Genomic DNA, 239,771 nt, shown 5'->3' with positions numbered 1-239,771 from the left:
CTACTGTATAAAATCCCTGTTGAACTCTTAATTTGAATTCGTGTGTGACGTCGCAAGGGGGTGGAGTCAGGGACATGCACAAACAAGTTCGTTTCACAGAATAGGCTTGTTTGAGATGAGCAAAATCTGCGCAGAATCGATCACCGGTGATCAGCGCGAGATGCATGCCGGTTAGAAATGTGTCCGAGGGCGGTCCGCCTTGCTCTGATGTCATGCCGACGTATGTCAAAAATCTCTCGCGATGGCGAGGCGGATGTGTCGGATTCTGCAGTCGAGCGCAGTTGCTCTCCACCGACTGCGCGGAGCAAAAGCATGATGGGAAACGACTTGCTGACGACACAGCTTAATGCTCATTGGTTTAAATAACCGTGATGCAAGGTTGTTTTTTAATATATTTGAATTTAAAACTCTGGTATCATGTTTTTATGTGTATAAATTATGTGTGCATATTCTCAAACTCTCGGTCTTTCTGTGGGTTATGTGATTGTTGTCATATTAATAAAAATATATAAAAACATGTGTGTAATTAAAGTAAAAATGCTTGATAAGCAGGCCTTTCGAAAGGAAATAAATAACAAAAACTTTGGGTGCCTTGTTCATAATATTTATTTTCATATAAAAGCAACAGAACTTAAATTACATCCAGTTTATCAGCAACAGAGCGCACAAGTGTGAATCCCGCGATATCTGCAACTGATCTCGCAGGTGTCTGATCCTCTACGAGAAGAGAGAACTCTAATCTCACACACACACACCTGCTCTCGCTGGTGTCTGATCCACTACGAGAAGAGAGAATTGTCCGGCTTGCCTGCACTTTTTTCACTCCTCCCCTCACTGCAGCCGCCTAGTCTCGCCTTTATTTCAGGCGAGGCAAGGCGCATCTCAAACAAGCCTAATGTAATGTCTCGCTGCAATGAGACAGATCGCGGTTTGTTTGGTGTGTGTGCGTTCTTGATAACGTAAGTTTACTTTAATATACATCATTATGTGACTGTGTATAGGTTTATATGCAGACATATGCATGCCTATTTCATATATTGTTGTTTGCCGCGATGTTTATTGCTCGTGCTAAGAATGTTTAGATTAACAGACGCATTTATGCAGGCAAGTCTGTTATTGCCAACATGTATATAACAACGCTGATATGGATCGCCGTTATATTTGTGCTGTCACTTTACTGGCATACAGTTTGGGTGTGTTGTTTACATTATGTATAAGGAGTAGGCCTTTTTGATTGTGTTCAGCATAAAATAATGTTATGCCTCTGTTCTATTACTGGAACAAGAGCTCCATCTTGTGGTCATTGGTTTAATTTCACCCTGTACTACTCAATGTATAACTAAAGGTTGCTTTATTTACTGTGATATATATTTTCAAGCATTGCATTTCATTTATTCATTGTTATTGTTTATTTATTTCAGAAACCACACATAGACCTACATCTAACCCAAACTACTTGTGTATTTGACGGAATAAATAAATGCTTGGGAACTGAAGCTGTCATGCATTTATTTGCCTATAAACCTTCTGATAGAGGTTGAGTATTGGATGTTGACAAGCCAGTGCATTTACGCACATACATCTTTAACAACTACCACACGTTAGCTTTTCGCTAGCCTGGTAGCTTTCCATCCCAGCATCCGGGTCTCCTGTTTTCTGAGTTCTATAGACAACTGTGGTGAGTTGGATTATTAAAAAGACTCCATCAGACAACTGTGGTAAGTTTTGGATTCATCAACAAATACGGTAAGCCATGTCTTCTTCTCCTGTCATTGTCACTTGCACTGCATGCTACATGTTTAGCATATCTATCTCCGTTGGCGAACAGGGCTTCACATGTGATAAATGTAAGGAATTAATCAGGCTGACGGAGAAGATTTCAGATTTAGAGACACGCATCCAAGCTTTATGTGAGAGTAGTGAGAATGTAACAGCTTTAGATACTGCTTTGGATGCGACTAGCTTAGTGAACATTCATTGTTTGGTTCCGGCTGAGCCCACGCAGCAGGGCTGGGTGACGATGAGAAAGCATAGTCACGGATCAAAAAACCACTCTTCCGTTCCGATTAGAACATCAAACAGGTTCTCCCCACTCAGTGACGCACCCACTGAGGATCCTGTTGAAAGTGCCCTAGTTATTGGCGATTCTATTACACGGAACGTGAAAATAGAGACACCAGCCACCATAGTCACATGTTTACCGGGAGCCAGAGCGCCTGACATCAAAGCAAATTTAAAAGTGCTGGCTAAAGCTAATCGTAAATTCTCTAAGATTATTATTCACGTTGGCACTAATGATGTTCGACTTCGCCAGTCGGAGATCACCAAAATTAACATTAAAGAGGTGTGTAAACTCGCAAGTACGACGTCAAAAGCCGTATTTTTCTCTGGTCCTCTCCCTGCGAAAAGGAGTGATGAAATAGTTAGCAGATTATCATCACTCAATGGCTGGTTGTCTAAGTGGTGTCTGCAAAATAACATAGGTTTCATAGACAATTGGAAAAGTTTTTGGGGCAGACCTGACCTGTTGAAGATAGACGGCATTCATCCCTCCTGGGCTGGTGCTGCTCTTCTCTCTAGTAATTTGGCACATAGTCTTAGAGCTAAACCTTGACTCACTGGGGCCCAGGTCAGGAAGCAGACAAACTGGCTAAACCAACCGTCTGCTAGCTGTCTCTAGTCACCAAAGTCAGCTAAATCCCAGCACATAGAGACTCTTTCACCTAGATATTATCACATAGAGACTGTGTCTGTTCCCCGAATTAGTAAATACAAAAAACCATCAAAACCATTCAACAGTAAAAATTTAATTGATGTCCAACAAATAAACAACAGATATAATACGGATGAACAATTGATAAAGCTTGGGTTGCTGAATATTCGATCCCTTTCGCCAAAAACGCTTGTTGTCAATGATATGATTATAGATCATAACTTAGATGTGCTGTGTTTGACAGAAACCTGGCTAAAACCTGACGATTACATTACTTTAAATGAGTGCACCCCCCGAGATTATTGTTACAAACATGAGCCACGTCTGAAAGGTAATGGGGGAGGTGTTGCTGTAATTTATAATAATATTTTCAGTATTACTCAGAAGTCTAGTTTCAAATATAATTCCTTTGAAGTTTTGGTGCTTTATGTAACGCTGTGTAGTGTAAATGATAAATCCCTTCTGACATTTGTGTTGGCTACTGTATACAGGCCACCAGGGCACAATACAGACTTTATCAAAGAATTTGCTGGTTTTGTATCGGAGTTAGTATTAGCTGTAGATAAAGTACTAATTGTTGGGGATTTTAATATCCACGTAGACAATGAAAAAGACGCATTGGGATTGGCATTTAGAGACATTCTAAACTCTATTGGAGTTAGACAACACGTATCGGGACCCACTCATCGCCTTAATCATACTTTAGATCTAATAATGTCACATGGAATAAATGTTGATACTGTTAAAATTCTGCAGCAGAGCGATGACATCTCAGATCATTACCTAATATCATGTATACTTAATTTACCTAAGGCTGCAAAGCCGTCCCCTCGCTTCAAACATGGCAGGACGATAACCGCTGCGACTAAAGATTGCTTTGTACATAATCTTCCTCATCAGTTCCATCTCCTCAGCATTACAGATAGCCAAGAGGAACTTGATGCTGCAACAGAAACTATTGACTCTCTCTTTACTAGCACTTTAGATATAGTTGCTCCCCGGCGCTTAAAGAAGATTAAAGCAAATAATCCAACACCGTGGTACAACGAGCACACTCGGGCCCTTAAAACAGCAGCCAGAAAAATGGAGCGCAGCTGGAAGAAAACAAAACTAGAGGTTTTTCGCAATTTGTGGAAAGAGAGCATGATTGCATACAGAAAGGCCATAAAAACTGCTAGATCTGCTTATTTCTCAACTCTTTTAGAAGAAAACAAACACAACCCTAAGTATTTATTCGATACAGTGGCTAAATTATCAAAAAATAAAGCTTCAGCTTCTGATGTTTGTAAACAACACAGCAGTAATGACTTTATGAACTTCTTTACTAGTAAGATTGATAATATTAGGAATAAAATGATAACCATGCAGCCGTCTATTACAGTATCACTTCAGACAGAGCATTGTAGTGTCACTGAGGAAAAATTACACTCATTCACTGCTATAGGAGGAGAAGAATTGGCTAAACTTGTAAAATCATCAAAATCAACAACATGTATGCTTGACCCTATACCGACTAGGCTATTAAAAGAGATACTTCCAGAGGTCATAGATCCTCTGCTTAATATCATTAATTCATCTTTGACATTAGGATATGTACCGAAAACTTTTAAGTTGGCTATAATTAAACCACTTATTAAAAAAACGCAACTTGATCCTAAAGAATTAGTCAATTACAGGCCAATCTCGAATCTACCGTTTCTATCAAAAATACTAGAAAAGGCCGTGTCTTCACAATTATGTTCTTTTTTAGAAAGAAATGGTATATGTGAGGATTTCCAGTCAGGATTTAGACCGTATCATAGTACCGAGACAGCACTAATTAGAGTTACAAATGATTTACTCTTATCATCTGATCGTGGTTGTATCTCTCTATTAGTGTTACTCGATCTTAGCGCTGCATTTGATACTATCGATCACAATATTCTTCTGAATAGAATCGAAAATTATGTTGGCGTTAGTGGAACTGCTTTGGCATGGTTTAAATCGTACTTATCTGACCGTTATCAGTTTGTAGCAGTAAATGAAGAGATGTCACACCGATCACAAGTTCAGTATGGGGTACCGCAAGGCTCAGTGTTAGGACCGTTGCTTTTCACCCTGTATATGCTACCACTGGGAGATATCATTAGGAAACATGGCGTTAGTTTTCATTGTTATGCTGACGATACTCAGCTCTATATTTCCTCACGCCCTGACGAAACCTACCAATTCACAAGATTAACAGAATGCGTAGCTGATATAAAAAATTGGATGAATAGTAATTTTCTGCAACTTAATTCAGATAAAACTGAATTTTTAATTATTGGACAGAAAAGCTCCACAAGTAGTAACCGAGAATACTGTCTGACACTTGATGACTGCTCTGTCAAGCCCTCGTCGTCAGTGAGGAACCTGGGTGTGCTCTTTGATACCAAACTTTCATTTGAAAGCCACGTTTCTAGCATCTGTAAAACCGCATTCTATCATCTTAAAAATATATCTAAATTACGGCACATGCTTTCAATGCAAAATGCTGAACAGTTAGTACATGCGTTCATGAGCTCAAGGCTAGATTATTGTAATGCTCTACTGGGTGGTTGCCCTGCTCGCTTAATAAACAAACTCCAGCTAGTCCAAAATGCAGCAGCTCGAGTTCTTACTAGAACCAGGAAGTATGATCATATTAGTCCAGTTCTGTCAACACTGCACTGGCTCCCTATTAAACATCGCATACATTTTAAAATCTTGCTTATTACTTACAAAGCACTAAATAGTCTAGCTCCCCGGTACTTAAGCGAGCTCTTAACGCATTATACTCCATCACGTCGATTGCGGTCTCAAAACTCTGGCCAGTTGATCATACCTAGAATATCTAAATCAACTGCAGGTGGTCGATCATTTTCCTATTTAGCTCCTAAATTGTGGAATAGTCTTCCTAGCATTGTTCGGGAAGCAGACACACTCTGTCAGTTTAAATCTGGACTAAAAAAACATCTCTTTACTATGGCATACACATAGAACATTTTTAACTTTCATTATTCAATTCAATTGACTGATTGTTAGGCTGCATTAACTAGGTCAGCCGGAACCGGGAACACTTCCCATTACACCTGATGTACTCGTTACATCATAAAAAGAGTGACATCTACGCTAATGTTAGTCTACATATCCTAATGTCAAAGATGAATTAATGATATTAAGCAGAGGATCTATGACCTCTGGAAGTATCTCTTTTAATAGCCTAGTCGGTATAGGGTCAAGCATACATGTTGTTGATTTTGATGATTTTACAAGTTTAGCCAGTTCTTCTCCTCCTATAGCAGTGAATGAGTGTAATTTTTCCTCAGTGACCCTGCAGTGCTCTGTCTGAAGTGATACTGTAATAGACGGCTGCATGGTTATAATTTTATTCCTAATATTATCAATCTTACTAGTAAAGAAGTTCATAAAGTCATTACTGCTGTGTTGTTTACAAACATCAGAAGCTGAAGCTTTATTTTTTGATAATTTAGCCACTGTATCGAATAAATACTTAGGGTTGTGTTTGTTTTCTTCTAAAAGAGATGAGAAATAAGCAGATCTAGCAGTTTTTATGGCCTTTCTGTATGCAATCATGCTCTCTTTCCACAAATTGCGAAAAACCTCTAGTTTTGTTTTCTTCCAGCTGCGCTCCATTTTTCTGGCTGCTGTTTTAAGGGCCCGAGTGTGCTCGTTGTACCACGGCGTTGGATTATTTGCTTTAATCTTCTTTAAGCGCCGGGGAGCAACTATGTCTAAAGTGCTAGTAAGGAGAGAGTCAATAGTTTCGGTTGCAGCATCAAGTTCATCTTGGCTATCTGTAATGCTGAGGAGATGGAACTGATGAGGAAGATTATGTACAAAGCAATCTTTAGTCGCAGCGGTTATCGTCCTGCCATATTTGAAGCGAGGGGATGGCTTTGCAGCCTTAGGTAAATTAAGTATACATGATATTAGGTAATGATCTGAGATGTCATCGCTCTGCTGCAGAATTTTAACAGTATCAACATTTATTCCATGTGACATTATTAGATCTAAAGTATGATTAAGGCGATGAGTGGGTCCTGATACGTGTTGTCTAACTCCAATAGAGTTTAGAATGTCTCTAAATGCCAATCCCAATGCGTCTTTTTCATTGTCTACGTGGATATTAAAATCCCCAACAATTAGTACTTTATCTACAGCTAATACTAACTCCGATACAAAACCAGCAAATTCTTTGATAAAGTCTGTATTGTGCCCTGGTGGCCTGTATACAGTAGCCAACACAAATGTCAGAAGGGATTTATCATTTACACTACACAGTGTTACATAAAGCACCAAAACTTCAAAGGAATTATATTTGAAACTAGACTTCTGAGTAATACTGAAAATATTATTATAAATTACAGCCACACCTCCCCCTTTACCTTTCAGACGTGGCTCATGTTTGTAACAATAATCTCGGGGGGTGCACTCATTTAAAGTAATGTAATCATCAGGTTTTAGCCAGGTTTCTGTCAAACACAGCACATCTAAGTTATGATCTATAATCATATCATTGACAACAAGCGTTTTTGGCGAAAGGGATCGAATATTCAGCAACCCAAGCTTTATCAATTGTTCGTCCGTATTATATCTGTTGTTTATTTGTTGGACATCAATTAAATTTTTACTGTTGAATGGTTTTGATGGTTTTTTGTATTTACTAATTCGGGGAACAGACACAGTCTCTATGTGATAATATCTAGGTGAAAGAGTCTCTATGTGCTGGGATTTAGCTGACTTTGGTGACTAGAGACAGCTAGCAGACGGTTGGTTTAGCCAGTTTGTCTGCTTCCTGACCTGGGCCCCAGTGAGTCAAGGTTTAGCTCTAAGACTATGTGCCAAATTACTAGAGAGAAGAGCAGCACCAGCCCAGGAGGGATGAATGCCGTCCATCTTCAACAGGTCAGGTCTGCCCCAAAAACTTTTCCAATTGTCTATGAACCCTATGTTATTTTGCAGACACCACTTAGACAACCAGCCATTGAGTGATGATAATCTGCTAACTATTTCATCACTCCTTTTCGCGGGGAGAGGACCAGAGAAATATACGGCTTTTGACATCGTACTTGCGAGTTTACACACCTCTTTAATGTTAATTTTGGTGATCTCCGACTGGCGAAGTCGAACATCATTAGTGCCAACATGAATAATAATCTTAGAGAATTTACGATTAGCTTTAGCCAGCACTTTTAAATTTGCTTTGATGTCAGGCGCTCTGGCTCCCGGTAAACATGTGACTATGGTGGCTGGTGTCTCTATTTTCACATTCCGTGTAATAGAATCGCCAATAACTAGGGCACTTTCAACAGGATCCTCAGTGGGTGCGTCACTGAGTGGGGAGAACCTGTTTGATGTTCTAATCGGAACGGAAGAGTGGTTTTTTGATCCGCGACTATGCTTTCTCATCGTCACCCAGCCCTGCTGCGCGGGCTCAGCCGGAACCAAACAATGAGTGTTCACTAAGCTAGTCGCATCCAAAGCAGTATCTAAAGCTGTTACATTCTCACTACTCTCACATAAAGCTTGGATGCGTGTCTCTAAATCTGAAATCTTCTCCGTCAGCCTGATTAATTCCTTACATTTATCAGATGTGAAGCCCTGTTCGCCAACGGAGATAGATATGCTAAACATGTAGCATGCAGTGCAAGTGACAATGACAGGAGAAGAAGACATGGCTTACCGTATTTGTTGATGAATCCAAAACTTACCACAGTTGTCTGATGGAGTCTTTTTAATAATCCAACTCACCACAGTTGTCTATAGAACTCAGAAAACAGGAGACCTGGATGCTGGGATGGAAAGCTACCAGGCTAGCGAAAAGCTAACGTGTGGTAGTGATTTAGATTAAAAGCTAGTAATGTCAAATTTAAATTGATAGGCTATATTAAACACTATATGGTGATGAGTAAGTTATATTTAGCAGTGTAATTTACAAAGAAAATATATCAAATAGAGATTCAAACACAGCTATACAGAGCTACAAACACTGTGGTGGCAGCAGCAGCAGGCAGACAGACAGGAGCAATCGATCAGGAACAATCAATCAGCCGTACAGCCGTACAATAATTCCGATCTTTCATGTATTCATACTCTTGTGTAATCGACGCCCCATCCCATCATTTATTTCCAAATAAATCTGTCTCTTCCGTTATACCCTGAAATTTTGAATATTCCAATCTAATATGATTTCTGACCTGTAAGGTTGCCAGAATAATAATCTTACACGGTGTGTTAATAGGCCAGAGGAGAACTGGCACCCCGACTGAGTCTGGTTTCTCCCAAGGTTTATTTTTCTCCATCACGCCCTGATGGAGTTTTGGTTCCTTGCCACTGTCGCCTTTGGCTTGGCTTGCTCAGTTGGGGACACTAAAAATATGATTAAAGTTATTCAACTTATTATACAAATAAAATGTATGAATTAGGTCTTATTTAATTCTATAAACTTAAATACTGATCTGCCAACATTGTTGCTATATGATAAATTAAAATAAGCTGATAACATCACTGTTTTCTCCAGTACGACTGTACAGCCAAATCTAATTTTGTCGCAATATTATCCTGTTTGACACTGTGAAGCTGCTTTGACACAATCGTGATTGTAAAAGCGCTATATAAATAAAGTTGATTGATTGATGTAGTTACTTTTTTTTTTTTTTTTTTTTTTTTTTGAAGAAATTTAGTTTGTTTGTACGGTTTTCTCTCTTAGACCATTTTTATTTGGAGTTTAAGGATGTCCCATTTGTATTTTTTTGTATAACTCTGACAATAGTCTTAAAGACAAGTTTGTTTTTTCTTATAAATCTATTTATTTTTCTAGCTATGTTTTTTTATACACAAGTGCAATTTTTTTGTCTGTTAAACCTTTCTTTATTTATTTTTTTAAAGATCTGAAATGTAATTTAGATACTGTCTTTTCTTCCAGCAATGCCAAAGCTTAAAGTCCTCTATGCGGTGCAAGAAGTATATATACCTTTTTATAATGTAAAAAGGTAAAAACTGTCTCACTCTCTTGAACCTAATTTAGGCTACTATAAATTTCACATCACCCCTGGCTCAATGTTGTTGTTGTTGTTTTTTTGTGTGCTTTTTTTTTATAGTTACCTATATATATATATATATATATATATATATATATATATATATATATATATATATATATATATATATAGTTTTCTTTTTTATTATTTAAATATGTATTTTTTTTGTTTGTTTTTTTAATTCATTTTGCTGCCTCGGTCTATTGTTTATATTTGTTTTGTTGTTGTTGAATCCTTTTTGAACTGTGGCTGTTTGCTTTTGTATTTGTTCAATAAAAAAATTATAATAATATATATTTTTTAAAAGTGACACCGCTGTCACAAAAAACTTTGGCGATGACAGGAAGTGACGGCAAAAGTACGTTTTCGCACATGCGCAGGACAAATCGTGTTTCCGGTACGGATCGAGTAGTGACACAGCACTTCGAGAAAGGGTTCACTTTCGGAAACTACACAAGCACTACCACTACCCTCTCTCAAGTCTAAAGAACTCCATGTCCCTCTGTTAAACAAAAGTACTCTCCAGTTACAAAATTATGAAACACTAAGCATAAATACATGAATGATTATAGAGGTATATATATATATATATATATATATATATATATATATATGAGTACGCCTATTGTTAACTTCGTGGAAAATCGGGTGACCATGGAGATCGCAAAACGCAAAGCTTATGGCCCACCTCACACTGTAAAAAATTGTGTCGTAAAATAACGGTAATCTACTGGCAGCTGTGGTTGCCAGCAATGTACTGTTAATTTACAGCCCTCTACTGTTTATATACAGCTCTCATTTTTTACAGTATTTTACCGTAATAATACCATGAAAGGTAACTTTTCATTTGGAAAACTAATTGCTTCAAACAGTTCTCATTTTAAAACTAGTATTTATAGGTGTTTGTATCGTAAAACTTCATTTGAGTCATTACACACGTGTAAGGTGTAGTAGTGAAATAATTTAGAAACATGACTTTAACTTCACTTTTTGCGGTTCATTGTGAGCAATAGCACACACGCATGTGATAAATTACTCAACAAACTGCTCATAACTGCATCAGCAAACACAGTCACTGCCGTTAAATAAAGCATCAGGCAGCACATCATCAATGTTTCTCTGCTCATCCTGGACTGAAGCACAGGCTCTACTCTTCAGCACAACGGTAACCCACAAAACTAATGAATTCAACTAAAAGATCTCTTCTATATCATCTTGTGCAACAACACATAAACACAGGTCATTTTAATATTTACTCTCCTTATCAGTTACTGACTTTGCACAACTTTTTTCTAATAACTTTCACTAATATTTCAGTGCAAATATCTTGATTAATCTGGTAAATCTGACTGTTACGTTTTACAGTATATTACTGTTTTTCCTTGATTTAACGGTAATCTACTGGCAGCTCTGGTTGCCAGTAAAGTGCTGTTTTTTTACAGAACTTTTCCGTAAATGAATTTACAGTTTCTTACTGTTAATTTACGGTTCCCTCTGTGGGTTTTTTCATCTAACCCCTTTAACCCTTTTAACCCCACAGCAAAATCTTCAGTTTTAAATGAACACTGAAAAGTGTACACACTACAGAGTGTTAGAGTAATTGAAGCATTGATGAAGTTCATGAGATAATTAAGAGATTAATTAAGTGATAACTGAGAACACCTGTTAACAAGAATTACTGAAGGACAGAGAAACACAAGAACTACAACTGACTTCAGCCACAGCTTTAGATGAAATCAACTGAAGATAAAAGAAGACATTAAATCTCTGAAGATCTCATCAGAGGATTAAACTACTTCACAAACAGCATTACCAGCTTCACACATTACTAACCAGACTGACTTTATTTGTGTCAGACGACTACAGAAGCTCTTATTGAGAATTATCAGATCTTTAGGTGTTGATGTTTAATTGAAAATATTTGGTCACCATTATCGTGATCAGTGTTTGCTTCAGTTGGGCTCTTGGCCCTTGACTTTGTAATGATAGTCTTTCTTTGTCTGCTATAACTGTGTGTTTCTTAAACACGTTTATTGTAGCAAAAAAGCCAAGAAAAAAAATATGGTCAGAAGTTATTGACTATGCTTTGCTATAATTGTAATAGGATGTTTAGCTTATTAATCTTGTCCAGTGTTTCTTCCCCAAACAAACCCATTCTTTTAAAAACACATACATTTATTCTTAATTTATGTTATTAAACTGGGACCCTTCTGAAATTATCAACCACTGATTAGGAATTAGTTATAATTTAAAGTCATGAGTTCAAAAATTAGTTTGCTCTCTGCTGTCATTTAGACTCACATAGACATGAAGAATCAGCGTATGAATCTCAACAATGGTGACAATCAATAAAAAAAACGAACAGATCAACTCTGAACATCACAAAACACTACTCAAAGTCAACACAACAACAGCAGCAAAAATAAAAGCAAATAATAAGAATTAAAGAAAATAACCAGGCTATTCAGCAGCATAATTTATTCATGCCGCAATGCATGCTGGGAGTTTTGAGTGTCACCACGGCTGAGATTCATACGCCGATTCTTGATGTCTATGTGAGTCAGATTGATTCAGATGTTTTGACCACAAGCTGTTCCCATGCTCTTCAAATTATCTGGTTGTTGCAATGATGTTATAAAATTGTAGGGTTCTAGTTTTACAAAAAAATTAAGCATCACCTACATGTTTATAGATAAGACTAGTAAATTATTAGTGAATTAAACTATTATTAAATAGTCAACATAACCAACTCATGGTTTTTTCTCAGCTTTGCTTGCTATAACAAAAGTATTGAAAACACACCGTTACAGCAACGAGAGAAAAACTGATGTTATTGTGTCAATGTTCAAGAGCCCAACTAAAGCAAACACTGATCACCATAATGGTAACGTCAGAAGAAACAATAAAACATCATCTGTTCATTCTCAATAAGAGCTTCTGTAGTCGTCTGACAGAAATAAAGTCAGTCTGGTTAGTAATGTGTGAAGCTGGTAATGCTGTTTGTGGAGTTGTTTAATCCTCTGATGAGATCTTCAGAGATTTAATGTCTTCTTTTATCTTCAGTTGATGAAATCATGTTTCTCTTTCCTTCAGTGATAACAGCAGGTGTTCATCAGTGTCTGAATTCACTCTCTTCTTTCCTCTCTCTCTGTTGAGTGGTCTATATCAGTGAACTAGTGTAGGGAATAGTGAATAAGGGGATAGGGAGTGATTTTGAACACAGCCTCTGAGTGTCGACTTTAAGTGTGTTAATTCACAGTATATTACTGTTGGCTATTTTCTCGAAAATGACAAATATTACCCAGAATGCATTGTTTTCTACAGTATATTACTGTTTTAATGGAAAACAGCATTTTACTGTCAAAATGTGGCCGTTTTTTTACAGCATTTTTTTACAGTGCACAATGTCTAACTTTACCTCTCTCGTTCGGCATGAATGTTGTTTCCATGGCTGCGAGGTAACATTTAATTGCTAACCTATTAACGTTATTTATTTTGTAAATAAAGCGGTGTGCTTCACTCGTGTCATATCCATGTTAAACAGCATTCACATACAAAAAATGTTTTTTGGCCGACCACCGCTGGTGCTTCTCTCACCGCTGGTGCGATCTTCTCGCGGTGGTAAAAAAATAAAATAAAAATGCCACCGTCACTGTGCAGCCCTAGACGGAACAGTATAAAGGGTTACAGAACAGGAATTAATGCACTAATGTTACACAACAAGACTTATCTTTGTTCACAAGTGTGTTCTTAATTTGTATTGAGTGTCTAATAGTTATTTTAAAGCAGCACTAGGTAACTTTTCAACCTTCATAATATATTTTTTAAGACTCTTGTGATGATAAATCGACTTAAAATAGGTTGAATGACCCGTCTGCCATAGCCTGATGGGGTCTGTATCGTTTTTAATCATTAAACTTCGGGTTTCGGGTAGTAACCCGAGAACAAAAAGAACTACAAAATTCGACTGCTTTATGGCATATACGTCACTTCCACCAACATCCACACTTCCTTAAATTTGGACGTGCGAGCCCAACTTTGTTCGTCGGATAATATAGTCATGTCCGAAGCAGCAGAGACAAATAAGAAAGAAAAGGTTTTGTTGGAGGAAAGCAATAAGAGGAAACGAAAAAGTGATGGGATTAAAGGCAGGACGAGGATCAACATGTGACCAGCGTTTGCTCGTCGGCGTGAGCTGAAGGAGGCGTGCCCGACCGATGCTGTCAGGCTTGTTACGGTGAGCTACCACTCAAACATTGAACTGAAGTATCATATAGATTCTGTAAAACGGTAACCAATAGACTACTATAATGACGCTGGCTTGTAAACGTGAGCATCGTGATTATTTGGAGTTTGAAAAAAATAAAACCCATGAAATTATATTCATATGACATGCTGAAACATATGCCACTGACTGTAACGTTACCTGGGATGAAGACATTTCACACGCGCCGCCAGAAGAACTCTGAACTCCTCTTGCAGTGTCCAGGGGAACTGTTAGTGCTGCACCAACCCGCGGGACGCTTTTATGAAGTTATTAGGCCCGCACCGCACCACTGTATATATTTTTACAACCCGCCGCGCACCCGCGACCATTAAATAGACATACGGGGTCCGCGGGTTATGAGACGACCCGCGCATCACTAGTTCAGGGCTATCAGGGTTGTCATGTCAACAAATGCACGCGCGATGGCATCCCCTGTTGTAGGATGACAGATCTTACGACAGTAGTTGAGGACATTATTTTTTCCAAACTGTAGGGGGACCCCGAGAGCAAAAGTAGCCAAGTGCGGCTTTAAGGCATGTGGGCCATGCTCATCCATTGCCCCCACCAATCCTAACGTTAATTTATGTTAACTCTATACAGAGTCAAATACATGTGGTGCACGACTTCAGCGTTCGTCACAATATTTTAATGGACGAAATTTAATAGGCAGCTAGCAAGTTTCAATGGCGTCAATTTATGTTTGTGTAACAATAATCTATATGTTAGTTATTTGTTTTTAACGATAACTAAATTCTATCTTGAGACCAGCTTAAAACGTGATCGCTAAACACTAGGTTATGGCTGCTTAAGGCTGGTAAGCTAAACATTTAGGTGAAACGTTACCTTGTGATTAACGTTAAGTTAGTGATGTTCGTGTTCCCAAGTTAACGTTGGCTAGCAAAACTTCGGTCGACCCCTAAACAACTTTGCATCATCATTAACATGAGAAAGTTATCTCTGTAATTCAACTTGACAAAATGATCTAAGCACAAAACAGAGGCGAATATTTTGAAAATGAATACTAAGACTTTAAAACTTTACTTACTTTGATATTCAGCAGAAGCGCGTCTTCTCATCTAAACCCGCAGCAGCGACGTCCGTGACAGATTGTAATGGCGGTCGGACAACGCAACGTTCAACCTTCAACAAATCCTTTGGGGAGGAGTCACTGTTACTCTGTAATTTAGCTCCCACTCTACTGGCACATTTTACTCTGTACACTCAAAACAGAGCAAAAACTACTATTTTTGAGGAAAAAATTAATAACTTCGGAAAAACTACTCCACCAATGTCGTCTGAAGCAAATGAAAAGTGGGTGGGTGGGTAATTTACTTTTTACTACCGTTTAACGTTTGACGCCATATTTACTATAAATATTTATACATACATACATATTTACAAATATACTGCCGTTTACTAAACGACTGATTGGAGCAGACAAATTTCGACTCACATTTCGGAACGGCATTTGTTTTTGAATAAAAATGGAGAAAATATTAGAAAAGTAGAAATAAAGCGTCTAACATGTGTTTAATAATAAGTGTTTTTTTATGGTTAGGGGTAGTTAAACAGACATGTACTGAATTAGAGACGATCAAAGTGAGTGGTCCAACATCGTTGGCCGTAAAAAGTGGGTGGGTGAGTCATATATATATATATATATTGCATTGACCAGCAGGTGTCTAGTGTGCATTCGAAGCCTCAAGAAATGAACCACTTTCCAACACATCAGGCTGGAAAGCTTCATTTCGCCAACACTAGTAATTCGTTAAGGGCCTCTATAATCTTGTGAATCTGCATAATTGGCCCCAATAGCAATAAAAGGACCACCTATCTTGAAGGATGAGAAAAAATGTGTACCCAATATTTTGAGAAAATATTTCACATGGTCACACTTAGATATCAAGATTTGGCCTATGATTCACAACAACGGTGACAATCAAAGCAAGCATCAGTGCGGTACTATGAAGCCACCCATCATGCATTGCAGCATGAAGTTTTTTTTTGTAACCGTTGTTGTAAATCATAGGCCAAATCTTCATGCCTGTGTGTGAGCATGGGAAATATTTTCTCAAAACTTTGGGTGCATGTACTTTATCATCCTTCAGGATAAGGCTATTGGTGCCAGTACCATAGTCACAAGATTATAGAGGCTATAAACAAATTACTATTCTGCTGAACAAGAACACAAAATCAGATGCTCACTTTCTGATGATTTAGTTATTATCAAGTGACAACACCTGATGTCATTTTAGTTTTGCTTTCTCAGCCACAACTATTGTGGTTCATACACAGTTACAGCAGCATAAGAAACATTAACACATGTATGGGGACCAATAGCCCAACTAAAGCTAACGCTTCCCTCCACATTGGTGACTTCAAATTAACCATAAATCCTCAACATCTAAATATCTGTTAATTTAGTTTTCATGATTTTTGGATAAACACACATTTTCTGTTAGTTGCTTTGAAATTACAAATAGAACATATGTCCACAATGAGCACATTTGAACTAGTGTTTAAATGGATATTTCCGTCGTAATGAGACGAGAGAGGTATGTATCAACTCGTTTAAGTTAAGGGAATAACATAGTTTAATATGAAAAAGCGGTGAAGTAACCCTTTAACCTTGAGGTCCATGAGTGTCTATATCAGACGTGCAGATCACGTCCAAAACAGACGTCATAAAAACTTTCATTCTGGCTCCTCAGTAGACCTCTTTTCAACGTCAGCCTCTAGCTGCAAGACGTTTTTTTTTTGGACATAACTTTGCTTAGTGGGAAGTTGCAATTAGTAATAGTGTTTAATATAGCCTATCAAGTTAAATTTGACATTACTAGCTTTTAATCTAACTCACTACCACACGTTAGCTTTTCGCTAGCCTGGTAGCTTTCCATCCTAGCATCCGGGTCTCCTGTTTTCTGAGTTCTTTAGACAACTGTGGTGAGTTGGATTATTAAAAAGACTCTATTAGACAACTGTGGTAAGTTTTGGATTCATCAACAAATACGGTAAGCCATGTCTTCTTCTCCTGTCATTGTCACTTGCACTGCATGCTACATGTTTAGCATATCTATCTCCGTTGGCGAACAGGGCTTCACATCTGATAAATGTAAGGAATTAATCAGGCTGACGGAGAAGATTTCAGATTTAGAGACACGCATCCAAGCTTTATGTGAGAGTAGTGAGAATGTAACAGCTTTAGATACTGCTTTGGATGCAACTAGCTTAGTGAACACTCATTGTTTGGTTCCGGCTGAGCCCGCGCAGCAGGGCTGGGTGACGATGAGAAAGCATAGTCGCGGATCAAAAAAACGCTCTTCCGTTCCGATTAGAACATCAAACAGGTTCTCCCCACTCAGTGACGCACCCACTGAGGATCCTGTTGAAAGTGCCCTAGTTATTGGCGAGTCTATTACACGGAATGTGAAAATAGAGACACCAGCCACCATAGTCACATGTTTACCGGGAGCCAGAGCGCCTGACATCAAAGCAAATTTAAAAGTGCTGGCTAAAGCTAATCGTAAATTCTCTAAGATTATTATTCACGTTGGCACTAATGATGTTCGACTTCGCCAGTCGGAGATCACCAAAATTAACATTAAAGAGGTGTGTAAACTCGCAAGTACGATGTCAAAAGCCGTATTTTTCTCTGGTCCTCTCCCTGCGAAAAGGAGTGATGAAATAGTTAGCAGATTATCATCACTCAATGGCTGGTTGTCTAAGTGGTGTCTGCAAAATAACATAGGTTTCATAGACAATTGGAAAAGTTTTTGGGGCAGACCTGACCTGTTGAAGATAGACGGCATTCATCCCTCCTGGGCTGGTGCTGCTCTTCTCTCTAGTAATTTGGCACATAGTCTTAGAGCTAAACCTTGACTCACTGGGGCCCAGGTCAGGAAGCAGACAAACTGGCTAAACCAACCGTCTGCTAGCTGTCTCACATCACCAAAGTCAGCTAAATCCCAGCACATAGAGACTCTTTCAACTAGATATTATCATATAGAGACTGTGTCTGTTCCCCGAATTAGTAAATACAAAAAAACATCAAAACCATTCAACAGTAAAAATTTAATTGATGTCCAACAAATAAACAACAGATATAATACGAATGAACAATTGATAAAGCTTGGGTTGCTGAATATTCGATCCCTTTCGCCAAAAACGCTTGTTGTCAATGATATGATTATAGATCATAACTTAGATGTGCTGTGCTTGACTTTAAATTACTTTAAATGTGCTGTGCTTGACTTTAAATTACTTTAAATGAGTGCACCCCCCGAGATTATTGTTACAAACCTGAGCCACGTCTGAAAGGTAAAGGGGGAGGTGTTGCTATAATTTATAATAATATTTTCAGTATTACTCAGAAGTCTAGTTTCAAATATAATTCCTTTGAAGTTTTGGTGCTTTATGTAACGCTGTGTAGCGTAAATGACAAATGACATCTCAGATCATTACCTAATATCATGTATACTTAATTTACCTAAGGCTGCAAAGGTAAATTAAGTATACATGATCCCCTCGCTTCAAATATGGCAGGACGATAACCGCTGCGACTAAAGATTGCTTTGTACATAATCTTCCTCATCAGTTCCATCTCCTCAGCATTACAGATAGCCAAGAGGAACTTGATGCTGCAACAGAAACTATTGACTCTCTCTTTACTAGCACTTTAGACATAGTTGCTCCCCGGCGCTTAAAGAAGATTAAAGCAAATAATCCAACGCCGTGGTACAACGAGCATACTCGGGCCCTTAAAACAGCAGCCAGAAAAATGGAGCGCAGCTGGAAGAAAACAAAACTGGAGGTTTTTCGCAATTTGTGGAAAGAGAGCATGATTGCATACAGAAAGGCCATAAAAACTGCTAGATCTGCTTATTTCTCAACTCTTTTAGAAGAAAACAAACACAACCCTAAGTATTTATTCGATACAGTGGCTAAATTATCAAAAAATAAAGCTTCAGCTTCTGATGCTTGTAAACAACACAGCAGTAATGACTTTATGAACTTCTTTACTAGTAAGATTGATAATATTAGGAATAAAATTATAACCATGCAGCCGTCTATTACAGTATCACTTCAGATAGAGCACTGTAGTGTCACTGAGGAAAAATTACACTCATTCACTGCTATAGAAGGAGAAGAATTGGCTAAACTTGTAAAATCATCAAAATCAACAACATGTATGCTTGACCCTATACCGACTAGGCTATTAAAAGAGATACTTCCAGAGGTCATAGATCCTCTGCTTAATATCATTAATTCATCTTTGACATTAGGATATGTACCGAAAACTTTTAAGTTGGCTATAATTAAACCACTTATTAAAAAAACGCAACTTGATCCTAAAGAATTAGTCAATTACAGGCCGTTTCTGTCAAAAATACTAGAAAAGGCTGTGTCTTCACAATTATGTTCCTATTTAGAAAGAAATGGTATATGTGAGGATTTCCAGTCAGGATTTAGACCGTATCATAGTACTGAGACTGCTCTACAAATGATTTACTCTTATCATCTGATCGTGGTTGTATCTCTCTATTAGTGTTACTCGATCTTAGCGCTGCATTCGATACTATCGATCACAATATTCTTCTGAATAGACTCGAAAATTATGTTGGCGTTAGTGGAACTGCTTTGGCATGGTTTAAATCGTACTTATCTGACCGTTATCAGTTTGTAGCAGTAAATGAAGAGATGTCACACCGATCACAAGTTCAGTATGGGGTACCGCAAGGCTCAGTGTTAGGACCGTTGCTTTTCACCCTGTATATGCTACCACTGGGAGATATCATTAGGAAACATGGCGTTAGTTTTCATTGTTATGCTGACGATACTCAGCTCTATATTTCCTCACGCCCTGACGAAACCTACCAATTCACAAGATTAACGGAATGCATAGCTGATATAAAAAATTGGATGAATAGTATTTTCCTGCAACTTAATTCAGCTAAAACTGAATTTTTAATTATTGGACAGAAAAGCTCCACAAGTAGTAACCGAGAATACTGTCTAACACTTGATGACTGCTCTGTCAAGCCCTCGTCGTCAGTGAGGAACCTGGGTGTGCTCTTTGATACCAATCTCTCATTTGAAAGCCACGTTTCTAGCATCTGTAAAACCGCATTCTATCATCTTAAAAATATATCTAAATTACGGCACATGCTTTCAATGCAAAATGCTGAACAGTTAGTACATGCGTTCATGAGCTCAAGGCTAGATTATTGTAATGCTCTACTGGGTGGTTGCCCTGCTCGCTTAATAAACAAACTCCAGCTGGTCCAAAATGCAGCAGCTAGAGTTCTTACTAGAACCAGGAAGTATGATCATATTAGTCCAGTTCTGTCAACATTGCACTGGCTCCCTATTAAACATCGCATACATTTTAAAATCTTGCTTATTACTTACAAAGCACTAAATAGTTTAGCTCCCCGGTACTTAAGCGAGCTCTTAACGCATTATACTCCATCACGTCTATTGCGGTCTCAAAACTCTGGCCAGTTGATAATACCTAGAATATCTAAATCAACTGCAGGCGGTCGATCATTTTCCTATTTAGCTCCTAAACTGTGGAATAGTCTTCCTAGCATTGTTCGGGAAGCAGACACACTCTGTCAGTTTAAATCTGGACTAAAAACACATCTCTTTACTATGGCATACACATAGAACATTTTTAACTTTCATTATTCAATTCAATTGACTGATTGTTAGGCTGCATTAACTAGGTCAGCCGGAACCGGGAACACTTCCCATAACACCTGATGTACTCGTTACATCATAAAAAGAGTGGCATCTACGCTAATGTTGTCTCTCTGTTTATCCTGAGGTTTATCCCGGATCTGGGCCCTGTCCGGATCGGATGGTGGACCTGCCTGGACATGACCAGCTCATCCTGGAGTGTCTGCTGAGCCGTGTCAATTGGTGTCTCCTCTGAATTTGCCCCACTGGCACGACATGCTCAAAACCCGTCTTCGGCGCAATATCAATCAATCAATCACCTTTATTTATATAGCGCTTTTACAATCACGATTGTGTCAAAGCAGCTTCACAGTGTCAAACAGGGTAATATTGCGACAAAATTAGATTTGGCTGTACAGCCGTACTGGAGAAAACAGTGATGTTATCAGCTTATTTTAATTTATCATATAGCGACAATGTTGGCAGATCAGTATTATAGTTTATAGAATTAAATAAGACCTAATTCATATATTTTATTTGTATAATAAGTTGAATAACTTTAATCATATTTTTAGTGTCCCCAACTGAGCAAGCCAAGCCAAAGGCGACAGTGGCAAGGAACCAAAACTCCATCGGGGCATGATGGAGAAAAATAAACCTTGGGAGAAACCAGACTCAGTCGGGGTGCCAGTTCTCCTCTGGCCTATTAACACAACGTGTAAGATTATTATTCTGGCAACCTTACAGGTCGGAAATCATATTAGATCGGATTATTCAAAATTTTCAGGGTATCACGGAAGAGACAGATTTATTTAGGATGGGGCGTCAATTACACAAGAGTATGAATACATGAAAGATCGGAATTATTGCGCCGAAGACGGGTTTTGAGCATGTCGTGCCAGTGAGGCAAATTCGGAGGAGACACCATTTGACACGGCTCAGCAGACACTCCAGGATGCGTTGGTCATGTCCAGGCAGGTCCACCATCCGATCCGGACAGGGCCCAGATCCGGGATAAACCTCGGGATAAACAGAGAGACTAACATTAGCGTAGATGCCACTCTTTTTATGATGTAACGAGTACATCAGGTGTTATGGGAAGTGTTCCCGGTTCCGGCTGACCTAGTTAATGCAGCCTAACAATCAGTCAATTGAATTGAATAATGAAAGTTAAAAATGTTCTATGTGTATGCCATAGTAAAGAGATGTGTTTTTAGTCTAGATTTAAACTGACAGAGTGTGTCTGCTTCCCGAACAATGCTAGGAAGACTATTCCACAATTTAGGAGCTAAATAGGAAAATGATCGACCGCCTGCAGTTGATTTAGATATTCTAGGTATTATCAACTGGCCAGAGTTTTGAGACCGCAATCGACGTGATGGGGTATAATGCGTTAAGAGCTCGCTTAAGTACCGGGGAGCTAAACTATTTAGTGCTTTGTAAGTAATAAGCAAGATTTTAAAATGTATGCGATGTTTAATAGGGAGCCAGTGCAGTGTTGACAGAACTGGACTAATATGATCAAACTTCCTGGTTCTAGTAAGAACTCTAGCTGCTGCATTTTGGACTAGCTGGAGTTTGTTTATTAAGCGAGCAGGGCAACCACCCAGTAGAGCATTACAATAATCTAGCCTTGAGCTCATGAACGCATGTACTAACTGTTCAGCATTTTGCATTGAAAGCATGTGCCGTAATTTAGATATATTTTTAAGATGATAGAATGCGGTTTTACAGATGCTAGAAACGTGGCTTTCAAATGAAAGATTGGTATCAAAGAGCACACCCAGGTTCCTCACTGACGACGAGGGCTTGACAGAGCAGTCATCAAGTGTTAGACAGTATTCTCGGTTACTACTTGTGGAGCTTTTCTGTCCAATAATTAAAAATTCAGTTTTATCTGAATTAAGTTGCAGAAAATTACTATTCATCCAATTTTTTATATCAGCTATGCATTCTGTTAATCTTGTGAATTGGTAGGTTTCATCTGGGCGTGAGGAAATATAGAGCTGAGTATCGTCAGCATAACAATGAAAACTAACGCCATGTTTCCTAATGATATCTCCCAGTGGTAGCATATACAGGGTGAAAAGCAACGGTCCTAACACTGAGCCTTGCGGTACCCCATACTGAACTTGTGATCGGTGTGACATCTCTTCATTTACTGCTACAAACTGATAACGGTCAGATAAGTACGATTTAAACCATGCCAAAGCAGTTCCACTAACGCCAACATAATTTTCGATTCTATTCAGAAGAATATTGTGATCGATAGTATCAAATGCAGCGCTAAGATCGAGTAACACTAATAGAGAGATACAACCACGATCAGATGATAAGAGTAAATCATTTGTAACTCTAATTAGAGCAGTCTCAGTGCTATGATACGGTCTAAATCCTGACTGGAAATCCTCACATATACCATTTCTTTCTAAAAAAGAACATAATTGTGAAGACACGGCCTTTTCTAGTATTTTTGATAGAAACGGTAGATTCGAGATTGGCCTGTAATTGACTAATTCTTTAGGATCAAGTTGCGTTTTTTTAATAAGTGGTTTAATTATAGCCAACTTAAAAGTTTTCGGTACATATCCTAATGTCAAAGATGAATTAATGATATTAAGCAGAGGATCTATGACCTCTGGAAGTATCTCTTTTAATAGCCTAGTCGGTATAGGGTCAAGCATACATGTTGTTGATTTTGATGATTTTACAAGTTTAGCCAGTTCTTCTCCTCCTATAGCAGTGAATGAGTGTAATTTTTCCTCAGTGACCCTGCAGTGCTCTGTCTGAAGTGATACTGTAATAGACGGCTGCATGGTTATAATTTTATTCCTAATATTATCAATCTTACTAGTAAAGAAGTTCATAAAGTCATTACTGCTGTGTTGTTTACAAACATCAGAAGCTGAAGCTTTATTTTTTGATAATTTAGCCACTGTATCGAATAAATACTTAGGGTTGTGTTTGTTTTCTTCTAAAAGAGATGAGAAATAAGCAGATCTAGCAGTTTTTATGGCCTTTCTGTATGCAATCATGCTCTCTTTCCACAAATTGCGAAAAACCTCTAGTTTTGTTTTCTTCCAGCTGCGCTCCATTTTTCTGGCTGCTGTTTTAAGGGCCCGAGTGTGCTCGTTGTACCACGGCGTTGGATTATTTGCTTTAATCTTCTTTAAGCGCCGGGGAGCAACTATGTCTAAAGTGCTAGTAAGGAGAGAGTCAATAGTTTCGGTTGCAGCATCAAGTTCATCTTGGCTATCTGTAATGCTGAGGAGATGGAACTGATGAGGAAGATTATGTACAAAGCAATCTTTAGTCGCAGCGGTTATCGTCCTGCCATATTTGAAGCGAGGGGATGGCTTTGCAGCCTTAGGTAAATTAAGTATACATGATATTAGGTAATGATCTGAGATGTCATCGCTCTGCTGCAGAATTTTAACAGTATCAACATTTATTCCATGTGACATTATTAGATCTAAAGTATGATTAAGGCGATGAGTGGGTCCTGATACGTGTTGTCTAACTCCAATAGAGTTTAGAATGTCTCTAAATGCCAATCCCAATGCGTCTTTTTCATTGTCTACGTGGATATTAAAATCCCCAACAATTAGTACTTTATCTACAGCTAATACTAACTCCGATACAAAACCAGCAAATTCTTTGATAAAGTCTGTATTGTGCCCTGGTGGCCTGTATACAGTAGCCAACACAAATGTCAGAAGGGATTTATCATTTACACTACACAGTGTTACATAAAGCACCAAAACTTCAAAGGAATTATATTTGAAACTAGACTTCTGAGTAATACTGAAAATATTATTATAAATTACAGCCACACCTCCCCCTTTACCTTTCAGACGTGGCTCATGTTTGTAACAATAATCTCGGGGGGTGCACTCATTTAAAGTAATGTAATCATCAGGTTTTAGCCAGGTTTCTGTCAAACACAGCACATCTAAGTTATGATCTATAATCATATCATTGACAACAAGCGTTTTTGGCGAAAGGGATCGAATATTCAGCAACCCAAGCTTTATCAATTGTTCGTCCGTATTATATCTGTTGTTTATTTGTTGGACATCAATTAAATTTTTACTGTTGAATGGTTTTGATGGTTTTTTGTATTTACTAATTCGGGGAACAGACACAGTCTCTATGTGATAATATCTAGGTGAAAGAGTCTCTATGTGCTGGGATTTAGCTGACTTTGGTGACTAGAGACAGCTAGCAGACGGTTGGTTTAGCCAGTTTGTCTGCTTCCTGACCTGGGCCCCAGTGAGTCAAGGTTTAGCTCTAAGACTATGTGCCAAATTACTAGAGAGAAGAGCAGCACCAGCCCAGGAGGGATGAATGCCGTCCATCTTCAACAGGTCAGGTCTGCCCCAAAAACTTTTCCAATTGTCTATGAACCCTATGTTATTTTGCAGACACCACTTAGACAACCAGCCATTGAGTGATGATAATCTGCTAACTATTTCATCACTCCTTTTCGCGGGGAGAGGACCAGAGAAATATACGGCTTTTGACATCGTACTTGCGAGTTTACACACCTCTTTAATGTTAATTTTGGTGATCTCCGACTGGCGAAGTCGAACATCATTAGTGCCAACGTGAATAATAATCTTAGAGAATTTACGATTAGCTTTAGCCAGCACTTTTAAATTTGCTTTGATGTCAGGCGCTCTGGCTCCCGGTAAACATGTGACTATGGTGGCTGGTGTCTCTATTTTCACATTCCGTGTAATAGAATCGCCAATAACTAGGGCACTTTCAACAGGATCCTCAGTGGGTGCGTCACTGAGTGGGGAGAACCTGTTTGATGTTCTAATCGGAACGGAAGAGTGGTTTTTTGATCCGCGACTATGCTTTCTCATCGTCACCCAGCCCTGCTGCGCGGGCTCAGCCGGAACCAAACAATGAGTGTTCACTAAGCTAGTCGCATCCAAAGCAGTATCTAAAGCTGTTACATTCTCACTACTCTCACATAAAGCTTGGATGCGTGTCTCTAAATCTGAAATCTTCTCCGTCAGCCTGATTAATTCCTTACATTTATCAGATGTGAAGCCCTGTTCGCCAACGGAGATAGATATGCTAAACATGTAGCATGCAGTGCAAGTGACAATGACAGGAGAAGAAGACATGGCTTACCGTATTTGTTGATGAATCCAAAACTTACCACAGTTGTCTGATGGAGTCTTTTTAATAATCCAACTCACCACAGTTGTCTATAGAACTCAGAAAACAGGAGACCTGGATGCTGGGATGGAAAGCTACCAGGCTAGCGAAAAGCTAACGTGTGGTAGTGATTTAGATTAAAAGCTAGTAATGTCAAATTTAAATTGATAGGCTATATTAAACACTATATGGTGATGAGTAAGTTATATTTAGCAGTGTAATTTACAAAGAAAATATATCAAATAGAGATTCAAACACAGCTATACAGAGCTACAAACACTGTGGTGGCAGCAGCAGCAGGCAGACAGACAGGAGCAATCGATCAGGAACAATCAATCAGCCGTACAGCCGTACAATAATTCCGATCTTTCATGTATTCATACTCTTGTGTAATCGACGCCCCATCCCATCATTTATTTCCAAATAAATCTGTCTCTTCCGTTATACCCTGAAATTTTGAATATTCCAATCTAATATGATTTCTGACCTGTAAGGTTGCCAGAATAATAATCTTACACGGTGTGTTAATAGGCCAGAGGAGAACTGGCACCCCGACTGAGTCTGGTTTCTCCCAAGGTTTATTTTTCTCCATCACGCCCTGATGGAGTTTTGGTTCCTTGCCACTGTCGCCTTTGGCTTGGCTTGCTCAGTTGGGGACACTAAAAATATGATTAAAGTTATTCAACTTATTATACAAATAAAATGTATGAATTAGGTCTTATTTAATTCTATAAACTTAAATACTGATCTGCCAACATTGTTGCTATATGATAAATTAAAATAAGCTGATAACATCACTGTTTTCTCCAGTACGACTGTACAGCCAAATCTAATTTTGTCGCAATATTATCCTGTTTGACACTGTGAAGCTGCTTTGACACAATCGTGATTGTAAAAGCGCTATATAAATAAAGTTGATTGATTGATAATTCCAGCAAGGTACCGTGAATAATTCTTAAACTATATGCGCACGACAATCCACTCAGCGGAGGTTAAAGACACTTCTTCGACTTTTAGATGTAGTGTATTGGCCTAGCTTGAGAGTGGACGTGTGGAAACATTGTAAAGAATGTCCTACCTGCCAAAAGTACAAGCCTTCGCTCTCAAAACTCTTGGGTCACTTGCAGTCTACGTCTGTTGTTAAACCAGGATATATGCTTGGTATTGACTTGATGGGACCATTCCCTCGAAGTTCAAAACAAAATGAACACCTTCTTGTCATTGTTGATTTTTGTTCCAAATAGGTAGAGTTGTTTCACTTAAGAGCAGCAAGAGCACCTGAGATAGCAAGGATTCTGGTCGAGGAAATATTGGGGTACACCAGCTTATCTAGTGTCTGACCGTGGGGCATAATTCACACGCACTACTATTCTCTATTCCTATTCACTACTATTCTATTAACTATACAAAAACTATTCTCATAGCTTCCTAAAATTATTGTAGAACCACTATAGTGAGATGGGCTTTGTAACAACGTCTTTAGTGCCTTTTATGGGTCTTGAGAGAGGAAAAGACATTGGTGTCAAACGAGGCCTTTCTGAGCCATCGGATTTCAACAAAAATATCTTTATTTGTGTTCCGAAGATGAACATCTTATGGATGTCAAGCGACATGAGGGTAATTAATGAAAGAAATTTAATTTTTGGGTGAACTAACCCTTTAAGTAGACAGGCAGTCTGTTTATCGCTTGAATGCAGTGAACTCTCAAAATGCTTTCACCATAACAACAAACACATTATCGATATGAATACAATAAGAGGTTTGTTGTGCAGCATAACAGCTTCATTCATTATATCAGGAGTTTGGGCAAGTGTATACGCAATGTGTGATTGAGAGCTTTGAGCATTATAAAGAGAGCGTTGGATCAGGAGTGGAGCTAAACACTGCAGCTCATTTGCCCTCCAGGGCAAGTTTTGAATAGCCCTGATATACAGGCTAGTAGAACTCATATTAATGTAAAAAAAACTAAAATAAAAAATACTCATAAAGTGAAATTTTCATGTCAAAAGACCTTTAAAGTAATTTGCCTAAACATTTAAATGAATTCAGTTCACTGCAAAAAAAAAAAGTCAAAACAGGTTTAGATCAAAGGTGAGTAAATTATAAATGTTGTTTTTGTGGTGATACAGAATCGGAACTCGAACAGGATTTCGAGTATTTGTGTTCTTCAACCAAGCCTTTTAAGCTCATTTGTAAATTAATGTTTCACAACAACGTGAATAAAGGAAGCCAATGTTCAACAGAACTTATCATTTTTATTTTCATGGTGTAGCTCACATGACTTGCATCCAATCAAATAATTACACAATCTTATCTCGGTTAAAAGCTTGATATTTCAACAGGTACTTGCCACAGACAAAAACTAAATACAATGAAGTGCTCTATTGTGTATATTTATGTTCTGCCACTATAAAATAAATGGCATTAAACTCAAATATTCACACAAAAGTATAAATATTATTCTAAAAAGCCCACTCTTTATGGCAAAAGGGTTCAACACACCTGTTTTTTTTAGGTGATTGAGAGTAAAGTAAAAGTCACATTCATGAAGGTTGATGCTTGAGAACAGCACTACACACACACACACACACAAACATACACACTTTGGTTATAATCACCAATGCACGAATTGCTCAAGTGTCTCAGGACCCTTGATGGTATAAAACATTAAAAGATTTCCCCTGTATGTAAACCATAATAACCTTGATGTAAAGGCTCAATATATAAATACAACAATTTAAAACTGACAAATATGGCATGTACAGGTAAGGCATAGTTGTTAAGTGCATGTTGGCAGATCCTTAACAGAAAAAAGAAGTGTGTGACACCTGATAACAGCATATTAACAAACAAGACAAGTACTGTTTTACTCAAATTCAAGTTATAGAATGCTGGATATAAAAGGACTACAGATCCCTCTTGTCAGGCAGGACTGGCTGAAGTAAATAAGCAGAATTTTAAGTCTGCACAAATCAAATGCATGTCAATTGCAAAATGCTTTGCAGTAAAAATAAACACATTGTACTGACGTACACAATAACTACATAACTGTCATGAGATTTGTGATATGTGTGCCATTTTGTAGGATCCTGAGTCGTAGATTTTTTTGACGGTGACTAAAGGTGGCTTTTAATTAAGAGCATGAACATCAAAAACAAAAAAATATCAATCATATTCTGCCTCTTCTTAAGTTCATACACAATTATGTTTCTACTTGTATTGTATACAAAGATGCCATGACAGTAAAAGTCTGTCTGGAACACGGAAAAAGAATCAGATCATGTAACAACATCTACTAATACGTGCTCCAAAACGTCAGAAAAAGCATTTAAAAAGTAAATGAAAGAGAATGATCGCTCTAGTTAGCGCAGTCTCTCCTAAAAGGCAAGGCCTGCAGGTCAGGTCCTATGACATAATGCCGCACGCACAGTTCATGTTGGCCAGGTAAAGGGCAGTGGTGCCGGTTCTGGCTGGATGAACAGTAATGGTACTGGTTGTGTTCAGAATTCTTAGCAGCTTAGCTCAACTGCTCCAGATAGGCAGAGAGCAGAGACTGAGGAGGCAGGAACTCTTCCTGTTTGTTGACTACCTCAGTCTGTCGAGCACCGTTACAGTCAGAGCCTGCAGAAAATAACACACTTTAGTTTTTCTTAGGTCACATGAGCAACAGCCGAAATGCAAAATGTTCCTGTTAATACTGTAAAGCTGCTTTGAAACAATCTGTATTGTATATAATGCTATATAAATAGAAAAAGGTGACATGACTAAAGAGACCGTGCTCAGGTTTGCAAAGTTGCATCTGAACAAACCACAAGACTTCTGGAACAATGTCGTTTGGACAGACGAGATGTTTGGTCAGCACGTTTGGCGAAAACCAAACAGAACGTAGAGCAAACACCTCATACCAATCGTCAAACATGGTGGCGGAGGAGTGATGATTTGGGCTCAGCATCTATGCAATCTTTGAGTCAACCATGAACTATACCAAAGTATTCTATTGTCAATTGTGAGGCCATCTGTCCGAAAGCTAAAGCTTGGCTGAAATTGGGTTGTGCAACAGGACAATGATCACAAGCACACCAGCACATCTACAACAGAATAGCTGAAAAAGAAAAGAATCAAGCTGTTGCACTGTCCCAGTCAAAGTCCAGGCCTCAACCAGATTGAAATGCATTGGTGGGACCTTCAGAGAGCTGTGCATAAACAAATGCAAAAAAAAAAGTTTTTTATTTTTGTATTAATTTTTTTCAGAACGATGTGACACTGATAAAGTCAAACAGAAACCGATTACAATTACTAAATCATTTATTGCTGCTAAAAGTGTCTCTACAAGCAACTGAATCATAGGGTGTACTTAGTTTGTCATCTGTGGCATCTCCATTTTGGCATTATTTTTGTAAAAGGTCCCTTGGCATGGATTTTTTTTATTATTATTTTATAATGCTTCCTGAAATGGGCTTATACTGTTAATATGGTTTTTACAACAAAAAAATTCATAATTTAGAAATAAAAGGCATTTTTTCTATACTGATATTAGCCCTCTGGCTTTTTAAGCTGTTTCAAGGGGCATGTCTGCTGTGAACTTCGGTGAAAACACCCACTGTTGTGATTGGCTGACATCTTTGCATTTGAAATGAGATTATGTGGCGGTGGGGGCGTGGTTAATTTAGTCAGGTGTGAGCAGCAGCTGCAGCACTGCCAGTCCAGAGAGAGACGGAGAGCTGGAGAAAGATTGCTAAGGAAGTATTATTGTACCGAGTTTTTGAGAGCGCGATTTTATTTTGTTTAATCTGAAAGCTCTGAATAAACCCGAGTGAACTTTGTAACGTTATTTCTCTCACAAAATGCTTTCACCACAACTAACAAAAATATGACATCGCCATGAATACAGTAAGAGCTTCTGTTGAGCATAACAGCGTCATTCATTATAACGGCAGTTTGGACAAGTGTGCACTGCAGATATACATGATTGACAGATCCAAACATTTTAAAGAGTGTTCTTTGATCGTTCTCTGTAGTTTAATCATTTAAATAACAGATTTGTTTCATGCTGCTAACAGAAACAACGTGAAGTTGATGGTTTAAGTCATTGGCTTGATTTACTGATGCATCAAGACGGGCGGCGGCGGGACTGACGGTATTAAACGATTTAGAAAGAAAGTCTGTGTGAACTTGAATGATTAGCTACACATCAGAACTCACTGATCCCAGATCAGGCGTTAATGAACACGGTTACTCACTGTTTGTGGCGGTGCTGTTGAATCCATATGGTAAAGCCTGTGCTGACATCGAGACAAATAAACTGAATCCATTCTCTACTAATTCTCTGGGCGGGTAAAGCAGAGGAAGAGGAGGAAACCTTTCCTGATATGACGTCCTAACAGGAGAATTCAAGATCAGCTCATCTGAGCCCTCATTTTCTCAAAGGCAGAGAAAGACAGCAAGAACTCGGTTTACACCGATTACAATTTCTAGCCACTTGGGGACAATACTCAGGCTAGGGGAACTCATATTAATGTTAAATAAAATGAAATTTCATGCCATGGGACCTTTAGATAAATACTGACAGTGTAATATGTTGTTGTTCATCTGAGGTTGTATTTACCTCATTTTAATACCAGATGATTTTTTATTATGTTTTGATACGTAAAACCATACAATTCAAAAGGGTGTCCTTTCTTTTTCACATGACTGCGTACAAATGAGTTTTTGAAAGTGTTTGAAACTAGAATTCACACCAGCCACATAAGAAAACAACCATGAATTCCCAACGTGTGAATGGAGTAATACATTTTACTCACTAGCAGAGGTCAGATCCATGTACTGGCAGATGGCATGAAGGAGCAGTCGCTCATAACTGAAGAAACACAGACCCATCAGAATTAAAACAGGCTATTCTACTGCTACAATAACATCTCAAGTAAAATGCATGTTTAATAGTTAGTGGTGGTCTGAATTAGTCTGCAGAGGTGCAGAGATGTATTAACGGTGGTAGTTTGTGCACCTGTTGCTGAGTTTGGTAATGTAAATTGAGTGTGGATCCGCCATAAAGAATCCCAGGAGATCGGACTCCAGGCCTTCCAACACTCCCTTAAATGAAGAAAATGAATGAACAGATATCGGACAGAAAATAAAATGATAGGAAACGAGAAAGGGATATAAGAGGGAAAGCATTTCAATAGACAAAGATTAAGCAAATGACAAAGAGCGTCACCATGGGAATCTGTTTGCGTCTCAGTGTTACTCGCAGCCTTCGATCGATCCTCTGGAAACATTCCTGAGCACGGACAGCTGGATTTACTGCTCAAAAGGAGACGAGAATGATCATCACAAATATGTTAAATATCATTAGAAATAATCTGCCTATGACTCAATTAATAAAGTGTTTAATTTTTGATGTTGGAATACTTCAAATCCCCAAATCAACGGCAGAGACAACCATAAGTAAATCATGCATCACCTATACAGAGTGCAAATACTGTGGCTCTATCGAAACATTGCTGTGTTTGTTTGAGCGTCCTGACACATCCGACTTCTGGCTCAACCAGTGCCTGAGTTTAGGGCAGAGTGGGGAGGAGGGGGTTTAAAAGTATCACAAGAAAAAAAGTGCTGTTTCCCCGAATATCAGCACGATTGCAAATGTAAGATTAATTTGAATACAAGTTCAATAAACAATACGTTGATATTAATTTCAATAAATTTTAAACACAGTATAATCCATTTTGACAATTTTTTTTGCCTATTTCATGAACGAAAATAGTTCAGAACAAAGCAGTACAGTAGCATATCACTGCAGAATACAGAGTGGTGTTTTTTCATGAATGAATCCACCATTGAACAAATCAGTGAATGAACGATTCTTTGACTCACTTATTAAGACTTAATGCGGTTTCAGTTTCATATAACTGTATCATGAATAGAAAAGTATAATTTAATTTTTTCATTTCATAATTTTATATATTTAAAGTATGAATAAACACTTGTAAATATATTTGAATAAACATTCAAAACATTATCCATGCAACTATAATTAATTGCAGTGTAAATGCACATAAATAATAATAATAATAAATAGTAATGATTTTACAAATGCACCACATTTGATTTGGCTTATTTACTATGTCCAGCCAACAAAGTACGTATTTATTTATTTGAATAAATATGCAAGTAATTTAAAAATGTTTTACATTATGTAACCAACTTTTTAATGTAATTTTTATAGTAAGCTAATTATGAGAGGGGTTCCCTTTTTTTGTTTGACACCTGCCTCCAAAACATCTGCGCATGGCCTTGATCTTAATGGTACATGCCGACTTTTTGAGACTTTGTTCACCATATCCCCCAGAGTTAGATAAGTCCATACATACCATTCTCATCTCTGTGCGTGCCATTACTCTGTCTGACGCACCCACCGCTAGCCTACCTTAGCACAAAGACGGGAGGCAAACGGCTCCATCTAGCCTACTGCTCAATAAGTGACAAAATAATGCCAAAATTTCCCATTTACTTGTTGAGTACAACATTGTGTACTAAGACAGACGGAAAATTAAAAGTTGTGATTTTCTAGACTGATATGGCTAGAAACTATACTCTAATTCCTGCGTAATAATCAGGGAACTTTGCTGCCGTACCATGGCTGAAGAGGCGTAATGATATTACACAGAGGCTGAAAATAGGCTAACTTCCATCAACATAACCAACATGACAACCTGCTTGCACAGAGATCGTGCAGGGGACTATTTTCATGCAACCTTTAATTTTCCGTTAGTCTTAGTACACGATACAACATGCAAATAGATAAATGTTGGTGTTATTTTGTCACTTATTGAGCAGTAGGCTAGATGGAGCCGTTTACCCCCAGTCTTTGTGCTAAGCTAGGCTAGCGGTGGGTGTGTCAGACAGAGTTATGGAGATACACACGGAGATAAAAAGGGTATGTGTGAACAGAGGGATACAGTGAATAAGCTTAAGTCCCAAAAAGTTAGTGTGCTCCTTTAAGGTATGAAAATGTAAACTGTACAAAACTTAAGTGCTTGAGTGCAGTTTAGAGCCATAGCTTAAGGGGACTAAGGGCTACAGAGAACATGTGAAGTACAAATGCCTCTCTGGCATGTGAAGTATGCAACGTCTGTATTGGTGTGAATATGTCAAGCATAAACAGTTCTTAAGATGTGCGTGGTGTGATAAACTGATGTGCAACCCTCTCTTTTATTGAATTGTGATTAAATGATGTCAGACCCTCTCTTTGGTCTTTATGGCTCTTGTTAGAGTGGGTCCTCTGAGCCTCCTCCTCCAGCAGAGCCAACAGTCGCTCTTGCTCCTCTCCAGAACGATTCATAAAATCACTCCAGTACTGAGAGACATGAGAGAGAGATTTAAAGACGTCAAAATATCCCTTCATTGGGAGCAGTTAAAGAATCCTGCGTTACCTCCACATAGTTTCCATTGGTGCAGGCTTCAGTGAAGATGGTGGGCGAGGCGGTTTCATGCCCTTCACCATCCTCTTTAGAGCATTCATCCCGTTCCAAAAGATTGTCCAGAAAGCGAGCTAGACAGAAGTAGAATGTTTGCAAAATATTACAAAATTATGACTAAACTTTTCTCTTTTCTTACTTTCTCTGTAACAAGTAATAATTTTTCTGCACCAAACATAAATTGTATTCCTTTTCATTTTTGCGCATTTGGCCGATGCTTTTATCCAGTGCAACTTACATTGCATTCAAGGTACATATGTGCAAGTCTTATGCACGTTAGCATTTTCACCAAAATAAATGGTTAAAAAAAAATATTTACGGCATTGTGCTTTAGTGTGTCAGTACAAATTATCAGTTTACATTTCCAAACATTCTTTTTGTCAGTCATTGTAATTATCCAGTGAGATTTTTGTATGCACAAGGAGTCTGACAACAGCCGCTATGCTCCACACGAAGATCTGATCTCACCATCATAGAGTTTATCTGGGATTACATGAATAAATTTAATAAATTAAACAGAATAAATCCAGAAGGCCCATGGCAATGTCTCCAAAAGATGTGAAGAAACCTATATGCAAAGCTACCTTAAACTGTGCAAGTGTACCTAAGATAAAAGCTGTTTTAAACGCAAAGGGTGGTCACGCCAAATATTGATTTGATTTAGTTAATAGAAGTTAAATGCGCACTATGTAACTTTTCCGCCTACTAGAGGTCGCCTATTCAAAACAAAGGCGTAGTTTGATGACAAGTTTGAGGGCAGCATCTTGGGACATGCGGTCTTACATTTACATTTAATCATTTAGCAGACGCTTTTATTCAAAACGACTAACAAAAGAGGAGAGCAATAGAAGCAACTAAACAAAAAAGGGCAACAGCCTGCAAGTGCTGTAAGAAGTCTCAGTTAATCGAGCACAGTACACAAACAATTTTCTTTTAAACAAACAGAACATTTTATTGGATAGTTAAGTGCTATTCTTTATTGGTCAGGTGCAATTGGAAGAGATGTGTCTTAAGATGTTTTTTGAAAATGGCTAGAGACTCAGCTGCACAAACTGAGATAGGCAGGTCTTTCCACCAGGTGGGAATAGTCCAGGAAAAGGTCTGTGTGAGTGATTTCATGCCTCTTTGGAATGACACCACGAGGCGTCGTTCACTTGCAGAACGCAAGCTTCTGGAGGGTGTGTAAGTCTGAACAAGCGAGTTTAGGTATATTGGTGCAGAGCCAGTGGTTGCTTTGTAGGCGATGACCAGTGCCTTTAATTTGATGTGAGTAGCCATTGGCAGGCAGTGCTAAGTAATAAAGAGAGGCGTGACGTACTCTCTCTTCGGCTTGTTAAAGACCACCCTTGCCACTGCATTCTGGATCAGCTACAAGGGTTTGATAGTGCATGCTGGTAAGCCAGCAAGAAGAGCATTACAATAGTCCAGTCTGGAGAGAACAAGAGCTTGGACCAGGAGTCTTCACCTCACAGCCAGTGGAAGAGAATTGGGATAACACTCGGGCAGAAATCATGTTCATGGATGCAATTATTAACATTAGTGTAGTATGAAGCAGAGCAGGAGCAAGTGTTGAGGAGCTGAGCAAGGTCGCTGGAGCGATTGCCTCGTGAGCAGCAGGACTTTTATTATGCCACAGTCGCCAACACCATTTATTCTTCTCTGGTCATGAATACAAGGATATGAGGTAACTCAGCTCTGATTATCATATTAGATACATCTGAGTGTGTTGAAAATTATGTTATGGCGTTACGGCTTCTATGACACTTGTTGCACACCGCAGTAAGAGTAAAGCGTTTCAACAAAATAAAACCGTAAACTGAGGGCAACGCACATATGGCACAATTGACCGCAGACGTCCCGATTCATTGGTTAAAATAGCAATTTTCTCACTATTTTCAAATAGTTGGAAACATTTGGGATATTGTAAGTACTCAATTGAACAAAATACAGACCGGCTTAGTCGTTTTTGGATATTTTACTGAAAAATTGTTATATAGTGCATCTTTAATTGATGAATAAAATTCATTTATGGCATTATTTTTTGATAGCATACTCACTTCACAGCTTTTAAAACTTTTCGCAGTACTCTAGCTTTGCAGATTTGATTTGCATGATGCAATCATGTCAATATGGACTGGTCAAAATCTCTGACGAATGTTTCCAGCACCTTGTTGAATCTATGCCATGTAGAATTAAGGCAGTTCTGAAAGCAAAAAGAGCTCCATCCCAGTACAAGCCAGGTGTACCTAATAAAGTGGCAAGTGAGTATATCAGTTCATGCATTTACTGGGAATCGAACCCATGACTTTGAAGCTGCTCTACTGATTGAGCGGCAGTCACAGTTATTGTTGCTCAGCAAGATTTCACAGGCAAATTTCAGATACTCCAAACTTCATGGAGTTTCTTGTGAGGGTGAAAAATGTGCTCAGGCAGATTTTGCCTTTGTGAGTTTGTTCAAGTTTAATGCAAAATTGCTGCACTGGCCAACAGAAAGTTGCTTTGTTTAAAAGTGTGAGTAGTGCTTCATACATTGAAATATCACTAATGTGACCAAACCTTAATGCTAAAAATGCTTGAACTACGGCCATGACATGAGCATCATATAGATTTTTGTGTCTATAATGGAAAAGAGCAATATGAACATTGTGCAAAACTTCAAATGTGTTCCACAGAAGAAAAAAAAGTCATGCATGTTTGAAATGACAAGAGGGAGAGTACATTATGACAGATTTTTTTTTTTTTGTAAACATTTGCTGTGCAGTACAACTAACAAAGTATCCGAATATCAAAGCAAGACTCACTGTTTTCCTGCCGTTGCAGACTCTTCCTGCCCTTGGCTCTGGGAGTGAGGTCAGAGTTACGGATGGCCTGGTTAATAAAGAACTGCTTCTTTTTGGCTGGAGAAACACGTTTTGCAGGAGAGTTGGGTAGAGATGAGCAGCGCCGCTCATTTATGCTGAAAGAAAACAGGAATCAGATATGTCTTGGTTTACTTAACTTTTCTGTACTCCAATCACAAACATGACAGCCACAAATTTTAGTGATACCAACTAACAAAATAAAAATTCCTTTGAATTTGTTACTGATTTAGTGGATTGGAATGTAGTTTTTCACATTGGACTGCTGTAGAATCTACAGATCCTTCAGTGGAGACCCACTGCTTTTATTTATAGCTCTAGCCACAGGCCAGATTCTTTACCATGGAAATAGGTCACAGCTTAGCTCTGCAAAAACATATGCAAATTAAAAGTCTACTTTTTCTATTATCATTTTATTTTTATCTGTTGTGAATAAGCTGCCCATTATCACCTATAGAAAATCCAGTACAAAGTACATTACACATTTATACTAGCTAATAACCTACAGATACGAAATCAGATGCGAAACACGGGTTTTCACATCAGTTTATACGGATATGCCGGTTATTTCCAAATTAGTTGACTTTACATATTTGAATTATAACCTTATATTAATTTATTGTTTCTGTATAATGACCTGTCATTTAGCTGAGATGCTAAACATTTATATGACATTAACAATCAATACATCGCTACCACGGTTTTAAATAATTACATCACTTTTTATTATTTATTTTATGTAAAACATTATATGCAACGAACACTTGAGAGATGTATATGACGCTTGTTTTTTATAATTTGGTTAAAGAGCTTGGCCTGCTAACAAAAACAACTGACGAGTATGTGCTGAGACAAATAGGAGCATTAGCTACCGGCAATAAGCTAAAAATGCACTTACATTATTACATCCTGTTCCTCATTGTTATTGCTATTTAACACAACCATCTCAAAGTCTTCTCAAAAAGAAACACGACAGACACAAACAGAAATTTATAAGGAGAAAAAGTCCAGAACAGCTGGCGTTAGCCGCGATGGCTAGTAGTGATAGAGTGAGTGGGCGGGGCTTGGGAAACCAGCAACCACAACAATTACACCCAACAAATATCCTCAAATGCTTCAACCTGACAGAAGTGTATTATATTTATTATATTACATTATTATATACCATGTCATTTGAAGTGTTTCACAATTTTAACTTTAAAAAATAGTCGTGAAGTGTGACAAGTACAAATGTTGAATATGTTTCACCACGCTTAATTATAAAATAATTATATTTAGGTACTGTATGACATGTTATTAGTCAAGTTATTAGGTCTATATATAGCTCTATAAAGAAACGACAGGAAATTATTTTGTTAATATCTGTACAAAATATAATTTAAAAGTAAATGTATTATTATTTTCATTTTTTTTCTCTCTCTACAGTTTATAAAAATAATCTCTTTTTTTCCCCATCGGTGAGTTTTAAAGTCTCTGTAGTGTAAAATGTGAGATACGGATAAAGATTACCACGATGACGGTAGAGGAAAGAAATTGCAGTTACAACTGTCATTTACCAGAGTGTATTTTGCCCCATACAGTAATCATCCATAACATCAAGCCTAAAATTATCCTTCACAAACATAATTTCCCCTGAAGTGTAGCTTTTAAGAAACAAGATAAGTTTACTCAGTGTAACAGAGAAAGCAATCAAATGTTTTTTTTTTTTTTTTGACTAAAATATACACTATGTTATGCAACCTTGAAAATAGTTAATATGTTAATGGAATATAAAAAGGACTCTAATAAATATTTTTTTACCCAATAGTGTTTTTTTTATAAATAAAATAAATAAAAAAGATGTGCACGAACACAAAACTCCAGTACCCAGATTTATATATTTGCATATAAATATATCAGCATTTTAACATTTTATCCAGCATCATACACATAAGGAAGATTTCAAACATAATTCATTTCATACATAATATCTCTGGTATGTACATAGAATAAATACTACATAAAAAAGCTACATATCAAGCATTATGACAATCTTTGCAGATAGATACAGTGATAATCCAGACTACGATATTATAATTGTTTTACGCAAAAGTGCATCAGAGAAAAAAAATAAAAATAAATCCAAAACAGTACAAAAAAATATATATCGGCAAATAAATACAAATGTTGAGCAAATGAAGGCAGTATTTGAGATTGAAACCAGCTCTACACTGAACATTTGACCTTTACATACAGTACATGTAGAAAAAAAGAGGTTTGCAATAATGTAACATTCAGCGAAAATCATATCCATATTGAGTTGCACAAAGCAAATACTATACGGAGGTGCAACTCACATGACAATAATATGCATAATTTTTGCATTAATGTGGTCTGGGAAAGAATTCCTGCCAGTGATGCCATGCGTCATTTTCAAGTTTAAGAATAAGGGCTAGACATTCAATCAATGAGGAATTGCAGAGTTACCAGGACAGCCAAATAATTGATTGGTTTTAAAGTAACTATATAAAAATTTGGGGAAATTATATGTGAAGAAGGCACCAAAGATCACCAGAGATCCACATCATGACTGTTTGGTTCTGAATGTCTTTGTTTTTTCACACTTTGCTTTCCTGTGTTTTGGTTCTGACAATAAATAACGTGGATGGGTCTTTTCTCGCAGGAGTCTGGTCATCAGGAGGGTTTGATCCGTTAGCTGCCTCGCCAACAGGCTCCATCCGGATCTCCTGTTGCTGTCTTGAGACTGATGGACTTGACTGACTCGATTTACTCTTTTTGGTCTTTAAACCAGTAGATGGAGGTTCAGGGGTTTGATTTGACAGAGCAGCTTGATCTGTAGAGGGTGTCGAAAGAGAGTGTGGTGTGGAAGACCTGCTGCATTTCTCAAGTTTGAGGTCTGTGGGCCGCTGAAGTCTGTTGGTTTGAATTGCAACGGATCCGCCGTTTACTGTGACTTCTCTGAGCTGATCATCATCGGTCTGCTCTTTAGCAAAGTTCACAAACACCTGCAGGAGGAAAACACTCTTAGTTGGGAGTAACAATCCATGTTCGAAAAAAAGGCTCCATCTATGTTTTGATCATCCTACTGAATTAAATCTGGACATAGTCTTTGATAAAAACAAGATTTTCTTACCAACATTTAAGTGTTGATAAAAAATGAATGCATTAAGCTAGAATAAAACTAAAATAAAAATAAAAGCAGAGGCTCTGTTCTTTCATTTAATATACTGCATGTTCAGATATTTAAACAACAGATTATTTTGGGGGCCATTAAAAAATATGAAAGTTATCAAAAATGCTAGCGGTGGTTGGCAACTTTGTAAAAAAAAAAAAACACTGGCTGGGAAAGAGTTACTATCAGTAATTTCCCTGTTTCACGTTTTATTTTTTGAGAGAATCTTCTTAAGTTTTTTTTAACCAGTTTTCATAAAGTAAAGCAATAGAAAACTGCATAGCTGTTCTTCTTTGTGTTCTGTCTGTACGAATTTGCATTTGTGAAACGGTCTGAATCTGTGGTTTGTCTATTTGCACATGAATTGCTTCTAATAAAATATCAAATGTGAAGGTAAATTACAAAGCACTCACCAAAACCATGCATTACCAGAAGTCGCATTAATGATAAGTGTTTAATTTGGTCTTACCAATACAAATGTAATCAAGACATTTTGTGATAAAGCAATCATAGTTGGTCAAATGAAGTCCATGTGCCACCTACAGGCCTATTAGGTGAATTGTAGGCTGTTAATAAAGGGGTATGCAAATAATATGTGAAATGGCCTTTATTATATTATTCCTTTTAATTAATACCCCTTTATATGTTTGTTTTTTCAAAATGAAAATAACCATGATTAAAAATCAGCATTATAATTTTTGAGCAAAATAATCATGATTATCAGTTTAACCATTACCGCACATTATGCCGTTTTTATGCTGCTTAGAGTATTGTTAGCTTAGCAACATGCTAATGCAAAATTCAATCAACTGTGGGTCAAGTCTATTGATGAGAGCTATTTGTCTGACATGTTCATACCTATATGTATTGTATTGTAATGTCTTAGAACATTTGTCTTTCCAGGTTTTGGAGCAGTCTCAGCACTGTACTCTTACCTGATCCAGTGTAGTCTGTGACACAGAGTAGTCGGCTATCCCCAACTCCTCATAATTATTTGACAGAACCTCAAAGACGCGAGCCAGTGAACAGGTTTGTGACGGCAGCTGGTAATGGAGAACATTCTGATGTCTCTCCTTCAGCTGGATCCCAGGGAAGGAGTTCTTGATATAGGTGTCCACCGGGCATGGTTCTGTAGACGGGGTGGACAAACGAAGGATTATTGTGTAACCGTCTCCAAACCTTTAAAGAAAAGACAAAGAGGGCAGAAATGAAAACATGTTAATTGTCACCACATTGTTAAAAGACACTTACTATTCAGTAATATTATCAATTTAACTGCACTGACACTGTCAGATGAGAACAAAATTTGAACCGAATTGAGCAGAATGATAACACTATTGCCTATAGCTGAATTGAACTTGTTTTATAATTGATTAACTTTACACAGATATTTAACTCAACTGACTTGAGCTGAATAATGACACTATTGTCTTTTTAAAGCTGCTTCACAACAGAATTTGAATTTGTCTTGTATTTGATGAAGTTTGCATCACTGATTCGGTTATCTTCTTGTTTATAACTGTGAAGTGAAGCATGCTTTGAAACATGAAACATGGGTATTGTATATATTTTTTGATGTTGACAGATTTGTAGGCTGGTGTGATACTAATTCAAAGGACTTTTGATCATAGACCTGTTGGGGACCATAGTCCTGCAATAATACATGGTAATATTATTGAACAGGTTTCTTCATATAAAAAAAGTTTATATGGATAATTCATTCTGCTGGTCTTCTCACATCAACAGTATGTGTTCTAGATTGCAGCAGAGGCTATATTTAATGCGAAGGTTATAAGTGTTTGGGGTGAACCAGAAGATCTGGTTTCTGTTTTTGCCGTGTCATGATGTCCTAGACAAATTTCCCAAGAAAAGGACAATAAAGTATATGCTATTCTACATGAAGGTCGTATGACAAAAATGAGTAGAAAATCTACTGTATGCATGTGTACATACTGAGCTGTATGTATTAAGCTAATGTTTTATTCAGAACTGTTACCTGTTCTTCAGGTGCTGAACCGAGCCTAGACACTGGAACCTGCCGTTCACCATTATGGCCATTCGGGTGCACAGAGCCTCACACTCTTCCATGCTGCAAAAACAGAACCATCAGGGCAGAAAAATACAGTATAAAGATGCCTTTGTTACAAGAATCATGGAATCATGTGCAGACATAGAGGCATCTTTACACTTTATATTTAGACACACGTTTCACATGAACACAAAAACAGTTGTTGGATGTTTTACATGTCAATCAGATGATCTCTTCTGGTCTAAGTGGGCACTTCTGCATTTGTGTACATAAATATGACAATGTTCTTTACAGTTTTTCATGGCTTGGTTTTGTTCATAGGTTGTTGACTGGATTTTGAAATGTGGGCATTCCACTCAAAAACAGAGACAGGTGAACGTGAGTTTGCAGGGGTGGAATTTAAGTGGATAAATGATTGAAAAAGTTCTGCAAACAAAACCTGAGATAATTTCACTGGATTACCTTGACCAAAAAAAAGAGATTTGTATTTCCATCCATTGAGGCTACCTTTATGAAACTAATAGTGTCCTCTACCTGTGAGAGGTGAGAACAACAGATCGTCCCTCTTTGATCACACTGAGAATGCAGTTCCATAGGAAGCGCTTGGCCTTCGGGTCCATCCCAGTCGTTGGCTCATCCTGAGAATCACAGATGAGAGTGGAAAATTCCATTTACAGATACATCATAAAACCAAGTGTGATGGTAGCAAACATACCAAGAAGATGACAGGTGCAGCTCCAATAAGGGAAATGGCAGTGGAGAGTTTGCGCTTATTTCCTCCACTGTATCCCCCAGCTTCTCGCTCAGCATACTGACTCAGACCAAGCTTTTGCACTCCCCACTGCGCCACCTACAGAACAGGCATGAAAATGGACTTTAAGTTTACAGGACCAATCGCATCAAACCGGTAATCTTCATTCGGCATTCAAAAAAGAAAATTGGACAGGCTTCTGCCAGTGGCGCAAACACTCCAGAAAATATAGGCTGACAGATGTTTAATGATGGGCTGACATTGGCCAACTACCAATCATCAGCTTGGTGTGTCACAGCCTTTAGAAAAAGGGGAATCAAAAAAGTGGTCTCAAACCCCTACTTGACAGAAAATGTGAAGTCAACCATGAATTGTAACTACATATATTATGACTTGAGGAAAACAAACTTGGAATCGTTAGTTTTCTGCCCTCCCTGGCCTAGATCCTTAGATCTATTAACCCTATTATGTTCTCAAACTGCACTGTTATAATAAAAATATGCGTGGAGCGGATTGTACCTTTGCAACATGAGCTTCTGGCACCCCTCTGAGGCGAGCGTAGAACTCCAGGTGCTCACGTCCTGTCAGCAGGTCACTGATGGCATCAAACTGAGGACAGTAGCCCATTAGCTGATGAACTTTCTCCATTTCTGTAAGAACACTATATAAAACAAATGCACATATGTTACGGGGTTGAAGGTAGTTGCCAGGGTAAAGAAGTTACATTAGGAAAAGTACAGTAGGAATAGTTATACTATTGGAATAATGACCATGTAATAATTGTGAATATATTGCAATAATGTTCATGACGTCATATCTTACCTGTGGTTGCTAAGAAATGCTTCTCCGTAAGTAATGCGGGTGTCTCCTGTTAGCATGCGGAAGGTTGAGGTTTTCCCAGCCCCGTTAACACCAAGAAGCCCAAAACACTGCCATGGGAAAAGAAGACACTTGTAGCAGTCTAAACTATCACGACTGAAAAACAAGGTGCTAGATGTTTCCAGGAGAGTTCTGGGATATGAAAGTCTACTTACTTCTCCCCGAGGAATTCCCAAGCAAAGCCGATTCACTGCTGGCTTCCTGCCTGCCTTATAAACCTGCAGGGAAACAAATAATTCATATTTTACCCTTAAATAGACTAAACATCTTATACAGCTGTTTGTGTGGTATGTGGTGTGGTTCTGCACCTTACTAAGGTCTGTGAGGATGAGAATGTCTCCCAGAGTTTTACCGTTTTTCACACGGTCCCTCTCTCTCGCCACATCCTCATCCTCTGTGCCCAGGGGGGGCAGCCCAAAGCCCGACCATCGGCTGAAGGGAAAATAATTATCAGGAACAACAACACAGCGGTATGTATGTGATGATTTATTCAATATCCCGATATATAAGCATACAAATATACCTTAAATTAACAAAGAATTTATACTGCAGGAGAACAGTGAAGATGAAAAACACAATTCCTTCCATCGCCATGGCAAACAGGTTCTTCCCGACAAAATCCCAGGATAAAGGCTCCAGATTCTGTTTGGTTCCTGTTGACATCAACAAACTGAATTGATATTCAAAACTTACAGTTGTTCATGCTTATTGCAGAAATATTTGCTCATCAGTGAGAGAGCTCTTTGTAAAATACCCAGTCGCTGAAATGCGTCTGCCATGGCCTGGTTCTTGGCCATATCAATGAGACCTCGACCCAGACAGAAGTGAGGGAAGATCAGGAAGACCTTCTTCAGGATCCTGTTGACTTCGTTCAAATGCTGAGTACAAAATGAAAATAAAATAAAGAGATTAAATTAGCATTTTTTGCTTCAATTTCATTTTTTGTTTTGCTATTTATTCATGGTTTTTAATGAATATTGAATAAATAAGTAGCATTAGTAGTAGTACATTCCCATACTACTTACTTTTGAAATACATTAATACTTTTATTCAGCAAGGATGCAGTAAGTGACAGTAAAGCCTTTTGATTTGAAAAGTTTCTATTTAAAATAAACGGTGATTTTTTAACACTTAATGTACAATTGATTTTAATATTTATTATTTAAAACAATTCATATTCAAATAGTGATTTGACTGCAATGGCATTTTTGTATGAACTGAGCTGGACAATAATATCACTGTTTTCTGCGGAGCTGCTTTATAGATGAAATTAACTAATTGATGAAACACTATATTGCCAAAAGGTTTGGGAGTGTTGTGTATTTACAATAGAACTGAATCAACACTAATTTCAGCTGAACAATGACACTATTTTCTTTTAGAGCTGCTTTACCGCCAAAATTAATTAATTTAATGCAAAATTAATTTGCGTCACTGAATTATTTTCTTGGTATGACTGTAAAGCTGCTTTGAAACAACCTGTATTGTATAAAGTGCAAATTAATAAATGAATAAAGATTAATCGACTTATTTATTAATCAAAAAATGTGGAATAAAATGGTTCACTGCTTCCACAAAAAATGTATTAAAATATTAAAAAAAAATATCACAACTGGTTTAATTGTAGAGAATAAGAAATATTTCTTGAACACCAAATCAACATATTAGAATGACTTCTGAAGGATCATGTGACACTGAAAGTAATGATGATAAAAAATTAAGCTTTTTAGCACATTAATAAATTACATTTTTTAAATATATTTAAATAGAAATCGATAGAGATGAAACCCGTTCATCTCTATCAGACTTTTATTCATCTTCGGAACACAAATGAAGACATTTTAAATAAAATCTGAGCCAGTTCTGTACTCTCCATTGACAGCTATGCATCTAACACTTTGACGCTTCAATAAGATCTTAAAGATCAGCAAACATAAAAAGAAGCTCAACCAAACCTGCTTGATGCGTGAGTCACTGGATCTTGAGGAAGTTTAAATGGGCTGTATAACACAAGAGTAAACTTCATTGGTTCACACGTCAAGTAAGCGTGCTTGAACTTCCAATTACCATAACTGATGTGTGCCTTGATGAATGTTTATATGTGAATAAAAGCCTAATTTAAACCAGTTCATCATATCAGAAAATTTGGAGTAAACCACTCAATTCATATGGAGTAGTTTATCTCTTTATGATGCATCAAAGTGTCAGTTGTGTAGCTGTCAATGGAGGGACAGAAACCACTCAGATTTTATAAAAAATATCTTCATGTGTGCTCCGAAGATGAATGAAAGTTTTACGAGTTTGAAAAAACATGAAGGCGAATAATTAATGACAGAATTTTAATTTTTGGGTGAACTAACCCTTTAAGTAGAAGAAAATAATGGTTGATAGGAATGTTTATCCAAAAATTAAAGAATGTTAACCCAGGAACATGTTGTTAATCAGGCTAAGCAGTCAGCATCTGTGTGGTCTATGTCCCTCACCTCATCGACAAATAGCTCCAGGACGAAGGTGGCGACACTGCCATTGATGCCAATAAAGAGGTTGATAGAGGTGAGGACTACATAGGCGGTGCTGGGGACGGAGAAGATGAAGGAGGCTGGATACATGAGTGGAGTGATAGACCAACTGCAGCAGAAACAAACAAACAGCACACTACTGATTTATGCTGGTTAGAGCTGGACATGGTGGTGGACCAGCTTTTGTGACCAAGGAAGGAAACAGGCTGTGAGGCCAGTACTCCATATCATATGCTGGGGACCACCAAAACAAAACATAGGCCTATATTTTTGTCAGCAGTGTTTGTAAATGTACTAATGTGCTGAAGAGTCATTAACTAAACCAGTAAATGTCCAGTGATGTAATAATTTCTCACCCATACAGTAAGAGTAGGAGCACAAGTGCAGGCAGATTCTTCTCAGATACATATGACTCCTGTTGGAAGCAGATGAAGATGAAGACCACCATAGTGGCTGGTACTGTATAGTTCAGCTGAAACACAAGAACGACACAAATATAAACAAATAAATTTGGATAACCATTTAAAGACATTTCACAGCCATATCAAACTTGCAGAACTGACCATGTCCCATACGTAATTGGTAGTCCAGTACAAGATGGGCTTCACTCCACTGACAAACTGCAGATGTTTTGATTTACTGACCCGTTCCTCAATGAGGAACAGCACAAAACTGGCAGGAACAAATGACATGGCGAAAATAACACATATGGACACCAGAACATCCACTGAGGTGGTCATCCTGCAAAGACCAGAAAGAAAAAAGCATTGACAAATGTTTAGCTTCACTAGATTTGCTCCTTTTCCCAGAACAGAGAGTCATGGAAACTTGGGTATGCTTTCGCTAAACAGCTGCGATGGTTAAATTACTTTATTTTTTAGTATTTCACAGTATTTCTACTGTTGTAGCTGTTTGTACTATTACATAATTTGAATAGTTTCTTTAGCAGACAGGGCATGCAAGCAAGAATAAAAGAGGGTGCAATGATTTATAAGCCAAATTTGTGAATTTGCATATGATCGTCATATTTCGCCCCTTAGTGGCTGTAAAAAATAGTGTTTAAAGAATAATGTTTTAGTGGAAAAACAGGTATTTCTCACTAATCTCATAGGTCAAATAGATTACATCACACCCGGTCTGGCAATTGCATACGGTCTAGCAGCAAACGTTCAAATACATTTTTTTTTGTCTTAGATAATAAAAGGGCTGCATTAGTAAATTCCCCCTCAGCTCTATCAGCAAACAGAGATTACATACAGGGCCATCTCCGTCAACTGCTCCTTCGTGAGGTTGAGTGGGTGATTGTAGGCAGTTATTCCATATTTGCGTCTTTCCATGTCAGGTGGCAAGTTGGCACGAAGGAGGCCGTTGTTCATAATATTCACAAATGATGCCATGGCATGCCAGCCTTTATTGTTAAACCATACCTGAGACAGAACACATCACAGCTGAATGAAGAGATCAGGAGAAGTTTGATCTTGAGAGAGGACTCACAGGTGTCTGACTTACCTTCACATTGTTTTGGCTGGTGAGTCCTGTAAGGACATCTGGCAGTCTATGAAGGAGCTGATCTAAAGAGCCATTCTGCAAAAGAACAAAAGTGAAAAACTGACAGTAATGATGCCAGGGGGATTTGGGTGTTAGCCAGAATATTGCTAAGATGTTCTGAATGTTTTTAGCTCTACTACTATGTGGTTTGCCAGGGTGTTTTGTGTGGTTCTTTTTTGTCCCAAGTTAAAAGAGCCCAGCCCTCTAGTCTCTATGCTATTCTAGTTGCAAAACATGACTTATCCAGTGGTAGTCCACTAGGTGTGTGCAATATGCATCAGCTACAATAATACAAAAAATATGTTTTTGTCAAAGACTGCATCTGGACGGGATTCAGAACTATGATCAAGATATAGATGGAATTGATTAAGTCTAGAAAACACCCCCAAAGCTTCCACAGTCCTATAGCTCATCCTGGGTTTACATTTCATTCTGTATCATTAGGCAGTTTTGATTTACATGACGTTTAATGTTGGTGATCACAATATTTTACATGCATCTGCTTGCATATGCTATCGCTTGTTTTTTGCTTCTTCTTCACCTGTGTTTTGATTAGGAGATTCTCTTTTAGAAGATACGTAATAGCACCCCCTTACCGTATAACACCTAACACTTCTGATGCAGATTCTGAGTCACCTCTGCAGAGCTTTTGTTGATACTGATTTAATTTGATTGGTAACTGAATCTATTGATTAAATGTAAAAACGTGGACAAAAATTGCCTTATAAAAGGTAAAAATTGAAAATCAATGTAATGGGGCAAATATTGTAATTTAATAAAAAACTTAATTTCTCTCACTACTGAAAACTAATCACAGCTCAGACAATCTTTAGGAGACAGCTGTCCATGACGGGTTTAAACCAGCTAAGTTACCAGCAACAAAATTCAACAAAAATACTGTTTAATCAACCAAAAACTTAGATGGCACACCTCTATAATGTTGTAGCGTCTTCTAATAGCCAAAACAGACTCCTCCAGGTGATGTGATTCATCCACAGCTTGAGAGCTTTTAGCCCCCAGAGAGAAACCTCCGTATCTGCATTAAGTGAGCAGAGAGTAAACCAACATCAAATTAAACTGAAATTAAATGGTGAATGTTTGGATCTCTGATGGTAATCAACTCACCTAAATTCGTTTACCCATTTTTTCGTCTTCAGACTTTATGTGAGAGACAAAAATGACAAACATGTGCTGTCAAAACAGTTAATTTTTGTTTATTAATTAGTATTTTAAGAATTAATAAATTAAAAATCAAACCTTTTCTTCAGAATTTGGGGATATGTTTTGATGAGGTAGTCAGAAATGTTGCGACCTGTCAAATTTTGCAGGATATCACCTGTGATTTGTTTTATCTACATGATGAAATGTTGAAGGTGTTAGTACCAAAATGAAAACACCAAATAAAGTAAAATAATAGAAAGAAGCTGTCTATTGCTAACAAGAAAACAAGTGTTCTAATTGCTTATTTCAAAATGTGTTTTCCCTTAAAGAATGGGTCAATAACTGTAAACACCTATACCAACAATGAATGTTTGGGAACATGCTAACTGTTTACAATGTATGGTAAAGGCTAGCATACACATCTTATATATAACATACTGTACATGAGGTGACACTACCGTTTATATTTCAAATCAAGGCTGTTCTTTTGAACTTAAAAATTAATCACAGAATAAATTTCTCTTTTAATGTGTTCAAATGTTTGAACACATTAAAAGAGAAAACAATTGTAAACTGTAATAATATTTCACAGTATTACTGTTTTACTGTATTGTTCATTAAAAAAAAATGCATCTTTGGTGCGCAAAAGCGACTTTCAAAAACATTTAGAAAATCTTACACTACTGTTCAAAAGTTTGAGATCGGTATGTTACTGACCTGTAAAGGAGGGTATCCTCCTGCTCCCTCTGGGCAGTCCGGCAGCATTCTGCGGATATTTTCAGTACTGCACTCACAGTCAGGGGATGGCTTTTCTACAGTCCAGTTGCCTTTATGAAAGAGCTCCCACATGCTGTAAGGAACCTTGGGCCGGACAAACTTTGTTTCAGCTTCCTCTAAACACTCTATGTCACTGAGAAAACATACAATAAAGCATCACGTTACATCAATTAAACAGCAAAGACCATTTTATGTTGTTGTATTTTTAATGACAGGGGTCGTACCTGCTTGGCTCCATACATTTAGTACCAAACCCGGGTGGAGCCAGCAGGGCATCCAAGAGGTTTTGTATGGAAGGGTCCTGTGGAGCATCATTGCTTTATGGGAAAGAGACAGTAGGTTAAAGATCTGCAGGGGGAGCAGGTTTTTCCTTAAAGGGGTGGCTGCATGTGATTTCACTTTTTTAAATTTAGTTAATGTAATGTTGTAATGTTTAATGTGTAATGTTGCTGTTTGAGCATACAAAGTATCTGCAAAGTTAGAGCACTGAAAGTTAAATGCAAATGGAGATATTGCCTTTTAAAGGTATGGCAGTTTATTGCCTACCAAAACGGCCGGTTTGGACAACAACAAGCTTCTTCCTGGGTTGGTGACATCATAAACCCATGCTATTAACATAAACACTGCCCCAGATGTGACTTCTGCCCGTAATGGTAAGGGGCATGGCATTTCCGGCAACCTGTACTTGGCACTTCAGCCAATAAAAATACATGAAACTACATTTGGCCATCTAACCAATCTAAGACCATTGCGTTTTTGGGATGGGATGGGCTTCATAGAAGCAGGAAGCAAAAACGCTGTTCAAAGGACAGTGGAGACAGCGATGTGGAATAAAGGCAAAATATAAGAAAAATATGGCGTTTTAAGTAGTATTAAGTATAAATGAAGTATTAAGACATGTTATACTGCGCCCCATAAACACAACCAAGCCTAGAAAAAATAACACGGGACCACCCCTTTAAAGCTCTCCATCTTTGAATGTGTACCTGAAGAAGGTGAACTGTTCCCCATACATCCATGGCTGGAGCTCAAGGGATGGATATTTTCCAAATGGTGGGACAATGAGACTGAAGAGTAGAGCGATAAGGACAAAAACGGCAGGAAGAACAATCTGCGGAACATGATTGCTTCATAAATTAACCGCTGTTACATAAAATGCAAGATATTGAAACAAAAAGGTCTCATTTAACTACTGTACACTAACATGAGTTTATTGAAAGAAAATAGAGTAACAACAGTACTATTGTAAAATGTATCAAAATGTAATTTATTCCTGTGATCAAAGCTGAATTTTCAGCATCGTTATGCCAGTCTTCAGTCAAATTATCTTCTAGAAATCATTCTGATATGATGATTTGGTGCTCAAGAAACATTTCTTATTATTTTCAATGTTGAAAACAGTTGTTCAATAATGTTGTGGAAACCATAATACATTTTTTTCAGGATTCTTTGATGAAGTTAAAAAGAACAGTTTAAAAAAATGACAGCATGATGCACTAACACCAAGAACAGGTATTAAAAAAAGTAAATATGATGACTTAAAGAATGCAATAAGACACTAAATTATTTCAACATTCATTTAAAAACATAAAATCTGTATTATTGACAAGAAAGGCTGTTGATTGATTTTGGAACTGACATAATCATTCGATATTAGTCGATAATTTCAAAATGATTGTATTGACAGTTCTATCACTGTGTACCTGTGCAAAAATGCCTCTGCGACTGCGGAGAGTGTACTTCAGTCTTTTGGTGAAAAGCGCTCGAAGCTGTTGACATGTATGGAAGCAGCCTGTGAGAGGAGCACCGCCACCCTGACCATCCCCACTCAGTGGTTCTGTCTCCTGGGCCTCTGTGTGCCAGAGAAAGGCCTTCTGGTTAATGACGTCTCATTACAGCTGTTCTGACCTGAGCTACTGCTGTCAACACTAATTACAGCCTGTTTTGTTTTATACCTTTCCTGATTGGCTGTTTCCGTCCTGCCAGCGAAGCAGAGAGGAGAGCAACAACAACAAAAAAACATTTTTAAAATACAAGACACAACCAAATCTAATCCTCAAATTTATACTTGCAGTAGCCTACTTCTGCTTATAGTACACCTAATTAGATGCATACTATCATCATAGTATGTTTTTTATCTGCTGGCCCAGATTTGTAGCCCGCTTGTCCTGCCAACATTTTCACTGGTACCACAGTAAAAAATAATATATGCTCTTTATTATTTATATGTCAGCAGAAATATACTGATATTCTTCAATAAAATAATTTAAAAAAAAATTATTTGTTTAAATTTGTTATTTTATTATTTTTTTAATAATAATTTAAAATCATACCAGCATCAAAGGCTACTACATTCATTTTACTAATTTATAAAAATAATATTTCAGTTAATTGTCATAACAGTCATTAACAATATTCTCTATAAACAAATGAAACAAAAAATTAAAATGAACTACTAGAATTAAGTCGTATTTGTATGCTCCTATAGCATGTATTAATATTTTCAATTACTTTTTATATAAATTTTAGTATTTTTGTTATTAAATTTATTCAGTTTTAGTTTCAGTAAATTTAGCACTTCACCTTTTTTCTGTTAGTTACATTTTTAAACCTATTTTTTTCATCTAATATTTATATTTTATTTCATCCTTATTTCAATTAACTATAACAATTTAGTTTTAGTTAACAATAACAACACTGACACAAACAATTACAATAGGAAAAATAAAAACGTATACAATCATAACTGACTATAATGTAACTTCATGACAGCTATAAAGCCATCAATTAACTTTTTGCCGGAAAATTATAGAATATGGTGATTTGCTTTTAATTCATTACAAAATAAAAATAACCTTGCAAATTTGTTATATATTTTCCAGCTAGATAACTTAACTTTGATGACATATTTAAGTCAGTAAAATTTGCAACAAAATATTCATTCAATACATCTAACATTTACATGAACAAAAAACAACAGTATAAGACTGAAAGACATAAAATACATGCACATGAACTATGACATAAGATAGGCAAGTAGAAGTTCTGTCAAAAAGTCCTGCCTGTTAATAAACTCAATTTAGTAAATATTTTCAGAGATACATATGTAAAACAAAGTAAACTATGTTTTTTTAAATGAATATACACCTGCAAAACAAATGCTAGCATTGCATTGTCTAATGTATGGAAATTATGCAGCAAAACACACCTATAAAGCTGTTAGTTGCAATGTTGCTTCTTTATACGTCAACCCACATTTGACTTTGAATGGAGCATTAGTAGGCAAACTGGGGCCAGTTGCATAAATATAGCCACTATGTTAAGACTGTTGCTAAATTCCAAACCGCATACATGTAAGTGATTCTGAATTCAGCATATGCCTTAAGAACTAGTTTGACCAACTAGCAGTTGGTTAAGGGGGTAATCTTACTTTTTGGATTCAAATCTACTTTTTTCCCTAACAGACATAAAAAAAATTATGGCCAGTCTTAAATAAATTAGATGACTAACTAGTAAGATTAGTCTAAACCATTTATGCAACAAGCCACAGATTTGATCTGATTAGCTTAAAGGGTATGAAATCTATCTTCATTTACCTGTGTCTTCAGATGGCGCCCCCTGGTGGCCTGGAGATGCTGGCTGCTCCTCAGGGTCCGCATCCACACCTGTTTCCTCTGCCACACGCAGAAAGATCTAAAATATACAGCAATAACTAAATATTACACTCTTGCAAAGCCACATGGCAGAAAGACATAAGATTACAACAGCAGCCATGAGGATAAACACCCTTTACTTAGTCCCTGTTTATTTTTAACTAATGTTAGAACCCACAAAGGTTTAAGAGGGATTTCCTCTATTGCCACCAGAGTGGGATTGACTGGCCATTGACGGACATGTATACCACAACCTTGAACTTCAGTGAGGGGTAAATCCTTTTACAGAGAGAATTATCAGTGGGGGAAAACAAACCGTCTCACCTCTTCTAACGTGGTGTCTGACAACCCATAACTGACCACGCCAAACTCGCCCTGCCGTTTGTCCAGTTCATTCAGGAAGAGGGCAAGACTGCCGTCCTCCGAGGCCGCATGGGGCAAGTTGATAACCGCCTCTCTACCAACGTCCTCCACCAGCTGAGCATCAGAGACATACTGCTGTGCAAGAGCCATTAGGGCAGCAACATCTAAGATAGGAAAGTATCAGGGCCCTTAGATAATGTAGGTGACTGGATTTATAATGCATGCAACACCAGCCACTAAAATAGACATTGCGGGCACCGCCGGACAGCTTAGACAATGTGTTAAGATGTAATAAACAACTCCTGTAAGGCAAAGCTGTACCCACCGAATCCATTCTCTTCACTGCCCAGTCCTGTGTCATCGCTTAATGAGGATTCGCTGTCCTGAAACACAGAGAACTGATGAATATTATGCAGGAGAGATTTGTATAACTCAGGGTTTTCAGAGTGGGGATTTGTGAGAAAACTGCAGGGAGTTTGTGACAGAGCATGTGAGCGAAGCAGAACAATGTGACATTCACACACGTGAAACAAGGTTCACTCAAATCCCACTCCGACATGATATTCTATGTACTATAAATTTTACTTTTTGCAATTAATTTCTTAAATAAATATCTCAAATACAGTTGGCCTATAGATAACAGTTATGATATTTGTGGCTTTAAAGCAATATATTGTATAAAGTGGTATAAATAAATGTGATGTGACTTGACTGGAGTGCTGAGTTTTAGAACTTGTGCAAACATATCCACATCGCTGCGATCAGATGCTTTCTTCAGTTCTGTTTTCTCACCATTGTGTTCCTTTTATTATTGAGAGAAAGGATGCAGCACATATTTACATATTCATCTAAACGCCACTCTCAGCAGCAGTAGTGGTGTCAGGGATGTGTACTAACAGTTTACCAGTGCAAAGGGATTTCAAACTTTGTTTTACCCATAAGCAAAGAACAACAAAAAATAACTGAGTATATTACAAAATAAATCTTTGCTAACTATTTCTTCACACTCTCTTTCAATTTCTTCTCTATCTTCATTCCTAACTTGATGTTTACTGTGCATTTATGTACAAGGTTTGCAACTTAAAGGTGCACTATGTAGCATTTTAGCAGTAAAATATCCAAAAACCACTAGGCCAGTGTTATATATTTTGTTCAGTTGAGTACTTACAGTATCCCAAATGTTTCCAACTAGTTGTAAATTTTGAGAAAATTGCTATTTTAACCAAGGACCCGGGACATGTCAGCATAGCGTTTGAGGAAGTCGCCTGTCAATTGCGTCATATCTGCGTTACCCTCGGTTTATTTAGCAGAAGTGCTTTTCTCTTAGCAGTGTGAACATGTCACAGGAAACGTACAGAGTAACGTCATAACATCATTTTAAACACACTTAAATGTATCTATTATGATAAACAGAGCTGCTTTACCTTATACTCATGACCGGAAAAGCGGAAATAGAGGGAATGTATTCTGTATGGAAATAGAGGGCAGGTATTTCTTTAACAATCGCTCCAGCAGCCGTGCTCAGCTCCACAACACTCGGTCCTGTTCTGCTTTATATTACAGTAACGTTAATAACCGCATCAATGAACATGCTTTCAGCCCGTGTCCTATTTTCCACCGGCTGTAAGGTGAAGACCACATGTCCCAAGATACTGTGCTCAAACTTGGCGTCATCAAACTATGCCTTTGTTTTGAATAGGCAGCCTCTAGTGGATGGAAAGTTGCATAGTGCACCAAGTAAAATAATTTTTAAAATCAATGATTTTAGACCTATCGCTTAAAGGCCCTGACATACTTCAAGCAAAAAGGAAGAACAAACTGGTGTTAAGTCATTTCAAACAAAATTAGGTCCACACAAAGTTTGTTTAGAGTTTATTTCGGGAGTTCGAAAAAGCCTGCCAAAGTTAACTATGGAAAAGTTTGCTCCAGATGAACACCTTCGAACTACTATTGGTCCGATGGGATTACGTAATGGATATGTGTGCTCTGAGGCAAACTGTGAACATACTGGAGAGCTGCTTTGTGGTAGAAACTAAAGTTTTACGTTTAAGGGGTTTCAACCAAGCCTGCAGTCTCCCTCTCATTTACTGAAGCTTTCGCTTCAGAGGGAGAGGGAGACTTTTGACCGGTCCCAGTATAGCCGCCCCTCTGTGTTTTCTAATGGACGCGAGGCAAACTAAATAATAAAATTACACTTCAAAAATTTTCCCCCAAAGTTAGTTTATGTCACTGAAGGCAGTTATCATCACGATGATTTCATTTCAGGTGTTCGTTTTAAAAATAAGTTTAGTTTGAGTTAGTTATTTGATGCTATAAAAACGGGGGGTGTGACATCATGATTGACAGCTGAGACTGACGGCTTCTCTGAGTGAAGATGTCACTGAGGCACTAACGGACTTTTTTCGAAATTTTTGGGAGCAGATTAGAGCTTTAGCTTTAATTTCTACATTTCCATAACTGTTTATTTCACACCAACATAATTAATTGTTCTGCTTCTGCGAGAGTGTGGGCGGGCTTTTGATATCGCGACTGTACTTCCTGCTCTACTTCCTGCGCTCTACTGCGCAACTCCGGTCCCGAAATCGCTACTGCGCAGACTCGGTCCCAAGATGTCCACGCCGTGCAAGGGCGCCTGAAAGCTTCAAATATGGCAAGCGGAAACGGATGATGTCGAGTCGTCCATATTTTTTTACGGTCTATGGTTTCAACTGACAAAAGTGTCTAGGAATCTTTGGTATAACTGACGAGTTAAAGTCAAGGTATGGCTAAAAAGATTTTACCTAAAATCAAAATCTTGATTAATTGAACATTTTACCTCGATTGCGAGTATTTAGCTCTTTTTTTAATTTTTTTTTGCTTTCTCTCTCTGGCTACGGAGCTTGAGCGGGTCTGTGTGTGCGTGTACCAGTGCATACAAGAACGGCGATTAACTTATCTGTATAAACTGTGTAATTGTATAAACATGCAATTACCATAGTAATTATGAGCATCCAGATTGTATAAACAAAGATAACTGCTCCTGAATATTTCCGTGTGCCTGCACACTCACTTGAGTGATGTGATTAAAACCAAAATAACCATAATGGGAAAATTACGTCAGTTAGAGGTTCTGAATTTCGGTTTTGATTACTTTTCGATGAATCGTCTAGCCCTAAGTCAAGGCACTCAAGAAGAACTGCAATACACGTCCTGACCCTCTTGGCTTCTGCTTTTCATAGGGGTCATCTCACCTTGCTTACTGCAGTTGAAGGGAGTTTGCCAGTGCTGATGCTGCTGGGTGTCCTATGCATCTCTCTCTTGACCAGGGTAAGGTAATATCCTGTACCAAGATGTGCCTTGAGGAAGAGCGGCGTTCCACAGCAGCACAGCTTTCCCTGAGAAATGATTGCAATGCGATCACCGAGGAGATCAGCCTCGTCCATATAATGTGTGGACAGAATGATGGTGCGGCCTGCAATTCAAAGGGTGTTAAGTCTGGTAGCTGATAGACCAGTAGATTATATTCATTTTCAAAAGGCAAAGCTTTAAAAGACCTTCACGGTATTTGAGCAGAAGGTCCCAAATCCCGCGGCGGGAGTAGGGGTCCACACCAGCAGTGGGTTCATCCAAGACCACAACCTTTGACCCACCTATGAAAGCGATTGCAACAGACAGTTTCCTTTGCATACCACCTGTCAAGAAAGACAAAATAAGCCAGGTAAGTCACAATTTAGAGAACATCATTACAGAAATCGAACAGTGAATTGCTTTGAAATACTGCTGTCAAATCGACTACTCACATCCAAAATAAAAGTTTGTGTGTACTGTGTATAATTATTATGTATTTATAAATACACACTCATTCAGGTATATATTAAAGAATTATAGATTATATTAATATATAAACTATTTATGTTTAATATAAATTATATAAATATATGTACAGTATATACATGCAAATATTTAAATATATAGTATATATTTAAATATACACAATCTCAATTTGACAGCACTACTTATAATAATGCATTAATATATTTGTTAACCTACCTGAAAGGTTTTTAGTCTGCTCGTGTCGTTTGTGTTGTAAGCCCACGTCCTCCAGAAGTGAATTTATCTCTTTCTTCACCTCCTCCATGCTAATGCCCTTCATTCGTCCATAGAACCACACATGCTCCTCCACTGTCAGGCTTCAATGACATACAAGAGAAAAGCAAAAATGTTAAACATATAGTATAGAAAGTTTTTTTTTAAAACGATTACAAAAAAATACTGTGGTAGTACCATTTTTAAATATATCAATATGATATAATATATATAATATAATCAGTTAAAAATAATTATTTAACATAAAAATAACCAGTATACACTATAAAAAACAACAAAAACTTTCAGAGTAGAATTACCAAAATACAAACAAAATTATCACAGTATCACTCTTTTGCTTTTTGCTGACTGGTGCCCTACATGTCAAAGAGGACGTTGTGCTGGGGACAAACACCCAGAGTCCTGCGGATGATGTCCATATCTGTGCGAATGTCCATTCCCTTCACGTATATCGTACCGGCAGTGGGAGGAAACAGTCCTGTTAGAATGGACCTGTGAGTCAAATCATCATAAAGTGATGCCGTTATTAGCTAATCATTTGGTTGAGCATGATAAAGTAAATTAAGTTAAAAATTATGTTAAATGTAGCATATGTGATAATTTAAGGACTCACATGGTGGTTGTCTTGCCAGCTCCATTGTGACCCAGAAAAGAGGTTATTTGGCCCTCATAGAACTTCATGTTAAGGTGATTGACTGCAAGCTTGGCCCCTTTTTTATAAATCTTCACTAAGTTCCTTATAGAAACTCCTAGAATGAGATTTGTTGGTTCTGCTTCAATCCGATCTGTAAAAAATATTAGAATTAAAAAATATTTAATCAAAAACATGGTCTACATATCTTCACCCAAGACTATTAATCCAAATATTTTGTCCTAAAACAAATACTTCTGTATTACAAACTCAGTGTCACTTGGTGTTTGATGATCTTACCATCTGGTTCCTCTCTAGGTGCTGTAGGAATAGGCAACCCCACCTCTAATGGAACTCCACCCCAGTAATTCAGCTGGAAGATAAAATACCACGGTCTGGGGATCCCATACTGACCTGTGAAACACATCCAATTACTGACATTTTGCACACAGAATAATTCAATACAATGAGTGTATTTACACAGACGATCATATACTTATGTTTAATCAGCCAAGAAGTTTTCAAACAACTTCTGTTTGACATGTACCAACATGGTACTATGTTATTATGATTGACCTAGATATTTACCCCACTTTCATAGATATTTACCCCACTTTTGCTTTTTAAATAGCTTTACCAATGCTCTAGCAGTTTACCTTATAGCTGGCTGTGAAACAGGAATGTCTTAGGGTTAAACTCTTTTTCTTGTATTGCCCTATTAATTGGTTTGCACAATGTTTTATTTTATTTTAATAATGATTTTTTTTTGAGAACTATAAGACTTGTAATGTACCCTATTGTTCATAAGTTTTGGGGAAGTTTTATTCTGCAAGGATGCATTAAATTGACAATAAAGACTCGAATAATGTAAAAGATTTCAAATAGCGTAATAATTGAAATGTTAATAATTCAGTAATATCAATAATAATTTCAAATAAATGCTGTTCTTTTGAACTTTCTATTAATTAAAGAACCCTAAAATATCACAGTTTCCACACAAATATAAAGAAATAAAAACATTTTGAAAACATCACACGTTATATAATAAGAACAAGAAACATTTCTTGAGTGCCAGATTTATTTAATCAGAATGATTTCTGAAGGATCACGTGGCGCTGAGAACAGGAGCAGGAGTATTGGCTGCTATAAATTCAGCTTTGCCATTATAGGAATAAATTACGCTTATGTATATAAATTAATATATTATCACAATATTACTGTTTTACTGTATATTGATAACTTTTATCAATAAATGCAGCCTTGATGAGCATAAGAGATTCAGTAAAAGAATCTCACAAACCCAAAACATTTGAATCATTGCGCACATCTACACACTCATGATTGAAACCACAAAATCATGTTATCAAATTAATACACAGCTACAACTACATGTATATAATTTTGCGTTTGCTCACAGAAAGATGCTTTACCTGGAAAAACAGCTTCAATGTACCAAGTGGCCAGTGCATAGATGACAGCATCTACATATAGCATCACAATGGAGGTGGTAAAGTTGTAGCTGTCTCCTTCCATGGGGCTGGATCTCAAGTTGAACCACTGGATCCCCACACCCTGCTCTTCATACTGAGAGAAATACTCACAGCCAAAACCAAAGGCCACTGGAGACAGGAAGCTCTGCAGGGAAACAAGTCATTGATTCAGACATCTGAATTGCAGGGTTTGTTAGGAACAGACTGAAGTTTATGCAGTCATTTTATCTAATATATAAATCTATATATGTGTTGTGTGAAGATGTGTGACAGCAGAAGCTCTCACCGCTAAGATCCTGTGTGTGCTGGTTAGATATTCTCTCCAGGCCAAACAAAGCACATATGGCAGGTAAAGGGTGAAGTAAATGAGTCCTCCACATGCTGCTGCCAGGTTAGCACGTGAGAAGAATGTGCTGATGAGGAAGCAAAGCATGATGGTGGCTGTAGCAAACGCGGTCAGGAAGAAGAAAACAACAGCCGGGTCACTGTAGGGTAAGATATCTCCCCACTGCAGGAGAGAGAAGAGAGACAGAAACAAATGGCATATTTATTTAAATAAATCTTTTGATAGAGAAACTTTACAGAAGTGTCATCAAAGAGCACTTTCGCCCAACTTTATTCACCTTAAGGGCGGCGATAAGAAGTCCAGCACTGAACAGGAAGGGCAGGTAACTGCTGATGAACCAGCTGAGCCACAGCATCCCAGAGCTCAAGCCCATGATACGCATCGTCTCCTTCAGACGAGCTTCTTTCTCGTAGACCACACCCTTTATGATCATAGCCACAGAATAGATCCAAGCCAATGTCATAAACAGAGGCAAAGAACGATTCAGGACACGTATGAAACTAAAAAAAAATAGACAAAAGGTCACTGACAAGTTAAAAAAAAAAGAAGAAAAGATTTTGGAAATGTATGACTCAATATCAAGTAAAAAGTAATAGTATTTTTTCCTTACACCTTGAATACATACACAGTCACCATCATTTTTAAGAATTTTAAAAGTCATTAAGAGTTTGTTTTTGAAAGAAGTCCTTATGCTCAACAAGGCTGTATTTTTATGCTAAAAATACAGTAAAAAAAAAAAGTAATAGTGAAATATTTTTACAATTAAAAAAACTATTTTCTATTTGAATATATTTTAAAATGTAATTTATTCATGTGATGCAAAGCTGAATTTTCAGTCACATGATCCTTGAGAAATCATTCTAATATGCTGATTATGTGTTCAAAATCATTTCTTATTATTGTCAGTTGTGCTGCTTAATATTATTGAGGAAACCATGATACATTCTTGCATGAATAGAAAGTTCAAACAGCATTTAAATTAATAATCTTTAAAAACATTATAAATTACATTATAGTCACTTTTGATCAATTTAATGCATCCTTGTTTTATCTTCTATACGTTTAAAAAAAAATTTTTAAACAAATATTAATAATTCATTTTGACTGGAAAATATGACATTTTACAACCTCAACCAATCTTGCTTTATATGGTATGTCATAAAAAAGTTAATAATTATGAAATAATATTTATTACTATTAACATTAATTATAAAAGAATGCATAATAATGAACATAAAAAATCTTAGCGATGGATTTAGCGCAAAATGATTGGTGTACATTGTGGAACAACGTGGTGAAACAAAACAACTCACACATCATCAACAAAGCAGGGGTAAGGCATCTGTTGCACGTATATGCCCGTGTTCGGCTCTTTACCAGTGAGCAAATGTGTCACAGCTCTCTCAACTAAATCTTGTACATAAATAAAACCGCCCCAGACATAGCGGAGGTCGCTGAACGGTTCAGCAGCCGGGCCTGGATCCCAAAATCTGTCAAATGATAAAACATGATTTCAGCTTTAAACAATTGACCATGGAAGCCCTACATAATAAATGTATCTGTGCGTGTGGACATTTCAATATACTTGTCTTTGATCTTGTTTGTGCGGGTTACATCATCTATGTCCATGCGGATCTTGTACTTAACATGAGGAGGCAGGGAGGATGAAGAGTTTGGGAGGAGGAATACGATTCCGGCCCAAAACTGACGATCTTCCAGAAGCTCCAGGGCTCGTTCGACCAGCTCACCCTCCGTGGCCAGACCCTCAATTTTATTCAAAGAGAAGCACTGGAACAATAGAGGGTATAGACAGACAGTGATCAATATTAATGATGTGGACTTTTGGTTATTTGTGAACATCTGGTTATTTATTACTGGACAATTTATGAGGTTGAATTCATCATTCAGTCATAATTCATAATTTGTATGCCAAAATTCAATGCTAATGTCAAGGATTAGTAAAAAAGTATAGAGGTGGTGCAGGCAACTATTTGCAGTTGATTTTTTTTAAATGTGCATCAATAGAAAAAAAAAGAATTTGTGATGATTATCTATTAACATTCAGTTGTTGAAAATATGATGAATTAATGTGTAAAAAGATGTAAAAAAAAAAATGATGGAATTGTTTTACATGCATGAGCTCAAGGCTAGATTATTGTAATGCTCTACTGGGTGGTTGCCCTGCTTGCTAAATATACAAACTCCAGCTGGTCCAAAACAAAGCAGCTCGAGTTCTTACTAGAACCAGGAAGTATGATCATATTAGACCGGTTCTGTCCACACTGCACTGGCTCCCTATTAAACATTGCATACATTTTAAAATCTTGCTTATTACTTACAAAGCACTAAATGGTTTAACTACTTAAGCGAGCTTTTAACACATTATACTCCATCACGTATATTGCGGTCTCAAAACTCTGGCCAGTAGGTGTCTCCTCTGAATTTGCCTCACAGATACGTCATCCTCTATAAACCTGTCTCTGGTGCAACGACTCCAATCTTTTAAATATTCATATTCTTGTGTAATCGACGCGCCATCCTAAATAAACCTGTCTCTTGCCTGATACCCAGAAATTTTGAATATTCAGATCTAATATGATTTCTGACCTGTAAGGTTGCCAGAATTATAATCATACACTGTTTGATAATAGGCCAGAGTAGAACTGGCACCCCGACTCAGTTGGGGACACTACAATTTTGAAAGTTTTCAATTAAAAATACAAATAAAATTAATTACTAAATTAACTCTGTCAACTATAGTACTGATCTGCCAACATTGTCGCTCTATGATAAATTAAAATAAGCTGATAACATCACTGTTTTCTCCAGAACGACTATCAAAAGTACTCAATTAAAAATTAAAATCAGAACTACTAGCCAAATCAAATTTTGTTGCAATATTTTCCTGTTTAACACTGTGAAGCTGCTTTGACACAATCGTCATTGTAAAAGCGCTATATAAATACAGTTGATTGATTGATTGATTGATTGATTGATTGATTGATTGACAAGGACTCTGTCTCTTCCTCATAAACTTTCAATACTACCCTTTTAGTAATTCATTATTTTAATAAGATTAACTTCCTCTTCCTCTTGCAGCAACATCTCTTCTTTACAACCACCCAATCATTTCATAATTAGAAAATCCCACACTACATTTTTTCTTGTTCAGAAAGCCATTTCACATGATATACACCATTCAGGCATAACATTATGACCAAATATTATGTTGGTCCTCCTTCTGCAGCCAAACCAGCCCTGACCCGTCAATGCATGGACTTCACCTCTAAAGGTGTGCTGTGGTATACTTTATGGCACCAAGATATTAGCAGCAGATCCTTTAAGTCCTTAAAGTTGCAAGGTGGGGCCTCCATGGATTGGACTTTTTGTTTTGTTCAGCACATCCCACGGATGCTTGATTGAATTGAGATCTGGGGAATTTGGAGTGCAGGTCAACACCTCAAACGTGTGCTCCTCAAACCATTCCTGAACCATTTCTTCTTTGAGGAAGCAGGGTGCATTATCCTGCTTTAAGAGGCCACAGCCGCCAGGGAATATCATTCCCATGAAAGGGTGTACATGGTCTACAACAATGCTTAGGTAGGTGGTATGTGTCAAAGTAACATCCACATGGATGGCAGGACCCAAGGTTTCCCAGCAGAACATTGCCCAAAGCATCCCACTGCCTCTGCCGACTTGCCTTCTTCCCATAGTGCATCCTGGTGCCATGTGTTCCCCAGGTAAGCAACGCACACACATGGCCATACATGTGATGTAAAAGAAAACATGATTCATCAGACCAGGCCACCTTCTTCCATTGCTCCGTGGTCCAGTTCTGATGCTCACATGCCCACTGATGGCTCTTTAGGTGGTGGACAGTGGTCAGCATGGGCACCCTGACATCTTTCTATCAGAACCAGCATTAACCTCTTGAGCAATTTAAGCTACAGAAGCTCATCAGTTTAGCCATGACCCTGTCGCCGGTTCATCACGCATTGAACCGCTTTTGATAGATACTGACCACGGCAGCCCCACATGATCTGCAGTTTTGAAGATGCCCTTATCCAGTTGTCTAGCCATCACAATTTCCCCATTTTTCCTGCTTCTTAAGGCGGGCGTACACTGTGCGAATTCGGACACTCGGAAGGTCGTGAGATATTGCAGACGCTACGAGTCATTTAATTTGATCATCGCATTAAATCAGCTGGTACACGGCACGACTGTTTGCACCGCGAGCCGGCCGCGATCACACGAGTTTTCATGTAACACAGACACCGGAGCTTTCAATGTTGCTGCTATAGCTTCAGATACAAAAAATAAAGAAAAAATGTGTGAAAATGATTTATTGAAAAGCAGAGAAAAGCCATTCCTTTTAACCGAAACAACCAGAGGGAGAGAGAAGAGTGCACGTGAGAGAGAGAAAGTGTGTGTGTGTGTGTGAGAACGCAGTATGTGGCAGCCACTGAGCTAATAATAGTCATAGATTGAGCGTATGTGATGTGCTTGTGCATGATTTGGCAATAGGGGACAGCCATATGCTGGTAAAAATCGGGCCGACTCCCCGAACTTTTTAAACATGTTTAAAAATTATCGTAAGGTCGGGAGGTGCTCTTAACGTGCTCGGCTCGTCTCGTATTTCCTCTCACACGGTGCGAGCCGCGACCATACGAGCATCCACGATGTCCACGCGATTTCTCCCGAGAAAAAAAAATCGTCTGCGAGTTTGTACGACAGCAAAAATCGCACCGTGTACGCCCGCCTTTACACATCAACTTTGAGGACAAAATGTTCACTTGCTGCCTAATTAATCCCACCCACTAACAGGTGCTGTGATGAAGAGATAATCAGCGTAATTAATTTAACCTGTCAGTCATAATGTAATGCCTGATCGATGTACTTCACAACAAAGAAGAATATATTAAATTTCCAGTTCAGAACTTCCATTTCATGCCAACTTTAAGAATACATGCAACACACATTTTTTTCACATTGATAACTAGTGTCCTGAAACAGATACCAAGCACACACACACACACACACACACACACACACACACACACACACACACACACACACACACACACACACACACACACAAACACACCTTTACAGGTTTAACTGGTCATGATAGGAGCTGCAGATTGGGTACCTTAGTGAGTTCTGACAGAGTATTAAAGGTGTTGTTTAAATCCTTGTATAGATAAAACCAGTTGGGCGACGCTCCATTCATACGGGGTGTATCTGGGTCAGGTGTCGAAAGGAAACGGGAAATGCGCGAGGCTGTCCAAGAGGTGTTTTCCAGACGTAGGTTCACAACTACTGCAACCTCAGGCCTTCTTAAAAGATCCTGCAGAAGCCGAATTTCTACACTGCTCTCCATGAAAGTTTTGATTCTGGGACCAACTTCCTGCCACGCCTCCTGTACATCATTTAGAATCTGGAAGTCCTGAAATGTTTTGTTTACCTGAAGGAACAAGAAAGTCGTAGACATCGTAGTTTTAGACAAAAATTCACATAGAGTGAGGGGCTGAGCGGAGGGGTCGGTACCTCTGACATGATTGTACGGGTGACTGGTGTGTCTGGTGTGTAGAGCAGCTTTCCTATGAACAGTGGTTTGATGCCTCGCCACACAATCCGTGAGAGAGGGTTCGACTCCAGACTTCGAATCAGGTTTTCACAAAATGGAGCTATAAGTAAAAACATCAGACGGGATTTGTTGTAATAAAAAAAATTAAAAACTTTTTTTTACATGTATTATTTACTATATTACTATAATTAATATACTATATATACATACATACATCCTTATTCCTTATTCCACATATATATATATATATATATATATATATATATATATATATATATATATATATTTTTTTTTTTTTTTTTTTTTTTTTTTTTTTCATGGGGGATGTGTTGAGTTACCCCCTGATGCCCAAACTATAGGGAAACAGGAATATTATTCTTTAGGTAGACAGCAAATCAATTCGATTTTCTATTCATAATTCAATTCTCAATTCAGAAACAATTTCTGCAAATTTAGAACGATTAGCTTATATGATGTTTGATCTTGAATTCTTGATTAATAATTTAAATTTATATTTGTGTGTTAAGATAGTATAAATGATTTGAATGTGTCTCAAGAAAAGAAAAAGACACTTAAAGATACTTAAAAATGTATTGCAAGCAACTTGAAACATATTAGCCCAACACAAATATATGTTCATTCAGGCTACTTGGAATGCAATAAAAATGCAATTTGCAGATAAAATATTTTAGAGTTGAGCGTCTCTACATAATTAATTCAAGCATGGAATAATTTAATGTTTATATATTTTAAAATTGAGAATGATACTTCACTGAATCACATTTAATTATTATTTTTTCTTTTTTTTATCAAATCTTGACTGAAACAAATGATTCTTGACTCAAAAATGCATGTTTCAAGATCGATGGATATGCATTGTTACACCCCAATAAATGTGTCTCATGTCTTACTGGTGCTGTTGTTATTTTCAAGGTCTTTCTCCTCTGACATGTTTCTGCCCAGGAAAGATTTGATATCCTGATCTTCATACCAGTTGAATGATGGGATTCTCTCTCCCCCTGCCTCTGGGTGTCCACACATGATTCTGGAGAAGGCACGAAAGCTCTCGCGTGGCAGTGCTAAGCGGTTTTCAGGTGTCAGTAGCCTAATTTCTGAATTCAGCTCTGAGAAACTGGACAGAGAAGAGATCTGAGGGGGAAAAGAGAAACAGATTCATTGCTGTGATGTTAATATGGACCTCTAGCATATTTGCATTAAAGAAATATTGTTTAACTAAGTCAAAACCAGTGAAATGTTTTATTTTAATAATTAAATCATTTTAAACAATTACGATTTTTTTATGATTTTGAAAGAAGGCTCTAATGCTTTTGTTGATCAAAAATATAGTAAAAAACATTTAAAATTAAATAACTGTTCTCTAATTGAATATATTATACAATTTAATTTATTCCTGTGATGGCAAAGCTGAATTTTCAGCATCCTTATTCCAGTCTTTAGTGTCACATGATCAAATCAAATCAAATTTGGGGCTCAATTATTGTTGGGGCTCACTTAATAACTGTTAGTATTATTATCAATATTGAAAATGTTGCTACTTACAGTAATATTTGTGATCTTTTTTTCAGTATTACTTGATAAATAGAAAGATAAAAAACAACAACATGTTTTTAAAAATAGATCTGAATAAAAGTAATAATTTCTTCTTACCCAAACCATAGTTTACAGATTCACCGAATATTAAGCACAAATATCTTCAATATTAATAATAATAAAAAATGTTGCTTTTGTGACATTGAAGACTGGAGTAATGATGCTGAAAATTCAGCTTTGCATCACAGAAATTAATATATTTAAATAAAAAAAAGTTCCTAATTATTCCAACTTTTGATCTTTAGTGATTGTCATGCAGTTTCATAGAGAAAGGAAAAGGCAATAATGTTTCATAAGTACTATAATTGTGAAACTTTTGCATTAATAGATTTAAAAACAACTCACATCATCCATAACTGATGCTAGTTCCCGAGTTACAGAGGAAACAGCCCGGCTGATGAGCCGGAGATCAGCTGCGTTTGCCAGCAGTCTGTCTCTCTGAAAGGAATTAATATTGGGGGGAAAACAGTTCAAATATGAAACTGAGATTTCAGATGGCTTTGAAAAAAAGAAGCACATTATCATTTAGCATGTATATAATTCTCTTCCAGGAAAACAGCCCAAAAATACAGCTGACTCATAACGCCACACTTTGTCCAATCAAATCAAATTCTCTCTAATGAGAATGTCCCTCCTCCTGATACCACCTACTTCTGACTAGCATTAGGAAGCAGCATATCATTTTCAAAGCGATGACATAAACTAAATGCTATTGGCTATTTAAAAAATAGACATGCTTCTTGATTCTTTGTTTTTGACCACTATCCCTGTAATTACTGATGGGAACTTTTAAAACACTGCGTCATGAACTTTACAAATGTTTTGTTTTTTGTCAATCTGGGGGGTTGACAAGACAAGACTTTTATACACCATACTATTTCGTACCTTGGTATTAAAACATCTTGATGGTTTGCTGCTAGAGGGCATTGATCTGGTGAAGCCATGAACCATTACCCAATATACATCTAGTTCTATCATGACACTAGTCTAGATGGCACAGGCCACATGCAATCTGTAAACATTCACATCATTTACCACACAGCTGACTGGCCTCTGTTAAATTTTGCAGCTAATGAGCTTGCTTGCTGTCTGGCTCAGTCTTCACTGTAAAGCTTGAAACATTTCGTCGTTTTCTCGAGGTAGCAAGAACAAGAACAAAGTTCGTTCTGGCAGTATATTCCATACTTCATGAGAAAAGCAGGTGCCGATCATCTACGTTTCTCTGCATTAACCCCGCCCACTTTAAATGTCTGACCAATCACACAATAGTTCTCGGACACCCGCAAGAAAAAAAGTTCTGCTCAGGCGATGTGTCGAGAACAAGCTGCGAGAACTCCCAAACCAGCGCTGCGAGAACAAAATGTCGTAATTTTGTTCTCGCAGCCCTGAGAGCGAGAACTTTTTTCTCTGTTCTTGTGGAGTATGTTGCAGCCTTAAGTTGGTCTTGCAGAATGCTCTCAAACCCTCCACCTCCCCCATCTCCACTTGTCTATATCTTCTACAGGATTTATGCATATCCAGCCATTGCTTGGGACACATTTCATTAGCATTCATGTTTGTTCAGTAAGTTGCAGTGACCAAAAGTGACTACGTTCACATGGACAGCAGTTATCTAATTTTTGACCTCACAATTACACACTTTGACAATATTCTGATTAAGGTGTTTACATGAGTTTCTTTTAGAATATTCCGTTCCTGTTCCAATTTTACGTTATAGAGCCTAGATCGATTAATGGCACGTCATTACGTCCCCATGCCACACTACACTGTCCGACATCCAATCATAGCGTGACTTTGGCTGGTCTGTTAAAATTGAATGGGCTTCGGAAACCCTTTGTAACTTCACCTGCCAGTGTTGATGTTGGACAGTGTTACTTTACATATAAAGTTTTTTCAAATTCTGTTTTACTGGCCACAATATTATTGATGATTGTTGAGGGGAGCACTTTTGATTAATTTTCAAAAAAGGCAAGGTCCAACCCCCAAAGCCTTCCCCTCTGCACTTGCCTGGTGTGTGTAACGTTATGTGTCCTGTCACAAAATGCGGCGAAATCTCCGTCACAAGGTTAATAGTCAGATTAAGGTGTGTACATGTCTGTAATGTTCTCTGATAATGCACACGTGCGATGTGTCAGGTAAACAATGCGAGATCACACCCGCGTCAGACAGGTCTTCTCACGCGAGACTTGGAATTGTTATTAAAATTGATAAACTACACAAATATTGCTCCAAATTGTCTGTGCGCTGATTCGTGGAGAAAAAGAAAAAAGATTATGGTGGAAGAAATTGCTGGAGAGACAGAGGGAGCAAGGATTGTGTTCTGCAAAGAGGTAAATTACAAAAAAATAATTTTGTAATGTGCTGCTGCTGCGGCTGGATGTGCAAATGTTTGGGCTTTGTTTCTGTTTGATAGAATTGTAAATATATCTATTAAAATACTGATAATCTGTGTATAACTCCTCCCTGAACCTCCCTCTGCCCTGTATCTCACTCTCTCATTGGCTGTCGGTCATCACCGATGTAATTTTCAGTCAGAATACATTTCACAAAGCAGGATTATAAATCGCCGACAGGTCCAGATATTTACCCATGGCAAATATCTCACGGGCATCGGCGATTCTCTCTGATCGCGTTTTTGATCATTCACACTGCGTGATTGTCACTTGCGTGCACGAGCACCGATTTGCCTATGATTTCTGGCATTTGTCGGCGATTTTGCAAAACCTGTCGGCGAGTCAAAATCGGGGCAGTGTGAACTAGGCTTTAATCAGAGTATTGTCTTATTTAGATTAATATCGGAGTATTGTTGTCCATGTTAACATAGTCAGTGACATACCATGTTAGTTTGAAGGGAGTAAAGCCTGTGTTTAGGCTATTAAGGAAATTTAATTTAGCCAAAGAAGAACTTTTACTAAATAAATCTTCAAAAGCAGCCTACTTCAGTGTAATATGTTACCATATAATCACGCTTAATGGAACACGCCGACTTTTTGGGACTTTAACTTATTCACTGTATATCCCCCAGAGTTAGAAAAGTCCATACATACCATTCTCATCTCTGTGCGTGCCATAACTGTCTGATGCACCTACCTTTAGTCTAACTTAGCACAAAGACTAGAGGTAAACAGCTCCATCTAGCCTACTGCTCAATAAGTGACAAAATCACACAAACTTTGGGAACTTTACTGCCGTACCATGGGTGCAGCAGCACAATGATATTACGCAGCACCTGAAAATAGTCCCCAGCACGCTCTCTGTGCAAGCAGGTTGTCACGTTGGTCATGTTGACAGAAGTTAGCCTATTTTCAGGGGCTGTGTAATATCATTGCGCCGCTGCACCCATAGTACGGCAGCAAAGTTCCCTGTTTTTGAACTGTGTAGTTTCACGTGAACTAGTCCAAGTGTAGTTCCTAGACACAGCGGGTCTAGAAAATCGCAACTTTTCAATGTCCATCAGCCTTAGCACACGATTTAACAATACACATCACAACATGTAAATAGGAAAAGGTTGGCATTATTTTGTCACTTATTGAGCAGTACGCTAGATGGAGCCACTTACCTCCAGTCTTTGTGCTAAGCTAAGCTAGCGGTGGGTGCGTCAGACAGAGTTATGGGATGCACGGAGATGAGAATGGTATGTATGGACTTATCTAACTCTGGGGGATATACGATGAATAAGCTAAAGACCCAAAAAGTTGGTGTTCCTTTAACACTGAGAATTAGAATAGTTGTAATGTGATGATCAGGTGGGAGTTGAGTGGGGATATTTAAATGAGAGGTTTGGGTGGGTGGCATCTCTCAGTGAATGTAAAGAAACTGCACCTCCAAAATCTTCGCTGTGGTGTTTTGATCACTTTGAAATAGTGAATAATATTGTAAAACAATTGGTTCAATTTATTTGAAATATTGAAAAGCGTCGTTTCTCCCATCACTAAACAGAAAAAATACGGAAATCATAAACAAACTAACCGTAACTATCTTGCTGAAGTCCAACTGTGAAAGAAAGATCTGCTCTGCCTTCTGCATTACATCTGAGGGCACAGCACAAAGCGCCTCCTGGAGTTCAGGGAAAGAATCTCCCTCCTTAGCAGTGAGGTAACGACCCAAGAGTGAAGCATTACAGACGATTTCAGACAGACGCATTCCTCCACCTGCTAATGCAACCTTGTGGACAAAACAAGTAAAACAAAATGTTCATGTATCAGTTTACTATAAACATTTCTGAAAATGTTAAAGTTGTATTTTGACAGTACATCTAAGTGTAGTTGGATATATACAGAGATGGGACTTGATTCTGTTCATTGGTTGCTGATTGGACTTAAACGGACTAAATGATTGAAGTCCTGCATACATAACTAGACAAAAGTCTGACATTTCACCAGAAGACATTATGCTATTTTTTAATTAAATGAAGAGATAAAAAAAGATAAGATCAACAGCATAGATTTAGAAAATATAAAGGGCAAATTTTCATTTCATCCTGACTTTAAAGTCAAGATGAAAGGGAAGTAGTGACAGGCCTTTTTTTCTCCATATTGTTACGCATTTGACTGAAATGGATTATATCCACACACACACACACACACACACACACACACACACACACACAAAACTTTCACTTACAAAATTAAAGGGGCAGGGGCTCAATCCCACCAAAGGGCAAGAACAAAAAACAATGCTTGCACTGTCAAGTTGCATTCAGGTCATTAGGCCAGCTCAGAATAGTTTTCCAGAGGAGGATTATTATAAGTGAACTTCGGAAAGTGGAAAAAATATTCTTTCTTACCACTTGGAGGTTCAGTCGTGCCCTCAGTAACTGATCAACAGACGCTGAGGAGATGCTGGTGTTTGTCCGCAGGAAGGAGGAGAAGCTTTCATTGGCTCTGAGATACTCTCCAACTGAAAGATCTACAAAAACAGTGGGCTTATATATATATATATATATATATATATATATATATATATATATATATATATATATATATATATATATATATATATATATATATATATATATATATATATATATATTATACACATACATACAAAAATGTTTTGTATATACATTATTTTGTTTAGGATTTGTGTTGTTTATTGCACATACAACACAAATCCTAAACAAAATGTGGCCAGTAGGTATGTGCAATGCACTGAATGTGTACTTGCTGAGTTCATTAAAAAAGAGGATTATATGACTTTCTTAGAACAAAAAGAAAAGCATTACTTCAGATATTTGCCAGAGAAGCATTATTTTGTATCTAAGCACAACCTGAGACACTGTTGACATCTCTAGATGAAAGTCTTTTTCTCAGAAACATACACACACAAAAAAAACAAAAGAAACTTTAAACAAGTCTCCATGTGTTCTCCATTTTATCTGTCTTTGAGAAACGACTTGGAAAACTCTCCCAGAGGTTCATGATAAATCTACAACTGTGCAATCCAAAGTGTGCTGACTTATGGGGTGTTAGTGTGGTTCTCTAGCTGCACCATAGCTGAACAGCAGAGGATTCAGAGGGTGGTGAAAACTGCTAGAGATTTCAACTGTGTACACCTCCCGTCTCCCGCTGTCTGTGTAGGACACACAACATCATAAGAGACTGGTTCCATCCAGCACACACCTTGTTTCACCTGCTACCATCGGGTGGGAGGCACAGGTCTCTTTAAGCCAGAACCACCAGAATGGCCAACAGCCTCTACCCCCAGGCAGTTAGACTGCTGAATAAGCACTGTTCCCCTCTCCCCCCTCCACTCACTTAATCCTTCTATTATGTATATTGTCCAACAATTGCAATAACTGAGAACTGGACTTTGCATTGCTGCAGCACACACAATTACACACTTTTTCCTGGTTACTAGTGATTCTTAACCTCATACACCCTATTCCCTTGTCTGCTTTATGTCGTATATGTGCAATCTCTTGCACTTCATTAAATTGCAGTTAATTGATGCTCTAATGTAATCTCATTGTATCATAGCAATGAAAATAAAGTATATTAATCTCTTATATGGGATTTTATGCTTTTACAATGAGACATTTGATCAACATGTCATACTTGGCCAGGCATCTGGTCTTTCCCCGAGTCTCTGGATTGCTTGTGACAGGTCTTGTAGCCCGGAGAGGGCCGTCCGGTTACCACTGATTGTCAGGACACTCCTGATATCGACCAAAAGACGAGAGAGTCTGAAAACGAGAGAATAAACCCCCTATTAATGGCCAAAAAAAAAAAAGAATACAATATTCATGACACTGTAAGGAAAAGCATCTCACATGGAGTTGTCAAAGTTGTTCACTTGTCCGGGTGTTTCTCCTGAAGTGGGGTGATGAAAACAGGGGTTGTTGACATTGCAGATGATGCCCTGAACCCATGCCAGTGTGCCTGCTGAAGGAAGGGCCTTGTTGGGAAAGTGACCTGAAATGGAAAAAAGGAACAAGCAACATTTAAAGGGTTAGTTCACTCAAAAATGAAAATTGTGTCATTAATGTCATTGCTGCGGAGTCGCGAATCCGAATGACAACAGACCTTGAAGAGAAGACAATGCTGAATAAAGTCGTAGTTTTTGTTATTTTTGGACCAAATTGTTTTTCCGATGCTTCAGAAAATTTTAACTAAACCACACATCTTCACATGGACTACTTTGATTATGTTTTTATTCCCTTTCTGGACATGGACAGTATACTGTACATACATTTTCAATGGAGGGACAGAAAGCTCTCAGACTGAATATAAAATATCTTAAACTGTGTTCCGAAGATATACCGAGGTCTTACAGGTGTGGAACGACATGAAGGTCATTAATGACATAATTTTCATTTTTGGGTGAACTAACCTTTAATGTGAGATAGAAATGGCTCATTTTAAGGTAATAAAAATATAACGGTTCATTATATAAGGTCTTCATACACCATTGAAAACAGTTATTATATTGCATTTCTGTCAAATAGATCCTCATAAATATAACACACTGCACCTTTAACTAGATATAAGATAATTTCCACTGCAGATTAAAAAAAAAAAACAATTCCTTATTTTGAAATAAGAAATATTTCCGTCATAATTGTGTGATATAAAGCAAATGAGTGTTTCTGGGGAAATAAACAATTACTTCCATCACCTATAATATTTAACACTTCTTAGAGAAATGTGCAACAGTCCTGCAGAGATTCGTTTAATTTATTATGGCCATATTTATTAAACCAGAAAATATGACCATATCACACCAGTCCTCAGGTCTTAACACTGGCTTCCAGTTCTATTTAGGATCGATTTTAAAGTACTATTACTTGTTTATAAATCACTCAATGACATGGGACCTCAATACATTGCAGATATGCTGTTTAAATACAAACCCGACAGATCCCTTAGATCATCAGGATCAAGTCAGTTAGAAATACCAAGAGTTCACTCAAAGCAAGGAGAGTCTGCGTTTCGCTATTATGCCAGCCGCAGTTGGAACCGGCTTCCTGAACAGATCAGATGTGCTCCAACAGTAGCCACATTCAAATCCAGACTCAAAACACATCTGTTTAGCTGTGCATTTACTGATTGAGCACTGTGCCACTGTACGTCCGACTGATTGCACCATATCTTATGTGTTTATTCTTTTTATAATTGTTTTAGTTTACCTTTGTTCATATCTTTGGTTATTGTTATTTTATATGTTCATTTGAGTTAAATATGATGAGTAAAAACTGGGTTTGATGGAAATAGCAAGTTTGACAAAAAGGTTTGAGTATGTGGAAATCTGTGGAAAGGTATGATGAGTGAAAATGGGTTTAACAAGAAGGTTCCTGAGTAAAAATCAGGGAATAATGATTGAAATGGATGTTATGAATGAGAAAGAAATGAATGAGAGGTGTTCTAATTAAAATGGTACATGTATGTAGACTGTAAAGTGAAGAATGTTTTATTTTTATTTTAGACCACAATTGTGTAGCTGAACATTTTATTATTATTATTATTATTATTATTATTATTATTATTATTTTAATTATCTTTACAACTGTTTTAATTATTCTTGTTTTTTTAAATTTTTAATTCTTACACATGGTATTATTTTTTCTCATGCTTGTTAGCACTATTTTAATTAATTTCTCTGTAAAGCACTTTGAATTGCCAGTGGGTATGAAATGTGCTATACAAACAAACTTGCCTTGCCTTGCCTTGCCTTGCCTTCCCTTCCCTTGCAAAAAAAATAATTTGACTAAATTTTCTTCAGGTGAGCCGTCAAGAAGGTCATGATTATAAACAATGTCACAAGGGCTCAACAATGTCCTGATTTTCAGTGTAGCTAATCAGCTTTGCTTCCCTGCCACCTGCTAAGAGAGGAGGGCAACCCTCTCGCTCAGGGCGTCACTTACACTGGCTCTGTTTATATGGCGGATGTGATTGCCGGACAGCAATGAGGATGAGGAAGAGAAAGAGCGGCCACAGCAGTTCAATAATCAGTTGGACCTGTAAGGAAAGAAAAAGAGACAATAATCATATTTAACGACACTCCTCACTCTATACCGAGTATTTGACAGAGTGTGTGAGTGTTTTGCAGCTGGAAGAGTAAAGAAAGGACACCTTGTTTCTCCTGCGGTACGTGAAGTTTTTCCACAGCAGCAGATAAAGCTGCGTTCCAATGGCCATGATGGACGGCACAGAACTATGCAACCATGGTAACAGAGGAAACCTACAACAAAAACTGGTTTTACTCCACTATGCAAATACGAAGACATATACAACTTTACACTCTAAGCCAAGAAGCCATTCAAAAAAAGCTTCTTCTGTGGAAGACAAAATTAGATATTAAGCAAGATTTTCACACTGAAGTTCTCCAAACAATTAAACTGAACGTTGGCCAGAAGCTGTCAAGCTCTAAAAACATCATTGTACAATTACTATAACTACACTCCAGTTCAATTTTGTTAAATAAAATAATAATTTGATGTTATTCTAATCATTTGATTTATTGTAGCTCTCAAATCTGTCTCATTGTGTGATTTGAATATGCAAATATTAAAATTAGTGCATCTGGGTTACAACAAAACTGTTAATTTGTTAGAGTTGTTAAAAGTTAAAAAGACATGATCTCTTGAGCTTTGACTGTCACTTCCTTTTCTTGAAATCCTCATTATACTAATTGGCTTAACAGAGCCAAGGCAAATACATCTCCTCCAAAATGGGCACAGCAAAATACAGCACGAGCTTGTGTAAGACAGAAAATGGTAATTTAATGATTGAAAGTATTGTGCTACTTTTGTTTGGACAAAATGTTCAAATTGTCTATATTGCCGATTTCAAAATCCTTAATTACCTAAAGACCGTTTACTGTAACTGACATAATTGACTTCACACTCTTTACAGACACACGAAATAAAACATTTAATATAATAGGCCTATTTAAAAAATAAGGCCTCATTTGAGCAGTATATTCTAGAAATTAGAATTAGAAATCATTTTACCGATTTTCCTTAGTGTTCTATAATACAGTATACTTTAGGGATACAATAATTTGTAATTAATATTTAATGAACCTTTTATTGCAGGTAATTTCATGTCGAATAATTCATAGTAATGTAGTTTTAGCTATTAATGTCTATGAACAACACAGTAATCTCGGGTAGAACGCTGTTACCTTTCGTTTTATCCAAAACTTCATTTGCCTCATGAATTTATCCGGTCTGCTGCAGTCTTCTGCAGTCCGTGGCCGTGCGCGCTGCCGGTGTTACAAGATCACTTTGAGGAAGCACCAACATGGGCGGGGCTTTCATTCAAAACATTGAAACCACATTGAGATTGTAACCAATAGAGAGCGCTGCATTCCGGACATGTAGCCAATCATTTGCTTTGTGGTCATTTAACGCCCGCCCATTTTAGACTTTACATAAGCCCTGCGCAATTTCCGGGACCTGTACCGTGAGCCTGTCTGGAAATGTAATTATCTTTTTATACATTTTATAATTCTGCATATATCCCGTGATGATTTATCCTGCCCATTATCGATGTCTTGAAAATGAATGATATTTTAAATAGTTAAACAAATAAAAAAAGCTTTAATATAAAAAAATATAAGATACATCTTAGAACAGTAATACCGTCCTCTTTAAACAATTAAACACACAAATCAAGAAAGAAGGTCTTTATGCATCTTTAATAAACATCCAATACAGCAGTTATTAAAATATACCTCTCTATATATAGCTAAAAACAACCCTGGCATAATCAAGGTCCATTCATTTTTACAGGCACTAAATCTTGAGCTCTGTAAAGAGCATGTAAACCCTTAAAAACCACTGCACATCAAATCTGTAATGAGATATCGCAGAAGTGCTGGAAGCTTGAGATGGAAGGCTCAAGGTTATTTAAGATTCATTTTAAGTGTGGATTCTAATGCATAGTCATTTAGAAAGGAGGCGTTTCTTGTCAGGCACCATGGCTTAGCAGCGAGAGCAAAAACAAATGTACACATAATAACCAGCAGTTAAATAACCAGCTCTAAAACAGCTTTAAAATGGAGGTCCATGATCTATAACATTTACACTGTTCATCTTTAATACATCTGCTAAAGGACAGAGTTTAAATAAAATAACTTCTCTACACTTCAGTCAAGTGTTCAGTGGTAAACTTGCATGTGACCGAGAGAACCTGAGGGGATCCGCCGCCTAAAGGAACACGGGCTGATCTAGGCCAGTCAGGAGACGGTAGGTTGATGTTGGCATAGTCTTCAGATGAATCTGTTACAAATTAGATAAAAATATATTCATCTGCAAAAAGAGCATATTCATTGGTCTCCACTTTTTCAGTTTAGTTTAACTAAATGTATTTTTCTTAAAATATTTACAGTACACACACTTACAAATACTTACAGTACTTACTTACTTAAAAAGGTACTGGCTAATATAAAGTTACTAGGGGTAGTATCCCCTAGTAACTCCCCGATTAGTATCTATTTATTACCCAGTTATTGTAATTACTATAATAAGTATACGGTTGCAAGAAAAAGTATGTGAACCACTTGCAGAATCTGAAAATGGGAATAATCTTAACAAAATCAATGTTTTTTTGATTATTAGTACGGTGTGTCATTACCTGGATGACCCACGGCTGTTTTTATTTTGTGATGGTTGCTCTTGAGGCTCTTGTTTGTCCTGAGCAGTTAAACTGCCCAATGTTCTTCAGAAAAATTCTCCAGGTCCTGCAAACTCTTCAGTTTTCCAGCATTTTTTTCATATTTGAGCCCTCTCCAGCAGTAACTGTATGATTTTCAGATCCATCTTTTCACACTGAGGACAATTGAGGGACTCAAACACTATTAAAGAAGGTTCAAACTTTCACTGATGCTCCAAAAGAAAACATGATGCATTAAGAGCCGGGGGGTGGGGGGCTTATTGAATTTGAAGATCAAGGTAATTTGTACTTAATTTGTCTTCCCAGGAACATTTACTTATCTTCTGTTGCTTCTAAAGAGCAACACTAAATGGAAGAAGAAGAAAAAAAGAGCAAAAAAAAAGAAAAGATTTGGACATCTTCATCCTGTTCAAAAGTGTTCACCCCCGGCTTTACTTCAGATGCATCAGTGAATGTTTGAACCTTTTTTAATAGTTGTGTTTGAGTCCCACAATGGTCCTCGGTGTGAAAAGATGGATCTGAAAATCATACAGTCACTGCTGGAGAGGGCTTCAAATATGAAAAAGATGCTGGAAAACTGAAGAGTTTGCAGGACCTGGAGGATTTATCTGAAGAACATTGGCAGTTTAACTGCTCAGGACAAACAAGAGACTCAAGAGCAACCATCACAAAAAAAAAACAGCCGTGGATCATCCAGGTAAGGACACACAGTACTCTGAGAATCAATGGTTCATAAACTTTTGAACTGGTCATTTTTAATAAATGCAGCTATTTTTTTGTCTTGTGGACTATATTTTAAATAAAATTATGTAAAATATCTTATTCAGGGCAGCACTAAATAAAAAATAACGCATTTTGTATTATCGCTTTCATTTTGTTAAAATTATTAGCATTTTCACAGATTCTGCAAGCGGTTCACATTTTTTCTTGCAACTGTAGGATGTAAACAGGGAACAGGACTGTAAAATAAAGTGCAGCCATTTATTGTATTATAGAATTTAATAGCCAGGAAAAAAGCAATACTGGTGAATGTTTTTGAATTTGGTTTTTGACTCAATTTTTGAAAATTCTGCAAAGCAATAAAAACACACTAAAACAGATAAACATTTGGTTTGAAATCCAATTTAAGGCTGATGTTTTAGAGTGTGCTGAAATCTGAATGATCATATCCCGTATCATATATCATATCTTCATATCATATTTCAAGAAGTTCTTTTAATCATTCTTGCTGTAGTACAAAAGTGTGCAATATTATTTCAAGTCAAATACACTCCCCCTACCTCTCCTACAGCACTGGACAGGATGTGGATGATTTTCTCGTGAGGTGTAGCAACGACACTCTGTCCATTGATCTCAATGATACGATGACCAACTCGAATGCCGCCCCGCTCAGCTATTCCGCCCCGCATTAAACTGCAAATCTATTGCGGAAGTCATGTTAGCAGAAACAGAATTGCATATACTCAATAAAGCTTCACCAACATAGTGGTTGTAAACAGTTGCTTACAATCCCGTCCTCCACGCTGAAGCCCAGCTGATATTTGGGGTCTGGACGCTTAATGATCGCCATGGTGACAGGTGGACAGTGAACGATGCTCAGCTTTATCATCGACAGGTTCTTTAAATCCTGGCGAAAACAAATATCTACATTTTGGCACGAGACGCAGTGTTTTAATTGTTGTGGACTGCTTTATGTCTGGTTGATCTTACTCGTATGATACTTTGGCAGGTGGCGATGGGGAGGCCCACCAGACTGGTGCCATTAACAGACATGATGCGATCCCCGATGCTCAGCTCGCCGGAACGTTCTGCAGGGCCGCCGTGCAGCAGGTTGGCTACCACCACTGTCGGTAAGATAGAGCCCCAGCCAGACTCCACAATCGCAACGCCTAATATCTCTCCAGCCTTTTTTGAAATGCATACCTAAAAATAAAAAAGAGGGGAATGTTTTTTTTCATGCCATCTAGCCATAGTTAAGTAAAAAATAAAGGGCCTTTCACACTGAGTGCGTTTAAGAGACGCAAATGTACTTCACGATGACACTCTTGAATCTAGATCCCCATGGAGCAATTCACACTGACAAGTGTTTTGGTTTTTGACCAGCGTGCCAACTTTTTTTCCCTCGCCCATACATATTTATTCTTTCTTAGATGTTCTTTAGGTTATCATTTCTATTCATTTTCCATTGCAAAGGTTTCGATTTTAAAACCTTGAAACCGTATATGGTTTCGTCCATGCAGTCAGACAGCTCATTTTCTCTCTCTCTCTCTCTCTCTCTCTCTCTCTCTCTCTCTCTCTCTCTCTCTCTCTAACAATGCTTAGGTAGGTGGTACGTGTCAAAGTAACATCCTTATGGATGGCAGGAACCATGGTTTCCCAGCAGAACATTGCCCAAATCATCACACTGCCTCCGCCAGCTTGCCTTCTTCCCATAGTGCATCCTGGTGCCATGTTATCCCCAGGTAAGAGACACACATGCACCCGACTAGCCACGTGATGTAAAAGAAAACATGATTCATCAGACCAGGCCACCTTTTTCAATTGCTCCGAGGTCCATTTCTGATTCTCACGTGGACACAGTTGGCGCTTTCGGGAGTGGACAGGGGTCAGCATGGGCAACCTGACTGGTCTGCAGCAATGTCGCCTCATGCACAACAAACTGCGATGCACGGTGTATTCTGACACCTTTCTATCAGAATGAGCCTTAACTTCTAGTCTAGATAATCAGAGCTATTCACTTCATCTGCCATAATGTTATGCCTGATCGGTGTATGTTCAGTATGTTTCCTTCATATGGCTCAGGGTATGAGAAATGATAAGCAAGTGTAACATTGAGTTTATTATAAAACACTACAAATAATGAACAGCTGCCCATTATTACAAAAAACAAAACAAAACAAAAAAACCTTTACATCGCAGTCGGAAGTTATTACACACACTCCATTATGGTTTTCTGTGTAGTACCAAAGTAGTTTTATTTATCTTAATTTACTGTTGTATGTTGTACAGCGGACAAGGTCGTGGCCAAATGGGAAAACCTACGAGATAGATACATGAGGAAATATATATTATCAGTCAGCGGCACCAATCACGCAGACATGAATTAACTGAAGGCAATCAATAGTTTTGCATTCAGTGTGAAAGCTCCGTTTATCAGCGATTCGTTTAGCTTTATCGCTACGCACTCAGATTGAAAGGCAACAGCTTTCAGCAAAGATCCATATAGAAAAGAAGACATCCTTACCTCTCTGATGTTTTCAGAGCAGGAAAAGTGAACCAGGTCTCCGTTATAAAGTTCCTGAGTGCCGAGATAATCGCTGTACTCGCCTGGCCTCAGATCACTAGCTTTAATTCCGTTAGTGTGCAGAAACTGCTGGTATGCAACACCAAAAGCCTGACCAATGGCCTGAGCAATGATCTGAGCCTAAAGAAGACACACATAAAGTATTATGAAAGTTAAATGAAATCCTCAAACAACATATTTATGTGTAAATGCATAATAAAACCGTACAATAATGACAATGGAATGGTTTTTGCCGGTAGACATCACACGAAAATATGTACAACATTTGAGAGTAGCGATGGACGATATATATATATATATATATATATATATATATATATATATATATATATATACACACATATACATATACACACAGTACAGGCCAAAAGTTTGGACACATTACTATTTGTAATGTTTTTGAAATAAGTTTCTTCTGCTCATCAAGATCATTTATTTGATCAAAAATACAACAAAAAAAAATTATATTGTGATATATTATTACAATTTATAATATTTGGTTTTCAATTTATTATCCTTTAAATTATCATTTATTTCTGTGATGCAAAGCTGAATTTTCAGGATGGTTACTCCAGTCTTCAGTGATCATGATCCTTCAGAAATCATTCTAATATTCAATTTATTATGAGTGTTGGAAACAGTTCTGCTGCCTAATATATTTGATGAATAGAAAGATTCAAAAGAACTGCATTTATTCAAAATAAAAACATATAGTCAAATAATATAAATCTCCTTTACTATCAATTTTTATCAATTTAACACATCCTTGCTGAATAAAATTATTGATTTATTTCACACACAAAAAAAAAATTACTGACCAGTAATGTATATTGTTGTTACAAAAGATTTCTATTTTTAAAATATTTGCTTCTTTTTTTTTATTCATCAAAGTATTATAAAAACAGTATCACAGGTTATGAAAAAATATTAAGAAGCAGAAGTGTTTCCAACTTTGAAAATGAACCATCATATTAGAATGATTTCTGAAGGATCACAATTTTCACTGACCTGAAAATTCAGCTTTCCATCACAGAAATAAATGATCATTTAAATTGTAATAAATTGAAAATCAATTATTTTAAATTGTAATATATCACAATATTTTAAAAAATGCTGTATTTTTGATCAAATAAATGCAGGCTTGAAGAGCAGAAGAAACTTCTTTCAAAAACATTACAAATAGTAATGTGTCCAAACGTTTGGCCTGTACTGTATATTATATGAACACCATACTAATACTGTATTTGACCCCACTTTCGCCTTCAGAACTGCCTTAATTCTACGTGGCATTGATTCAACAAGGTGCTGATAGCATTCTTTAGAAATATTGGCCCATATTGATAGGATAGCATCTTGCAGTTGATGGAGATTTGTGGGATGCACATCCAGGGGACGAACCTCCCGTTCCACCACATCCCAAAGATGCTCTATTGGGTTGAGATCTGGTGACTGTGGGGGCCATTTTAGTACACTGAACTCATTGTCATGTTCAAGAAACTAATTTGAAATGATTCAAGCTTTGTGACATGGTGCATTATCCGGCTGGAAGTAGCCATCAGAGGATAGGTACATGATGTTCATAAAGGGATGGACATGGTCAGAAACAATGCTCAGGTAGGCCATGACATTTAAACGTGCCCATTTGGCACTAAGGGGCCTAAAGTGTGCCAAGAAAACAGCCCCACACCATTACACCACCACCACCAGCCTGCACAGTGGTAACAAGGCATGATGATCCATGTTCTCATTCTGTTTACGCAAAATTCTGACTCTACCATCTGAATGTTGCGATTCGATGCGATGCGTTGATTCATAACCGTTCAAAACTTTGTTTTGAAATCAGCCCATCACTATACAAGTCGTTATTGAAATTATTTTTTTTTTGCACACAAAAACTATTCTCGTCACTTCATGAAATTATTGTAGAATCACTGTAGTGAGATGGGCTTTGTAACGACGTCTTTAGTGCCTTTATGGGTCTTGAGGGAGGAAAAGACATTGGTGTCAAAGAAGGCCTGTCTGAGTCATCGGATTTCAACAAAAATATCTTCATTTGTGTTCTGAAGATGAACGGAGGTCTTACAGGTGTCGAACGACATTAGGGTAAGTAATTAATGAGAGAATTTTCATTTTTGGGTGAACTAACCCTTTAACTGTAAGTCGCTTGTAAAAAAGTGTCTGGTAAATGAATAATTGTAATTATTTGACTCACATCCTCTGAAGAAAAGACATGGCAGATCATCCAGCACTTCTTCGGTGGTGCTGCAGAGCTAGCCCCGGAGTCCGCTGACTTGCGATTAGCTGGTTTTCTACGGGCCATCAAAACTACAATCTTCCCAATGTCTGCAATGTATGAAATCATCTGCAGAGCATGGTCCATCATGGCCTCCTGGAAGCGTGAGAGAAATCAGCCACACATCAGGATACAGAACTCACAAAACACAAGACGGACTGTCAGGCATTTTTATTGTCTAACCTGTGTGTCAGCACTCAGTACTTTGATTCTCTGTGTAGAAATGAACAGATCCACCTCCGTCATAGGCTGAGACTCTCCTTCAGGTGCCTAGATATTATATAAATGCACACATGCACATATATGTTGAATTAGCCATGTCAATAGTCTAACTAGATTTTTAGAATGGTGAATACATTCAAAATTGTTGTGGTTGCCTGTGTAAAACCACAATGAAAGGGTGTTGTGGGCAGTTCCTTACTGGTCCAAGTAAAACTGACACTTATATTTTCAACAGGTTGAAACAGGTTGAAAATTAAAAAGCAATTAGTAATGTTTTGCAATGTATTGCATGCCATCGCTTTCCAGCAAATGTGTTTAGGTTTTTACTCCTAAGTTCCTTTTTAATTAAATAACTGTATAATTTTAAATTCATAAAAAATGATCCTTATCATTGAGTCCTGTCATGATACTTAGAAAACTTAAACAGAACAGAACTTAAAAAAGTAAAAATTGCTTTATTAAATAAAAAATGATATATATAAAAATATATGTATTGTAGACCTTGATACGATCCATAGCTTCCTGTGCCTGGGCCATCCGTGCATTAGTGGAGGGATTTTTCTCAGACTGTAATTGTGTAGATCCAAGATATTTAGCTCCAAAGATCACCCCATCCAGGAGGTCTTCAGGGTCACATGGTCCAGGCACTTAGAAGAACAACAAAATGACATTATTTTACATCTATATTGCAAGAGCTATGAAAATAAATAAATACAAATACTTTACGCAGATTTTCCTACCATTCTTATATGCTGGCTGTGTCTCAGGTTCCTGCTAAAAGACAAAAGAAAAGAAAATAAACTCTAAACTCTAGTGATTCCAATGCTCAAGTAAAAAAGTCAGAATTCAAATTTCTGTTTGTGGACATCCCAATTTTATTGAGATATGGGTGTATGATGTCATACATGATATTAAAGTTCTTAGATTACATGAGAATAAAATCTGATCAGATCACAAGTAAATCCATTTCCGCCAGAGAATAAAAAGGATATTTTTATTTTACAATATTGACTATTGCTTGAAATGCTAAGTTTATAAATGTTACCACTTTAAATTAACGTATAGTAGTTCAAACTTTTTCTGAATTACAAGTTTATTTTATCTCACAGTTTTGAGTCACAAACTCTTTTTTTCAGAATTAACATTTCTTAAACAAAATATGCCACTTCTTAATCCAGAAAAATCCTTTCGTCTATGAAATAAGGAAACCCTTAAAGGGGTCATGAATTGAGAAATCAACTTTTTCTTGAGCTTTTGATATATAAAAGGTCACGGTAATATAAGAATATCGGGATCATAAGGAGGTTTTGATCATGTTGTCTGCAATGTACTTGGCCCGATCAGGCGTGCAAAGTAATAAAAAAATAACATTCCAATCAATCGCGGGTGGATGAGAGATAAATCATTGTATTTGTTTTATAAAGACATTTTGCGAGGCCTGTGGGCGAATCATTCTGGTTGCTGTTTACCCACATGCTTACAAAACAATTCCCACATATACTGATGAGGGAGCCGAAGCTCATTAAATATATGAAAATGTCATCAAATCCTAGCCATGGGTCTTTACTTCGGCATGCCCATAAAAACCAAGCGTGCATGAGAGAGCCTCAAAACCAGGGTAGAAATAACCCACCATTACTTATTCATTATGATGTTTTTGAATGTAAAAACCACACAAACGTCATAAGTTGACCTCAGACAAAAGTATACAAATAAAAAAGCCGTGTAATGACCCCTTTAAAAAACATACAGGACTGGTTTCACAGACAAGGCTTAGTTTAAGCCAGGATTAGACCTTAGTTCGATTAGATTCATTTGAGTAGTTTTTTTAACCGTGCCATAGAGAGAAAAAAAATGACTGGTGCGCCTCTTGAGACAAAACAATGGCACTGACATATTTTAAAACATTCCAGTACAATTTGTATTCAGTTAAGACAGCTCAAAAATGCATTTTAATCTTGGACTAGCCTTGTTTTTGAAACCGGTGGATAATCACAACAAATTGAGAGATTGAATTATGAGATGTTCATTTAAAATTGCCAGGTGAACACAGAATTTCTATTTATAAATAAAGTCAAAAATATATAAAGTTGCAATTATCTTATATTTAATCTTTATTTCAGAAACGGCAGAAACTTTTCTGTCAAACAATGGAACACTTATATGGTCAAAAAGTCTGATAATTTAAGTACAAATATCCCACATCTGTAAGGTTAAAATGGAGCACATCCTAACTAACTGCAATTAAAGAGGACTAAAATCTCACCATATCATTGTTTGGGGAGACGGACCGATCCACGTTCTGGCCTTCAGACGCCGCCCATTGATCCTCCTCTGCGATTCCTGAAACCAACAGCTCATCCTGCAGGTGTCTGTGCCAAGCATCCTCACTGTGCGATATAGAGATCATCTCATCTGCATCACTACTCTGCCTTCTGAGACCTGACTTATGTTCGGGGGTCACCAGCGGGGTGTGAACGAACAGCGGGCCAGTTATGGGTTCCTTAGGCTCTGGCTCCTCTAGAAGCTGCAGCAGATCTTTCTGATACTCATGTGAAAAGAGCAAAGCTTCAGGGACGTTCCTATCTGCATTTGCACATGCTGATTGGACACTAAACCCAAGCCCTTGAGAGTAAGCAGCTGCCTCCGCTGAAGTATGCGAATTCTGCAGAGCGCCGTGATTGGTGGAGTCATCATGCGTGCAGTGGGTGGGAGTATCGAAAGGAGTTGATGGATGAAAAAGATGCAGTTGAGTGAGAAGACTTTGAATGTGTGAGTGGTCAATATCGTGTTTCGTAATTTTTTCTTCATTTTTCCCTTTCATCATATCCTGACTCGTATCCTCTGTGTAATTCTCTTTTCTTTCTCGCTGCTCATCCTGTTTTTCAGGCTTGTTCTCACACAGTTCTCTAAACGAAAGCTCTTCGGTTTTGTCAGAAGCTTCGCTGGAGTCTTTAACTCCGTTATCACTTACCACAGACATTGTGTCTTCATTCAACTCTGTGTTGAAATATCCAGGAGCCTCAAAATCTCCAACCGAACTGCTTTCCGCAACCAATCCAGCCTCACTGGAGGAGTCGGACCTCCAGTCCAGTGGTGGGGGCTCTATTGGGTTATAGGAATCCAGATCCTCTAACTCAGGGCTCTGTAGATTTTCACTGAGCAAATTTGTGGATTCAGGAGGGTTAGTTGAGTATCCAGAACCATCAGGAGCCCAATGTGCATCCTGGGCTGAAGCTTCGGTTTGAGAGTTGGGGAAATCATAAGAAGCTCCATTGTAGAGAAAATCATCTGCCATTTCTACTACTAGTAATTCTTTGCCTTAATGAATAACCCTTAAAAAACATTCATTTTTCCATAAGTGCCTTGATCCATGTAAAACCTAAATAACAGACGAAAACACAAGAAGACAACTTTGAAACATACTGTACCAGTCAGAGTTTTGATCACACATAGACAATATGTTTCCACATTCTACAATAGTAAAGTCATAAAAAAGGCAAATAGAAGTATGCAGCTATTCTATAGTGCCCATCAAAGTATCTAAAGTATGTACAGCCACAGAACTTTTTGGTAAGTTAAATCAGTGTGGTCTGCAAAGATAAAGTGTATTGAAATGAAATGAAACACACTTCAGCTGGGTTGACTTTGTATACGTGGATGGTTCAAAGAGCATGACACTAATGTATACAAAGCATGCAAATGTGATTTCTGAATATCTAAACACAAATATGAGAATTATCTTTAAATTAGCGTTAGTTTTATTCAATATAACGACTTAACTTACTTCTCATGTAGATCCCAACAACAATCATCACGCAAATCCTCCACAGTCGCTTAAACGGCTGGAGCTTGGAGACAGACTAAAGGATGTCGTGTTTCAGTAGACATCCTTACAAACTGACGCGATTCATTTTTTTGTAAAGAACAGAAAACTTTTATTCGGGTTTCACTGTGTTATTGTGCAGCTCCAGAAAAACTTAGCGTTGTTGAGAATATCTCCACTGCGCGTGCGCACCCGAACAAGACATGACTAATCCATCCTGATTCCTGTCATTAAACGTGACAGATTTTTCCAAGCCTTTTAAAAATCTTAGTTTTAAATTAAAAGGATTCTTCATATTTTAAACAGTCATTGAAAAAAATATATTTATTTCACAATTATGCTTGAAGCATTTTCACATTATTTGTATAAAATTTTTATATTTTCACATACATTCATCTATCTACAATTTAATATAACATTGTTTTTTTAACTATGTACCAGTAGAAATTAATGAAATTTCAAAATACAGACATATCAGTGAGTCTGTATAAATTTAACATTAGTAAACATATTTTTATTATTAAATAATACATTATAAGTAGTAATAGATTTGATGTGTGTGTAATGCTTTAGGTGCATGCTCCTTGATCACTGGAGCTCATCTGTAGAAGACCTATCAGAGAGGAGGCCGTTCCCATCAGTCCCACCAGCCATGGAGGAAACCGTCCAGCCCACAGAAATCCAGGCGGCATCCAATGAATGGCATTGCTGAGATCTGCCAAACTGCTCAGGATACTGAACACTTCCCCTCTGATCTGCTTCCGGAGCGCAGCTTTCTGAGAAAATGCTTCCTCCCTAATAATCACAGCCATTGTGTGTTTCTGTAATAGGCAGTGAATGTGGGAACATTAACATTCAAAGCTAAACTTTAACACCCACCTGCTTTCAGCTGAGCCTGACCTTTGAAACTTCTGCACTTTTCTCTTCAGAATCAGGATGGATCTAATGGATCTAAAAACAAAGACTTTTGCTTTTTTCAAAAGACAAACACATTAATGTAAAGTCTGTAACCACTAGTGATAACTGTATAACTCTTTTTTCTAATTATTCTTATCATTCTTATTCATTAATGGATTTCACCAAAGCTTTTCTGTTTATTTTTTTTCAACCTAAAACTTAATTTCTAAGATAAACATTTTTTGATATAAGAATGTCCTGTAAGTTTCGGAGCTGAAAACTTCCTTGTCAAGTCAAAGAAAATATTTCTGAACTGACAGCGGAGCTGAAGCTCATTAAATATGCAAATCTTATCCAAACCTAGCCGTGGGCGTTTACTTCCAAGTCTTCAGTGAGGCACACCCATCAAAACCGAGCATCTCTTGAGTGAGTCTCAAAACCAGTGTAGAAAATAGCTTATTACTTATTTATTATGATGTTTTGGAATGTAAAAACCACACAAACGTCATAAGTTGAACCAAGAAAACATTATAATACATTTTTAAAAAAGCCAGTTCATGACACCTTTAATCGTCTTGCATAATTGTGCTTGTTTAATAATCAGTGATTGAGTCATGTCTGTCGAGGACCTGTGATGAGAAGCTGGAAACTGGACTCATCACATCACTAGACTTTTTTCAGGATTAACATTAAATGATTCACTGATAGAAGGCACATTGATGAAATGTCTGCTTTGTATGTGCTATGTTGCATATTAATGAAACATTTAAAATTAAATTGTTGCTTTCTTTCTTGTAAAAAAAACGTCAGTGTTGGTAGAGTGCAACGATTTCATCCTTTCTGATCTTTTTTGCTCTCCGGTTTAAATTTGTTCAGTATGTTCTCAGACCCCACTACATGTGGTGTGATTCATAATTTACCTGAGTATGCCGAGGATCAGTGACATGCCCCAGAGGCCTGTGCTCAGCACCCACCACCTGTCAGATTTGGTTTTGATGAGCTCTGCATCTGCGGCCCAGGCGATGTGCTCGCAGGGGTAATACAATTGATCAGCTACATTATTCAGAATTGACATCCAGCGCACCAAAGCATCCTCCTCCTGGGAAAAAAAGGCTGTTAAGTCACTCTTCTTCAAAACTACAATGTTTTAGTCAAATAGAGCCATCCTGTGTCCTCACCGAGGCTCCTAGCCCGTAGCTTGTGGAGTACCCCAGCATGGACAGGTCATCAAAGAGCCTGAGTGTGGTTCTGCAGTGACTCAACTGAGCGGAGAACAGCAGGAGACTCTTCCCCAGTGAAGACTGAGAGTTCTTTCCAGCTAGAACTCCACCTACCAGCTGAGACCCATAGCAGAGGGTCCTTATCTAAACCAAGAGGAAATAAATGATAATACAATTGCAATGCAGCTCCTGCACTGATGACATCATATGAGACATCATACAATCAGCATGTATGGATAACTGGGGATTGCCTTTAATGCAAACCAACAAGATTCTTTAACGAAAGTTACAAGTAATTTCCATTTAAATGTCTCATCATGCTATAAAATCTTTTAAACATAGTAATAATAATAACAATGTGTTCGATGTATATAGCGCTTTTCAAGGCACTTAAAGCGCTTTACATTGAAGGGGGGAATCTCCTCAACCACCACCAATGTGCAGCATCCACCTGGATGATGCGACGGCCGCCAAATTGCGCCAGAACGCCCACCGCACACCAGCTGATTGGTGGAGAGGAGACCTAGTGATAAAGCCAATCAGGATATGGGGATTATTAGGAGGCCATGATGGACAGAGGCCAATGGGCAAATCTGGCCAGGATGCCGGGGTTACACCCCTACTCTTTTTCCGAAAGACATCCTGGGATTTTTAACGACCACAGAGAGTCGGGACCTCGGTTTAACGTCTCATCCGAAAGACGGAAAGACGAAAGAAGATTATTATATTGATAATGAGAATAATTGTGATTTTTATAGGTTTAAGGTTTGTTATTTTTAATTTCTTATTTGTTTTTATTCATTTACTACATATTTGTGTGTGTATGTATATATATTATATATATATATATATATATATATATATATATATATATATATATATATATATATATATATATATATAAATACACAGATCAGGCATAACATTATGACCACTGACAGCCTATATTAGGCAGCAAATTAACATATTGTCTTCAAATGTGATGTATTAGAAGCAGGAAATATGGGCAAGTGTAAGGATTTGAGCGAGTTTGACAAGGGCCAAACTGTGAATGCTAGACCAGTGGTTCTCAAACCTGTCCTGGAGTACCACATGCCCTGCACATTTTGTATGTCTCCCTCATCTGTCACACCTGATTCAACTCATGAGGTCATTAGTAGAGACTGCAAGACCTAAAATAGGTGCGCCAGATATAGGGAGACATACAAAATGTGCAGGGCTGTTGGTACTCCAGGACAGGTTTGAGAACCACTCTGCTAGACGATTGGGTCAGAGCATCTCCAAAACTGCAGCTCTCGTGGGGTGTTCCCAGTCTGGTCAGTATCTTGCCACAAAGCAAAAATTGTTCAGGAATGGTTTGAGGAGCACAACAAGTTTGAGGTGTTGACTAGTCCTCCAAATTCCCCAGATCTCAATCCAATCGAGCATCTGTTGGATGTGCTGAACAAACAAGTCCGATCCTTCTCGCAACTTGCTCTAACATCTTAACTCTAACATCTTGGAGCCAGATACCACAGCACACCTTCAGGGGTATAGTGGAGTCCATACCTCTATTGGTTAGGGCTGTTTTATATTTACACAAAAAAAAATCTAAAATTTCAAAAGAATTAATATCATATCCCTCAGTTTAATTTTGCATTATATTTATATTTGATGTGTGTTTCTTTTTAATGCAATATTGAATTTTTGATTAAAAAGAGAAAGCCTTCATGAAAGCTAATACCTTTTTGTCTATTATATGTGGTTCTTTTCATGAAGCGTGTAAGCATACAAACTTACCACTTTGTCTCTTCCTCTATAAGACTCTAACACGTTTATGAAAGACTCGACTGAACTCTGCATGATTCGTCTGTTTAATTCTCATCTGCAGACACGCAATCCTGCGCAAAGACTTCTCGTGTGTAAATATCTCAGACGAAAGGTGTGACGTGGTACATCCATTCAGAATGTAAAATATAAAAAGCACATATAAGGCGGGGTTGCTCTTTTAAACTAATTTAAAAATTCGTCCTTTTGGCAGCAATCTTGCATTAGGTTAGTGGACTTTGCACAGGAAATTATTTATGTTTGGTCACGTCAGACCAAAGCAGTCAAGCGCCGATTTAACATGCGTCGGGAATTACGTCATACAGTACAAAACGTAGCCTACAAAAGAAATACACAGATTTGTTATACATTTCAGAATGTTAAATATTCATTAAAAACAACAACAAAAGACAACATCTGGTACAATTATTGCATATATAAATAAATGTGTGTTCATTTACATTCTTAGAATTGTAACTTTTTTTAAAGATTTTTAAATTTCTGAATGTAAAACTTTGCCAAAATAAACTGAAGTTTTTCATCAGAAAAAACGTCATACGTTTGTAAATTGAAGGTTTTTTTTTTTTTTTTTTTTTTTTTTTTGTCATGTCTTGAAATCAATCCAAATTAAATGGAGAAAAGTAAATTTTTCACAAGCAGTATTAATATATATATATTGATGTTTTCATTTACAAAAAAAAAAAGAAGAATTATACTAGAATTATTATATTTATAGAGTATTGTCCATATGTCATGCCATATATGCCAAGGTTTAATCCATTTTGAATTACCTGGAGGACTGAAGACTATAGTCATTAAATGTATCAAAGGGATAGTTCACCCCAAAATGAACTATCTAACTATCTGAATACCCAAATTTGACGTTTACCTGCTTACCCCCAGTCCATCTAACATGTAGGTGTCTTTGTTTCTTCAGTAGAACACAAATGAAGATTTTTAGCTCCAACTGTTGCTGTGTGCCATGTGAATGGGTAACAATTCTATGAAAAATTGTAGAAAAACAAAAAACATGCGTGTATATTTACCTTACCGGAAGAGATTTACATTCCAGGCTGTTAGATATAGCATTGTATTTGAGGTAAAAAATAAAAATAAAAAATGTGGACATACATATTGCTCGATTTCTCACTCTAACTGATTTTTTTGTGTCTTAAGATATCAATGTGTCATCATGAGCCACATAACTCTTTGTGCATTTTGTCTAAGAATTTTCTCATAGAGTTGTTACCCATTCAGCTGGAGTTAAAAACCTTTATTTGTGTTGAAGTATCTTCACTACTGAAGAAACAAAGACACTTACATTTTGGATGCACTGGGGGTAAGCATATGAACATAAAATTTTCATTTTGGGGGGAACAATCCCTTTAACACAATGACAGATAGAGAAGAGATGAGTCATTGCATGTTGATCACGCCTCTTGTGCAGTAGAAAATACTGAGCTGACCCCCCAGACCAATGTTCAATCTTAAATAGAGCTTGGTCTGGTGATAGCCAGACAACAATAGCCTACATTTTCTAAATATTGCATTACTACTGCCACAGTGCTTACATTTATGTACAGGAACGTCCTACATTATGTTAATGTTAGTACCTTGGAGAATGTAAAAGGAATTGAGAGTAAAATCAAGTCATTTTCATCTTTTTTACCATGTTGCTTTATTTAACATTTCTCACTTGTCCGCAAGTCAATAGCACAATGGTGACTCTCTGACAAACCTCTGCTAGAGTTTTAATGGATTTTTTGCACCCACATTTTTAAACACACCTCATACTCAAGAACATCATGGGCTGGCATAGATGGACCTGCTGCGTATTCAAACATTGTTTTGAATTGCTTCTCAAATGTACTTGAGTAAAGTCATAAGTACTCCCCAAAAATGATACTCGAGTAAAGTACAGATCCCTCAAAATGGTACTAAAGTACTTTAGTAAATGTACTCCGTTACTGTCCGGCTCTTGGCCTAGTATATTACAGCAATAGGCCTAAGCTTAAATCTACAGTATCTTGTATTTTTACCTAACAATATTGTAAATAGGTCTTACAAAAAAAAAAAAACGTTCATACATACAAGAGATCAATTTACTGTACAAAAGTAATCACTGGATATATAACCAGTGGATATATAAAATTGTTTTTAAATGTATGTTATATCCTATTCTGTTGTTGTTAAGTTGGCTACATTGACAAAGTTATTCTACATTCATTCTGTGGTCAACCTAGTGCTTTATATGCCTAGGTTGGTGAAAAAAAAAAAATGTATCTATTCAACTTCAATGAAATGCTGCGTGCTATGCACAGCTAAAATATCAGAGAATTACTGTGAATGACTAGCCTGGATGCCAGCCATAGACAGTAAAAGAAATGGACGGAGCTATCCCATTGACTTCTACAGCGTTAAGTGAAGTCAGTAAAGGAGCACTCACTTCCTGATGGCTGAGCGAACTGCGCAGGCTCAGACTGAGCTTGAGGATGTAGATGTGATGTGAGCAACCTGTCTGACAGTTGTAGGTCTTCTAGTAGTTGTGGAAAGTGAAATCTGAATCCCGTTGTTTAAATATTTTCTCCCGTTGCTTTTGGCTCACTATGGGCTTCTCCCCATTCTTCTCCCTTGACTTTATCAGACTTTATGTCTCCACGTCCCCCCGACTGTCTCATAGACAGTAAAAGATTGCCTGCGAGCGTCTCCTTGGGTCTGTACGGTAATTTCTCAACTGTGCGACAGAGTCGCGTTGGTTATGACGCAATAGTTAGCCTATTTTTACAAAAACTGCTTCTGCGGGGCGATAGAGTAAGATACAAGGTAACGGAGCCTTTTATGCATTGTCGTGTTTCTTTAGAAATAAACAATGGACAAATGGAGTCTTTAAACGCCTCTGATGTAAAGTTATTCACTGTCAAAGTGACTCAAAAATGAATGGGAGTCAATGGGATGCTAACAGCAGGTGATGGCTTGGTTAGCAATGGCAGCCCCTATGGGTGGAACGCTTTCCGAGTGCTAGATTACCCCCTTGATGCCAGCCGAACCTAGCCCCGCCCACAACATTTTTAGGTCGGTCAATTCTGACCAGAATTGAGTAAGACCATGTCAGGCTACTGAATGACAAGAAGTTCAATAAAAAGGTTGTGTATTGCTAATTCTCCTATTAGCCTACTCCAATTGTGTGGATGGAGGTGGGACATGTCTCCTCGTTGCCATGTTGTGTCACTGGTAATCAGACAGACAGATTATGTTTATAGTATATAGCATCCAAAGCCAAGTATGCTTACACTACAATATTTTAATGTTTAAAGTTTGTTAGAATCCTACATACTGTAGTAGGTGGTGTGAGTGGCTATGGTTATCGTATAAATGTAGTTAAATTAATGTGCACAGGTGATGCGGGTGAACCCTGATTATTTACGACCGGGTGAATTATGTGCTGGAGGAGCTCTCATTTGTGGGGAACGCTAGACGGCTTCTCGGGACTAATAGTGTCTCCGGGGGTGAAGATAGTCAGTTAGTGGGGGGCAAAAGTTTTAGAGAGTTAGGGGTTTATTCGCTGGATAGGAGAGCTCTTTAAAGGCACAGAACAAACTGTTAAGTGATCTGACACCCCGAACCCAGACTGTGGAGGATGCTGAACTGGAGAGACTAATTCAGGCCTACTGTGACTCAATCGACAAGGGGAACCCCCGAGTGTCTTCCCTGCTGACCCCGACTGCACCCACTATAACAAGGGGGGTAGCGTGTTTTATGAAGTGGTATTGTGTTTTAATTATTGAAAAAGTAATTGATTGTAAACTGCCATCCTGGTGTAGTGTTCTCTGCCTCTATTATATCCGTTTGTTACAATACATTCTATTTGGAGGTAAAGACTTTACATTACATTACAAAAACTCTTAACAGGTAGATAAACTCTATTTCTGACAGCTACTCTGTAAGTGATTGTAACTTTTTCTCATTTGATTGTCATTTGTTGTTAGAAAAGTTTGTCTGTGTAGTGCATTGGCGTGTATTAGTAGTTCTGGGGCCTATTGCACAAACCTAGGTTAAGGGATCAAGCTGGGATAGCTTGGTGATCCTGGCTTAATTTATCCACTAATATACAGTTATCTTTCGTTATCATTAGCCTTCTTGGTGTAAGTGTGCCTTCAAGGTACGTTTACACGACAACAGTGTACAAAATTTAGCTTACAAAGGACAAGTTCACCACGATATTCTGGCTTAATCCCTTATCCTAGTTTTGTGCAATAGGCCCCTGGTGTATTCTTGCGGTCTGTGTGGAGGAGTTGGCCTTTGTTGTCATTGCCACGTGTGTGAACGTGTTTGTTGGGGGCGTGGCCAGTATATAGCATTGAGTGTTTGTAACATTTGGCTAGAGAAGAAGCATCGATTGACTTGAAGACAGCTACTCTGTAAGTGTTTGTAACTTTTCTCATTTGTCTGTGTAGTGCATTGGTTTGTATTCGTAGTTCTGATGTATTCTCGCGGTGATTATTATTCATAATAATAATCTTTGATTATTCACACTGCGTGATTGTCACTCGCGTGCATGAGCACCGATTTGCCAGTGATCTCGGGCATTTGTCGGCGATTTCACAAAACCTGTCGGCGACTCAAAATCGGGGCAAAAATCGGGCAGTGTGAACTAGGCTTTAGAGGCACTCACTTCCTGATGGCTGAGCAAACTGCACAGGCTCAGACTGAACGTAGATGTGACGTAAGCAACTTGTCTGACAGTTGGAGGTCTTCCAGTAGTTGTGGAAAGTGAAATCTGAATCGCGTTGTTTAAATATTTTCTCCCTTTGCTTTTGGCTCACAATCGGCTTCTTCTCATTCTTCTCCCTTGACTTTATCGGACTTTATGTCTCCACATCCCCCCGACTGTCTCATAGACAGTAAAAGATTGCTTCTGAGCGTCTCCTCCTGTCTATACGGTAATTTCTCAACTGTGTGACAAAGTCGTGTTGGTTATGACGCAATCGTTAGCCTATTTTTACAAAAACAGCTTCTACGGGGCGATAGTGTAAGATACAAGGTAGTGGAGCCTTTTATGCATTGTCGTGTTTCTTTATAAATAAACAATGGACAAATGGAGTCTTTAAACGTCTCAGATGTAAAGTTATTCCGAGTGCTAGATTAACCCTTTGGTTTGTTTGAGTGATCGGAATTAAATACGTCTCAAAAGACTTTCGGAAGGCATTTAGACCTACTCCTGGTCATTTCGCAATCAGATAGATACCTGGTTAGAGAAAACGAATGAAGGAACCAGTTGTAAAAAGCCAATAACTCTAGCAGCTGCACTGAATAAACGGACTCTACCCTGTGTGAGCCATGTCTTGTCACGGAAGCTATCATGGTCTCACGTTGTTTCCACCAGCGCAGCACATCTCATTGTTCTTTTAATTATTAAAATAAATATAAAACAAAGGAGAAGCTCCAAAAAAGGGGCGTAAAAAAGTAAGGGCCGTCGGGCTCGGGCATAAATGCAAGGCTCTAGTCAGGACATACATTGTTCACGTTACTGTTAAAAATGCACTTCCAATAAAGTGAGTGTTGGCATTAACGGTTGTCATTTCTACGTTGAGGCGGCAGGGGTGTTGTCGGCAATTGCTGAATGTAACTAATAAAGTAACTTGTAATCTAACTTAACTACTTTACAGATTACTTGATTTTAAAAGTAACTAAGTTACTTTTTAAAGGAGTAATCAGTCATCAGATTAGTTTTTCAAAGTAACTGTGGCAACACTGGTCCCTACCTTGAGTAACTCTCCGCATGTTAAATGCGGGTGCAGGGAGTTGAAGTAGTGGAGGGTGTTGATGTCCTGCTCCATGGTCAGGTGCTAAGGGAGAGAAATTGGTATTAAATGGTTGCGATTTTGTTAACCATGGTCTGCCAGCTACAGGGCCAAACAATGAAAAAAAAAAATCTGGTCATGCTGAACATGAATTTGTATGTTTCAGCATGTTGGTACACTACCTATTTCAACCCCGTGAATGGACTGACATTGAACATCTGAGATGGCAATGCAGATGCAATCTATTGATTTTAAACAGTGACCCTTGCTGTGTTAATATAGATTGGGCCACTGTATTCAATTTTATTTCGGAGGTTGAGGAGTAATTACTCTGCTCCCTGACACTCGGCAAGATGGTGGAGCTGGAGGAATGGATACAAGGAGAGGGGAATATCTTTAGCCCAAAGAATGTAAATCATATCTCTAAAATAATATTAGGATTTGTTATTTTGATATTAAGAGATTAGTTCTTACTCTGCCAGTGCAATTGGTCTGAGCTTGAGGCTTCAACACCAGCCAAGTTGAAAGGCCGTGGTGACCTCTGAGATGCTCTTACCATTTTCTGGCTTTTCCTCACTCTTATCAGAGCCCCTGAAACAATGGCTTTTGGGTAACCATAACCATTATTATGGTTATTGCAATACCAAAAGGCGAAATATACATATAGGGCAAGGATCTCTGGTCTATTTTTGAATGCTACAGGAAATAACCTTCTTATTACTGTGGAAACAGAACATAAACAAGATAGAACACACTTACACTGGCTTCCTGACTCTTTTCTCTGGCAGCTCACCCTCCTGCTCTGCCTCAGACTGTAGCTCAGAGGTGTTGCAGCCGGTCTGATATTGATTCATAAGCCTAACACCGCTTTTGTAGTGGCCTGAAAATTTTCATTTTGAGTTTCATTGCATAATTTCATGTGCATTTTCAGAACATACAATGAAAGGAGAAGCCAAGCAGAAGGAGAAGCAACTATGGATCTATTTTTAAACAAGAAATTTTAACTGGCATACCACAAGTTCTGACGACCTTTACGTAATATTGTGGCCAGTTGAGTTCATGCATCTCCTCGTCTGGAGCTGCTCTTTTCACACGTTCAGTGCTCTTAAAGTTGGGCCAGCCCAGTACACCATCCCATCATAATACCAGGGAATTGGCACAACAGCAATGTCCTCGCTTGCTTAAAATTCAATTAGATGAAAAGGCATCCTTAATATAGAAAAAAAGGAATAACAGGGTCTAAAGCATGCATAAGTGTACAGTGTATACAAGTTAGCAAGTAAGATGGGCTGAAATTTAACCTGAATGGTGGACTATGTACAGTCTGTGCTCTCTCAGAAGAAAAAAAAGGTATCGTGGAGGTACAATTTTGTTCCTTGGGGAACAAAATGTATAACTGTACCTTTGAAGGTACACAATTTCCCCTTAGGGTACAATTATACTATTTTTTTCTTCAGTCCGGTCCAGAAAGTTGGTGTGCTGCAGAATTTGGCTCAAACCCTGAAAGACATCTATAGAAGCTCTTATTGAGAATTAACAGTTAGCTTTTGGTGTTTTATTGAAAATGTTTGGTCACCATTATGGTGATCAGTGTTTCCTTTAGGTTGGGCGGTTTGACTTGGATATTTATGTGATTTTAACCAGCTGAAATGCTAGGCGCTCTGCTGAAAACCCCTCGCCGTGAGAGCTGGAGAACTTTTGGGCAGGCAGCGTTTTTTCTTCTTCAGTTGAGACTGTTATGATACGGAAAATCCACGGAAGTGTTAGGCTACTAATTTCACAGGTAGTTTGTTTCTGTATTGATTCTATATAAAATTGCAGATACAATTTAACGTATTTGCTCTGGCTCTTATTTTAAATAATTGGTTTCTGTTATTATTGCTTGTTGTCATCTGTTGATAATGACATGCAGAATGTTGTTGTTGGTCTGCGTTGTATTTATCCTGCCCCTCCTCCACTGTGATTGGACAGCTGGGTGAAAAGTGACGGTGATGAGCGCTGCGTTTTACTCAAAGCTGAATATTCTTAAACGCTCGCAACGCAAACGTACTGTATGGTGCTCTGCAGTGGTCAAAAATTATTATAAACAGTGAATTTTGAAGTGATATATTCTTGAAAACTTAGAGATGTGGATTCGGACAGCAATTACATCATCACACGACCTTGGTGTTTGTCAAAAGCAGTAGGTAACTCGGCCGGGGATTTTAACACGGGTGGTGAGAGACGGTCGGCAATAAAATAACTGGCCAGTCCCTGTAATTTAAATGATGGCAATACCTTCCGACCCCATGGGAAACAATTACCGTCCGAATAGGGCTTCAGCCAACTGGAAAATCAAACTTTTCCTGAATTAACCCTGTTGGGGAGGAGGGCGGCCCTCCTCCATTTACCTTTTAAAATAAAGGGTTTCCAACAACACCCCCACAATCTTCTGTCTTCTGAAAGTATTGGTTTATTCTTGATATGTTATTTGTTGTCTACAGAGCCAGACTCCTCAACCCAGCAAATGCATGAAAGTTTGCTGGTGTTAAGTAAAAACATTTATTTACATTTATCTGTTTTGTTAATTTGTAATGAACCCCTATTAGGTTACATGTGGGCCTCCATTCTCATATATTGTACAGTATGATTTGGGTGGTGTGGGCCCACATCAATATTTTTTCAGGGGGCCCCAAATCCTCTAGCTACGGCCCTGGGAGGGCCACAACATCATGGCCACCAACAAAACCCAGCAAAGATTGTTATCGCTCCGGCTTTAACTTCTGAATATTTGGCAGCAGTGCCCCAACGGAGTGAATGGTTGTGTTCGCATCTTTCTCCGCCGCCATTACTGAACTATCAACGTCATCGTTCTCAGCCACTCCCTCTGTTCGCTGACTGGACCGGTAAAAATTTGATGGAGAGAACCTGAGAATACAACGCATTCCCAGACGTAGTACTGAAGGAAAATAAATATTGAGCGGAAGTACGGGCAGAGCCGGGCTAGCATCCGCCTAGGAGTCTCCTGCTGTGTGGGTATTATGCCCCTTTTTACAAGATGTAATATAAATCTCAGGTGTCCGCAGATTGTGTCTGTGAAGTTTCAGATCAAAATTCCTGACAGATTATGTAATATATCATTTTGAAAATGCCAATTTTTGGTTTGAGAAAAAATTAACTGTTTTCTGTGTGTGTCATTTTTAAATGCAAATGAACTGCCGTTTCTGGCCCAGAGGGTGGAGCCTTCACAGTGAAAACTGAAACATGATACATCTGTTTGTTTTGATGATCACCTCTAAAGCATATAGATCATCATGAAATATTATCATCTGCATGCACTTTAAAGCCTTATCTCAACTTGAGCACAGACACTCAACGCATGGGCACAGAGTGCTAGATGCCGGCACATCAGTGAGTATTACACTAGACTTTTCTTTCATGTTTATTGTGATTAAACTGTCAAATGCCCTCAAGGTTATGTCAGAAACACAAGTTCTGTGTAACGTTGCATTCTAAAAGTTACAGATTAAGAATGGGATGTCATTAAAAAAATGGAACAAGTAATTAAAATCAATAATCAAAATTTTTCAACATATTCAAAATAATCTAACCATGAGTGCTGCTAAAACTTACTTTTACTCTATGATAATTTATCAAATGGACTATTGTATGACTAGTTGATCTCTTGCTTGTCCCACAACACTTAAAACCATCGAAAATCTTTATTGATAAAAGTTTAAAAATAATTGATAAAAACCCATTTCTTACCATCACTGTAATATCTTGAAAAAGCATAGATTTTTAGATCTTAAAGGGGGGGGGGGGCTGTTTCATGCATACTGAGTTAAAGACTTGGATTTCCATCCTAAACATAGACAAAGTTTCAAAAACTAATGTTGGATGTTTGATGGAGTATTTCTGTGTCAGAAATACTCCTTACGGTTTCTCACAAGTTTCAGAGTTTTTTTCGAGTATGGCTCAGCTTGACGTCGACAGAGCGGAAGGTCCTTGTATGGGACGTACGGGCTCTTCTCCCGGTAGGGTGCGCGCGCGTGACTAGAGCGAGAGAGGAAATGCACGATTCGAACGCATAAAGGATGGGAAGCTTCACAACATCGCGGATCTCCACGGTCACTGCTGTCACAGAACTTCACCAAATCATACCAAAGAAGTGTGTTTTTGACGGAGCGGTCCCAGCGATAAAGGTTCGGTCCTGCTTTGGAAGCAGCCGGTGAGTAAAACTGCTTTAAATGTCTCTGCTGTTGGCTATCGTCGCGTGAGTAAACATCAGTAAACGACACGATCGCGTGCTTCGTCATTCAAATGCGCTAACGGTTACTCCATTGTTGTTCTATGTATAACGTTACACTAGTCTGACGTGCAGAACCGTTTTGCTTGCTACTGCTAGGTTTAGTCGCATACAATAGTCCATAAACCGAATCATGTCCTCATAAACTGCGAGTAAACACACAAATGTTGACAGGACCACTAAATACAGTACATACCACAGAGACGAACGTCCTGCTGTTGCTGTTTCTCCTGTTTAATTCATTTCAGCCTCCGATACTGATTCTGGATCCATAGCCATGGGTTTCTCTACGCTTGAGGACGTCACCGCTTTGTGCGCATTCGTCATTCTTTAGCTCCGCCTTTAGATACGCCTCCAGATGCTCATTTTTTTCCAGAAAGACTCGGTACAGCCTATATTTCTTTTATAAATATAATAAAACTAAAGACTTCGGAGATATGAAGGATGCAATACTACTCTATAGGTATTTAAGTTTGACATGAGATTGACTGAAACTGAGTGTTTCACCCCCCCCTTTAACATGATTAACCTTAAAAGAGCTTGTCTGATCTATAAGGTCCTACACTCCCTCGCACCACCACCATTGAATGATTTTATTAAATATAAAGATAGTTCAGAAAGGATCACGAAAGCTACTACAAGAGGTGAGCTGGTAATGCCACACAGACGCACCACCTTTAGACAGAATGTGTTGTCTGTTCATGGTGGGAATCTGTTGAATAACCTTCCATTAGCATTGAGAAAAAGTTCTACTTATGATTCTTTTAAAGCTGGGATAGGTAGGACTGATCTAAAACACTTTTGTCCAAATTTGTTTAAAATTTCTTTATATGTCAATACATAATTAAAATGTAAGTACTCTGAAAAGGAGAGTATAAAAATCAAGTGACTCTAGACTTTTTAATCTGCAATAAACACTGCTCATTATTTTCGTTCAGAACGAAACAAATGATTGGCTTGGGCGATTGTAACTCTCTCACTGTAAACCCTAATGTTGTCTTTACTTAAACAAATCAAGTAAACTTGACTAAATATTAATAGTTTAGTCTAAAAACTCAGTCATATAAGTTAGTATAACTTATTAACCTACAAAATGCATAAACTTAAGATTTCAAGTTGTATGAACTCAAAATCATAAGTAATTAAAATAGCTCACTTTGGTCTTGCTTTGATGTGATTGGCCATGCAAGGAGTTCTGTCTAGCAACAAGAGAACGAATTCACTGATTGGAGGACATTTCCAAAAGGCGGTCCTTTTCGCCTCACCTGTTGCTTGTTGCTGATTCAAATTAAGATGGAGACTTTTTCCATTGTTTGCAATCTTAAATTCGGTAAGTAAAAATTTGTAAGTTACTAAACCTAACAATAATACGTGAACTAACTTATAACCAGATTGACTTTATTTCTGTTTTAATGAAAATTATAGTTTTGTTGGAAGTCACCATGATGGAGATAAGTGTTTGCTTTAGTTGGGCTCTTGACAAATGATAATGTAATATTAGTGTTTCTCTGGCTGCTTTGTGTTTGTGAGACACCTATGTTAAGTAACAAAAAGCCAAGAGAAAATATCATCAAGTGGTGTTGTTTATTCATTGATGATGATAATGACATCATCAAGTATAGGCAGAATTCCTGATCTTGTGCAGAGTCCAATGCTTTGGATGTGAAATATTAATAATACTAGAATCTTCACTATTGTGCTAATATAATTTTTTTTTTTTTTATGTGCACAAAATGTTTAAATCTATGGCATTAGTTAGACACATACACACATCACTAATCTGCGTATGAATCTCTACAATGGTGACAACTTTTTACAATGGTGAAAAAATCTGATAAACAGATCAACTCTGAACATAAAACAAGCTACAAAAACATCAGAACAAAACAGCAAAAGTAACAGCAAATTGTAAGAATTCAAAGAAAATTTGTCACAGTCCAGACGCATAATTTATTCATGCTGCAATGCATGTTGGGACCAATGGGGAAGTTTTGATTGGTTGTACCCAGCATGGTGTACTGAACTGGTGTAGCAAGTTTGGTGAACTTAACAATTTAAGTACAGTGAAAGTGAGCACCAAGTTAAGTAAACTTAAATATTCAAGATTTAGGAGACTCCATTACTCAATTGAATTGAGGGAATCACTTTCCTCAAATCATTTGAGTATTCTCAACTTATTAGGGTTTACAGTGTACCATGGCGACCGTTTTACACTCAGCGAAGGCAAACAATGCAAAAAAGGAAGACAGTTTGAGTAAAGGCAATGCACAGAAAGTCTTTGGATAAACAAAGAAATCAAACGTGAGTACATATCTGCGTGACTTTCCAACGATGGTGAGAACTGAAAAACCTGAAAAACGACTCATTGCTGGCTGTATTTCTGCTGGACAGGTAATCTTTCATTTTGATTATAATTTTTTTTGGTTTATGTTTTCATGAAGCATGTACCAAGAGCACATGAAGCTGCCTAATATAGCTAACATAACATTACTTAGCATAAAGTTACAATAGTATACACTTAGCCATCAGTAGAGATGATAAATACGTTTAGCTCAAGTTGATCGCTGTCGTGTTGAATTTCGCAAAATTAACTTTAGATAACAAAATGCATGTGTAAAAGCTAGTACACCGCATCCAGGAACTTTTTTTTAGAACTAAGTTAGCTTTAGCTGCTACTAATCAATGATTTCATCATGGAAAGTCTTACATGCAAAACACAGTATATGTTATGAATCTTACACAAAATTCATCTTCATTACAGTATAACTGATGTTATTGGAAAAACATGATGCTACCTGTTTTCTTTGCCTTATAAATATAACTAGCTCGTTACCAAATCAAACAAAAATATATTTTAAACTTTACCAGTACCGGATTTCTAGCTTGATAGTGAGTACTAAAAGACATCTTATTTGTTTATATTCATACTGATAAAGTTAGATGTTTTATTACATGTGATTCTGACCTGATGTCACTACATGCACACTGCTGGTCTGAGGTAAATAATGCGTCTTCCAGCTGAGCCACCAATGTAGTTCATGTGTTTTGGGGGCGTGGCTTTGGAAAGAGCCCAGAAGGGAGAAGGTGGAGTGAATGGAAATAATGAGCTGTCTTTAAAACAGTCGTGAGAGGTCTACAGGCACTCATTTTTTATACTTTCTTTTTCAGAGTACTTACATTTTGATTATGTATTGATATATAAAGAAAGTTTAAACAAATTTGGAAAAAATTCCTACCTCCCCTACCTTTAAAGCTCAGATGAAGAATCGACTCTGGTTAAATCGAACTTGCACTCATTTTAAGCAACAATCTACATTTCCCTTTAAACTTTTTATTAAGACATAACTGCATGTATGGGCTGATTTTGTGTGTGTGTGTGTGTGTGTGTGTGTGTGTGTGTGTGTGTGTGTGTGTGTGTGTGAGCCTGTTTATGTGGTTTATGAGGACACAAATTTGTATAACTTTTTTTGTATTACACTGGTATTACACTATAAATGTGGTTTATGAGGACATATCAAATGTCCTCATAATTCAAATGGCCTTAAAACACACTAAATGATGATTTTTTGAGAAAGTAAAAATGCAGAGTGTTTCCTGTGATGGGTAGGTTTAGGGGCAGGGGCAGTGTAAGGGGATAGAAAATACGGTTTGTACGGTATAAAAACCATTACGCCTATGGAGAGTCCCTGTAAACCACATAGACCAACATGTGTGTGTGTGTGTGTGTGTGTAGAAATTGTATATTATTTGAATTTTGGTTGATCTGACTGTGCATTATATGTGATTGCACAATAATTACGATTTGAACTATAATGAGTTATGAGTGTTATGTAATGTGGATTGTGTAATATTGTGATTTGTGCAATGTGAGTAGTATGTAATGTGCGGTGTGTGCAATAATGTTGAGCGTGCAGTTTAAGGATGTGCAATAATGTTTGATGATGCAGTGGCCTTCTGTGACCCCAGCCCCTGGGACAAATGGTGTGTTTACATTCATGTATAATCATGTCTGTTCATTAACACACACTGTCCCTAATAAATAAATAAAATAAAAAAATAAAGTTAAAGATGACGTGTAAAACAGTTTGGTTAATGTTTCTGTCGATGGATATGCGTTCTGGCTTCCCAATACGTTAAAAAAAAGCGATGATCAAAAAGCGCGGACAAATACGGTCACCCTTGTATGCGAGTGCATATGCTCAAACCCGTCAAATGACCAGTCATGTTCGCAGTCATCACAGGGTGTTGATAGCGTCCGAGTGCCGGTGAGACATGGCCAACACATAATGTGTTTAAACTAAACTAATTTTGCCAATTCAAACATCCAAGAGCAAGAAAGACGCAAGGATAACTCGTGCAAACTGAGAGAATATGTGTGTTTGTGCGCACTCATCTAAAGCGCACACTGCTTTTTGCGCTTGAACGGACAAATTCAGACAAAAAAATTGTCACCATGCCTGTCTTGGAGCCTTAGCAAAAATAGTATATGTCATAAACATAAAATGTAAACGGTCGAGAAAGAGTATGTACTCCTGCATTATTTCTTAAAGCGAAAGAAGCCTTTTCATGCTGTCTGAGATTTTAATGTTACTCAAACAACAAATGACTAGGAAATCTATCACTGCTCTTGACTGAATAACTTACTTCAATAATGATTAATCATTATTTAATTTATACAGTGAAGATTATATGCAGTTATTTTATATTTTAGATCCTAAAACTGTCATATAAACCGAACCATGAGTAATCTGAACCATGTATATATATACACATACACATACATATATGATTTGCTGCTATCATAACTCATAAATCACTGGACCTGTCTGATCAGCTGGTGAGGAAAACACTTGGTGTGGAATTTTTATTTTAAATGTGTTTATATAAAAAGAAGAAGAAAGACTAGCATCATTATTGTAATCGTTAAACGGTAAATACACGTTTTAAAGTGAATAATGAAACACCAATAAATAAGTAAATAAATAAATAAACCCAAATATAACACTTTATTTCTTTTTATTTGAACAGGGCTAGATAGTCAATCAGAAAAGAGAAAGAATAATAACATTATATAAAATCTAACAAAATATCAAAATCCTCCCTATGATAATTACAAGTAAATTCTTTACAAAATATTTTTTCAATAATAATAATTCTTATACTTATAATGTTCCATAATAATTATTTCTACAATATACAGAGCTTTGAGCTTTAGCTTTCTGAAGCTCAGGAATATACAGAGCTTTGAGCGTAGGTTTCCTGAAGCTTTTTTCATCTCCAAGCAGGTCAGCTCTCATCATTGTCATAGATATCTGCCATTAAACAAATAAATACACAATACATAAATGACAAGACATGATGACATTTTATTAATTTTCTATTATAATTACAAATAAAAACTAATTAAAAAAAAAATACTTTTTAATTCTACTACAGCATTAAAAACATTTAATTTAGAAGGGAAAAAATGATGTACCTGAAGCAGTGTCAATGTCATCATAAACATCATTCTCCCTAAAAATGAAAACAGAAAACATTAAAAAATTATTTAAAAAAGTAAATAAAGTAAAAATACTAAGGCGTTTCACAGACAGGGCTTAGATTTTGCCAGGATTAGTTCAATTAGAACATTTAAGTAGCTTTTATAAACGTGTCTTATTACTGGTGTGAATCTTGTGACAAAACAAAGGCACTGACACGTTTGCTTTCAGTTAAAACAGCTCAAATGTGTATTTTAGTCTGGTTTAAGCCTTGTCTGTGAAACCGGGGGGGTTTATGGATTACTGTATTTAAATAAATTAATACACACTCATGCAGAAGGTAATTCAAGGGCACATATCCATCTGTGAAAAGAGAAAGAGTACAATTATTTCATCATGATAAATTATTTTATTTAAAACAAAAGCAGATCTTTTCCAGCAGGAGGTGTCTAACTCACATTTCCCTTCGTTATTCCGGCACAGAACTCGCTTCTTGTTGGTCTCCTGTATAACCTCAAGAATCTCTCCACGGACCAGTGGCAGGTCTTTGCTCCCACCCTTCTTTAAACTGGCATTAGGGTCCACCATCATGGTGTACAGAATTCGGATGGGCCCTTCAAACTGTTAAAGAGTTTGATATATTTTATATTTTAAATTTTTTTCTTACAGCTTCTCATGGCAATGATCAACAAGAATCAAAGCTAATCTGAGAAAAAAGAAATGGACAATAGTAAGAAAGATTTACCTTAAATTTCTTTCGAAAATCTTTCTCCTGCTGCTTAGCCTTTTTCGGATCGTGGCTAAACAAAACCATATGGTATAAATATCATATACATGACAGAACATTTCTGATAAACAATTCAGGGTGTGGTGATTGTAAATGATTACAATATGGTTCTGAAGAAATAAAGCCTTTTTTAAATAATTAATGCATACAAAATTGTGGTTATTATGATTAATAATTAATTTAAAAAAAAAACCCTGATGAACTCCAGTGAACAGTTGCATAAACTGCTTAGATGAGTCATCATCTAATGTTTTAACTTTTATAACTTTTTAAAATCTGTTACATAAGATGATATCTGAAAAAGTAAGACTGATTTGCCCTAACCAATTGCTGTACGGTCAGACTGGACACAGTCTTAATTTAGCAGCTATGTTTATGCAACTTTCCTTAGGTAAGGGAAGCTAAAAGAAAAGCTCTATTTTTACTCTGTGGTAGTTTACACATTAGTTATCCATTAACACACAATTCAAATGGGATTTAGAAAGTTGGTCATTTGTTTAAAGCACATGAAGCTGAAGAGAGACACTTCAGCAGCTTTCATATGTAAAATATGAGACAAAAATAGCAAATGAAAGGAAGGCAACTGGTGTTTGTGTGTTGTTTTTTTCTAATGGAACACACAGACACATAAGCCATAAGGTGCGGTCACATCAGTGAAATTTAGGCAGACTTTTGCAGGCAAAAGCATGTTAATTTTCTGTTGTCAATAGCTTTGTGAAGCACAAATCACACAGAACTCATTTTCAAACCAAGCAGACTTTTGATGTTCAGTCCTGCAAATGTATGGACATCTCTCACCCTGATGCTAAATACATTGTGTGGATTCCTATCGAAATGACTGGATTCTGCCTGCGAAAATTTGCCAAATAACTTGTAGCCGCACCTTTAGTAAATGAAAATTAGTCTGTGATGTTCTATGTTTAAGTCACGCAAAATATTAGCAAACTATTTTTTTAGGCAAAAACGTATTTAGTCAGCCACCAATTGTGCAAGCTCTCTCACTTAAAAAAATTAGAGGCCTGTAATTTTCATCATGTAGACTCCACGACCTTGAAATGCTTCTTATAAAGCCACTCCTTCATTGCCCGGGTGGTGTGTTTGGGATTATTGTCATGCTGAAAGATCCAGCCATGTTTTATCTTCAATGCCCTTGCTGATGGAAGGAGGTTTTTACTCAATATCTCAGGATAAATGGCCCCATTCATTCTTTCCTTTACATGGATCAGTCGTCCTGGTCCCTTTGCAGAAAAACAGCCCCAAAGCATGATGTTTGCACCCCCATGCTTCACAGTAGGTATCGTGCAACTCAGCATTGTTTCTCCTTCAAACACGACAAGTTGAGTTTTTACCAAAAAGTTATATTTTGGTTTCATATGACATTCTCCCAATCCTCTTCTGGATCATTCAAATGCTCTCCAGCAAACTTCAGACAGGCCCGGACATATACTGGCTTAAGCAGGGGGACACGTCTGGTACTGCAGGATTTGAGTCTGTATTGTGTTACTGATGGTATCCTTTGTTACTTTGGTATCAGCTCACTGCAGCTCATTCACTAGGACCCCCCGTGTGGTTCTGGGATCTTTGCTGACCTTTCTTGTGATCATTCTGACCTCACGGGGTGAGATCTTGCGTGGAGCCCCAGATCGAAGGAGATTATCAGTGATCTTGTATGTCTTCCATTTTCTAATAATTGCTCCCACCGTTGATTTCTTAACACCAAGCTGCTTATCTATTGCAGATTGAGTCTTCCCAGCCTGGTGCAGGTCTACAATTTTGTTTCTGGTGTACTTTGACAGTTCTTTGGTCTTATTTGGTCTTTGGTCCAAACTAGTGGAGTTTGGAGCCTGACTGTTTGAGTTTGTGGACAGGTGAAAGGTATAAACAGGTGCCATTAATACAGGTAACAAGTGCAGGACAGAGGAGCCTCTTAAAGAAGAAGTTACTGTCTATTAGGGGGGGGGGGGGGATTGGTAGCTGACTTTTTTGCCCTTTTGTAGTTTCATTGACGCTAAGGCACACAATAGTAGATACTAAACAGACTGTACACTCTTAGAAGAAAAAAAAAAAAACCAAAGAACCGTTTATGCCAAAAAGGTTCTAGTCTTAAATTATTGCATAATACTTTCATGTTTAATGGGTTAAACATTCGGGTCATAAAGTATGTTTTGGAGCTTTTTGAATCATAAACTTGAATCATAATTTAAAATTTATTTATTTTTAAAATCAGAATTAAAACAAAATAAATAAATTAAAATTAAATCCAAAAAAATAAAATATTATATGAAGCACCTGAAAGAACCCTTAAAGGCCCACTGAAGTTCCTTGAAATGCACAAGATTATTCATTGTGTTGATGTAATTTCCACTGAAACAGGAAGACAGGGCAGGACGTATTGAACAGCCACTCCCTCTTTTTTAAAATAGTCAATAGCATTTAGTTTATATGACAGCTCATCCAGAGCCATTTATTGCCATAGCCATATCGCTTAAAAATATTGCTTTCTGTACAGAGTTCAAATGGGTCTGATATGTTTTCTGGTCTGCACTGTAATGACTCACACATATGATCCGGTCTGTGCTGTGTCTGTGTGTGTGTGTGTGTGTGTGTGTGTGTGTGTGTGTGTGTGTGTGTGTGTGTGTGTGTGTGTGTGTGTGTGTTTATATTACATTGTGGGGACCAATATGTTGCCATAAGGATAGTAAAACCTGAGATCACCAACATTGTGAGGACTAGCCAGCGGTCTCCACTTTTCAAAAGGCTTATAAATCATACAGGATGAGTTTTTTTGATAAAGTAAAAATGCAGAATGTTTCCTGTGATGGGTAGGTTTAGGGGCAGGGGCAGTGTAGGGGGATAGAATGTACTGTTTGTATGTTATAAAAAACATTACGTCTATGGAGAGTCCCCACAAGGATAGTAAACCAGACATTTGATTGGACAGAAAATCTGATGAGAAGCTGAAGTGCAGAGTGATGCCATCTAAATCATTGCTCCGTATTGGTGGAAGTTAGAGACTTTAAGTTTTGAATGCTTATATATTCAAGTTCTAAATGTGAATTGTGTCATTGTCAATAGTAAGGCTAACATATGCATCCTAAAATATGGCACCGGCATCCCGAATGAGCCTGGGGGGTCTCATACGTTTTTTCCCCTCCATTTTGGCCCTGAAGCAGTTTTGGTTCCTTGCCACTGTCACTTTTGGCTTTTAACTTGCACAATTGGGGACACTAAAATTTCAACCACGGTATATTACTGATCAGCCCGCATTGACTCTATATGATAAATGAAATGAGCTGATGACATAACCATTTTCTCCTGAGCAGCTGCATAGCCGAATCAAATTATGTTGCATTATTTTCCTGTTAACACTGTAAAGCTGCTTTGAAACAATTGGCATTGTAAAAAGCGCAATATAAATAAAGGTGACTTGACTTGACCAAAAAAAACCTTCCATTTTGAGTTCATGGGGACTTTAAAGGTTCCATTTAGAAACTTTTCTTCCAAGAGTGTAATCTGTTCCCTCACAGCCTTATTTTCATTTGTGTAAAATTAAATATTGGTGACTAAGTAAATGAAGAAAGAGAGAGACACCTGATCTCTGGTGGAGGAGGAGGAAACTCAAGGTCCACATCATCATATACATCTGAGAATAGCAGAACCCAAACATATCAATCAAATGCAAAAAAAAAAAAAAAAAAGACTTTTCAATTCAATGCAGAAAACCCTGTGAGTCTGTGTGTGTTTACTCACCATCACTGTGGAAACTGCTGTAAAGAGAAGAACAATAAAAAAATGAATACAAACATGAGCTCAAACTTTTGAGGTGTATAAGAAATGTCCTGTCTTCCCTCAACATGAGGCTTGGGGTCTCACCTGTCCAGTTGGTCGCTGGAGCCGATGTCATCATAAAATTCTGTGTCGATGGCCCGGCCTACAGAAGGGTGGAAGGGAGGGTTGGCTTGACCACGGATTTTCCGCTTCACTTCCTCATAATCCACATCCACACAGGAGTTACTGATGTAGCCAACTGCAATGGTCAACACATATTAAACACTTTCTGAATAGTTTACAGTTTTTTCTTTTGTTTTGAAGAAAATTTCAAGCCAACTTGATCGCTAGATAGACTTTAAAAGAAAATTGTGGGTTAAAATTTTGTGAAATATAAGTAAAAGTCATGATGAAACGGAAGTAGCATATTGTGACCAATGTTTCAAAAAATAAATAATGTAGGGCGGGGACTTGGTTCAATACATCGATTCAACGTCCATTTAATGGAGGACGATCTGAATGTGAGCTTGCATTCGAATGCAAGAAAAAGGCTTTGTCTCAGGCACACTAAATGATTAAAGTGACCTGAAATACATCGGTCACCGTGATTTTGCAAAGTATAACATGTTCCTGGATCAATGTATTTTTTTTTCAAAATTCCTGTCCGAAAATGTAATCCTAACCATATACCTTCCCCTATCCATGACCCATCCCTTAAATCAGAGGGAGGTGATAGGTGAATAACACCAATGTAGAAGCACCTTACCCTTGTTGTAAGCCTAAACTTGACCTAAACAGTAAACTTGCCCCTTAAATCTGATTGGTTGATTGGAATGTTGATCCACGAACATGTTGTAGGCCTACTTGGTGAAATCACATTCAATGAATACATCAAATGAGAGATGTCTGTTGTTTTCCCAGAACATTGAGTTATGTAATGTCAATAATTTTATTTCACCTCAACAATCAACAACTGTGTTAAAAGTAATGCACCTATAATGGAAATCTATGGGGCAAAGATATTGAAATAAACACCATATCAAAAGTACAGACTTAAACACTATACAAATGAATATGAGTGAAATGATCGCACAGGATGTGCAAATATACCAGAAAAAGACTGTTTGCATCAAGATAATCTACATACACAGAAATTATGTACACATAACCAAAGTTCTTCCAACTAAAACTGCAGTCCCAAAGCCAAGAGGATGATTATACAATATTTACAGCTTAAATATACCATGGGCTGTCTAAGTACTCGAATCTGATTAGCTGGAAGGTGTGCATTTAAACCACTTAATGCACATGTAGTTCCAAGTTAATAACATTTCTATGTTAATATGCTTCTCACATTAAAGTGCACACACATATCATTTGCACATGAAGAGTGGAGATCGCACTGCACACACAGAAACATTCAGGAGCACAGAAACTTGTTGTCAACACTGCCCAGTGACTTTTAGTAATAAATTAGCTTTGTTACTGAATCGCTACATTATATTACTCAGCAAAGAGGTGACACTGCTGTTTTTGAAGTAATTTAACTCGCAGCTTCATTCACACACATTTCTTGCGTTCACTCTATAGGCTAATTTGTTCAAATAAATGGTGTAATTCTTAAATAATACACATAATCTTACCGCATTTAGGGCTGGAGCCATTGTCTGCCAAAGCACCCACCCCCCAGGAACGTGGCAGGCACTCCCATAAGCGGGATAATCCACGACTAGCTGTGCATTAAACCATTTGAATGCACACCGCAACTAACTGACACTGTGCATTTGTGAAAGAGATTTTACCAGGGGTGTAACGATACCCTCATGTCACGAATCAATCCATATCATGATACTGACCTCAAGATATGATATCATTGCGATAATACAACACATATGGTAAATGGTTAACAATTTTTTTTAATGTTGATTAAAAAAAAATTGGAATTACATTGGGGGGTGGGAATGAATATACCTGGTGTTGGTCACATTATGGTTCTAAAAAGAACATTATTTTGTGTATTTGGTTTAATGCAATGTGTTTCAATGATCACATTCTGCTTTCGCAATGGAAAAACAGCGTCTACATGACAATGTCGGCTATTAAAATGAGGATACATTTAACCAGTGTTATGAAACCCTTCCCCCACATACTGACGTAGCGATGTAGGTGTGTTTGAACAAAGTGTTTTAGGAAAGTGTGGCTGAGCCTTAACTTTTACAAAGAATATCTCTTTGGGTTTGAGACTTTGAGCTTTGTAACTCTGCAGATTTTATACATGCACAAACAGTTAAATAACACATTAAAGAGAGAGAGGAAAACAAGAAATCTTTAAATAAATACTGTCACTAAAACTCAGTGAACTTGATTTTTGTGGGTGAACTATACACAATATACACTCACCTAAAGGATTATTAGGAACATCTGTTCAATTTCTCATTAATGCAATTATCTAATCAACCAATCACATGGCAGTCGCTTCAATGCATTTAGGGGTGTGGTTCTGGTCAAGACAATCTCCTGAACTCCAAACTGAATGTCAGAATGGGAAAGAAAGGTGATTTAAGCAATTTTGAGCATGGCATGGTTGTTGGTGCTAGACGGGCCGGTCTGAGAATTTCACAATCTGCTCAGTTACTGGGATTTTTACGCACAACCATTTATAGGGTTTACAAAGAATGGTGTAAAAAAAAGGGAAAAACATCCAGTATGTGGCAGTCCTGTGGGCAAAAATGCCTTGTTGATGCTAGAGGTCAGAGGAGAATTGGCAGACCGATTCAGACTGATAGAAGAGCAACTTTGACTGAAATAAACACTCGTTACAAGCGAGGTATGCAGCAAAGCATTTGTGAAGCCACAACAGGCTCAACCTTGAGGCGGATGGGCTACAACAGCAGAAGACCCCACCGGGTACCACTCATCTCCACTACAAATAGGAAAAAGAGGCTACAATTTGCACAAGATCACCAAAATTGGACAGCTGAAGCCTGGAAAAATGTTGCCTGGTCTGATGAGTCTCGATTTCTGTTAAGACATTCAGATGGTAGAGTCAGAATTTGGTATAAACAGAATGAGAATATAGATCCATCATGCCTTGTTACCACTGTGCAAGCTGGTGGTGGTGGTGTAATGGTGTGGGGGATGTTTTCTTGGCACACTTTAGGCCCCTTAGTGCCAGTTGGGCATCGCTTAAATGCCACAGCCTACCTGAGCATTGTTTCTAACCATGTCCATCCCTTTATGACCACCATGTACCATCCTCTGATTGCTACTTCCAGCAGGATAATGCACCATGTCACAAAGCTCAAATCATTTTAAATTGGTTTCTTGAACATGACAATGAGTTCACTGAACTAAAATTACCCCCACTGTCACCAGATCTCAACCCATTAGAGGATCTTTGGGATGTGGTGGGACGAGAGCTTCGTGCCCTGGATGTGCATCCCACAAATCAACTGCAAGATGCTATCCTATCAATGTGGGCCAACATTTCTAAAGAATGCTTTCAGCACCTTGTTGAATCAATGCCACTTAGAATTAAGACAGTTCTAAAGGCGAAAGGGGGTGAAATACGTTATTAGTATGGTGTTCCTAATGTTCCTAATAATCCTAATAATGATTTTGAGTTCACTTTTTTAAACTTTACTTAGTGTGTAATGTTACCGTTTAAGCATAAAAAACATCTGCAAAGTTAAGATGCTCAAGGTTCAAAGCAAATGGAGATATTTTATTTTAAAGAAATACATTTTTAATGACTACAACAAATTTCTGGTAGGGACTACACAGGATTCTTACCCGGGTTAGTGAAATCACCAATCCTAAAATTGACATAAACCCTGCACCCAAGAACATGCAACAAAGGTGATGAGTAATTGTAATCCATGTTGAATAATTTATAGATTATCATGCCAGAATATGTTAATCAATGACTTGAAGATAGTCAACTCGACATCATCTACATAAATTCATCAACTAACCATTCAGAAACGTCCTGTTGCATTCTACATGTTGTCACTTCTTTTTGAGTCTTTCCATCATTGTCTGACTCCGGTTTGAACATAAAAGGCTGACCACTTTCTGCAGAGCTGCTAACTGGAGTTCTTGAAGCTCCGCCCCATGAGCAGCAGTCAATTTGCATTTAAAGGGACAGACACAAAAACTGATTTTTTTGTTGTTGCTCACCCTCAAAAAGTGACAATTTTTACATGCTATAAAAATTATGTGTGGGATATTTTGAGCTAAAACTTCCCATGCACACTCTGGGGACATCAGAGACTTATTTCACTTCTTGTAAAGAGGGGCAATCAACCACCCTTTACCATAATTTAATGCACCACTATCTGTGGATTGTCCCTTACATGCTAGACATTTTGTATGAAAGAATTAAAGGATTAGTTCACTTCTAAATAAAAATGTCCTGATAACTTAATCACCCCCATCTCTTCCAAGAGACTTATGTATTGTTTCTTCAGTTGAAAAGAAATTACGTTTTTTGAGGAAAACATTCCAGGATTTATTATAAAAGTAAAACAATGATATCTGACAATTTTGAAGTTCGATACTTTGAAGTTTTTCGGGCACTTGCTCAGTACTCTCATACGTGATGATGTTATACGCAGTGAAGAAGAACAACATTGAAGTCACGCATTTGAGGTTAAAACGTTTTTTTTTTTTTTTTTGGTGGTTTCGCTAGATAAGACCCTATTCCTCGTCTGGGATCGTGCAGAGCCTCTGAAGCCCTTTGAGGCTACATTGATTAGACCTTCAACCTGTTGGCTGTAATTGAAAACCATTATGTGGAGAAAAATCCTGGAATGTTTTCCTCATTTTCCTATCATGCCACAGTTAGAACTTAAGCTTATGCAAACTTAAGCTTATTTGACTTACAACTGCCCCTCAGGTTTCGCGCCAGCCATTTCCCTTCAGGGTTGTTGTTCACACGGATGATCTCCACGTTTTCTCCCTGTCGCACAATCAGGTCATTCTTTCCACCCTGCCAGTCCTCTCGCACACGAGCCATGTGGATCACCTCAATAGGTCCATTCAGCTGTGCGAACAAACACGAGTATGAACATGCTAATGTCTGCAGGAACCATGCGAAGCATCAAAGCAGAAGCATGGAAGCATGCGAAACCACACATAAACACATTCATGACGATCGTCACCTTAAATCTTTTTCTATACTCGTTTTCCCGCTTCTGTTTTTCCTTCAGATCTTTCTTGTCCAGCTCGACCTTTTTATTATGATCTTTTGACACATTCCTCTCAGCAACAACAGGTCTGTAACATATAGAAATATGGTTCAATTCACAGAATTACAAACTTTCTTTTTGAGGAGAAATTCTGAAGAATGTCCATGCTGATCTTTTTAGCGTTTGATAGTCACTGGTCTTTGTTTGCTTTAATTTTGTTGAGTTAGGGGTGAGTAAATTAAGCCAGTTATTTAAAGAATGAATGCTAATTTTAGAGTGAACATTTCTTTCAAAAATGTATAATATAAGTGATAATTCTGAGGCTGCAAGATAATGTGGATGTAATCTAATGAGAGATTAATTTATACATGATATATTAATTAACAGATTATAGATTTCTTGTACTATAAGTTTTGGATGACCATCTTATTCACTTACAATTAAATAGGCTACAGTATTTTTGCTACTGTACTTTAGGCTTATATACAGGGATGCACCAATATTAAAATTGGTGCCAATACAAATAAGCCAATAATTATTTTCATCTTCTGGTCAATAACCCATTTCAAGCCAATTGAAATACACTACAGTTAAAAAATAATAATAATTGGGGATTGGAATTTTTAAAAGATACCTCTCGTGTTTACCAAGGCTACAGTTATTTGATTGAAAATGTGGTAAAATAGCAATATTGTGAATTTTGCTTTCTATTCCTTTCTATTTTAATATATTCTCAATTGTAATTTATTCCTAGGGTCAAAGCTGAATGGTCAGCATCATTAATCTAATATTCAGTGTCACGTGATCCTCCAGAAATAATTTTAATATGCAGATTTCTTGTTATTATAAAACATTTCTTGTTAATATTAATACTGAACATTTTTTGGGTGGAAACTGATCATTGTTTTCAGGATTCTTTGAAGAGTATAATTACTGTCAATAAGTTTACAGTCACATTTGATTATTTAATGCATTTTTAAATAAATTATCAGAAATAGATATACATAATATAATAGTAACTGTTAAATTAATGGGTCAAGTGTTGATGAAAAAAAGATCCATCTTCAGCAGTTTCTTAAAAATGGCTAAAGACTCAGCGGCTCGGGTTGAATTTGACAGGTCGCTCCCACAGAATGGAACAGTCGAGATAAAGGTCAGTGAAAGTGATTTTGTTCCTCTTTGGGACGGTGTTCACTTGCATAACACAAGCTTCTGAAGGGCACACAGGTCTGAAGTCCTGATTTTAGGTATAGGCTGCATTTTAATGTGTTTGTGGCATCATAATTATGAACATTCATTTCTGAAAAAGTTTTTGCAGTTCAGTTTCAGTAATGGTCTGAGTGGTGTGGGGAGGGAGGGATCTTTGTATCATAAATGTTTTGTAAATCCATGACTTGCAAATGTATGACTTACTTGTCTGGGTCTTCATAGATATCTTGATCACTGTCCTACAATACAAAAAATAAGCATATTAGAGCACATGCCAGACTGCACTACAGCGCTGTAACCACTGCACATGGAGACCCTTAAATATACACTCGTTCAGAGACACACATACACTCAAAAATAACCCAGCAGACAGACCTCGTGCTGAGAAGGGTTTCTGTCAGTCCATGAGTCTGCAACATGAAAAGACATATGCTGTGTTGGTGAATTAATATTTTTATTGAAATAATTCTGTAATTATCTGAAACTCACACAAAAAAAAAAACATTTGCAAATGCAAGATATTTTGCCCTCCAGAGGGTGTTGTGAATGGTCAGGGCACTGGTGGTCTTTCAGCCCATTGTGGTTTCTAGGTGGTTTCTTACTGGCCTAGGTTTAAAGAGCCCACCCCTCTCTATGATAAGCTGATCTTCAGATATTGCTTGGGTCACTTAATAAATCGAGGAGATTCTTTAATCTGTTTCATCGTCCTCCAGGCAAAAATCTAAAGTCTAATTACAAAATGTATTCATGTTCACCTCTTGGCTTGGGAGGTGGGGGAGGAGGTGGTGGGAGTGAGCTGATGTCATCATAGGTTTCCTGCTCTGGGGTATTGTTTCTGATCCAGACAACAAATGCAAATGAAGTTAGATATCAGATAACCAATCAGACCCGTTGACAACAAACACTTCACTCTCTAATGACAATACAGCAGGATAAAAACAACTGATAACAACTATGAAACACAATACATGTTCATCTGAGCTGGTTTCAAAAGAATGTACATAAAGAGTCAGGAAATGCCACAGAGCGTGCTTTACACCCACATACTTCCAGGATGAAAGATTGCACTCTAAGATGCACGCATAAAGCGATACAATAGAATTGAAGGTGTTGTATTGTGCAATTCAAAATTATTGTCTCTTTATACTTCAGAGATAAAATACTGATATGGAAATATGTACACTTCAGTTTCCTTTCCGCTCTTCCAAACTGGAAATCTAGATAACTATGTATGAACAACCAAATATTACTCACAGATCTGAAAACGATGATGTCAAAAGGCTGGGCTTGCTCGGGGGTCTTGCTGGTCCTGATCAACCACAAATATAAACAGCACATGTTCAAAATGATGCAACACTCTTTGTTAACATGTCATGGAAAAAGTCTATGAACAATAGCTAACCTTATAAATTCCTGTAAATATGGACCAATAAATGTAAATATTTATTGATAAACGATGTGTTTTTATTACTGATTTGTATGTGTATGCAATAAAAGTTTCAAAATGGCTCCTACCTTTCGGACATTGTGATTCTATAGTTCTTGGAAGAACAGCAGGGGCTTTTTTCTTAAAGTGATCCAGGTTTACAGACGGAGGCCGTTTTGGTTTTGACGGTCGTGGCCCGACATTGGGAAGAGGCTTCCTCAGCGGTACTACCTCCGACATGCTCTTCTGGCTCGGTAGTGGCGGTTTGAAAGCTGACACTTTCATGTCGCTTTGCTGTTTTAGTATCTTGCTCTGAAGAAGTTCTCCTGTCATTTTGACTCTGCTCGGCACATTGACCTCCGTAGGGGCCATTTTAGGACTCTCCTGGGCACCAAAACGATGAGCGGGAGGAGGCCTTGGGAACACTCCTTGAGGACTCGAGTGAAACATCTTTGGTTCGCTTACAGAGTTCAGAGGAGCAACTGGTCTTGGAGGCACAGCTGAAGTCTTGTTTCGGAGCACTCCATTGGTTAGAGACTCTGGCAGCGCACCAACCGTGTGAGGTTTGATGGCGGATACACCTCCGGAACCTGCCATTGCTAACTGAGCATGAAATTTGGCCCGGAGGGCCTTAACATCCACATTTTCCTCCTAAAAAGAAAATTGTATCAATTCTCATTTGAGCTATAAACCAATTCAAGTGCCCATTTGACTGGTGCATTTTACATGTAAAAACTATTAACTGGTTACCAGTATGTTCCACTACGTTGTATGGTGAAAAATCGAATAGATCTAATCAGACATTTTGTGCAATTTTACAGTAAAATACTGTAGCAAAGTTATCCTATAATTTACACTAATAAAACATAAATTGACATTCCCTGAATATTCTTTGTGACAGCTCACATTTGATGGGTTTTCAATAAAATGTTAGTTTTTTGTCATGCAGCTACATTAAGGTTAAATAAATGTGTATTTCATTATTTTAGTGTCATACACCGTGCCTTTTGTATTTGTGTGCATGACACTGTGCAACTTCTATACATTAGTATGTGCTTCAGTGTGTAGAGGAGCTTCATATGATGAACTTCGATTCACACAATGAATGTTCAGCTATTAAAATCAAAAGAATATATCGCGTTCAAACTGTTGTTAAATCAACAGTAGATCAACCCTAAGAAAAAAATTACATTCTGAGTTAATAATTTGCGGTAAGGTGATGTTAGACTGTCGTGTTCAGTGGCGCTGGTTTGTTCTGTTTGGGAACAGACAGCTGTTTCTGTTGAGAAGAACTAGGGCAGACACCACATGGCACGGTCGTAGCACCGATGCCTTCTGTCACATAAACATCCATATACACAGCATCTGACCTTGTGGGTACTTTACCACAAAATATTAACAAGTTTGAGAAGGAAAATACAGTTTGCAGAGTTTCAGAGCAGGTGTGAGTTAAATGTCACTATCTGAGCTATAGTGATGAAAGGATGAATGGTTGGATGGGTCGAAGAATCCTCTCCATTTCACTTTAAACAGTAAAAGGAATGTTTTAGGTTTAAAATACATTAAGCTCTTTGATCTTAATGGACTGCTAAATTAATGTCAATTTTGACAAATGAACTGCACAAATAACACATTAAGTGTATTGAATGTTCTAACAAAAAATACTTTATTTTCTTTTATTACATTTTTTAAAAGGGGGTCTAATGCCATTTCTTGCGTTCTGACTTGAGCCCTATTCGGACGGGATTTAACATGGGGAGGTGGGGGTAAAGTAATTATTACCAGAGGTTCTCTGTGATTTTAGTCCTATCCGAAAGTGCCATCTCGGTAATCATTACGGACAATGTCAGTAAAGATTACCGAGACTTTTACCTTCTGTAAAAAGATCCGGAAAAATGACCTTGGTTAATACTAATCCTTTTCGAATACACCCGCTGTTAAAATGAATGGTAACATTTTGCCATTTCCTGTTTAAAAGTAGTTTTTGCCGTGTTTTGCTTGAAGAAGCATTCGGTTGCGTTGTAGGTGGTGGGACAACTCTGTGGCAAACACTTCTTTTAGCTCTAGGTAAGTGACTATTACACAATCCAAACAGAATCGTTGGACTGGACCTAACTGTTTTATATAGCATGTATATATCTCACGTGATAACAGAGAGCAACGTCATACACACATGACAACAAGGAGGTTACTGTGGTGCGTATAAAGCGAGTTACTCCTCCCACTTCTGCTAGTTTTACTGTGATGTCTTATCCTGTTCGAATTAGCCATTAATATTACAGACGTCCTGAGGTGGAATTACCCCCACCTCCCCATGTTAAACTAATCCCATCCGAATAGGGCTTAACACTGTTCAATAGTTGGATTCTCACGCTAAACTTGGCCAATATTTCAAAACATGAGTTGGACGTATGACAGAGTTTTTGTGTGCCAAATACACTCCTTTAGGATTCAAACAAGTTTCAGAAAAGAAAAAAAAATTCTCTGGTATGGCCCTGTATGACGTCATAAATGGTGGAATTGCTTGTATGGGCACTTCTCCCAGATGAGCGCATACACACGTCAACCAACCAGAGCGAGAGCAAGAACGCGACCATAAACAAGCTTCGTTCGGGTTACAGAAGCCCTCAGTAGAGGTCTGCACGGGCCCCGGTCAGTTTTCTTGTAGCGCAGGAGTAAATTTCCGGTCGAAAACTGGTCGTTAACTCTGATGTACTTTGACAATAGCCCGCCGCTCCGACCTTCTTTGACAACAGTGTATCCAGGGTATTCTCACAAAAATGCTTATAAATAGTACGAGTGTGCAATGTCGTGGAATGTATACGCCAAAACTCATTTTGGCGTGTCTATGGCACGCTGTTTTTCGCGTGCATATGATACGCATTTTATGCCGTATTATACATACGAACCCCCCACCCCACCACCCTAAACCTACCCAAGAGCGTGTCATATATACGCCCCACTACCCTAAACCTACCCAAGCGCGTGTCATATATACGCCCCACCACCCTAAACCTACCCAAGAGCGTGTCATATATACACCATAAAGTGCGTATCATATGCACGCGAAAAACAGCGTATCATATGCACGCCAAAATGAGTTTTGGCGTATACATTCCACGACATTGCACACTCGTACTATTTATACGCATTTATGTGTGATCGGGTTGAACTTGAATTGAACGCATCTTTCTGCAATGGTGCCATTCACACAGTTCCCAGTTCCCTGCTCTGAACCTAAGCAATATATGTTCTTTGCTTCCCATCCATGAGAGCACCTTCAGAGAGAACAGTCAGATTTTGTGGTCGGATTTTGGACGAGAGACGTTCGCTAATGAAACGGTTGTCAGTCAGTGACATTCAGTTCTTGAATGGATGTTAAAAAAAATATTATAGCTAGTAAACTGACCATTTTAGTTTATTTGTATTTTATTTGTATTTTGAGTGACAGGTGTCATATTTGATTTAGCCTATTTTCTCTGACATTTTTTACGTTAACTGTTAATAGTATCATACGACAAAAATATCAAATCAAATTATTGTATAGCCAACATTTTATATTTGTTATCCCAGTCACTCTCTTTCTCTAGGGGAAATTAAAACCTGGAAATGAGGTCTTAATTTAGGAGGATCGGTCATGATGAAAATGATTCTAAGCGGTCAGCGGGTGAACACAGAGTGAATTTTAAGGGGGAGCGGAAGGGTGCGGAATAGAACCTCGGGAGTGGAATGCTGCTTGGTTTGAAATTGAATTATGTGTGAGCAGTACCTACTATATTATTGATAGTGTACAACACTTTTTTTCCTGCAATATTTTACTGGAATTTTGCTAATGCGACCAAGCCTTGATTTGAATATCCTGTTTCACTCAGCTTACAAAAGAAAATAAATGTTCAAACAGCATTTCAGGTTTACCTTTGTTAATACTGTGTGTAACAATAATAAAAAAAAACATCTTTTTTTTTTCATAAGCATTTTTGTTCATCCTTATAAACTGAGTCAAAGGACTTTTCTGTGGTAATCATCATAGGCCACAGATGCTATCGACAGGTTAACTTATAATGAACCCGAAACCTTCTGCTCTGAGAACTTAATAACAATAGAACGCATTGTTGTTAGCTGAAAAAATGGGCATTTGTCAAAATCAGTAGTGGTAGGCAGAAGTTTTTAGCAGAAGTGTGCCATCTCTGTGGTGTTGGCAGATTGGACTATAATAGAACTCAGACCACACAGTCCGTGTCATCATTGCATCTTGTAACCTCCTTAAGACTGGGCAGTGAATGTTTCTGATTGTCCTTTTTCCATTTCTTAAATAAGTGAGTGCATGTGTAATTATCGGTGATTTATCACGCATTTGTTAACCTGACTCATATTTAATGCAACTTCACAACATCAGACATTGTGGGAAAGACAATGAACTGTGATAATGTGAACAACAGATTCAGAACAATCGTGAGGCACAGGAAGTGTCTTCAACCACACACCTTTGCACAGCACATCACTCAACAGCGGTTGCCACAGAAACGGCAGCCAATAGTGAGCCAATCAGCTGCATGCCTTGCTAAAAGCGCAACCCACGTCAATGACAAAAGAAAAACGAAAGCTTTGTCTTATCTTTTCTAGCCACATTCTAAACAATTATATCATTGACTTAAGTCACACTATACTATTCCTCATTTCTGCGGAAAGGAAGCACAAGTCCAAAAAGTTTTTTTTTTCATCTGAGGCACGAGTCTATCACCAAAATCTAGTTTTAAGAATCAGTCAATAAAAACCCCACACTAATTGACCACTACTCAGAATATCTCTGATATTATCATTAATTATCTATGTCCATGGTGGTTGCCCAGTGTTTGCTTAACAACATCAATAATCCCCTTACAGAAAATGTTTTTTTTTTTTTTTTTACAGTACACAATAAACATTTCTGTTGGCTATATTCACATCAACTTGACCTTTGGACTTCAACTGGAGTCAACTGATGTTCTATAATTCTTACACACACACACATGCACGCACACACGCACAGTGTTGTCAAACGATTAATCGCGATTGATTACTTCTAAAATAAAGGTTGTGTTTACGTAATATATGTGTGCGTACTGTGTAATTATTACACACATGGACGCATTTGTTATGATAATATATAAAAAATGTATATGTATATTTACTGTAATGTAAATTAAATGAATATATATACAACACATAGATGCAAAAATTTCTTAAATATATACATGTATGTGTGTGTATTCAAATATACATCATTATACAGTTTTTTCAGTACAGTACACAGCATATTTTGTGTAAACACAAACTTTTATTTTGGATGCCATCAACCGCGATTAATCGTCTGACAGCCCTAATATATATGGTGAATTCAGGGTGATTTGGACACTTTTTGCCATTGAGATGACTTGGGAAAAGTTTCCCAACCACCCTATATATATATATATATAGTGAAAGTGTGAAATTTAAGGATGTGGAAAGGATTTTTACAAGGTTTAACAGCTCTTTAACATAAATGCCTCTTTTAATTTTGGGTTAAGCAATATAGGCCTATTCTCGTTATTTTGAAAGGAGCTTGAAAAGTTGCTAAATGTATACAGTGTGAAAAAAGAATGAACAACATATAAGAAGATAACACAGAATTACAGTATTCCATGGCTAAAAAAACATCTTATGTAAACGAAAACCATGATTAGAGTATCCTCAGTGCTTCTCAGAACAGAGAGATCTCTGAATAACTGCATACAGTCATTTAGGGTCTCGGCTGCTGCTACAGATCACTGTGTGACATAGCCTTTTTATTTCAAATTTTATTTAAATAATAATAATAATAATAATAGCCTTATAATAATAACAGCCTTATAATAATATTAATAATAAAAACATTATTCATGAGAAGTGACCCTTTAGAGTTTAGGTTTGTCAACTGTATGATAGCCCAGACTGTCAGTTTCAGAATTAACTAAACACTCCATCAGTAATAATTATATGGGAGCTTTGAAAATGCTAATTTTAGGTAGTTTAGCTTAAAAAAAAAAAGATCAGGGTGTCCTTACCATGTATTGTTATCTCCAAAGTTTCATGTCAAGTGTGTATACGGCTGAACAGAGCGGCAGACTGCTGCAGTTTCCTGAAGCGCAGATGACAGATCAAACACACATGTTACAGCAGGAAGTAAAATAGAAATAAATGAAGACAAATCCATTGGGCCACTGCATTTACATATTGGCCTATCTACTGGTTATACGAGGCTGTGAAAGATAAAAACCATGTCTTTCCATTTACAAATACAAACATGAGAAATATTGTCTCCTTTACAAAGTTCAAGTATATATTAAGTATACTTTATTTAGTAAGTATACGACTGTCAATGTATAAGAAGTATAGACCTATTTAAGCTGAATGCACTGTTTTGTACTACTTGGGATACAGTAGGGAGGTTTAGCCCAAAAAATAGGCCTTTGACTTCAAGTCATGATGCAAAGGTCCCCTTTGGTATGGAAGTACCCCAGGGCCAACAAATAAATTTATCCTATGACACAAGTGAGATCACACTTTGTATCAGAAATAAACAGTTTTTTTCTAAAATGGCCACCAATGTGCCCTTATCTTTGCTTCTGTTATAACTATAAAAGTGTACATTTTGGGGGTCAGGGAATCAATTAAAATTGGTTTTATCCCATGACAAATGGGGGTAAATATGCACATTTCACATAAAAATTTGTGAATGATCATTTCTGTATTTTCTTTGATATATCAATCTCCCCTGCCATTGAAGGTACATCTGTCTCTGTCAAAAAGAGATGCTTAAATGAGAACAATAATGTGCTGTTTATGAAGGCTGTATCGCTAACACCAAACATATCTGCAGACTCCGTTGATTTTCTCCTTGACTCCTTTAACTCAAAAGTAAAGTTGATGATATTGCTCCTATGAAAGTCAGGAAAAAGAGTAACAAACAAAAAGCACCTTGGAGAAACTCAACAGCAATACAAATAATGAAAAGATAATGTAGGAAATCTGAACGCATGTGGCGGAAGACAAAACTTGTAGTCCATTATAACATCTATAAAAACACCCTTCATGCTTTCAATGCTGAACTAGGCAAAGCTAGACACACCTTCTTCTCAAATATTATAAACATAAACATAAACAACACGCACTCTTTTAGCTACTGTCGAGAGACTAACAAACCCCCCAAGTCACACTCTTAGTGAAATGCTCTCAGACAATAAATGCAGTGAGTTTGCTTACTACTTCTCCGAGAAAATCAATAATATCAGAAAGGCGATCAGCACATCCTCGAGTTGCTCTGGGGTCAGTCAGATCAGACCAAAACCTTGGAAAATTACTATGTCAGATTTTGAAGCAATTGACGGCAAAATTTTAGAAGAAATGTTACAGCATCTTAAAACATCAACCTGCGCCCTTGACACACTCCCCACTTCTTTTTTCAAAAGTCCGAGCCCAGAGCCCTCCCCCGGACAGCACGTCAAATGTGCATAATCTTTACTCTATTTAATTTGATGTAAATGTGAATTAGTCAAACTGTTTAGAAGCAGATCTCCTAGAAGTGGTAAACTCCTTACTTCTCTATGGGACTTTTCCAAACTCCGTTAAAACTGCAATAGTTAAGCCTCTCCTGAAAAAGAGAAATCTGGATAACTCCATTTTGACCAATCTCCCCTTCATAGGCAAGATCATTGAAAAGGTTGTTTTCAGTCAGCTGAACAAATTCTTAAACTCAAACGGATACTTTAACAATTTTCCATCTGGTTTCCGACCGCATCACAGAGACAGCGCTCATAAAGATTGTAAATGATATTCGCTTAAATACTGATACAGGCAAAACATCAATTCTGGTTCTACTCGACCTCAGTGCTGCATTCGACACTGTTGACCACAACGTACTTCTTGACAGGTTGGAAAACTGGGTTGGGCTTTCTGGGATAGTCCTCAAATGGTTCAGGTCATAGAAGGGAGAGGCTATTATGTGAGTACAGGAGACCATAAGTCTGAGTGGACATCCATGACATACAGAGTCCCACAAGGGTCAATTCTTGCACCAGTCCGGTTCAACCACTGAGCCAAATAATGAAAAAGAACTATATTGCTTACCACAGCTATGCTATACTGACTATGCTATACTGACAAAAGACAGCAAATAAAATGGTAAAATAAAGCCAAAAATAATAAAACGAAGCAATTCATTTATTCATGCTGCAATGCATTCTGGGAGTACATATCCTCAGATTGCAGATAGAATTATGTCGACACAACTTAGATGGTTTAAGTAAGAACAACTTGATGCAATTAAGCTTACTTAAGTAAGTGTTAACTGCATTCATGCTAGGTGAACTACTAAAAATATGTTCACTTTACTTGAAGAAAACATGGAAACTGATTGCACATAGTTTTTTAAGTCACCATATCTGAAAATGACAGATGGAAACTATGTTGAGTATAATAGTATTTAAGATGTTTGCAGAATATCATATATAACAGTATTAGTTATATTAGTTAAATGGAACTACTCGAGTATACTTACGATTATATCTCAATTAAGATTAGTAAATGGTTTGTTAACTAGAATTAGCATTAAACTAACTTAATATGTATTACTTAATTCACTTGAGAGTTGTGAGATTTCTTTACTTTTAGCTGAATATTAAATTAAATTCAGTTTTCCCTTTAAGTTTGCTTAGCAAAAATAAGACAATCGGTTTCCAAACTTTTTGAAAGTAAACTGAACTTGTTAGAATTTACAGTGTTGTTTTGCCTTAAGATGCAGACCAATAAAGCGTTTTTCTTTTCTGAAGGCATGTTTATAAGGCACTTAAAATGGCCCTGATATGTCACTAGGCATTTAGAAATCATGTTAATTTCAAATACTTATATCACTGAAATATATTTCAATTAATCATAAAATGGCCCTGATATGTCACTAGTCATTAAGAAATCATGTTAATTTCAAATACTTATATCACTGACAACATTAGTCCGGCCAGGATATTGTCATTTAAAAGTTGTTGTTGCAGCCCTCAACCGATGTTGATGTTGACATGTTGTGTTTTGGCCTGAAGCTCCGCCCTCCACCTATCGACCAATCACGAAGTCAGTCGTGTTTCGGCAGCCGGGTTGCCAGCTCTTCTCTAGTTACCACAGCTGCAGCTACAAACGTCCCTGTTGATCCTGTAGCCTATCTGGCAACCTTGAGACAGGGGGAGGGGGAGAGTTATACACCTGCAGTACCGCTTCTAAGATGACGTGAAGACTAACAGACAGCAGACAAATGACAAGCCTGTCACTCAAAGGGGCCACGCCCTTAATTATGCAGAACTTTAAGGCTTTATATAATGTAAACTAATGAGTTTTACAAAAAAATCTCCCCTCAGTTGTCATTAAGGGCAAAATATAGACCTAAACACAAATTGTACCAGGCTGTAAACATGTTATTTATTTATTATTATTTTTGTAGTAAAGTTAGCCATTTTAACATGGGGCTCAATCTCCCTTCTGAAGCATGTCTCTAGTGGCCAGTCGATGAACCGTAGTTTAAGTCACTTCTGTTTTGGCTTCAAGAGAAACTGGGGGAGGTTGCCGCTTGATCAAAACTCTGATGTTGAGCCAGATGGAGCTTTGTCTCCCTCTGTCGGTCAGATAGGTGACATTTGTGGAGAACATAAATAAATTCAGTTGTTTTGTGAGCAAAGTAACCTATAACCAGTGCAGGGCAGATTACGAACAAATTGTAGTCGGTTACTTATTTCAAATTCAATTTGAGAATTTAAACTCAAACCCCAGAATATATAATTATTTGTACAAGATTTTAAACATAGTGTGAAGACAATATGATACCTATTACAAACAAATGGGACAATGCTATTTCCGTGCTTGCACAATTTTGTGCCTACTGTGAATTTTAGGATTCTGCTTTACAAAGCCCTAAACAAATATGACAGCAAGACTTTATTAATTAATCTTTTTTATTTTCACATTTAAAAATAAGTCATCTTATAACCTTTAAGTTGACAAGAAAAAATGCAACATTAACCGTACCAAGGCATCTTAAAATCAAATCATATAAACACTGGCTGAAGGCGAAACTATCTCAACACAGAAAGTGTGACAATGCATTTCCACACCATAGAAAAACAAATGATAACAAAAACAAACAACTAAACGTGACTCAACATGACTGTCAGATTATAGAGACACATATGAATCTCCCAGGGAAAAAGGTCTAAGAGCTTAATATTCCAAAGCTGACTGAAAATGCATCAAATACTACAGTAGTGCAATATATTCTGAATGGGAAGGTGAAGTTACTGTAATATTGGTTCTGTTGAGCTGAATATGTCCAAGGTTTAGGCTCAGTTTACAATAATTTACTGTGTAATACAACAACACAAAAATCAAAAAGTTGTTTTCCAAGACTTCTTTAAAATCTCAGTTTGAGACATCGAGATTAAAGTGCTAACTCACTTCTGTTGTGTCGGCCCAGTATTTCTTGTACATTTAAAAGCAACCTACAAGAAATAATTAGGAAATTCGGCACTGAGAAGAAATTTGCACACCTCTGTTACAATGTAAGAGCAGGAGGTGTGAACCAATGAAAAAACAGACAGGAGGAATAGACCACACCCACAGCCTTTCAATTTTGGCAGCTGAAGTTACAGTATCAATTAATGAACCACTTCATCTGCCTGAACAGATCTTCTAAATTCACAATATGTAAAGAGACCTAAAGACATAGAACGTCACATGAACCTCGCCTTTCAAAATTCACCCAAAAAATAATGATGCCATTTAAAATCCATAACACGTAAAATATAGATTTTAAAAAGAACTCCCCAAGTTCTTCTCATTGCAGGTATGCAAGAATGTGCATGCTTTTTGCCAAAAATGTGTCTAACTTTCCAGCAGCAAGACACAGCATAGAAATTGAGAAATAGAGAGAAAAAAAAAACAGCTAGCTTACAAATATTTAACTAAAATACCACCTCACACATTTTGCTAAAACTGGTATAACTTTGGGAAGAAAGACGATAACGGGTCAGTAACACCCAAAAAGCAGGCCCACAAGAAAGTTCAAAATCAAAGTTATGACATCACCCACCTTTTTTAAAGAAATATTCTAGCTAGTTTACTTATGCTTTCAGCTACTAATAAAGGTGTAGAACTCTCAGCTCTGTTTAACACATTTGACCAAATTAACCCCAAAGGTTTGTCCATACCTTCGGCTTTAAACACTCTTTTAAGGCCCCAAAGGCCTCCAGCAATATTGCAGCTTTAAACAAGTGTTCACCGTCGAGGAACCAACAGTTATTAAATCGCTGTCCTCACTTTTTGGTAACACTTTACAATAAGGTTTCATTTAATTAACGTGAACAAATAATGAACTGGACTTCAAACTAGTGTTTATTGATCTTAGTTCATGTTCTTTTCATCAGTTACCAATACATTATTAAAATCAAAATGTATGTATTAGTGTATTTGTTAACATTAGTTAATGCACTGTGATATGAACAAACAATGAATCGCTGGATTTGTAACCTCAAAGATAAGTTAATTCATGTTAGTTAATACATGTTAACCTTATTGTAAAGTATTACCAACTTCTTATTAGAACGCAGTTTGAGTAACTACGAATTTAAACGATTTGAAATATAGAATGTCAACTTCCAACTTTTTTTTTTTTTTAAATGAACCTTTCTATTCAATATTAATTAAACGGACCCATACGTTATGGCCATTGTATCTAAGAAATCCCCTCTCCAGCACTTCAGTACAAAAAAAATATAGATACAAAAAATAATCTTCATGCATATGAATATACATCATGATTCAAGTGACCTCTGTCTGATTTAAACACCTTTAAAAAAAAAAAAAAACTCCTTCACAGATATTGGACATTCAAAAAAGGGTGTGTCTTCAGTCCATGATATGATCAACCAATGCACCTTCTATAAAAAAATAAATAAAATATTTACAAATAAAACGCAAAATCAGAACATTGACTTATACCCTGATGCAGTTGTATTTGCAGTGACCCAGTGTATGTTATATGACCGTTTGTCTGTCACTCGCAGTAGCAATGATGGCGATGAAGACGCTACATTCTGAAATGCATTGAAATGCATCCTGTGCAAAAATAATAAACAAAAATTCCCAGCACCTTCCTATAATCTACACATACGACAGAGAATTTCCTCATAAAATAATTGTGAAAACACAACAGGTTTGTAATGAAATAAATAACAGGCCTGTGGGGGGAAAAGCAGTAGGATTTTGTGAATCAACATTCCTTTCCCAGTCATTTCGACACTTCCTTGTTCGTATGAAAGATGCATCCACTGACGTACGGGGGTCTGAGAATAGTCTTTGGAGTCCTTCGAAGTGCCCCGGCTCACACAACATACTGACTGGAGTTGTAATTCGTTGTGTATGCCTGTCGGCTGTACTGAAAGTGGTCGGTGAGTACTGTGCTCCGACCGTGCTGAAAGTCTGAGCTGTGTGTGAAGGGCCCGGTCCCGTTGGACTGGGGCTTTTCGAATGACACCAAATCCTGTGTTGAAACTGGCAGCGGTGTCTTTTTGGCCTCCCGGTTGGAGTCGTATTTCGCCTGGTGAGGTAAACAATTCGAATTGTTACAGTTTTTGCATTGCAATTGCACATCATTTGTGTAATGATATGCCTAAAAAAAGGAAATTACCTTATTATAGAGGAAGACACCTAGTATTGCTGTCATCATGCCGATAATGTTGGTGGTGCTGACAGGGTTCCTGAGCATCAGTAGGGATATACTGATGACCATGATCCTCTTTGTGGCGTTGGCTACGGCGTAACTGAGTGGGCTGACCAGGTTTAGCACGCTGAAGGCGATCATGTTTTGTGCAAAGTTGCAGATACCACTGATGAAGAGCAGCATGATTGTTCCCGTCCAGTTGGAAATCTCCATCTGTAGAACAAAACAAAAATGAGCGTGGGCGTGATTACTTAAATCACAGTGATTCACCTGCACTCCATAACAATCCATAGCATATTGGCAAGACAGATTTGGCAAACAAGTGCGTATTTGTGTTCGCGTTCTGGTGAGTGTCAAAGTTTTCAATTTACATTGCGTTCTTGCAGCAGTGAGCAATGTAGCCAACCGCAGACATGATTTGTTGTGAATAAAAGCCTAAATTAAATCGGTTCATCATATAAAGTCACTTCAGAAAAATTGGACTAAACCGCTTCATTTTAGGGCTGGGCGATATGGCCCCCCAAAAAAAATCCCCGATTTTTTCACTAAAAATTCGATTTACGATTTAAAACTATTTTTTCCCCCTCCTACTTAAAATCAATCTGCAGATGACAAAGAAATTGTTCAAAACAAGTTTTAACTTTATTTTGTTTAGGTAAAATTAAATATTTGCGGCTTGGTAGAAGTGTCACCTGGGGTGCAAAACTTTCAGCATGTGAATAACCCCCGACTATTCCACAGTATAAATGGGCACCATTTATTTATCTTTTGCAATATACAGTATACATATCAAAGGTTTATGAATTTATATGCAGATAAAATTAACTTTTATTAACAACAGTAATGTGCAAAAAAAGTATAGGGAAAATGTAAATGTTATGCTCTTATTAAATATAGATTAGCATTGTTTTTCAATAGTCTCACACTGAACTGATCGACAGCTTCAGTGATTATTAAAGGAGCTCTTTACTTTACTGTAATTTAGTCACAATTTGAAGAAAAGTTTAGTTTTTCCTGAGACTGTGACTTCGTACTTTTCTCCATACATTAGGGAGTGGAAATCGCTAATAAATCAATAAGTGCTCTTCTGCTGGTTATAGTGGTGGGCATTTCATATCTTTTTTAAAATAAAAATGCTACAAAATGGATTACACATTTTAAAAAAATAAACTAAAAAAAACATTCCACTATTTCTTTCACAAGACCCCCTTTAAACTTTTAGTTTTACAAACCATCACATTAAAAATAACATTACAATCGGATATTTAGAGCTTTGAAGTGCTGGAAATAAGTGTGAAGCTCTTGAAAACCATTGGAAAGTGCTTGAATTTCGATCTCAAAAGGTTGTACGAATCCTGAGATAAATAATGACAACAACAACATTAAATCCATGTGGTTTTATAGTAAATCATGGTGAATGTTGGTGATTTGTGACTGAAACCCCTGACCTTCGCTCAGCTCTGTTTGATCTGATATCTGTGGTTTATAACAGAATTGTGCACCGACCGCTTCCACTAGATCACAGTAGCGATGGTGTGTTGATTTAAACAGTCTCTCACTGGATCACCAGCGCTGTGTATCGTGTCTGTCACGAGATTGGCCCGTGTGTGAGCTCGCGCTGCGTTCGCGTCAGCACAGCTTTAAATGAGTATAGCGCCTAGCGCGGTTCCGTTCAGACTTCAAACACACTTTGCAGCGGGTATTGTTAACTGTTCGGTGAAAAACTGAACCAATTACACTGTATGTTGACGCTATCCTTGTTGTTTGTGTGTACCTCTGTGGCAAACGTGCGCGGGGAGTGCTGAGCCATTACGGGAGCCCAGAGGGGAGCGTCGGCGGATTTTAAAGAGAAAACCGATTTTCATTCACAAAAATCGTCATAAACTCGAATTAATCCATAAAATCGATTTATCGCCCAGCCCTACTTCATCTCTTTATTAACTTTTTGTGGTAGTTGTGGTATACTGTTAATGGAGGGACAGAAACCTTCAGATTTCATCAAAAAGATCTTCATATGTTTTCCAAAGATGAACAAAAGTCTTCCTTGTTTGGAACGACATGTTACGCAAGTACCAGGGAACCGGAAGTTGCAAGTGAGTTTCTTCAGTGCTGTGACGCATTTCCAAGTGAAAAGAAATATTAAATAGAGGGCAGCGCTCCTCCTCTTCATCTCTTTTGAGATGTTGATGTTGAGTTTGAGGGGTTAAGGATTTTCAAACCCAAGCCATCAAACTGCAGTCAACTGAGAAGGAACACCGTTTCCAGACCAGAAGTTACTTTTCAGGTTTTGATTAAAGATTACCTCAACAAACTATTTTTTTCTGTGCATTAACTATTAACGGTGGTTTGTAAATGTAGATCATTCGAATGGACGTCACTTTCCCGTCTGAACACTTGAGCGGTGAGTGGATTCTAACTTCAACACGTTTCCATCGTGGGAACTTTACCCAGGAACTAAGGATCTTGGGGTTGCTTTCTTGGGTTTGGATTTTGGAGGTATCACGCGCTCCTAACATGACAGGAGTGCAGTATGCAGTAACAGTACATGCTCACTTAGCCCAGCTTCCAGATATGAAATATGGATTTGTCTTTGATTTCTTTTTATATTATATTTCCTTTCACCAAAACACTAAAGGATTATGGTGAATACTGTCTGTACCACTCACTGAGAGAAAGCACCTTATCAGTATGTTTTGGGAACTTTCTGGTCAGAACTGGAGCTTAATCAACTCCAACCTTGGAGAAACTGTGTATCTGTGTATATGCGCAGTATTCTGAGTTACAGATCAAGCTGGCACCTGCTCCAGACCTGGAAGGTCACTACGGGCCTAATTCTGTGTGAAAGCGTCAATAAGCGATCTATGGAGACGTGAATCAGATTAACTGACTGTGGAAATTTTCCATGACTGTCTATTTTCTCTTAGCCAATGAGAATCATTTAACTTTTAGTAATGACGTGGATAGGCCTTGAAAACAGTATAACTGTTGGGACAATTTTATGTACGAAAGAAGGGACTGGTAGAGAGGGAGTGTGGCCAACGAACTCCTTGTGAGACTTGAAACTGGCTTCTGCTAATGAAACTGCAAACTATTCTTCAATACATTTCTCTTTAATTAATTGCACTCCTAACTCTTGATCTTTGTTCTTCACAACCAGTCTTGGGTCCTTAAACTGTTGTCCCCTAACAATTCAAATCAACAATGGAGTTTAAAAAATATGACTGAATATCCGACGACTAGGTTCAGGCTTTAAGCTTATATGCGAAGGACGAAAGCCAGTGGGAACTGGAAAGTCGTGTGCAGTCCTAGGCTATCGGACTAATATTCACAGTACTTTAGACAACAATGAAAACTCAGACAGCAGCAGATCTGGGGGATAATGTGTTCCTGGGACAAATTGTTCCAGGTAATTTTGGTGGCAATGGGGCCTTTGTCGCCTTTGGCTTGGCTTGCTCAGTTGGGGATACTACATTTTCAACTAAATATCCAAATAAATGTAATTACTAAACATAATTAGCTATATCAACTTAATTACTGATCTGCCCACATTGTCGTTTTATGATAATTGAAATGAGCTGGATGACATCACCGTTTTCTCCAGAGCGGCTATACAGCCGAATCAAATTCAGTAGCATTATTTTCCTGTTAACTCTTCGAAGCTGCTTTGAAACAATTGGCATTGTAAAAAGCGCACTATAAATAAAGGCGACTTGACTTTAGATGACAGGAAAGTTCAAAAGAACCACATTTATCTGAAATAGAACATTTTCTAACAAGTTAGTTGATTAATGCATCCTTGCTGAACAAAACTTTTGAACAGTACATTTTGAATAAATACAATGAAGAATATTTTTAGCAACATTTTATGTTCTTGCTCTGTAACATTATTTTTATCATAATTAAATACACCACCACCTTCTCCAATTGTTATTGGAGATTGATTGTTATTGGAGATTGTAAGTAAATATTTTCATATTTACTTTCAAATTAATTGAAATAATTATATTTTTACATGTATTATTTATGTCTGAACAGAACACTTAATTTCATTACAAAAGGTTGGAAGGACAATAACAAAAACAGTGTCACACAATACTACAATTCTTTATGTAAAACACCATCTTATTTCATATTCATAAAAAAAATAATAATTTAAAAAAAAATTATTCAAAACATATTTACCAGGTCTCCTTCCATCAGAAAGGAGGAGAGGTCCACTAAAATCCATGTGGGCAGCATATACAAAAGTGCATTGAAGCCCAAGATGTTCAGCAAATGGAGATGGTGAATCCTTGTGTCACGCAAGACCTAAAACAACCACAAATATCATTTCATACAGGAACTCATCCCAGACTTATTCTAAATGAAAGCAATAACTTAATAGAAATAGGAACCTTTTTGGAGAATATGTTCTGTAGTGAGAAGCAGAGCGTGGCTGCCAGAGCACTGATCAATCCAGAGACGTCAAAGGACAATTCAGTGACCGTGGCCAACAGGACACCTCCAATGATGGGGATAAGAGACACGTAAACCTGTCGGAAAAGGCCAAACTCATCAAACATGAAAAAAACTATCTGTGACTATTAAAACCATTATCTATATATATATATATTATTTGGTACATGCATGACTTATTTCTAACTATGTTTAGAGGAAGACCAACCTTTGTGGTTTGCTTCTCTCTCATGATAATCCGTGACAGCAGAACCACCCAGATGGGCATGGTGGCCTTCACTAGGAAGTAGGGAATGAAAAGAAGACATACATCATTCCCTCATCTAATAACATCAGCCATTAGCCTCATCACATGTTCTTCTGTAAAGTCTTGTGACTGCACCTGGTGTTTGAAACATCTCAGCTGCAGTCGAGTCCTCAGAAACAACACTCACACTCTCCCTGCTGACTCCTGCACTAATGCTGCTTCATATTTAAAACGCACAGCTGTTTAAAGCCATCTACAGCCGAACAAACTCAAATCCATCAGTTGTCGCAGTGAACGGAATTTATCGTAGGTCATCTGACACTAAAACCAAAAATAAAATCAACAAAAGGGGTTAACAAAAGAACTAGTTGTTTATTAGCATTCATATTACTAGGATATTAACCATTTATTAGTACTTATAGCGCACATATTAATGTTTTATTCTGCACAAATGTATTCTACATCCCTTAATCATACCCAAGACCTCAACTTAACTTCCATACTAACTATTAATTAGGTGTTGTTCAAGTTACTTCCAAATTGTAATACATTATAGTAGATTATTGTTACTGTTATTTAAAAGCAATTATTTACTGCCTCTGAACTGTAATACGTTACATTACTCCTATATTAATTTTGAGTTACTTTCACTAAAATTACTAAACATTTTAGAACTAAACATTCTAAAATAACAAAATGTAGGCTACTACAGAGCATTTTACATCCAGTAGAAGGTGATATGATGTAGCATAATGACTGTGGGCTATCCAGGCTACTAACAATATAGCATATAATTGGCAAAGTGAAGGCTCAAGACAATCCAAGAAAGGATGACAGACAGAATCACAAAGGATCTAAGTCTGTTAAAAGTATGGTAGCGGTAAAGTGATTATCTGGCAATATTTTGTGTCTATTCATATTAGACACAAAAGAACTGCATGTTAACTCTAATGCCGTTACAAGATGCACATTTTTTGTTTTCTTATTGTTGTCATTATTTTCTTCTCTTTGAATTCATGAGGTTAACAACACAAACCTGCATGATGAACATAGTGTATGCTTTCTTAGGAAGTATAAAGTGCTAATGGAGGACCAACCCTCAGCCTCAGTCATTGTAGTCCATAGAAATGATTTGACTATTACGTTCTTCTTCCCCTTATCTCTGACAAACTTGAAGTAATGTGCATACGTCCATCTCACGGCCGCTTTTCCACTGGCCAGCGTGAGCACAGGCCGAAAACATGCCTCACGACACTCCTCAAGGGTTAACAGTTAAATTTTGGGTTAAAAGTGTATTGTAACGCAAGCGTTACTGAAAGTGTACCTAGTAAAAAATTACTTAACATTAATTAGTAATGCCTTACATTACTCCCAACACTGTTAATTAAACAGCAACAATGAGTTTAAGGAAAAAGTCGTAGTTAATACTTAGTTAAATTGGAAGGCTAAAGTGAGACCAAATCTTTTTCCAATAGAAATTCTGACTAGACTAAGCAATCTGCATAAATGGAAACTAAGTAGAAGAAGAAAGTTATAAAAAGGCATCACAGACAAGTTTTGTGATGGCATGGCAAATGTACTTTGAACACCAAAGAGTTTGCAGGACCTGGAGGATTTTTCTGAAAAACATTAAGCAGTTTAACTGCTCAGGACAAACAAGAGACTCAAGTACAACAATCACAAATTAACAATAAAACTGCCGTGGATAATCCAGGTAACGACACAGTACTGATTGTTCATAAACCATTAATTTTGTTTACATTTTTCACATTTTCACAAAATCTGCAAGCAGTTCATTTCTTGCAACTGTAATTAAACGTTTCTGCATACTTTTGAAGTAAGTTTGGATAAATAAAACTGAATATCATTATATTTTTTCGAAATTTTTATGCATGATGAACTTGATTAACAAATGAATGAAGCTCCACAGCCTGACATCGCAAAAGCCTCAACAAAACACTGGTCACTGTGTGAAATGTCAATGTCAATGCTGTTCTAAATGGCATGATGTTATAGTACAGATACAGTTTTTTATTCTATCATGGTTTTAACAGCAGTGTTTAATAATAATAATAATAATATGGAGGCAGCTTGTCCCATAAACAAAAGGCTTCTCAAACTTGTCCGTAAAGCCACGCAGGTGGATGATGTGGCAGTATGTATTAAGAGTGCGGAAATGACGTCGTCTGAGACTACTTCAATAAAGTGTAATGTTATCAAACATCGGACGCAAAGCAGTTAAGGAGTCATTAAATCATCATTATTTTTTTATTTTTATGTTCAGGTGAAACTGGACGTTTAAATGTCGGGGGAACGCCGATTGCTAGATTCCCAGCTGTGGTTAAGGGTTAACGTAAGACAGCGCAACAGAAACAACGCACGTTTATTTAAACTCGATTAAACGAACCGAGCCAATCGACACATCCGATCAGGCTGGTTGGCTTCGTTCACTTTCATTGGTTTTAAATAATAAGGCCTGTTATAATAATAAGCCGATATGAATAACTGACCGCCTCCCGTCACTTACCAGTGTGCGCATACGACACCGGAACCTTCCATATGCTGAAATGGGCCGAGACGGAGGCGAAGTATTTCCCAAAGGCGAGCGGCAGAATGTACCAGCGGTAGTAGCGGGCCGGTACCTCCGCTCGCGGGACGCTCCAGGCTCGTAGTAGCGGCGGGAGAAACACGATGATGGAGACTATATGGAAAAGCGATACCGTGACCGGGTAGGGAAAGCTGTTGAGGATGATTTTATTGATCACGTTGCCACCGGAGCTGACAGTGTACCAGCACAGACACAGCACCGCGATCCGCATTCCCTCTCGCACGGGCGGGCGCTGCTCCACCGCGGCCATCTTTCAGCGCAAGCCACGACGCGACGAGCTACTCTGGAGAAATCGCTGGTGGAGGAGTCACGTGAGAGAGCCAATGTCACGCCCCTACGAAAAGTCACCATGGTAACCAGCGGAGAGCGTTTTTAGTAGAGGTGTGCAGGAGGTGTGCGGCTGTTTACATCAGGTTCGTTTTGAAGAGCTGACCGCGAGTCAATCATTCACACAATTGTTCTAAATGCAAACCAGTCTTTACTTCTGTTCGGGGGCTTTCGTAAATAGTTGATTTAAATGAAGAGTTACCGTTCTATACGCAACGGTAGCCTACTATCACGGTCATCAAAAAGTTATTTCTGAATTCTGAAAGCTCCTTACACGCTGTCAGAAGATGCACATTCATTTATTACGGTTTGTAGTAACTGTAATCACATTTTTGTGTTAACTTTATATCTTGTTTTTATTAAATAAATAAAAAAAGTGTATTATTGCTGGAGATTTGAAATGTAGCCTATGAGATGAGAGGGAAAATTAAATGCTTTTGCGTTCTCTCTGTAGTTTGCTTTATAGTTTGCTATGTTTCTCGGTAGAACGCAAAAATGTTGTAACTTGTGTGAGCTATATCCCCCTATTTAATATTCAACCATTGTAGCAACTTATTAGGTAGGCTAATAACTGCACATAATGTATATTAATGTATATTAAGAATAATGTAAAAATATTACATTATTATTATAATAAAATGTTCATAATGCAATAATTCCTTCAAAATGAAATAAAATATTGAGCTCATAATGTTATGATTTTTTTTACATTATGAGAAATGTAGGTAACACTTTACTTGAAGGGGTGTGCATAAGACTGACATGACACCTTCATAATCATGACATGACACGTGTCATGAATATGAAGGAGTTTTTATGCATGTTTATAACAACTGTCATTAAGTGTCATTCGCTTAATTATGTCATTTTTTTATGCAATGATGACATTTCGGAGATGTCTTTGTTATGACAACTTGACATAAACCAATACATCATAACCTGTCAGTGTCTTTGTCATGACAACTTGACATTACCAAGACAACATAACCTGTCATAAACAGACATGAAATGACATAGCAGATTAATTATCAAATTTAAGAAACTACTTAGCTTTTTGGGTTTACATTACATTAGTTGCTAGGCAACGTGGGGGAGAGGACGCTGGCGTTGTCTGTTCGCCGCTTCTCCACCCACAAATCATGTTAACTTTACTATTAAATTTAGATTTTATTTTCTTATTTTTGTGACTAGTCTAACAGAGCTTCAATTGGGACTGTTGCTGATTGCTGGCAGCCACTGAGAGGACATTATTTGCCGTTTTTTCACCGCTTCTCTTCTGTTTTTGTTTGAATTTGTGGTTGGTTTTGGTGTGAAGGACATTTGATGTTGCTCGCTGCGGCTGCTCTCTCTTCTGGGTGTCGGCTGCTCACTGGTGGTCTCCCTCGGGCTTGAACTGCATGGTGGCTGAAGTTTGCACCAGGCTAGCGTCATCAGCATCCGGCATGATGTTGAGATGTAATTTTTACTTGTTATTCATGTATTGTTATTTTTTCCCTTTGTTGCACTTTGAGATTCTTTCGGAATGAAAAGTGCGTTATAAATCAAATCTATTATTATTATTATTATTAAACTGTCATGTGGTTGGTTTTGACGTTGGCTGTCATTAGGCTATCATGTCATGATTTTTTTATAAATTTAATTTGTCATTTACATGTCATTAAGTGTCAATACTCAAATTATTTTATAACATTGTCATGAATATATTTCTTGACCTAAACTACAGTGGTACAAGTTGAGTTTGTCATTAACATGTCATTAAGTGTCAATACTGTGTCAAATTATTTCATAACATTGTCATGAATATATTTCCTGACCTAAACTACAGTGGTACAAGTTGAATTTGTCATTAACATGTCGTTAAGTGTCAATACTGTGTCAAATTATTTCATAACATTGTCATGAATATATTACCTGACCTAAACTACAGTGGTACAAGTTGAATTTGTCATTAACATGTCATTAAGTGTCAATACTCAAATTATTTTATAACATTGTCATGAATATATTTCTTGACCTAAACTACAGTGGTACAAGTTGAATTTGTCATTAACATGTCATTAAGTGTCAATACTCTGTCAAATTATTTTATAACAGTGTCATGAATATTTAGCTTGACCTGAAATAAGGCATCATGGAGGTAATCGTACACAGAGTCATTAAAAACTATTAATATAACTCAAAATGATAGAGTGGCATAGACATATACACCTATATGATGATGTCTATGGTGGCACCACTGGTTATGTGTACGCTGTAACAGATGTTGGCAGAGCCTCAGTCAGGTTAGTTTGTTTAGGTGTTTAATGTCAATTTAGTTTGCAGTAAGTAAAAACAATTCACAACAACGTTATTTTGGGTTTAATATACTTTATTTAAACTTTCGCTCACTCTTTAACGAATAGTTTGAGTTTATTCTTACCATTTCTTTGTTTGTCTGTTTGTTATGTCGGAGTCCCGTGTTCTGGTGCACCGTCAAAAGGGGTTCGGGCGGAAACGTTGGCCCTATATATAATGTTCTGCCTAGGCTGTAGCGGCAACCATTCCTTGTTCAGCCCGGGGTGGGGCTCTAAAGACTATTCCTCTTATTTTTATACATCGGAAGATAATTTATAAAGTGAAGTAATTTGATAAAGTGTTATTTTTCTGTGTTTGTTTATGTGTGCATATGATGTTGATATATATATATATGTTTATTTTGTGTAATGGCCATTATTTGTGTATGTGTTTTCCCCTTTTTGCGTTAATTGGTGCTGGTCACCTGTGTATAAATTCATGCTTTGTGTTTTTAAGAGTCAGTTCTGTGAGAGGGCAGGTCTTAAAAATTAAATGATTGATTTTATTTCTCGAACTCCTTTTCATATTTTTAAGACATTTGAAATTGTCTATTATCTAACCTTCTGTTGAAGCTGGTGGTTTTATTTTTAAACTTAAAAAATAAAATAAAACGTTATGAACTGAAAAATATTAATGATGCTGTTATTAAAAAATTATTTGACAGCGTATTAACACCTAATTACATTTTAATGACAAATTAAACTTGTGCCACTGAAAAAGATGTATGACATTATAATGGCCTCAGTCAACATCAATACCAACCACATGGCAGTTTAAGGTTAACCCTATAAGATAAGTAGTTTCTTAAATTTGATAATCTGTTATGTCATGTTTATGACAGGTTATGTTGTCTTGGTAATGTCAAGTTGTCATGACAAAGACACTGACAGGTTATGATGTATTGGTTTATGTCAAGTGTTCATAACAAAGACATCTCCGAAATGTCATCATTGCATTAAAAATGACATAATTAAGCGAATGACACTTAATGACAGTTGTCATAAACATGCACAAAAACTCCTTCATATTCATGACACGTGTCATGTCATGATTATGAAGGTGTCATGTCAGTCTTATGCACACCCCTTCAAGTAAAGTGTTACCGAAATGTATTACATTATAAACTCACTAAAAACATATCATATTTTCATTATTGTAAAAGCTTCTAAAAATAAATATTTTACGTATTACCTTACAGTACATTTTTTAAAAATTGAAATCCAGATAAATATATAAATAAAATCAGAACTTTTGTATACCCCGCTTGCATCAAATTCAAGGCACTGGTGCTTGCTTGCATATCAACCTGCAGGCTCTGCACCAATTCTCCTAAACTCACTTGTGCACATCACTATACGCACCCTCCAGAAGCTTGCGTTCTGCAAGTAAACGACGCCTCGTGGTGCCATCCCAAAGAGGCACAAATCACTCACACTGACCTTTACCTGGACCGTTCCCACCTGGTGCAATGACCCGCCTATCTCAATTCAAGCAGACGACTTTGTAGCCATTTTTACAAAACATCTAAAGACACTTCTTTTCCAGCAGCACCTGACCAATAAAGACTAGCACTTGACTAACTTAAATATTCTATATGTTTTTAAAAAGTTTCTTTAAGTTTATAAAAAAAACACCAACGTTGTTCTGTGAATAACTAAGAATAGAGACTTGTTACAGCACTTGCATGCTGTTGGCCTTGTTTGTCTGATTGCTTCTATTGCTCTCCCCCTTTTTAGGCTAAGTCGCTTTAGATAAACGTGTCTGATAAATGAATAAATGTAAATATAATACAGTTCTCATAATGTAACGCTTTACCATTATGAACTCAAGATTTTATTTCATTTTGAAAAAAGTATTACATTATGAACATTTTATTATAATAATAATAATGTAGTACTTATTACATTATGTGAAGTTTTTACATTATGAGCAGTTCTTTTTAGGGGCTACATATATTAGGCTATATAGTATAATGTAACATAATATATAATAAAAAGATAACTATGCAAGTAATCAGTATTTAGGGTATAATACAAAAAGTCATATAAAAACGTACTACAGGATGTTATTATATTAAAACATTATATTATAAGATGAAAACACTGTACAATCCTTGTTAAAATGGTTTCGCTTGCATGAAAGCCAGGGCACTTTTATTATTCAGTACAGATGAGAAATTTGTAAGTAAATTCTGCCATCTACATGAGATATTGAGGAACTGCAGTTTAATTCTACAGTCTCCCATACAGAAAACTATGCAATTTTACCTCTGGAATGAAAAATGTGTCATGTCATTGGTACATTGATAAAACTCAGGACATATTCATAGTATATGCTTAGTAACACAAAGAATAGAGAAACACAGGTCTAAAATAGTTAAGAAACCACATTTGGAGATTTAAGAAAAATGCCTTTGCAGACTCAAAGTCTGTAATCTATGGAAACATAAGGCAAGATCTTAAGTTTACTCCCATCTCCATATGGATCCAGGGTTATGGACTGAGTCCAGTCATACCAGTTATTTCTATTATCATAACAGCCATTCACACCATGCCATCGATGACTGCGTATCCTGACAAGGTCTCGCTCTGTGATCTCTCGGCCGACCCCAGGAAGATCTGTAACAGGGAAATCTGGTATAAACGCATGTGTTTTTCTGCACACTTTTGAATTCTTTTGCTCTTGCTTGAATTTCTCAGCCACAGAAAAGTCCATCCCTGATTTTCCTGAAGTCGGCAAGCTATTATGAATCATCTTCCTTAGTGACATCTCTCTCCGGTTTGTCTGGTGGACCAAACAAAGGTTTTGTTTCAGACGCTCACGGCTTTGGATTTCACTTCCTGATGCTCTCTGGCAGTCAGATGTTTTGCTTGATATAGGTAGGATTTGTCGAGTCTGAGGGCCCTGCGTTAGTTTGCCTGCTTGAAGTTGTGTAGTTTTGGTATTGTACTCTGCTGGACATCCATCGAGTTTCACAGTGTGGTTATGTGGATTCTTCGTATCTTCAAAAGTCCTTATGTTTGTTTCGATCACTGTGCTGGAGACCTCATAGAGGTTAACGTTCAGCGTAGCAGGTTTGAGTATGTTGAGGAGGTCTGAAGGCTGTTGCATGTTTATGTATGACTGCTGGATGGAAGAATTGACAGGTAGTGTAGAAGTAATGCTGGTGGATTGTGCTGGTTCCTCAGCCACCATAAGGTGCCTTGTGTCACTGCCGGCAGAGGTGGCCTGTCTTTGGGACTTTGAGTGCTGGTCTTGGAAATGCTGATTGGACAGCGATGATCTCAAGCTTGCAAATTGTTGTAAATGCTTGATTGACGAGGAATATGATTTCGTGGCAAGGACGGGTATTTTACTCTTTCTAAAATTGGTGGGATATTTAATGGTTTTACCTGGTACAGAACCCTGAGACATTATTTCCCTCTGACTAATGTTATTATGGAAAATAGTTCTGCTGTAATTTCCTGTGAGGGCTGGTGCTGATCCAGGGATACGTTCAGCAGGAATTGAATCCACAAAGCTTGAGAGCCCTTTTGCCGTGGCTTCGTTTACTCCAACTAGCCTCTGCCAACTTCTTAAAAGATTTTTTAAACGTTTAACAAGATCTTTGTCTGTGCTTCTTTTTCTCACATCGTTGATCAACTTTCCAAGCCTGGTTTCCTGGAACAAAATATATACAGTACATGTCATTACATATAAGTGTAAGTGCATGTAATGTGTGTAATAAATGCGCTGTAAAATAAAGTGTTAAAGGGGGGGTGAAATGCTGTTTCATGCATACTGATCTTTTTACACTGTTAAAGATTTGGATTCCCATACTAAACATAGACAAAGTTTCAAAAGTTAAGGTGGACGTTTGATGGGAGTATTTCTTTGTCAAAAATACTACTTCCGGTTAGTCATAAGTTTCGGCAAGTTTTTTGCGATCATGCGTCCCCTTGACGTTAATGGGGGCGGAATTTCCTTGTATGGGCCTTACGGACAATTCTACCGGAAGAGCGTGAGAGAGAGAGAGAGGGAGAGAGCGAAAGCAACGGCCTACGCCCATCAAAGCGCTGGCTCGTAGGCTGCGCTGCACAGGTGATGTGCACAATTAACAATGTCACCAAAAAAGTGCGTTTTTGGTTGCCAGACCAAGACAGTCCTGCACAGATTCCCCAAAAACCCCGCGGTAAGGCAACAGTGGATGGAATTTGCTTTTCCGGATCAGCAACTGAGTTGCGCGAATGTTTATACACTGTAAAAAAATGCTGTAAAAAAACGGCCACATTTTGACAGTAAAATGCTGTTTTCCATTAAAACAGTAATATACTGTAGAAAACAATGCATTCTGGGTAATATTTGTCATTTTCGAGAAAATAGCCAACAGTAATATACTGTGAATTAACAGACTTAAAGTCGACACTCAGAGGCTGTGTTCAAAATCACTCCCTATCCCCTCATTCACTATTCCCTACACTAGTTCACTGATATAGACCACTCGACAGAGAGAGAGGAAAGAAGAGAGTGAATTCAGACACTGATGAACACCTGCTGTTATCACTGAAGGAAAGAGAAACATGATTTCATCAACTGAAGATAAAAGAAGACATTAAATCTCTGATGATCTCATCAGAGGATTAAACAACTCCACAAACAGCATTACCAGCTTCACACATTACTAACCAGACTGACTTTATTTCTGTCAGACGACTACAGAAGCTCTTATTGAGAATTAACAGATGATGTTTGATTGTTTCTTCTGACGTTACCATTATGGTGATCAGTGTTTGCTTTAGTTGGGCTCTTGAACATTGACACAATAACATTAGTTTTTTTCTTGCTGCTGTAACAGTGTGATTTCAATACATTTGATTTAGCAAGCAAAGCTGAGAAAAAAAAAACATGAGTTGGTTATGTTGACTATTTAATAATGGTTTAATTCACTAATAATTTACTGGTCTTATCTATAAACATATAGCTGATGCTTAATTTTTTGTAAATCTTGAACCCTATAATTTTATAACATCATTGCAACAACCAGATAATTTGAAGAGCATGGGAACAGCTTGTGGTCGAAACATCTGAATCAATCTGACTCACACAGACATCAAGAATCGGCGTATGAATCTCAGCCGTGGTGACACTCAAAACTCCCAGCATGCATTGCGGCACGAATAAATTATGCTGCTGAATAGCCTGGTTATTTTCTTTAATTCTTACTATTTGCCTTTATTTTTGCTGCTGTTGTTGTGTTGACTTTAAGTAGTGTTTTGTGATGTTCAGAGTTGATCTGTTCATTTTTTTTTTATTGATTGTCACCATTGTTGAGATTCATACGCTGATTCTTCAAGTCTATGGGAGTCTAAATGACAGCAGAGAGCAAACAATGTGTTAAAATCATGACTTTATAAATCATTCATAACTAATTCCTAATCAGTGGTTGATAATATCAGAAAGGTCCCAGTTTAATATCGTAAAATAAGAGTTGATATGTGTTTTTAAAAGAATGGGTTTGTTTAGGGAAAAACACTGGACAAGATTAACAAACTAAACATCCTATTACAATTATAGCAAAACATAGTTAATCTTTTCTGACCATTTTTTTTTTCTTGGCTTTTTTGCTATAATAAATGTGTTTAATAAACACACAGTTATTATGGCAGACAAAGAAAAACTATCATTACAAAGTCAAGGGCCAAGAGCCCCACTGAAGCAAACACTGATCACGATAAGGGTGACCAAATATTTTCTATTAAACATCAACACCTAAAGATCTGATAATTCTCAATAAGAGCTTCTGTAGACGTCTGACAGAAATAAAGTCAGTCTGGTTAGTAATGTGTGAAGCTGGTAATGCTGTTTGTGGAGTTGTTCAATCCTCTGCTGAGATCTTCAGATATTTAATGTCTTCTTTTATCTTCAGTTGATTTCATCTAAAGCTGTGGCTGAAGTCAGTTGTAGTTCTTGTGTTTCTCTGTCCTTCAGTGATTCTTGTTAACAGGTGTTCTCAGTTATCACTTAATTAATCTCTTAATTATCTCATGAACTTCATCAATGCTTCAATTACTCTAACACTCTGTAGTGTGTACACTCTTCAGTGTTCATTTAAAATTGAAGATTTTGCTGTGGGGTTAAAAGGGTTAAAGGGGTTAGATGAAAAAACCCACAGTGGGAACCGTAAATTAACAGTAAGAAACTGTAAATTCATTTACGGAAAAGTACTGTAAAAAAACGGCACTTTACTGGAACCAGAGCTGCCAGTAGATTACCGTTAAATCAAGGAAAAACAGTAATATACTGTAAAACGTAACAGTCAGATTTACCAGATGAACCAAGATATTTTCACTGAAATATTAGTGAAAGTTAATAGAAAAAAGTTGGGCAAAGTCAGTAACTGATAAGGAGAGTAAATATTAAAATGACCTGTGTTTATGTGTTGTTGCACAAGATGATATAGAAGAGATCTTTTAGTTGAATTCATTAGTTTTGTAGGTTACCATTGCTCTGAAGAGTAGAGCCTGTGCTTCAGTCCAGGATGAGCAGAGAAACGTTGATGATATGCTGCCTGATGCTTTATTTAACGGCAGTGACTGTATTTGCTGATGCAGTTTTGAGCCGTTTGTTGAGTAATTTATCACATACGTGTGTGCTATTGCTCACAACGAACCGCAAAGATTGAAGTTAAAGTCATGTTTCTAAATCATTTTACTACTACACCTTACAAGTGTGTAATGACTCAAATGAAGTTTTACGATACAAACACCTATAAATACTAGTTTTAAAATGAGAACTGTTTGAAGCGATCAGTTTTCCAAATTAAAAGTTACCTTTCATGGTATTATTACGGTAAAATACTGTAAAAAATGAGAGCTGTATGTAAACAGTAGAGGGCTGTAAATGAACAGTACATTGCTGGAACCACAGCTGCCAGTAGATTACCGTTATTTTACAACACAATTTTTTACAGTGTTCGCTGCATTTCGGTGCCGACTGTTTCATAAACAAGGCCCAGCTTGACGCCGGATTTTCCAATCGCCTATTGCTAAAGGATGGAGCAGTCCCAACGATAAAGGTCCCAACGTTAGAACCGCAGGCTGTGAGTAAGACTGCTTCAAATGTCTGTGTTTTTGCCTATGCTCATCAAGTAGCCCAAACATGATCACGTATAGTTAATTGATCAATGGAGCATGCGATGTGTAGTGCGTGTACATTTGTTTAGCTGGCCACTATATGTGTAACTTTATGTTTGTGTATTGTAAAAGCACTCCAAACAACAATACACAAAGAGGTGGGAAATATGTTGAACTAAATAAGCACGCTTCTTCATTCAAATGCGCTACTATTCCGTGTCTTTCTATGTAAACACTAACTTAGCCTGCCGTGCAAAACCAGTCCGCTTACTAACGTTACAATTGTCTGCACACGTGCACAACTGCACTTCCCACATGTACACCTTCAAAGACAAAAATACGACGATATAATTCAAGTATAAATATGTAAATAACACAAGCCGCTAAGCATATTATATAGTTAGTGTATAACTTGTACCACATAGAGGCGTCCTGCTCTAGTCGTTTTTGCTGCTGCTCCTGTTCAACTGCAACCTCTGGGTCTGATTCCGGATCATAGATGTATGGCTGTATCTGATTAAAAGCCATATTTTTATTTTGAATAAAGTTTTTTTCCCGCTGTTAGGGATGACACAGCTTTACGACGCACTCGACTCAACACAATAGCAGCAGCGCGCACATGTCACTATTTAGCTCCGCTCACACGATACGCCCCCACCCGCTCGGCTTTTTTCGGAAAGACTCGGAACAGCGCATCTTTCTTATATAATTATAAAAAAAATAAAGACTTTTCGGAGATATGCAGGATGCAATGCTACTCTATAGGTACTCAAGATTGACATGACACTGACTGAAACTGAGTGTTTCACCCCCCCCCTTAAACCTATAAAATTTCAAATAAATGCTGTTCTTATGAACATTCTGTTGATCAAAGAAAAACATAATAATCATGGTTTCCACAAAAATATTGAGCAGTACATCTGTTTTCAACATTAATAATGCAGCAAATCAACATATTCAAACGATTTCTGAAGAATCATGTGACACTGAAGACTGGCATAACAATGCTGTAAATTCTTTTTGGAAAATTAATATTTCAAATAATACAATAAAATAAATACTTTCATTTAAAAAAAAAAAAAGAATACTTTCACAGTTTATCACATTAACTATTTACTAATGTTTGACAACCACAAATTGTCACATGTTTTGTTTTCATTTGTATTCATTCCACAGTACTTTTTTCTTTGTTAAAGGGTTAGTTCACCCAAAAATGAAATTGATGTCATTAATGACTCACCCTAATGTCGTTCCTCACCCGTAAGACCTCCGTTCATCTTCAGAACACAGTTTAAGATATTTTATATTTAGTCCGACAGCGTATCTAAGTGTATGCACACTATACTGTCCATGTCCAGAAAGGGAATAAAAACATCATCAAAGTAGTCCATATGTGACATCAGTGGGTTGATTAGAAACTCTTGAAGCATCGAAAATACATTTTGGTCCAAAAATAACAAAAACTACGACTTTATTCAGCATTGTCAGCGTATTGATTCATGATTCGGATCGCCAATGTCACGTGATTGCAGCAGTTAGACATTCGATCCGAATCATGAATCAATCTGATGATTCATAACCGTTTGAATCTTTATTTGAGGTTTGGAAACAAACGCTGAAGAGAAGACGATGCTGAATAAAGTCGTAGTTTTTGTTATTTTTGGACCAAAATGTATTTTCGATGCTTCAAGAGGTTCTAATGAACTAACTGATGTCGCATATGGACTACTTTGATTATGTTTTTATTCCCTTTCTGGACATGGACAGTATAGATCTTACGGGTGAGGAACGACATTAGGGTGAGTCATTAATTACATAAATTTCATTTTTTTGGTGAACTAACCCTTTTTAACTAAATTAACTGATTAAATTAAGCAGCAGTCTGTAAGGTTTTCATTTGTGTTGCCATTGCAGTTATTTGCGGAGTTATCATCTGTATGCGAGTTGTGCTTTGGCGAAGCTCCTCAGGGCGGATGAATCTAATGTTGTGAGGAGTGTGTGTGGCATTCAGTCTTTCAGAATCACAGATTCTACATCTTAGAGTTTAATCTAAATAAGATTTTAATGAAAATGTCGTCTGAACAAGTAAGTAACATGTCTGCCACTTTTGGGAACAAACATTACAATAAATCGCACTACCAACGGTGATTGAATCTAACGATCGCTCATGTCACATCAAATGTGCAAATTATTATTGTTGTTATACTTTGTTCTCAAATTGTTAACGTTAACAGTATCAGCATTGTGTGACTATGTGTATTTAGTGTGTATTAGTGTTAGCTGTAGCTTTCAATTTCTGTACAGTCTAATTTTTCGCTTTTACGTACGAGTGAATGTCCAGTTGTCACTGATGATTGTCATTTGGGCCTTTCTGGATTACAACCCGCCATCAAAATGATGAGTTTAATTATTCCATCTGCTGTGAGAAAAGGCTATAAATGATCTGCTGAAGAACATGATTGTGGTCCAATCCGCGTTACTACAAGCCGGACTCTTTCTTGACCTGACGAAATGATGCAAAGGCATGCTTGAATTTCCAGCTGAAATCCATACCACTCAAATTATTACACATTATTATTACAAGTTTACTTTTGTGAATGGAGCTTAGGTAAGGAGATAGTTTTGCATACTGGTTTGTTGTGTACTTGCTCAAAAATGTATTTTTAACCAAAAAAGTTAGGGGTTGCAGCTTTAAATGTTTCACTTGAAAGTGTGCTTTTTGTCCTTCAAATAAATGCCACTTTAGATTACATTTTTTTTATATAATGCATTTGTGAAGCCTCAGTGAATCTGCTTAAGAGTGATTTCAGTCTTTAATTCTTATTTTCAGTGTGACATCTGTTGTGATAATAAACTCAATCGAAACATGCTGAGATAGTATCTTACCACGAGAGCCTCTTTAGTCATGGGGTAACTTTCCAGACAGCATATCACGTCCAGTGCAGCCATCATGTCCTGTATCTGGTAGAAGTTATGCTAATGTCACTTCAGACTTTCATCATATTCTCTATGCATTAAAAAAAGACTTTAACTGATTAATGATTAATCATTTTTCTGTATGTTAGGAATTCAGCCCCTGTTCCTTTTAGAAGTTCTATCCATGAAAGTAAATGGGCCTTGTGTATTTGAATCAACTCTCACATGTGCACCTGCAGCAGTGGCACTTTCAGATCCCAGTCATCAGTTATGGTTGAAAATGCAAATGTGAAATTCTAGCATATTCGTGTGAAATAAGACCCTCGGGAGCTTGTCTCGAAAACAAACCTCACCACAGTGAGATTTAAAATAAAACAAAACCAACCTTTATTTTACTTGGATGTAACAAATGTGAAATTATAATAGTCATTAATAAATTATATAATCAGTTATAAAAGGATGCACACTTATAATATTTGTTCAGGTAAAAGGTGGCACTGTTTGTCTTTCATCTCAACGACAAAAAGTAATGAAATTTACCGTAATTAATTTAAGGAATAAAAAGCATTTATTATAAGATAAATTAATAGCATTAATAGCTCATCAATCATAGAATGACTGAGTAGAAAATGCCATTATTGCATGATTACATTAAGTGACAGCTAATACTAATGATGCATATCCAATATGGATATTTACTCACATTATTTTGAGCATCGACGGCTTGCAGGAGCTGCTCTCTGAGTTGTTGAGGTCTTGATAAAGCTCTTTTCATTGTCAGATAGTGACGCTTTGAAAAATACCAACTGATAGATTTGCAGCAACCAACACAACGTACAAAGCCTTTCAAACATGCACACGTCACTCAGACGAAACCACTTCACAGCCAACCCCATTTGAGCTCAACTACCCGTGTCCACACATGCAGGCAAATGACTGAACTGTCCCAAAAGGGTCCAACAGGTGCAAACCTGTTCTCATACAGGCCTTCAGAGCTAGTGTAAGTGTCAATGACAAGTTGTATAATCATTACATCCAACTGTTATGAACTCATATTCACTACTATAGACTAGAATACTTTTAAACTTTTTTAAATACTTTACGTAATAGTAATAGTCAAATTTTTTTCACACTACATTTGAAATAATTGATGTGATGTGAAGGCCAAGTATGGTAACCCATACTCTGAATTTGTCCTTTAACCCTTCCAACTAAGTGTGCTCACACACACACATATTGAACACACTTACCATGCAAACCATGAACACACACCCAGAGCAGTGGGCAGCCAGTTTGCAGCGGCGCCCGAGTAGTTGGGTATACCCCTCTGCCGTGGATATTAAGGGTGGAAGAGAGCGCTGTTAATTCACTCCTCCCACCTACATTTTCCTGCTGGTACTGGTCTGACTCTCTTACCATTAGGCCATGAATGTAAACTCAAAATAATGAAATCTTAATTGTGACCTTACAGGACCAACACGTGTTCACTTTCCTTAATATATATCAGACTGCACAGATTTCAAAGATAACAGAGTTTTCAATGACAACAAAGATCATGGGCATTTTGTGTTGTTTGTTGTATATTTTGTTAGCCTGACATCGTCATGCTCAATTCTAGTGAGAATATGTGTCTGATACTGCTCCATTAGGCTGTTATTATGGGACAAAAATGCCTCTGCACTAGGGTTGGGTATCGTTTGGGTTTGTTACGATCACTACAGTCTGCTAACATCATACAACTCTTAATTGACTCTTGAGCCAAAATGATTCAGAACTCTTGTCTTCAACGAGCCCAAAAGGGCCCACGTCACATCTCTCTGCACTGGCTACCACTCACTACTCACATCAAGCTGAAGGCATTGATGCTTGTTTATAGGCTCAGCACCTGCATACTCCCACACACTCCTTACAAGTCTATATCACTACCTAAAAGAAGCCTATACAGTCGGTCAGAGCGATGGATCGCCATCACTGAGAGGCACAAAATCTCCCTCTAGAACATTTTTGTCCTCAGTTCCTTGCTAGTGGAATGATCTCCCCACCTTCACACGGAATGCAGAATCCCTGACAATATTCAGAAGACATCTGAAAACTCATCTCTTCCGTAAGCATTTAACCTCTTAAAATAATATATCCTTTCACTTTCCTTTAATCCACCCTATTCTAGTTTGTGATACTCTGCAGGGTGTACAGGAGTACTTCTAATGTTTGTTTGCCTCTTTGAGATGAATTGCTTGCTGTATTCTTCAATCGCAAGTCACTTTGGATAAACATCTGCTAAATGAATAAATGTAAATGACCTAACAGGCTGTGATTTTTTTTATAATTTTTTGCTCTTATTATATCTGCTCTTAATATTATATCAATTAAACATTTATTTATTTGATATTGCGTAAATTCCAGAAAAGTGTTTCTGCCACATATCAATATAATTTTCATATTTCTTGCTCATATGATGCTAAAAATTGTTTTTCTATCACTACCTCAAGAATACAAAATGACCCATATTCATGGAGTTATTTTGTTAATAATATTTATTTGTACTTTGCTCTAATCCAAGAATTTCCCTCCACCAGGCCAGGTCACCACACTACATCAGTTGTCATAACAACAGTTTACAATACTTCTATGATCCTGTCAGGTACATTTTGTCAACAAATTCTGTATTTTTAAACACAAATATTATATTATAGGTGTACACTCTGGTTGAACGACTTCCGATTTTTTAAAGTCGACATTTATGTGATGAAAGTCGAGTCGATGTCGACTAGTCGCTGATGACATCAATAAAGAACGAATAAGCCTGAACCTCGAGCTGAGACGCGAACTCGGGTCTTCTTGTGCACAGGACAGCTATAAGCCTGCCCATAAGGTTATTAGTCCTTGACCTATCACTTCAAGCGACTCATGGAGCTTGAGTGATCGAATGGAACTCAAGCGTAGTTCAGGCAGAACACTGATCGCTAAACGTTATCAGCTGACGCTCAGCTGATTTGTTACTCCACCTACTCTAATCAATTATAGTATTTAAGCTCATTCAAACTCATGTTCCTCAGTCTGTCGCACAGACATTTATACCCACCTCCACCCCTTCACCTCCTAGTATCTTCATTATCAAGTATTGGATTCTGTGTAGAACTCTTATTGTTACCATTTATATTTTCTGTAATATATGCTAAGAAACTTTTGGTTATTATGAAGGCTGGGGGGCTTCTGCTTCAAGGATGTATCTCAAGCTGCCTAGTATGGCAGCTCGAGCATCTTTGAGCCTAAGCCTAAACCTTTCGCCAAATCAAAGATTGTCTATTAATTTCATTCTCAAAGTGGTCCTGACTGAAATATCGATAGGCAATGTGGTCATGAGCAACCTGTGAACAACACAAAACAAACATTTACTATCAAGAACCAGAAGCTCACAGCTGCATCTCAGTTATCGACTGTATGCTTTGAAAAAGCAATCAGAGGATTTGTTGTTTTTGTTTTGTTGCCAAGCTAATAGATTTTTATTTTTTACTTAGGATAATATACAAGTATGATTTTAAAACAATTTAAAATCTAATCAATGTTCATGAACAATTATTTGTATGGTGAGAGAAGAAATGTGATGGGTGTAGCCTGCATTATTATGTGTTAAATACTTGGGGCCAGATTTACTAAACAGGGCAAATTAGTGTGAGAGCACAATTCAAGAAAAGCACTGACGGGAGTGGATAGTTTTGTGTGTGATTTACTGACGACTGGCAAATTACTTAATGCAGATGTAACCAGATCGTGTCATCAATGACCAATCCAATCTACCTGTTAGTGTCTGGTTTAAGACATGCTTTTTTGGGGCGTTAAATAATGGCGCAAACACCAGTTAACTGACTAGCGTAAACCTTAGTAAATCACCTCTCGTCATTCATTAAAATACTATCCTCCCATAAATAAATTTTGCGCTTAAAAGGGGAAACTCCTACAAATGCATATGCAATAAGGTAAGCCGCCAAAATAACTGTCCATGTCTTTTCAGCGCAAATTTATCACTACGTGTTTTAAGTAAAACCTGACAGCAATTTTTTAACGGCAAAAGAGTATTTGCGCTGGTGCTTAAACTTGTTTGTTCATCTTGGCTAAAAGATACTGGCTAAGAGTTTATATCAAGTGTGCTAAAATATGTAAATATTTTATAATTGTGTCCAAATGTGCCAGGAGCTGTATAATATTTGAGATAATGTACATTAATCACACAGTTAACATTATTAATCAATAACATCTAACTGGCAACACATTATACCTTACCTAATACATTAAACATTTAAAGTGCCTATATTATGCTATTTTAAAGTTTCCTAATTTTGTTTTAGAGGTCTCCATCAACAGCGTTACATGCATCAAAGGTCAAACAATTATTTGTAATTTTCTCCTATTAAACATTTCATATCACCACAAGTTCAATGATTCTTAAACGATTTGATGGATGAATCACTCAGATTGGTTCTGTTGTGATTGGTCTACCGCGTACAGCGCATATTTCAGAAAAAAAAAACGCCTATATTACCATAACTGAACTCCAGGTTCGTTCAGGAGGCTTCCTGTTCCTAAAGTTCAGCAATAGTACACTGTAAAGACAGTAATGATGTTGTTGATTTTATATAAATCCCAGCACGAGTCCGAATCGATAAAACAACGGAAGAACTAGTTATTCAACCCGAACCTTGAGCAGGACATTTCTCAGTGATACTACTCAGTTTGAGGCACATTGAGATGTTTCAGCTGTAATTCCTTATCATCAGCATTAAAAAGTGTGCTTCCATCAAACCTGTGGGTGTGTGTCTAATGTATTGCGGTGCACATGTGGAAACTGTATCAGTAAGAGTGCATACATTAGCCAGACTGATGTAAACATTAACTTTTGCTTTTAGGTAATTCTGCAGCCCACAGCTGATTTACAGTAGTATTTCAGTGAGACAGTAATAACGTGAGTTAGCCGGTTAGCCAGATACTTACACAAAATGAAACGCATTGTATAGCACGTCTTCTCGACATGTGTCCAGTAGCCTATCCATTGCATTGTTTGAGGTAGTTTTAAGTTTTTTCTAGTGTCTGCACGTGCAATAAGTTGACGGGCAATAATTTTCAAAAATCCATAATAGGGGTTCTTTAACATAAATGAAAACACATACCATCATATAATAGCCTTTTGCGTCATCATATTTTTGGATCTTCATAGCTTTCAGGCCAAGATACCAGATCTCTGAGTATCTCAGAATCTCCTTCAGCTCAAACTCAGTCAGCCTGCTGCAATATTTTTGAATGGCCTCTGACAAAGGTGACAAAAAAATATTTGATCATATTTATAATGTAATGTAACACATCAGTTCACTCTTTAAATAAACCTTTTTGAAATGCATATGATCTAAAGATGAAACATTAATAATCTGATACCTGTGACACCAAGAGGTTCCTTCTTCTTTTTGCCATTCTAAACCTTTTTGTTTTAAAGTTCCTGGCTTTTGTTCCTGCTCCTGCTGAAAAAAAGCCATTCAAGTGCTATTTTTTCAGATTTTGTAAGATTTCTAGGAGTTAATGTATCTCTGACTAAAATGCCTAATCTAATGAATGAAAAGATCTGACACTATCGGTTGCCAGGGGCAACACTGTAGCGATACAGAGATCGGAGCAGGAAAGACGGCTCGAGGAATTATCACGTCGTTTAAACTGAGAAATTTTAAAATGGAAAATAAAAAGAAATGGAGGTTAACTTCAGGGAGAAATAACTACCAGCGCCAGGCAGAGGTATTTAGAGGAGCTGGATGATATCAAAAACGTCAATCCATACAAGCTGCCTGCAGCAGAATGGAACAGAGACCCAACGTTAGATGCTTTAACTTACTACCTTGCATGTTCCTGAAATGTTTTTATATATTTTTTGTGCATTCTGAATAATAAATAAATATATCTCCCCACTATCCTGCAACAGTCTAGTGCTCGTCCTCTCATTAACAGTGCTTTTCTCATACTGACCATATTTTATACCTGATGACAAGTTTACATTTCTAAATTAATGTAAAGGGTTACTTCAGCGATTAGCATATGGCTTTGTATCAGTAGAAACCCTGGAGTATATTCAAATGATTGTGCTTTCCCCCCTCATATTCCCCTGAGACAAGAGATTTATGCAGTTTATTTCTGGAAAAATTCCTCCTATGATGCAAATTGACGATATTTCCATCATCGGAGGAATGTTTGGCCAAAGGCTAAAGACTACAGCCAGCAGAGGGAGCTATTTCCACGTTTTGAACCCGCGCATGGGGGGTGGGAGATTACACTCAGAGCTCCTTCTCAAAAAATTTGCATATTATGATAAGGTTCATTATTTTCCATAATGTAATAATAAAAATTAAACTTTCATATATTTTAGATTCATTGCTCTCCAACTGAAATATTTCAGGTCTTTTATTGTTTTAATACTGATGATTTTGGCATACAGCTCATGAAAACCCAAAATTCTAATCTAATCTAAAAAAATTAGCATATCATGAAAAGGTTCCCTAAACGAGCTATTAACCTAATCATCCGAATCAACTGATTAACTCTAAACACCTGCAAAAGATTCCTGAGGCTTTTAAAAACTCCCAGCCTGGCTCATTACTCAAAACCGCAATCATGGGTAAGACTGCCGACCTGACTGCTGTCCAGAAGGCCATCATTGACACCCTAAAGCAAGAGGGTAAGACACAGAAAGAAATTTCTGAACGAATAGGCTGTTCCCAGAGTGCTGTATCAAGGCACCTCAGTGGGAAGTCTGTGGGAAGGAAAAAGTGTGGCAAAAAACGCTGCACAAACGAGAAGAGGTGACCGGACCCACCGAAAGCCTCTACATGTCATCATTAGGCTCTGTCATTCAGAAACACGGCTTCTCCTATCACTGCTATGCTGATGACACTCAACTCTACTTCTCATTTCAACCAGATGATCCTACAGTCAGTGTTCGTATCGCTGCCTGTCTGACAGACATTTCTGACTGGATGAAAGAGCATCATCTTAAACTCAATCTTGCAAAGACAGAATTACTTGTTTTCTCAACCAACCCAGCACTTCATCAAAATTTCTCCATTCAGCTTGGTTCATCGACCATAACTCCATCAAGGACAGCAAGAAACCTTGGAGTTGTGATTGATGACCAGTTAAACTTCACTGACCACATTACTGCAACAGCCCGGTCCTGCAGATTTGCTTTATACAACATTAGAAAGATTAGACCCTTCCTATCAGAACAGGCTGCACAACTCCTGGTTCAAGCTCTTGTTCTCTCCAGACTGGATTATTGTAATGCTCTTCTGGCTGGGCTTCCAGCATGCACTATCAAACCCTTGCAGCTGATCCAGAATGCAGCGGCGAGAGTGGTCTTTAATGAGCCGAAGAGAGCGCATGTTACGCCTCTCTTCATCAGACTGCACTGGTTGCCAATGGCTGCTCGCATCAAATTCAAGGCACTAGTTATCGCCTACAAAACAACCACTGGCTCTGCACCAATATACCTAAATTCACTTGTTCAGACTTACACACCCTCCAGAAGCTTGCGTTCTGCGAGTGAGCGGCGCCTCGTGGTTCCATCCCAAAGAGGCATGAAATCGCTCTCACGGATATTTTCCTGGACCGTTCCCACCTGGTGGAATGACCTGCCGATCTCAATTCGTGCTGCCGAGTCTGTAGCCATTCTTAAAAAATATCTTAAGACACATCTTTTCCATTTGCACTTGACCAATACAGAATAGCACTTACTGATCACCACAGCAACGACCAAAAGCGCACACTCCTGGATCATATCTACGTCTCTCATCCGGATTTGTGCCTTCAGGCGGGTATGTTACATAGTTATCATAACTATCAGAATCCAGTGTTCTGTATATTGCGTACGTGAGTTTTTGTTGTAGATGGCTATTGCTGCGCGTTTAGCTAGAATACAAAACCAACCCATTGGGTCACTGAATCTGCATTAACGACAACAGCTGGGGCAACAGCCTTAGTCCTAATGGGTTGTTATCATAGCTATCAAAATCCAGTGTTCGGCACTTTGCGTACGTGAGTTTTTGTTGTAGATGTCTGTCTTTAAAAAAAAAAAAAAAAAAAAAAAAAAAATTGTTGTGTATTGTGCTAATTAATTGAGATTTCTTACAGCTCTTAGAGGTTGTTGGCCTTGTCTGTTCCGTTGCTTCTATTACTCTCCCCTTTTTTGTAAGTCGCTTTGGATAAAAGCGTCTGCTAAATGATTAAATGTAAATGTAAATGTAAATGAAAGCCAATTTTGCAAGTCGCGTCAGTCGTGTCGCAAAAGTGGATCTCCACGGTCACTGCTGTCACAGGACTTCTCGAAATCAACAATGTTACCAAAGAAGTGTGTTTTTGACGGAGCTGTCCCAACGATAAATGTTCATGGTTCAAATGTATGTTGTTGGCTATTGTCGCGCAAGTAAACATCAGTAAACAAAACGATCGTATAACGTTAGTTAATTTATCAATGGAGCATGCGATGTATGGTGTGTGTTTAAATACATTTGTTTAGCTGACCACTATAGGTGTCAGTTTGTTTATTGTAAAATCACCCAAACATAAACCTAGGGGACGTTCACACAAAGCGTGCTTCGTCATTCAAATGCGCTAACGGTTACTCCATTGCTGTTCTATGTATAACGTTGCACTAGTCTGACGTGCAAAACCGTTTTGCTTGCTATTGCTTAGATTTAGTCGCATACAATAGTCCATAAACCGAATCATGTCCTCATAAACTGCGAGTAAACACACACAAGTGTTGACAGGTCACTAAATACAGTACATACCACAGAGACGGACGTCCTGCTGTTGCTGTTTCTCCTGTTGAATTAATTTTTTTCCGGAAAGACTCGGTACAGCCTATATTTCTTTTATAAATATAATAAAACTAAAGACTTTTCGGAGATATGAAGGATGCAATACTACTCTATAGGTACTCAAGATTGACATGAGATTGACTGAAACTGAGTGTGCCCCCCCCACCCCTTTAAATATTTCAACACATTTGGAATAGCTTACAACTTGCTGAAACTCTTTAAATGGAATGAGGAAATTATAGATAAATAAAATCTTGATAAGACAAAACATTTCAATCAAATCTATGACAAAGTTTATGTTTTTCAAACAATTTGTGTAAAAATAAAGATTTATTCTTAGAGGTAATGAGACAATTTTTCCAGAGAAGCATTTTGTCTATCCTAAAAGAAAGAAAGAAAGAATTCTATGTTGTCACAACTTAAGTGTTTTAAATGCTATTCTGAATGGTCCTATTCATGGGTAAAGGTGAGTTTATTAAATGATGGGGTGATTTATTTAATCAAACAAACTGGTCTCTTATTATATGTAATAAGATATATGTATAAGCTATGTGAAGAACATAGAGCAGAGCAGGATTTTAATTGGTGCTGCTGCTGCTGTTTAAACCCAGTAGTTAATCCAGCATTATATAAACCACAGGCACAAGTCACATGCAGTTGGATCTGCTCAACAGGACCAAAGGAGATTATAGAAGTTGTGTTCATCTGAATCTATGTTATAGTCGTAATAAAAGGAAACATGATAGTGTTAATAGATCTACTGGTGATGCTCTTGGACCTGACATACACCATCATCAGCGCGGTGGTTCGCACTGTTCTCCGGCCGCGTCTTAAATCAGTGGACGGGGAGGTGTGTCTGATTACGGGCGCTGGCGGAGGGCTCGGCCGACTCTTCGCGCTGGAGTTCGCCAGAGAAGGGGCCGACCTAGTGCTGTGGGACTGCAACACTGAAGCCAACGAACACACGGCCAGGCTAGTGAGGGAACTGGGCCGCAAAGCGCACGCGTACACAGTGGATCTGTCCAAGCGCGAGAGCATCTATCAGACGGCTGACCGCGTGCGGGAAGAGGTAGGCGACGTCAACATATTGGTCAACAACGCGGGAGTCGTTGCAGGGCGACGGCTGCTGGAGTGCCCGGATGAACTGCTGGAGAGGACCCTGGAGGTCAACTGCCACGCGCTGTTCTGGGTAAGACCTTTCTAAATCAGGGGTGCTCAAATAGTTGCCATACCATGGTTTTGTCATTTATTTTGGACATGACACCACTATGATATTATTTAAACGGAAGTGCCTGAAATATTTTAAATCAAACAACTAAACTCAGTTGAAAAGCAATTTGTAGCAGCATAAACACATTTTTAAGTTGAATACTAAGTTAAAATGAGTTGAAAGAACTTGTGTTTGGGACTCATGAATCTTGTGCACTTCTGTTCACTGAAATTCACTGCTAGCACATTCTAAATGTTTTATAGCATAGACACTTAATTAATTGAAAGGTAATGAAATAGCATTAGCACAATAATTTCTCATTTGATCCGTATATCTTAATGTAGACACCCACAACCTAACCATGAGCACTCTTCAGCACAATGGTAACCGTTACATGTCAAACATAACAGCATTGTTCTAAAAAATATATAAAAAATAACACTCAATTTCAATATTTATTCTCCTTAGCAATGTTAGGCACTATAAATCCACTGCCCAATTTTCAATATCATTTAGTAACTACAACTGTGATTTTTTTCTCAGTTAACACAGTTTAAATAATACAATATAAAGTTAACGTAATAACTAACATTATTAGGTCAACAACATCAAAACAATGTTCGGAACTTAAAAGGTTTAATTAAACCAATACATTTGAATTTTAACTTGCTGCCATGCATTTATTTAAGTTGTGTTAACAGGTGTTAACCACTGAGTGATTTTTTAGTTTATGCTATACCTCCAAAGTACTTTTATTTGTAAGGACTGTCAGTAATTTCAAAGTAAACCTAAAAGATCTTATATAGCTGGTTCGGTGTGTTGGAGAACTTTACAGAAAAGTTGATGTCCTTGAGGAACGAGCGCCTTTATTGCTTTATTGCTGCCTGTTGACAAAGTACATCTGGCGATGACTGAGCGTGATGTTTTCATGCTGCTGAAAGTTAAGGAGATATTGAATTGCAGTCTAAAGCTGGAGTGAAAAAGTGCAGTGACTGTAATCTGCTTGATTTAAAAGGTTCACAATAATGCCTTATTGTGCATATGACCATAAATCACACGTACAGTGAGGAACAGGACATTATGCACCAGATTATCCCTCATCATGACAGCAGCTCAGAAGTCTTCATAAGTGTTATTATATAAACTGTCAGTAATGTGAAATGATGCTTGCTGAGGCATTTAAACACACATTTAACACCCCACCTCACACATTTAACACCCCAACTCACCCCACACTGTTGTGTTAAGGGCATGAATTATGCATCAAATTGCATAGCCTTTTGAGAAGTTTGTTATTATTACATTTTTTAAAGAAATCTGACTTGTTCGATGTAAGTATGTCCTATACTTACATTGAAGGAGAGACCCTAGTCATATCTAAAGACCAGGATGTCATAAAGTCATAAAGGGTCCTATTTTAACGATCTGAGCGCATGGTCTATAGCTCGTTGCTAGTTTAATCACGGTCGGCACACCAGGTGCGGGGTCCAAAAGGCTTGTACCTATTGTCTTATGAGTCATGGCATGGGTGTATTTTGATTTTAATTTGCGAGTGGAAGGACTAAACGCTTTTGTAGAGAGAAATTTGTTATTTTTAAAAATGTTTGTTACGCGGTAAATGTGAGTGTACTAATGTGCGCGCCCTTTACATTTTGGTCAATGGTCAATAGCGCAGTCATTTTAAGTTCCTCAAAAATAGCAACACGTCAACAATACACCTGAACACACCTCGTTTCACACTTTGTTTTCAGACCAGCCCACCCATGGGCGAAAGGATGGGCGTGAATGCTTTTGCTATTTAAACAACATGAAGCTGGACGTGAAAATGAAAACTGCGTCAGGCTGAAGCTAGCAAAAAACACTTGCGTCACACCTGCTGTCGCATTGCACCGGGTGTATATTAGAGCCCTTAGGGTGCAGTCATATAAAAGGTCAGTTTCTAACCCATTATGAAATTTGTGCTCCAGGACACTTTTCGCCCTAATGTGAAATTACTGAATGTGTCGATTCCTATTGAACTGAAAATCCAGCAAACAACAGTAAAGGCCAAAGTATACTTCACTTATACCTACAACTGTGCGTGTGTATGAAAAAGTATTCTTCCAGCTTAAATGTGTAGTTTGACACACTATTTTATTATATGTTACAATTTTTTAAACAAAACTAATTCACTGCTTGATAATGTTAAAAAAAGAAAAAAGCATTTGCCAAATCTAAGTTGTGGAGTGGCCAACATAAGGAAGCATACAGAAAACAACATAAAACAGGAAGTGATATCATATGAAGAGGGCCTTCATGATTTTGCATCAAGGTCAGTTTGTTCATTATTAGGTCAGTTTGTTCATTATTAGGTCAGTTTGTTACTATTAACTTCAAACTTTTGCTGAAAATTATAATTTTTTTAATCCATTTTTTTTCTTTTTATAATATGTGGATATCTTATGCGGAGTCATTGATCCGACTCAGTTCTCTCAAGACGAAGAATTGCATGCACAAAAAAGTCCTGCGGCTTTTATGTTGATCACTGTGTTTTAACACCAGACAGCATCCAGTATATTACCTCCTACAGTAAGCACCATGAGTAACAATCCGCTCAAAACCTCACACAATGCTTTACAATGCAGCTAAAAAAGCTTCAGTTACTTAGAGAGGCAATTAACAAGCATTATCCTGTAACTGTAACCACACTCAAAGCCCGGATTACTACAGCAGCAGTGAATGAGCAGATGAATCTGTGCATCGACTGTGGTAAAGAATTAACAGGGTCCTGCGGGTCCTAAAAAAAGTCTTAAAATGACTTAAATTAAGTTTGATCAAATTTAGGGTTAGATTTAGGCTAATAACAGCTTACGCCAGTGCAAACCCTCTTTTGGCGTACTATACTGTACTGTAAGGTTTTACTAAAGAAATGAAAAATTTGTGCTGTTATTTTTGTGGCACAAAATGTATGGGAGGAGAGTATTTAAATGAATATTGCAAGACGATTTACTGAAGTTTGCGCTGGTCATTTTAGGCTACTGGTGTTTGCGGCATTATTTACTGCCCCAAAAAAGCATGTCTTAAACTAGATGCTAATTTGCACTGCTCTTGGTAGATAGCATTGTTCATTCATTCATTCATTCATTCATTCATTCATTCATTCATTCATTCATTCATTCATTCATTATGGAAGTGATCTATGTGATATTTCAGGTTTTCTTTTTTAAGGAAACTCATGAAACTTTGCATGTGTGTCAGAAGTGCACACCAGCAGCCATATCCCCCTGTAGCCCAAGACTGGTTTCCCACTGAAGCTAAGCAGGGCTGAGCCTGGCCAGTACCTGGATGGGAGACCAACTGGGAAAACCAGGTAGCTGCTGGTAGAGGTGTTAGTGAGGCCAGCAGGGGGGCGCTCACCCTGTGGTCTGTGTGGGTCCTAACGCCCCAGTATAGTGATGGGGACAATATACTGACAAAGAGCATCGTCTTTCGGATGAGACGTTAAACCGAGGTCCCGACTCTCTGTGGTCATTAAAAATCCCAGGATGTCTTTCGGAAAAAGAGCAGGGGTGTAACCCCGGCATCCTGGCCAGATTTGTCCATTGGCCCCTGTCCATCATGGCCTCCTAATAATCCCCATATCCTGATTGGCTTCATCACTAGGTCTCCTCTCCACCAATCAGCTGGTGTGTGATGAGCGTTCTGGCGCAATATGGCTGTCGTCGCATCATCCAGGTGGATGCTGCACATTGGTGGTGGTTGAGGAGATTCCCCCCTTCAATGTAAAGCGCTTTGAGTGCCTTGAAAAGCGCTATATAAATCGAACGCATTATTATTATTATTATTATAGAAGTGTTGAAAATTGACATCTGATATGGGTTTTAGAATTAGGTGTGGCAAAATGGCTCGATAGTGGCACCTACAAAATTTAAATGAAAAGCCGCTTGCACTACGTTTCACGTATAACTATTACATTTGCAGCCCAATGCCTACATAAAAAGTCCCAGTTGTTGTAACCAAGCATACAATGTCCAATCGGCCTCAAACTTCACGTTTGATAAGGGCCTCATTTATCAACATTTATTACATTGTATGCACAGATCAGTGTAGTGAGTGCATAAGAACAGTTTCACGTCGTTGGGCGACTCATTCTGTGTTTATGAAGTTCCTCTTCTTTGCTATAGTTATGATGAAGAAAAACACAATCACATGATTTTTAAAAGAAAGTGTCACCATAAATGGTTAATTGGAGGCGTTTCTGAATGCTAATGACCGCTAATGTGAACGAGCATGGTACTTACGCACGGGGATTTATCATCAACAATGATTGCTTACGCATGTGCGTAAGAACAGATCAGGGTTGCCAGGTTGCCAAATTGCAACTCAAAACGTTTTTTGGGGTTTCCTGGTCATAAAAAGCATTCTGGGGGTAAAATATATGTTTATTTGCCAGGGTTCCCTGCTAAAATGAGCATTTCCGGCACTGAATATAACATAATTGGGATCACTTCAACCTGCAGACATGAAAAACAGCCCGCGGCAACAGTGTTAAAGTAGCCAAGTTCCGCGGGAAAACAGCGGACTTGGCAACACTGGAAAAGATACAGATTTTCTTGTACTTAGAAACATTCGTAGGACAAAATAAAGAGCCTTTTCTACGCACTGTTGATAAATGAGGGCTAATACATGCCAAAATTAGTGCTCTGTTTTCCTGAAGTCACTGGGTGGCACATCCCTTTCATTTTCAATTTCAGTTGAACCTTGTATTATATTTGTATTTAAATATATTTGTAATACACATTTTGTAGTTGCACTTTGTGCTTTAGAATGTTAGTCCACACACAATAATAAGTGCACAACAAAAGATTATTAAAACATGTTTTAAAAAGTACTTTCAAGTAGAACTTTTCATTCAACATTATTACAAAGTGAACTCTAAATATTTTATCTACATATATATATATATATATATATATATATATATATATATATATATATATATATATATATATATATATATATATGCAGGTGAAATCTAACTGTTTTCCCGTTTTGACAGATGACAAAAGCCTTTCTGCCCCAGATGAAAGCCAAGAACCACGGACATATTGTTACTGTTGCCAGCACTCTTGGTCTGTTCAGTACTGCTTGTGTAGAGGTAATTTAAACAAACGTTTTCAAAAATCTGTAACTCCTAAATTCCGTTAAAAGCTTATTGACTGACTGCCTGTTATCTTTCCTGTTTTAGGACTACTGTGCTAGTAAATTTGGGGCTGTTGGTTTCCACGAATCTTTGACTCATAGTTTGTTAACAGAGGAAGGTGTGGATGAGGTGAAAACCACCCTGATCTGCCCGTACATCGTCAACACTGGCATGTTTGCTGGATGCCAAATCAGGTGAGAAATGCTTTAGAAGCGACGCAGAGATGCCGTTTTTATTACTTCACAGGTAAGGTATTTTACTGAACAGATGATCTGCCATATGTAGCTCTCAGACAGAGTTCACTGTAAAGCATTATCTATTGTGAAGAATAATTTTCATCCGCACAGAGACAAAGCACAACCCAAACAATGTTCTTCCACAAAATGCATGCTGTTTTGTTTTTATTGCTAGACGCATAGAGAGCCAGAAGTTACATAGTGTACCAACATGTACATATCGATTATATCATCGACATCCGTAAGTCCTCCGTTCATCTTCGGAACACAAATGATGATATTTTTGTTGAAATCCAATGGCTCAGAAAGGCCTTCATTGACACCAATGTCATTTCCTCTCTCAAGACCCATAAAGGCACTAAAGACGTCGGTACAAAGCCCATCTCACTACAGCGGCTCCACAATCATTTTATGAAGCCACGAGAATAGTTTTTGTGTGAAAAAAACAAAATAATGACATATAGTGACAGGCCGATTTCAAAACACTGCGTCCTGAAGCTTCAAACCGTTGACTGTTAGCTCTTTCAGCTGTCATGAATCAGTGTATCGAATTAGCGGTTCGGATTGCCAATGTCTCGTGATTTCAGCAGTTTGGTGGTTTGACACGCGATCCGAATCACTGTCAAAAATACGTATCAAAAATACACTGATAATGCTCTGAAGCTTCAGGAAGAAGTGTTCTGAAATCAGCCATCACTATACAAGTTATTTAGGGTTTTTTTTGCACACAAAAACTATTCTCGTCGCTTCATAAATGATTGTTGAGCCGCTGTAGTGAGATGGACTTTGTAACGACGTCTTTAGTGCCTTTATGGGTCTTGAGCGAGGAAATGACATCGGTGTCAATGAAGGCCTTTCTAAGCCATTGGATTACAACAAAAATATCTTCATTTGTGTTCCGAAGATGAACGGAGGTCTTATGGGTGTCGAACGACATGAGGGTAAGTAATTAATGAGAGAATTTTCATTTTTGGCTGAACTAACCATTTGTACATTGTAGCTATATCCAGCTAATATGGCCTACAGCCAGCAGCCATATCACCCTGCAGCCCAAGACTGGTTTCCCACTGAAGCTAAGCAGGGCTGAGCCTGGTCAGTACCTGGATGGGAGACCATCTGGGAAAACCAGGTAGCTGCTGGTAGAGGTGTTAGTGAGGCCAGCAGGGGGTGCTCACCCTGTGGTCTGTGTGGGTCCTAACACCCCAGTATAGTGATGGGGACACTATTATGACAAAGAGCACCGTCTTTCGGATGAGACGTTAAACCGAGGTCCTGACTCTCTGTGGTCATTAAAAATCCCAGGATGTCTTTCGGAAAAAGAGTAGGGGTGTAACCCCGGCATCCTGGCCAGATTTGCCCATTGGCCTCTGTCCATCATGGCCTCCTAATAATCCCCATATCCTGATTGGCTTCATCACTCGGTCTCCTCTCCACCAATCAGCTTGTGTGTGGTGAGCGTTCTGGCGCAATATGGCTGCCGTCGCATCATCCAGGTGGATGCTGCACATCGGTGGTGGTTGAGGAGATTCCCCCCTTCAATGTAAAGCGCTTTAAGTGTCTTGAAAAGCACTATATAAATCGAACGCATTATTATTATTATTATTATTACAGCGAATGGACGTGTCGTTTAATGTCAAACCATGGGTTATTGTCATTTATTACAAGTTAACAACTAAAAACTTTAAAGCACTGAAATTACTTATTGGAAACAGATAACAAACTGAAATAAAAATGAACCAAGCAAAAGAGTTATATTAAAAAAAAAGAGCAATTTTTTTTTTTTTTTTTACTGAAATTACAAAGAAAGCTATAATAAAAAAAGAGTAATTGTGACTTTTTCTCAAAATTGCATGATATAAAATCAGAATTCTAAGAAATATACTCACAAGAACATAATATCAAGTCAATTCTGACTTTATTTCTCAGTCAGAATTATGACTTTATAACACGCAATTGTGCGAAAAAAAGTCAGAATTCTGAGATGAAGTGTCGCAATTACTCTTTTTATTTTTTATTTAGTGGCGGAAACGGGCTTCCATAGAAAGCTGACAATATAAATATAAAAGCTAAATCAAAATATTAATAAAAACTATAAACATACATAAAAACCACAAAACCAGCACTGCGCCAAAACTAACGCAACATGCCTTCACATTTGAATATGGTGCATTTTTGTCCTTTTGGGAGCCAGAGATCAAATGCTTGCTTTGGAAATGAGCTGCGTGAACAGTCTTCAAAACATTTTTTTGTTCCACAGAAGGGAAAAAAATGGGTAAGGAACAACATGATGACGATGACACAATGATTTGTAATTTTGGTTGCTATTCTTTTAAAACTGTCTTTACAGCACAATGGATGTCTGTCCATCTAGTTACACAACAGAAGTGTTCTCCTCATGTTCATGCTGGTGTGTCTCCATTCACAGGAAGGAACTACAAGGCCTGATTCCACCTCTGGATCCTCTATACTGTGTTCAGGAGTCAATGAAGGCCATTCTGACTGAGCAGCAAATGATCTGCCTCCCCCGCGTAATGTACTTCGCTTTCCTCTCGCGGGCGTAAGTACCTCCACCGTCCTACAAACAGCCTGGCAACGTCCAGTTTGCCCAGACTTGGATTGAGACTCGCGACTCAAGCATATGCATTAATCCTTCTATGTCGTGTCTTTTCTTCAGGTTGCTCCCCTGGGACGCTAATGTTGCAACATATCGCTTTATGGGAGGAGACAAGTGCATGTATTCCTTCATTAAGACCAAACAACACCAGCAGGATGTTAACGGCCACGCGAAATCCTCTTAGCTATCCAGTTATACTTCCACAGATCATCCACATTCCAAGGCAAAAAGCCAAGAGTACATTCACAGAATGTAAAGCATCGTGCCTGCAATCTTGAAAAAACATTTCAAATGTACTTCATGAGGACCAATATATATATATAATTTAGCGCTGTCAAATAGATTAAACGTCAATAATTACATCCAAAATAAGTTTGTTTACATAATGTGTGTACTGAGCATAATTATGTTTCTTATACACACAAAGCTTTATATTTATATATAAATATTTGTAATATATACATAAACAGTATACATGCAAATATTTCTTACATGTATACATGTGTATTTAAATAAACATAATTATACACTACACATTATGGAAACCAGCTTTTATTTTGGAAACGATTAATCGTGATTTAATTGATTTGACAGCATATATTTATTTCTGTACAAAAAGTGTTAAAAAAACACTAGGTCTCGCTATTATTAACTAGTTGTTTATTAGCGTGCATATTACTAGGATATTGGCTGTTTATTAGTACTCATAAAGGACATATTAATGCCTTATTCTGCATGCTTTAATACTACTCTGTACCTAAACTTCTCTACCTCACTAACTATTATTAAACCGTCATTAGGAGTTTGAGGCAAAATTAGACCCGACCATACTGAACATAAAAACATACTGCAGAAACAGTGGAATGAATCTGTTCATATATGACCGATTAATAGATCTCTTTCACAACCAGATCAATCGTTAATGTTATAAATAATTGGCATTTACTAAAACATGAATATTCAAATACAAGTATGATTAATGCCAACAGGGCAGGATATTAAATCTCTGAGCTGCAGCCACAGGATTAATGTTAGTCACACTTTATTTTAAGATGTTGATGTTGTTATAGTGTAATTCTTGGTGTTAGTTTATATAAGTATGGAGTAAATGTATTAACTACATAGTTAAGTTTATGTTTGTATATCCAGGGCTTCATACGTCACTAACTCAGTAAGCTGGATTTGATTGTTGACGAACCAGGGCAATAATTTTAAATAGTAATATAAAAATATATTTGAAAAAAATATGTGTTAATAGACACAGTCAATTGATTTATTTGTGATGGAATAATTACTTTTATTAAATAAATTGCATTCATTTGAGTGATGACAGATTTTATGGGATGGCTTGATGCAGCGCAGGAGATGCAGAGAACTTGACCCTTAAGAAACTTTAATTAACACCGTCACTTAACAAACCAGCTTCAAATTGAATAAAAGATTAAATGAAGTGCTAATTACAACATTGAAATAAAAAATTGAATGTGTACAACTACAAAATAATAATTGGGAATAAAACATTTATCATTAATCTATTATAACTTGTTGGTTTGGTTGTTTCCTTATAAAGGTCCAGAAAATAGTTTGTGCGTGTGTAATTTGTCAAGTTGTTTGCCCAGTGTCTTTAATTATATGATGTCATTACGTTGTCTTGCCACCAGCCAATCGCTGCATTGCTGACCGTGGTTTCGAGTATTGATGCATCTGCCCTCTTCAGTGAACACAAGAACACGCAGCAATCTTAGACAACTTAATCCAGATGTTTTAATCCAATCTGAAAATTAATTTGAACCAACAGGTCAATGAAGAACAGACCCCAGGACTTTTATTACTAAAGTGCATGTTGTATGTAATCCACATTAAATAATCAATAGGCAAAACAAACAAAACAAAAAAGATCTGATTAGATGGCTTTTTAATGAGGCAGAAGTGTACATACACTGCAATAATAGAGTGGCAAATTTAGCATGTCAAACTCATTTTACTAATGGAAAACTTGATTTTTACATTGTGGAAAATTAATAACGCCAGTCTTTCCTGGAATGCAGTGATGTGTGAAATGCGGTAGATCAGCTTTAGTGTGATGTAATGAACAGCTGAGCACAATACAGTGATTGTGGTCTTCAGCCCCCCAGCATGTCTTTGAAGCAAAACGTGACCAACATGTTAAACAAGTGCTTCATTTTATTTATTAACAACTAGAGCAGCAAAACTAAGACATGAAGACAAAACATGGTAAATGACATGCAACATGAGACATTACCTGCGTTGCAAAAACTCGTTTATACAGTAAAAACACCTCCAAAACTACAGGAAAAAAACAAACAAGGAAAATGTTTTCCCATTGATTTTAAATATGCCACCAAATGTCTGCCAACTCACAAGTGATGTTAAATGTTAGTAAAAGGCGACATTTCAAAATACTGCCAAATGTATGGTTGAGTGAGACGTCAAACTAAACAAAAAAAGAAAATGTTGAATGGACTTCAATACATACATATTGGAAAAAGCCAACATCAGCAGAGGACACCCAGTGATTTGATCAGCCCTCTTCACATGAGCATAACCATGATTCCCTGCACAGAATCCTTTAAAACAAACCCTTAAAAACACCTTCCATCTGGCCATGCATCACTGGGCGGTACATCTCCACTCATGTTGAGTCCATTGGTTGTCTCAGTTTGGGTGTCTTGAAAGTGCCAGAGGTCCCCTTTCTTGGCAATAAGGAGTCTGGGGGTGTGTGTCTACACCAGCTGTACAGTGGCAGCCTGAAGGTAACCCTGCAGGTACTGAAGAGCTTCTGCTGGCAGACTGGTGCTCAACATGGAGGGCACCTGTTACAGACCACATTCAATTAACAGGTATTCTGGGTAGGGCAGCTCATCATGTCTGGAGACAAGCGAGCTCCTTCTATGTTCTGAAATCATTTTAGTGATTACAACCCCACCCCACCTAATCTTTCCCAGGAGTGATACTCACCCTTCCAGGACAGGCGGTGGAGAGTTTGTGTAAGGACTGAGCTAGGAGGATTTTGGGATTGTTGACAGCATCTCCGATGGGGTCATGTTCTTTTTTGCCTGCAAAAGCAAGCTGGGAGAAAGCGGTCTGGTATCCTGGAGTGTCCTCTATGTCTATGAAATGTTCATCATCTGGGATACTGTCATCTTCTGGTAACTCGAACAGACCAATCAGAGCCTGTAGCAAAGGAGTCCTAAAGAACACAATACAGGTTTGGGTTAACGACACATATGTTTGTCCTCAGTAAAGAAATCAGAATAGTTTTAAAAACACATGCCCTCAACACCATGTCTACACTGGATGTGACCGTTGCTTGAGACGGTCTACACTCAGTCACAAATATATCGGGAGTATGTCAGAAATAGAACGGGGCATCGATTACCATCGGGAATGTGTCACGTCACATCCAGTGTAGACAGAACCGCTGATTATAACGGATTCCATCATTTTGTTGTGTCCCTCGGCTCACGTCTGGCGTAGACAGACAGTGTTAGAAAACATTCTTAAAAAGTTCCCTCTGAAACCTGTTGGTTATACAAGGTTTTGAAAACCTTTCTACTATTTAAGAAACAGTTGATTGCGTGCTTCTTGAGGTCACGGGGAAGTGTATTTACATAGAAACCAATGTGAATACATCAAGATTTAAATTCAGAGACAAAAGAATAATTATGCATGACCTGTCATTTTATTCGTATCTAAATATGAGGTGGCGCTCTCACAGAAAGTCCAAAAGCGGATTCGTAGAAGTAGGCTAATACTGTCACGCTGGAGCTGCAACAATCGTTATGAGTGATGAAATGTGACGACGACAATCAGACGATTACGACAAAGCTTTATGAGTGTTTGTAAAGTCATCTTAATGTAGGCCATTTATTGACAATAAAGTATCACATGAATAATTAATAAAATATAATAATTTTTTAATGTTTAGTATCTTCTGCTCACCAAGGCTGCATTTAATTAGTCAAAAGTACAGTTAAAACAGTAATATTGTGAAATATTATTACAACTTAAAACAGCTTTTTTTCTATTTGAATATATAGTAGCCTGGTGTAATTTATTCCTGTGATCAAAGCTGAATTTATCCTCATTACTCCAGTGTCACATGATCCTTCACTAATCCTTCTCATATGAGGATTTTATAATCAAGAAACATTTATGATTATTATCAGTGTTGAAAACAGTTGTGCTGTTTAAAAATGTTTTGGAAAACATGATACATTTTATTTTTCAGGATTCTTTGATGATAGAAAGTTCAATGGACAGCATTTATTTTATACATTATTATCTTTTGTAATATTAAAAATATCACTTGTGATCAATTTAATGCATGTCTGATCAATGTAAGTATTAATTTCTCTTTTTTTTTTTTTTACCACAAATCTTTAAATGGGTTAAAAAAATTAAGAAGCACCATTGCATTTATTTAATTAAAAAATGCAGTAAAAAACGTAATACAGTGAAGATATTATTCACTGTATTACGTTTTTTTTACTGCATTTTTAATTAAATAAATGCAGCGCATATTATATATATATATATATATATATATATATATATATATATATATATATATATATATATATATATATATCATTGCATAAAATCGTGATTCCATCTTTCAAACTTTAGTTAGTGTGTAATGTTGCTGCTAGAGCATAAATAATACCTGTAAAATTATAAAGCTCAAAGTTCAATGCCAAGCGAGATATTTTATTTAACAGAAGTTCCCTTTCAAAGCCTACAGCGAACGGCCGGTTTGGACTACACCCCTGCACTTCCTTCAGGAATGACGTCACTAGAACCGTTTGTTGGCTAACCCTCCGCCCACAAGAACACGCAAAATAGGGGGCGTGGTCTTGTTGCGCTCCCACGTGGAGAAGAGCGCACATTGAGCGCTCGCATCTCCCCGTCATGGTAAGAGGCGGGACCTTTCCGGGCAAAGTGCGCGAAGCTGCTGTCCAATCACAACACGGGAAGCGCTGGCCCAATCAGAACTCGTTACGTGTTTCTAAAGGAGGGACTTCATAGAACAAGGAAATCCTCAGGCCGTTTTTAGGAGAGAGGAAACAGCGCTGTACAGATAAGTCAATTGTGTGAAAAATACTGTGTTTTTTTACACGCGAAACATGAACTCATGTTATATTGCACACTGTAAACATAATCAAAGCTTCGAAAACACGCGAAGAATGGGACCTTTAATGCACAAGTCTTTGTAGTACATAAACCATCATAAAATTGGCGTCATAATAAAGGAGAAAAATATATAGATTAGTGGTTATTGTTCAGCAGTGTTTGATATCTTTACGAATTAAAAGCAAAAGATGTGATAAATTATATCGGTCAATTAAAAAAAAATGGTATTACAACATTTCTGTCCCCCTCACTTCTGAAAAGATGGCCACGCCCCTGAGTGCCACAATATATCAATGTATATTTTTTCAATGTAATATTTTAAATTATACACATCCAATGGTCTAAATTCATTTGAATGTTCTAACTGGCAAGCCATAAACACAATTGACAAGGATCAGTAAAGACAAGTAAAAGTGATCTGGCTTCAGACACGACGCCGCTCCGCTTTTCATAATTGTTTTCCATATTGTATATTGTGTAATATATTGAATGGTGTAAAAATCACTTGAATGTTTAAACTAGGTCGTTTCCATGCAGGTTACTGGACGAAGTGGAGTCACGTGACCACAAAGGCAGTAGTATGTTTTTTAAGTGGAAAGTATTAACAGGAAAAAACAAAAACAAAACTGAAGCATCAGGGGGAAATGACTATGGCTGATTCTGATTTTTGATTACTTTCCGATTAATCGTCCAACCCTGTTATGATATTTTGATTATGTATTATATTTGAGACTATAGACTATATAGATCTGGTTATGTGAGACTGTAGTTTGAATTAATTAGGGATGCACGATATTGGATTTTTGCCGATATCCGATATGCCGATATTTTTCAGCTCATTTTGGCCGATGCCGATATATGTTTATTTTTTCCCTTTGTTTGGAAACAACACCATTTTGAGCAAAAACTATTTTTTTTCAATCTGGTTTCAGATTTCTGAGGTATCCTTACTAAAAGGATTCTTGTTGAAGATAAATAAATGTTAATAAAGTTCTTTTTATGATAAGAGCATATTAAAAGCTCTGAAAATAACAATAATAAAGTCAGATATTTTTCACCCCAGATGCAGCTGTAACCTAAATATTGTATTTTTGGATTTAACGTTTGTGCACATGAATTGGGGGTGGCATGACATCCATTGATGCTGTCTTTTAATTCTACAATTATTGTAGAGCTCCTTGGATTATTTTTCATCATCCATTTCGTAAATTTTTATTACAGATTAATACACTGTATATAAAAGTATTTAATTTACAAGTGTCTTGCTTGTGATTTATGACATCTTTTCATTGTATTACTGTAACAACAGCGCCCCCACTACATGTATAAATATATAGCGGTCTAGCTGGAGGGCACTAGGACCTGGAGGAGCTTCTGCTGCTGTGGAGGCTGCCGCATGCGCTAGAGAGTGGGGAGACGCGATTGGGCTTGTTTTGGGCTAGTTTTGTTGTGAAAACGTGGCAAATCTGCTGCTGACGGTCACGTCTTTCTGTACGTGCATTCAGAAATTCAAGGCAGCATTTAAAAACAGTCAATATAAATCACTGTACATGCAATGTATTTTCTTGTTTTCACTTGAAGAATGACTGCAGTGCTGACATGGTCTCATCGCTGTAGCACTCCTTGCCCACGTGAGTTATTGCAGGCGCATATCAACACGTTATCATATCGGCAAGGCATATCGGCATAATGTTTTCATATCGGCCGATGCCGATTGTTATATTTTAAGCGTTTATCGGCCGATTCCGATGTCGTGCCGATAATATCGTGCATCCCTAGAATTAATCCCTTTTCTTTGCATGAAACATTGACACTACAGTACAGTTTAGCTCTCTCTGCATTATCCTAAACATTGTATAAGCATTAATTTCATATGTCATGGTTACACGCTCCCGAGAGCCTCTTCCATTCTGTCGCATCCTTTGAATTGAAAAAATTCAATCCTATATAAACATTTTTTAAAATAATTATCAATCTATAGGCTTTCATAGACAACCTAGGAAGTAGGGGAAGATTTAGTTTAAGTTGCGTTACTACTAGTGCTCACACAGTCAGTAATAATATTCTTACATACAGCCTTTAACATTTCCTTTTAACTTTTTTTTTTTTTTTTTTTTTTTTAAACAAGGCTTTTGTATCAGGACAGCCTGTGTCTTGTCTTACCAGAGTTTGGTGTACTCCGTGTCCATCATAGCAGGACACTCAGTGAGGATCTTCGTGATGCCCACAGCACAGATCTTCTTCTCCACCTGCCCTGAGACCTTCTGCACCTCAGGAATCATGATCTTCTCCACAACCATGCCAAACATCCTGAGAAGTTGTAAAAAATAGAAGGTTTAAAATGTATAAATAAAAAAGGTAACCAAACATACAGCCTTTTTTCAAAGATAGTTGGGTGGGAAAATATCAGTATTAAAACAAAGAAAACAACATAACTTAATAATGGCACTACAAAATTCTGACTTAACAGTCAGAATAACAAAGCCACTTACTTTGGCTGGATGCTATCAAATATCTCCTGCAATGCAATGGCGCCGTATCTCACAGAATAAAGGTTGATAAAGACGAGGAAACCTGTGAAGAGGAAAAGAGAGATGGTTCAGCACAGTGAGCGATTTGTAGTGTTTACAGGGACCACTTAAATACGTGGCAAGTGACCTAACAAAAAGACAGAAATCACTCACTCTTAACAAATTTTGTTGTCTTGGAGCTCTGGAGCCTCTGAAAGAGCAGAATAAAGATCTGCTTCCTGTACTGAGTGATGGAATCTCTGCATTCAAACGGAAAAAGAAAAAAAATGAATAGAGCCCAGAAATGTAAATTTTTTTTACTCATGTGTCCTAGTGCTGTGCGGTATGACCAAAAATTGATATCACAGTATTTTCTAAATTATATTGTTTTTACGGTGTATAAAGGTCTTTTTTACCCTATGCCCATGACCAGGTGTTAACCAGATTTTTTACTAATCGAGAGAGAAAATACTGCAGTAGATTGCCTAGAATGCCCTATTTTACTGTCATGAGTGAATATTGTAGAAAAATTGCACACTAGATTTAATAGTTTTGCAAAGCCCCACAAAATGATACTGTGGGGAGACCACCACCAATAAAACACTAATTTCAGAGACATGAATATTAAAGTATTGAGCTGAGGGCACCTTAAGCATTTTAAAAATATAACCCTATATAACAACAAACAGCAAAACGAGGGAGAAATCTGAAATGTGCACACATACACACTGCTAGTTCATGTTTAGAACACAGTAGAGTATATGAAACGGGTTTATAAAAAACGTACACGCACTCGCTCTGCTCTGAATCTGATATACATGATCCATGTGGTGAAGGTTCATCGCGGCTCTCCGCTCAGAAACCTCACTGATGCGCGCACCGCGTGAAGTTTGAATTCTCCGCCGTAATCAAGGGCTGAATCCGAAATCGCCCCCTATAACCATTATTTGAGGGGACAACCATTTATTGTGGTGTCTGAAACGATAGTGGACATTATTGAGTGCACTCATTCAGCCTCACAATGCACCGCAATCACGAGTGTACAGCTGATGTACACACAAATGCTGTCTGACTTCATGCACTCGTTTTCATTCGCTCATTCAAGTGAACAATAACGTAGGGAATAGTGAATGCAGGGTTTTTCCTACATTTTTTTTTTTTTGTCGGCCGCCAAAAAATGTTTTGTCCCACCAAAGCCTTATTTGATGAGTTATTGTGATTTATAAATTGATGTAGATAACAAATGTGCGTGGCAGAACAAGCAGAGCGCCGCGCACGTACACTCTGTCTTCAAAACGATCGCCATCTTAGCCCTCTCACTCACACATATCAATCAAAATCAACTGAACTGACACAGTGGTAAAAGGACGGAAGACTGACTCCATTTTCCACGTGGCGCTTTCGCACAATATTTTCCCTGAATTAGTGCTGGATGTGAATTGTGCTAAAGAAAGGCACCTCTTTTGACCGACATTTTGCACACAGCTGACATAAGGATATTTTTTCGTTTATTTAAAAGTATGGTTTATGTTGTGTTTTCTATGATGACAAATCTTTTGCGTTGTTTTAACAGTCTGGGTTCACATATAATGAGTTCGCTTTTGTCCAATTCGCAAACTGATGACTCATTTGAACCGATTCATTTTAATGAACTGATCTGTCCAACACTGACCTCACGAATCAGTGTGTAATCATTTACTCACAGCACCTCTGAAATGAGAATGAAGTGTGCTTACCCCATTAAACAAGAGGGGTTAGTAAGAATTAGTCTTAATAATCCACAGTATTATCATGTATTTATTTTGAGCATTTATATTGATAATGTGTACTAAATTACCTGCAAAAAATTGTTTAGACTGGAATAAAGTGAAACCCGAACAACGCAAGTTGTTGATAGCCACGTTCCAAGCGTTGTTTAAGCGACATATAGGCCTACCGGTATTGCAGTATCATCAAAATTCATACAACAAAATATAAATATATTCTGTATGAACCAGTATACCGCCCAGCACAACTGTGTCCTCAATGCATCACTTACGGAGGCATGTGCTCCACTATACTGTTGAGCAGATAGAAGCCTTGATGGTCATTAGCCTTGGATGCAATGAGTTTCTGGAACACTCCAAGAAGACCAGGCTGAAGGGAAGGATAAAAAAAAAATATATATATATATATATATATACACACACACACACACATTTTAATAATATGAAGGGAAGAGTATTTAGGTGAGGACCACTGCATTATGGGTATTAATCTAGCATAAACATCTCAAGACACTCACAATCTTGTCAGCGGCTGCGCTGGCGATGGTGGCAGCTCCTTTCTCCAGGTAGGCCTGCAGCAGCCGGACGAGTGGAGGGATGTTTCCTGTGCGTTCCCACAAGATGGGCTGCAGGAGGTGAGGAAACAGAGCCATGTAGGTGGAGGGAATGGAGTTGTTGTGGATCTCTAGCAACAGAGACATCACCTGGAAGACGTACGGCACAAACTCTGCAGGGCCAGACAAAAGAGGGAGGGCTCATAACCACAAGGCTTCAGGACGGTCCTCAAACTATACACACATCATCAAGAGGTTAAGCGCAGGATTTTGGTTAAATAAGGCTCCTATGTTTAGGTTTTTAGACAGTAATGGAGTATGATGCTGAAAAAACAGCTTTGATCATAAGAATACATTTAATTTCAAAATATATTTGAAATGAATCGTTTTTAAATTGCAATAATATCCTAATATTGCTGTTTTAACTGTATTTGGGGTCAATACTTTGACCCGAAACCTTTGAATGGTTGTGAAAGTCAACAAATAATTGTGTGAAAACAGTAATTGTTAACGCACCCTGTACATCATTCTGGAGAATCTCCGTAAACACAGGAAACAGGGCCTCCTCAAAGCTGCTCACGGTGTCTGGATTTGCCTTGCAGGTGACCCTGATGGACAGGCACAGCGACTCAAACAGGTAATGGTTGAAATGTGGCTTACTGGGATTCTGTAAAGAAAAAAATAATAATAAAAGGAGAAACTTATTTTTCATCTTTTAATGGGGTGCCCACATATCCAAAAAGTCAGTGTTGTGGCTGTTTAAAACCAAAAACATATATATTGCTTACTGCAGTTCATTTAAATGATTAAATTAAGTTTTACATTTGGCTAATGACCTCACTACCACCAGTTTTATTCAGTGTGTGGCCATTCTCTGCATACAAATCATTTGCATGCTAGAGAAATACTACTAGTAAAATAGTATATGCTGAAAAGTATGGTAGTATGCTATGCTGAACACACCCTTTGTGTGAAACCTTTGCATGGAGGTGTTCCATCCTGCCTTTAGGATCAAGTCCTGCTTGGGAAATGTCCCCTTTAATGGACGGATATTTCTGTGCGTCCTGCCAGTGAGTCCAATGCCATGGATTGAGACAAGGACCACATTGACTGGACACTAACAGGAATTTAAAAAAAACCTTACAAGGACAGCAGATTCAGTGACTGGCTTACCTTGCTGACAAGGAGGAGCTTGTGGGTGAGCTGGCCAATGAGAGTGGGGATGTAGGGCACAATGGAATCCTGCAAGAGGGAGAAACTCCTCATGATGGCTGGAGAGATAAACAGAAAAGATCAAGGAGTAAATAGGACAATATTGAAGTAAACAAAAGTTGACAAATACGGTCAGTGAAAATTAAGCCGCCATTTACCTTTCATGATGTATTCGTTCTCAGATGAGCCAGGGATGGCTAAAGCTTTGAACAGATGGTTGAGTAACTGCTCTGTGAACGGTGCCATTTCAGTAGGTGTGATGCTAAAAAAACAGAATTAGTTTAGAAGGGGAAAAAAAAAACAGTCTTAAAATGGGAGCATTATCCCTTCTCACAGGTTAATTTTAATACCTTTTTAAGACTTTTTAAAGGCCTTCTCAAAATATTTTAAGACCTTATCACACTTCTAATCGGCAACAAACCTTTAATAAACAGTTGTAGTAGAATGATCTGTTTTGCGACGTATGGAGTCAAAATCTAATACTACAAGCTCTACAATACTTGAGCAGTTTATTTAATCTCAAGTCTCAATGAAATACTGACATTTTCTCTTTCTCTCTCGTACACACACAAAACATGAACTGATAGACATTTCATTAAATGAGTAGGGCTCCGTGCGCTCTTTTTTTTTTTACCTGGATGTTGCATTTGGATGATTCGTGGTCTTTTACGGCTTCCAGTTTTATGGTTTTTAGTCCCAACAATAAAACTATTCGTTTTGGCATCTTCTGAAGCGTGTTGACATACCGAGCAGAACATTGTCAGTAGGGATGCACCGAAATAAAAATTCTTGGCCGAAACCAATAAAGAAGAAACCAAGGCCGAAAACCGAAACACCGAAAGAAATTATGACAGTTCTAAGTACCACTGCATTTATGGCTAATGCTATGACTGTGTAACTTTTAGTAACTGTGTTACTAAAAATCAAGGCATGCGATTGCATAAATTAATATTAAAGTTTCAAATAATAAATCAATTACAAATTATGCAAATATTTAACACATTGCAACAATGCACAGTACAAAATAAAATTGTAACTAAAATGTTTAACTTGACCTCACTCATGTGTACATTAAAAAATAATGCACAGGCCTATTGGCCTGCAGAAAGGTACAGAAATTGAATAAAGTAATCAAATGTAAAATAACTGCATATTTAACTGTTTAAATGAAAGATTAATCCTTATTAAACTTACAAAAGCTATTCAATCAAGAGCAGTAAGTGATGTCCTTCTCTTTTGTTTGACATTAAACAGAGCAGTAAAGGCTACTGCCCCTATAAGACCTAATGGAAGGATATGCGTCGTCTTTCTCGACTGTATAAAGTTCACTTAAGTCTGCTTGGATACTCATCAAGATGGACATGTTGACATACTTCTTGTGTGAGTTTGTCCGTTTAAGCGCAAGACTTGAAAGAGAACTCAATATTTGCTCGCTGTGAGAGCTCTCGGATGATGCACAGTGACGGATCTTCTCACAGAGCGAACGAGTCCTTATTCGCGTCTTCACGCGGGTGATGGCGGTGAAAACGACTGGTCATATTCGAACAGACAGCAGCACTCGCATGCATTGAACAAAGTTTACAAAGAGGTGAAACAGTTTGCTCCGTAGGTGAAGCGAGTTTACCGCCACAAATCAAAATCACCGCATTTGGCTGGTGCTAATTTCCATCACTGACACGCGCGCTTCAAGACGATCTCAGACTGAGCACTCAGTTGTTTTTTAATACTTATTGGGATAAAAATAAATATATTCATGAATACTTTTTGTCAAAAAAAGAGTTTGACTCCAAAGCTTGACCAAAATTTAATACCTCAAAATCGTGATTAAGACTTTTTAAAACCTTTCAAGGGTCTTAATTTGACCAAAATGGATTTATCAACTTTAAATACTTTTTAAGCCTCTGCGGACACCCTGTTCTCATGTCTTGTATTGGATATACTCACAGGGTGGTGTTGTTGGCTCCTCTCATGGTGAAGAGTCTCTCAAGTGCATGTGCAGCATAGGTGTGCTGAACGATGCTCTCTGCCTGCAGGTGGGACACCAGGAGAGGAACTGCCTCCAACAGCTGCTCTTTAGGGAGCTGGAGGACCAGACAGAAGCCACACCATCACACACAATGAAGAACGCATGTGTAGTAAGCACACAATGTAATGGAAAATAAAGTGTTTACCTGACTTCTGAAGGTCATAACATACTTGATGGCATCTGCTTTCAAAACTGGGAACTCGTTCACTGAGGGGATGAAGAAAACAACCCATTCTTAGCAATACCACCATTTGGAAATGTAAACTGACAGTTCCTGCTGACAAACTACAGCATGTATGTGTGTGTGTGTGTGTTAGGGGTGGCATGGTTCACAAAACCCACAGTTCGCTTCGTATCACTATTTTAGGGTCACGGTTTTTGGTTCTGTACGGTTCTAGTTTATTCTTTAAATTGTTAACACTCCAGAAATTTAGTTCAGCATATGACATATAGTTGAATTAGCCACAATTTAGGATACAGTATTTAAAAAAAAAGTTATATCATGTAGAACTTGTTTCCTAATTGGCTGTCTCCTGCTTATGCTGGCCAACACATTGGTGTAATTTTTTTTATGTCAATTCTGATCAGAAAGCACCGTGGCTTTAATTCAGCGCGAGCAGCTTTTTGTCAGTTTCAAAGGCCTGTTTAAATTATTATTATTGGCAATTTATTAGTACTTGTACAGCACATATTAATGCCTTATAAAGCCTTGACCTTATTCTACATCCTTCAATCCTACCTAAATGCTACAAAACAACCATACTAACTATTAATTAGCAGTAAATTAAGAGTTTAAGGCACAAAAAGTGTAGTTAATAGTGAATGTGTTCCCATACTAAAGTGTTACCATGAATGAAATGAAATGTCAATTACCATTGGGAGACTTCAGGTCTACTAGAATGTGGTTGACAAAGAATTCAGACAGGTTCACCAACTCATTGGCTTGTGTTATTCCATGCTGTAAAACAGAAGTTTGTTAGACTGGAGCTCAGACCAACAGAAAAAATCAGATGCAAACTATTCTTAAAACTGTCTCCAATAATCTGACTGCAGTAAAAAGAATTACAGTTCATATTCAAAAAATTCATATCAAAGGTGTGAGACATTTTGAACAACATGTAAGCCTCGATTTCTCTAAATCATTACGGATGCGGCTCTTTGACACCAAGCATGGCCGCCAGTGATGCGCGGGTTGATCCAAAACGAATGGGTGCCTGCAGTCACCCGCGGTTACAAGTCATCCAAAAATATTTTTAATGATATTCTGGTCGCAGTCGGTCGGGTCGTTTGAAAAAGAGATGACGCAGGACAAAATGCCTGATTTCCCAACACGTTGAACTGAGCAATTGTACCTTTTTAAAGGTCCACTGAAGTGCCTTGAAACGCGCTGCATTATTCAATGTGTTGACGTAATTTCCCCCGAAACGGCTCCAGCTGTTAGCAGCTCCTCCCCTTTTTTGAAACAGCCAATAGCGTTTTGTTAATATACAGTTTGACTAGAGCGCAAGAGTGGACCTTCTCTGTTTGGTAAAGCCAGTTTCCTCTAAATGTTTACCATCATAATCTCCTCCATATCGCTTTGAAATGCAGCATTCTGTGCAGAATTCAGATGGGTCGATATGTTTGTTGTCTGCGCCGACACGCGCATATGATCCGCGCTGTGTTCTCGTGTCTGTAGTCTAAATTTAGACCAGAGCCGTTGGGGTGTGTGCACTGCTGCAGTAAGTGAAACTTACGTTAAAACAGACTTTTTTCGCCTCAAATGAAAGCATATTTACACTGAATCGTTTCCTATCTCATATACAGTGTGCTATGTGCCTTTCACCATGTAGAAATTAGTAAATGTGTTAACAACTGACCGAGGTCAGCTGCAGCTTCAGCAGCGTAGGAGGCGGGCTTTAGATTCTAGAGAGCATTTTGATTGGACAGAAGATTTGACGAGAAAGTGAAGTCTGCGATGATGTCACCAAAATATGAGATTCGTTTTAACGGAAGTGGGAGTGTGTAAATTTTGATGCTTATATCTCCTAAATGCAAAACTTTCCAAGTTTTGGAACATACCAGCTTATTCATAAATTTAAGGCTAACACAGTCATACTAAAAGCTAAAAAACTTTAATTTCAGTGGACCTTTAATAGGCTATCCTTTTTTAAACGCATATAGCCTAGCTCAGTAGTGTCCACCACGATCACATGGTAATGCGTTTTGGAGGTCCCCCGACTTCTCCAGCAAAAATCCCACCCTGGAATGTATACGCCACTTATTTATTTTAAAACAAAAGAAAGTAAATGGTATAGCAAAAAGGCGGTAAACGCTATTATACCATCTTGTTTCAGCTCTCACAGGTCACACAAGCTTCAAACTTTAAATCATTAATTATAAAGTACACTGCGCTAGATCCATTTGGCTGCTGTCATATTAACAGCATACTGTATGTAAAATGATTTACCTGTTCTTTATTTTATATAATGCACACATATACACACAACAAAACATTTGACGCCGATGCTGATATCTATAATGGTTGACAACCTTTTGTGACAAAAGACAGGCACTGGGAAAGTTGTATTTGTAAAATATTTGATAAACTATAAAAATACAATTTGCAGCAACTGAGCCAACAGAAAAAACAATGACGCTGCTGGGATCACCTGCAACACTGGAGGGGAAATTGAGATGAAACGATGTAGAGAAGTTTGTGAATAGAAAAATTAGCAATACAAGTAAACCAGCTTGATCAATAACAACATTTATATCTGGTCCCAACACGCACCTTTTGTGTCTGAGCTTTGGAGGCCAGAGAGGTCACCAGGTAGATAGCAGCATCTTTGTGCTTCCAATTGACACCAGGGTTCTTGGCATACTCTGCCAGCATGGAGTTCACATAGCCAGAGAAGATGCCCGTCACCGGGCCCTCGAAAAACTTACAAAGGCCTCGCACCAAATCACAGGCTGCTCTACGCCTTGTGTCGATGTCTAATGACAGAAGGCATCATTTAGTACAGACATAAGGAAATCTAACTGCCTAAACTATATAGTTTAGCATCAACACACCTGAGCCTTCAAGGTCTCTGATGATGTACTCCTCTGAGTTATCTTCAAAAGCCTCTTCATCTGCACCTGTTCACATTCAAATATCAATTTACAACATGCCAAAATCCTGAAAACAGAAGACCTTTACAAGATTCCCGTTGACACATACTTCTGAACTCCATGTTAGGAACGATGACTTTCTCACAGATACTGGTGAGAACATTCTGGTCTTCAAAGAGATGTTTATAGTGCGGCCTCTCACAAACTGACGCCAAAAACTGGATAGCATTGCTCACAAGCTGCAACAGACATAATATTATCAGGCACCATTAAAAGAAAACTAACAGCACTTATAAACACTAAAAAATAATCTAGTGGCAGGCATTATTTTAAAGTCTTTAAACTTTTAAATTCGCAACATGGATGGTATTTTACAGGCATACTGATTATACACTTACCAAGTCATATTTGACCTCCTGGCCTGTTGTGACAAGCAGGTTCCAGATAGCTGTGACGAAGCGAGGCAAGTAAGGTTGGAACTCTTCGTCGTATTTTTGAGCGTAAAGTGCTGCGTTATCACATATTTGAGATTTCAACAATTCCAACAGACCAGCCTCCTCCTCATCCTACAGCAAAATACACATGTTAGCTTGTTAATCTTGATTATTTAAGGTTAAAGAAATCAGATTTTGGAGCACTCCTCTCGACTGTCGGCATATTTTGCCATGAACAAAAACTCACATCTGTTTGCAACAACTGGTTATCCAAGGTCAATAAGTTATGAAAATTTGTCATCCAAGTCTCCATGTTATCCTCGAAAAACTCTGGAAGATCCTTAAGAGATTGAAAAATCGAGAAGTTACTTGCAAAAACATACAGAGGTGAAAAAGGTGTCATGACAGGAATGAATGGAGACTTACCTGGAAGTTAAGGCTGTAGAAAAGTTTTGAAATAAGCGTTAGAGAAGAGAAGAGAACTTTCAGGGCATTGACATCTGTTGCATGAGTTTGACACAAATCAATTGTAGCCTAAAAGAAAAACAAAACAAATGACATTTGAATTTCCATACAACATTATAAAAATTATATAATGTATAGAAATTACTAGTAAATCACAAGATTACAACCACTCATTGACTCACCTTGAAAAGCTCAGTGAGAGGCTGAGCAAAAGTGTCCAGTACTAGCTTGATCTCAGACCACAGCTCATTGGACTTAAACTCATGGCGGTATCTGAAAGACAACAGACATAAAATATTACAAAATATTAAGACATCAAACTTACGTAAAGGTCAGGAACAAAAGGGTCTAAAAACTTGCATAATTAACTGGAGATTAAAACAAACACATTATGTAAAAGGACTACAATATTGCATTCGTATTATCTGAATCCATCTCAAATACCTTTTAAAAAGGGAATGAGCTGTGCGAAGAATTCCGTTGATGATGTGGAAGTCTCCGCTCTGAAAACGGTTCACCATCTCAGTCAGGAGATCCGGCCATTTCTGAGGAAAGTCCTCTCGTCCGATGATGCTGATCGCATCGCTCAGCTGCAGAAGAGAAGACAAATAATAGCTACAGCAATTAGCAATACATGAGCAGATCACTGGCGCAGAGTTCCCCAGCCCAATTCCTAGAGGCAATGGTACTTTTTCGGTAATGAGTAAAAAAACTAATTATTGTTTCCCGTAACAACACTGCTACCGTTACTGAGAATAACTTTTCCCTTGCTGAGGTGAAAGGTAAGAACGTTTATGTAACGTGCAACTTATGCCCAGGAAGTCTCTCCACATTGGTGAACACAATTGACAATGTGAGCTCCGCTACCAAGGAGACAGAGCCACGACATTAAAGTGTCATGAAACCCCAAAACACTTTAAACAAAAAAAAAAATGTAAACAGATATGTATAGGCTGCACATCATTGAAAACACTAAGGGTACTCATTAACGTTATTCATGCGTGACATTTTTTTTGTGTGCATTTTTCAGAGCGATTTCTGTCTTCCGGTTTGAAAAGCTGAGTTGGAGCAACGTCACAAATGCTGACGTCAGCGTGTGCTTTCGGCCCAAGTATGGGCTGCTGGGGACATGCTGACATCGACCGTTCCGAGCAATTATCATTATATATTAATGACATAAAGCTCATTCAGTCCAATCCCTGCGCTGTAGTATGCATACAAGATAATTCAGTTAATATGCATGAGACAGTCACTTCTGACAGGCTCGTCTTCCATCATTATTGTATGTTTGGGAAGTTTTGAAAGCAGCGTACGGAAAAGTCAAGGAGGAAAGTGAGGCGTTATGCTGATATGAATTAACGTAAGGGCGCCGAGCGAGCTGTAAGCGGGCGCTGTCTGTGGAGGCCTTTGCTACAATTCTCAGTAAAGTCAAATTAACTTGAGGAATCGCACACCGAACCTGCAAGCGTTCTAATTTATCTAATCTAATTTATGCCAGGAGTGCAAAATAACCGACCTGTAGGCTAATGAACAATATTTTTGATGAAAATATCAACAAGAATCAAAAGATTTTTTTTACCCCGATCTAGAATTATGCTGCCTTCACGTGCCATTGGAAATTTGATAATTCCGACTTATGAAGTCGTGATTACGAAATCATTGCATTCAAGTTTAAAAATGTGAAGGCGTTCATGTGCAATTTTAACCTTGGAAACTTGTTTTTACAATTCCGAGAGCAAGTTGCATCGCATTTGCTAGCATGTTCGTGGGTGGTTCATGTTCTCTTATCACGTCAGCGCGCTGTTTATCTTGCCAAACAGCATGCATATTTGGACAAATATAGTTTAATTATCACATGTTTGAAAAATATTTCGTCATACAGAATAACATTTATTTTTATTTCTCACTGAATTATGCTGATTTGAAGAGCTGAAAAACTTGCGATCTCTGCTGCACGCCACTTAGGCTGCATTTACACTGCAGGTCTTGATGCACAATTCCGATTTGGTGACTACATCCGATTTTTTTGACGACCCGCTTACATCATCTTTTCAAAAGTGACCCGTATCCGATATTTGCATTTACTGCGTTCCTTTGACTTCCATAGTAGAAAAAAAAAAATACAATGGAAGTCAATGGCTCCTGTTAACTGTTTGGTCACTGACATTCTTTAAAATATTTTCCCTTGTGTTCAGGGAACAGGTTTGAAACAACTTGAGGGTAAGTAAAGGATGACAGAATTTTCATTTTAAAGTGAACTATCCCTTTAACTAATATAGTTAATGTTAACTAATGAACCTTATTGTAAAGTGTTACCCAAATATGGTTTATAAAAACCCAGTATTGTGGATTTTACAACTGCAGCACTCACTTCAAATAACAAGAGTAACCACAGAAGTATGTAGGAAAAGCAACTTTATTCTAACCCCTGCTTCTCATGAGTTATCTGAAATGGGTACCTGTTTTTGTATTTGCTCTGGGCTGGTCAGCATCAAATTTACAATGTTGGCTTTGATAGCAGTCCGATCAGGATCAGAGATTTTGTTTGGTTCATCTTCAACCTGAGGAGAACATCTTCATGAATATCCACATCAAACAAGCACCTATCACACAACAAACTGTTTTAAAAGTATTTAACAGGACACGTACTATGCGCCAGTTCCTCTTGATGTAGTTCTTGAAGGTGACGGCCGAACACACACGGATGACATCTTCTTGGGACTTCTCTAGCACAGTAAGCAGTAAAATGGGGTAGTTCTGGTTTCCCTCAACTGATTCCAGAAATTTCTCAGCTAAAGATGGAGAATCCAATGAGAACAAGAAAACATTATTGATTGATGAATACTTTATTAATTCCTTCAAACATCCAGTGGCTCACACAACACCAAACAGTTGAAGAAAATGGAATCACACAAAACACCCAAATAAATGAATAAATAGATAACAACAACCTATCAAAAGAGCTGTACAATAAGGGACATACAGCTCTTTAAATCAGAATAATCTGAATACTATACCTGAAGAACGACATGAAAAACTTTACTTACGACATTTATATTTTTGTTCTATTGCTTTTAATATTAAATTTTTTATTACTTTAATGTTTGAACTTTATATTAGGCTAATATTCATCTGGAATTGAAATTTCTAAAATTCCTTTTTGGTTTATGTTTCCATGAAGCATGTATCAAGAGCACATGAAGCTGCCTAATATAGCTAACATAACATTACTTAGCATAAAGTTACAATGTTATACACTTAGCCATTAGTAGAGATGATAAATACTCAATATGCTAAGCTCAAGTTGATCGCTGTTGTGTTAAATTTCGCAAAATTAACTTTAGATAATAAAATGCATGTGTAAAAGCTAGTACACCGCATCCAGGAACTTTTTTTTAGAGCTAAGTTAGCTTTAGCTGCTACTAATCAATGCTTTCATCATGGAAACTCTTACATGCAAAACACTATATGTTATGAATCTTACCCAAAATTCATCTTCATCACAGTATAACTGATGTTATTGAAAAAACATGATGCTACCCGTTTTCTTTGCCTTATAAATATAACTAGCTCATTACCAAATCAAACAAAAATATATTTTTTGGCCAGTAGAAAAAAATCCTTAGCGTTAAGTCCTGCAAACATAACTCCTCATGGTCAAATCATTCATTATTATTATTATTTTGAAATATTCTGAAATAGTAATGTTACCTGGTCGTCTCACAGCTGGGTCAGGGCTTAGTGTTTTCTGCAGGTACTCAGTCAGGGTTTGGAGATTCGCATCATTGAGCTCCATGATTACTACAAAAATAAAAGCACCATTTATCAGACCTGATGAAAATCTGATTGAAAAAAAATCTGTAATAACTCACAATAAAGTCAAATTATATAAACTATTATTTAGTTAACTGAATCCCTTGCGTACTAAAATACTTTACAGAACAGATCAGCTGATGAAAAAGTAAACGTAAGGTTATGTATATGGACGCATCTGACAAATAGATAACTGGATTTAGGGCTTTAATGATTATTTTGCATTTCCCGTATCTTGATGGTGAAAACTGTTGATGTTTATAATCTTGACAGATGGCAACACACACCCATGGCCTGCTCTGACCGAGCTTACTATCACGGCCTGACAGGTATTTATCTGGAAATAACGAATAAACAGTACATTGTGATCCGTGTGTGAGAGATTGCTGGTTTATGGTGACCACCGTAACAGTTTGGATGTTTCTGAGAGAGTTTAAAGTCACAAACTCAGGCCATGATTCACGTGCTAAAGCTGTTAGCATTTTGAAATGCTAGTCATCCTTATAGTCACATTTAACAGCGTTTCAGCATTTCTGTTTACCAACATTGACGAAGAAGCCGTCAAATGGGGTTAATTTCGTAAAAGTAAGCCGGAAACCTCCGTTATTTACATTATATGTGGTTATTTCATGAGCATTAGATGTGGTTATTTCATCGAGCTCACTTTAACAGCGCGCGCAGCGTGCGTAAACATTCAAACAAGTTAATTCAGCATTTCACTGTTTAATAGCGACTAGTAGTAAATATAGAGTGAGTTTATTAATAATGAGTAGAGAAATGGATATATAGGCTCTTACCGTTAGCTGTAGGTTGAAGTGCTGTGCTAATCACCGGCGAGAAGTTTCAAACGCCTCACACAAGTGCGCGGTCACGATTCGGCGCATGCGCACTAATGAGACACAAAAAGGAGCGCACACGTGGGGGCGCATGAATGTATCATAGGATCATGTACCGCCCCCTCGTGTATGTTGCCGGGATTTCTGTCTATGGAATTTGCATCATAAAATAAGGTTTGTTTGTAGCGTATTTTGGGTACACAGCAGGCCTAAGTCTCAGGAGTCTAAGGCAGTTTTTTTGCACTGTTATATATTTTCACGACAGTTTAGTATAATTATCCCAATTCTCGTAGACTTCGAGATTATATCTCAATGTATAAGAGTTTCAGCAAAAAAAAAGTAAATAGCCTTGTCCAATTACACAAATGCTTGTTTTCTCTAGCGGTGACTTTGCTGTTAGTTAAAATATCCAGTTCAAAACTCTCTTGAAATGAGTATATTCTTGTGAATTCATAACAAACTGACATTCCATCATGATGAAATTTTTGTAATAGCTGTTGTTGCTTAAACTGGTGCCATGGGTGTTTCCTATTTTCCTTTTCCTATCCCACAGCCTAAAATGCAAATAGAATAGTCTTTCTTGTGTGAATGTTATTATAATAGGATGAAAATTCAAAAGGGTAAAGAAATGGATAGACTTTATGTATATGTTGCTGTCGACCGTTCAAAATCTGAATCATTGATCATTCAAGTAGACCAAACCCATGGTTTTAAATTGACTGACTACCACAGTACCAACGATGGCCTGCTTAACTATCATATGCAACCTTCTTGTGTCAATTCAATTCAATGAGCTTTATTGGCATGACAAATTGTACATTGTATTTGCCACATAATTTATATGAGCATGAAAATATAAATAGGAAATGTCTTTATCCCAGGTACAGTGGCATATGTTTTAGCATGTCATATGAATATAATTGCATAGGTTTTATTTTTTTCAAACACAAAATGCTTGATGCTCACGTTTACAAGCCAGCGTCATTAGCCTAGTCTATTGGTTACCTTTTTGCAGACTCTATATGATACTTCAATTCAATGTTTGACTGGTATAATAACTATATCCTCAATATTATAATATCAATCTACCATAGATGAATCTGCAAATTTAAAAAAAATCGATTTGCATTATAGCTTGAGGCAAGACAAATAAACAAATATCACAGACATGTTAGGTATCCTTAAATATGATATGATTTTGTACGTCTTATGTATTTACATGTGTTTACGTGGTGGTGGTGGAAGTGACGTACACGACGTAAAGCTGTCAAATTGTGTAGTTCTTTTTGTTCTCGGGTTACTTTACCCGAAACCTGAAGTTTTAAGGTGCCCTAGAATGAAAAATTGAATTAAACTTGCCAGAGTGAAATAATAAGAGTTCAGTTCATGGACATCACATACTGTGAGTCTCAAACACCATTGCCTCCTCCTTGTAAATAAGTAATTCTCAACATAAGGCCAACCGTGACGCAATCGCTGGGGATAATTTATATGTACAACATTTGCATCTGTCCAAACATGTCAGGCACTGATGGAGGCGAATCATCTGGACGACTGCAGATAAACAAACGACACTTGACTTGAGGATAGCAAAAATGGCAGCTCATGGACACACTTGACATGTTCCAGGCTGTGCAGGAGACGTGAGGACTTTTTACCCATCCCACAGATAAAAAATGTCAACAGTGATGGTTGATGTTTATTATAATCCGATACCACAACAATTTAATTCAAGATCGTTCGTTTTTTCGGCCCATTTCAAGCAAGCTTCGCTCAGCGTCTTAAACTGAAGAAAGTGGCAATTACAACTGTATTCCTGCAAGCATAGTAGCGTTTTTATATTTAATGTTTAAACAATTTCTGAGAGTTAGATTAAACTTAAAGAGACAGCATTGTCTAGATATATCGCAAGATGCTAGTACAGTAACAACAGGAAACACCAAGTACCGTACAAAACTAAATAGTGTGTCTAATGACAAAGGGTAATATTATTTTGTATTACAAAATACAACCGTAGATACGTTGCTTACAGATCGTTCACTCGATCCTTCTAGCAAACGTCACCTTTTCCACCATATAAGTTAAAACGACAGTCATTTGGCTATTAATTTTGTAAAAAAATCAAAAATAATTACACACACATATATATATATATATATAAATTTTTTTTTTTTTGAGAACTTATGTAATTAAGTATGATGTTTTTGCATGCTTGTATTTCAGAGTACATCACAGTCACTGCGTAGCCTACATTGTGACTAACGTTATATAAACATGCAATATCGTTGATGAAAAGACGAGTCATCACTGGTTTGTTTGGGTTGTCTGAGGGAAGGAAGAGCGTTAGTGCTTGCGGTCAGGGGCGTGGGACTGGGGGGATAAAGGGTACTGAGTAACCAGGGCCCAAGGCAGGGAAGTCCGTTTTCTATACATACACATACATGGTACGGGGGCCCAGCAAGATGGTTTGTACCCAGGGCCCAAAATTTGGTGCTACGCCCCTGCTTGCGGTTGTCAGATTTCAGTAATTTACATCCTCCAAGCAGAGCTTTTCTGTGAAAAGAACACGTATACTATAAAAGCGGAAATAGTGCAGGCGCCCGGCAACTGTGTCCCGTCCCTTCATAATAAAAGTCCCGGTGCTTGTGAGCCGTGTGTTTGTTTAACAATCGCTCCAGCGGCCGTGCTCAGCTCCACAACACTCGGTCCTGCTCTGCTTTACACTACAGTAACATTAATAATCGCATCCATGAACATGATTTCTGCCCGAGTCCTATTTTCCACCGGCTGTGAGGTGCAGACTACATGTCCCAAGATGCTGTGCTCAAACTTGGCGTCATCAAACTACGCCTTTGTTTTGAATAGGCGCCCTCTAGTGGACGGAAATTTGCATAGTGCACCTTAATGGTCCTTTGTTAAACTTGTCAGAAGTTCTTGTTTCTAATCTGCCCTCGTTTTTTTCTCTCTCATCAAAACCGAATATCATCAGTGGTTGTACATCAAGAGCAAGGACAGTTTTTGATTTCACCAGAACAAATAGAAAATCTCTCCAACGGCGTTAAGCCTTAGATTAAAGCGCTCGTCTGAAGACTGCACAGTATGCACGAGCCTCAAGAGAAATCTACACCACTGATAACAGCGTCAACGAGCGCCAGATCGCCGCTTATTTAACAATCGAATGAAATGATGCTCTTCTAGTTAACAAGAGATGTTTTGTTTGTATTAGTTAGGTTCATCCGTGCAGCAAGATGTTTCAAAAAGTGGTGGGGACATGTCCCACCCGCAAATTACGCCTTTGTGTGTGTGCGTGGCATGCGCGTGTGTTTTGTGTGTGTGAGAGAGAGTAAATACATCATTGTTTGGTCGACTCTTTTCTTTTTTTGTGGCAGAATTGATGTATTTTGCTGCTAGTGAAATGCGGTCTCTCTTTTGCCAAGTAAACATTGAGCTTGTGTGTCACTCTTCAACATGTTTGAACATTCAACAAATTGGGACAAATATTTTCAAATTCGGGAATTTGAGTGTTTTGGAATGTCATTGTAATTAGAGCAGGTGGTTATGAAGAGCAGCTCTGTTTCAATCTCTCTTTGGCTACAGTAGCTACAGGCATAACCTGCTCTCTCTGGACAGACGGTTCTGTCTGTATCTGCCCTTCTCTATAGCCAGGCTGTGGGCACTCGTCATTTTTTCCTCAGTGTCCTGAGGGTGATTATTGTTAGTCGTGTTAGTTTGTTATTGCAGCTTAAGGACCATCTGAATCAGGGGACTCTTCTTAGTGTTCATTTCATGGTTTTTAAAGGGCTTTAAAATGGTAAGAGTTGGGGTCACTCAGTTTTAGATGTTTGCAAAATGTGACGGCTTGTTTCTCAATGTGGATTAGTAGAGGGTATTGACCTAATTCTGCCCTGCTTGCTTTGTTCGGCATGTTTTGCTGTACTCTCAGGATACTCTTACAGAACTCAGCATGCAGGGTTTCAATCGGATTTTTGTCCCATTTGTCAAATTCGTGATTTAGGACCCCACACTTCACTGACATATAGTGCAATAGGGTCTATGACTGATTGGAATATTTTAAAGGCAGATTTTGATTGGTATTTAAAATTGGATTGTTTTTTTTAATGGCTTAGAAAGCCCTTCTTGCTTTCAGTTCCTTCACGGCCAAGTTGAAGTTTCCGTTTGCATTGAATTTCAATTTGAGGAATGTGTAGTTGGTGGCATCTGACATGATCAATTTTGAGCATACCAAGGGTGAAATTGTGTCTCTTTCCCTGACATCTGGGTCTTTTCTGAAATGTTAGTACTTTAGTTTCGTTATGTTTGATAGTCAGGGCCCAGGTCTGATGCAGGACATCCAGGTTCTGCTGTAGACCCTCTTCTGTTGGAGACAGCAGCACCAGATCATCTGCACAGGAGGATATTTATAGAGGAGTCATGTAGTGTGAGGCCAGGAGCTGCTGATTGGTCTAGGAGTTTCGCCAATTTATTGATGTAAATATTGAAGAGGGCAGCCCTTTCTTACACCCTGCCCTTGAGTGAAGAATTTCCTATTTTAATTGAGTGATGTACATGATTCATATATTTCTGATCCTACATAATTTTGGGATATCCTTGGTATATTATTATAACACAGAAGGAAGGACAGTCAGACTGCATCGTCACACTGTGTATTGCTTCATTTTGTAATTAACTTTGCTTTGTCTCTTGTACTGTTCCAGCAAAAAATCAACACGTAATTGCTTCTGGTTTTTTTGTGAATATTGTTTTAATGCCCAGACATCAGCATTTGTATAAGTTGTGAAAATCTAAATCAGGCATTGTAATAATCACAGCGATTACCATTTAGACTACTGATAGAGAAGAAAAAACGTACACAAACCTGCCAGAATGAATCCAAAAACTAAAATACGAACACTGGGAGGCAGTATTATACTTGTGGATGCCTCCCATTCAAACCCTGTTTTAATCACAGTAAATGTACATTTCAAACATGACAAATAATATTCTTGTAGCACAAGTAATTTTGATTTAAATAAAATGTTGTAAACTTAGTGTTTCTGTACAGTACCAGTCTTGGAATTTTTTGAAGGACTTGGCTCGGTCTTGACCCCATTTGTAGGCAAGCCTAATCGAACTTGTCTCAGAGTTAAGGTGCACTATGTAAAAAAAATTCAGTGAAATATCCAAAAATAAGCAGGCCAGTGTTATATATTTTGTTCAATTGAGAACTTATATCCCAAATGTTTCCAAGCATTTGTAAATCATGAGAAAATTGCTATTTTAACCAATGAACCGGGACGTCTGAGGGAGTCGCCTGTCAATTTGCGTCATATTTGCGCTATCCTCGGTTTCCGCTTTTATTTTGCGGTAACGCTTTACTGTTACTGCAGTGTCACAGCAGCTGCCGAGCAGCCGCAGAGTAATGCCATAACATTTTCAACACGCTTAAATGTATCTGATATGATAAACAGAGCCGCGTTACCTCATACTCATGACTGGAAAAGAAGAAATGGCGCCAGCGACTGTGGCATAATAAAAGTCCCGCTGCTCGCGAGGCATTTGTTGCATTCATCTTTAATAACATCTTATTACCGCTCCAGCAGCCTTGCTCAGCTCCCTCAACACTCGGCCCTGCTCTGCTTCATACTATAGTAATGTTAATAATCACATCCATGAACATGAGCCCTATCCCGATTATTTTCCACTGGCTGTGAGGTGAAGACCACATTTGCCAAGATTCCAAGCTTAAAGGAAGTGTATGTAAGATTGTTCTGCAGGTGTATCCCCTCTCCACCTCCTCCCTGACTCGAGGTTGCCAGATTGGCTGCAGGATCAGCAGGAACGTTTTTAGCTGCAGCTGTGGTAACTAGAGCAGATCTGGCAACCCGGATGCAGAAACACTTCTGACTTTGTGATTGGTCGATAGGTGGAGGGCGGAGCTTCAGGCCAAAACACAACATGTCAACATCAACATCACAAACACAACTTTTAAATGACAATATCCTGGCCGGACTACTGTTATCAGTGATATAAGTATTTGAAATTAACATGATTTCTTAATGTCTAGTGACATATCAGGGCCATTTTATGATTCATTGAAATAAATTTCTTACTTACAGTTCCTTTAAACTTGCTGTCATCATGCTACACCTTTGTTTTTAATAGGCGCCCTCTAGCGGACAGAAAAGTTACATTGTGCACCTTTACGAGGACTCGCCATTTTATTTCAAGAGGGGTCAAGACCACAACTGTGGGGATATCACTAAATTGCTGGTTATTGTCTGATTTATTTGTTAACATTATCAGTGATTGGATGTAAAAACGTCCTGTTTCAAAGGCAATCAATAACTCGTTTCTAATTTGATTTATTTTGTGCAGAGTCAGAGGGATTGTCAAAAATGTCACCAAAATTAATACAAATGCCACAAAATTCAATTGGATTTTTCCAGAAATAAAATACATAAATCTCTTGTCTCAGGGGGACACGAGGGAGGGAAGCACAATCATTCAAATATACTCCCGGGTTTCTACTTATACAAAGTCATATGCTAATCGCTGAAGTAACTCTTTAAGCTTAAATGACGAATGGGACACCCTTCGGTCTTGTGGACATGCGCATGCAGCGGCCACTGTACGTCCACAAGACCGAAAGTGTATGATATGTGCCATTTGGGACAGGGCCAAGGAGTGGTCTGCCCTCACGGGACTTTGATGTCAGACACCAGTCAGTCAATTTAAACACACCTAATAGCATTAGGCCAATTTCAGGTTTGAAAACACGAGGCACTGCACTGCCTTTTTGTGGATGACGGTTTTTAATTTAGGAAAGGTGAGGTGCGTTTTTTATATTTTTCTAGGTTCTTTTATTAGTTTAATCAAGGTAGCCATTCAGACGGCTAAAATGCACGGCGCCCGGGGTGCATGAACAGCGTGCAAAACGCTCACTGCCAATAAAAAGCAATTTTGAAAAAGTGCCTCTCACTGCAAAAAACTCATTCTGTCTGATCAGTGCTCGCGCCCCTTAACGGTTCTTAATTCACTGTAAAACATGGCTTCACTGGAATTATTTTAACAAATTATATAATTTGGACTCCGTGGACTATGATGTTAGCAGATGACATTGTGATCTGTAGTGAGAGGAGGGAGCAGGTGGAGGAAAGTCTAGAGAGGTGGAGGTTTGCTCTTGAGAGAAGAGGAATGAAGGTTAGTCGCAGCAAGACAGAATACATGTGTGTGAGTGAGAGGGAACCAAGTGGAACAGTGAAGTTACAGGGAGAAGAGGTAAAGAAGGTGCAGGATTTTAAGTATTTAGGGTCAACAGTCCAGAGCAATGGGGAGTGTAGAAAAAGAGGTGAAGAAGCGTGTGCAGGCAGGTTGGAATGGGTGGAGAAAAGTGTCAGGTCTGTTGTGTGATACAAGTGTACCCAGCAAAAATGAAAGGAAAGGTATACAGGACAAGTTGTGAGACCAGCGACAGTTGCACTGAGGAAAAGACAGGAGGAAGAGCTAAAGGTAGCAGAGCTGAAGATGTTGAGGTTCTCTTTAGGAGTGACGAGGATGGATAGGATCAGGAATGAGTACATCCAAGGGTCAGCCCATGTGAGATGTTTTGGAGACAAAGTTAGAGGCCAGGTTGAGATGGTTTGGACATGTTCAGAGGAGGGAGAGTGAATACATCGGTAAAAGGATGCTGAGGTTAGAGCTGCCAGACAGGAGGTCAAGAGGAAGACCAAAGAGGAGGTTTATGGATGTAGTGAAGGAGGACATGAAGGTAGTCGGTCTGAGAGAAGAGGATACAGAGGATAGAAATAGATGGAGGCAGATGATTCACTGTGGCGACCCCTGAAGGGAACAGCCGAAAGAAGAAGAAGATATAATTAAGCTAGCCTGACAAGCCAGACCCACATCAAGATGTTTGGTCTGGAAACTCACCATAGACAGGGCTCAATCCGAGGGGCGGGATAAACGGTTGTCTTTCAAACTCCCTCTGCACGCGATAGGATAGCGGTACACCAACCGGAGCAACGACGGTGAAGGGGAGCTCGCTGACTGATTAAACATTCGCCGTATCCGGTCGGCTAAACTCCGAACACATCTTCCCTTTTTAAGAATGACTTCAGTGCCGCTCTTTGTTCTTTTCTCAGAGGAAAGCTTAACTCCAAGTCTTCCGGAGGCGCGGCCAGAGCTGATTCGAAAGACCGCCGCTAAGACTGTGTTACTAGAAGCACGCAAACGCAACTCGGCCGTCGTCATTATGGCCCCGCCCGCCGACTCTATAGCCTACCTACACGATGTGATTGGGCCGTCCAGATTCTGAGGAATACAGCTCAGATAAGAATTGAGAGTTGCTTGACCACACTTGCGGGCAAATTAAATTTGCTGCCGCTAGGGTGCGTCTAGATTTCTAGGCTATAATTAAGCAATATCACAAGAGTTTTCACAAATATGAGCATGATTGCAAACATTGATGTCCAATACATAAAAATGTATTTTTTGAAACATGCATCTCAGCATTATTTATTTATTGCCTTTACTGGCCCAGTAAAGTTCCTTGAAATGCTCAACATTACTCAATGTGTTGACGGAAGAGAGGGCGGGATATATCAAACAACTCCTCCCTTTTAAAAAAACGTAGCATTTAGTTTATATCACTGCTGGCCAGAGCCATTAAACTCGTCAGAAAGCTGTGGTTTCCTCCTAATCTCTAACCGTTTCTCCTCCATATCGCTTTAAAAGAGCATTCTGTGCAGAATTCAAATAGGTCTGAGATGTTGGTCTGCACTGGATCATATTCGCTGTGTGCTATCGTGTCTGGACCGGAGCAGACTGTGCACGCTGCGGCGGTTCGCGGCACACTAATGTGAAACCAGACTTCATTCACCCAAATGGTAAGCGTATATTAAGCTTATCTTCACCATGCAGAAAATAGTAAATGTGTGAACAAGTGATCAATTTCAGCTGCAGATTCAGCGTCTATTTATAATGTAGGGGGGCGGGGCTTCAGATTCTGGAGGGCATCAGAGTGATGTCATCAAAATCATTGATCCATATTGGTGGATGTGAGAGACTGTAAGTTTTGAATGCTTATATCTTCTAAATGGGAATGTTGTCATTGTTTTGGAGCACACTAGCTTATAGATAACAGCAAGGCTAACATTCATAATAAAAGCCAAAAAACTTCCATCTCGAGTTCATGGAGACTTTACCAATTCAAATGCGGCTTCTGTGCCACCTCCGCAATGCTAAGATGAATTTTGATGTCAGAGAATTCCCTTGATTGGCATCAGCTCTATTTATTATTCTAACTGTATTTATTGATTTCCCGGCAGTAAATGTGGACCTTTCAGATGAATTTGAGGAGTGATGGTCTTAACTCGGTCTTGCCTTGCCTTGGTTTTAGTCTCTCGACTGCAACACTATTCCAAAGCAGCAATCAAATACAAATAACAAGCACCATAGACTCACTCCACACAATGTACAACATGAAGATTTACTTAAAGTACATCAAAACTCATATTTTATTTTATGTATAGCAATACAATTTACATATTAAATAACACTATAATAGAATGCTTTGATATAACTTTCAACAAAAAGAAGAAAAAAAGAGACAAAAAAAAAAAAAAACCCAAGAAAAATTCCTTTGTGTGTTATTCCAGATTACAAAAAGAGAATATGATGGAGACACCCACCTGCTTTGTATGGGAGAATTATTCTTTGCCTTACAAGAGCTGTTCTATTGCACTTCTGGGCAATGAAACATTAGATTTAGATTCAAAGAGGGTGAAACAAAGAAATACCGCAATCACTGCCTTTTATAGTTTATGATTGTTGTGTGTGTGTGTGTGTTTGGAATGAGATGTCAGCCACCTTCTGAAGGATCTGGGGACATTTTGTGTTAACCATCAATATGAGAACCAAACACAAAACTAAAAACAAACAAAATTGATTTATATGAAAATATAAAGCTTGCGACTATAGGATACAAAGCTTTCAGAGAGCGATGGGTTAATGAAGCACTATAAGATATGTACATAATAATGCAAATGTTTGCAAATGCAACCCACAAATAATGCTAGGGAAAAGGAAAATAGGACACCACAGAACATACATGTAAGAAAAGATTTAGAAATGCAACGTGTCACCTTCAATGACCTTACATGATGTACGGGCAAAGTCAGAATATTACCCCAAATGTTGGAGAGATGAGTGACTTCATTTTTCAAGCCTCATTCTTAGGAGAAACAAGACATTAACTGAAAAAAATACACCTTCAGTGTTGGTGTTCTCCATCTTTAAGGGACAGTTCACCTAAAAGTGAAAATTAGCCCATGATTTACTCACATCCTAGGTGTATGTGACACTCTTCTTTTCTCTTATAAGGCTCTTCCAAGCTTTATAATGGCAGTGAATGGTCATGAAAGTGCATTTATTGATCATAAAAAAACATCCATACGGCTCCGGGGGGTTAGTAAAGTCATCCATTTTAAAAATATCCATATTTAAAACTTTACAAACCAAAATAGCTTCCGGAGGACGGCCTATACAAGACGACTTATGACAAAAGAGTAACCCCTGACTTTGACGCCTCTAAACATATACGGCTGGGCAACAAACTCAAGCTTCTCTTCTCTTATCGTCGACATTTCTCTTTAAAAATTCTCATTTTAGACTCGTTTTGTTTTTTTCTATCTTTCGCGTTTCCACGTTCATCAATACGTCGTGCGTCAGGGTTACTCTTTCGCCTTAAATCAATGCGTACGGCCAGCTGTCAGAAGCTAGTTTTATATCGTTTTAAATATGGATATTTTTCTCACACAAGCGCATGGCTTCCATTCCCAAGGTCTTTATTAACCCCGTGGAGCACTTTTATGACGGATAGATGCACTTTTATGGACTTCAAAACAGAAACAGCCATTCACTGCCATTATAAAGCTTGGAAAAGTCAGGGGATTTTTTCGTTGTGTTCGTCTGAAAGAAGAAAGTCATATACAGCTGGGAAGACTTGAGGGTAAATCATAGGGTCCTTTTTATGCTTGGTTGAACTATCCCTTTAACAGCATAACGTTTTCAATCTTTCCAAAGCATTTCAAAAGACAAAAGAAAATTCAACAGCTTTCTTCTTCAAAAGAAATCAGTAATAGTATACATTCTCATTCACTTGAATTACAAACATAAAAACGAACAAAAATAAAGGTGACCTGGGAAACAAACATTTGTAGTGGAGCAACTTTGACAAAGACAAACAGGCAAAACATTATTTTACATGTGGAATCAAGACGCTACCAAAAACATTCTTTTTCAAACTACCCAATAATAAAATAATGACTTTCTCACATGTTTCGTGAATGAAGTGAATGACAGTTTAGTCTTTGGTAAAAATTAATGAATCACGGGTCCCCTGTTTTTTTTTTAAAGACTGATTCTAATGTAATGTTAGCAAGGCCTTTGTGCTGTATGGCATGAGAGAACCGCTTATGATATTACAGTAACTGTTTTTCCTAGCGTATCTGAGGATCTTCGATGGAAGAAGTCTGTTTAGTGAAGAAATGCTTTGACAGAGTCTACAGGTTTCTAGTAAAACCAGTCAATACCAAACACAACACACACACCTATATCACACACACGCACATACACACACCTGCCGAGGTGAAATGAGACTGTACAGAAGGCATCGAGAGACTTGTATACATTATTCTCAAAGTGATGGGACGGCTTGTGACGGAGAACTCTAAAAAGAAAAACGAAGGACAAAGTAGAGCAGTATAAAATTACAAAATGAAGTGGGCAAATGACACAACGAACTCCATAGGTGACGCGTCACATGATGTCATTACCTGTCCGGTTGCAACTCGAGTGACACAGGTAGCAGCTTGCAGCATAAAGCAATGGCGAAATCAAACCAGCAGGGGGTGCTAGAGAAGTCGTGAGCTCTGCGGATCCTTCAACCGAGCGCACTGACTGACAGTTAACATTTACAAAAGCACAAGTTATCATGATATACGATATATTCATATATATTAAAAGCAGAATATGAATCATACAAAAGTTCACAGTAGCTGTTTTAATACCACCTTTTCGAAAGTAAATATGGGTTTAACTAGAAGCAGAATGAATAAATGTACTATTCGGGCAAATAAACAAACTAAAAAGAACAGTCCACATTGCTCATATGGTCCTTCATCTGTGAATTTGAAGTTGGCAAGTTGGACGTGGGATAAATCTCTTTTTCCAGCTTCTGAGGTGTGCGTGGAAAAATGCTTTTCGTTTGTGGCGGTCATTGCGAAAGCTTCGGAGAGCAGCTTTACTATGGAATGTCAAAACGAGGGCGCGTCAGAGAGAGCGAGAGAGATGTGGAGTAGGCAGTAACACTGATATTTCATAGTGCAAACTAGACAGAACTGTGTTTCATTTCGTTTCGTTTGTCGTGAACTCAAAAACGTCGGTGCAAATGTTCAGTAGGATAACATTAAGACATAAAATGGCGAAAAAATAAATATCAAAAACTTTTTATCAGTGTAAAAAAGTAATCAGGTTATTCTTTTAACCAAGAGTTCTGGCAAAAAAGGCCTCAGAAAAAGTCTGTCTTAGTCCTTGAAGTTTTACAAAGTTAGATTAAGTGCCTCTTCGCGTCTCCGCGCTCGGGGGCTTTAGACGAGGGACTCCATGCTTTCGGCCGGGTCCGATTCGTCAGACATGGCCATACTGCCATTTCTGTCCAGGGACATGGGGCTGGATCCGTTCTCTTTCGTGCTTATCAGGCTGAGCATAGCTTTGTAAAGGTACTGGTACTGTTCCTGAAAAACAGAGGGAGACATAAAACAGTACTGTAGAATGAGGCACAGAGGACAGGTTTGAAGAAAAATAACATGCAAGTGATGCCTGACAGTGCAAAGAATGTGTTGCCATAACGCTATGATTTTAGTAGGATGTTCTCAATGGAATTGAGCCAAGCTCAAATTGTTCCTCGTTTCCTCGCTCATCCAGCCCGTGAACTGAATACAGATCGAATTCAGCCCACGAGGAGTCATGAGAGAGGACGCACAGGTGATCCGTCCCTCGCATCCTAAGAGTGTGAGGCTATGACAGAGGAAAGGAAACGTGGATCCACAAATAAGAAATGAGAAGCACCTCTGATCTCTAGATGTGGCCTCGTGCTTTCCTTCAAACTCCAGTCCAGTAGGTGGCAGAAACGCAACTCTTATGTTTGCATGGAAATGTGCACTTGCGGCATTACGTCGTGAAAGTGCAGACTCAGAGGAAGACCGTGAGGGTTTAGGGTGCCGTTTGGGACAGGGCCTTACTGGACTGGAGTGTGAAGTGCTGAGTGGCACATGACGGATGACAGTTTTACTGTTAAAATGGATTAAGTATTAAGATCTTACACATAAGATGCAGAAGAAAAAAAGATATTGTAACCAAGAATACATTTTTTTATTTGTTTATTCCCTCATTTTAGTTCCGTCCTGACAATGTTGTTCTAAGTCATTCTAAAGGCGGTGGTAAAGAAATTAAAGGATTCAAATGGATTAAAGGGAATTAAAAAGAGCGGTAAAATAAGTTCTAAGTCTAATTATAGCACATATAGTTATAAATTAATCCATTTCAAAATATATTAATATAATATACATGCAATGTTTTTATTGCTCATTGTAAAAAAAAGTTTGTTTCATTACTTTAATTTATGAATGACATCCTTAAAATGATTGCATATTTTAAATTCAAAATTACATTTAACAAATGTTGAGTGGTTTGCATCACAGTATGTTACTGTGGGTCATTAAACATATCCATCGTAAAACAGTTGTTAAATATTAGCTACTTACAGGCCTTTCGTACCACTCTTTCACTGTAAAAACCTCAAAGCATTCACACTCTTCACACTCATCTTCACTGAACAATTTGTGACAATTTGGCCATTTCCAATTATAAATGCCAATGGTGGTTATGGCCCTGCGTTGTACTAATTTGTTGGAATTTGGGAACAAATTATTACATTGTGTGGACAAAATGAGTGGAAACATTTTATTAATTTGTTTCCCTGTTTAAGTTAAATTGTGGCCAAGTTGTATGAATTTGTTCCAATTTGGGAATTACGCAAGCAGCAACCTCCCCCAGTTTCTCTTGAAGCCAATACAGAAGTGACTTAAAGTGCAATTCATCAACTGGCCACTAGCAGAATCTCGTTTAAATGGCCAACTTTACAGCAAAAAAAACATGTTTACAGCCTGGTACAAATTTTGTTTTTGGTCTATACAGCTGATTTTGCCCTTTATGGCAACGGTGAGGGGGTGATTTTTAAAATAACATTATATAAAGCCTTAAATGTCTGCATAATTAAGGGCGTGGTCACTTTGAGTGACAGGTGGATAGCCATTTGTCTGCTGTCTGTTAGTCATCACATCACCTCAGCTCCAGTTATCCCGGGCGACGCGCGATGACGCGTTGCCAAGATGCAAACGGCCAACTTTGAGGCTTCAAAAACTCTCTTCAGAAACCTACGGGTGATGTCAAGGATACGACATCCATTTTTTTTTTTTTTTTTTTACAGTCTACGGAATTAAGTCATGGGAACAAATTTGTTCTTATTCGGGAAAACTTAATTAGTCATGGATCAAATTATGTTTCTTCCTCTGCATGCTATGTGCATGGCTCTGTAAAATAATTCTTGCTGATCAATTTGGTTTTGGTAAGAATTTTGGTGCCTTTTTAAGCATTAAAGTGAGTGTCAGTTTACTGCTAAATTAAATTCCCCTAGCCAGAGGTTTCTTTTGTATTCTATAGAATAAAGTCGTTTAGGTTTGAGGGTTTTTGTGTGTGAACTAAACCTTTAAATATGACCTGTAAACATACAAACACTTACAATGTCGGTAAAGACCCCTGGTCTCATGAGGTTGATCATCTTGGCCACCTGATAGACCCCCACAGCTCCTTCACTCTCCAGCTGCTGCGACAGTGTGGTGAGAGCACATAACATCCCAGCAGACACGGCACCAAACCTATCCACACACAAACACAGCTGTATATCATATATCTAGTGAATGTACAAACATAAATGTTGTTCAACCTTTTGGTGCGTACTCACACTAGACGTGATTCTTAATTTTGACTCTAAGACCTGTAAGTTCTCATGAAACTAAAGCGTAGTGCAGAATTTATTTAGTTAAATAAAAAAAATTAAAAAGCCACTAAATAAATTATTTAAATAAATAATTAAAACAAATAAAAATAAGGCAGTGTGACAGTGTGAAATAACGAAACTTTATTTTTATCTTCAAAAAATGAAACTTGTATGAACAGCCCATAAATACACTGCAAAAAAGTTGCCTTGACTTAAGTTGAAATGGCTTAAACATCCAAATTAATTGTACTTAAAAGTAAGTACAATTAACTTGGATGTTTAAGTCATTTCAACTTCAAATTACATTAAACTGATTTAACTCTCATCCTTCTGTTGGGTCATTGTGACCCAATGTTTTTTTTTTTTTTTTTTTTTTTTAAATAGACAGTTCATCGGAGTGGTCCAATACCCTAGGAGTATTGTGTCACTTTCACACACACAAAAAAACAACAACAATTAATTGTTTGAGGAGTTTTGTGATCAAAATTAAAAAAGGAACAAATTCTTCCTTAACGGGGAATGTGAAGAAAGTGACTAGTTATTTATTATTTATTCATAAAATCTTGTAATTTAAAGGTAAACCCCCCCCAAATAAGCATTAAAATATTATTATAAAATTAAATTAAATAAGCTTTCTAGACAAATAAAAGAATAAGTATAATTTAAGGCATCGGGTCATTTTGACCCGTGAGGGAAGGATTTGTTACAAAGTGCGACGGAAGGATGAGGGTTATAAAAAAAAAAATCATTGAATCTTGTATAACTTATAAAAGTTATAACATTTACACTGTATAACCATAACCATATTTACTTAAAACACAATTTATTACAATGCACCAACTTGCAAAGTTCTAGTTTCATTGTATTTACTCCTTTCTATAGATCATGAAACCATTGTCTTGCTTCTCTCTCTCACAGCAGTGCAAAGTCTCCCACAATAAACACTATATTTAAGTCGATGGGAGTTGAATCCATTACTGTTTCTATTGTTTGACACACTAAGGTGCTGTGATCCAATTAGCTCTAACGAGTATTCCTTAATTTTAGCAGACATCACTTTGTAACAAAATGACTAAGAATGGCCCCTTCATGTTTATTCATTATGTTAATGAGGCCTGCTTGCCTCATCTGATAAACATGGCAGACTAATTGAGCTTTTCAAAATGTGTAATGTTACTATGGTATCACCACAAGAGCTTTCGAAAAGATGGCTGTCTTAATTAGCATCGCGTTCATTAGCGGGGAAGTTATGCTAGTCAGTCAAATGCTCCTCCCGCAGAAGCTGTTGACAGAAGCAAAGATCTGGCTCTCCTGTGGAGCTATTTCTGCACTCACCGTCTCCCTGGTGTTTGACAGAGAGATACTTCTGGCTTGAAGGAATGTGAACTCTTTGTAGTCTTAAATGGAAGACCTTTTATTTCCTCTGAAAATTGAGACTGAATTGAAGTCTCCATCGAATTTTTAGAATGAGCTCTAAAAGATTTGGATTCAAGAGCGAATGTTTGAGAATTTATACAAAAAGTATGTATTATGGTGGTGAGGGTAAGGGCATAAATGAAGTATGAATCAAGTCTCAAATCACAAAACATGAAATCATTTTGTAGTATGTTTAATTTCTGACATGCTACAAAATATGAGCCCTGTCATACATGTGTTGCAATGCGAGTGAGGAGTGATGCAAGTGTTTTTTTGTTTTTTTTTTGTGCTAGTTTCAGCCTGATGCAGTTATCATTTTCTCGTCCAGCGCCACGTTATTTAAATAGTAAATTCCCTCGCGCCCATCTGTTTGCCCATGGGTGTGCTGGTCAGAAACCAGGTGTGTTCAGGCGCATTGTTGGCGAGTTGCTATTTTAAGGAACTGAATGCGACTGCCACTGACTAACAAAACCCTGCTCTAAAGTCAACAGCGCAGTATTTTTGTATTATTATTTAAAGGATGTGTTAGTAATATGTGCCTATAGGTGGGTACTTAACGAGTATACACTCTTCTTATTACACACATAGGGACGTGCAGCAGCACACAAAACTTTTTTAAATATTACAAATAAAAGGATTCCTCTCTGGAGAAGCGTTCAGTCTTTCCACTCGCAAATTCCGCCCTGGTCCGAGCGCAGCTGACTTTTAAAGGGAATGGGAGATGAGACTCTGATTGGTTTATTGCGCGTTACGGCCAAAACACACCCATGACTCATTAAGAGAATAGGTACAACCCTTTTAGAGCCTATGCCTGGCGTGTTTTTTTTAATATTTTTTTTTAGCAAAAGTGGATTTGGACACACCCTAAGCGTACCTGGGCCATGCGCTTCAGACCATGTGCTCAGTGTTAAAACAAGGCCCTATATCCTATAGTTAGTATGGAAATTGTGATTGAACCAAATGTTTCTCTCATTCCAGCCCCTAAAGCCAGAGGCAGTTTTCAGGAGTATACAGGTTTTCTAAGCCAAACTGTAAATTAAAAGAAGCACATTTTGAATAAAAGAGCATTACTTACTCATCATGCACTATAGTGGGTCCATCTCTGGTCATGGCCTCTTCTTTGATGACATTGATGAGCTCAAAGGTGCTGCTAATGGGGGCGTCAGGATTTGGCCATTTTGGGCACTGAAAATGACGAACTTCTAAAACATAATCATCCTAAAGAGAGAAAAGGAGAGAGATAATAATTTGAATGAATCCTAAATAAAATGAAAAATAATTTAATGTACAGTAATTGTGAAATATTGTTACAAATTAAAAACACTGTACAGGCCAAAAGTTTGGACACATTACTATTTGTAATGTTTTTGAAAGAAGTTTCTTCTGCTCATCAAGCCTGCATTTATTTGGTCAAAAATACAGCATTTTTTTTTTTTAAATATTGTGATATATTATTACAATTAGAAATATTTGGTTTTCAATTTATTATACTTTAAATGATCATTTATTTCTGTGATGCAAAGCTGAATTTCTGGATGGTTACTCCAGTCTTCAGTGATCATGATCCTTCAGAAATCATTCTAATATTCGGATTTATAATGAGTGTTGGAAACAGTTCTGCTGCCTAATATATTTGATGAATAAAAGGTTCAAAAGAACTGCATTTATTTAAAATTCAAAAACACATTTTCAAATAATATAAATCTCCTTCACTATCATTTTTTTAATCAATTTAACACATCCTTGCTGAATAAAAAAAAAAAAAAAAAAGACTGACTGACTGACCCCAAATTACTGACTTGTAGTGTATATTATTGTTACAAAAAAATTCTATTTTTAAAACACTTGCTTCTTTTTTTAAATTATAATTTTATTTTTACTTTTTATTCATAAAAGTATTATAAAAAAGTATCACAGGTTATGAAAAAATATTAAGCAGAAGAACTGCTTCCAACTTTGAAAATGAATTCTCATATTAGAATGACTTCTGAAGGATCATGTGACACTGAAGACTGAAAATTCAGTTTCAGGTTCTTTCAGTATTTTTGATCAAATAAATGCAGGCTTGATGAGCAGAAGAAACTTCTTTCAAAAACATTACAAATAGTAATGTGTCAAGTTGTTGTTTTAAATTGTAACAATATTTCACAATTACTGTATGTACTGTATTTTTGATTAAATGCAGCCTTTTGGAGCTTACACCTGATATTCAGATGCATTTTGGTTTGGATCACAAGTGGACGACACTAAATTCAGCAGTACATTTTACGTCTAAAACGTTTTGAGTTTGTCCATTTTTGACCACTTCCAGAGGTAATCGAAAATGCATTTGATGTATTGCTTTCGTGGTGTAAACGCTCAAGTGGTCGAATGTGTTCGAACACCCACGAAAGACTGTTTCCTTTCCACCTACTGACCTCACTCATAAACATTATGGGAGGCGCGCTAGCCAGACGGGATTTAAACTTGGTCAGATGGAGACCTAAGTCTGATTAAAGGAGGAAAAGCGTACCAAGCACAATGTTTTCTCACCATTCCTGATTTCTAACACACACTCACAGCGTTGATCTGCAAAAAAACCCACACATTTACCTGCCCATGGACCCTCCCCTCAAAGAAATCAGGACAGAAGTTAAACGTGTGGACAGGAGATGGATTAAAACACCAGCTGTAAACAGGTATATGTGTTCCTCGTCTACTTGCGATCCAACCGATCAACTTCTTTCACGGCTACTTCTTTCACTACACGGCTCTGTGAAATACTTGATTCTGATTGGTCAATCGTGCATTCCAGAGGTATGTTATTCCCAGATAACAACCGCTCATCCGGGTACTATGAGATCTTGACCGGTACTACTTCTATGCTTAACGCTGGCGCCATCTTGTGGCATAAACAGCCATGGGTTACAATGGAAGACTTCAAGGCAAGTTTCCTTTATAAAGTTTTAAATATGGATATTCTTCTTACACAAACACATCGATTCAAATCAGAAAGGCTCTATTAACCCATCGGAGTCGTGTGGAGCACATTATTTGACGGACAGCTGCATTTTTTATGAACTTCAAAAACAACTACAACTACTGCTTGGGTTAACGTTAGCCTGGACTTTTTAAATATACCTCTGATTGTATTTGTCTGAAAGAAGAATATCATATACACCTATAATGACTTAAGGGTGAGTAAATCATAGGTTTGGTTTCATTTTTGTGTGAACTAACCCTTTCAGCATTCATTTTCAACATTTAGCAGCAATAGATAAAGGCTTAAAGCAGTTTGGAACTGTTTTTCTTCGTGGAAGCTTTGCGTAAGAGCTAATAAAATATTTAATCTGAAGACAATATTTTGTCTAATTTAGTTTATAATTATGCAGACTAATTTATTTGAGACTAGTAGCCGTGTAATAAGCGGGATAATGTACACCCAGCCGGTTGTTATCGCAGAATAAACCCCTTCAGAGTGATGCAAGACCACTCCGCTGTCGGGGATTATTCTGCGATAACAACCGACTGGGTCTACATTATCCCTTACTTAAACAATCTTACAGACACTAAACTGTAAAAGGCAGTGCATAAATGATATTTAGTATTATTAAGATTTAAATGCAATTAATTAATGTTATTATAACATAATATTCAAGTACATACAGTTATTGATATATTCTATAGTTTCAATCTTTTCCTCCAAAGACAGACCTGTGTGGCCTCCAGGATGAAGTCGTGAATGATGATTTGCTCCTCATTGGAGAGGCAGAGTCTGTCTTTACTGATAAGGGTGACTGTAAACGCCTCACAGTTCATGGCTTCCTCTCGACTCGGCCAATACACAAACTCATCCTCCGCCTGCGGGAACAAACGTGAGTGAGCATCAACGCAGAGTAATTAAAGACTTCCAGAAAGACGATGCTCTTACAATCAATTCCCATAATTCACCGCTCACAATAAGGGATCAGCTGACCTTGAGGAGCACAGTCTATACCATTTACATGAGCCTCCCTAATTAGAGGCAGGACATCACTCAAGGCAAGAAGGACTTTTGAATACCCACCAGGCCCTGGTTGTCTGGTAACATGACGATGATTTGAGCGTTGTGGTCCCAGATCATCCTCCAGAAATCTTTAGTGGTGTGAGGCAAGGGATGCTGGGTAATGATGAACTCGTTGCTCCTGTAGTAGCCCTAGTAATAGTACGGAAACGTTAAAAAAGGAGCAATAAATTATTTTGGCTTTCAGTATACAACAGAATCATATATTTAAGACACTCAAAAAAGAAAAAAAAACCCTCTTTAAACCATTTTCTACATACCATCTGAATCAATAGTGTGCTCAAAACCAGTTCACAGTTGCTGTAATACCAACATTACAGCAAAAGTTCACTCTTACAACCGTAAAAAAGAACATTTTTTCTGCTTGTTTGTGCTAGTTTGAAATCCAGTACAGGTTAATGTTTAACTGCAGTGGGGGTGTTGGATGCTCACCATTATATAAGACGCATTGATGTAATCAGTGCCTTTCATTCCAGGCAACGGTGCGAGACCAACACGTGCTCTTTCCGCTGAGAGGAACAAAAACAGCCAATCAGGATGCAGAATAACAGAGCAGGTCAGTGATGTGATCTCATTAGCTCAAACAGTGCTGCAAGCACCATTTTGAAAGATTTGTTGCAATCTGGAGACTAGAATATTTGTAAAGATCATTGCCATAAAGGGCCATGGAATGTGAAAAAAGAGACAACAGTACACAATAAGCAATAAATACAGTGGATGTGCTATTACATTTACATTTAAAGGGATAGTTCATCCAAAAATTTTAATTAGCCCATGATTTACTTACACTCAAGCCATGTGTATATGACATTCTTCTTTCAGACGAATACATTTGGAGTTATATTAAAAAAGTCCTGGCTCTTCTAAGCTTTATAATGGCAGTGAATGGCAGCCCGAAATTTGAAGCCCACAAAAGTGCATCCGTCCATTATAAAAGTGCTCCACGCAGCTCCAGACGCAGTTAATAAAGGCCTTCTGAAGCTAATCGATGGGGTTGTGTAAGAAAAACACAACTGGCACGATGATGATGTGTAAAAAAGAGTAACTGGTGCGGTTATAACATTGGACATTAGCATTTTAAAGTGTGAAAGGCGTTACACTTTCTTCATTAATTAAATACGAAAGGTGCTCTGCCAGAAGCTAGATAATGTGCTAAATATGGATATTTTTTACACAAATCCATTGATTCGCTTCAGAAGGTCTTTATTAACCCCCGGAGTCATGTGGATTACTTTTACAATTTATGGATGCACTTTTTTGAAAATTTTGGGCTGCCATTATAAATGTTTATGAGCAAGTACATTTGTAATATAACCCTGATTGTATTTGTCTGCGGGAAGAATGCAGCTAGGATGGCTTGAGGGTAAGTAAATTATGGGATAGTTTTTATTTTTGGGTGAACTATCCCTTTAAGGGGCACCATACGCTTTAATGCTAATAAGCCTTAATTGTCTTAAATATTTTAGTTTATGTTACTCACATGGGACAACAGAGGAGTTGCGGTTCTTCTCTTTGTTGCAGTCTTTCTGAGCACTGAAGCACTCCACAAACCTCGCATTGCACTGAGTCACCAGCTGTGCATATTGGAAAAATCACATTTTTTCCTTTATTTCAAAGTAGCATGTATACATCACAAGACAAAGCCAACCTTTTGAATTCAACAGGAATGTAATATGGAGTCTTGTGAACCATAAGTAGTGAGAATTTCAAGGCTCAATAAACAAAAGAAAGGAAAAGAAAAGTAAAAATACAAGGAAAATTATACAAAAAAACAAACAAAACAAAAACAACATGATGACCTCTTATTTTTTAACAAAACAAAAGATTTATCACATTAAGTACTGCAACTCCAATCCAAAGGGAGGAAATATGCCCCGCAGTTGTTGTTGTAGCCTACCAAATAAACGTGATTTGGATTTATATTCAGGTATTTGAGCCAAACCAAACGGAACCATAAAAAGAGATTTTCAGGGCTCAATAAAACATTTTATAAACTCATGAAATTCAAGCAGGCCACATATCACACATTTTACCCACACAACCTGTCAGGCTTGGGTTGTAAGTCACAGTGTGCTAACCGGGTATGAAATGATAAAGTATTAAGCGATAAAAGTTCTTCTCTGCATAAATGTGCATTTAAAAATATCTTCTGATATGCTGAGAATGTGTCGCGCATAGCAGTTCTGCAATCAGTTTGGAAAGAAAATGCTTGTTGAAATGAATTTGCATAAGGAGAGATATAGTCCTCACCTTGAACTGCTTCTCTAGTCGTGTTTTGCCCCCTGGGCCCGGCGTCAGGATGTTGTTGACGTAACTGTGCAGCTGACTGGAGGGCACCTCTGTTTCCTTCCCAAGAATGGCTTCCATCAAGGCATCGTGGATGAAGATATACTGCTCCTAAACACACAGAGACAGACAAACAAAGCAACAGAGAGCTAAAGAGACATGCTAGATGACACAAACAAACAGGACAGATTTGGACTGGTGACCAACCTCCGTTTGGACCAGGTAGTTTCTCTGAGTTCGTATATGTTTGAGGAAACCCAGCACATTGACTGAGCCTTTATCCTTCAGCTGCTGTAGCATGCTGTCAATCACAATGTAAGTTCCTGTCCTGCCCACACCAGCACTGAGGAAAACACATTAATAACATGTAAAACTGTTTTTGTTTGCTCCCTTCAGCCATTAAATTAGCCAGTGGAAGTGTGTGTATTACCTGCAATGTACAAGCATGGGGCCCATCTCTGGAGTCTGTGCAGCAGAGGACTTCCTGACGAAGGTGAGCACAGGTAACGTGTACTCAGGGACACCCATATCTGGCCACTGAGTGTAGTGATACTGCAGGACTGTTCTCTCACTCTGACGACCCTTAGTGTTACCCTTCTGACCCTGCAAACATAAACAGACGAAAGTCTTACAACTGGCTAATATGACGATAACAACCCAATTGCTGGTTTAGTCCATATTTGACCCAACATTAAGTTAAAACAACCCTGCCTTTTTTAGAGTGTATATACGACTCTTTGACATAAAAGGACAAAGAAGAAAAACACAGACGTCTGCAGTTTTTAAAATAAACCAAAATGAGAAACAAACTGAGACACAAAAAGCAAAAAAAAAAAAACCTAAAACAAAACAAATACAAAACAAAAAACAACCCCCCCCCAAAAAACAACACAAATACAAAACATAAAAGAAAACACCCCCCCGAAAAACGAAACAAATACAAAACAAAAAACAAAACAACCCCCCCAAAAAAACAAACAAATACAAAACATAAAACAACCCCCCAGAAAAAAAACATAAATACAAAACAACCCCCCCAAAAAAACACAAATACAAAACAAAAAAACAAAACAACCCCCCCAAAAAACAACACAAATACAAAACATAAAAAACACCCCCCAGAAAAAAAACATAAATACAAAAAAACAACCCCCCCAAAAAACAACACAAATACAAAACATAAAACAAAACACCCCCCGAAAAAAACATTACAAATACAAAACAAAAAAACACCCCCCCCAAAAAAACACAAATACAAAACATAAAACAAAACACCCCCGAAAAAACATTACAAATACAAAAAACAAAACAAACAAAAAAACAACTCCCCCACAAAAACAACACAAATACAAAACATAAAAGAAAACACCCCCCCCCCCCCGAAAAACGAAACAAATACAAAACAAAAAACAAAACAACCCCCCCAAAAAACAAACAAATACAAAACATAAAACAACCCCCCCAAAAAACAAACAAATACAAAACATAAAACAACCCCCCCAGAAAAAAACATAAATACAAAACAACCCCCCCAGAAAAAAACATAAATACAAAACAACCCCCCCAAAAACAACACAAATACAAAACATAAAAAACACCCCCCAGAAAAAAAAACATAAATACAAAAAAACAACCCCCCCAAAAAACAACACAAATACAAAACATAAAACAAAACACCCCCGAAAAAACATTACAAATACAAAACAAAAAAACAACAAAAAAACAACTCCCCCACAAAAACAACACAAATACAAAACAAAAAACAAAACACCCCCAAAAAACAACACAAATACAAAAGATAAAACAACCCCCCCAAAAAAACAACACAAATATAAAACAAAAAACAAAACACCCCCCCCCCCAAATAAAACAAATACAAAAACAACCCCCCCCCCAAATATTTTATGAATAACTTAAGACATTTTTAACACCAATTAAAGAAATTATAAGGAATGAATTGAACGGAACATAGCGTGATTTTATTATTAAAACAAGAACAAATATCTCTCAATGGGTTTATAAAAATCTACTTAATTCAAATGTAAGTAATTTTCATACACAATGGCAGATATCTGTAAGCACAAACTCCAATTTCAACTGTGACCTTCAATTTCAATTTCTCAGGAAACAAGGCTTAATTTCTTTATTTTGCATGTAATTAAATCATGGGCGTCTGAACCATGTGTGTGGCACAAGACCCACCCACTTTTTAACACCAATGATATTGGACTCACTCACTTTAATCGTCTCTAGTTCATCAGCACATGTCTGTTTATCTACCCCTAGCTGATAAACACTTACAGTATTATCAAATCGCTTTTTTTCCTTTTCTAATATTTTCCTGATTTCTATTGAATATAAATGCCTCTTCGATCTGATATGTGTTGGGAAAATGGAGTAGAGTAAGTTCAGCAGAAGGCGGATTTGAACCTCGGAAAAATCTGATACCGCTAGATAACGCACTATTGCTGCTGTAAATAATTCTGTGTTTTCCGTCATTTTGTCTGGCCCAACCAGACATTTAGTAAACAAGGCGATATATTTGTACTTAATGCAAATGGCATCTACTCCAGTACATTTTTTCTGGAAGAGGACCAACCCACATATTTTTTTTTGTTGCTTCCGACACCCATGCATTACATGTATCTTGATCTAAGGATGTTTTGAATTTGTACTGGAAAATAAAAATCCCGAGGAAGAACATCATTGCAGTTAAATGTAAGGCCCTATGAAATGTGTTTTTGTGTGCTTTCTGGACTCTGCTTTAATGGTTAGATTGAATTACACTGTCCCTCCATTGACAGTCTAAGCAACTTCCACTCTGATGCTTCAAAAAGGATATCGTCAAACTAATCCACATGAATCAATCGATTTATTCCACATTTTCTAAAGAGACTCGATCACTTTATATGATGGACAAAAGTCTTACGGGTTTGGAACGACATTAGGGTGAGTAAATGATGACAGAATTACAATTTTTGGGTGAGCTATCCCTTTAAGTGCACTGACCTACTTTTGATGTATTAATCCAAAAATAAATTCCATTTTTAATAATGGCTTTTGCAATTCTGTCCACATGTTCTGCATCTTCATAGGGCCCTGATTTAATGCCATGATATTGAATTCAAGACCTTTTTAAGACCTGCTGAAACCCTGCGTAATATATGTGCAATACTGACACATGTATAACATTTTTTTACTAGTGAGAATCGTTTTCAGGCCGCCTTTTTTTTTACTATAATTGCAAGGATATTTTCAGAAACGTGGCCCTGGCAAGAAGCAATAAAAAAGACAACGGAATTGCATCTGACAGTCATTAAACACAAACTCCTGATTAATCAGCATATCTTCACATAACCCTTACTTGACATTCAAACTACAGTAGAGAAGTACACAAGCATGTCAGCTTTTTTTAACCATACATTACCATACATGCATTTTCCTTCCCGCACAAAAACTCATATCTAACTGGCTGCTATAAAAAGAGCCTCATTTCTTTGCCGCCAGAGGCCTTGGTGTGGCTCTGCGTATTACGAAAGAGATTTACAGAGAAAGCAGATCACTCTCACTGACGCTGTGAAGGCCAGGACCTCGCATAAGCTCCTTAAGACTTTTTCCTCTGGCTTTTAATGCTCAACCCTGCCACAATCCTTCGCATAGGTAAAGGAAAGCAGGTCAAACCATGCATTATTAATGTATGGATCATTCTATTAAATGAGTGCCTTTTCCAGTTTGATGAGGTGATTTTAAAATGGATGTTAGAAGAGAGTCTATCTGAATAATAAACAAATACCGTGTATAAGCGTGTATAAGCGTGTATAAATGCCATTGTGTAACAGGGGAACAAGGAAGGCCGGGAGAGAAGAGGAACAGGATCTTTAACAAGCAAACAGGAACCAAGGAACACAAAGGGCAGGAACACAACAAACAACTGACAAACCAACACACCAAACACAGGGGCTTATATTCTCTAGATTAACAAGACACAGGGTGAGAACAATAAGGGACTAATATGGGGAACCCCAAAAGAACTACAAAACGGAATTGGTTTATTAAACACTAAAATCAATAAATGATGGCACTCATTGTGTTGAATGATCCATTTTCAGTGTTTTTACGTAGCATGAGAGAGGGAGGCGAGAGGAAAACCGTTTACCTTCTTTACTTTGGTGTTTCTGATAGTGAAGATTCGGAGTGTGTAGCACGCCATTACTTTGGTTCTCTTCAGCGTCACCACAATATTACCATATTCCTCACTGTTCTCTGTCGGCCAGTACTGGTCGCATTTCCTCTGTGAGACGCACGCGAAAAGAGGACAAAGTTTAAAGAGGCGAATTATAATATTTCGATGATTCCGAAATTGTAATGGTTGTCGTAACTCACTCTGCCTTTCTCCACCAGGTTAGTGATCATGACTATAATGCCGGTGTTCTGTTCCCACACCATCCGCCAGAAGTCCTCGAATGTGGATTTGAGAGGACCCTGAGCTGCGACGTAGGCCTTGGGTTTGTTGTAGCCCTGTAACGGAGAGAGATACAGAAATATACATCACACAGTCAAGTTATTATTCATAACAAAGGCTCACATCAATGTGTTCTGCAGACATCACTCACATCCACATAGTTGGCATTGATGTAGTCACTGTGTTTGGAGTCTTTGCCTGCCAGAGGCCTGAGCTTCACTCGACTGTGGTCGTCTGGAGGAAGAAAGACAGATGGTCAGTGAGAGGCACGTCTGATGTCTTACCTACAGTCTGAGACCACAATGAAAATCTGCATTTTAACATGAAAATAAAAAGATTTTAAAACACTGTGAAAAATATTACCTTCAATGAAGCACACAATGCTCAAAATACACTATATTGACAAAGGTTTTAGGATGCCTGCTTTTACATGCACATGAACTTTAATGACATCCCATTCTGAATCTGTAGGGTTTAATATGGAATTGGCCCAGCCTTTGCAGCTATAACAGCCTCAACTCTTCTGAGAAGGCTTTCCAGTGTGTTTATGGGAATTTTTGACCCTTCTTCTAGAAGCGCATTTGTGAGGTCAGGCACTTGTGTTTGAAGAGAAGGCCTGGCTCTTAGTCTCGGCTCTAATTCATCCCAAAGGTGATCTATCGGGTTGATGTCAGGACTGTGCAGGACAGTCAAGTTCCTCCACACCAAACTCACTCATCCATGTCTTTATGGACCTTGCTTTATGCACTGGTGCACTCATGTTGGAACAGGAAGGGGCCATCCCAAACTTCCCACAAAGTTGGTAGCATGAAATTGTCCAAAATGTCCTTGGTATGCTGAAGAATTAAAAGTTCCTTGGAACTAAGGGGCCAAGCCCAACCCCTGAAAAACAACCCAACACCATAATCCCCTCTTGACCAAACTTAACACTTGGCCCAATGCAGTCAGGGAAGTATCGTTCTCCTAGCAACCGCCAAACCCAGACTCATTCATCAGATTGCCAGACAGATAAGTGTGCTCTAGGGTCCAGTAGTGGCGTGCTTTACTCCACTGTATCTGATGCTTTGCATTGCACTTGGTGATGTCATTCTTGGATGCAGCTGCTCGGCCATGGAAACCCATTCCATAAAGCGCTCTACACACTGTTCTTGAGCTAATCTGAAGACCACACAAAGTTCAGAGGTCTGTAGCTATTGACTCTATTGCGCTGACCCCGCACTGTAATTTTACATGGCCAACCACTTCGTGGCTAAATTGCTGTTGTTCCCAGTTGCTTTCACTTTGTTATGATACCCTTTAACAGTTGACCGTGGAGTGTTTAGTAGTGAGACATTTCCTTTCATGAATGGACTTATAGCACAGGTGGCAAACTATCACAGTATTACGCTTGAAGCTCACTAATGATCTTGTTATCCAACATACACTATACTGCCAAAAGTATCGGAAGACCTAAATTCAATGGTAAACTTAAGTCTCTTAAGTTTACGATGGCTGCATTTATTTGATCAAAAGTACAGTAAAGAAAATAAAATCATACTTTGACATATTATTACAATTTAAAATAGCGGTTTTCTATTTTAAAATGTATTTATTCCTGTGATGCAAAGCTGATTTTCAGCATCATTACTGCTGTGCTCCTTCATATTTCTGTGGAAACCATGAAACCGTTTTTTTCAGGATTCTTTGATGAATTGAAATTGCACATGAACAAAGTTTTTATTTGATTAAATTTTTTGTTGTTTACTGTCACTTTTGATCAATTTAATGCATCCATGCTAAATAAAAGTATTAATTTCCAGCAACTAAAAGTACACTCTAAAAAATGCTGGGTTAAAAACAACCCAAGTTGGGTTGAAAATGCACCGACCCAACAATTGGGTTGTTTTAACCCAATGGTTGAGTTGTTCTTACCCAGCAATTGGGTTGTCTTAAGCAACATTTAACCCAACCACTGGGTTAAAACAACTCAACCACTGGGTTAAAACAACTCAACCATTGGGTTAAAACAACTCAATTATTGGGTCGGTGCATTTTCAACCCAACTTGGGTTGTTTTTAACCCAACATTTTTTAGAGTGTACTGTTCTATCTATACTATTCTAAACAATACTGTACGTATATTTTAAATTAAATTTCAAGGACAAGCTGATAATATGAAAAAAAAGCATTTTCACAGGTGTACTCAGACTTTTGGACCCCTGCCGTATATATGCATTTCATAAAAAAGAGACTCACAGGCTATGATGTTGATGTATCTGTTTTTGTGCTTGTTGTCAGGATGATTGGAGTGTTCTGATGTGATCTTCATATCTGCTGTACAGCGCTGCACTTCCTACAACAAACACACACAATACATCATGAATTTCATTTTCATTTTTTAAATCATACAAAAAAACAAAAAACACTTTTCATACACACAACATTTACACAGCAGGGAAGAAAGAAATGTAATGTTTTCCTTAAGCTCACATAGATGTACAAGCAGAATAACCACAGGTGTAGTTTACATTTACATGTATTCATTTAGCAGACAATTAATGAATATACACAAGTGATAGATCTAATAGAATAGTCCAAGCTAGAACAGGAAGGGATAAAGTTCATCACATTAACTACAACATGAACCAAAACATGATATTGAACTGCATATAAATTATTTTTATAATTAGCTATTTTCTCTTTAATTCCAATTTGGTTTCATATTTGATCTAATACAATGATATTCATACATTGTTCCATGCATTTACACAAAATTCTCTGTAGTTTGCACTGGTAGCATATCCAGCAGGTTGAACACTGCTAACATCCTGAGGCGGTTAACCGATCAAAAAAAAAACCACATGAACACATGACGCAGTCTGTTAACAACAAAAACGTTAAGACATTTAAATGGCGTACCAGAAAACAAGAATTGGCTGTGTGCGCATTAGTTGTTTGTGCGTTTGTATTGCATTTGGAGGGTGTGTGGACACGGTTGTTAGAAACCACAGGATGTTTGAAAATCTGCCAGGGGCTGTTTTCAATGACTCTCACCTGAACACACGCACCTGTGTGGTTTCTGGTTACCTGCGCCTGAACTAACCCCGCTCACATTCTGAGAAGACTTGCTACTTCGCAGAAGGTCACAGGATAAAGTCAACATTAATGAGAGGATGGTCCACGGCTGTCAGTTCTCTTCATGTGTGACCTGTGATATCATATGTGATGCTCACTGAGGCAGGCAGTCAAGGCTGACGAACCGTGAGAGAGCGGCGCGACTCTTGCTGAGGAGTTTGGAAGCATAAAAGGAGGAGCGACAACAGTGAAGGACGAGAGAGGACCAGACCTGGATATTACATGGTGCCGTCTGCGAGGTGATGCCTGCATCACTTTCAGTTTGTGTTCATTTATTTATTTATTAAAGTCTTTGAATGTTCACTGGTTTCTTCTTCCCATGACAATGAACTTTGTTACACACACCATAAGTCACCATGAACAACACATTAACCAAGCATTTTACTTCCTTAAATGGTTAGTTCCCCCCATAATTCAAATTATCTCATAATTTACTCGCCCTCAAGCATCCTAGGTGTATATGACTTTCTTCTTTTCAGCCAAACACAATCGTATTTTTAAAAAAGTATTATTAAAGTATTATTAAAAAAATATCTTGACTCTTCTGAACTTTATAATGGGAATGAGTAGTATATTAGATTTTGAAGCCAAAAGTGCATCCAGCCACCATAAAAGTAAATCATACGAATCCAGGGGGTAAATAAAGACCTCCTGAAAGCAAAGCAAAGCGATGAGTTTTTGTATGAAAAATATCCATATGTTTAACTTTATAAACTAGAATCACTGGCTTCCATCATAGACTGTAAAAAAATACGGACGTAGTGACCGTGACGTCACCCATAGAATGCCGATAAGCCGTTCTGAAGCTAAAAGTAGAGACGAGCTGGGCGTTGCCATCTTATGAGCGAGTCATCGCGTCACTCCCGCATAACAGAAAATGAGCAAAAAGGCAGGATGTGGGCGGAGCTTAGGTGACGCAATGACTATAGACGGCAGATAAATGGCTATCCACCTGTAACCCCTCCTTAATTATGCAAAACTTTAAGGCTTTATATAACATAAACGAATGAGTTATGAATACATTCACCCCCCTCGCAGTTGTCATGAAGGTCAAAATTAGCCGTATAGGCCAAAACCACAATTTGTACCAGGCTGTAAATATGTTTTTTTTCTGCTGTAAAGTTGAGAATTTTAACATGGGGTATGGATATATGGATAATATTTTTTGGGAAAAAAACAATTTTTTTTTGCCAAGTGATCATATATGTATATATTTTTATTATTGAATTGTTTTATTAACATTACAAGTGAACTTCAATGAATGTCATGACCCCTTTAAAAATGCACATTTGGGAAGGTTCTGGTAATGTTTTTAAACATTGATAGCTTATTTATTATTTGCTATTAATGTTGCAAAGTTTTCCATTAGCACTGACCAGCATATCATTGAGTTGTTATTTGCGAAGACATTTGAAAGGCTGTGTGACCTACAACGACAGTCTAAAATCATTTCTAAATGGCTGTGCAGTTATGTTGTTGTTGGGCTATTATATTATTGGGTAATTGTATCTTAGTAAAAATATCAATTAATTAATAACATCTTAAAAGAACTGATATTATCATAAAATGGGTAGAAGAACCAATTACATTTTTATAAAAAATAAAATGATTCTGATGAGTTTTACAGCGTTAAAACTAATTACATAAAATAAATAGCACAACTCTATAAAGGAAATAAGTATGTCCTCCACTGTTTTTCTCGGACTCTGTCTTCCTCCCTGGTGTTCTCCATTCACTCCTCTTTCCCTTTCAGCTGAATGCCAAACTTCTCCATGTGTCCTCTTTCTTTTTCCCCTTTCAGTCACTTTTCTTTTCCACCCCCCCAAAAACCTCATATAATCCCATTGCCTGTCCAGTCCTTGCCAAAACCCCTTTTCTCCTCCCTGGCTCCCATGATTGCTGCCACCACAGCCACTGCTTTTTTTTCCCTCGGCCCCAGTTGCACAAAGCCCTTGTCAGGGGCCTGGGGGCTCCATCCAAAGGGGGTTTGGCTCAGCTGCCTTCCCTCTTTTGCTCTGCTTAAGTAGTGAAGGCGAGAGAGACGGGTTAGGAACCACAGAGGAATCCATTGAGGGGAAACAGCACCAGAAACCCCCCTTTGGAACCACTTCCCAATGTCCATCAAGCCCACATGAGCACAGAGTCAGACACACACTTTCTGAGGCACTTCCCTGTGTCAATCAAGCCACCACTGAACAAAGGGACCGAGTGAGGCCCTCAGAGGAACCTTAGTGACCCACACACCTCCCCTTCTCTCCTCCCTTCATTCTCTTTTCTAAAGGAGGGAAAGTAGAAGACCGGTTTTGAAGGTAAATTGAAAGATATTCCTCTGCATTATGACAAACACACCAAGGATATGCAACGTTCACACAGAGTTCTGGATGGACAGCCATTTTTTCTAACAGGTGCACAGCAAAAACAATCGAGCTGTCCTTCAATGAAAGGTTTTCTTTAATATTCTGATTAATTTAGCAAATATAATTAGAAAAACGGTACTTCAGGAAGTACCAGTAAAGGAAAGAAGTAAAGTTTTGTTGTCTCAAATAAATAAAAAATGTGAGAACTGGACAACTGTCCATGCTAATTGACCAAAAATGAACAGCTGGCTATTAGTAATTCATGAGTGTCAGAAATGTATTGTTATGAAAATAAAATTTCAATGCTCTTTTTTTTCTTGTTTTACTATTTTTTTTACCTGCCAAAACAGACTACAAATGATTAAATTAAATTAAATTTTGTTTTGGTAGGTTAGAAAAGATCCCTATAAAAGTAAGTCCTAAAGATGGGAAAATGTATTTTTAAAAATACATAAATACAAGCATGCACGCACGCACGCACGCATGCACAAAAAGCAGTGTAGTTCAAAGTTAATCTTATAATAATAATAATAAAAAATATATATATATATATATATACATATATTTTATGTTTTAATTATAAGATTAACTTTGAACTACACTGCTTGAAATTAGCAGGGCCACAGATTTCAGCAATATCTGCATAGCTTATGCATACAGATAAATACAAAACATTTTTTTGCCTCATATAATCTTAATATTTAAAGCTACACTGTGTAACTTTTTTAGTTTATTCTTAGCTAAAACACTTAGTTCTTTCAAAAATATATGTGCTCATTAATGTATATTTACTCCTTTCAAGTAATAAAGTATTTTGTTAAGTTTATAATATGCCATTGAAAATACATACGGGTGAGGGGTTCGAATGCCGGTCGCCATGGTGCCCCTCCATCTTGAAAGTACATTAGCCAAAGAGGGACATACCCGTATATTCAAGCTTCGCTTTTCGCGTTTTAACACTCGATGGCAGTCATGAACGAGGTCGAACTGGAAGCCATGTTAATCTTGGACTAAATCAGCCACCATAGGAGTTAAAACAAAATCAGAATTGAGAGGAACAGAAACTAATATTCACTGGAGGGTCATATACCTTTACACCGCTAGATGGGGGAAAATATCACACAGTGTAGCTTTAAAGGTCCCATTCTTTGCGATTCCATCTTTCAAACTTTAGTTAGTGTGTAATGTTGCTGTCAGAGCATAAATAGTACCTGTTAAATTATAAAGCTCAAAGTTCAATGCCAAGTGAGATATTTTATATAACAGAAGTTCCCTTTCAAAGCCTACAGCGAACGGCCGGTTTGGACTACACCCCTGCACTTCCTGCTGTAATGACGTCACTAAAACCGTTGAGGGACGAACCCTCCACCCACAAGAACACGCAAAATAGGGGGCGTTGTCCTTTTGCTCTCGCAGGTCGAGAGTAGGAAGCGTTGTTTTTGTAGAGTGTGTTTGTCGTCATGCCATTGAAACGCTGTTATTTTCATCCCGGAGTCAGATCACCTTTGTTTGGCCTTCCCACGGACGCTGTACGAGATCAATGGCTACAGTTAATGTTTAACTCGGTTCCGGAACATTATAATCACAATTTAAAACTATGTGCAGCACATTTTGCTGAGGACTGCTTCCTCAATCTCAATCAGTTTAATGCCGGATTCGCAGAAAGATTATTCTTAAAAGATGACGCAGTTCCCTCTTTGTCTGGAGAAGGCGTTGTTTATGAGCCACAACCGGTGAGTGTATTTTATTATTTAAGTTGGTCCGTTTAACAGTTTATGTAACTCATGACACAAAGTGCAACGCTGTTTAGCTTTTTTAACTAACGTTAGATGGTAAGTGAAACTAATCCGAAACTTAGCATATAAAAGTGTAGTAATTCATTCAGACACCATTGATTGTTGGTGTTTGTAATGATCAGTTTAACTGAATAGACAGCTTACCATTCTGAAACATCCAGCAAAAGTCTTTCCTGAGCAGGTTGTTATCGATCCTCTTCGATATTCTCCGGGTCTGAGTCCGGCTCAAATTGATAAGGCAATATAGACATTTTTGCAATAACATTGAGCGCGCGTATCTACCCGTTATGGTAAGAGGCGGGACCTTTCCGGGCACTAAGTGCACTAAGCTGCTGTCCAATCACAACACGGGGAGCGCTGGCCCAATCAGAACTTGTTACGTGTTTCTGAAGGAGGGACTTCATAGAACAAGGAAATCATCAGGCCCTTTTTAGGACAGAGGAAACAGCGCTGTACAGATAAGTCAATTGTGTGAAAAATACTGTGTTTTTTTACACGCAAAAACATGAACTCATGTTATATTGTACACTGTAAACATAATCAAAGCTTCGACAACAGGCGAAGAACGGGACCTTTAATATAAATAAAATGAAAGAATAAATAAATCAATAAACAAGCTCATAAAATAAATACAAATAAAAACGGTTTGTGGTGTATCCTTTCAACTCAAGACTGGCTCAGACTGTATCGCCGAACTGCTTCTACTTGACAAATCATCGATGACTGGTGGAGCGATCCGTTTTGGCTATGACCTCAAACATTTGTCTGCACGAGCAAACGCATCCAAGCAAAAATGTTGTAATGTGGGCACGGTTATTACTGCAGAAATGACCTCCAGAACATCAGGACACTTCAGAATCCTGATCTACAGGACACAATGAGCCCAGTGTGCGCATAGCTCTCTCAAACATTTAAGATCGCTCATTGATATTCACCTGTGCGAGTGACAGCACAAGCAGATGCTGTGGCCTAAGACTCAATGGATAACTAATTACTAGTCATCCACGCGTAACCGCCATCACATTAGTCTGACAGAGTGTTGTTGTGGTTTTCAGGCTTCTGCGCCGAACTAACACACACTCCAGAGAGAGTCCAAACTCGGTGTGAAAAAAAGATGCCAATGTTCAGATGGTCTAATAAATTCTCACACAGGCTGAGTTCAACTGGCTTGTCCTGTACGGCCACCTACCAGATATAACAAACATCCACGGAGGGATCCCGGCCCAGCTGCTCGCAGACACACACCAGAGCCAGTCAACAGAACCACGACAGCAAGGCAGAGGAACCGCATGAGACGGGACCTGTGTTTACTAAAGTCTGAGGGAGTGGGCATGTTTTTGTGACATATGAGGACACAAATGTGTATAATGACATATGACATGGGTATTACAAGGAGAGGGTGAAATATGAGGACATTAGCCATGTCCCCACTTTTCAAAATGCTTATAAATCACACAGGATGAGTTTTTTTTTAGAAAGTAAAAATGCAGAATGTTTCCTGTGATGGGTTGGTTTATGGGTAGGGGCAGTGTAAGGGGATAGAAAATACGGTTTGTACAGTATAAAACCATCACGCCAATGGAATGTCCCCATTTGTCACAAAAACAAATGTGTGTGTGTGTGTGTGTGTGTGTGTGTGTGTGTGTGCACGTGCGGATCTTACCTCGAAATCTTCTGAGAAGCCGTGTTGGTTGTTGGAGTAGAGTTCTGATACATGCTTGATAAACTGTTTAACAGGGATGGCCTCCATATCATCTGAAACAGACACACAAACAGATGCATTTGCACTTTGTTGTTGTTCTATCACAAGAAAACAGGAGTTATCATCAAAGTGAAGACATGCAGTTAGTAAGATTGTTAAAATATATACCATATTTTTAGTGTTAATTATTTTGGATAAAACAACCAAAAGATAAATATAAATGATTTACCAATAAATGCAATTATTAATATAATCATTATTACTTCAATATTATATAATTATATTATTATTACACTTTAGATTTTCAATTTTGAAATTGCGATTGTACTTTTGTATAAAAATAGGTAAAAACTTATTTTTTTTTTATGCTGCATCACACTTTTGGAAACTGCACTAGAACTACAACAATATTACTATTATTTATATTAATATGATTTAATTACAATACAATTACAAGAATTTTACTCAAATTTCTGGGAACAAATAAAGCATACAAGTGTTTCCAGTGCTGGTACACTGATCCTTCTTAACGTTAGCACCTGCGCTTTAATTGGTTTACTGGCTGATAAGATGATCAACAAGCCAATGTGTTGACTTTTCAACTTCAGTCGATGAAAAAACAGCACAATACAAAAACCCCCAAGACGACCGGATTCACACTCTCCACAGACATACACAATAAGCCGACAAACTGTCACTCAAATGTGCCTAAAGTCTAAATACACACATATATATATAAGCTTGTAAAGAGAAAAACACACACACGCACGCACGCACGCACGCACGCACACACACACACACACACACACAAATTTAAAACCTGATGAACCTGAACTTACTCATATCAAGACAGAAAAAAGACTATTGTCATTGTCAAATTAATATAATATAATATATGATATGATATGATATATGATATGATATGATTGATATATAATATGATATAATATAATATATAATATAATATATAATGTTTAATATAATATATAATGTTTAATATAATATAATATAATATAATATAATATAATATAATTAATATAATATAATATAATATAATATAATATAATATAATATAATATAATATAATATAATATAATATAATATAATATAATATAATATAATATAATATAATATACACACCACTTAATATAGTAAACACTTACACTACCTTTTAAAATTTTTGGGTTGGAAAGATTATTAAGAAAACAATATTACAATTTGAAATAAATGTTGTCTAATTTAATATATTTTAAATTAAATTAAATGTAATTCTGGAATAGAAAAGCTACATTTTCAGCATCATTGCTCCAGTCTTCAGTGTCACATGATCCTTCAGAAATCATCAATCGAGGCAAAACCCAAACGGACTGCAGCGGTCAGTTGGTTTGGTGTTCATGTGCTAAAGGGTACAACTCTAGTTCTATGAGGACGTGAAGGCTTTTTATAAGTTAGAATATCACAATTATGGTAATTCCGAAATGACGTGAATGCACATTTAAGAACGTCTTGGGCTGTTATTTAATGAGATGGAGCACTAAAGGGATAGTTCACCCAAAAATGAAAATTAGCCCATGATCACCCTCAAGTCATCCTGGGTGTATATGACATTCTTCTTTCAGATGAATACAAGCAGAGTTATGTTAAAAATGTCCTTGCTAATTAAAGGGAATAAGATTGTTTTAATTTTTGGGTGAACTAACCCTTTGTGGAAACTGTCACCTGTAGTCTGTTTCGGATTCGATTTTATTGTGTTCTGTTTCTGTTTTCTGTTCTGTGTTCAGTTCCTAGTTAGTTTCCTTGGTTGTTAATTGCACACACACCTGGTCCTGTTCACTTTGATCACTCCTTGTCAGTATTTAAGCCCTCAGTTTTTCCGGTTTTCTTTGTCCGGTATTGTTCCTGCGGTCGTGCTTATTGTTTCCTCCTGCGATCTCTGAGTATTCTGTCATATTAAACCCTCGTCTTCGTGTGCATTACTACAGCCACAACGTGACGGCTACCTTTTTTACCAAGAATTTTTGATGAATAGAACATCTAAAAGAACAGCATTTATTTGGAATATATATCTTTCACAACATTTCTAATATCTCTACAATCACTTTTGATTAATTTAATGCATCCTTTCCATACAAAATAAAAATAAAAATTTTACTGATCCCAAACCTTTTAGTGTATAATAATTAAATTAAATAAAAACACAATTATAACTTACAATTCCTGACTTCCTGTGACCTGAACCCAACACTATCTCAAGCTTTAAACACTAATAAAAGGCGATCCACGCACCTTCTGTCTTTTCCTAAAGTGTCTACAGCTGAATACAGCTAACAAACAAATTTTGGCATCAACTGATGCCAGAAACAAACTGGGAAATTCAGCCAGAAACTGAGGGCTCTATTTAGCAGGAAAGCATCCATGTTTGAAAGGACAGTGAACTCAAAGTGCCATATGAGCCGGAGCCAGCAGAGAGAGAGAGAGAGAGAGAGAGAGAGAGAGAGAGAGAGAGAGAGAGAGAGAGAGAGAGAGAGAGAGAGAGAGAGAGAGAGAGAGAGAGAGAGAGAGAGAGAGAGAGAGAGAGAGAGAGAGAGAGAGAGAGAGAGAGAGAGAGAGAGAGAGAGACTGCTGCCCACACTAAATGGATCTTTGTAAATACCAAGGCCAGTCCTCGCCAAGCTGGAACACAGATGCCTAAATTGGATTGAGGGCACCGCGCCACCGTTATTGTGAGTCGTGCCACCACGCAACAATGAAAATTGGTTCCAATGAAGTGCTTATGGGAAATCCCGAGCAAATCAATGGCTCTCGTTGCATTAAGATCTGGGTTCCACTACACTGTCTAACCCGGACCTGAAACCTTCAGACCTTGAAAAATCACAAACAGTCCACTTCGGTTCCACTACACTCTCAGCTAATTATTTACCCGCACACACAAAGGCAATGAGCCAAAGTGAGATAGAGGCCAGTCAGATGAAGCCATTTCCTTGGCTGCTAACCATTGTGTATGCGTGTAAAATTGTTTAAGCGTACACGCAGAGGGTCCAGATAAACAACACTTGTTTTCTCTGGTGACCACACAGACCCTGAACAAACCTAACAAGACCGCGTTTCCTCAAACAGCTCTCTCAAAACATCTGCTGTGTCTATATTCAACAAGCTCTTCAATGGAGCTCACACTCATCAAATCCAGCTTACAGTAAACATAAGGTGGAACTCCATTCCAAAATTCCCAACCACCGAGTGTCAAGGGTGCAGCAGCCAGACTTACGTAACTACAAGTGTTGAGCATACATGTGCAAAACACACTACCAAGAGTGCTGAGGATGGTTTCCAGGGTCTGTTGCAAGTGGTTGCTAAGACAGGGATTAATGGATGGTTTCCAGGGTGTTGACAAGGTGTGGTGAGTCGTTGCTAGGTGTTTGCTTGGTAGGTATCAGGACATGTCTAGTTTGTTGCCTGGCTGTGGCTAGCTAAGCATTTGCTCGGGTGTAGTTGGTGGTTTTCAAGGAATCAGTAGGTGATTGCCAGAACATTTATAGGGTGTTGTGGTTTGTTTCAAGAGTATTGATGGGGTGTTGAGGGTGGTTGTTAGGTCCTAGCTTGGTAGTTGGTGGAGTGTCATGAGTGGTTGCTATGGTATTGCTAGGGAGCCGTGAGTAGTTATTAGTGGTTGTCAGGATATTACTCAGCTGTTGCAAGGGCGTTGCGACCCAGGTAGTTGCTTATGTATTTTAAGAGGTGGTTAGGGACTTTTGGGTGGTTGCTAGGGCATTGCTAGGTGGTTGCTGAGGTGTTGTGGGTAGTTGTTAAAAAATATATTAATGGAATGTCATGGATGCTTTTCAGGCTGTTGTGAGTGGTTGCTAGGTGTTTGCTTGGTGGTTGCTTGAGTGTTATGAGTGGTTGATAGGGTGCCATGGGTAGATACAGGTAGTTATCAGGACATTGTGAGGTGGTTGTTAGGGTGTTGCTAGCTAGGGTTTGCTTGAGTGTTGTTGGTTCTTGTCAGAGGATAGCTAGGTGATTGCCAGAACATTAATAGAGTGTTTTGGTTGGTTTCCAGAGTATTGATGGGGTGCTGAGGGTGGTTGTTAGGTCTTAGCTTGGTAGTTGGTGGAGTGTCATGAGTGGTTGCTAGGGTATTGCTAGGGAGCTGTGAGTAGCTTTGAGTGGTTGTCAGGACATTGCTCAGCGGTTGTCAGGGCGTTGCTAGCTAGGTAGTTGCTTGTGTATTTTTAGTGGTTGTAGGGGAATTTTGGGTGGTCACTTAATAGGATGTCGTGCCTGTTTTTCAGGGTGTTGTGAGTGGTTGCTAGGTGGTTGCTTGAGTGTTATTAATGGTTGATAGGTTGCCATGGGTAGATACAGGTAGTTATCAGGACATTGCGAGGTGGTTGCTAGCTAGGCATTTGCTCAAGCGTTGTTGGTTGTTGTCAGAGGATAGCTAGGTGATTGCCAGAACATTAATAGGGTCTTGTGGTTGGTTGAAAGAGTATTGATGGGGTGCCGAGGGTTAGGTCCTAGCTTGTTAGTTACCAGTGCGTGGTTGCTAGGGTATTGCCAGGGAGCTGTGAGTAGTTGTGATTTAAAATTTTATTAAAAACAAATGTTCAAACTGCCCCAAAAGACACTGACAAACACTGATTACATGTTCAGTCAGGTGAAAACAAACCTTGACCAACAGCAAAAGACATCGACAGGGGTAACACACTGATCCGACAAAACCCAACAAACGTGTTTGTTACCGTTTGTCTGTGCAGTGTGAATTGGCCTTTAGGCATTGCTAGGGTGTTCTGGGTGGTGGGCTACTGACACAAGTTAAACGAGCCAACCCCAAGTCTATAATATAATTATAATGATCAGATATGGCTTGGGTAGTTTCTTGAATGCAAATCTATAGGATTTTTTACCCATTTTATTGCCCACTATGTAAAAACAAGAAGTCTGAACACTTAGAATGGAAAGTCAAAGGATTTGAAGTATCATTCATGTCTACAGCACATGGTGTAAGAGGAAATCTAATATTTACAAAAAAATAAAAAATAAAATACTTATGAAATCAACCACAAGGTGGCGCTACGCCCTACGCCTCATGCTTGTAAACACATCTGGTTTCCCCCCCGTTTCCCAGAAGCTGAAAACTTCATTAGAGCCACTTCATGTCAAAATCAATGCAGAAATTGATTTTTAGATTCTACACTAATCGCACAGAATAACAGTCTGCAGAGAACACACAGTTGAGGTCTATTCCACAAACACACACAGACGACAGCCACAGCTTTGTTCATTCTTGGCACTGTTAAAAATCTGGTCCCACTTTATATTAGGTGGCCTTAAGTACTATGTACTTACATCAAAAAATAAGTACAATGTACTTATTGTGTTCAAATTGTATTGCAAAGCACCTTTGCTGAAATTGAGGTGGGATACGGGTAGAGTTAGGGACAGGTGTGGTGGTGTGTGTAAAGGGGGGGTGAAATGCTGTTTCATGGATACTGAGCTTTTTACACCTTTAAAGACTTGGATTCCCATCCTAAACATAGACAAAGTTTCAAAAACTAATGTTGGACGTTTGATGGAGTATTTCTGTGTTAAAAATACTCCTTCCGGTTTCTCACAAGTTTCGGCGAGTTTTTTTCGAGTATGGGTCTACTTGACGTTAAATAGAGCGGAAGGTCCTTGTATGGGCCGTACGGGCTCTTCTCCCGGTAGGGTGCGCGCGCGCGTGACTAGAGGGAGAGAGAGGAAATGCACGCTGTAAACAGTCTCTCAGGTGCAGATCCAGTCGTCCGTGAACACTTATGTCGCGCCGCGCTCCACTTTATTCCTATGGGTGACGTCGAGCGACTTCAACGCTTCAGCACAGCATTCCGGGAAGGCAGCGCTGCATTTGAACCGATCTGAACGCAGAAATGACGGGAAGCTTCAAGGCATCGCTTCAGTCGCGTCGCAAAGTGGATTTCCACGGTCACTGCTGTCACAGGACTTCACCAAATCATACCAAAGAAGTGTGTTTTTGACAGAGCGGTCCTGCTTTGGAAGATGCCGGTGAGTAAATCAACTTCAAATGTCTCTGCTATTGGCTACCGTCGCATGAGTAAACATCAGTAAACGATACGATCGCGTGCTTCGTCATTCAAATGCGCTAACGGTTACTCCATTGTTGTTTTGTATAACGTTACACTATTCTGACTCTGACGTGCAAAACCGTTTTGCTTGCTACCTCTAAGGTCTAACGTTAGTCACATACAATAGTCCATAAACCGAATCATGTCCTCATAAACTGCACACAAAGGCCCCTAAATACAGTACATACCACAGAGACGGACATCCTGATGTTGCTGTTTCTCCTGTTCAATTTATTTCAGCCTCAGATTTGATTCTGGATCATTATCTGTATTAGCTGAGATAGATGGGTTTCTCCACGCTTGAGGACGTCATCGCTTTGCGCTCTTGTCATTCTTTAGCTCCGCCCACTCGATACGCCTCCAGGCGCTCGGTTTTTTCCGGAAAGACTCGGTACAGCCCATATTTCTTTTATAAATATGATAAAACTAAAGACTTTTCGGAGATATGAAGGATGCAATACTACTCTATAGGTACTCAAGATTGACTGAAACTGAGTGTTTCACCCCCCCTTTAAGGGTAGAGTTAGGTGTAAGGGAAGTGTCAACTGTGTAACTACAAATGTAACTACAGAAATTAATTACAGACGTAATTACATGCAGGTATTTTTTAAATGTAAGTACAATGTAAAAACATGTATGCACACAATAAGTGCATTGTATCAAATGATTAATTACAATGTTACTACATTGTACTTAAGGCCACCTAATATAAAGCGGGTCCAAAAATCTTATGTAATCCAACCTTTTACATATAATGCAACAGGTAAGCAAGAAAGACATACACTTGCAATGTTCTGACTTTAGATCATATCAAAGCACCTGTTATCTATGTATTCTTCCATGTGTAACCGGATCACAGAGGACTGCATCTTTAGCTCATATCTAAGCATTTGACTGAACTGAGATCAGTTAGATGACACCTACCTGGGATGGGGATGACTGGGATGCTCTCATTAGGCACCACTCTGGGTGAGTTACTGTCCTCAACGTAGAAATGAGCCGTTTGGAAACACCTCCTGGGGAGAGAGACAAGGAGAGACGGTCAAGTGACGTAATGGCCGTTCAGCGCTGCTTCAATGTTTCCAGGAGGTGTGGTCTACGTAACAATCCCCACCAGAGTAAACACACATTCTGTTGGGTATGTCTGACAGGATCCAGATGAACTTTGAATCCTCTTTTCAAAGAACAAATCAAACACTCCAAACAGAGATTACAGCCCCACACTTCAAACACTAGAGCGTCAATACACTTAAATTAATAGCACACAAAAAAGCAAATCATTTCTCACTCATGTGTTTACAGTACAAACCATACTTCTGTGAAATGCAAAAGAAGTTATTTTATAGCAACCTGTTCTTTTTTTAGCCATACTTTATGCATTTCTAATGCAGTAAAGAGCCAGCTTGAACATTCTGCTAAACGTCCCCTGTTCCACGTATGAATGACAGATTTGAAACAATATGAATGTGAATGATAAGAGAATTTTTATTCCTATTTTTATTACTATTCCTCATATTTAGACACACATATTTAAAGTGTTATAAAGGTACAATAATTATAAAGGTACAGGTTAACCCAAGTTCTCTACATAAAATAAACCATTTGACAATATTACAAAATTATGATCAAAAACAAAATTTGACTAATAATATCATATGTAATAATTATATCATAATTATTAAATATTAAATAGTTATTTTATATAATTATAATTAATTAAATGAATACATTAAAATTACATCAATAAATAATATATTTTAAATGAACCTACAGACTTTATACTCCCAAAATCCATGTGAAACATTTTCTATCTATGCATTTTCAAGTCATTTATATAACAAACTAAACCCAGACTGTCAGGAGGAATTATTAGCAGCAAGTTTGAGAGTCGTAAACTGGTTTTACCTCTTTCTTTCACTGTGTAAGAGAAGAGATAAGCAGGTAAAAAAAAAAAAAAAATCCACATCCAGTAAAAAGAAACAAACAGAAAGTAGGAGATTAAAAGGCTGTTCTAAAGTTACAAGAACTCGAAGTTTTGGACGTCAACCCGACAAGCCAGCGGGAGTCTCGTCTGTCCTACCTGTATTTGATGCACAGCAGAGAACATAAGCTGTTCATCCCTGCAAAGAACGAGGGATTTTAGGAGAGGTGAGTGACTGTGGGCTCTGCATGCTGCCGCTGAGCAAACAGAGCCATGAGCGAGCAGTGTGTGTGTGTGTATGTGTGTGTGTGTGAGAGAGAGGGGGTGGAGAGAGGGCAGGTCCTGACGTATCACATGCACAGGGCTTTACACAAGCGCTAGAGCTGCTGGGGTCAGACGTGAACAGTTCACTGATCCCAGATCAGTCCAGAACTGATCTGATAAACCACAGACACCTGCTGCCCTTCCCTCTGGATACACACACACACACACACACACACACCCACACACACACACACACACACACACACACACACACACACACACACACACACACACACACACACACACACACACACACACACACACACACACACACACACACACACCCTTCCAGATGGACACTCCTTTGTGTCCAACTACTCTATTCTTGTACAGAACTCTTTTTAACTCTTCTCTCTGTCCGAGACAATGAAGAATACCACAAACAACCAGAAACAAACTGCATCAAAAAGGAGTAATCAAGGCTTAAAGCTTAAAATGACTTCTGTTCAAGCTGATCTTTTATTAATTTGTGAACTCCTAAGCTTCAAAAAAGACAAAAAGGCACAGTAAAATGAGTCCATAAAACTAGTATAAATCTTGTGAAGCCACGCAATAACTTTGTAATGTTGTGTTATTTTAGTACAATATCTATACTATTATAGTTCTTATTAATATTTTGAATTAGCTTTTATTATTTTTGATTTTCAGTTTAAATTAAATTACTACACTAGCAATTATTTAGGAAAAAAGTTACCTGGTTGCTTTAAAATTTTGAGTTCATTGAACTTAAAATTTTAAGTTAATACAATGAATTTTTTTTTGAGATTCGACAACCTTTATTAAAATATTATTAAACGATTTTGTAATATTGGGTAATTGTGTGTGTTTTATTTGTGATTACGCAGTGAAACATGCCAAATAGTGCTTTTTCATGATTTATCAATTTTTTCATGTGGTTCAGATACAATAATATTTAGAGTTTCTTTTTATTAAACAAATTTCCCTCATTGTGTCAACTCAATTTTTTTATTTCAATAAACTCAAATTTTTAAGGCAACCAGGTTACTTACTTTTTTAAGTTAAACCAACAAAAACCAACATATATATATATATATATATATATATATATATATATATATATATATATATATATATATATATATATATATATATATTATTTTTATTTTTTTACAGTGTATTTACATTTGTTTTTTTCAGGTTTAGTCTGGGTTCAACTATTTTGTTTTATTTATTTCTAGTTAGCAAATTTTCTGCTTATTTCAGTTCATTTATAATTTCCGTTTAATTTAATATTTATCTAAAATATATTTTATTTCAAGTAACAGGAACATTTTACACTGTAAAAAAAGGCAAATTTTGAACTTTTGCAGTACAGTCGACTTGGATGTTTAAGTTATTTCGACTTAAATTATGTTAAACTGACTTAAAACATTTAGTTGCATCTTGTATAACTAATAAAAACAAGTTTAACATTGCTTAACTTATTTTGATGAGTTAAAACAATGTAAAAACATATGTTGTCATAACTTATTGAACATATAATTTTTTACAGTGTAGTTTTAACCCTGCTGTGATAAACAAACCAGTATTTAAGATGTTTTCTGAAAATCACACCCTTTGTCGTAGATCTCAAATCTCGGCACTCGATGGATTTGAATATGCAAAAATGAGTTTTGAAAGATGTTAGGAAAGAGTTCTCCCGGATAATGGTTTGTTCCTCACAGAAAGCTATCGTTCGGCTTTAGACTTTAGAGCACTGTCATTGTATAGAAATGCTCAGCATCAACATTCTTTAAAATCTCTTTGTTCCAATTATGAAAGTCGTACACTTTTCGAACAATATGGAACGTAACTGACGGAATGTCTATTTCTGTGTGGCCAGCCTAAATTACAACGTGAAAAGCATCTCTTCACTGTAAACAATCTTTAGGTAAAGTCCTGGCTTAAGAAAAGCCCTCCCCGCAGGTACTGTGAAACTT

At 37.7% G+C, this 239,771-nt stretch overlaps 10 protein-coding genes, 1 long non-coding RNA gene and 2 pseudogenes across 16 annotated transcripts in view; 4 read left to right on the top strand and 9 right to left on the bottom strand.

Moving 5' to 3' along the window:
• Nucleotides 1-28,126: 28,126 nt before the first annotated feature.
• r3hdm4 (R3H domain containing 4) lies at nucleotides 28,127-38,297 on the bottom strand. Its single transcript, XM_067431523.1, has 8 exons — nucleotides 38,122-38,297; nucleotides 37,167-37,321; nucleotides 34,321-34,439; nucleotides 34,130-34,244; nucleotides 32,106-32,191; nucleotides 31,896-31,981; nucleotides 31,693-31,748; nucleotides 28,127-29,512 (listed from the first exon to the last, which is right to left on the bottom strand). Exons 1-8 carry the CDS (start codon nucleotides 38,166-38,168, stop codon nucleotides 29,409-29,411), a joined length of 768 nt encoding a protein of 255 aa, XP_067287624.1. The 5' UTR covers nucleotides 38,169-38,297; the 3' UTR covers nucleotides 28,127-29,408.
• Nucleotides 38,298-39,094: 797 nt separating this feature from the next.
• Nucleotides 39,095-77,569, bottom strand: abca7 (ATP-binding cassette, sub-family A (ABC1), member 7). The gene is made up of 48 exons (XM_067430776.1): nucleotides 77,451-77,569; nucleotides 76,397-76,505; nucleotides 76,189-76,282; nucleotides 74,098-74,239; nucleotides 73,883-74,010; nucleotides 72,613-72,734; nucleotides 71,796-71,990; nucleotides 68,172-68,264; nucleotides 67,127-67,364; nucleotides 66,176-66,315; nucleotides 65,778-66,092; nucleotides 62,214-62,416; nucleotides 61,942-62,118; nucleotides 60,906-61,128; nucleotides 60,569-60,790; nucleotides 60,223-60,427; nucleotides 59,093-59,206; nucleotides 58,775-58,946; nucleotides 58,522-58,653; nucleotides 58,105-58,244; nucleotides 57,609-57,746; nucleotides 57,306-57,526; nucleotides 54,401-54,458; nucleotides 54,037-54,239; nucleotides 53,656-53,752; nucleotides 51,763-51,911; nucleotides 51,046-51,170; nucleotides 50,284-50,376; nucleotides 50,000-50,192; nucleotides 49,379-49,473; nucleotides 49,247-49,279; nucleotides 49,052-49,157; nucleotides 48,083-48,157; nucleotides 47,831-48,000; nucleotides 47,137-47,314; nucleotides 46,930-47,045; nucleotides 46,538-46,682; nucleotides 44,809-44,932; nucleotides 44,578-44,707; nucleotides 44,363-44,486; nucleotides 44,210-44,272; nucleotides 43,998-44,104; nucleotides 43,695-43,836; nucleotides 43,140-43,274; nucleotides 42,959-43,062; nucleotides 42,392-42,484; nucleotides 41,331-41,574; nucleotides 39,095-40,228 (listed from the first exon to the last, which is right to left on the bottom strand). Exons 2-48 carry the CDS (start codon nucleotides 76,460-76,462, stop codon nucleotides 39,821-39,823), a joined length of 6,990 nt encoding a protein of 2,329 aa, XP_067286877.1. The 5' UTR covers nucleotides 76,463-76,505; nucleotides 77,451-77,569; the 3' UTR covers nucleotides 39,095-39,820.
• A 134-nt stretch (nucleotides 77,570-77,703) lies between these two features.
• LOC137058031 (uncharacterized) lies at nucleotides 77,704-82,179 on the top strand. 2 transcript variants are annotated; one of them, XR_010900573.1, is made up of 4 exons: nucleotides 77,704-77,749; nucleotides 80,673-80,793; nucleotides 81,266-81,405; nucleotides 81,495-82,179. It is a non-coding gene; the product is annotated as an uncharacterized lncRNA (long non-coding RNA). The 2 variants fall into 2 exon arrangements; XR_010900572.1 differs by having other exon boundaries at nucleotides 81,266-82,179.
• Nucleotides 77,952-88,686, bottom strand: si:ch73-40i7.5 (amyloid-beta A4 precursor protein-binding family A member 3). Of its 3 annotated transcripts, XM_067431180.1 has the most exons (11): nucleotides 88,550-88,686; nucleotides 87,029-88,144; nucleotides 85,503-85,536; nucleotides 85,264-85,409; nucleotides 84,724-84,810; nucleotides 84,460-84,636; nucleotides 82,188-82,367; nucleotides 80,654-80,866; nucleotides 80,451-80,570; nucleotides 80,224-80,364; nucleotides 77,952-78,549 (listed from the first exon to the last, which is right to left on the bottom strand). In XM_067431180.1, exons 2-11 carry the CDS (start codon nucleotides 88,058-88,060, stop codon nucleotides 78,478-78,480), a joined length of 2,202 nt encoding a protein of 733 aa, XP_067287281.1. In that variant the 5' UTR covers nucleotides 88,061-88,144; nucleotides 88,550-88,686; the 3' UTR covers nucleotides 77,952-78,477. The 3 variants fall into 3 exon arrangements, with proteins under 3 accessions (XP_067287281.1, XP_067287282.1, XP_067287280.1); XM_067431181.1 differs by lacking the exon at nucleotides 88,550-88,686 and having other exon boundaries at nucleotides 85,503-85,533; nucleotides 87,029-88,215; XM_067431179.1 differs by lacking the exon at nucleotides 88,550-88,686 and having other exon boundaries at nucleotides 87,029-88,213.
• A 471-nt stretch (nucleotides 88,687-89,157) lies between these two features.
• Nucleotides 89,158-92,800, bottom strand: pex11g (peroxisomal biogenesis factor 11 gamma). Its single transcript, XM_067431182.1, has 5 exons — nucleotides 92,485-92,800; nucleotides 90,664-90,849; nucleotides 90,406-90,584; nucleotides 89,468-89,539; nucleotides 89,158-89,383 (listed from the first exon to the last, which is right to left on the bottom strand). Exons 1-5 carry the CDS (start codon nucleotides 92,545-92,547, stop codon nucleotides 89,158-89,160), a joined length of 726 nt encoding a protein of 241 aa, XP_067287283.1. The 5' UTR covers nucleotides 92,548-92,800.
• Nucleotides 92,801-107,633: 14,833 nt separating this feature from the next.
• Nucleotides 107,634-126,598, bottom strand: si:ch73-40i7.2 (FYN-binding protein 1). The gene is made up of 16 exons (XM_067431982.1): nucleotides 126,522-126,598; nucleotides 120,549-121,110; nucleotides 120,288-120,342; nucleotides 119,789-119,868; nucleotides 119,409-119,443; nucleotides 119,238-119,272; nucleotides 117,798-117,912; nucleotides 117,520-117,679; nucleotides 112,741-112,894; nucleotides 112,618-112,634; nucleotides 112,459-112,510; nucleotides 108,826-108,880; nucleotides 108,539-108,701; nucleotides 108,410-108,443; nucleotides 108,077-108,114; nucleotides 107,634-107,912 (listed from the first exon to the last, which is right to left on the bottom strand). The coding sequence occupies exons 1-16, from the start codon at nucleotides 126,522-126,524 to the stop codon at nucleotides 107,887-107,889; spliced, it is 1,584 nt and encodes a 527-aa protein (XP_067288083.1). The 5' UTR covers nucleotides 126,525-126,598; the 3' UTR covers nucleotides 107,634-107,886.
• Nucleotides 126,599-131,868: 5,270 nt separating this feature from the next.
• On the bottom strand, nucleotides 131,869-140,864 carry slc35e1 (solute carrier family 35 member E1). The gene is made up of 6 exons (XM_067431241.1): nucleotides 140,443-140,864; nucleotides 137,877-137,947; nucleotides 137,608-137,745; nucleotides 137,396-137,521; nucleotides 133,181-133,426; nucleotides 131,869-133,090 (listed from the first exon to the last, which is right to left on the bottom strand). Exons 1-6 carry the CDS (start codon nucleotides 140,771-140,773, stop codon nucleotides 132,875-132,877), a joined length of 1,128 nt encoding a protein of 375 aa, XP_067287342.1. The 5' UTR covers nucleotides 140,774-140,864; the 3' UTR covers nucleotides 131,869-132,874.
• A 4,333-nt stretch (nucleotides 140,865-145,197) lies between these two features.
• LOC137058484 (mediator of RNA polymerase II transcription subunit 26-like) lies at nucleotides 145,198-154,133 on the bottom strand. The gene is made up of 3 exons (XM_067431767.1): nucleotides 153,916-154,133; nucleotides 153,183-153,257; nucleotides 145,198-146,844 (listed from the first exon to the last, which is right to left on the bottom strand). The coding sequence occupies exons 1-3, from the start codon at nucleotides 153,985-153,987 to the stop codon at nucleotides 145,606-145,608; spliced, it is 1,386 nt and encodes a 461-aa protein (XP_067287868.1). The 5' UTR covers nucleotides 153,988-154,133; the 3' UTR covers nucleotides 145,198-145,605.
• Nucleotides 154,134-162,710: 8,577 nt separating this feature from the next.
• LOC137058081 (retinol dehydrogenase 10-like) lies at nucleotides 162,711-171,659 on the top strand. The gene is made up of 5 exons (XM_067431242.1): nucleotides 162,711-163,253; nucleotides 168,313-168,411; nucleotides 168,502-168,650; nucleotides 171,118-171,249; nucleotides 171,367-171,659. Exons 1-5 carry the CDS (start codon nucleotides 162,804-162,806, stop codon nucleotides 171,488-171,490), a joined length of 954 nt encoding a protein of 317 aa, XP_067287343.1. The 5' UTR covers nucleotides 162,711-162,803; the 3' UTR covers nucleotides 171,491-171,659.
• Nucleotides 166,520-166,636, top strand: LOC137058972 (5S ribosomal RNA; annotated as a pseudogene).
• On the top strand, nucleotides 169,718-169,834 carry LOC137059001 (5S ribosomal RNA; annotated as a pseudogene).
• Nucleotides 171,660-173,472: 1,813 nt separating the features above from the next.
• cse1l (CSE1 chromosome segregation 1-like (yeast)) lies at nucleotides 173,473-193,263 on the bottom strand. Its single transcript, XM_067431401.1, has 25 exons — nucleotides 193,131-193,263; nucleotides 192,232-192,321; nucleotides 191,170-191,312; nucleotides 190,980-191,081; nucleotides 188,965-189,110; nucleotides 188,703-188,793; nucleotides 188,482-188,589; nucleotides 188,303-188,395; nucleotides 188,020-188,187; nucleotides 187,731-187,860; nucleotides 187,583-187,648; nucleotides 187,302-187,504; nucleotides 185,402-185,486; nucleotides 184,674-184,735; nucleotides 184,447-184,583; nucleotides 182,661-182,764; nucleotides 182,464-182,561; nucleotides 181,807-181,957; nucleotides 181,255-181,463; nucleotides 181,009-181,106; nucleotides 179,145-179,230; nucleotides 178,953-179,034; nucleotides 178,624-178,770; nucleotides 174,286-174,517; nucleotides 173,473-174,140 (listed from the first exon to the last, which is right to left on the bottom strand). Exons 2-25 carry the CDS (start codon nucleotides 192,314-192,316, stop codon nucleotides 174,051-174,053), a joined length of 2,916 nt encoding a protein of 971 aa, XP_067287502.1. The 5' UTR covers nucleotides 192,317-192,321; nucleotides 193,131-193,263; the 3' UTR covers nucleotides 173,473-174,050.
• A 9,392-nt stretch (nucleotides 193,264-202,655) lies between these two features.
• ptprga (protein tyrosine phosphatase receptor type Ga) overlaps nucleotides 202,656-239,771 on the bottom strand; it is a 360,225-nt gene continuing 323,109 nt past the window's right edge. For 2 of the 3 annotated variants that reach the window (XM_067431989.1, XM_067431990.1), the window contains exons 14-29: nucleotides 236,511-236,602; nucleotides 229,423-229,514; nucleotides 222,728-222,824; nucleotides 220,645-220,727; nucleotides 220,415-220,549; nucleotides 220,188-220,322; nucleotides 216,462-216,634; nucleotides 216,239-216,374; nucleotides 215,996-216,142; nucleotides 215,226-215,319; nucleotides 214,178-214,254; nucleotides 213,749-213,877; nucleotides 213,397-213,543; nucleotides 210,779-210,921; nucleotides 208,030-208,165; nucleotides 202,656-205,963 (exon numbers count right to left, since the gene is read on the bottom strand). In XM_067431989.1, the coding sequence (XP_067288090.1) occupies nucleotides 205,817-205,963; nucleotides 208,030-208,165; nucleotides 210,779-210,921; nucleotides 213,397-213,543; nucleotides 213,749-213,877; nucleotides 214,178-214,254; nucleotides 215,226-215,319; nucleotides 215,996-216,142; nucleotides 216,239-216,374; nucleotides 216,462-216,634; nucleotides 220,188-220,322; nucleotides 220,415-220,549; nucleotides 220,645-220,727; nucleotides 222,728-222,824; nucleotides 229,423-229,514; nucleotides 236,511-236,602 (1,963 nt within the window). In that variant the 3' untranslated portion in view covers nucleotides 202,656-205,816. Of the gene's footprint in view, nucleotides 205,964-208,029; nucleotides 208,166-210,778; nucleotides 210,922-213,396; nucleotides 213,544-213,748; nucleotides 213,878-214,177; nucleotides 214,255-215,225; nucleotides 215,320-215,995; nucleotides 216,143-216,238; nucleotides 216,375-216,461; nucleotides 216,635-220,187; nucleotides 220,323-220,414; nucleotides 220,550-220,644; nucleotides 220,728-222,727; nucleotides 222,825-229,422; nucleotides 229,515-236,510; nucleotides 236,603-237,666; nucleotides 237,707-239,771 lie in introns of all 3 variants that reach the window. The other variant, XM_067431991.1, reaches the window with a different exon arrangement.

The sequence above is a fragment of the Pseudorasbora parva genome, chromosome 22 (genome assembly GCF_024679245.1).
Source record: "Pseudorasbora parva isolate DD20220531a chromosome 22, ASM2467924v1, whole genome shotgun sequence".
In the NCBI taxonomy this organism is placed as follows: Eukaryota; Metazoa; Chordata; class Actinopteri; order Cypriniformes; family Gobionidae; genus Pseudorasbora; species Pseudorasbora parva.
This window is presented reverse-complemented; position numbering and strand designations above follow the sequence as displayed.

Bases quoted from the DNA above. Each gene is read 5' to 3' on its own strand.
- r3hdm4 (XM_067431523.1), bottom strand. From the start codon at position 38,168: ATGGTTGTGTTAAATAGCAATAACAATGAGGAACAGGATGTAATAAT. The intron at 32,192-34,129 runs GTCTGACATCAT...CCTTTTGAGCAG, and splicing joins CCATAAAGACCAAAGAGAGG to TAAATCCAGCTGTCCGTGCT. The intron at 31,749-31,895 runs GTGCACAAACTA...GTGTTTCTTCAG, and splicing joins ATTACCAAACTCAGCAACAG to TTATGAGCGACTGCTCCTTC.
- slc35e1 (XM_067431241.1), bottom strand. From the start codon at position 140,773: ATGGCCGCGGTGGAGCAGCGCCCGCCCGTGCGAGAGGGAATGCGGATC. The intron at 137,948-140,442 runs GTAAGTGACGGG...CCTACTTCCTAG, and splicing joins GGTGTCGTATGCGCACACTG to TGAAGGCCACCATGCCCATC. The intron at 137,746-137,876 runs GTTGGTCTTCCT...CTTTTCCGACAG, and splicing joins GAGAGAAGCAAACCACAAAG to GTTTACGTGTCTCTTATCCC.
- LOC137058484 (XM_067431767.1), bottom strand. From the start codon at position 153,987: ATGAAAAGAGCTTTATCAAGACCTCAACAACTCAGAGAGCAGCTCCTG. The intron at 153,258-153,915 runs GTGAGTAAATAT...AACTTCTACCAG, and splicing joins CCGTCGATGCTCAAAATAAT to ATACAGGACATGATGGCTGC. The intron at 146,845-153,182 runs GTAAGATACTAT...ATTTTGTTCCAG, and splicing joins TGACTAAAGAGGCTCTCGTG to GAAACCAGGCTTGGAAAGTT.
- si:ch73-40i7.5 (XM_067431180.1), bottom strand. From the start codon at position 88,060: ATGGCAGATGATTTTCTCTACAATGGAGCTTCTTATGATTTCCCCAAC. The intron at 85,410-85,502 runs GTAGGAAAATCT...TGTTCTTCTAAG, and splicing joins ACAGCCAGCATATAAGAATG to TGCCTGGACCATGTGACCCT. The intron at 84,637-84,723 runs GTTAGACAATAA...TCACGCTTCCAG, and splicing joins TACTGAGTGCTGACACACAG to GAGGCCATGATGGACCATGC.
- pex11g (XM_067431182.1), bottom strand. From the start codon at position 92,547: ATGCAGAGTTCAGTCGAGTCTTTCATAAACGTGTTAGAGTCTTATAGA. The intron at 90,850-92,484 runs GTAAGTTTGTAT...CTCTTGGTTTAG, and splicing joins ATAGAGGAAGAGACAAAGTG to ATAAGGACCCTCTGCTATGG. The intron at 89,384-89,467 runs GTGGGTGTTAAA...TGTGATTATTAG, and splicing joins TCAGGCTCAGCTGAAAGCAG to GGAGGAAGCATTTTCTCAGA.
- si:ch73-40i7.2 (XM_067431982.1), bottom strand. The intron at 119,869-120,287 runs GTGAGTAATATT...TGTCTGGATCAG, and splicing joins ACATCATCGTTTTCAGATCT to AAACAATACCCCAGAGCAGG. The intron at 108,444-108,538 runs GTGAGTTAGACA...CTCTTTTCACAG, and splicing joins CCGGAATAACGAAGGGAAAT to ATGGATATGTGCCCTTGAAT.
- cse1l (XM_067431401.1), bottom strand. From the start codon at position 192,316: ATGGAGCTCAATGATGCGAATCTCCAAACCCTGACTGAGTACCTGCAG. The intron at 188,590-188,702 runs GTGAGTCAATGA...TTTTTCTTTTAG, and splicing joins CTCTCACTGAGCTTTTCAAG to GCTACAATTGATTTGTGTCA. The intron at 179,231-181,008 runs GTAAGTGATGCA...GTTTGAATGCAG, and splicing joins ATAGTGGAGCACATGCCTCC to AGATTCCATCACTCAGTACA.
- abca7 (XM_067430776.1), bottom strand. From the start codon at position 76,462: ATGGCCATTGGAACGCAGCTTTATCTGCTGCTGTGGAAAAACTTCACG. The intron at 57,747-58,104 runs GTAGGTTAACAA...CTTTCTTGACAG, and splicing joins GCAGACTAAAAACCTTTCAG to GTGGTATGCAAAGGAAACTG. The intron at 48,158-49,051 runs GTGTGCCATCTA...GTTCTTTTGCAG, and splicing joins GACGCTACAACATTATAGAG to AATGGCTCTTTAGATCAGCT.
- LOC137058081 (XM_067431242.1), top strand. From the start codon at position 162,804: ATGATAGTGTTAATAGATCTACTGGTGATGCTCTTGGACCTGACATAC. The intron at 168,412-168,501 runs GTAATTTAAACA...TTCCTGTTTTAG, and splicing joins TCAGTACTGCTTGTGTAGAG to GACTACTGTGCTAGTAAATT. The intron at 168,651-171,117 runs GTGAGAAATGCT...CTCCATTCACAG, and splicing joins TTTGCTGGATGCCAAATCAG to GAAGGAACTACAAGGCCTGA.